The sequence below is a fragment of the Prenolepis imparis genome, unplaced genomic scaffold (assembly GCF_030444845.1).
Source record: "Prenolepis imparis isolate NDT839.2.m4 unplaced genomic scaffold, iyPreImpa1.0 SCAF_2, whole genome shotgun sequence".
Lineage (NCBI taxonomy): Eukaryota > Metazoa > Arthropoda > Insecta > Hymenoptera > Formicidae > Prenolepis > Prenolepis imparis.
The window spans coordinates 14,452,670-14,696,462 of record NW_028141160.1 but is presented as its reverse complement, the minus strand read 5'-3'; the positions used below and the strand labels follow the sequence as shown (position 1 = coordinate 14,696,462).

General features: G+C 37.7%; 3 protein-coding genes across 9 annotated transcripts; 1 reads left to right on the top strand and 2 right to left on the bottom strand.

Annotated features, from left to right (window-relative positions):
* Positions 1-772: 772 nt before the first annotated feature.
* Positions 773-233,172, top strand: LOC145948582 (uncharacterized). 7 transcript variants are annotated; one of them, XM_083058264.1, is made up of 11 exons: positions 773-1,860; positions 1,940-1,975; positions 26,792-26,988; positions 27,131-27,166; positions 45,014-45,144; positions 109,379-109,432; positions 184,736-184,974; positions 187,599-187,849; positions 188,836-189,137; positions 189,467-189,744; positions 213,973-231,235. In XM_083058264.1, the coding sequence occupies exons 4-11, from the start codon at positions 27,135-27,137 to the stop codon at positions 214,027-214,029; spliced, it is 1,344 nt and encodes a 447-aa protein (XP_082914390.1). In that variant the 5' UTR covers positions 773-1,860; positions 1,940-1,975; positions 26,792-26,988; positions 27,131-27,134; the 3' UTR covers positions 214,030-231,235. The 7 variants fall into 7 exon arrangements, with proteins under 7 accessions (XP_082914390.1, XP_082914368.1, XP_082914372.1 ...); XM_083058242.1 differs by lacking the exon at positions 213,973-231,235 and adding an exon at positions 231,246-233,172 and having other exon boundaries at positions 912-1,860; XM_083058246.1 differs by lacking the exon at positions 213,973-231,235 and adding an exon at positions 231,246-233,172 and having other exon boundaries at positions 1,019-1,860; positions 187,623-187,849.
* On the bottom strand, positions 111,171-125,041 carry LOC145948635 (uncharacterized). The gene is made up of 2 exons (XM_083058267.1): positions 124,156-125,041; positions 111,171-111,786 (listed from the first exon to the last, which is right to left on the bottom strand). The coding sequence occupies exon 1, from the start codon at positions 125,039-125,041 to the stop codon at positions 124,724-124,726; it is 318 nt and encodes a 105-aa protein (XP_082914393.1). The 3' UTR covers positions 111,171-111,786; positions 124,156-124,723.
* A 2,712-nt stretch (positions 233,173-235,884) lies between the features above and the next one.
* LOC145948181 (alpha-amylase 4N) lies at positions 235,885-239,136 on the bottom strand. The gene is made up of 5 exons (XM_083057920.1): positions 238,940-239,136; positions 238,194-238,624; positions 237,595-237,958; positions 236,984-237,472; positions 235,885-236,620 (listed from the first exon to the last, which is right to left on the bottom strand). The coding sequence occupies exons 1-5, from the start codon at positions 239,108-239,110 to the stop codon at positions 236,609-236,611; spliced, it is 1,467 nt and encodes a 488-aa protein (XP_082914046.1). The 5' UTR covers positions 239,111-239,136; the 3' UTR covers positions 235,885-236,608.
* Between the last annotated feature and the right edge of the window lie 4,657 nt (positions 239,137-243,793).

Sequence of the window (243,793 nt, the reverse complement as noted above, 5' to 3'; positions counted from 1 at the left end):
GGAATGGCATAACGCGCGCTTGTGTTATTCTAGTCTTTTTCTAAAAAAGATATATTAAGTCGATTCTTGCAAGTATTGTTGCCTCTTTACCGCAAAAATATTAATCAAAACTTAAAGTATTATAACATATTATTTAAAACATGTCATTATTTTATTTAATTTTATTTTGGACTAACTGTCGAACTGCTAACTGCTAACCCTCACGATGACAGTCTCTTCATGCTACAAATATAACACATAAGGCGAATGTCAAAAATATTAATCAAGTTTAAAGTATTATAACATATTATTTAAAACATATTATTATTTTATTTTATTTTATTTTGGACTAACTGTCAAATTGCTAACTGCTAACCCTCGTGATGACAGCCTTTCGATGCTACGAATATAACACAAGGCGAATCGACAGAGAGCCTATCAGCATCGCGGAAAAGCGACAACAATGTCAATAACATGCCTTTTTTAGAAAGGGGATTTAATATACCGTTACTTCGTAATAATACGAGAAATCTTGAATGTTCTTCAAAATAAAGTAAACGAAAAAATCCATGTTTAAACAACTAAGATTCAAGATAATGAGTAAGATAAATTATTTTAGATAAAAAATGCATTTAAAAAACACCCGAAAACATATATTGGAAAAAGCAGTTACTCTCATAATTTGAATTGCCGCGCTTGATTACGCAACTATTAGCAATCGCGCCGAAACGAGATTGCGACAAAATGGCGTGTCGTGTACTGGGGGACGGTCGCGTCGCGGTGTCGAGTCGATCGAAAGTGGCGGATAAAGGTAATCGGAGTGAAAGCTCGTTAGTCAGGGCGATAGCGTAAGGTACAAGTAAATCGAGGCGATATGCGGGTAACGATGAACCGATGCGGGAAGATCGCGACGGACGTATATTCGTAAACCGCGACTCTATAACCTTCGCGAAGCTATGTTCAAACGAGTGCCGAGTCGCGTGCGATCGAATCTTATGACGCGACGTCTCGATGATTATCATCGATTCGATATTTCGAGTTCGAGACTTGAGTGGTCAGCCATCTTGATAAAAAAATCCACCGGCTGATCTGTGTACACGCGGCGGTGCGCGAGATATTTTCGGCTCGTTCTCGGGTGCACAAGTGGACAAAATATGTCGGACAAAAGTGCGGGACTCGGAGTGTTTGGTCGCGATAATCGTGCCGAAATAGCGCCGGCCGCCCGAGCGAGAGACGCCCGTGTTTACCGGCGCATCCGTTTTCGGTCTCGCGATCATGTATGAAGTTCGGTCGGGCTCGGATAACGAGGACGGGGAGACGAGAGGAGCACGCCAAATTCCGAGGCGAAGAGGGGCTACGTACTATCGCTTACGTAGCGCGCCTTTGTTTACGTTGCGCGACCGGGTCGCGCGCGTCGCGTCGTGTCGCGTCGTGTCACCGCGAGAACGGGCCCCGTTAATCGGTCGCGGCGCATAGTCACGCACGTACGTCGTCGTCGTCGTCTAAGCTCCTCGCCGCGTACCTTCGAAATCGCGAATTCGCCGCCGCCAGTGCGATCTCGCGCCTGCAACCGGGACAATCGTGCGCTCGTGCCGTCTCTCTCCGTCGACGACGTCGACGATGACGACGACGACGACGACGACAGCAGCGAGCGATCTCGCTTTGCGTCCGAACGTGTTGGTATAATCACGTGCGCGAATGTATCTCGTGCGGTAGATCGGCACCAGGATCACGTGATCCTCGTGGTGACTGTACGCACGTGTGTTGTGTGTTTATGTGCGAACGGATCGGAGGGTGGCGAAATGGCACGCAGCGACACGTCCTTGGGCGAGATCTGACGCTAATCAGCTGTTGCGGTACATCTACATCGACGCCGAATCGGTGAGTGAGAAAGAGAATTATATTGCTGTTATAATTTGTAGATACGCAAAACTGGATCTTAATGTTGTCATGGTTTTAGTTTCAGCTGCGATACATCTACATTGACGCCGAATCGGTGAGTGAGAAAGAAGATTTGCTATTATAATTTATAGATACGCAGAACTGAATCTTGATGTTATTATGGTTATTGTTTCGCTGCTTTTTCCGTACACGAGATTTACATTATTTACATATTTACCAAAGATTTTATATTCGTTGTACATTTGATGCTTTATTTATTCTATTTATATGCGAGCATACGAAGAATTTTAATTAACTATATCCAGTACTATGCAAAATACGAGCGAAATATATGAATACACAAATCAAGATATGTATACAATACTATACATAAAAATATCGTGTGTAATATAACCATAGTAACATGTAGAGCTCTCCTTAAACTGGCTATTTATAGACTTTGAAATTCCGTAAAGGTCGCGTCGAGGTGTTGTTTCGATTTTACTACTTGATAGAAATTGTTATTTATTTACGTTGTCTGAAGAATGCTCATATTTTCTCGCGGAACATAATCGTTTTTCTTTTCGCGGACTGTAATACGGTCTTCTGGTTATCTAGTTCTGTAGTCTCGAGTTTCAAGATTAGTCGAGCATTGACTTTTCTGTGGAAACCACGTGTTAAATTCACATTTATCGTGTCACATTTCTTTCGCGTTCTGCTTCAGCAAGTTTCCGAAATATCGCGATACGTGTAGATACTATTTTTAGCAATTTCATCGTGCATACTCGTAGATCGTGCATTATAATGCGAAATAGGAGGCATCTCGATTGTGACATAAAGATCGCCAGAAAGGAGATGCATGCTAAATATTTCAGTATTACGTATCTCGTAGATTCTCCTTGAGTTTCTATGTAGAAATGTGGAGACGCGGCCACACCGGAAGTACAGTCTCTTGATAGCGGAACTTGCGTTGAAATAGAGCCTACGAGCTCAGAGTACACTCTTGCAAACAAGTTTTTTCTTTCGTAAATAAAATAAACTTTCTACAAATATAATATTAAAATTATATTATTATTTGTAATTACATAATTTTGGTCATTTTTTATGAAATATCTAATAAATATTTATTATACATAAAAATATTTATAAGAGAAAAATAGATTTCGCGTGCTATTTATAATTTTATTTATTTCGAGTAATTAAAGTATTTCGAACACGCGAGATATGGTGATAAATCATTATACAAACAATTTCCGCTTAAAAATGTTGATTTTATTAACACACATAACTGCATATGTGTGCTGCAGTAAAATTATTATATATTCGCAGCTAACATCTCGTTAGACGAGAGATATTATAATTATACGTTATGCGTTCAAGACGTGAAAATAAATTTTTTGTGTTTCGCCCTACATCAAACGAGTTTATACTATAGCCGAGATAGGAACACTTGCGCGATGTAACTCGAACGTCAAACGTAACCGCAAATGACGGAAATCTCGTAGAGTCTGTCTTCCTCTTCCTCGCCCCCTTCTCTCTCCATTAGAAATATCACAGTATGATTATGCGTATGTATACGTGCGTGTGTGTTGCGTACGCAAATGAAAAGAAAACGTAGTCAGCGCGGATGCAACCTTATCCCGCGGGTTTGAGGTAACTATTGCGTCTGACAGAGACGAATCGCGCCATTAGGCTTTAGCAAAATGACAATTTATATTGTGGTGCTCCGCGAAATTGTCCCTCCGTCAAAACGAACATGCGGGATCAATCAAAATTCTCCATTAGCTCGAAACAATTTAATGAATATCGCATTAGCCGACCTTGTGCTTCGTGATCATTAATATTTAGAAATGAAAATATATGAAATATTAGATTTATGCATTTTTTAACTATATTTTCTACCAAGTCAACTATATATATTTTAGAACTGAACATACTATTTATATGCTATGTTTAACATTAAAAAAGAAAAAAGTAATTTATATAAGGTAGGACTTTTTTATACTTATACACAGAGAGAATTTTCTCTTAGAATTTACCCTGAGAATGATGGTAATCGTGGAACAATATGGTATGGAGAGAATTTTATGAGAATTTCTTTGATTAATATTTATCATAATAAAAATAATATCTACACGGAGAGAATTTTCTCTTAGAATTTACCCTGAAAATCATGGTAATCATGGGACAATATGGTATGGAAAAAATTTTATGAGAATTTTTCTGCTTAATATTTATCACAATAAAAATGATAATATCTATCACAATAAAATATAAAACATGTTTGATTAATTTTACTAAACTGCATGGTAAAATTACTCAAACATGTTTTATATTTTAATGTGTAGATATTATTATGTTTATTGTGATAAATATTAATCAGAAAAATTTTCATAAAATTCTTTCCATATATTGTCCCACGATTACCATGCTTTTCAGGGTAAATTCTAAGAGAAAATTCTCTCTGTGTATTACAATAAAATAAAAAATATGTTTGATTAATTTTACTATGCAGTTTAGTAAAATTAATCAAACATGTTTTATATTTTATTGTGGTAGATATTATTATTTTTATTGTGATAAATATTAATCAGAGAAATTCTCATAAAATTCTTTTCATATTGTCCCACGATTACCATGATTTTCAGGGTATAAATTCTAAGAGAAAATTCTTTCATAAATTACCAGAAAAATATAGCTTCTCGAATAATTACTTGCAAATGTATGAATGCTCGTGAAAACGCTCGTGTCGTATCTGATTTCCAAACAGTTGTACAAAGTATCTCGTCGATCTGTAACGTCTGCTTCCGATCGGGCGAAAACAATCGTCGCAAACAAAAGCCTGCCGATCGCTCGGCATTATATCGATCGTTATGAGATCGCGACTCAACGTGCACATTCATAATCGTCCATCGATTGGAGAATCGAACGCCTCCCGGGGGCGTCTCTATAGCTTAACGAGATGCCGCGATGCATCGTGTCGTTGCATCGTTCTCCTCGTCTCCTCGCGTCTCCTTACCCCTTTACCTCGTCGCGAAACAATACGACGATCGTTAGCTTTTCTACGACCGGCTTTACGGGCGCGCACACCCAGAGACGTAGAAATCCAGACTTGATTCACAGAGTCTATCGCGGCCCCGCCTGGTATCGAGGCGAAGCGAGCAGATAAGATAGCAGTCGGTTATCGACTCGCTTACACTTGGTTCACCTGCGCGTCCGAGAGGTATACTCTTATCTCGGCCTTTTATCTTTGACCTCTGCTCCGCGAGCCGCCGTTGATATCGCGCCACGTTACGAGGCGGCCACGAATAACGTTCATATGCACGACGACGGTATCTATATAATGTCTACATCGCGATGTGGCGTATCTCCACCACATATGCGTTCCCTCGGGTGCCTTCCTCCTCTTCTTCTCGTCTCTCTTAACATTATTTTTCCTCTCGGATTTCTCGATCGTCTTTCGCCTCGTCGTCCTCTCGCGAGCGCACTTTCTGACAAAAGGTTAATGGACTAATGTGACTAAGGTTAATGTGACTTTTGATGTCGAATATATGGCGTTGATAAGATTATATATGAAATCGTGAACTCTTTTATTTAGAATGCGTGCCCGGCTCTATATTTTTATACGTCGCTCGGAATATATCACACGAAATAGCTAGGCGAGTCGCGAAATGTTCAGCTATTTTTATTTCTTCTCTTTCCTCGCGAAAGAACACGCACATACAATTATATCATATGCATATCTTATTACATCATAATAAATATATATATTTATTTTATTTTATTTTGAGTATATATATTTTGAATTCACTTATAAAAAATATAAATGAATTTGCAAGATGAAAAGGGTTATTCTGTATATATTCTGCATACATTCTATATACATATATATTGAGAGAGAATTTTCTCTTAGAATTTACCCCGAAAAGCATGGTAATCGTGGGACAATATGGTATGGAAAAAATTTTATGAGAATTTCTCTGCTTAATATTTATCACAGTAAAAATAATAATATCTATCACAATAAAATATAAAATATGTTTGATTAATTTTACTATGCAGTTTACTAAAATTAATCAAACATGTTTTATATTTTATTGTGATAGATATTATTATTTTTATTGTGATAAATATTAACCAGAGAAATTCTCATAAAATTTTTTCCATACCATATTGTTCCACGATTTCCATGATTTTCAAAATAAATTCTAAGAGAAAATTCTCTCCGTGTATCTAACAAGGGACATGTCACAACTATCCGGAACCGATTTGATTCTTCTTCAAATATGTTGTTAAATACACAAATCTAAAAGACACGTATTTTTTTATATGTGCGGATATTGAGTTTTAAGGGGTGAAACACCCCTTTAAAGAAAAACGGTATTTTTCTTTAGGATCGAATATCTGGTAAACTATAAGAGGTAGAAAAAAAAGACGTACAACAAATTTTAATGGTTTAATACAACAAAATTTTTTTATTTTGAAAAAAAATTAAGTGGTGGGGTATTTAAAAAAAAATAAAAATAAAAAAATTTTGTTCATATAACTTTAAAGTACTCTTCAAGCCATTAAAATTTGTTGTACGTCTTTTTTTTCTACCTCTTATAGTTTACCAGATATTCGATCCTAAAGAAAAATACCGTTTTTCTTTAAAGGGGTGTTTCACCCCTTAAAACTCAATATCCGCACATAAAAAAAATACGTGTCTTTTAGATTTGTGTATTTAACAACATATTTGAAGAAGAATCAAATCGGTTTCGGACAGTTGTGACATGTCCCTTGTAAGTCAAGAAGCCTAGGATAGGACTATAATTTAAGGAAGAACAGTGTCCATCTGATCATGACGCGATGCGTTAATTTGGCTTACATTAGTGTAATCAAGATTGATAATCTAAGTCTAAATAAAATCTATAATCTCTCAATAAAATTTTTAATTTTTAAAAGAAATATATAGAAAAATATATATAAAATAGTATTTATAACATTTTAATAAGAGTGTGCACGGAGAGAATTTTCTCTTAGAATTTATTTTGAAAATCATGGTAATCATAGGACAATATGGTATGAAAAGAATTTTATGAAAATTTCTCTGATTAATATTTATCACAATAAAAATTAATAATATCTATCACAATAAAATATAAAATATGTTTGATTAATTTTTTTGTTAAACATAGTAAAATTAATCAAACATATTTTATATTTTATTGTGATAGATATTATTTTTTATTGTAATAAATATTAATCAGAAAAATTCTCATAAAATTTTTTTATACATATTGTCCCACGATTACCATGCTTTTCGGGGTAAATTCTAAGAGAAAATTCTCTCTGCATATATATATATATGTAGCTTCAAAACAGAATAAGCCCTTGCAAATTCGTCTGCATTTTATAAGTGAATTCGAAATATATCCTCAAAAAAAGATCTGCACCTGCATATAGGAACTATATAATCCTTAACACGCAATGTTACACTTCTCTTGACAAGTCAGCGTGACTTTTGATACTTTTTTAGAACTTCTGATCACACCAAGCCTATCAGGTAGCATACCTTTCGCCCCAATTTTCAGAATCGCTTTCGTGCCATCATCCTCCCCTGGACCCGTCTTTCGCACCCGATGTTTCGATCTTTTCTCGTCTTCCTCTTTCATCCTACTTCTCTCTATGTCTCCTTCTCTCTTTCCATCTCTTTTTTAGCCTGTCTTCGTTCCACGAAGATGCGATCTTGTCCACCGACCACGCCTTCGCGGCGTACAGCGTGCGTCGATCTTGTTGCGAGTCCCCTTCGTCTGCCACTTCTTCTCTCTTTCTTTCTCTCTCCCCCTTTCTCTCTCTTCCTGCCGTAGGTGAGAAAGAAAGGAAAAACGAAGGTCGAGATGCAAGGTTCCATGGCCTCCCCGGGGAGGTTGCACTCCTGACGCTCGGTGGCGGCTGCGAGTTCTTAGCTGGCTTCTTGATCGTTTACTCTTGTAAAATAAATCTCGTTTCGTCGCCGATGATCGTCTATCCTCCCCTCGCTTTTCTCTCCCTGTTATCCTCCTCTCGGACTCGACACTTCCGTCACCATCTCGGGCGTTCTTCGTCGTGCATCGGTGCCTTGCAAAAAATCGACCGCGCTCAGCCGGAACGTCATATCCGCGTGTTATTCCGCGTGCTTTTCTCAGCAGTTATGATGATTTCTCGCTGAGTCCTCTACTTCGCGCGACACGTCGCGTATTACATCGCACGCACGTTCGTTTCTTCGATCTTAAGTGCATTTTCTTCCAACTGGCTATATATCTCGTATTTTCCGTTCGAATATTATTAGCTGTCTGTAAATGTTGCCTGTCGATTTTAAATGTCTCTCTCTGCGGCTTTGCGAATTTTATCGATAAGCCGATAATGACACACGATCGCGTTTGAAAGATCGCGAAAGCGCAACGCGTTTCTGCTACCACAAGTCGACGAAATTTTATCGCGAGATTGCTTATTCCTGTGTGTCATTACCGCGATAGCCGAGTATTGTAGTATAGCGTATAGCTTATCAAGGTTCCAGGAAATGCAACCGACGAACACGCTACGAACAATTATTTCTCGTGATTATAAGTCGTTTTAAAAATAATTTGTTCTTATAAAAAGGAAAATTAAGTCTAAAGTTCAATTTTGATTTATATCATATATATAGTGTAGCAAATTATATACGTCACGAAAGAAAATTGAAATCTTTGATATCTAATATTATTTACGCATATAAGAGAGAAACATAGTATTAAAATTTTATCAAAATTTTATATACATACATGAAGAGAATTTTCTCTTAGAATTTACCCTGAAATAATGGTGATCGTGGGACAATATGGTATGGAAAGAATTTTATAAGAATTTCTCTGATTAATATTTATCACAATAAAAATATAATATCTGTCACAATAAAATATAAAACGTTTGATTAATATATTTTACTAAACTGCATAGTAAAATTAATCAAACTTATTTTATATTTTATTGTAATAGATATCATTATTTTTATTGTGATAAATATTAATCAAAGAAATTCTCATAAAATTCTTTCCATACCATATTGTCCCACGATTACCATGATTTTCAGGGTAAATTCTAAAAGAAAATTCTCTCTGTGTATATATAGATAAATTCAGGGGTAACACTTTGCAAATTCATCATTATCTTGAAGACTTTAGGGAGATATATATAAAATAAAGTATATAAAAATATGTACAATATATAAAATACTTTAGAAAACTACGCGATTCCTAAAAGATTTCGCGCGCTATCCGTTTCTAAGAGAATATCGACAGTTCTTTCTTAAATCGTATTAGCAAATCATGCGGCTCCTTTCTTCTCTCGTGGTTCTTGTCGAACACTTTTCGTACACCGTGCTACTCATGTGGTTAGGTTCACTTTCTCTTTCTCCCTTTCTCTCCCTTTCTCTCTTTTTTCTTTCTATTTTTTTCTTTCTATTTTTTTCTCTTTCTTTTTAGGCATATGTACAGAGAGTATAGGGTGTGTGCGGCGTATGTATGCGTGTATTATATATATATATATATATATATATATTATATATATGGCGGGCGGCAAACAAGAAGGCAGGTGGAAGGTTGTGCAACCTGTTGCTCCGTTGCTGGAGAGCGAACAGTAGGATGAGTCTGTTGCGGGTTTGGTTGCGGGTCGGCATGAGACGGCACACCGAAGGAACATTCCGCCCGTGGGTATAGCAATCACAATGGGGCGAGTCTCTCCCTCTGCACATACATACATACGCATACTACACGCGCTCTCTTTCTTTCTTCGTCGTATATATAGGCATACAGTCTCATCGTTTTCCGTCTCCCTTCCTCTCTTCCCTTTCCCTTTTTCAACTTCTTCTTTTCCTCTCGCTATTTCATCTTGTCTTCTTCATCTTCTTCTATACTACTCCACTCGATGTTGTACTCTCCTCCCGAGCCATCTTCTCCACCCTTCTTCTTGAACGTCGCGCCCTCGGGACACGATCCCGATCTCTGACGTGATTTGCATAATTCCAGTATCCCCGCCCAGGCGTTCAGCTGCTCAATTATTAGCTGGAATTTAAGACGTGTTTAAGAAAATAGCTCGACCCGGCTTTTTGCTTCTGCCGATTTGCGAAGTGCCTCGCATCGTCTCGCCTTGTCTTACCTTCTCTTGTTTTGTCTCTCGCGCGATGTCGTGTTGCGCGTGGTGGACCAAAGTTTATCGACGCCGAAAAGTGAATCTTTTTTCATACCTGCGCCGTGCATCTTTATTCGGCTGCTGCAGGGGGCGTTTATCAAGGGAGACCTATCTAGCGGGCCGAGGAATTCGTTTCTCTCGAACCTTATGGGGAATTAGATCAGTCTCATTAACGCACTATAAAATTTTTCCTTCATCGAAATGCAAAAAAAAGACTAATGATTTTGAAATAACTCGTAATAACGAGCTTATAAGAATCTTAATCTTCCCAGAGATTGCTGATAAAATATATTTAACATTTATATAGATATCAGAGATAATGTTTTAATTCTAAACGACAAATTTATTCTAAGTTACATATATATGTAAAAACAAGCATGAAAAATAACTTAAACAAAATTTTTAAACAACAATAAAAGAGTGAATGATTAATTGGCAAAGGTAGAGTAAATCGTTGATTGATCTAATTGTCATTTATTGTCAACGGGCAAAGTTGCTAGTCACAGTGTTATCAGAGAACATGTTTTTATCGGCTAGGCGATATGGTAACGAAGCTTTGCTGCACCTACAGATCTGCTTCGCGTTCTTCGCTTCGTGTTCACGGTTTATTTTTGCACGAATAACAATCTCTCTAATAGATTGTTCTTGATTTTAATTGCTTTACACGGTTCATTGCTCTCGGACAACTGTATCTATCACTAGGGAAAAAATCGCGAATAATTGGAAATTGCATAGCCGCGACGTTCCGCGATCTGAAAGAGAGAGAAAGAGAGATTCAATTTGAAATCGGAGTTTTATTAAAGGGAACGTAGCTTCCGCTTAGCCAGCTTAACTGTTTCATATGTGCCTCGCGCTATCACCTCTTATTATCTTTCTTGCCGCATCTGAATCTAACTATCGTCATTTCATCTCTTTTCCTTCTTCCGTCCGCGGTATCTATGTGGTTACCGATATCATCAATGTCTTATGCTATATTCTGTTATATTGCGTCGGTTTCTCCGCGTTCTCTTATCTGCCTCTGCGATCGTGCTTTCCACGTTCCTTCCTTACTTTGTAAAATACACATTCGCATAAAAACATTACGGTGGCGCAATATCTTTCGACCGATATGGGGACTATATATCGGCGTCGTGTTTTCGTAACTTCTCTCGCCTCTCTGTTCATACTACTCCTTTTTACGTACCACCCTTCGCTATCGTTTCTCTCACACGAATGTGCTACATCGCGAGAGAGAGAGTCTTATGTACTCACCAATTTCGTTGATTAAAGTACGCACTCATCGTTGATACCTTTCATTAATTTTGCCATCGCATCGATTCGGACGCACCACGAATCGTGTGTGTATGTGTGTGTATCGCATGCCCTCGATGTGTGCCTCTGACCGGAGATGAATCGGATGCAACGCGTTAGGGCGCATTCCCACTGATTGGCCAACCGTGAAGTGTGATCACATGTAATATCCCGATCTATCGACATGTCCTTATAATCCGCTTTATCGTTATCTACTTGACAGTTCATTTATCCCTCGTATGAACGAGTAAAAATAACGATTCCATGTTAGTGAACGGATGTAATATTATATGTGTTATATGATTACCGTTGAAAAAAAAATTTTAATCCTATATATAATAAATAAAAAATTGTACATGCCACAGTTTATATAGGTCTACTAGTAAATTAATGAGATTTTCATTAAAAAATGCGATATTCATATTAACGTCACATTACTTACAGAATGATCAATGCATACACATACATTCTTCTATGAGGAATATGTTTGTGAGTGCAATAACTCGTAATAAAGTTAAACTCTATTGGAATTTTGTTTATGTTTTCAACTTGTTACTGAGTCTGTACATGAAGAGAGAAAGAGAGAACTGTCCCTTATATATATTTATTTTCAAAGGCAGAGATAACTTCTGTTATCATAACAGTTATAAATACTATACTATATACTATATCGATATTGATTGCCCTCGTTTTTAAACGATACAGCGTTGACTTAGCAAGGTTATTTATTCGTGAAACTCTACTTTATAAATTAGAACAGTAAATCTTGTTTGATAGATTAGGTGATATAAAAAATTTTGACTTATACATTTATATAAATTAATCTAATATTTTTTCCATATACGATATATCTCTAAATTCCAAAGTTGAATCTCCTACAAGCCCTTTCTCTTTTTTGGGCATGATATAATTTCAATGCAAATTCAACTGCAGTCAATCGAACTTGTGCACTCACAAAGTCGGTGGAAATGCGCCCTTACGCCGAAGGCGTACAAGAAGCAGGGCCGACAGGGCGAGGCGCATCGGTGTGCTCTCTTTAAAGGCGTTGGACGTTCACCCCGACCTCGGCCAGCTCGGTGCAACTGGTTCCAATGCATATTGCCTAGTGCAGAGGTGCACTACTGGTAGCGTGCCCTTCGTTTCGCCCCCCTTCGAGCTTCCTCACTTTCTCGCGCGCGCTTATCTAATGGAGCTCATAGCGACATGTACAGCGTTTAGATCTCTCAAGCTGTTCGAACATTTTGACATTTACTACTCGGCTATCGCGGCATTTTCGTAGAAACGATAGAATACCGGTGAATAAAATATTGCAGACAGCCAGCAGCGAGAATAATGTCGAATTATTGGAAACCGGAAGTTTATAAGATTTCTGCGGAATTTACGGCTTACAAAATGGAGAGAAATGAATGATGAATACATCTTTTCGAGGCACTTGATATCCTGGCTATAATCGAATGAAATATACAAGTTTTTTATAGACGGTCAAATCATGAAAAGGTTTTTTTTTTTAATACGTGAATCGCTGTACTTTCTTCGTACGCGAAATCGTTGACGCGCGAATTATCAAACGGATAATTTATTTATGCAGATTTATGAACACGCGTGTTCTCAATTTCTTTTCTCTCTCGAGTATTGTGATGCGGATTAGTTTGCGAGCTCTCCGCGATATTCATAAATGTATGTACTTGTTATTTATGCCAGCTGCTTCATGCAAACGTAATTATGTTATCCACATTCGATGAGTAACGGCTCTTACTTTACCTCACTTTTATGTTATACGTCGTGTATAAAGTGTACGAAAATATACTAACAAAGGGGTGAATTCTATGATTCGTAGACGTGCGGCAGACGTCTCGATACTCGTTTTTGAACAAAAATGATAAGAGATGTACCAGTTTCACTGTAAATAAGCTATTATTATCTCGCCATTTTATCTTATCGAATACATTATCATTACTATGATAAGTCGAAAATGTTTTATTATAGGATAATATTTTTTAAAATTTCTTTTTGTTTTTTTATTTTCTCAACTTGATCTTATTCAGAATTGTATACGAAGGTATTTATTTATTTATCTGTAGTTAATCAGATTCTCGTCAAATTTTTAAAAATTTTCGTGATTTTTGAGACATTTACAATTTTTCTTATAACAAGAAAATTTTCGTTGATGAATCGAATATCGAATATCGCGAATCGATCAAACTTGAAGACCTTACGAGACCTTTCTGAACAAGTAGCTTTGTCTTCGCTTAGCATAAATTTTCTTCTTACCGATGTACACCGCAGGGCGCCTCGTGCAGAGAACATATGGTACTTTTTTGATTACACAATCGCTACAATTTCTTAGTTTGCCTTCTCCCGCTAATGGATACAAAAGGATAATAGCGAGCTAGCGCCGCCACTGTGGATTATCGCATAACAGAAGCAAGAAAGAGAGATGGGCGACCATTAATGGCATAGTACTACTGATAGGGCTGCTTTTGTTTTATCGGTACAATTGCATACCTGGCAAAACAACCGCGTAATGGATGCTCTCGAACATACGCGGTGGCCATTGATGTGGGTGATAAAACCGGTATTGATTTTCCAACTACGGCTAACATTCCGATTCGACGTAGAATCAATGAAACGGTCTATTTAATGACTCCGATTGCGCGATTATAGGGCCGAAAGCGAAAGTAAATTGTGATAATTTTGTCTGCAATAAAATAGGCAAGGTTTTTTTTTAATACTATGTCGTTACCCGTTATTTTTATCCTAGCTTAATATAACATATAGAGCTTGTGGATCGTCTGATTGTTGCGTTTATCATTATAATATTTCATAAATTGCCAATTGCAATTTTTCGAATCACTAATCGTGAAGATCACGAGCTCTGAAATTCGAGTTCTGTAAAAGATAAATGAAAAATCAGCTGTTATGCTGGTACCGCGAGTCACTCTTTCACCGCACGCTCACAGCTGATTGTCATTAATGTGACCGTTCGAACGTACACGTACGCGCTACTCGTGCGCACGATCGGTACACGGGGGCATAAATGGCTGGCTGTGCATGCCTCGAGCGATGGCGATGGTTTTTCTGGCCGGGAAGGTCCAAAAGAAGTTCGCCGCAATTAACGACTCCGTAAATTTACATACGTCGGCGATCGGCGGGGATAAATGGCCAGAAGTCGCGCTGCACGGTGAACGGGCAGTAAGAACGCGGATAAATAATCGCGTGTATTCTCGTCGCTGGTAAAAAGGAAGAGTAGACGTTCATTTATCGTATCGATTTTCGTGTCTTCATTCAGAAATTGGCTGTGGCCTCTCTCGCGTGTAAAGTTGTACAGCGTCACGATGATTAACAGTTTCGATATTAATTCGATAAAAATAATATTTATTTTCAAAGAGAAACGCAAGAATTAAAAGCTACTTTTACGATCGATAATAGTCGAATAGTTGCTCAATTATCGTAAAAAGAAAATCTGGGGAATACACGATTGTCGTACGAAAACAGCATTTTACGATTTCGACAGACGATTTCTTCGCCACCGTCCGGTTTCGTTCGTCAACGTCGATCAATACGAGTAAAACGAAATCGACAATGAGAAGAGAATCCGTGTAACCGATCGGTGAGGCATGCCGATGCCTCTGACCAAAGGACCACCTTGCCGCAGGGGTAGAGAAAGAGACTCGAGAAGTTACCTTACGGAATGGTGTACGTCTACCTACCGCGCTCGAGCTGATTGCGAAAATAAACATTCATTATTGTAATTACTTTCTGCGACGTGGCCGAGAGAGCCACCACGATCACGGAGTCTGCGAGGAAGATAGAAAGAGAGGCGGTAGATAATGAGAAAGAGAGAAAGATAGCGAGAAAGGAGAGGAGAACGCGCGTGTGCGAGACGAAGACGGAAGTCGGCGTGTATATCTGTAACGAGAGTTTCATTGACGTCGTCGCCGTGGCGGGTTAATTACAAAGTCGAACCGACGATTCCTTCATTAGCGAAAAGGAATCGCTCGAATCCGTTCCCGCGACCGGGCGAGACGAATCCTTCTCGTTTGCATCCGCGTTTGCTGTCGCTCACGGGGCCGCCCGGAACGTGTATCTTTCTCGTGAGGGGAAAGAATAAATGAAGAAAAGCAAAAAAAAAGAAGATACCGAAAAAAAAACCGAACGTCGAGAGCGGAGCCGAGTCCCGTGTGATCGATCTGCGAGTTCTTCGGTTGTCCTCGCACGGAAAGAAAGTCCATAATTTAGTCGACGCGCGCATCCATATGAATATGCGTGTGCGTATGATGCGCGATAAAAGTGCCTCTCACGAAAGATAAGTGTAGGGACGAGGTGAGTGCGTCGACCTTCGGGCGACATTCTTTTCGCCGGCTATAATCAAGATCGAAGTTCCGCGCAATTAAAAAGGACCATCGAACATCACGCGTGTTTTTTAAAATTTTGTCTGGTACTCGTGTTTTTAATAGAGATTGATTCTTTTACATGAAATATACTTCAAAAATTGAAATAAATGAATACCTCGTTAGAATGTGAATATAAATATAGCATGCGGTCTCTGGAAGAGGGAAGAAGTTCGAACTATAAAAAAAATTGCGTTTAAATCAAGAATTCATATTGCGGGTAATGTTAACCGGGAGAAGATATAAAAAAAATTGCCAGAAAATTATATATATATTTTTTTTTATTAACGTTATTCGCTGCGAGGCGTAATTTACTACCGTTTTTCGGTTCGAGAGGAAACCGTATGGTATTTGAAAAGAAAGATACGGAGCGAAAAGAAGCTAATGTTGCGCAAATCGCACGGATAAAGCGTCCTGCCGTGCGCACTGCCGTGAATTAATTATCACTCGTGGGTCCCATGTTCGTACTTTTAATCGGTTTACCAAGGGCTCGGGCCTCGCACCATCATGCTCCCGCACGCGCGCGCGTCGCTTCCATCCATAAAATTTTAGTCGTGCGGCAGTATTTCACGCCTACCTACGCGCGTGCCCTTACGTCGAAGGGAACGGGGTAGGGCGAGGGGACGAAGGTGGCCGTAAGGTCGACAGAGAGAGTCCGGGGTCTCGTTCTGCTTACCGCAGGTGTATATTCGAGCAGAGCTGCAGTTCCCGTTTCGCGCTCGCGGAATGTTCGTAATATCGTACGGTTATGCTTGCATTTAATGCACCGGCGGACAGGCTACATAGAGTATGTTTGTGGCTGGTGTCGTATGTACATCCGGCTGTTAGGGCCATTGCTGTCCGTGTAAACGGCGTATCCTCGAGATCGCGCGAGAACGTGCGCTACGAATTTTCGCGATAAAGAATGTACACTGTCGTTATAAAATATTTCCGTATAAAAATGTATTTTGAATTTTTCTCTCTTTGCTACAATATTATAACAACTCATAATATTCGTAAGTCATAATATAATTTGTGACGAAGTATTTTAATATATAATATACAGAGCAAATAAAAATTTTTTTTTTATTTGCGGCAATTTAACTTTTGAGGACAGAATTAATGATGCAAGTTAATTCCTATTTAAAAAAAATGCATTATATTTATTTCAATATTCTTTCATTGTAGCGAAGATAGCTAGTGCGGGTTGCAAGAGTATTGCTAATAAACGTCGATGACTATTATCTAAGGAATTATATATAAATATTACGTTACTGAAAGAGATAAATGTGGCGGAAGTGATTTCAGTTTCAACGCAGTTTTACTCTTAATGGAATCCGACGATCACGTCCTTTACAGTGTTTGATGTGGCAATTACTCACAAGTATTCCCGTAACTAATCGTATTGGCACGCATATATCATGAATTTAGACACAGCGGATTGCCGGTAGCGGCAGACCGGTGCAACTGCATTCTCCGGAGACTGCAAGGAAAGAATGTATTCGTACCAGACGAGAACCTCGCGGATCGATTTTTCTTGCGCGGTACTGTTGCGGTGGCACTTTCGGTTTTGTGCACTTTCGATTGGATATCATATTCGCGAGCAGAATAATGCAGAATAATTCTTGTGGATGGCGATAGGTCCATACGCGATACGCGCTCGCGATAGTGTCTGTTAAAAGGAAATTTATATCAGTTCGATTTTAAAGTGCGTCGATACAAACAACCAAGTAATCGATTGTGTTGCAACAATTCTATATTCTTATTATATAATCTATTATTGAACTTGCATTCTGCAATTGTTGTTGCAGTAAAATGTTACTTATTTTTATTTCGCTTGTTAGATCAGCAGCTCGTACTGATTACAACAGAGAAAGAATCATATTTTTTATCAATTATATTTTTTATACATAAAAATCACAAATATTTGACAAAATTTTTTGGTAAATTATTTTTTTTACGTGATTTAACGGATTAAGATCGCATGTAGGGAGAAATATCTAATTATCCGAACATACTGCGTCCGGGACTTTGTTGTCGATTATGCAACATGCTACTGGCTGTTCCCGATCCATCGAGATTGCGCGCTGCGCCAGACGCAAAATAACGTCGAGCGCATTATATGGAGTGGTGATTTATCGCGTGCCCGATAAATCAACGCGTGTCGAAGATAAACGAATGTCTGCATTGTCTTCCCGCGTGCACGTAAATGTTTCTCGCACCGCAGTAGGAACACGAGTTAAACTCGCGTGCACACCCACGCACACGCAGTCGCCGCGAGCGCGCCAATATATATACATAGAGAAAAAAATACATGCATACACAGTGAAAAAGAGAGAGAGAGAGAAGGAATCTGCGGGATTCACACGATACCGATTTCATGTACGTCGGCAATCGTATAGATTGCGGCAATTAATCTCACTGTGAACGGTTCGCGCTCGAGTTTCACGAGAAGAAATTTACATGGGCGCTCGCATTAAATCGTCCCTATATGCTCGCGATTTGTACGCGACTTGTGCGCGCTCGTCGCGATCGCTTGCGGAGATCGTAAAAAAAAAATCGATAAGGAAATTGCTATTGTAATTATTGTTGTCAACAGTATACACGTATTCCGGCAATCTATACGTGTTTTCGGATGTACAGCAATTATTTGTGCAATTGCGCAATTACAGAACAATTGATGCAGCGAAACAAAGCGAAATTGTATCATATGCGAATCTCCTCGGCTACGATTTGCAATGTTAATCTGAGGAACGTAAACTCGTATTTCGATCACGTGTCATCTCGTTTAGTTTACAAGACACCGATAACATTTAGTTTCTGATAGTCGCGTCTAATTAACTGGAGTGGAGTAAATAGCGGCACGGTGATATGAACGATATTAGCGTGAGCTTTCCGACGAATTCTAGCGTATTAATAATAGATGCAGTACATAAATCAATTTGTCTCACACCGAGTTTGTCAAACGTTTTTAATTATCTCGTTTTCACTACCACTATAACTCTTCTCCTATCTGCTCATTAATCATTATGCGCAAGTCGGTTCGCGAAACTTTGAACGTGTACCTTGTCGTGCTTTATGAACTAATGAGATTAATTAGCACATATAGGTATATATACGAACTGTCTATAATACAACACAGATGTGTGAAGTTGGCACCCCTATGTTATGCTATCATAGTTCTGTTAAGAGTTCTGAGTTATTTAGAACCATAGGAAGAGTTCTTGATAATTTTTAGAAATAGTTCCGGTCATTACGATAACAAAAATCAGTTTCAAAAAATAGGGGTGCCAACACATTTTTTTACACATCGAGTTCCAATAGTTCTGAGCAGAGTTTTAAGGTTCTTTTAAATAGTTATATAGTTCCTAATTATTTTTTGAAAGAGTTCTGCAATTTTTAGATAAAAAAAACGTACCTTTAATATCGAAGATATTTCTAAAATATCTTCGATATTGAAAGTATGTTTTTTTATCTCTATAAAATTGCAAAACTCTTTCAAAAAATAATCAGGAACTATGTAACTATTAAACAATTCAAATTTATTCACCTCACGGTTGCTCCTTTGTTGCCCGATGCCTTATATATATATATATATATATATATATATATATATATAAATTATTAATTAAATACATAGAACACATAAATTTATGTTTTGTTGTATATATTTAATTAAAGATTTTGATTTATTGGAGTAATGATGGCATTAATTCTTTAACAACGTATACATTTGATTATAAAACATTCTAGCCAGTTAATTAAATAACTTATCGTACAGTGCGATAGCAGATAAATCAAACAACTAATAAAACCTCGCGTCGATGATATGAAGCAGTAATTTTTAATGTTGATTTTTTGGTACTTGTGATTTGATAATTAATTACAAGACTTGCTAAGAGACTATCTGTGAGAAATAATAGTCTATATATTTTATAAGCAACTTCTCGTAGTTTACATTAATATATTTATATTTTTTATACATTTAAAATATTGTATAAGTAAAATAAGTACAGTAAAATCTTATCTATAATTAAAATAAAAATTTTTATATTTTTCTCATGAAATAATACTATGTATATAATAATTTAAAATAATATTCGCATAAAATTATACATATATCTATTATTTCACACAGATATTAATAAGTAACTCAATAAAATATTTAGAAAAGTAATATATATTGAACAATATTTATGCACATATAACTAACAGTAAAACATACGTAATTAATACTCAGAAACATATCTGATTATTTATTAGACGTATATTATCATTTCACAGATAATCTCTTTGCATATCTTGTAATTAATTACCAAATGACATTTTTAATCTAAATAGTAAATTTGTGTACTCATTCTGTTTCTCAGATATCAAACTACTAACTGTAAAAGATACGTTACGCGGTAATGAAGGCACAACGTTGTACTTTGCTAACTACCTCCGTTAATTAACCGTTTGAAAGTTTAGCGACGTGAGAGCAATTATTTATCAGTTCATTCGAACGGAACCTTTGTCTTATGTTGTCACTATGTATCGTTGATACATATATGTAGTGAAAAAATTTCTTCTACGCTCGAGCTCCCTTTTACTATTCGCGGATTATGCGTTGTTATCATCTCAGATCTCTCTGCTTTAGGGCGTATGTATACATAGTACTCTCTCTCTATGTCTCCATCGGTTGAATGGCTTCGCTTTTTGCGAGCTGCGTCAGTAACGAGCGCTATTTATTTCTCTCGAGCCATTAGCGCCCGGCAAGCTACTTCTGCTCGGTCGAGCAACCGGTGAGCGATGCATCCGGTCTTGGCAGATCGGAAACGATCATCTGAGATTCGATCCTCGCACATTTTCGAGCCCCTCCTCTCATTCTTCATTAAGTCGGCTTTCTTCCTTCATCTCTCGTTCTCGCTCTTTCTCTCTTTTCGTTTCGCGCACGCCCGAGATCACAGTCACGTATCTCATGCCATCTTTCCTTCGGCAAATCACTATCGATCGCGATCGCGGTCGTGTAGGAACATTACGTTGAAATTGCGCTATCCATTTGACCCTGCTACGGGATCCCGCGTCTCGGATCTCGGTCCGTTCCTCTCTTGTTGGCGCGGAACGACTTCGTCCGGAGACCCAATCCATCCTCGTGGCCTGATTTTCATAGGAAAATTGCACTAACCTTTTGCGGAGGTTAAATTCAACGATCGCCTCGAGTCATTCGATCTTCCACTTTTCGCGCTCGTACCATCACCGCGGGCGCGAGCGTGCAATCTTTTCGCAACTTGTTACGACGACAACGCGAATGTACGCTTCCCGTTACTTCCACGGCTTACCGTGTATACTCTCGTGCTTGAATGATTACTTAACTCTGACTGAGTGTCTGCGGACAGTTTGTTAAATTTGCAAGCGGAGAGAGAGACATTTGCTAACATTGCACTATGCTTTCGCGTAAGTTGAAACAATATTATCCGCGCGCGCGTGAGACATTCAACATTTTACAACTATAAAATCTTTTTAAAAATTTGATGTTAGCGGACATATATATTTTCTTTCTCTCGCGTATGCTACACAAGAGCATTAAAAATATCAAAGAGCTTGATTTATTTATAAATTAATTTATGTTAGATCAGTATATATTTATAATATATTTTAAAATGTGCTTAACAAAATTGCGAGACGGCAAGAAGGAGGAAAAGGGGTGGTTGATTTGAATTGGTCGGTGACGTCAAACGAAGCAGCATAGCTATTTTCAGAGAAACCGGCGAGAGAAGAGAGGAGCGAGGTCGAGTCGCATGCGACGAGTTCGGGTCAGCTCGCTTTGCTCGCGCGACTCACCCACGCCATTCTCTTTTTCTTGGCCGCGACCCAACGAATGCGGCCGTTACTTCGAAACTTGGCGGAATTGCTCTCGATGAAGGTCCCTTGAGGAAACTTCACATTATTTCGATTAGCGCATCGAAAATATCTCTTAGGATACACTTTGTAGAAATCGTGGAAAGAAATTTTTTCCTAATTATAATTTCTTCATCTCGACGATTAATCTTCTTTCTTTTCTCGTAATATTAGAAACTTTACATAATAGAAGTTTTACAGATTATTATTTTAATTCGAGATTTTTCCTCATAATATATTCTTTCGTATAATATTAATGTGCAAAAATAATTTCCCAGTATTAAAATCACAAGATTCTCTTTCTTTAAGAAAATCTCTTAGAGCGCAAACGTCGACTTTTTTATCGATATCTCGAAAATGGCAATTCAATTTTGCAATGCAACTTGAATCATTCGACAATTTTCACCATTGACCGGTAATGTTTTCGAACGACTCGTACAAATTTCTACAGCTATTATTGTTGAATTATTTCGCCGTATCGAGCGTTTCGCGTTTCGTAACGGCAAAATATCGTCATTATTCACGTCTTGTTAAGGCGTCCCGGAGAAGGCGATTCCTATGCGCACACGAATGCGGTGGCGCAAGTGGTAATCGTTGCTAATATCTGCCATGTTACAGCTATTACCATGCTTCACCGCGACGTAGCCGTAAATTCCTTTAAGGGAGCATCTTAAATCCGTCTCGTTTTCGCCTTTCGTTGTCATCGTGAATCGACCTGCGATGTCTTTTCCGCTTTCTCTCGGACGAAGGCACGTGATTGCACTGACGGTTCGGATTCTCTGGCATCCGGTAGATCACGATCTGTCGAATGCTTCAGATTGATCTTATTTGTAAAATATATGATGAGACAAATGCGCTTAGAGATATGTTTCGACTATCGCTTATTTATATAAAAATAAATTTTATTAATTAAAGATTTTTTAATAGCGCTTATGCATTATTTATAATAAAATAATAACGAATATATTTTATTTTAGATGATAGAAACTTTTAAGATAATAGAAATTTTTAAAACTTTTAAAATTAAAAAATTTTGAAATATTTTTATTATTTTGTAGATATCATCGTGAAAAAAAACTAATTATTGCCTAAGATATATTCATAATTTGTATATTTATTTTTATCCAGTCAGTCTAAAATCTATGTGAGCAGATTCCGAATTTTTTTTAACGAGATGAAAAGAATGTATAGTTTTTAGTTATAAAAAAATTATTGCGAGAAGCAAATACATATTGTCTCCCTGATGATAATTTGCTCATATAACTTTGACATTTATTAGCAGATAAATAACAGGATATTACTCAAGAATTTTATTAATGCACATTGACAAATTACGTGTGCAGGCATGTTCTCCAAGATGATTTCTCTCGGTATCGTGTATCTCATAGATTACGATCCATACGGCGTACCGTTGCTCGAGTTCCTGCAGGTTTCTGTTCGGTTCGTTGCGTAGGCGTCGGGCTTGGCAGAGTTCCAGGACTCGTGGGAGGCTGACCAGGCCTCGTGGACTGACCTCAGCCTCTGACCTCACCCGAAATAGTCTCCCGTTGCCTGGCTCTTGCATTTCTATTTCAGAATTTTCCTCTCTCACGTCGCGACAGACGATGCTGGAATGAGTTTCTCTATATTGTGTGCGTCTTCATTTTAGTAATTCTTGCAAGTGATAGTATTTCGATATATCGAATACTTTGAATATAAAAATTTATATTTATAAATGTTTCTTTTAAAGTTTTATTGTTCTGTATAAATATCAGTATTTTTAATTTAATCAGTATCTCTTGGCGTATTACATTACCTACATTTTATATTAGTGAAAACTTATATGCGGATTTTTATAAATATATAAAGTTTATTCAATTTATACATAAAAATAATTTATATCAGAGAGAAAGGGGAGAGAGATAAATATTACTTTGATACGTAGACATTTGCGAAACGCAACATTGCTCTCTTTCCCGAAATTCACAACTTGTTATTTTCGCTTTTTATGAGACATTTCATAAAATCTTTGTAATAAATAGGGATATGGGATACAATTATCCGGCACATCGTTTTTTTTCTCTCTTTCTTACGAAACTTTCGATTTCATGTAAAGTGGCGTGATACGGACGCATCACGCATTCTGCCACGACGCTATTTTCAACGGTATCATTTTTCTTTTTGCTATCGATGGTAGCGAATAGCGCGAGAAATTATGGCTGCAGATCCTCTCTTTCTCTCTGTCTCTCTCGTGGCTGAGATAGGTAGTTCCATTAAGATGCAAATTCGCCAATAATTCCGTGCGGCATGGCCGCTTGTCGCCCTGGTCGTGTACTCGCTTGTAATCATTCATATCACAAAGAGAGCTCGTTTTCCAATTCCCTGTGCGACATCGATCGCCTTACGTTGCTTGTAAAGTTAATTATTATCTCAGGGATTTAATTGCTCCGAATATCGCGATATCCTTTTTCTCGCGAGGAGACGGTACGCGGGAAGGAAGCGAGATCATAAACACCAGCTGTGTGTGGCGTTGAAAGTTAGATCGGATAGACGCGGTATTCTTCGTGTTTATAGTATTAGTACCAGTTACCAGGCCGATGTAGTGGATGCTTATTTATTTAGTTAATACTTTGATCTGCATACGTGTCCGTTGAATACACTTGCTTTCTTCGTGTTAGACTTTATAACGAATATCAACGAATCTGAAAGTTTAAAAGAGGAAGAACTTAAATATTTTAAATATTTTAACTCATAATTCAGAGCGCAGTTATATGAGATACTACCCAAAGTTCCTGAAAAATATGTTAATAAAATAAATTATATTTATTCTAGATCTTATTCACCATCATCTTCAAAGTAATTCTTGAGAGCGTTATACATTGATCCCAATGTTTCTGCCATGATTTGAATGCGTTCTGAAAATCCTTTGTCGTTAAAGTGTTCATCATCGTCTGTGATTTGGTTTGGATATTCTCTATACGCTGTCAAATCTTTGACTCTTTATTTTGATTTTCATTATTTGGAAAGAGAAATATGGCAGTCATAATCCCTTTCTAAAAAAGGCATGTTAATTGTAAGTCGATTCTCGCAAGTATTGTTGCATTTTTTCCGCGATGCTGATTGACTGTTTCGATTCGCGTTGTGCGTTATATTCATATCATCGAGAGGCTGTCATTGCAAGGGTTAGTAGTTTAACAGTTTGTTCAAAATAAAATTGAATAAAATAATATGTTTTAAATAATATGTTATAATACTAAACTCGATTAATATTTTTGATAATTATCAGCTGATTTCTGTCAAAAAATATTAATCGCGGATAAGGTGTATTATAACATTTTACATTAAACGAGCTTATGTTATTATTGTTTATTCCAACAATTTTATCTTATTATAACATATTATTTAGAACATATTGCAATTTTAATATTTTTAACATATTATTTTAAAATTTAATTAACAAATTAACGCTTTAATCAGCTGATTTCTGTCAAGAAATATTAATAAAGCGTTACTTTGCTAATTAAATTTTAAAATAATAATATGTTAAAAATATTAAAATAATAATATATTGTAAATAATATGTTATAATACTTTATCCGCGATTAATATTTTTTGACAGAAATCAGCTGATAACTGTCAAAAATATTAATCGAGTTTAAAGTATTACAACATATTATTTAAAACTAATATTATTATTTTATTTAATTTTATTTTGAACAAACTGTCAAACTGCTAATCCTCGCGATGACAGCCTCTCGATGCTACGATATAACACACAACGCGAATTGACAGCCAATGAGCATCGCGGAAAAGCGACAACAATAAACTTTGATATTTGCGAGTATCGATTTTACATATTTTTTTTAGAAAAGGAAAGGATTCAGCCCTTTTGTCGCGCAATTACTCTGCCACGAGCATAAAATAATAAATACGAGTCAAAAATAATAAAAAAATAACACGCACTTTATATATCGTAATTTTATTATGCGCAAAGTAAGAAAATGTAGATAGATTAAGTAGTACGAGTCAACAATTTCTCACTACGGTTAACCTTTTCGTCGCGCAATTACTTAATTAATAACATAAAATCATTAATGCCAATCAAAAACAATAAAAAATTATACGCACTTTATATATCATAAATTTATTATGCGCAAAGTAAGAATTTAGATAGATTAAGTAGTACGAGTCAACCATTTCTCACTACGTTTAGCCTTTTCGTCGCGCAATTATTTAATCATTAACATAAAATCATAAATGCGAGTTAAAAACAATAAAAAATAACACGCACTTTATACAATCGTAATTTTATTATGCGCAAAGTAAGAATTTAGATAGATTAAGTAGTACGAGTCAACAATTTGTCACTACGTTTAGCTTTTTCGTCGCGCAATCACTCAGCTATTAATATAAAATAATTAATACGAATCAAAAACAATAAAAAATTATATGCATTTTATATATCAATTTTATTATGCGCAAAGTAAGAATATAGATAGATTAAGTAGTACGAGTCAACAATTTCGCACTACATTTAGCCTTTTCGTCGGGCAATAATTTAATCATTAACATAAAATCATAAATGCGAGTCAAAAACAATTTGCTAATTAAATTTTAAAATAATAATATGGTAAAAGTTATAAAATAGTAATATGTTGTAAATAATATGTTATAATATACCTTATTCTTTTAGATTAATATACCTATTTCTTATTAGATTAATATTTTTTCTTTCTATATCTTTTAAAGCTATATCTTTTCGAACGAATCTCCTTCGAGTTTTAATTAATTATTAATATTAAGTCATGTATATAGTATCGCGCGCGCGTTACTAGAGTGAAGTTGCCGATGTTTGTAGCCTCGGCCATTACCGAAACGCCGCGAGTATCAGGCAGTTGGAGCTGCGTCCCGCTGTGATTAATTAGTAAGCATAATCGTTAGAAACGATTTCTAACCTTTGTATTGTAATATTTATCAATCGCATATCATAATTTCAACGTTAATGTGTATAGTCGTAATTGTTCGAGACGCATATTTTACGAAAAATTGGATGCAAAATCTCTTGCCAACATAACCCAACTTAATCTGTTTTTGCGCGCGCGAATGTGTTACGATCCGTGGATATATCTATCGTTAATTCTAGCTTACATATTTATATTGTGTATGTTGTAATGCGAAAAATAATAAGATTATTCTAATATATGTATGTATTTTATTTGTTACAGGTAGCATTGCGATACACAGTGCGATTCACGCGTCGTGTCGGGAGTGCCGTGTAAAGTTTCGCGTGTCGGGAGTGCCGTGTATAGTATCGGGCGATCGTAATTATTCGTGTTTTCGCGAGTGTCGTGAGTGCTACCATGAACTAAGAGAGGAGGAGGAGGCCCAGGGAGGCATCGGGCGACAACGGGGCAACTGTGAGGTAAAACCTAAAAACATTTTTTTTTAAACTACATTGGATGGAAATATTTGACCGTTTCTATTTCGAAACACCTGTACACACACATACACGCTCTCCCTCCCCACACACATGTATATACATAATTTGAATGTTTTGTTTTCAGATCAATGTGTGCTGTGTACTACAATTGCACGGACCGGTGAGTGAGAAATTGTTTATTTCGATTGAGTTTAAAAAATATTATAACATTCCTTTCTTAAAAATGCATGTTAAATCCATTCTCGCAATATTGTTGCATCTTTTCCACGATGCTGATTGACTGTTTCAATTCGCATTGTGCGTTATATTCGTAGCATCGAGAGGCTGTCGCGAAAGTTAGTAGTTTGACAGTTTGTTCAAAATAAAATTAAATAAAATAATATGTTTTAAATAATATGTTATTATAATACTTTAAACTCTCTCGATTAATATTTTTGATAGTTCTCAGCTGATTTCTGTCAAAAAATATTAATCGCGGATAAGGTATTACAATATATTATTTACAACATATGACTATTTTAATATTTTTTTACATATTATTATTTTAAAATTTAATTAGCAAATTAACGGTTTAATCAGCTGATGTCTGTAAAAAATATTAATAAAGCGTTAATTTATGTTAAAAATATTAAATAGTAATAAGTTGTAAATAATATGTTATAATACTTTAAATTCGATTAATATTTTTTGACAGAAATCAGCTGATAACTGTCAAAAATATTAATCGGGTTTAAAGTATTATAACATATTATTTAAAACATATTATTATTTTATTTAATTTTATTTTGAACAAACTGTCAAACTGGTAACCCTCGCGATGACAGCCTCTTGATACTTGATACTTGAATATAACGCGAATCGAGACAGTCAAATCAGCATCGCAGAAGAAAGGCAACATTACTTGTGAGAATCGACTTAACATGCCTTTTTTTAGAAAGGAATATGTAATCTATTTTTTATATAAAAAATTTATTGTCTATATTAGAATTAATTAGTATACATTAATAAATAAATAAATAAATTAATTAATTAGTATACAAATATTCTGCACAAGTGCAAATGAGTTTATGACAAACGATGCTGTTATAAAAGCATATATCAATTCAGAACTCTAATATCTCTATCTTTTTTTCAATTCGATGGACAACGTAACGTTATTTTCTCTTTACCGTTTTTCTTCTTTTTGCTCTTTTGTATCCTCCTTTACTTACAATTAGAATAAGAAACGCGAATATTCTCTCGCGCAATAAAATAAATATTTGGAAATTTCTTATAAAGAATATTATTTTTCTCTGATTTTATTTTCGCTAATAGTGTCGCTAACACACTCAATTTATCAAAATACAGATTTCTTTCTTTATTATTAAATATCGTAAAGTTTTATAATTATTATCCTAAAGTTTTATAATTTGATATTTCACAAAATATCAAAAATCATGGAATTAATAAATTTTCTCTCTCTTTCTATAGACATAATTACATATATTTTTGCTTTGACTTTAATAGATTTTGTACATTAAAAATAAAAGGACTTTATAAATTCAGCGTTACTCTTGGGTGTTAATCATTCGAGCACGTTACGATAATATTAATTTGTGATTAGGTCCTGTATCAATATGCAGAAATTAATTAAAATATGCGATATATATGCTTGCAAGAATCAGCATTAATGTTATTTCGTTTGCAATCGGGATTGTATCAGATTTCGCTAAGAACTCTCGGCGATGAAAATTATGGGTACAAACTTGCGAACCTATAAAATTGAAGAAAGATGCGATTCTTATTGCGGACGTACTTTACATGTAAGTACAAAGAAAGAAAAGTATTACGTAGCGAGAACAAGGCTATCACTTTCCTAATCCGGTAAGCCAATCGCTTATTCTCTAGGAGTGCGAAACCGCTCTTGTATGAACTCACGCAGCGATTGGGCGAACCAGTTAGCATCTGACGTATTTCCAGGGGTATCTAATTACTGGCACAATCTAAGAACTGAAACGCGTTTGCAATCACGATAATTTTCTCACAAGTAAACGCGAAAATATTAAAATATCTCGTGGAAATATACCTGTTTTTTAAAACAAATTAATATTTGTAATTACTTTATATAAAAATTATTATTATTTTTATGGCTATTTTAGATGTGTTAACAGTAATTAACATAATTTAAATAGCTTTTGTGATTTTTTTCTTTAAATAAATTTTAATGATGTAAACGATGAAATTGTTAAATGAGTATATTTTAATTATTAATTTGACTTGAAATGTCGCTGAGAAACTGGCTGTCTCACGGGCGAAGGTGTTGTTGATTGCTAAAGAGGGCACGTAGCCCGTGGTATGAAAACTCGGCAGACATTCCGTGGAACGAATGTTAAGTCGCAGATGTTATCGTTCCAGATATTTACTGGCCTGCGAGCCATCAGCCCGCTTCGAATTAATGGCGCGATCGGTAATGAACGTGGCAGCGCGAGAGCCGCGCAATCACGGCTTCTTGGTATCACAAATCCCAACTTCCTCCTGTCCCGCGGCCATACACGCGCGTTATCTTACGCAGACCCACCATACGCACATGTGCGTGCGTTATTATCAATGCAATGATGCGGGCTGCGCGCGACGTCGTAGGGCGTCGCCGCTCGCGAAGATTACTGGTTTGCCAAGAATAAAACCGCAGAAATATTTTACCGCGACTTTAAAGCTGCTGGAGTCTCGCGCGTTTTTAGCAAAATTTTTAATAATGTACTGACGTACTTGCTTATATGTATGTATAAATTGTTATTACATAATGTGAATAAAATAAAGATTATGTCGCGAGTATAAGACTGTTGTGAAATTAAATTATTTTAATTTTTTCATTAATTTAGATTATATGATACATATACATACAACCGTATACAACATATATACAAACATATATACATACATATATGCGTGTGCTAGTGAAACTGCTAACAAAGGCAAAATTTTGTTGATAATTAATTAATATAATATTAATTATTATAATTAATTATTATTAAATGTAGGAAATTATTTTTCGCGTCGCAGAAAGAGTAATCTATTGCGAGGCCTGTGTCGCTGGCAATTCGAAAGACGAGCTGCGCAAAATAGAAGCACATTAAGCCGTTACAATGTTATTTGGCGTCTCTTCTGTAATATGGTGTCCCCGTACAGTCTTGAGGAAGCGGGTCGGGTTCAGATAAGAATAAGCACTTGGCGCCTTGTCGTAAACGTCGTCTGTATTGCATACGTTCACAAGAACACTTGCCCGGCATCCGCATCTTGACGTTGTCGAGAGGCCTATACTTCACCCGTTAAATGAGAATAAAAAGGTAACATTAACACGTCTAGCATGACAAAGATGTCTGCATCAAGTCTTTAACTTAAGGGCACATTAAAACCTCATATGTAAAATGCTGTTCAAAGTTTGTACATTAATTTCGTAATAGTCTAATACTCGCGTTAGGAATATAATAATTTCCAATAGTAATATAATATAGAATGACAATAATATATTATTAAAAATATAGTAACATTTTTTCGTGTAGATTTTTTAAAATAACTTGGTTTTAAAAAATTGAGGGTTTAAAGAAAATAGAGAAAAATTATTGACAAATAATTTAATGAACAATACTTACATACTTGCTTAAAAGTATGTTAATAATATGGACTATTAGTATGCTGACTAAATAATATTTTATACTGAAATAATATCTACCGATTTCTATTTAATAATATAATAATCTCTTTAACTTTGTATAATAATTTATCAGAGTCATAAATATTGAAAGTTCAACGATCTACTTATTCGCGATATCGGCACGAACGATTTCGTCGACACCGGAAAACGATTTCGCGTCGTGAATCGTAATAATGCACTTTCGGTCGCATGTGTGGACGGTAGGGCAGTTCCGTGCAGTATTTGTTCCAATCTGGACGGTCCGAGGTAATAAATATGCCCCTGACCGCACGGCGTGCGGCTGATATAATGCGAGCGTGGGCTGCTATACCACTGGAATCGGTCCTCCGCGCGTCCGGTTGCTTGATTTACGCCGTATGCCGCGATGCATCGCGGGTCTATCGTTCTGCTTGCATTTTGCCGATCCGAAAATAGGTTCGGTACTCGTAATTCGATGCTCTGTTTCCCTCCCTCCGTTTCTCCCTCTCGTTCTTTCCATTTCCTTTTCTCTTTATTTCACGTATTCTGGCGGTAACAAACGCCTCGGAGAGTGATCCGTTCGACCCCAAATCCACCTCCGCTTTCTTATCCCTCCTACCTTTTACGAGAGCGGTCTGTCAATGATCGTTTGTTTTCAGACACAGTCCGCTGCACCTTCGATTCGCTCTATTTCTGAAAGATCGTTACTCTCAGCGATTTCCCCCGCGCAGCCGATGACGACTTGTGCTCCAAATTGACGCGGCACGAAACGTACGAGAATTCTCGATAACACACTCGACTTGATCGTAACTCGTATAGCGAATTATATTATCGATGAGGCAATAAAGTATAAATACATCGCTATTCTCTGAAATGCTTTTCAGATCGCGAAATAATCTATCCGTCTGTCCGTTCGAGGACGCTGATTTTCGCGAACCAGTTTCTCTTCGTCGTGTAACTAATCGCGCGAATTATGCGACGACCTTATACGAGCAGGGCTTATCAGCGATGCTGCAGTAATTTTGATTCGTCGAATTAATTATATTAAAATGATTTCTTAGTCTTTCTCCTGTTTGGCTAACATTTTTACTACGTTGTTTTTTTTATATTTAATCTTATATTCTCAACTCGCAGTTGCTGTGTCGAATCGTGTAAGATACGCCTTGTATCGATAAATTTTATGAAAAATTTGCAAAATACCTTGCTATTAGAAATCATTCTAATATCTACATAAAATATTCGATGCATATCGTGAAAGTATAAAACTTGCAACGATGCAAAACATACATGAGGCTGGTCATTAATTTTATCATACCATTTATAAGGAATCATCGGTAAGAACCAAATGAAATCGGGTACTCGTCGTTTTACCGACTTTCTCGCGCTTACAACTAGGCAGTTTGCAGGTGTAATTACCGCAACACTGATACGATAACATTAATATTCTACGCGATTTAATACGATCGATATCGACCGTATCGATGGAGTGCGAGAGGGGCTAATGTGTTTCCCGCGCGATGCTGACGGCAGCTTTATCTGAATCCTCGGGGAAAAAAAATGACGCTCTTCCGTTTATGCGGGACGTGATCATCAATTTTATCTCGCTACGGGGCTACGACCTTACCTTTACCGCCTGCGATTGGACGCCGTACTTTCTGCAGTCCGTGACTGTTCGTGGGTCGATCTGGACCGGTTTCGACTCCGGGGCTACTGTGGTCAATGAAAAACTCGACTTATGATAATGTCGCGCGGAACCCATGAGGGGGGCCCGAACAGGGCCACCACTCATTGGCCTCGCTCGCCGGCGTTGATCGAGGCTACCGTAATTACTAATTGCCGCCCTTGGCTTAATTAGCGATTCACATCGCCGTTTCATCATACCCCACGGCTGGATTTCGTTCGTCACTTTTTTCTCGTGCTCCGAAAAGATGTTTTTCGGATGCCAAGTGAGAAACGCTTCCCGCTAAGCGAGCGTTTTTATTCTTCGAATGAGTTGCGCCTCGAAATTGTATGAAAAGGGAGGACGAGGAGAAGGAGAGGAAGAAGTGGATTCTTTCTAAGCGGTTCTTCCTGCTCTTCAGGATTGCTTCATTAGACGGCTACACTTGCCCAAGCGAGGCCGCATCTCTGGCGGCCTTGCTCCTTTCACGATACGTCACCGTTGAGAATCCGGTCTACGCGTACTATCAGAGTATCTAATCGATGTAACGAGACGATGGTTGTAACTTATGTTAATTATGTATATTTTTTCTGTATCGCGTAAATTGACGCGGCATTCTCAATGCGCGTTTGCGAGAAATTTGTTGATGTGTCTTAGGCATTGACATGTAAACGACAATATTCTATATACTGTCATTTATTTTCAAATAATCTAATTATTTTATAGAGACTTTCTCTGTCTTTCTCTTCGTTCTATATTAATTTAAAATAAAATATCACTGCATTTGTCATTTGCATGTAATTTGAAGAAGCGCGCGTATGTCATTTTAAATTGAACTCAAAGCGATCATGAGGTCTCGGTTAATAAATATTCCTCGTTTAGAGGGCCCGACGGGATTAGAGTCGTATCCGGTCTATATGTAGATTGCGAGAAAGACCCTTCGGAATCGATATACATACATATGTATATTGGCGCGCGGGTAGAAGAGCAACGCAACGCAGCCCGAGATCGGATAATAGCCCTACGCGGTGCGGGAGCCCGCGCAAGGCAGTCATCGACAAATGGCCGTGGCCATGCAATAAACAAGCCGCGCAATTAAGAGAGCAGGTTAATTAATGTGGACCAACTAGGTAGGAGGAAGGCTCCTTCCCTTCCTTTCATTCTCGATCCTTCTCTTTCCCTTTCTCTCTCTCTCTCTTTCTCTTTTTTTTGTCTCGATGTTTCCGTCTATTTCCTGCTGTCTCTTTTTTCTCTCTTTCCGTCTCCCCTTTCGTCGATCCCCTTCTCCCTTCGCAACTCGATGCAACCACCGTGCACGGTAGTTATCAAGGACCGAACCGCCCTTTTTTGCGGTGCACGCGAAGGGCAGTGCGGGATTTCCTTCTGTCTCGTCTCGACGCGCGTCCGACAGGAGGTAGAGAAGGGGAGGATGTGGGGGAGAAGAAAAAGGAAGAAAGGGACGAAGGGAACGGTCGGTCGGTTACTGGGCGCGCTCGTGAAATCTGGTGAAATCAATTCGCTGCGCGAGCGGCGACAGTCGTAAATCGTCGTCTTTGTATTCCTTCTCTCTGCTTCTCTCCGATGTGCGTGCAGCCGGAAAGAAGCTGCGGCGAACGGCGGCTGAACGGGTTGCGAAACCCGAGACCGATGATGAATTCAATGTTTGCGCCGATGAATTATCGTTTCCGCGCTCTAATAAGTGGAGAATCCGCACTTTCGCACTTACTCGATCGATTTCTCGAATACACAATCAAATCTATATACTTGTATACAATGGAAAAATTAATATTCGATATTAATATTATTATTTTACTTTATTATTATTTTTAGATTATTTTTTATTTATCACTTTTCACAAGTAATTTAAATAAATTACTTGTGAAAAGTAATCTGAAAACATCACGAAGAAGAATAAATGAAACTGAAAATAGAATTATACATATGCTGTATCGTATATTTTTGCACAATTATATTTTGACAGATACAAAGTTTGAGATTTTTTTTTGGATGGAGTCGTAAAAATGCTGCAGTAAAACAAATGGATTTTTAAATTACTATCTTTTTACAAGCTTTTTCTTTTTTAAAATGAGGGGAGGAAATATGTATTATATCTGCATATTAAATGTTAAAGCGCAAATGGAGAAATCCAAGTCAATATTTTTTGTCGGCAGAATTTATTATCTCGGGCACAATTCGCGATTGCACATGCATGCTGTAGCCTGGCGATGCAATTCGGAAGTGTTCGAAAATTACATTTAGCTCCGACACTTAGCGCGGCGTATTTTGCAATGGACGCATTTGCAAACGTAAGGCGGGAAATTACGCGTGAAGCTCGCCGACCGTACCACCTGCGCGTTAGGCATCATTTGCGCGAGAATGCCACGTACGCACGTACGCACACCGTGTCGATCGTGGTAATTATTAGATATTTTCTACGAGCAGTCAGCCGTGCGCTCTGACATTTTGACATTAGCAACGGGAGTCGTTGGAAAACTGGGGATTAACTTGTTTTATGCCTCGATGGTGCAGTTACACCTGCTGGACCAGTTCGGATGATGATGAAAGTTGAGATATATTTGCTGGCGTTTGAACCGTCAAAGTCCATGAAACGATTAAATTTTTTTATCAAATACCTTGTCCGGATAAGATATTAGAAGTTTTATGCATGGAATATGTTCATGATGATCTATAATTACTATAATTATTTTTACAATGTTAATGCTAAACGTGCTATCATAATTACAGTCTGTACGCGGTATTGAGCGCAAAAAGTAGTGGCAATGAGCTAAAATTACGTAAGTTTCAGGGAATTAAAATCGGGTTGGCTAGATCAGACACATTCGCGCGATGCACTTTTGCATTCGAGATTGCATTCAAGTATCTTTTTGTCGCTAGTAAAACCAAGTTCGCGTTTACGGTTGCGCTTCGGCGTGCAAGCCGATTTGGTGTTCGCGGAAGAAGTCACGAGATCCAATGAGGAAATAGCGACGAGCGTGTTGCGGAACGTACGATGCTCCTCAAGGCCGTGTTAGACCTTCACCTCTTGACACGTCGGCGTGTCCGAAGGCACGATGCCGCAGAATACCGCGTAGCTTATGGTCCATACATACACTATCTTTTCTACGTTTTTTGCATGCGCAAGAGAAGCGAGCTGATCACGAACAATTTACCATTAATCTTGTCACAACATTAATTTACTATTATATATATTAGTATTGTTGTATATAGTACGAAATATATTTGATATCTTATAAATATTTTTATAATATTATATAATATTATCATATATATTATATAATATTATTTTTATGCTTATATATATATGTATGTGTGCGTAAAGATACATATATATATGTTGAGAAAAGTATGAAAAAATCACGTAAAAGATTGAGAGGATGGAACTAGGGGATGGAGAGCTCGTAATTAAGTTGCAGAACCAAAGTGACGCCCGAGCCGGCAACAGGCATTAATTAAGACATTAAAAAATTAGCTTCGCAATTAATTATACCGGCCGCAAAAATTCTTAGTGCGTTGCGATGCGAGCCTGTCTCTCGCACGACTACAAAGCAGCCACGGGTTGGCTTTTGAAACGACTAATTACCGTAATTAGTAGCACAGTAGTCGGCGGCTACGAGAGGCCCAGTCTATGAAGAATTATTGTAATTTGCGTCCTTGATCCGCGTCAAGACGCGATCATCGTGCTAATCAATCTGCTGAAAATTTCGGATCCGTTCTCTTGCTGTATAAAACGTGCTTAAACAAATTTAAACAATATTATGTTTCACACGTATAACGAAAGAAAGTCGCGCGTTTAATCGAGAGCTTCAAAATTCTCGTCGAGTACACGTGGCGCTTAAATATATCGATTTCTCCAAGCAATCAGACTCAAATACAGACGTGCTTGGATAACAGAGCGGGAAAGTCGATGCATGCATACACGTTGCCAAGAGCACTAATCGGGACCACCTACCACTTCGTGATTTCATAATCAACGCCCGTGGCACGAGAACTGTCGGCGCACGGTGTGTACGTGCCATTATCCCCGACGTTCGAGTTTCAATTAACGTAAAAGTGCCTTCGAGCGGATCTGGCGACTCGGAGAATCTACGGCGAATTACTGATTAACGTTCGGACGGGGAAAAAGCTTAAATGTTCGTTCGCCTCGTGGAAAAATACGCCCGCTATTGAAACTTTTTAAATAATTTTTTGCCATTGCAAAATTATATTTTGGCTTATTATTATGTCTTTTGTCGAGGAAACAAATCAAGTTACTAAGAAATTACCAATTTCTTCTTTCTTTTTAAATTTTTTTAGTTTTACATTGCAATATTACTCTCAATGAAAGTACTTCACACTTTCTATTCTTGTACAATATAAAAGCAAATCGTGCGAATCAGACATTTTCATCGTGACACGGAGATGATTCCTTTGATGTATTGCGCGACATTCCTGACAAGTGAATCATTGATGTGCGACGCGATTGTGCTATTATCATTGTCAGCATTTCTTTCTTCTTATTATCGGTTCTTGTCGACAGGAGAGTCGCGCGGTTTTACGGTTCGTCAATCTCGCGATGTTGAATGCAAAAAGCTACGCCGTTACGCAAATAACCGAGCGAAGATTTATGGTGTCCCGAAAAAGAGCTTTTTTCTCGCTGCAAGATAATGCATTAGGTGTCGTTAACTATAAAGGCTCGGCTTTTTCACGCTCGTTTTTAGAATAAACATTGTTTCGAATTTTAGGTTCTCTAAATTCAACATAAATAAAGAATTATACCATGCAAAGCCATGATGCACGAATTATACCATGCATCTTAAATTAATAGAAAACAATAGGAAAGAATACAAGAAAATATTTAGGCATTTAATAATAATAATTTAACAATTAGAAAAAAATTATATTTTTAATACGATTAAATATTTGTTGTACAATTATAACACATGATAAAATAAATGAGTTTAATAAAAATTATGTTATTATAATATATAAAAAAATACAACATACAAAAAATTTATAATCAATTTTAATTTAAGCTTGTTACAGAGTGAAAATTTTATAGAATCAGAGCATAATAAATAACGCAAAAACAATTTTAATATTAATTGAAATTTAATTAAATTTTAATTTTTTATTATAATAATGCACATTTGCATTATATTTAATTTGTCGCGTTGCAAGAAATAGATTCAGTGATAATATACTGAGAGGCGATTATGATTAATCGATTTTCTCGAATCGTCTTCGCGTTAAAAATGCACACGCGTGACTAAACTAGAATCTGAAGAATCGGTTCTTGACATTCACGAGTGACGCATTGCGCTTCTCGCAATACCAATTGATTATGTGACAAAGCAATTGAATTGAACAAAGCAAAGCGATTGAAGGCATCAGTTCTATAAGAAAACTTTTATTAATGAAATATATCTTTATTTTATTTTCACATAATTTGGCGTTCTATTTTTTCGTTTTCAATATTGTCATATTTAATAATCGTTTGATCATGCAACTTGTTACTTTAAAGAAATAATAAGAATAATCTGTTTTTTAATGCATACATGCACAAGATAATGCGCATTAAGTATTTACGCTTCGCCAGCTTCGCAAAACACGCGGTTATTAGAAACTATCCTGGAAATTGGAGAAACTCGCGTTAATTGCTCAAATGTCAATGAGTAGAAATCACGGCGTATGAAAGACTTTGATGTTCGTTCGTGTCTAATATAAACTGAGCTTGAGTAAAGAGAGTAAAGAGAGGCGAGAGCCTCTCGGCGGGCTGCATCTTTCTCTCGCGAGGAGAAAGGGGCGGCATTCAATTCGCGCAAACCTCGCGATGTGCGGCCATGACCCCGATTCGGCAGGTGCACTTCCTTCTGAGATCGTTCCGACGATAACTGTCAATCGTCGATCATTTTGCGGTCGTCTCGGCCGTTACGTGCGCCACGTTATCCGCGTCAAGATATTGTAGAAAGTTGCCGCGGAAGCGATACGGCAAAAATTTGATACGGCAATCGCAGCTTTGGAGCGTGTACTTTTTCGCCGCGGATGAATTCCGCGGACGTGACCAATCGCGAAAGAGATGCGTACATCACGTCGGTTTTCGTGCTGCGGCAGCAGCAGCAGCAGCAGCAGCAATTTCGAGCTCGCGTTTAAGATCAGTTTTCGAAGCAGCGAACCCGAAACGTTCGGTTATATCTCGCATTGCGCTTGGATTTCTTGCCGACCTCCCCGAGACCTCGGAGCGCGCTGCTCTTAAATCAAAGAATTCATCACAGTCCGCCAATTAAACGGTCTTTCCCGTGGAATTTCTGCGAGCGCTTCCGAGCCGCGTACGCGCATCAGTCACCGCTGCCTGAAAGTTTCTCGAGGTTAGCTCTCAAACGATCCGAAGACGATTTGATCGATGTTGTCCTTCCTCCTTGGTAGCCGCGCGTTCTCACCCCTTCCCTACGGGACGTCCGGCCAGTCCTTCCTTAATGCGTCCTTGATGAGAGGCAACCTCGTGAGAGCCTGCCAGGCCACCCTTGCCTCGATTACCTGGCTTATCGATGCCAGCGATTATTTCGCTCGTCACGTTCGTCATCGTCTCTGCGGGTCACCCGGCTGGAAGCTTTTTACCTTCCAGCATCGCAAAGGCGTGCACTCCGATTCGACGATCATTTTTCGGAGAAGAGCGTGCACTACCGTCTTCGGACATTACTGTTTCTTTTAAATATTGCTTATTCTGATTTTTTCTGATGAAAGACGATATTTCGTAAAAAAACACTATTACTATTTGTTATTATAAAGCTGTAATAAATAAATAAAAAAGAAATATATATATATAATAAATATATATTATTATTATTTATTATAATATATTTTTTATTTATTTCGGCCTTATATATAAATAAAGAAAGAGGGGGGCAACATAATTAAATTTTTCCAAATAATTATATATTCCTACTTTAAAGAATATTCAGGAAAGGAAAGACAGACTATTTTTCGTGTATGTGCATCCACATTTTGCACATCATAAATAATCTTATAAATCTACAGTCTTCTGCAAATACCATTGACATAAACTAATGCAAAACATAAAATTATTTTTAAAAATATGGCACTTTAGCCTCTTTTATGTCGACTCTTCCATGTAGCGTTCAAGTGAGCTGGCCAGTTCAGCATGACGGTCCGCAAAAATTGCAAAATAACCGGCTCGTAATTCTGTACTCGCGGTCGACGCGTCCGTATACTAACGGATGCTGAACGAGAGAACGTGCAAAGCGAGTAGCGAAGTGCGCGGTACGATGGAAGGAGAGCATAGATCGTATGCACGTCGAAAAGGCTCATGTGCTGCTGCTGCTGTTCTAAAAGGCTAGTGCCGACAAGGCAGTACGCGAAGGGGGCCCCACGACATTAGAGCCACATTAACGCGCGCACTCGTCGACCAGCTGGTACCCTATCGGGTCAGCTAATTACATGCCGATTCTGAGATCACTCGTACAATGCCGTGTCGACATACCGTTCTCCAGCCCATCGGTAGTAGTCGTAGCTCCGACAATTGATACTTGAGATCGTTGACTAGCGAAAATGAATTCTCCTTGACAGAATATTATCTTATCTTTTTTTCACATGTTTGTGATTTATTATAGTATCATTTAATTGAAATTTATTTTATTTAATATTTTATTTTATTCTAATTCATAATTTGAACGTGATAAGGTTTTGTGTGATGTCTTTAAATTTAATTGTTACTGTAAAACTTATTATATTTCAATAATATTAATTCAGATTCCTTTATTCATCGCATAATTTACAGACATTTAACTATCATGTTGATATTATGTATTACTTGAACATATATACCAGAAAGTATATATTTCGACACTTGGGAATTTACTTCCTTAGAGTAAATAATGATAGATTGAATCTAAGTCATTGAATCACATCATGAAACCGGATTCGCACGATTGAATGCATAAAAGTCAATGAAATATGTATATTGAATTAATTCTAGTATCTCTTCGGTTTCGCGAGAAGATTTCATCAGTTGCACGCTGCCAATAATCGCGCGAGCCGCTAATCGTTGCTCGCTAGTCGCGAACAGCGCTCGACTATTCGATTTACGATTCGAGGCCGGTTCGCTCTCGCGATCGGTCGGCAGATTCGAAACGAGCGTTTTTGTCTTCGCGATGCGATCGATCGAGATTACGGGGGAACGCGGGTGGTACAGTTTATGCGACGGCGGAGGCAGTTCGTTGCATCCGCGCGCACTTGGCCGATGCGTGTAGGATTAATTAGACGTTACGAAATTGCAGTGTGTAGCCTCGGGTAATCGTGATGGATACAATCCACCGGCTCGTATTTATTTCTCACGTGCAGTCGTCGTGAAGTATCTTATTGCACGGCCTGTGATCTCGATCGTCTCGATGCGGTTTGCTGTAAGAAGCTGATCTTCGAAATTATCTTTGATCTGAAGTTTTTCTGACGACCTCGCTCGCCTTGTCCGGCTTTTCCCACAATTCTTGCGACACATTTTATTCAAAGTTATCGGAAATATTTCGTGGGAAAATGTACATAATTAATTTGGATTCGACGAAATATTTTGCAAGGAAATTTTAGAAAGTTATAGAGTTTAATATATAGAATAATTTTTTACGATATTTATTTTTAATATACACGATGCTATAAATTAATTCAGAGAAAATTAGCCACGACAGTTTTACGACGAAAAGCATATGATCATACGTAACTAATTGTAGGTGCGCGATTGTGATTCTGTATCTCATATAAGGGAATCTATTCTGAGATTTGTTTATGCCGTTGAAACACGGTGATCTCCGCGTAGCTCGTAGTTGTTACCAGCGAAAGCTCTGTCGGGTATCTATTTGAAGTTCGACTTTCACTGTGTTCGAGGAATCTGAATGTTGAGGTACAATTATATCCGGACCAAAGAACTCTCGCTTGTTACAGCGAATTTGATGAATAAAAATCTGATGAATAAAAAACTTTTCTAAATATTACTCATCGTTCGCCAGACTATCTTAAGTGGCTATTAAACGTCAGTGAAAATAACTCTTTTAGCAGCTACTGAAATATAATATCGAACTCAGTGTTTTTCTAGGCGCATATATTTTTTTTTCAATTAGGTAATAGTTGTAGTTAATTAAAAAACAATTAAATAATTAAATTATTGTAGTGAGAGCGTTATTGTTTAAATTATTTCTTGTTTCTTTCGATTTTGAGACAGAGAAGCAGGCATTTTCTATTTAACTAATATTTCTAACAATAAGAGAGAAGCAGAGGAACTTTCTACTTTACTGTTTACTCTATAATGTCTTTAGGAAATACTTCTAAAATTTACGTCACAACAGATATATATTTTTATATATATTTATAAAATATATTGTATACATTCTATTCTGAGATTTTTGAGTGATTTGTATTTTGCGAGGTCGTTTAAACGTCATGGTGCCTTTGCGTTATTATCGAGCGATGTCACCGGAGGACGAGTGGCAACCTCGACAAATCTTTTCTGTCCGTCGAGTGCGGCAGTTCATAATGGCAAACACGCTGCAGGCCTGCCTTCGGCTTCTCGCGAAAACTGTCGGTCGTTGTCGTCGGCGACGTTGCAAGCCGCTGATGACACTCTGCGGCACTTGAGAGCGGACCGCTGTGTTGCGGTGCTTAGTTTTCTCGAAGAGGGTCGACCCTTGTCGCGGTCGCCGCCGATCGTCGGTGCCGTCGTCGACGACAACGACGATGATTACGACGTTCTCTCTTCGGCAATTACAGCTCAAGTGGCACTGTAAGAGACAGGTGGTAAGCTGCATCGCGTCCGCGCCATCTTTAACTTCCTCCTCTTCCACATCTTCTCTTTTCTTTTCTTTTTCTTTTTCTTTCCTTGTATCTCCCGTAAATTTATGACAGGATATATATTTCAGTATTTATCCCCTTCGAGAGATAACCACTCAGCTCTTGATGGCCCGTTTTAAGTCATCTTTCTTCTTAATTAATTATTTTTTAGCTACCAGTATTATATCGGGAAAATTTACCGCTCCGTGATCAATCCGGCATCTGTTCGATCATTCAAATATATTAAATAGTATTGTATATATTGCTTTCTAATTTTAAAAATTTTAAAAGGTATAACATATAAATACAAAAGATTGCTAATGATATTATTTGAGAGCAGCTTTTTGATCGCGAATTTTAACTTTAAATAATTTTTATTGTCATTTATTATTGCCTTATTATTATCGAATATGATGAGAATTTTATTAACACAAGTACATCTCTAAATTTCAACTATATATCTATAATACTTCCTCTGATCGTATGTTGAGTAACAGTCAACAAACGTACGATCTACAAGTTTTATATATAACAGAGAGATTAGTATTGTATTAAATCGTAATAATGTTGGTACGGTCGGTCTTTGCAATATGATCAGTAAAACGAAATCTACATGGAATCTCAGCGTTTGTTGAGAGACATTTTCGCGACGACACTTTATCGAACGATAAACGTACATGATTTGACTGGATCCAGGTGAATCGTGGACGGTAAGGAAACTCGATGCGAGATCTTCGGCGTCAAGGGTTGTGGATAATCGACTTAACGATGAGGCTTAACGACTTCGCGGTAACGGTTTCGCCGGATCTCCTCTCGTCGTCGTCGGGCATTACGATCCGCGAGAATTCTAAACTTGAGCCCGTCCACGCTGAGCGATCGCGAGACTCGGGCTCTATAATGCACGGTACGACACCACCATACGTGTCATGGGGGAATCGATCCGATCCGGTTGTAAGCCGACCTAACCATAAGTTCGCCGCGAATCGAGCGTCATGCTCGTCGAACAAGGGTACCTCGGCTCTCTGCATGCAGGAAACCTAAATAAAATGCCGGGGTCTTGATCCGTGATGTTTAAAGGCTCGGTTCTATTGGCACCTCGCTCCGCAAAGACATCTTCTCGCAGAGGCATCTCGATTCCTCGAAGTTTGAGGTCGTCGGTCTCGTTATTGAGGATAGCGACAATGTAATTGCTTATTTGAAAATTCACTAAAAGACTGACAAATTAGTCTTTTATTGAATTTGTTTTTTTTTTTATTGAATCTTTTATTCCATGTGTGCTCGGAATTAATTATTATTATTTTATAAGATGAGCAATTTAACATTTTATTTCTTGAGATATTTCTCATGAAATACTTTTATAAAATTTACTATAAAAGATATAAAATGTCTTCGCTCTCGTTCTCTTCTTTCTATCTCTTCTCTATTCATCGCTTGCGTTTTAGAAGACGCGCAGGTGCGTTGCCCGCTCGTTTAACGTCTTCGATACGGCGCTTACTAGACCGGCTGGCATGATATGCGAGAATTCTTCAGGAAGCGAGAAAAGATGGCGATCGGTGCTCTGACAGAGCTGCTGACTCGTCCTGACTGAAATAGGACTCGCCGCATCCTTAAATGTTCGCGTGCGCATCGAATCGCCGCGGAAACGGCCGTGATTTGCGGATTCTCTTGTTTCGTTGCTTTTACGAAATCGGTCCATTTAATTACAACGCTTATCAGGTTGTTCGGCTTGTCCGACGCGCGATTTTAATAGGCACTTGCAAGATATCCGGGTTCAACGCCGCGGTGAAGGATACTTTTTCCCTCTATTATACGCGCGGTGCAAATAATTAAGGTTTTGCCACTCGTGATTATCGGCTGTCGCGCAAAACGCCAAAAAGAATCGCGCGCGGAATTCTCAGGAAGAAAGCGGTCGTTGCACCTCGCGGTTATATCCCGGTGTCATTATGTCGATCTTTAGTCGTCCAATTTATCGCGACACTTCACTTGCGGACGGGCTATATTGTAACGTGTATCATCATCGTCGTGTTTCGTGTTATCTAATTATATGTATCCCGTTGATAAGCTGTCCGCTGATTTTCTTGTACACACGCCAGGCATTTCTCAAGCGACGGGACATTAGTTCGATGTACGTGTCGTCATTGGTGAATACTGTCTTCAAACGGGATCGAACCGGTTCGTAACGGTTTGCTTAATTTCGCGTGGCACGTCTATGTGACAATGAACTCTATGTTCAATTCTCGGTTGCCATCGGATATCTCGAACTATACGATAATCGAATTTGTTGCCGATATTGTCATATTGTTGCATATAGAGTTATAGACGAAATAGATAATTTCATTACTTAATACTTTTTTAAAATATATGTAGGTATAATTAGATAAATGAGTGTTGTAATTAGATTATAATAGAATCACATATGATTCATTTTTATTATATAATAATAATAATTTTTTTTACTCTTAATTGTTCTAATTATGGGAAGGAGGATCACGCACGCTGTAATTAGTGATTCATGTAACTATATGTAGCTCCATAATAATATAATTAAATAATTATATATAATTTTATATGATTGCGCGTACATTATCGTTGTCATACATTTATTAATACATATTTGTTTAATACTTCATTTATTCGTCAAGTTTTAATATTTAATATTTAATCAGTTATCGATATATTACGATAATCTATGGTTCTATATCAGAATAAAGTTATTTATCATGCTGTTTTTGCTATTTGTACCATTATGTTTTCGATGTACATATTTTATTTTCAATTTCTGAAATGCATTTTTTATTTGTTCTTGTTTTAATGCAACGTTTGAAAACTCCAGTTCTCTAATAACATTCATTTTCTTTTATTTTTAGGGATCGTGACAACCTGGCGGACTCGGAAGGAGACTCCCTCTGGAGTTGTGGAGGTGGCAGCGGTGCTGGCCGCAGACCCCTCACCTCCATTATCGAGCATCTACGCACCTCCAAAAGAAGACTTCACAATGGTAAGTCGCATGCATATTCAGTATGTGTATCATCGCCTCCCATATCATTTCTTTCTTGCGTGTCGCATTAAGCAAGAATTTAATGAAAAGTTTTTTTCGTCTCTCTCATGCCCTCTCGTATTTGTGCCGGAGAAGTGTGCGTAAAAGCGTTTCATCGCACTGCGAAATGCGACAAAACTGGTTTCATTTATTGAAAGCACGAAATTATTTTCTCGAGAGAATGCTGCAATCGCGTGTCGACGCGCGGTCACGCGCACATACGGACGTGCGCGAGTTGACTAATTGATCAGTAGCTTTTATACCGACCGAAAACACCATAAAGTTAATTATTTCACATTATTGCTCTGAGTTTCGATATTTTATACCCTCTATAACGAGCTTAACCGAGCGGAGAAATTTATCGACGCGTCCGTCCGTTATTCCCGACGATGACTTTATATATATCATGCTGTCTATAAAATATCTCCCTAAGTTGTATTAAAAAAAAATACAACTAATTTATACAATTAAAAATTGATCGATATTAATGGAATGTATGTTTGCTATACTTTTACAATATCTGATATAAAACTGATAGCTTATTGGAGATATGAGATTTTATATAAAAATAGAAATATAAAAAGCAAAAGCCGCGCGATATTTAAATGTATCTCAAATTTATACACACATTTATACGACGTGTAAAAATGTTGAAAAACAAATTTGCAACGCAAGTTGCATGCGTAATCATCGTGATATTCGCTAACGATAGCGCTAAAGAATCTAGATATATATTTAATCCGCGCACTAACAGAACGAACGACGGCGCACAGATACAAGGGTTATTAGTATGTTTATGCTATAAACTATAAACATGACGATAATGATAGGGAGGGGGGGGGGGGAGAGGAAGTCGCTCTCGTAACCACATAAATAATAAAGAATCAGTTGACCAACACACATATGTGTATATTAGCCAACAAAACGCACACGACTCGTTTCTTTGATGACAGCGCGTCGCTTGAGAGTAAGCAGACGAGCGGACTTGGAGAGAACCGACTCTGGCAACTCTCCGTGATGTCTTCATCCCGGGTAATTAGAGGCACGGATGTGCATAAGCGGGACGTATACCGGCCGCTTGTGTGTGCGCGCCGATTCTCTCGAGTGAAACGAGTGTCTCCTCCGTGGCGGCGGTGGCCTTTTTCACATCGCAACACTCGTCGGTATCTTGGGTAGAAACATACGATGGGACAGACAGGGAAAGGGTTCGGTCAAAGACGATCAAAGATGGGGAAGAAGAGACTAGGTTTTTTTAGAACGTTATTTAAAAAAATATACTTTTAAACAGATCTTTTTTTATCATGTCAGGGATATAGCTACATTCTATGGTCAGACATACAGGAATCGGGCATCGCGAACGGTAGCGAATCGAGAGTTTATTATGATGGAAGGAGGAGATTTTAAGCACAGGGGAGATAACATACAATTATAAACGAACGTTTTAATGCATCGGTATCATTGGCGATAATAAAAATAATATCATCGCTACTAATAATTGAGGTAGAACAGCGCTCGCGAAATGTCATTAGGAATGAGACGGACAAGTATCTTTATTTTTAGCAACATTATCTAATTATATTGTCTTTTATTCACTATTAAACATAATTTTTTTTTCTTGATTTAAACATTCATGAGGTAACATAACGAAGAGATAAACCGTAATGAAGGAAATGAAACAGGTATTAAAAGTATTAAAAGAGCCTTGACGCGGCGGATGGTAAAATCTCGGCGTCAATCGCGATTACCGGATGAATTTTCAGCGCGCGCCTCATTAGCCCATGCCCTCATTATTACGTTATCAACGTCCCCAGGTTCGCATAATGGATCTTGAATATATTTATGAGGGTAATCCCCGCGTGGCGAAGCCGTGTATACGTACGAAAGCCGCGATCGAGTGGCTCTCTCTCCGGCCTCTGTAACAATAATCCCTGCATCCTCTATATAATTGTGCCCGCGGAGGATTTATAGGGCCGGTCCGGGGCTCCGATTCTATCTAACGATCTGCCCATTGAGTAAGCAGCCTAGAACCGCGCGGAGATACGCCACGCCGCCTTGGCAATAGGATTCATTCAAGAGTACCGAGACCTGTTTTCTCTCTCTCTCTCTCTCTCTCTCGATGCTGCGCGATAATTTTAGCTTTTCGAATCTTACGCGGTGCAAAGAGCAAAGATATCACAATTTGAGATCACGATTTCTGCGAGGAGAAAATATTAGATTTATTAAAATCCGCGCTAAAATCGAAATGAGAGTACCTGATATAAATAATTAAAAGATTAAGTATTGTATAATTAGTATTCTAACTACTTTTTTTTAGTCTTTAATATTTTTAATATCAATATATGTCATACCACAATTTGATATGACGAGCAAGAAGAAAATATTAAACTTATTAAAATCCACACAAATCGAAAGAGTTCTCTTTTGTAAAAATAAAAAAAATTGATTAAAATACATACAATATACAAAATCACGAGCAAACGCGCCTCTGTACCAGTATCATGATAAGATTGACTTTACTGATTGATTTTCAAAAAAATCCTTTTTATTTTAAAACAGTTTTTGTTTAGTTATTGTCTTATATAATATAATATTGATAAACATTTTATTGTTAAAATCTTTTATTTGCTTGTCGAGCTATCTCAGCACAGTAGTGCGCGTGTTGTCTTCTGAGCGACGGTAAATCATTCGTCTCCAGTCGGTCTACTAATTTACATATTAATCTTTATGCCGGTGAAATTAATATGTAAATGACTACAGTCGCTACCGTCTCAATGAATCGCCAGTCAGTGTGCGTGGGCGAAAATGAGCCGGTCTATTATATCTAAGCAGTGTCATAAATTATCTTTATCGTATTGTGCTTGTCTATGATACTATCCTGCAATACATTTCCTTGTAATCTTGATAAATTCACGCATATTTGTCGATTTTTTGACAACAACTCTTTTTCGCTGATACCACTGCCTTGTAACTGTCAGTCGCAATAGAAGCGTAGAAGAAAACGTCATGTGGAAATCTGCGTGCAAAGCGCACTCGAGAACAGTGACTATCTGAAATTGTAGTTTATAATGGAGGTGTTAAGACTTTCGTTTGAAATCGATATATTTTTCGATCGAAAAACTCTCCCGCGAAATTTCCGCATTTTGTTGATTTCCAATAGATGTGTTCTGCATCTTGGAAGCACTTCGATTTGACATGAAGCGGTTGCAGCGCGCTGCGCTATGCGGTCTACAGGATGTGCAGGGGCATACACAATTTATAATGCAATTAGAGCCTCGGATGGTAGCGTTCGGATTTATGGCAGGTAGAGAATCCGTCGTGAAGAGGCGGAGGGCCAAAGGAAGAGGCAGAGGCAGAGGCGGAGGCGGAGGTGAAAGAGAAGGTAAAAGAAAGACGGCGCGGTGAACTGTCGGACCTCGATACGGGGGCTATATTCCCGTGGAATGAGTTATATGCCTCCCGCGGTAGCCAATGCATTATTTATCGCTCGGCTTTTCATTATTGCTTCGTCGTATACTTATATAGCGGATCCAGACTCGAAACACGCTTTCCGGCGCGGCACTGGCGTCCGCTCGTTTGCGCTCATTTATCCTCGCAGTGGCGAGTCTCTCTTTTAATTTCTCTATTCCTTATATACGTCGTTTTCCAAAATATAAGAGAAGTCTAGAAGATGTTTGAAAAGTATCTAAAATTATCGAGTACATTTTGGATCTTTACATGGATTTACGTGGATTTTGAATCTTTACATTTTTTCTTTTAGTTTAAATTTTCATGAAAAAATTTCGATCTATTGACAACTGTTTTAAATACACAAAACTTTGACAATTTAAAAAAATTATTATAGAATAAATTTATAAATTTTAATAGAATGTGTTTGCAAATTTTGCATTGTCAGATGTGTGCGTTTCTCTTCTTTTCAAAGTTTCTACGAGCCTTCTTCCGCCTCTGCTCATACGGAACGTGCGATTTTTTTTTCTATTTCTCGCTATGGTATAGGGATGCCTCTATTATTAAGCGCTATAACTTATGTCAGCATTATATGATGCTAATGAGAATTCTTCGCGCGACTAGCCGCAGTTATTTACAACCGCGTATTTTTCTTATTACCGTTGAACGCGGTAGCACTTAATGTGCGAAGTTACGTGCTTTTTAGACGGTTCCTCTTTCCACCTGTCGTTGCTTTTATCCGTGTTCGTCTTCATTGATTTCTTGCTGTGAGCACATTTCGATAAATGTCTCGTAAATTTTGTATACGCGATCATTTTCCGGCGGATGTGTCTTTATATATCGATATATTAAATAGACGCATATATATGTGTTCTCTTGGCTCTCTCTTCATGCGTTTATATAGGGTAGCATAAGTCAATTTACGAGTTATCAAGATTTACTAGACAATTAAACTTGAAATTAAAATTTAGTTAGAATTTATTTCACATTATAATTATCTAAAATATTTTTTTACATATATTTACAATATATTTTTGAGAGAAAGTGCTTTATAATCTTTGGGCACTTGTCAAGAACGACAATATCTGATCATTGAAGTTAGATAATGGATATCTGTGTGTACGACATTCATCTTTTCAGGCACGACACATGTTTACGGCATTGTTAATCGACATATATCCTAATCGTTACTAACTACGTAGGCGTGAAAAAATAACGGCGGTGCGGTTGTTCGAGCAGAAACAAACACGCGAAATCGTCGACGGAGCGTAACCTGGCGAGCATTATCGTGATATTAAAATCAATCGTGGAACGGAGATTAATCGCAAAGCGTGCAAGTATAAATCACTTTCGATGAGGCTCACCTTCCGTGTTCGAGGAGAGGCAGGGAATTTCAATATTCCTCTGGCGTGCGCGAAGGGAAAAGGGGAAGGAGGGGTTCTTGCAAGGGTGCAGCTTGCTGGTTCACGAAATTGAGTGCGCGGCTCATTTAACGGCTGCTTTTACGCGCGATCGAAAAATTGATAGCTCCTTTCCGATAGTGAAGGTACACTGTGATGTGCTCTAGATAGACGAGCGCGTTAGAAAAAGAAACGAAGATGGAGATAAGTAGCTCTGACCTCGCCTGTGCGTTACTAGGATATCCATAGAAAGTTTGCGATGAAGATAATTATTTCTCGGAAGAAAGCTGCTCCATTCTTTGATGAGTATCGAATATATATATATAATTAGATGGAAAGATGATTAATTTTATTCTTTTTGGAGATTATTTACGATGTGAAAAAATAAATGTAATTCGTATAAGGAATTGCAGTGCATGCTTTCCTTTGACTATACGAAGATTTTTTTTTTAGATATTTATTTTGGTATAACAAATTCTTTTCAAGTTTTACGCGAATTATAGTTATACATATCACTTCGTAAAGATGTGAATAATACGATACTTTATCATATATTTTTTTAAATACCTCCCAAATATTTTCGTGTGTATGAATAACCTGCGGATTAACGTTCGAAACACTCGTTCGGTGAATCAACGTCGACAAGATATTAGAAAGTTCCCTTTCCGCAACGTTATGAGGCAGACGAGCGCGTTTGCGGGCGTCAAGGAGGCGAAGCCGAGCACGAACCGTTAATCGCCAGCGTAATTACGATAATCGCTCATTGATTGCCCCGAGAACGTGCCTTCTGCACTTTCCTACCGCGTGTAGTAGTAGCGCGATGCATCTGTTGCATCATGATCAACTTCTGCTGCTTCTGCGCACAATGAAATCAGACAGATCCGGGACGACACGATGAGAATTATTACACGCTACGTTGAATAAATAACAAATCATGCCTCTTCCGCTTTCTACAAGTTGTTTGTAGAAAGTGTTAACACATTTCTGATCTGATTTTATATCGTATCTATTTTTATTTATTAACTGTCTCTTAAAAATTTCTATTTCTTTAATCTCTCTTTTAAGTCTCTTTTGTAAAAGATTGCATTTTTTCTCTTTTTTTTCCTTCTGATAATGAGCTTCACAAGTAGTAGAGCGAAATTCCACCAGTGTTATTTCTATTTTTATGATTGTGACATACCGTTCATAATCGCGTTGTTTTTAAACGGCAATACTTATCGAACTGACAAATCTATGACAAATTACTCGCGAAATATTTCTGCGCAATGCATTTATATGCTAATTGCGATAGCCGCGATATTTGCAATGAATAATCCACTCTAGACGGATCATCCGTACACACCTTCGACTGCATTTTAAGTTATTCAATTCGCGCTTTCGTAATACATGCAGCATACAGACCGATAAATACAATTAATGGGGCGAAAGTTGGAGCGCACGCGCGCGACTGTATGATTGACGCGCGATTTAACGGCGCCGTGTTTGAGAAAAGAGATGCGGATTCTCGATGACCCGACGACGAATAATCCGCGCGTGGACGTCGCGAATAAAGACATTAATAAAGCGCTGTTCTCGCAAAGAAACGTAGAAGAAAGCGCGGTCGCGAGATCTCCCGGTGCAATACAATACGCGGCCAGGTCTCGGATAAAGGATGCTGCCCGGTCGCAGGATGATGTTACGGACTATGGTGGTCCCCGTTGGATGGTGCCCCAGATGGTGGTGCTATCTTGGGACTCTGATACTCACTCGGATATACGCGTTATCGGTCAGGCAATCGTGAGCATCGAATAAAAACGACCAGCCGGTTGTCCGGCATTGATACGGATGCTGCGGGTGAGATCAGGCGGATGATGCGGTCTTAATGTAAAATGGAGCAGAAGAATCTTCTTTCGCCGCTTAAGATTAGCCTTCTCGAGAGAGAACCATATGAATCTCGATAATATTTTCATTATTTATCGGAGCAGATTTAGATTATTGTCGCGAGAAAAGTTTTAAACAGAAGAGAAGCGAATATATATTTTGGCGGACTTATCTTCTCTCTTATTCTCTCTTATATTATTATATTTAATGCTATCTAAACGTTATCTCATTTTTCTTAATTTTAGCGAGTTATTTTAAACAGACTGCTTTATTAGTTTTATTAATCAATTGAAGCTAAAAGATAAGCTTTCATAAACTTGATTATCAGGATATCCGTTGCGCAGGTCGTCTCTCGTGTACAAAAAGGTCAATCTCCGGCCGATGTGCTCGAATCGCCGTGGTTCATTGAAGCCATCGGCCAGAGTCCGGTTTCTCTTAACGACTGACCCGACGTCTTGCCTCGCCCCCGCATCGTTCCGGATTTGTGTACCGATCAATTCGCGGGACAAAACGCCCTGCCAGCCACGTGTAAACGAGAAAACGGAACGAGCCAGTTTACTCGTGTCCGGTCAAGTTTATCGCGTACCCTTCGCGAAGTCTCGGTCTACCATTAGTCGGTGTCAGCTACGCGCAGCCTCCTCCTCTCCTTCTGGAGCAAGAAACCATGACGGCATGCAAGCCGGACCTGTAACATGACCTCTTCAACACTTTCGAAGAATTAAGATATCGAGATGAGGAAGAATGAGTTTATCGTTCTTTCTTTTTCAGTTATATCTTCTTAATTTCTTTCTCTTCATTACAAAGGAGCAAAAATTAAATATTAAAATTTTAATTTTACATGTTACATATAGGTACAGAAAAATATATTTTAAGCCTGATGTTGCATTTGCATCATCGCGCGATTAAGCAAAAAGATCAATTTTATGATTAAATTTTTATTTATACAATCTGACTAAAATAATAACTCCTATTAAAAATATTTTCGTGCGATGTATTCTGCAAGGTGCAATAGATATGCATATGTCGCGGTGATATTCTATGAGGGCGGTCAACTATAAGAAACACGCTCACGAAAGCGCGAAAGAGTTCGTACAGGCAGACTATCGACAAGAGTGCAATTTGCGCATTGTTCCAGCAATGTGCCGATATGCAAATCGCGCCGTTAGAACGACATCATTGTATTTCACTCGTATCACCGGCTTATTAACTTTGGCGTTTATGACTCCGCGAACCGCGTCGATCCGAGGCCGAGAGCGCGCTTTATCGTCTGTTTTATAGCGGCGCGCGCTACCAAGAGCGGAATTAAGACGGCGCAAATAGTGTCGTTCGCGGAAAAACATCCGTTATATTTGTATCCGCCGTCGGCCAATGTTGCTCCACGGATGCCCGATCTCGGTAATTTATTCGAAATCGTGAAAATTTTATTACTCCATCGTATCCGATCGCGCGCTCGCGCGAGTTGTTAGTCGGCACTACGCGCGAGCGAACGGGGCTGTATAAATGATCGCGGATATCAGGTGAATGGAATGATTAATATTCCGCATCCTGTTATCCGCTTTAAGAGTCCCGCTTCGTACCCGAGAAAATTGCGACGCACAAAGGCGCGCCCGCAACGAACTGTTCGCGGATAACAATCGCGCGCGCGGCCTCCGCGTCGTATACACGAGGACACTCTGGAAAATGTAAGCATAATATGTAAATGAGAGAGTCGTATCGCTCGAGGTGGTAGTCAATGTCAGTCGTGCCTCTGTGCAGCGTCGTTTCTTTGAACGCGTATACATACATATATCGGATAGCATCGACATCAGTCGCGATCAAACGACACGATCGATATTTTCGTACGTGGTATACAGAGATTATACGACGTGTCACATTTTTGACAATTAGAATACGCACTTATAATCCAATTAAATTTTTCTGTTTTAATTTGTGCTTTGTCGAAGGTATTGGTGGCTATAAAAGATGAGAGTTAATAATATTAAATTTTGTTTATAACGTTATCGCAAAATTATGGTCAGGGTGGACTCCGGAAACCCGGTACCAATCTATATAGTCTTCCCTCGCGCTATTAAATTTCGCGAGAATAAAGATGTGGGATACATCGGACGTCTCGTGAATGGAATTATTAATATTTCCCGTCCTGCGTTTCTCTCTCTTTCTCCTGTGGCCTTTCTTCATACCGTCCGCGAGCTCACGCGAGATACCCTTACCGATAATTTATGCGAAATCATGAAATCAAGTTTTACTACTTCCTGCCCTTTAGCTATCTTTGAACTTTCCAGCGGAGAGAGATTTTTCTATAAATAAAAATTTTTGTCTTGACAATTAATTCTTTTCAAAGATAATATTTTATTAATTAAATCATGAATGAAAAGATAATTTGTTTAGATATATACTGGATCTATAATATATTAGTTTTAACATGTAATTATTTTATTGAAATATACAGGATGAGTTTTTTAACTTGAGACTGCAAAATATCTGGAAAACTAGCATTGTACGAAAAAATGTTCCAAATAAACTTTCAATAGTTTCGAGGGTGCAATTCTATTCCGCAGAAATTAGCCCCCTTCCGCCCCCCTCTAGGGGGTGGGACTGGGGGTAACTTTGAAATCTTAAATGGGAACCCCTACTTTTTATTGCAGATTCGAATTCTACGTCCAAAAATACGTAAATTTTGTCTAAACCATTTTTTTCGATTCTTGATGGATTCGAATCTGCAATAAAAAATAGGGGTTCCCATTTAAGATTTCAAAGTTACTCCCAGTCCCACCCCCTAGGGGGGGGGGGGCGGAAGGGGGCTAATTTCTGCGGAATAGAATTGCACCCTCGAAACTATTGAAAGTTTATATGGAACATTTTTTCGTACAATGCTTAGTTTTTCAGATATTTTGCAGTCTCAAGTTAAAAAACTCACCCTGTATAGACAGTTGCAAGAAATTTTAATCTGTTTGTTATATTTGAGAAATGCATAAATTCAAATCTTTTTTTAGAAATAATAATAATGTTTTTTATTCTTATTTATGATGCAATATTTCGTATCGCGGTTGATGAAATATTTATTCTCCATAGTAGAAATCTGCGACAATTTAAATTTTGTTGCAATCTTATGTGTGAAAAGTAGAAAGTGCTGTGTATATAGAAAAATAAATTTATCTCTTCTAGCTATTTCATTTTACAGTAGCGCTTCTTTCAGATAATGTTTATATGATAAACATATTAATTGATCGCTAATAGTTATCTTCAAGGGTTCGCGATGCGGAGTAAGCTTACGTAAATATAAAATTATAGAGAAAAGCGGTAGCGTTATCACAGTAAATCGTGTCGAAATCGACCGGCTGGATGCTGCTTCTCTAGTATATAGCTACTTTATACGCAGATAATTAAGATATTCCACATGTCGGATAGATTTATGAATATTTTGCGTGCTCGTTTCACCTTCATCTTCGAATCACGATGTTACGACGAACGGCGATTGCGCTTGAAGGTAATGTCGTATATTAATATTCTGCAATTAATTCTGATTGGCTTAAAAAAATATAAAAATGCGAATTTCAGCGTCATATCGACTTGCGCGTTGATCGTAAACTCTAATAACGCGAACCAAATGTTTTACGAAATTATGGCATTGGCCATAACATTCTTGAGCGCTAATCTAAATTTACATAAATGATAGATTATGCTGAAGATTACATCAAGACGGAGACATGGGTAAATAGATTCTCCAAATTAGTGAATTTTAATAAGATCTATTTTAAAATTTGTCGAGAAAATGAGAAGGCGATTGATCGAGTTAATATATGATCATATTATGAATGATCGTCTCATATAAAATTTATTATTAATGATCGATTTCGATGTGCTAAAAATTTTGGAACGTCGTATGCACTATGTCACGTGCAAATTGATAAGATACTCGACGCTGTGCGTTTTAAAAAAAACAGGTAGTCACGACGCCCGGTGTTTCGTACGCGGGAATAACGTGAAATAAGTATTTTTACGTGGTCTTCTTTTACGACGCGACGTATTATTACTTTAATGCATCGTTGCCGCTCGCGAGGAAGGACGGACGAGCGGCGAATCGAAATCGTCTTGATCGTCGGCGGTAACGGAGTAGGTTACTAATGGTGGGCTTGGTGGGTCGGTGGGTTGGTAGACTGGGTTGGGCTTCTTAGAGGTCCACCGAGGTCAGCTGTGTGCGCGAAGGATATGGTTGCCCAAGGCACCGATGACATCGAGGAACGAATAACCGGGTTCGAGAGTCGGGAAGAACGAGCACGTCGGCCTGACAGAGACCTGCCTCTCAATGAAACTTTTTCGAATAATGATGCCAGCCCTTCTTGATTACGAGGTCACTCGCGTTTAGTGGCGTATTCTTCTCGCAATTTTTTATATATCCACACAACATAGTTGAAGCACCTTTTTATTTGTTGGAAAAAAAATTGAATTCTTCTTATGTGTGATTTAAAGTTTTCATTAATTTTAAATTTTAATTTGAAAAAAATTAATTTTTATTTTTAATCGTTTATATGGCTGAATCTATTGACATCATCTTTTTAATAAAGAAAAATTGAAAAAAAAAATTCATCAGTAAAGAAAAAACGTCATTGTTATGTGTAGGAATAATTAAAATAATTGGTTATTAAAATAATTCAACATTATTCGGGAATATAAAGTTAATAAATAGGACGAAACATGAATTGAGACTTGTTCTGAAATAATTATTTCGTGTATCGTTTTCTAAAGAAATCTACTTGCAATGCTGTATATGTACGCGAATAATGTCGGTATTTCGTGCACAAGTGTGGTCGGACTCGACATGTGTCTTCGGCAAGTAAGAAAGAGAGAAAGAAAGAGAACAAAGAGATAGTATAAAAAGAGACGGCCGAGACGAGGCGAACGGAGATGCTGAAGAAGGCACGCGCGGGTCATGCAACAACAGGAAGGTTAGTTGCTCGGGGCGGCGACAAGCGAGCGAACACCATCTCGCCACGGCTCTTACATACGTAACCGGCTCTCATAACAATTTTACTCGGCCACGAGGGACCACGACGTGCAAGGCGTGTTTCCTGGAAGTTCGTCCTTTCCGTTCGCGAGAGGAAAATAAAATATTATATGCCGGTCATTATATGTTAGTCGGGAAAGAAAGGGGTAAAAAAGGAGAGCAGGTTGATTACTACGATAAAATTGATTGTTTTTACAATCTTTTATCGCTGTATACATATAAGCACCAATAGGATGCATATTTCGAAGGATTATCATCTGCCTAATGATAATTTTCAAACTACTTTGTGCAAAAAAAATTATGATAATAATTTTGATATTTGACTTTAAGTTTTGTATGAATTGAATTTCTCAAAATTATTTTTTTTTCTATTTATCTACACATATTTATTACGCGATTGTGTATCTTAAAGTCTAATTAAGCAGATGTTTTCATCAAATGTGCACCAAATTTATTCAAGTTACAATTTGCAAAATAATCTCTCTCAGTTGTACTTTATCGATATTAGAATAGCAAGATGAGATTTCTTGCTACTACTGCGCGTGGATCGTTTACACAATAGTGCATAATCATGAGCGCGATGACTGTCATCAACCGCTTGTTGTTGGTTCCGGCGCGTTATTTCAGGGTGGTCTTCAATTGCCATGGCACGAAGATGAAATTCGCTCTTTATCGCTCGCACCTGTCTAACGTCGGCATAGATGTTACGAGACTACTCGTTACATAGCGAAATATCACATTAAACAATATGAAATATAGTAATTTATCGCGGCATTTTCGCGACTTTCTCTTTTACAAGTTAAAGTTTCTGCATTATTTCTATGAGATTAGTTGCAATGTATAAGTTAATCTGAAAAATAGGATCAATCAAAATATAATCGTGTATAAGTTAATCTGAAAAATAGGATCAATCAAAATATAATCGTGATACTGTAATAATTTTCAATTTGTGAATTCTCAATAATAGCTGTAAAATTCTCTTTTTCAAAGATATAATAGCTATCTATTCCATAGATATAACATATTATTACCTAATAAATATTATAATGTAAGGTTTAGTTAACTATCAATCATACTCTTGAAAATAATCATATTTTCTCGAATATCACAATTATCTTGATTGATTCTACGTCATTCGTGGAAATACCGTTTTCTGGAACTAATCAAATTGCTTCAAAAATTAAATTTCAATATATATAAATATAATCTTATCGCGTATGCTATATTTTTTTTTTATATAGGCACGCAATAATTTTGCAAAATTGCGGTTTCCCTCGATCGACGTCAAAGTTCCTCTTCTCGACGGCTTTCGAAAATTCAATCGCGATGATCGTAATCGGTTGGAGAGAGTGCTAATGTAGGCATCGTCGTCGTTAAACCTTTAATTAGGTGCTCTCGAGTGTATACACCTGCGCGACTTCACGCGGCGTTCTTCGAGCGTAATTGTGCCTCGCTCGGTTAACCCCTTATCCGGGGTCTCGAATTGCCGTGTCGACCATCGGACGATCTTTCGACTAATTTTTTGCCGCTCCTTTTTTCCACTTCGACAGACTCATGTGATCCTATCGAACCTGGATATTTTACGTAATATTGAGCAATTAACTTTAATACGATTTTTATTCAGATATTTATTTGTATCAAATTAAAAAAAAAACGAGAAAAAAGTTGCGTACACTAGAATCTATTATTCTAAACTATCCAACATTCCGGATATGTTAGCGTCGTTCGAAAATTCGCCACTCGTCAATAATGAAGATATCGCTTAGATTTATGTTAACCGTAAATAGTCTGCTTGATGGACTTTACGGAAACTTCGATTATAATTATATTATCGCGCCTTGGCGGTTTATTTCCTTCGAACGTGACGACTGCCGGCGCTCACCGCCGATCTCTCCTAGTCAATCTTGTCGATCTTCTGTTTTATGATGATTGGTGATTATATATCGTCGGCAGCGATCGCAATCATCGGGATCTCTTTCCTTTATAGGTTCTAGAGGTTCTCGCTGATGCGGCGCGTGTTTTAGGATTGATGGACAGCGCGCGGATCGTTTGTTCGCCTTCTTGCCTCTATTACGGGAATCGCCGCAAAATCATTGACCGTGACAGACGGTATTCAGGGCGATCCTGTTTCTCACCGGGCTCGTTTAAATCAGCCGCAAGTAGCTGCATGCTTCGCGACGAAAATCGATTGACTCTCGATGTCCGGTTTGACGAACATTCATCGATTTATTGAAAACGCTCAGCACCTCGTTCTCGTGGCAAAAGAGAGAACGGATGTGCGAGAATTATTCCGCAATCTTAATCCTTCATTATCTAAACATTTACTTTGGTTTAAAAATATAAGTCATTGATATACTCTTTAAATTAAAAAATACACTTCTTGACGTCCAAATGTTAACACTGTTGTATTAGAAATTAGCTACAATATTCAGTTGAATATGTAACTGTATATAGAGTACATAATTATATGATTATTAAATTTTTTAAAATTTCTTTTATTCCAATTTTATAAAAAATTAAGTTAGCGCGAAATATAGAACGTTTATTTTATTCTTCACTATTATAGCTCGATGCTTCTATATAAATTACGATGTGATAATCTCTTTTTATATGTAACGATGGGAACATAGTTACTTCATTTGGAGCAAAAACTAAATTTATGTTGTGAAATTACCGAAGGTAATCTTGCCGATTATCCGGATCCCGTGAAAACATTGGCGGCTTTAACTGGTTTGTTTTATTTTTCGTTGAAACGTAAATTCCACGCGAGACAATGATATCTTAACTGGGATCTCAATAGAGTTAATTAATACGAGAGAGAACCGACAATTGCTGAGGCTCGAACTATGGGTTACAGAGCGCTGTAACTTAATGCTCGGACAGGCCGCGCGTTTGCCACGTATTAACCAAATTGATTAATCTCCGCCTTGGCAACGATTAATTATTGACACGCTTTTGTTATTCTTGCCTTATCGACAATTACATTATTAAGTAATAGTGCAATAATGACGTACCTGCAATACGCGTATCCCGATATGAAATGGCAAAGAAATAAATCCCTTATAAAAAATTTATTTTATAAAATTGTAAAAATTAATTTAACTTGTGTATATAATAGAAGTTGTTGATTAAAAAATTAGCAAGGAGATATGATTTAAATAAAAGATATTAATTAAAGAGAATATTATATTTGAAATAATACTCGTTAATTTTTACTCGCTCTTTTATAAATATTAAAAGACATAAAACATCGATTTGACGCAATTATTTTAACGTAATTTAGAAAAGTATTATGACAAATGCAATGTCAGCGAACTCGATTAATTTGCAATATCGCGCGATTTGTCGTTTCGTGCGTGAAACTGTCGCGGAGTTATTCAGCCGGAGCAATGTAAAGCGCGCGAGTCGTGTAGGAGCGCACGTATCGAAGGGTCAGACCGAGGCATTGGCAGCCAATAAGACAGCAGCGATTTCCTTGTTTGGCAACGACAGCGATCGAGAGATCGCAATTAGGCGAGCCGCGTCAAACGCTCTAGCCGGTGAGCTCTTATCTTTCCCGTGTGGCCGTTCCGTTCGCTTTCTCTTTTCGATCGAGCTATCGATTTCAGAGGAAGTCGAGAGACACCTTCCTACGAGAACACAATGTCCTTTTCAAAGAATATGTTTTTGTTTTCTCCCTTCCCCCCTCTCTTTTTTTATATTTCACGTACAAGATATGAATGCATTTTTTGTCTAAAAATTTTCCTTCCGTTGTCTTTCTTGTGTAACTGCAACAACAGATGTAAACTGGACATCTGGTCACGAGATTTTCGTAAAATGTTGGATTCTCAGCAATTTCTTCTTGTGTGAAGTATAAGGAAGAGTTCTTGTTCTGTCTTCAAATAAGTTAGGATTTCTTGAAATGTCATCGCTGCGTTAACGCGTCTCTTGTGTTTTTCTCTCTATTACGTGTGAATTTCCAGTAAGAAATTGGTTACACTTTAATGATTCGCTTTGAGCAAAAACTTGGTACGAGAGAGATCTGTATGTACATATTTTTTATATAATATTATAAGAAGATATACAATATATCATACAGAAATATATTATTTTAATCGAAATTGTTTTTATTATTTATATAAAAAGTTAAAGAAGATTACGTATGACATATATAAAACGCACATTATATAAAATCTATATGCTTTTAAGATAAGATGAATTAAATATATTTTATTTATTTTTATTTTTTATTTTATTTCGCGATACGTTAGATAATTAAATAAAACATGACGCTTCGATGAAAAAATAGAAAATTTTGTAGAAATATATATTTATTTTACCATTTTTATAAACTTCTAGCATATTTGAGTGTATATTTAATATGTAAACATATTAAAATTTAAAATAGAACTTTATCTTTATGGTTTTCGCTAATTATAACATTTCTTGAATCCAGTGGAGTATGATATCATTATCGCGAACTTTTTGCGAAATCAAGCACTTCACAAATGATCTACGGATGACTTATTTCCGGAAAGTCGTAACTGGAGCTAGTATTTGCAGTACTTTGCTGAATGTCAGACATCCTGTGCCTGGATATCTTAATACCTGTTATTAAAATTCCAGAAGTAATCAAAATATATACGCAATAAAAGATGATAAAATACGATTATCGAAGCTTTGAATAAATCGTACCGCTAAAAGGAAAAATTCCACGTTAAAATGTCATACGTAATCTTGAACCTGAAAATTATCTTGATATAGGATATCAGAATGAGTAAATGCAATGCTCGGATAAGTTTTCATAAATTATACATACGTATTTAGAAATAAGCGGTTCTTAGGCTACGAGCAAGTGAAAATTAAGCGTCTTTAATAAAAATCTCAGTTTTCATTTAACTTTGAGAGTATAAGCTACATTTCATTATTTCTCAACAATTACCCAGCAAGAGCCGCTCGTGTATCTCTCTCCGTTGTAATAAAATTTCTCGAGAGACAGCTCGCCGTGACATCGCATCTACGCGTTACATTGTCACTCGCCATGTCGGTCGTTAAATACCTGCGGTGCGTGCGACGCACCTTTGCATTACGGTACCACTCACGCCGAATACGCATATTCATTTTGGTTCTTGTCACTACGCGCGTGTCGCGAGCTCTCCTTCATGGTCGAACCCGGTGGCATGTCCGTCATTATGGCCACCATTGCTGAGGAAGCCTGGTACAAGCAGGTGACATCGAAAAAGATCCACTCGTCTTCGGGACATTACCGGCGACGCTTTAGTAGAGATCCTTACGATGTTCCTGGTACAAGCGTGAGCGCGCATACACGTCGAAACGGTACACAAGCGCCTTCCCGTCGTAACTCCTGTCTAACTTCCGGTATAATAATTTCTAGGGAAGTCGTGTTAGTTAAAGAGAAAGAATAATCGGTCAAAAAAACTATCGACAACGTGTATATTTTTATGTTTATGCCCTGTGCGTCCGCCAATGGGAGCAAATGCGGTTTCGTGTTTATGATTTTATTTAAGCGTCGTCGAGGCACCGTTGAAACGAGTTTCAGGAGAACGTGATTTTATCCAGATGATCGCGTCAACAGAGCTTAACCATAAGGAGCACAAGTTAACGAAAAAAATTTTCAATTATTTCGAAAGAAAGAATATTTGCAAAAACGAATGTGTTTTCTCTTAAATAGATTTACTTAAAAACTAGAATAATTAAAAAATAATTAAGAATTTTCAAAAATTTAAGAACGAAAAAGAGAAATTTATAAGACTTTATAAATTTGACTTAATATTTTTTTAACATTAAAAAGAAGTAAAAGTTAAATTTGACGAAAGTAGAAACGGAAATGCAATCCTTGATTAATACCTCAACAGAATTTAAAATTTGATCCATCTGCTTTCTTTTTACAATCGTAATGCTCACCAGAAACAGATAAAATATAGTTTATCGTAATCTCTCGTACATCGATCGGCAAAAGATAATTGCGATCTTGCCCATTGAACGTATTTTCATTCGATTCCTTCGATTACTCGAACGGATGCTAAAACTCACTGATTATAGGTCAGTACTTGTATCATGTTCGTCGCTACCTACTGCACGTGCTTATGCACTTAACTTTTTGTTTCGGGCCGATTGAACGACACGCTCCACGTGGCGCGTGTTCAGGATAATGCTTGGAATGCTTTTCACCGATTTCGAGTCTCGCTCGCTCGCGTAGTGCAAGAAAACGGTATTACTGAAATTCAACCTGCTATGTAATGTCCGCCGTGATGTGCCAGAAGGCGCCGGTTAAATTGCGACGATGTTTTGTCTTATAAAATAACATGTAAGAGCGATTGATTCAATATATGAACCCGACCGTATTGTTCGATTCTTGTCGAAAAGTTATGATAATAAATTATACCTCGCATAAAATATTTTTTTAATAGCTATATTTCTAATATACAGAGAAATGTATATCTACACTGGATATACATTTAAGTAGAATTGATGATAATAAATACTTCTATCATTTAAAAATGTTTAATCAACTTGGGTCGAAAATAATATTCGTAAATGATAAGGAGCAAGTAATTATATCGAATAAACTAGACAGATGAGATTAATTAATTACGTATGCTTAGATATTACGAAAAACTCATTACAACTTCGAATCGAGGAGACGTACGCGCGCGAAAAATCCTGCTGCCTCTCACTTGATCTGTCAGGTTGCAGCATCCATATACTTTCTATGTGTGCAACTTTATCGAGTGCATGACTCCATGCGCACTTGAAATCTCTTATAAAAAAATATATCCGATTGCTATTCCCGGTATTATTAATAAATACACGAGGACCAGAACGCCCGCGGGCTCGACTTTTATTCCTAACAAGAAGATCGAGGAATAATTACAGTGAGCACGTATCGCGACTAAATCACCGGTTGACAGTAATCCCCCGTTGTAAATGCGAAGAACTCGAAGAGCGAGATCAGCTCGTCTTCGTCGTCGTCGTCGACGACCTCGACTGATGATCGATCGGCCTCGACAAACTTGTGCCCGCTTTATAACGGCGCTAATCTCTTTCTATCGGAGGGGGAGCAGGACCGCGAGGGCACCTGGAGGGAAAGGTTATATTCCCTTGCTTTCCCCCTTTACCCCCTCTGCCCTCGGAGTTGCCATAAGTAATCACGTCGATCCGTGATAGTCGTTGGTCTCTCTCAACGATGAAGAAGAGAGTGACGAAGCGAGAGGAGGACCGACCGAGCGAAGCAAAAAGAGGAAGCCACCAAGAAATGCGGTCGTGAGAAGGAGGGAGGGAGAGGAAAGCAGGGAGAAGAAGAGGGACAAGAAGATGGAGGGAAAAAAAAAGAAGCGAACTGAAAGAGTGACCGCAGTAGAACTCCGGGCGGGGCCCTTCACCGCGAGGATGAAGAAGACAAATAGAAGAGACGAGAGGAGTCGGGCAAGGTGCTTCGAGAACGGTCACTGCGTCGCGGTAAAATTTCGTTGATCGAGCAGACTTTTTATGATTATTATATAGCTGGTGTATATTTTCGCAGATCGCACTTTTTTCTCGTTTTTTTTTATTCTTTATATACATTTGACTTTTATTGCGTAACGCGCAAAACAAGCAGATATACATATAAAAATAAATTCGACCATCATTATTCATTAGACAGCAGCTCGTAAAGTGATTTCTTTTTTTCCGAAACGAATGAATAACACGTTCACAACGCGGAGCAAAATAAACACACGAAGATGAATTTAAAAAGCTTCACTTTGTAGTGACGTGCCACGTCTTTTGGGGCTCGTTAAGATACGTCGAGTCAGATCGACGAGCTCGACAGACCGAAATCGAATTGCGAGGAATATCGGGTCCCCGCCGGACAGTGGAGAGCCGAGAGATAACAGGCTCAGCAAGTCGTTAATCAGCAATAATTACCGATTGGAGATACGTCATAACGCAGCCTCGCCTTCAGTGGTATCTCACCGCGAGAAAGAAAAATCGAACGACGCCCACTTCAAGGTCTCGCTGCGAGTCGATCGGAAACGAAAGGGATATTCTGTCCCGACTCTCATCTATCTTTCTGCTCGAAATAATTGAGATTGCTTCCGCGTCGGGCTTGTGTTTTCTAATTTACCGAGTCTTATGAAATATAAATCACACGTCGCGTATCTCTTCACCATTCACATTCATTCGCTATCTCTGGATTTACCTTCATGCCAATTTTATCTCCATCACGGGCGATGTTAACCGACACTTTCACACGATTAGGAAATTGAAATAATTTGTCATATAAGATGTAAATTTTCCATTATGGTATTCATCGTCATTTTCCTCTGAAAATCGTTTAGTATTACCTAATATCTCGATATAGTCACGAAACAAATAGAAGTAGCAGTACTAGGCGCGATCGTAAGATATGCAAAGGTATGCTTGTGTCTTGAACCCGCGCGGTCCTTCGCGACCCTTGACTCCTCGAGGGAATATTATTTTAAAAAGTCGTGCAGCGACCGTCGGCGATTATTTTGACCACTCTCACACTACTAGTAATTAGACAAAATTTATGTGCGAGACATCGCGCTTTCGATAATTCCGCAGCTACTTTTGAAACATAAAACCGCATATTATTCCGCACAAATATTTCGCGATGTTGTTTAACGGCAGCGTTTGCCGTGTACGACGATCTCGATTCGATTTGTGAATACTTTCTCTCATTTTTTATTCAGAGAAATTGACGAACATAGTAACAAGAACGTATAACAATGCAGTCGCATTAAAAAGGAATCACGCGAAAAAGAATAACTATTTCCAGACTTCTTTTTTTCCTCGGTTCTCTGGGAATCTTATTAAGTGAAACCTCATAGTTGATTTTTGTCCACATTGCAGCCAATTTCTTAAACTTCACCCTAATTAGGTTTCCAATAAGCGCTTCCAGAAATATATGTCGTGCCATTGTGCATCGGTCATTCTTCGAAGTCTCTCGAAGATTGGCTGTCTAACCATTGACAAAGTTCGCGTGTCAACCATTAAAACAAATATAATGTTGCCAATTTTGCATCATCAACTGTAAGTATAGATGTCGGATGGGTTTGAAAATTGCAACCGGTCGTCGCCATGGCCTCCTCATTTTCCGTGCAAGATAATGGCACTGAGTTTCGCATGTGAACGTCGCGCCCACGCTCGAAATTCACAAATGACGTTCGTTTTTTCTATTTTTCTCAGTATTTTTTGAGTAATGCATATCGTTTTTTCTATTTTTCTCAGTATTTTTTGAGTAATGCATATATATATATATATTGTAAAGTAAATGAAAAGTAATTATAAATTTTATTTAATCATTATAAAGCCGCTCGTGAAGTCGTGCGGACCAAAATTAAAAAATTTTTTTTTAAACGAATAAAACAGAAATCAACTGATTTAATAAATCAAAGAAGAGCAGGACGAAATTGTTGAAGGACCAACGGAGAAATGGCGAGAGCAATATATAAAGTTGCTTTCTTTTTCTTCGGCAAATTTTTTATAGACTTTTTTTTATTTGATGTTTTTAAAGTGACGTTTGGACAGCAAGATTGAGTGCATCAGAATGCATTAATTTAACTCTCGTTGACAGAGAAAAAAAATCGCTTGGTGAAATTTGAATTAAATCGATAAAATGAAGAATTCTTTTTGCTTTAATTTTTCATCTTTTCTCTCTGATTCTTCTTTATGTTTTTTTGATTATTCGAATCTTTACAGATATTTTTTTAGTTACAATTTTTATAGATTTATTAAAGGAAATTTATATGTTGCTGAGAGTTAATATGCGAACATGTAACTGCCGATAATCATCTTTATATTTCAATGCGCACATGCCGCGCATTCCGTTTTCTTTCAACTTCTTCATTGTATTTGCTCTTCTTTGTATTTTAAATTACGTTTCGTTATTCACTCTTAGAATCAAAAACACGACTGCGCGACCTAATGTGATAAAGGGTCAGCAAACATGCAGCGGTAACTCGAGAACGAGCCTCGACAAGTACGCGGCTACCTTTCAGCTTCCTGAAGTAGCTACGAGCAACACGCGAAGTTGCCGTTCTCTATCTTCGTCTCTCGAAACCTCCGTTTGTGCTTCTTACTTAAATGTGTTTGACTTTCCTCGCTATTCAATTATGGTTGCAAAAGAGAGAGTGTGTGTGGTATGTGTAGAGAATCCTGTTTAATAACAAATTTTATTGACCCCAATTTCCTTAATATTTGTTACAAATTTATAAAAATAAATGTGTAGAAAATTTCATGTTATATATAATAATAATAATATTTGAATTTATCTCGATTGTGTTTTAACAGACTTCAAAATTTCAATAAGAATTATATCTAAACGATTTTGTGTGTTGAATAATTTTAAAATCTATTTTATAAAATATAAATTTCATAAAATATTTATTGTGCTTTATAAACTTTTTGATTTTTTTTGTTTTTATTCATCATTATATTGTGTCAACAAATTTTAATTTTAAATCATAGTATATTCGATTAAAAAACTTTATAGTTGTGAATTTTTGAAATTGTTGGAGCAGAACTAAGTTGAAGTATTCTTGCAATCCAGCGAGATACGATGGTCAGTAGTTTCCAGTGGTTAGATAGGACTCTGACAGATAGGTAGGCTTGCCCTAAGGGCAACTCTGGTAGCTGCTAGCAACACGCTATGTCGAGTGGATGTCTTCGTCCGTGGCTTCCTCTTTGTTCTCTACGACTCTCCGTGACGTTCGCTTTTCGACGGATTGCTGGATTGACATTTCGCTGCGAGTCCATCGCTGCAAATATCATTAGGCGACGATTATCGTTCCGGAGCACGCGATGGCCGTGGATTCGCATTGTATAGCGCCTTTATTATGTGTCCGGGACGCGAAAGAGAATTGTGTGGCAAAGACGGATTACTTGTGCCGTGCACGAAAAATTTCTTCCAAAAAGCAATCAACACTCTTCAAATGATGTGATTTATTTCGCTGAATGTTCTCTGTCTCTCGCGAGAACTCTACGCTTCTGCTCATTCGCATTAACGATCGGCAGGTAATAATGCGGTCTCGCGTCGTCAGGGTCCTCGAAACGCGCGTAGAAACTTCGCAAAAAGCTGATTGTGAGAGTTGCTCTTGTTACGGCTGGTGAAAACGAGCTTCTGGGAAGCTTCGTGTCTGAATAAGTTTTCGTCAACCGCAGACAGGATGCGTGTAAGAATTCCTCGCCGATGGACCGACTCTCGCCCTCCCTTTTCCCTCTTTCTTCATCTTTTTTTTTCTTTTTATCTCTTCGCATGCTGCATCCCCTTCCTCCCCCTTTCCTCGACTTTCGCGGTCGTGCTTCGGTCAAGTTACCGGTGTGCCGGCAGCTATCCTCTCTTCGGATTAATTCGAGATCAGAGCTGCGAGTGTGTGCAACCGTTGGTCGGTCGGTTGCAGTTGCAATTGCACGCGTGAGTGAGCGAGCAAGCGTGCTCGCAAACGTGCATCACGCAACCTCGAGGTCGCGCTATCAGGCCTCTATCGTCCAAATATTTATGAGTCCCGCTCGGCTAGCCAGCCGGCTTTATGACGCTGAATTTTATTCGTGTCACGCTGTAAAGAAGCATGCATCTCTCGCTCGCGAAGAACCGAATGCCCGGTGCATTTCGCGCGATTTAAAAGAAGATCGCTATTATAGACGATCATCCAGTGGTTTCATGACTCTCTTACGATGCCTCGATAATGATAATTGTATAAAAAAAGGACTACGAGTTGTTAACGATTCAACGAATTTTTCGGAGATGGTCCGCCTTCAACTCAAAGGATTTCTTTTTCGGTTTCTTCACGAATTTGGTGAAATAAAATTTGGGAAAAAGGTTCTATGTTAAGAAACGCTAATAATATCTTACTGTCTTATAACTGCATATGCTTTTTTGCGATTATCGTGGTTCTCTCAACAAACTGTAAATCGCGATTTAATCTGATGGGACGAAAAATCTCGCTATCAACAGAGCAGTCGGCTTTCGTTGAAATGCTGATCTGCCACGCGCGATGTATTCCAGATAAGCGTATCCGCTTTTCTACGTATCTCATGCAATTGACTCGTATGTGCGAGTGCGCTCAACGTGGGCCAGCAAAGCGTGTAAAGCGGTCGAATCGACCGCTTTTATTCAAGGTCGGGTCTCTGGAAAGTCGGCTGGAGCCGCGCGCGAGTCAGCTGGTCTATGCTCTGAAAATGACACCGTATATATATATATATACAGTCTCTTTTCTCGTTCTCCTGTCTGTTCCGTGTCAAAGAGCACGCGTCGGCTTACTTCGATTATAAAGTGTCTTCCCCCGCCTCCGCCGTTGTTGCCGCCGCCGCCGCAACTCTTCGAGATACAAGTCAAGAATTTGACCCTCTTAAGGCGGGAGTGGCACGTCTCTCGTTAGAAATGATACGAGTGGTTTTCTGTCCCACATCGGATCGAGATTGACTCTCTCGATACCGTCGAGGATTATAGCGCCACATCGAAACATACATATACGAGCGCTTTTAGAAGTTGTAGGAAATACTTCGTATGGTGCTAAACAAAAATTGTTAAATTTATTTACACATTGAAATAAATAAAGATAAATAAAATTTTAATTAGAATAATTATAGAATATTTCATTGAAATTAATTTTATTCTTAATACTCTATAAAATTTTTTCTATAGACATATTTTAATAAGAAGTATGATTATTTTTTTCATATTATTTTGAACATGATATGTAAATATACGTATTCGCGAGGACAATTGACTCAATTCTTTAAACGGTACAACAATTGTTCGCGCAAGTGAATAACTGTAACTCGGCGAACCGTGTCTTTAAATAGTAACTATCGAAGAATTATGTTCCTTTCAATGCATATATTTCCGCAGGACAGGGAGAGAGAAAGAGAGACAGGGAAAGTGCCGTGTTGTCGCGGATAATTGCGATATATCGCAGGTAGTTATACATAAAGGAGCGCGCGTGATCGCGAACAATTCAAATCTCTATCTTTCGTGTAAGAGCACGCGGAACTATGTATCGTGCTTATTGCTACACGGCTTTAATTAATTCGTGATCGGTAGTCTGTACCACTGTGCGGAGTCTTTTCTTCTATACTCGCCTCTCCTTCTAGTCACGCTTCTAATATCGGTTTTTTGTTTTTTTTTGAAGATTCCTCAGCAAGTGTTGATCGTTTGGTTCTTAAATGCGCTCTTCGTGATAATTTATTATTTCTCTCATCGCCATTCTGCATTTTTTATAATAATTATAATACAACTTGAACGATTTGTGAATGTGTTACAGTCATATATCTAAACATACTTAAACTGTCACATATTTGATATATTTATCAAATTGTCATCATAGACATCGATTTTTAATAATTGTATATCTTTAGATAATATACTTGAGAAATTAATTAATTTATCGACTTTCCTCCTGATATACTATAGAATACAGGTTCTTGAAATATGAAGTAGATATCACGTGTATTAATGCTATCAGATATAGGAAGATAAGATGGATATACACAGAAAATAAATAACGCGAGTCTGTGCAGTTATCATCAAGTGATTTTAATCGAAATTAATTTCAAATTTCAAATCATCTGTATTCAAATCATCATTAAATGAATACGAAACACGCGCGATGTTCACCAAATTACTTTGTACTATCGTGTACAATCGAGCCTTGTAACGATAGACAGTAATAGATAGCAAATGCGTTTCAAAAGAAATACTGCATATCAGAAGATAATACTTTATCATTTTTCTTTCATCCTACTATATTCTATTTTATCGTTACTTGTCTGTAAGATTTATTTTTCTCAGATATAAACAATTATCAACTTATATATATAAGTGCACTCTTCAACGTAACTTAAAAATTCTGTTTAAATTGAGAATTTGAACTGAAGTGTTACGTACTAAGATATTTAATGTTGATAAAAAAATATCGTAGAGTATTATCCTTATACGTACAGAGTCACATATATTTATACACAATAGAAATTTTACTTTATTAATTTTATTTGCATTGGCATCCATTTTAATTGATTTCTGCGGTAGTTATAATACTCGTGAAAATAATGCAAAATTACAATAAACAGCGTTCCTACACTTCTTCCGACTTTGAAAGGGCTAGATTCTAGCGACAAATGCTCGTCGCATTCGCTCTCTCAGCCGTTTTATGATTTCCCGAGTCACGGATTGCGCCGTCTGGCCGGTAAATCGCACCCGGGTATACTCTCTGGGATAGAGAGCCCCGCAATCCTGGCCGGTAATAAGTGATAACGATACAGTGCATTAGCGGCCGCGTGAATTTCTCATTAGTCATCGACGGTGGAGTGGCCACCGTGGTAATTTCCAGCACGCGCGCTATGCCGAACTTTTTTTTCTTCTTTCTCTTTTTTCCTTTCCCCTTCCCTCTTCTTCTTTTTGCATTTACCCACGGATTTATCTAGCATGTTGATAGTTACGGCGGAATGTTTAAATCGCTTCTCCTTCGACGTCGCGACTACCTATATGCCGAACGCGCCCTATTAATATCGCATTGCACCCACACGGCGCGCCTATATAATGCACGCGTTTTTAATGCGCGCGAATCGCTGAAATATGAGGACAGCGACCTGATACATGCGTGCGTATACAATGCCGCTCATTAATGGCTTCTGACGCCGGTGCGTCGTTGGTTGCTAAGAAGCCGCATCTTGTACATCACCGATTCGCGTTCGCGCACCGCCAAAGCGCGGAATAGGAGCGATTTGCCTCTTTGCATTAATGACCCGCTAGTTACGGACGATACTTAATCCCATCTGTCAATGTCAGAGCGAAAGTTGGTCGACAGGTTGCACGAAAGTGGTGAGCGTGAAAACACGGTAAAGCGCAGAGAGCACCGACCGGATTATATCATAGAACGTGTGGGGAAAGTTTGCGTTAAACGGGGATATCTGTGCTGTGTGTATGTGCGCTATAAAGTAAATGCAAATTCTTAAAAAGTAGCCGGAACGTTTATCACGCTCCAATTAATCCTTTTTCGAGCGACGCGTTAATCGAGCAGCGATGGTAGCTTGGTATTTTTTTATGGCATCAGTCCGCGGAATGATTCGACAACTGTCGGATAAAATTATAGTGGAGTTTCCTGAATAATTTATGGTGATCTTATAAAACATGTCGCGTTGTGTCATTATAAACGGGTAATTTATAATAATTTATGATATAGTAGTATTTTTACGTCATTGGGAACGTTCGGTTCGAAGAGATGTAACGAGGAGAAGAAAGAATGCAGATTATAAAAGAAATTGGCATTAATGATAGGCACTGTACTCTTCGTGGGTGCTCGTACATGTATATAAATACGAGTATCTGGCAGTTATATGGCCTGTATATAAGAAATAATAAATTAGTCGGGCCTCCGACGCTCTCAACAACCATACAGACAATCGGTCTCGTGCTCAGTGTTATTAATGCTGCCGCCCGATTCGACGGCGATTATGTTATACAGAGGAGGATATGACGTATGATGCGACGTGGGCTCTGACGCGATTCATTACGGAAACAATGATTTCTCGCGGGCGCCTTCGTTAGATCGATGAGCTTAGCAGAATATTCCGGCTCGCGCGTCTGTATAATCGTGAGTAATGACGCCGGCGCATCGCGTTGTGTTTTATGCAAGTCCGAGCACTCGTATCGGCTCGTGTGATCGCGTTATTGGCAACGAGACGACCGAAAGAGCGATAGAAGTAATTACGCTTTAGAAAATTGAATAACCAAATCACGTTGGAGAAAAATAAACGAGCGCCTCGAGCACTACAATAGTTATAATTGTTTTCGCGTATACATGAATGAAAAGTTAAATTTAATATTAATATATTGTATCCGTGATATAGTTACATGAATGCTTTTGATAGTCACATAATTCCTAGTTTGTATGTAAAAATTTTATTTTTGTGGACCGTTATTATCATCACATTATTTATCATCTTATTATAAGTTATAAGGAGTAGGAATGTCACTGTCTATAAACAATAAATATTGGAAATAAAAAAATATTGCTGTTAGTGAGTTGATACATAACTGTTAAATATTGTTTTGTTCCACGGTCGTTTGCAAAGTTCTTTTCCAGAGCAATTAATCGTAACATTTTTTTAGTTGTTATTATTATTGTTAGTGCTTCGATAATTTTATATCGCGTGGCAAAAGTTTTCGGAATCTCTCCAAAGTCAGTAATAGTGAAGCAAAGTTTTGTGTGAAAATTTTAAATACATTTTATAATGTCGCCCAAGTGCGTAAGGCGTAAGAATATAAATAATATAATCTCGAATGAACAACGCATTCAAGTTTTACAAAAATTAATGGAAGATATTTCAGTGAAAAAAATTGCGACTGATTGTGATATTAGTATGCAAGCTGTGGTAGGAGTTAAACGTACAGTTGATAAAATAAATTTACTGAAAAAGACATATAGTACATATAGTAATAGACCTAAGTATACAAATTTGAGTGAACACCTGCATAATTGGTTACTAGAACGAAAAGTATTACGAGACACAATTTCTGACGCGTTATTTAGAGATAAAGTATATGAGTTTGCATTAAAGTTCGCTGGACCATTAACAAATCGTGAAAGAGAAAACATGTTGCATGAATTTAAGGAACGTTATAAGATTCTGCTACAGTCAGACAGTCGAAACGTGCCTGAGAGTTGGCAAAATTTGGCAGGAAGGAATGAGAAGAATGCTGAAAAATTTATTCAAGAATTCACTCAGCGATTGAAACAGGAAAATATTAGTAAAGATAATATTTATACTATGATCAAAATGGACTTATTATTGAAATATCTTTTTCATGGAAGACTTTTAGATAAAGACGAGGAAAAAGCTGATATAATAGAAAAATTGGAAAATGATAGTCTAACTTTTATGTTTTGTACAAATGCTACAGGTAGTCACAAATTATCACCTTTTTATATTTATAATTATAAACACGAAGAAGCTGTAAAATATTTGAAAAACACGTCATCTCTCTTTATGTCACAAAGAAATACGTTAAATGAAATTTTCGCAAATTGGTACAATAATCACTTTATAAAATCTGTGAGAGAATATCAACAGAAAACAAATGTAAGTGACAAGACACTTTTACTTATTAAACATTGCAAGTTTTCCTCAGAAGAAAACATGGAAGATGACAGTTTCGAGATTCTGTTTTTTCCAAAACACACATCCCGAATTCTTCAACCACTGGATCAGAGCTTTACTAACCAAATCAAGACTAGTTCTCGACGCGCATTTCCAGATTTTTACAAATCTTATAACATAGAAAATTATATTAAAGCAGCTTGCGAACCGTGGACCAATATCACGTCTGCAGATATAGAAGATTTATGGAGAAAATTTTTCAAATCAGATTTTCAAACAAAAGAAGATAATGTAACAGAGGAAGATACTGCTGATACAGCGGACATATCAGAAACACTCAGTTTTGCAGAAAAAACCGATATAGAAAAATGTCAACAGCAACAGGAAAATATTGTAAATGCTGAAAATATTGAACACATAGAAAATATTGAAAGCATTGAAGAAAACATAAAAAAAGAAGAAGATAATTCAATAGCGGATTTGCATAAAAATAAGTCAATTGTAAAAAATGTATTGCAAGGCGATCCAGACGAAAAATCAGAAGCTTCTACCTCTTATGCAAAAACTGAAGTAGAGAAACGTCAACAAGAAGACATTAAAAGTATTGCAGAAAATACACAAAGGGAAAATACTCCGTTGGAAATTTTAAAGATGTACGATATAATAAAGCAATGAGTTTTTCCAGATAATCTAACAGAATATCTGAATTTTTTTACAGAAAAGCCGAAGGAGAAGAGCATCAAGAACAATTGGAAAATACTAAAAGCATTGAAAATAATACGCAAAACAGAAATACTCCGGATATTTTAAGAATGATGCACGATATAGAGGAAAAAAACATCTCTCCACAAGATTTGACAGAATATTTCAATTCTTACCGAAAAATCGAAGAAGGATCTTTAGAATAATTGGAAAATATTGGCTATACAGGGAACAAAGACTGAAAGCGTTGAAAAAATATAGATTCGAATTTATCAGATGTAGAGGATAAAGAGATTAAAAACTTTGAGAATTATAATATGCAAATATTATATTATAATATGTATTATAACTTATATTTTATAATATATATTATATTATATATATTATATTATTTGAATATATATATATATAATATATATTATATTTTTGAAAAAGAAAAGGTTTAAGGTAAATTTTTTCTAAAAAAAATTTTTATTGGATTATTTTATATTAGATTATTAAAGTATTATAGAAATTATAGAAACTGATATTTTTATGGATGTTTAGGATAATGTATGCAAGATAAAAAATGAACACTTTTATACATTGTATGAAATAACTTTTATGTTGTTTTTTCCCATTATTTCTTAGCTATCAAATAAACTGATTGATATAAATTTCTTTTGGAAAAAAAATTTTAATTTCAAGAGTTTATTTTATAAATAATAACATACAATGAATTTATAATTAAAAAGTTGAAAGTCATAAGAGTGTGTGTGAATTTAGAAATTAAAAAATTAAAATTTACTAAGTCGGAGAAAACTTTGAAAACACACTAATTCATTAGCCAGGGATCAAATTATATGCAGAAGAACATATAATTTGCTGCATTATGTAAAATATAATATATAATATTTTTTTCTATGCTATATTTTTTTAGAATCAGCTTTGTTATCGTAACAAGTTCTTGAAAATTATTACTATTTTATTACAATTTGTCAATATCGAAAAATTTGTCAGCAAAAACATCGATATAAACAATGTTAATGATGATATATGATATATCTAATTTAAATATAGTTTTTATAAACATTATATAAAAAAATCTGTTAATCTGATGACATACAAATTAAATTAACAATAATTTTGAATTGTAACAATTATAATTTTTTATTGTTTGCTTCTCGTAATAAATTGCTATTTTTGTCAATAAATTAAAAACAACTGGTTCTAAAACAACTTTTTGTTTATATTGTTTCATCGTTATTAGTATTTAATGTATCTTTAAAAAGACATTCAACAGGATCTTTACGGTTTAGTAAAACGACCGATGATTTTAGGTGAGCAATGAAATCTCGCATCTCTCGCGTGCTTCTTTTTTATGCGTTTATAACTCTGTGTTGTAAAGATATACGGCACAGTACAGCGCACGAGATGCGTTTATTAGCCTCTTGTGCAATTCGGCCCATGGATTATAAAAACCCGCTGAATTTTTACGAATACGTTGGTGGCGTGGAATGTTGATCTGTTTTATGAGAGCAAAGACCTCGATCTTGCGGGTTGAGGAATTGCTTCGGTAAATTATCAACTTGTGCATGCGCGTGTATGCATTATCTGTGAAAAAGATGAATATTGTACAAAATATTTATATACATTGAATATAAATATTATTCAAGACTTAATTATATACAAGTTTCGCATTTTTCCTAAAATTTGGTTAATCGATTATTGTAATAATTAAACAATTTCATAAATTAAACAATTTTACAAATGGGAGAGATATATCGGAATCATACACATACACATACATACACAAAATAAATGAGTACGAGGACAGCGAAAAAGAGAGTACCGGGTTATTTTTCTCGAGGCGATTCAGAGGCTGATAACTGTCGTCGCTCGAAAAAGAGAGAGCTGGTAGGCGTTTCCGTTAGACCGTAACGATATCGTCAGGTTGCATAAGGGAGGCCCACGGTTATGACAGATTACGAGCGCATAAATAATGGTAGCATGAATTTCGACGTGTCCACTTTTTCGTTCGCGTCTACTTATCTGTACAAGAAATGTACAAAAATCTGTCTAGCCTTGATGTTTTTTTTTATTGGAGAAGAAATTAAAACGCAAAATATCTAAACAACATGAAGTAAAATAATTTACTTTGAAATAGAATTACATAAAATATGAATATTATCTTTCCAAACACAAGATGTTTAGACTTGTTTTTTTTTTATATTTGCGAAAATCCGATTTAATTATTTTTTATTGAGATAGCTCATATTTTGGGACTTTAACGTAATGAGCAAGAATAATAATAAGAACATACGTAGATTATGATGCCTTAATTCGCAGGCATCTTATATACATACGAGTACACATATTTGTACTCATGTGCGTATACATGCGCGTGGCTGTAGTAAGGTAAGGATAAGGTGGGGGTAGATATATCAAAGTGGTGATCTACGGCGGGATGCGTAGATCGATGACTGACTGCGCCGCCCGAACAGCTGCTGCCGGGTCGCGGGATGACCTCGGTCTGAGGTTGATCGATGACTTTGACGATGACCTCGCCAACGGATCGCTCGTTCCCCGGTCGGCATTCTTTTGCTGCGCTCCTCGTGCTGCTTGTATAAACGAAGCGGGAACTCTTCTTCGATGAGACACGACGAAGCTCGGTGACGTTTGATCATTGCGAAGTATGCAAACCGGTATAGCTCTGCTAACTACATTACCAATGTCAGTTTGAAAGAATAAAGCTTGATCTGCTGAAATATGTAACTTATATACGCGCTTATTCACTCGCTATTGCGGTTACGATCATGAATTTGAACATTTTTTGCGACATTTCATATCTGTCATATTTTGAATTTCAAGAACATGAAAAAATAAACAAGATGTTTAACTGATGTAATTAATAATTAATTAATCAATTGATTTTAATTCATTAGAGAAAGAGAGGGGGAGAGATAAAAAGATGCAAATATACAATTCAGAATTTTTAATATAGAGAAAGTAAAGAAGTTATAGAGATAAAAATATCATTTCACGCACGCGATGATTTTGATAAGATTTTTTTTTAAAATCAATTACAGACTTCAAAAAATTATGCCCCTAAATTTCTTTATAAAAAAAGTAAAAAGTAAACTAAAAATTAAATCAATCTCGTTTGATTTAGAAACTTGTTCTGAAAGACAGTATGATTTTATAATCGAGTAACTTATTTTCAACAAAGTCAAACAATTTTATTTTCGCTCCTCGTAACTTTTTACAGCCGAATTCGATCACGCGATACTTAGGCGCGTGGCATATTTGAGAAGAAAATCGTCCCGATATATCGGGTCCTGCCGGGTGTAACGCCGCCGACTCTAGCCGTTTATAACGAGTTCCCGCTCGATTGTATCGCAATTACTGGTAAACAAATTGCCCCGTCAATTTCGCAAATTGCAGGTTCAGAGAATGAAATCTCACAATCTGGACTCCTCGTGCGCGCTACCTTCGTTCCAATCGCGCACGCACACGACGCAACGCACGTGCGCGCGTTTCAGGTATATATATGCACACCCGTCGATGAATGCACGTCGAATGCTGTTGAATTAGCAGCACGCGGCTCATTCCGAATGAATCAACCGGGATGCGCTGGCGATTTTTACAATTGCGTAATAAAGCTTAATAATCGGTAAACATACACGGAACGACGAGACGTCGTCTCTCTCCGGGTATTATCTTCCCCATAATCGTTTTTAATAGTTTTTACTCTTTAATGACATCTTCTCTCGGAAACGTTTATTGAACATTATCTATCTCTTGCGTAAGCGTTTCTGATTCTCCAACGGGAATCTTCATTCATAGTCGCGATACTTTCGTATCTTGCCTGCATATATGCTACTTGGATACGCACGATCTCTCATTCATTCCTTCGCCCTTGAACGATCCTCGCAAAAGGGGATCCCGCGATAAACTGGTGGCTGATAGAGCCAACCCCTTACCTTCCTCGCGCGTTCTTCCTCTTAACTTCGCCACCGTTTACCCTTGAGCGTAGGAGTGGTGCGTTGCATCGGGGACAGGTAAGCGGCGCATAGGTGCATCCGTAGGATACTTACCTGTAAATGGCTGCTTTGCATACAGTAACAGAACGTTGGATGCGTTCGCAAGAAACGGAGCCGCCTCCTTTTGCCGTCGGCTTACTTTCGATTTTCTTTGCCCAGCTTGCGGAGCCGAGACTCTGTACACCGATGTGCATACCGATGCGCCTGCATCGTGTCGCGCGGCTACGTGTAGGCAATGCACGATGATGTCGGCTGAACGGCCGTGTAGGTGACGTTCAAAGCCGCAGTGGTTTACGAGATGCGCCGCACAATTCTCTCACGCGATATTATTATCTCTATACGTGATATTCGATATTCCAATATTCAATTGATCTATCAGTCGTATCGTTATAAATTTATAAATAGGAGCCGCAATAAAGTATATTATCTGAAGGAGGAATTTTTTAATAATCTCTTAATTAAAGTTGATAAGTCGAACCATATAAAAGTATAGGAAGATTAAATATCGAACAGAAGAATTTCTTATTATTTTAACAATCATCTTTTTTAATGTCTCTACAGGCATTTCTTCTATATTTATTATTTTGCTATAAAATTATGATATCATGAATGAGAAGATGAAACAGCAGTTCATTTGTTCTCACGATATATGTTATTTACGCGTTTCCGTTCGCAAATACATAAATTGCGAGTAAACAGAGATTTTATTTCCTGTTTTTTTTTTCTGTTTGCAACAAATTCGAAATTTATATTTATATGTGATCATATTAATTTCATACAAGTCGCAATTTATATGTGCGCGTTCGGCATAATCGGTGAATATCCGAGTTCGATGTTCGGCATTCATTGCAGCCGGCTATTGAACCGGCTAATTAATTACAAAGCTGCGGTCGAGCGTATCTTCCGACATTTCGACCCGTTTCACATTGTGACCGGCGGCGTGGGCGTATCGCCAGTGGCTTGTGCCTACAGGGTGGACCATTAATTCATCTTCTTGTGAATCTCGCGAGTGTTTTATTACCCGGGACCCGTTCCGCCGCGGGAGAGATACGGATTCGCTTCTATCTTTCTCTCTTTTTTTTTTTTTTTTTTTCTTTTCCTTTCCTCGCAAACCTTCCGTCAGAGGATTATCGTAATCACTCCCCCGCGAGACCGTTCGCTTTCTCAACGATAACGCCTCGATAGGATACTTTGCCTCCGGATGCGGAGTATATTGAAAGTATACGAGTGCACACGTGCGCGTAAGTGTAATTTATAGTTTGGCGAGTTACGTGTATATGTGTTTCCAGGTGTTCGGCAATAAATATCGCGCACGGTAACAAATGTTGTATACAAAAATGTGATTTCAATCGCGCACATATATTATTACATATCGGAATACAAAGTGCTAATGTGTAAAATTCTGAATTTATTATATTTGCCGAAAAATTAAATATATTTATCACACATTTGAATCAACTTTCTAAAATCCATCGTGATTGTAGCGCAAAATTTTTATCGTAAATAAAACCGGGAAGATTTCAGTAGTGAGAGTATCATTATAGTCGGACCTCTTCGGGTTCAAGGTCGATTCTACGTTCGATCTTTGATCTTCCGGGTGTCATCCTGACTCGGCTGAGGCATAGCTCTACCGTATAGCTTCCATATCGAAGTTGCGCGTAATTTTAGTCCGAGACAGATCAGGTGTTACGAGGGTCCGGGAGCGTATTAATCATTCTGAATGTACGTGCGCGAACGAGGAGAGGAAGGAACGAGACTAGCGCTTGGAGGCTGTACGCGAAACTGGTATCTATAATACGCCTATCTCGCTATCGCGATCAGCCGCGACTTTAAGCGGCGTGCATATTGCCGCCGATGCACCCAGACCCGGTTGCATATTGGGCCGTAATTACGGAGTCTCGCTCGCTCCCGGAGGGCCTTCCTCGCAGTTCCCCCTACCTTACATTCCGATGTTCTCCGCGCTTAGGTCTGGTTAGAACGTGCCACGCCGCCACCTGTATCCGCCAGACGCAACGGGGGTCTTATATGGCAAAGGCTCCTCTGATCTTCCATGCCACGCGAGGTCGTGCGGATGCATTTTACACGAGAGCCGCGCGAAAACGAGCAGCTATGTATGTATGCGAATGTGAGTTTCCTTTCCTTTTTTCCTTTGCATTATTGAGTCTCGCGACTAGCCATTCGCTCGCGCTCTCTCGCAGCTGTATGACGGGCGGTCACGAATGCGCCACTGAACCCGCGTTAATTCGTATCGTACATTTTATAGCATAGTTCTTGTAGAGAGTAACTGTGGATGTTATTAACTTCACTATAATCACGTAAGTTTCTTTCTCCTTATACAGAAACGCGCGAGAACTATATATGTCAGCCATCATTTCGTTAACTTTTCGCACATATGGAAATGAATCTTATCCTTCAGTTAATTCTCAATCTATATTTTATTTGATAATAGAATTTTAATTCAAAATGCTAGTCGGTATAATATTATATAAATAGTTTTTTGTTGTTTATTTGTTTTATTTTTTAATAAAATTTTACAAAAATTAGTCGCTATATTTAACTCTCGATGCTCGATATGAGACGGCAGAGTCAGACGGGTTCATCGTACCTGGTGCAACCCTGAACTTCACGGCAGTGCGTTAAAGTGATATAGGACTATGGCAGCGACTGTACAGACTGGTATTAAATTCGCTAACGAACGTTACGTGGTTTATAAACGTTTAACGGGTTGAACCATAACGATTACTCGAAGAATTATAGGCGTACATTGTCATTGATGACTTCAGGCGCGTCTCCGGCCGTCGCGGATCGCTTCTTCATGATCTCAGAAATCTTTTATCTAATGCCAATCAGAATCTCTGCAAATTTATATTTCCAAGGAATATATGAGTTAGAGTTATCGCAAATTATACAGTCAATTAAAATTTATATTAGAGTACAAGAAATTTTTTGATAAGCCAAATTTTAAACGCGCGATTAGTCAACTTTATCAATTAAAATCGACATAATGAACTGTATGTGCAAAAACTGTGATTATATAATTAATATACGAAATGGTAGAAGGACAAATATTCTTAATTTCGATACTCTTTCTTCAAGTTGAAAATATTTATAATTCTTTTCTTTGTCAAATTTCAATTTTTCAAATATTATTCTTTTTATTCATAAGAATCGTGCGATTTGAATTGTGAAATTCGCGATTTAGAAATTCGCATCCAAGCATGTAGTGTGATATAAAAAGTCCGAATGATGGCAGCGTTCAGTGGCCGGCATTAAATTAAAGAATTAGAGTCCAATGAGTATAGAGCTTAGTTTAATAAAAGAATATTCCGCCACGGCAAATCGCGCGCGCGTATCACCACTATAAGACGATGTTTAAGAGCGGGTCTCCGGGTCGGCGATGATGCCCTCTACGCCTCGGTCCCGTGGCGGTGCACAATCAGCGGAGCGTGCCCGTAATGACCATTACCTTCCGTACTAGCTACCTCGCTACCTTCGTCTACCATGGTAATGGCTCGTGTCTACTAACAATACGTTCTCTCACCCGTAAGTTGCTCGATACACCTATCTCAGGAACGAATAACCAGTATCGAGCACCCGCGCGTAATGTACTGCTCGCTTGCATTGTCAAAAAAGACAATTTCGAAACTTTTGTTGCTAAGGGGAGATAGAATAAGGACGCTAAATTTATCTTAGAATTTATAGATGCAAAGCAATATAATAGAAATATAGAAATATACAAGAATTTATATAAGAAACTAATTTTAAATAATTTCTGACATTAAAATAAAAATAAAAATACATATTAGCCAGATTAGTAAATCTAGATAAATGTTATTTTAAATAATTTAATAAATACTTTAATATAATACATTTAAAATAATACATTAATATATTAAAAATAAAGGACAAATCAGAAGCTTTGTGAAAATAAAAAAAAAATTATTTGGAACTAAATTTCTTATCTAAATATTTCTTATCTTAATAATCAATAAATTTTTATTTTTATGTCTATCAGAATTTATTTGACTAAATTAAAACTCCAATTTTTATTTTAATACAAATTTATTTAGTTTGTATATGCCTGTGCGCGCACGCGCACCAACTATGTTATATCGATAAGTTTATCATCTTGTGTGTATCACTTCATTGTAAATCGTAGGCAATAATGTTCTAGTAAATATTACTGTACATAAACAATAAACATCAGGAATTCGAAAATATTGCTATCTGTGAATTGATACATGACTTTGACTCAATGTTTTCATTTGTGTTTGTTCGGAAAGGTCTTCTCAAAAGCAACTAACCGTAACAACTTTTAGTTTCGAATACAATTTCAACGTTTCAAAATCTCGTATCGTGTAGCAAAAAGTTTTTCAGGATCTCTCTGAAGTCAGTAAATCAAAGTTTTGTATAAAAGTAATTTTATATAGTATAAAATAACTCGTCATGTCCGAGCGTTTAACTAACAATAAGACTAAACAGAAAAGAAGAATGCTCACGATTGAAAAGAAACTTGAAATTGTGGAAAAATTGAAAAAGGGTGTTTCGAAAGATTACATTTCCGCTTGTAATGGTATTTCAAAGACAGCTATTACCAAATTAAACAAACATAAAGATTGTCTATATAAAATAATGAATCAAGGAAGAAGTGTGAAAAGAAGGACAAACTATTATATTAAATATAAAAAATTGGACGAAAAATTATATAAATGGTATCAAAAAAATAAATCGAGGAAAACAATTGACAAGGCGCTACTTCGTCAGAAAGCACGCAGAATCGCAAATTTAATTCAGACACAAGTATTAGACATGTATGATTTTGTGAAGTACTTTATGAAACGTTACGAAATTCCAGAGTCTCGAAACACGAGTGAGATTTTGCAAAATTCTCTTCAAAAAGATGATGAGACCAATCAATCTGATGCTGAAAATTTTATTCAGGTAAAACGGCTTATTTCAGTACGCAACACGTTTAAAAGTTTGGACGAACAATTGTATGAATGGTATCAAAAGCGGAAAGCATCAAGAGACACAATTAATATGAAGCTACTTCGTAAGGCAGCATTTGACATCGCAGAAAAAGTTGGAAAACCGTCAAACATGGCTAGCTTTCTGTGGTACTTTGGGAAACGTCACGGAATTGTACTAGAGCCTAGAAACAAGAGTGAGATTTTGCAAAATCCTGTTCAGAAAGATGATAAGACCAATCAATCCGATGCTGAAAAATTTATTAGACAATTCAGACAGCGATTAGAGAAGGAAAATATTAGTAAAGATAACATTTATATTATGATCCAAGCAGACGTCATATGGAATACTCTTGTTTACACCTTGCTAGCACACGCAGACGAAAAAAATATCGCAATGCAACAAACTGATGTTAACGATTTGAATAAGAAAATTATAACTTTAACATTTTGTACAAATGTTACTAATAGTAACAAACTATTTCCTTTTCAGTCTGCCGATGAACATGAAATTAATGAATATGAAAATCAAAGTGTGCCAGAATATTGCGAGAGCAGATTGCTCGTCGCTCATAAATTACAAGAAAATGTTTCAACGAAAAAATCGAAAGATTTTGCATTTTGGTATAATAATATATTTAAGACATTTGTGAAACTAAATCAGGAAAAGATGAATATAGCTGGCAAAGTGCTTTTATTTGTTGTCGATTGCACACAACGCATCTTCTCGGAAGAGATTACTCACGGTTTCGAAGTGGTGTTCCTTCCGATAAACTCATTCTCAGAACTACTGTGTCCAGCAATTATTGAGAAGATGGACCAAATTTGTCGTAATTGCTTATTAAAACGTGTACAGAATTTCTCTTCTGAAACTAAATTCAACACAGAATTCAACAAACAATATAATATAAATTGGTGCATTAATATATTATGCAAGGCATGGATAAATATCGCGCCGGAGGAAATAGAAAAAATATGGAAAAGATTTTTAAGACAAGATTGTTAAACACGTAAAGATATTCTGACATTAACTTCTGTCACTTCACAAAAGTTAATTAAATCTACAGAAAAAGACATCGTTCCTGACGAAATACCGATAATGCATATTCTTTGCGCAGAAGGTGAAAAAGAAGAACATCGAGAACAAGGAGAAAATATTGAAGGCACTAAAAACACAAGTAAAAACAGAAATAGAAGACACTCAAAAATATTTCTTGGCAATTTAGAATAGATAATTAATAACTGAAGAAGATCTAGATATAAAAAATTTTAAATGAAATATTAAACAAAGTAAGCTTTGATGGAAAAATAAAAGAGAAGAACTTTAAGAATTGCAGAAACATTGTACTTTCGTAAAATTTATATTGCGTTATTCCGATGTTCACTTATTAAGGCGTGCATACAATTTCATTCGAGAAATGTTATAATCTTCGTAGTTTATGCATGATACATTGACAAACTTTTGTGTATCGAAGATTCAAAAAAGATCGTATTTTCTCGAGACATTTTAAATACGGTCGCGAATGGGCTGTATCTACTTGGATCAACAATTAGAAATCATTCTTATCGTTTCATTTTAAGTACAGCTTGAGTAGTTCCGGAATTTCTGTTAACTCAGAATCTCGAAATCGTTTTTGATGGAAAATGAATTCTCTTGGAGATGCAGCTGATCGAAATTGAGAGGATGGAATAGCATTACGGGAAAGATCAGATGTTTCTTTCTTTTTATTTTTACTAGATTTTCCTTCTTTATGAGATGACACAATTTATATATATTTTATGTGAGTATTTCCCCCTATGGACTTTTTTCTAATTATTATGTGTAATTATGTGTATTCGTGTATACTCTCGTATATTTAAAGTATCACAGGAATTTTTCTATATATGTATTTATAAATATATATTTATATTATAATATAATATGTATTTATAATATATGTATATATGTATGTACACGTGTGTGTGTGTGTATTTTATTTGAAATGCATTTTTATTTGAAATTAAATTTGTTAGTAAATTAATAAGGAATAAGTTTTTCCTTTGCTTATGTCAAAGTAAAACTTAAAAAAGTACATTTTATTGTAATAGAATTTTTAATTTTTAGTTATTACAATGAATTAGAAATATAACATCAATTGAACATAATATATAATATATTACATACTTTATTTTAAAAAGATGGAAAAATTGCCAAAAAGATTGATTTTTAGATTGTTGTGCTTAAAGCTTACTTATTAAAAAAAAATAATTTAATTAAAATTATACAATTTTATTAAATATTATTTCTCTATTCTTGCTATGCAATTGGAAATTATTTATTCTTATAATGAGGTGTATCTTCTTTTATTCTATAGTTTATATTATAAATTAAATTAAAGAAAATTTTTTATTTATATATGTATAAAAGATATTTATTTGAATTTATTTTTTATGTAAATTAAGATTTTATTTAAATTAATTGTTATTTATATTATGAAATTAATATTTATGTATAATTTATATTTATTTGATTTGTAAAGTATTTTTAAAAAACGCACACACACACACACACAAAATTGAATTTTTATATTAATATTATAGAAATATCCAACTTGATAGCCGTAATTAATTTCGTTTATTCTATATGGTTATCGAATTTTATAAAAAGCGAAAGAACAAAATTGTGAGCACAACTTATCTAGTAAATCTTTGCCGGAATCGAATGATTATGTGTTATGCTTATTGCGCGCTGTGATTACAATCTAAACCGCACATCCGCGCCCTTTTTTTCTCGTACTTCCTTTCGGAAGCACGTGCGATCTCCGCATCCTCGATGTCTCGCGGAATATTCGACTCGAGAAGATGTTTCTACTCTGGTGAGGTTTCGCAACGGTGGTCGCCGGTTACCCATTACGACGCACGCCGGTCGCGGCGCACGTATACCTACGTATAATGGCAATCATGTTAATTATCGTAAGTAGAGCCCCGCGCGCGCGCAAGTAGTGGTAACGGCGTGTGCCACTATTACGGGGATCGTCTTACCGTGAACGCACGCTATTCATTCCCTCCGTACGCGTGTGGGTGTCCCTTTTCCTCTCGTGAGAGAGGGAAAGAGAGAAAGAGACACCCGGTGGAGACAGGGGAAGAAGGCGGTCGTGCTCGAGAGAGGAAGGAAGGTCGAACGAACGAACCCAGAAATACACGTTCGGGTCTTACACAGCGTTCTACCCCTCCGCTTTTCTCTAGCGAGCTTCCGGCTCGCGGTAATTAGGGGCTCTGTGAAACGCATGCACCAAATCGGTCTTCCCGTTCTGCCGGTTTTCGCGAGACGTCACCGCCACGCCGGTCGCGAGATTTAATTAGAATCTAATCCGATTAGCATTTTCCAGGGAATACTGGTCTTGCCGATCTCTCCGCATGTACATGCATTCCTATTGTATACGATCATTTAGATACATTATCTGATGCGTAAACGTCTCAGGCATTTGTCATGCATCGAAAGAGTTAACACGCTTGTCATCTTTCCTCCGTACTCTTTCGTTTGTTTGGATTTTATATTTTATATTCACACATTTGGATATACTGACAATGAGATGAATGATATATTATTTAATAACTTTGAGTTGTCAATAAGTATTTTTTTGGGAGGGCACAATGTTTGATTTAATAGATAAATTCATTATGTTTACTCACTAGCGGATCCTGACGTCGATAATGGGGGGAGTTTTGCAAAATTATTTTATTTAATATTTTTAGTTTCATGATTAGCTTTTATTCCAGGATCAACGACGTCGATAGCTCTTTAATGTTTGTTTTTCTTTATTTATATTTTGTAAACAAATTCAGCAAAACTGTTTCTTTTAATTTGTAAGGGGAGGTTTTAACCCCAAAACCCCCTCCCAGGATCCGCCAGTGTGTTTACTAATAATTAAATAAAAACGAAAAAGAAATTCACATTAAAAAGTCATATTGCAATTTGAATTATTTTATTATTCCATATTTTATTATTCCTGCATCCATTAAACAGCGTAATGGTTTGCGCGCAATGCTATTAAATGTGAATTTTCGTCGATATCATCTCCGTTGTTGCCAACCGGAGATTAGATCCAATTTCATAGAAGCAGAGATCGGAACTCCCAGATGTGACGGTATCGCGTGAAAAATGTGTTCGTAGTAGTCGATGTATCTCGCGAAAGCGTGCATTAAGGTCGATCCTAATTGGCGCCGATTTAATTAGGATCGCCAGCGTGACGGTTAGCAATAGGCCAGGTCTAAGTCGGAGGTAAGAGAATGTCGGCGTGCGTTATTAAGACACGTAGCCTTCCTCGTCGTCACGGAAGCTGACCGCGCCGCATTCTCTTTCGACCCCTTGCAATTGCAGCTAGGGAAGTGCCGAAGTCACGAGCCGCGTTAAAATTGAAGCTAATTACACAGCAATGTGAAATGTACAAATACTGCTATAAATATTAAAGTATGAACAATTAGGATCCGTAAGTCTAATACTTGAAATGATATATTATCTGTACGTTTTTTTTGTGGAAATTTTTTTAAGAAAAATTATATAAAATATTAGAATATAAAATTATTTATCCAAAGGAAAGATTTATAAAATATAAAGAAAAATATTTATCAAAAAATATTTAAAAAATTAAATATATTTATAAGACAAAATACGGATTAATTAAAATTTTTACTCGGTAAAGAAATACTGCCTTAATAGGCTTTTACTAGAATACTAATAATGTTTTTGTATGTTTATTGATAAAAATATTCGTGCCTTTAATATTCAGTTAAAAATTTTTAATTAGAATCTTGAAATGAAATCTGATATGCTAGTTTGATGAGTATAATGAATTTTTCATTTGTACATTTAAAAAACACTTGTTAAATTAAAATTTTAATAAATTTAATAATCAACCGAAGAAAATATTGAACGGTCATAACGACGCCGTGAATTTAAGCGTTATTTTTTTTACGAATTATTCATGTTTCGAAGCGTGATAAATGTAGTATTAATTTTTACTAATGTAAGCTTTAGTAATTAGATTATTATATCGAACGGATCAAAGATTCCAGTCAGTAACTAGCACAAATTCTTGCGTCAATTGTCGCGTTTCTTTGTCAAATAGCATCAAATTGTGAAAAAATATAGTCGAAATTATACATCAGTACTTTTAGTCATCGGCACGAATACAGCTTCCTCTCTTGCGCGCGGGAAGTAGATGCGGTTGATATCTAGCCGGAGGTGGAACGGCTTATGATTGAGTTGAAATTCGGTTGAGTGCAACGGCATCAGAGAGACTAGAGAGGCTAGCCAATTAATTACCGCGAAAGGAAGGAAGGAGAGCCGAGATCACGGACGCGGGAGGTGCGCTTGAACTTCCATGCGAATCTCGCGATGTGCTTGAGCCGCCGAGCGTGGCGTTCGCATATAATTAGTAGTGGTCTAAGATTCGATTATGTCTCCCTCGTTTCTGATTTTCTCTCTTGCTTTATGTCTGGCAATTCTCTCTCTTCTTTTAATTCTTTTTCTCGTTCATTGCCAGGCAAGAAAGTTATGCCTGCTTACTTCTCGCGCACGTAACGCCTTCTTTTATTTATTTAGCAGGCCAGGAAGCCATTAATTCTGCCGGCAGTTTCGCGGTAACTAATTGAAGGTCAGGACGCAGCCGGTCTTATCCGGGGAACGCTGCGCTGTAAGCGCTCGTTTCCGGCTCCGCGAGTCGACTTTCGTAACTCCGCGATAAAGACGATATCTCCGATCGAAACCTGCTTAACGATTATCACGGCGTACTCCTGCGAATTTAGACCGAAAGAACGCAACGCGATCTCTTAGTCCACGTTAATTGATTCGTACATTTTCGCAGATAAGGAATGAAGGACGCGCAAGTACATAAGATTTTCTGCCTGGGATTCTAATTGGTTGTAATGAAAATCAAGATCTGTAGAATCAAGATCTAATATGATCTTTTTCTATATAGTAGGTTTATGAAGACAAATATTTTGTAATGTTCACGCATTAATAGATGTGTAACATCTATAGGTACTATCAAGTCATAGAATATTTAATCTTTTTATAGTTAGAATATATTCCAACTTATTTATCTCTTGTATATTTTATGTTTATCGATAAATCTTATGATTTATATACCATCGACATGACAAAAGAAAAGCTAATCACTAGCAATTGAATAACCTGTCACCAAGTATGGAACGAACGCTTTACAAGTAGCGATTTAATTTCGCGTTTTATAATTATGAATCAGAATGCAACTTATCCGGCAGGGATTTCATAACACACGGTGAACGCAAACTGCGTTTATGGTCTAATTAAACCTTTTTAAGAATTTCGATATTTATCGATGTCGCGCACGTAGAGAGTCGTGATCGCGCGCGATCGAAATGGATGAAATGTTTGATGGGATTGATTCTCAAGACCCGAGACGTCGAAATGAAATCATTAGCGAGGGAGTGAGGCGGACTTGCCACTAATAGCGCGGCATATATGGCAGCTAAATAATGGCATTGTGTCGATCTCTCGATTTCTATCGTTAACAAGCCGCGTAAAAAAAAAAGAATAGAGAGATATCGTTGTTAATCGTAGCTCAACCGTCGCCGCTCCTACAATAAACGACTTTCTCGCGGTATTAAATGCACTTCGTTACTCGACCATCGATAGGAACCGACCGCCTTCTACGGCGTGCCGAAGGCACGCATAACGCACCACCGCATGCGTGTCGCATACGAAAGCCGGAACACGTCAATTTTTCTTACCGCGTCTCGCTTCTGTGCTCCATATTTCACAAGTTCTATGAAATTCTTTTTACGGCGAAATTATTTGCATTTAATCAAGATAGAAACAGTATATACTGGTACAGAATGTGAATTAAAATATTACTCCCTACATGTTTATTTTCGCGACTCGAATTTAATTGAATTTCCATCACTTAGATTTGATGTGTGCAGTAAATTAAAAATATGAAAAAAATATAATCATCTTTTTATGAATTTAAAGTCATCTTCTTTTTCTTTGCTTTTGCATAAAATGACTTGTCATAAAATTAGAAAACGTTATTTCTTCACATTCTTCGCGATTTGCATTATTTTAATTAATCAACGCGCGAAAAAATATTATCGTAACTCGGTTGGTATGTGTTGTCCAATCATCCTATTGCTTCTTTCTTTATTTTTCATTAATTACATACTTTTATGGAACTCAATAGAAAAAATTTTTCATTAATTACATACTTTTATGGAACTCAATAGAAAAAATGAACATGAAATGCAAGAGATTATTAAGCATGTACTTATCCGTAGTGATTAACGGGATATCAGTTATGCGACTATCACTGCAATTAACAATGTAACGAGCTATGTGAATAAATGTCCAGTGATGATTCGACTATCACTGATCAAATCGGTAAGTAAACTGATATCAAACGTTTAAATTAAATTTACGTGACTGTTTGAAATCTCGGCGGAAATTGTTTTACGCGAAAACGAGAACACTTGATTGAAAATAACGACTGATTCCGTCGACATGTTATATGCATTTATCGATGCACTTTGTTCGTGTGAGTCTCCGTTTTGCATCTACCTGCAAAAAAAGATCTAGAGAGTCAACGGGTTGTATTGTCTTATTAATGATATTGCCGGTGACATAACGGAGCTACATTAGAAAGAGTCGGTGACTCTCCTTCGTGGCGGAAAGAGAAAGAAACTATATAATCTCGAAAGTTTATGTTCTTCGACTTTAATTAAAAGGAGGAAATATTTGAGAATGTGTATAAAGCATTTTTTTTTATTTTAAGTAGATTTTCACAAATATAGCTTTTACCATCTGTTCTGAAATGTCATACGTTATTCAGAATTTACTTTTCGTGAAGTCTTATTGCGTATCGTGAACATTAGTAAATTTAATGGCGATATTGCACTACGCATTACGATAGTAAAGTCATTTTCTTTATTTATCGCCCTCCAGACAAAAGAAAAGAATGCATTCTTGCGTTCTTATATTTATGTCCGTTTATATCAGCGCGATTTTATCGTTAAAAGCGCGTTTCACTTGGCTTGTATAGAGACGTACATGACGCTTAGAGCCGACATGGAAAAACGTTCGAGACGGAGAGAACGCATGGCGTAATAAATCTAACTCGAATCGCTCGTAAGCACGTAGGATACGCACCGGCATTGTGGTCGCTCTCGCGACGCAGTCAGCGTATCGTAAAATAAAATTTGTAGCGCCGCGTGTCACATCGACGTGGATGTAATTGTGACGAGTGTGTATCGTAAACGTTACACACGTGTAACTAACGCTCGTCAACCGCGACAAGAAATGAAATATGATTTAAGATCGAATTGTCCCCTCTCCATAACAAACCTCTCTGTCTTCCTCCCTCATTCTCTTGATATCTCTATTACTAGATTTTAGCTCGCAATGTAAGTTACGAGACTTAAGAGTGACCGTATTAAAGAGCGAAACCCGATTGAATGAAATAATAACCGAATAACTCACGAAATAAGTTAGGGGAAAAAAGGTCTGTCTCTGGGAACGTTGCAAATAATAATAGAACTCGAAATTCTCATTTAACGACGAATGATAGTTGCTTCGCTATTTGATACTTCCTACGCATCGTATACCTTATACTTTGCTCGTTACGGACACGACGTCGTGTCTTGATTCACACGAGTCTCTCGATGCATACGAAAGCCAGGGGGCGAAGGGGAGGAAGAACTGCGTGATGGCCAGCCAGCGATCGTTCCCGGACACAAATCTGCCTTTGCAATTTATTTCCCGCGCGCAATTCTCGAAAAGGATGAACGTCGTGTCTCGTCTCCGCGTCCGTCTGGCAAGAAAATCGCGGCCAACGTACACGAGAATTCCTCCTCGTCTCGTGAATGGCGGAACGTAAAGCTGAATGAAGGAGGTGAAGAAGGGAGGGCAGAGAGGAAGAAGAAGAGGAAGAAGAAGAAGAGAAAGAGAGGAGTCTCTCCACCTTCATTCGAGCGGTCACATAACGTGACGTGTGAGCGATGCTTACTCTCCCACAACGACGAGCGGTAGTAGATGATGCTATAATGGTTGGGAGTCGGACATGTGAGCGCGGCGGACAGGAAGTCCAGGTTCCCTGCGTACGAAGACGCGAGGAGTCACGCGGATCTTCGCATGGGGGATCCTTGCAAACCTCTCCTACGTGTCACGCAACTCATTCACGAGCTTTTCCACGTTGCATTAAGCCCCATTATCTAGCCGCGCGAGTAGCGACTGATCATACAGAGAGAGAGAGAGTGCGTGTATGTACATACGCTTTTCTGTTTTGAAAAATTAATCGCCCGCGAGATATTTGCGAGGAGAGCGTGAGGTGCACCTATTCGCGTTATTCCATTTTAAACGCGGGGTTGAGTTGATATTCGTAATTGTCGGTTCTCCAACGCACACTTGCACCCGTATCGCTGCGCGTATCTTTGCAAAAGTCATTAACGTAATGGCACTCCTGCTGCATTTAACAGGCACGCGCTATATCTGGAAATTCATTGCATTTATTGCGGATGTAAATTTAATCGAGAATAGGTATTGCACGACTGTTTAGCATAAATCGTTTTAACAAGAGATTCGACAAATGACACTTGTCGCAATAATAATTATAATTTATTGAGCAAGATGCTATGAAATGAGATGCTAATATTAATATTAATTTTTTTATTTTTCTATTTTTTTCCACAATGATTTTAAAACGAATCAAGGATTTAAGGAGAGTCACGTCTCTACCAGTGATTCATATGTTTTTTATGGAGCCACATCTAAATCCGAAAGGCGCGCCTCTGCGTTGAGTAATACCTTACGTCATTAGATCGCACAGGATATGAGGTTTATGAAATGGCAAATATTAGTTTCGCGAAACGCCGTGATCGATCACCCGCCGGTCCCGTCTTGTGTCGTTCACCCGCCGACAGGAAATCGCGACGCGTTGCGTAAGCGTGCGCATTATCGTAGTTACGCGGCGGGTTACAATTTCATTCACGAAGAGCGCTCCTTCTCGCTCGTTTGCGCGCGTTTACTTTCTCTCGACGGGTTCCATCAGGGAGAGCCCGGTCCGACCCTCTCGGCTTCCTTTATTTCTCCCTCTCCGCCTTCATTTTGGTCCCTGTCGCGCGAGGACGAGAGGACGACTCGGCGTCGCGCGGTGCCCTTGCCTTGGCGATTGTTACGTCAGAAAAAAGCCGTCGCGGGCAAAAAGCGTGGATAATTTAAATTACATTTCTCATCATAACCCGCGAGCCGGTTAAACCAACACCGGCTTTTTGCCCCGGTGCATCGCGAGTAGTCGGCTCGAGCGAATGGGCGCCCGCCTGCCACGCCGAGGTGATTCCGCCGATCTCTGTCCTTCTCTGATGTCTCTTTGTCCTTCGCTGCTCTCGCGTCTACGCCTCCTTTCTTCCTACCCCTGTCCTTCGGTACCATCTGTCCTCGCTCTCTTACTTGCATCTTGCACGCTAACCACGACCGACTAGGCGATTTACCATTGTTTGTGAAAATTGAAATTTTCCTTTGTTTCGATTGAGGAATATCCTAGAGGAATGACAGAAGGGATGAGAATGTCGCTCCAAATCTTTCTTGCCAAAAATCGTATATACGGCGCTCGAATATACTTGGAGAACACTTAGAGAACACTTGGAGAACACTTGGAGAACACTTGGATAAATTTCGTTCTCCAGAAGTCACGAGAAATGAAACTAGACTAGGGCTGAGAGATGACAGAAGCGTTTAATGAATCCCTTCGGTAAATCGTCGTAAATTATTGCGCGATATGTCTAGCATTTTGTGGGGACACGCATCCCGTAGCTTTTTCATCGCCGGAGTCCTCAGCGGGGGATCCCTGAAACCTGGTTCTTCGATAACTCGAAGAGTTCGTGCGGGGTGACTCAAGTTAGCGGCCCGGTCGTCGCCGCGTCGTCGTTCACCACGACCGGTAGCCTCCTGGGGACCTCGTTATCGGTACGATGTTGATATATGGCGTGCATTGCTCCTCCATCCGTGCTTTCCTTGCCGCGCGGTGAGAGAGAGAGAGCGGTTCTTGTTACACGTAACGCCGAGGCCTCTTCGGGATATTCAGGCCCCATTGTTCGGACCGCCCTCTGTGGTGGAGGCCGATGCCGCTCCTTCATGAGATACTGTCTTATTATAAGGCGGCAATATCAAGACTCCCTCATCTCACACTTGTAGACACGCCGCAATCTTTTTTTATTTTCTAACAATCGAAAAACAAAATTAGATTGCTCTATTGAAGTCTTTAATCTCAAATTTTTTTTCGAGAACTTCTGCTTTCCTTAGCGAACGAGGTCTTTTGTATTGCTGTAATAATTCGATAATTTTTTAAATAATGTGGCAATACAAGTGAGTTAATAATTGTTCCTTGCGCGTAGCAAGAATTTAAAAAAAGACGCTTGTACAAAGTATTCTTCTGACTATTTTTATTATTTATTATATTTATGTGAAATTATTTTTCTATATAATTGCTAATTCAAACAGGAATCAGAACTACTTATCTTCGTATCGTTAGTCTTAGATATTTATGTGCGATGAATTTTAAACCTGTTTTATACTGAATCGTCAATCATTATATAGATGTTCCGAGCATGAATGTTATAACATATAGAACGGGAGAAAAAAAGGCTATACTAAAGGTAATAATAGCAACGTGTGTGAATCACATCTTATGAATAATGCAGCAGCCGGACAGATTTATTAATTGCACGAGACGCTCTGATATTCCCGCGAACATGCAAATTTGCTCGCAAAAGCATTATGTCCGGCATTGTTCCCTATGCCATTCCTCGACTGTATAGAACGTTAAGTACAACGTATATTTGCCTTGAAAAGTAAAGAAAATCGTGTTTCTCAAGTCAGATAAGAGCTTTAGCGCCATTGTGCCGCATAATCGTAAAATGCCACACGATTTTTTTATTCCGGCCATGGTCTGTTTCTCTATTTTATATATGCAACTTTAGATAAAAACATTGTGTGCCTGGTGTCGGGATTACTCACTCGTGAAACTTATCAAGATCGCGATAATCGGTATTTCCATAAAGAGCTTGCTTATATAAGCTGAGCTCGTGTACAAAGCATAATAACGCTTCTGTTATCGTAAAACTAAAGAGAAAATGAATAATCGTATGTTTAACTATTAATACTAGCTTATTATATGACAAATATGAATATAAAAGAAACACAGCAAAGAGAGAGAGAGAGAGAGAGAGAGAGAGAGTTCTTTGCGCAATGTTCAGTATATAATATAAGAAATAATTTAAAGGGATCCGTAAGAAGCTTTTTCGCCTATTTTAAATAATTTAATGATCGAACACATTGCAAATATAAAAATAAATAAAAATATTAAAAAAAGAGATAGAGCAAATTAAATTATACACACACATCAATACATAAATATACAATTATATACAATTATACATGTCTGTGGGATTAAATAAATTTTTTTATTTAAAAAGATTTAATACCTGATTTAATATTTATGTGTCGAGAGAGAAAAAGAGGAATCTGTAGCACCAGAGATATTTTCCCGAATGCTGGAAAATGTCGACATTTTTGCGACTGTTTCTGGCAAAAGTCCTTCGAGATTCACATATGCCTTTGAGGGACAATTGTAGGGCTTATATGGCGATCCGACATAAATCAAAGAGCTAATATACTGCGGGGCCTCGATAATGTGTACCCGCAGCGGCGGAGGTCTTTTTATCGGCGTAAGACAATACGCATTTACATACGCGCGAGAGAAAAGGGCATTACATACGCTCGCGTTAGCGCGGCCTGTGTGTGAGAGAAGAGGGATCTCTCTCTCTTTCGGACTCGCTTCTTCCGTTCGCTGCACCGATCCTCTGAGTTGCATCGCGGCTCTCGAAATGGCATATGGTATAGCTTATTGGAGCGAAGGCCGCGCCAGCGCAGCAATTACCGTGCTTTTGCCCGCCGGCTTCTGCGGATGCAACTCTGTATAAGACTCGGCCTCGCGCGCGTCCCTTTTCTCTCTCCGGATGCGACTCCTCGCTCTTCTCCGATGTTGCGAAAGTACCGATCGGCGAAAGTGTGTCATAAACGCATTCTTTTTTCGCGGTTAACGATAATAAACAATGATTAAGCATAAACTCGTTGAATATTTTTAATATCTTTACGGATGCTGTAATCTCAGAACGAATAATAATATAGATTTTTTTTCTTCATATTTTTGAGATTATTCAATGTTTATAAAATTTTATTTTTAATAATATATACTATATATATTTGCTGGATGACGGTAGTACAAGCGAGGATCGCGTCGGCATTCTTCCTAGACGATTGATTAAATACGGTCCCGATTAACATCCCGCCGAGGGAATCGCGGAAAGGAAGAATTGTAAGAAGGTACGGACGGAACTCGTGTGTCTCAGAAGGGTTAACGAACGTCCCTTCGAATCGCGTTCGTACATAATGCAGAGAGAAAGAGAAAGCGTGTGGCGGGTCGGATCGAAAGTAAGAAGAGGAAGAGGGAGACTCGCGGTTTACGGGGACCGCGGGTTGACGTAGAAGAATTTAGGGGCGACGGCAAGAGCAAAGGCCCAGTTCGCGAGCGGCCAAGTCCCTTTGAAGTCTAAAAACAATGGCATTGTCTCTTCAGTCTAGCGAAAGGCCGCGTCTTCCTCTTTTTCTCATTCTTCCCGTCTTCTTTGCGGTCGGTCCTGCTTTTTAGATCTTTTCCCTCCGCTCTTGGTCCTCAGGGCCGAAAGGCCGTGATCGGTAAGGGGGTAATCGAATCAATTTATACTTTTCATTTACATCGTACACTCTGAATTATCAATATATTCGCGATTCCCACACACTTTTAATTTATACAAATCCCTGTATTATCTACTTTTGAAAACGTTTGTCGAAATATAATCGATAAAGTACGATCTCTTCGCCATTTAATTAATATCCTGACATATTCTTGCTAGTACAAAGTTGTATACAATTTGCGGAATAATATATTTTTCGTTTAAAATTAAAAAGCAATCATTATACCTATCGTATGTTTCAAATGTCATAATGTATGTCTTGATTTTGTAACAGCGACGAATATAAGTGTGCCATTAACTACCGAATTCCAGGGCGCATCTGCGCTACGCAGGTGCACGCGGAGTTGCGAATCTCTTTTTTTGCGTTCGGGGATGGAGAAGGGTACGGAGTTTTCGTAGCCAAAGGGCCACGCGATCCATAAGGGCAATTGGTGGCCAATTTACATTTTTTCATTTACATGGCCGGTACCGCGAACTGACTTTCGAGACAAGATCGTCCTGGTTTCTGCCTCTGGCGGGACGAGAGGCTGAACGAGCGTGGATGCTGACAAACGACGCGTCTTACCGATTGGCCGCGTCGGAGGCAGAGAAACTCGGACCCCCGGTCGTTATTTCGGCGCGGCTTCCAGGAGCAGGGAATATGTGGATTCGTCGTGTCCGTCCTGGTAGCCAGACCGAGGCTATTAGGCTCGCATAAGAGCGTTCTCCTTTTGTCACGGTCGGAATTTATTCGTCTCGATTCGGCGGAATCTTCCTCTCCTCGTCAAAAAAGAAGCCGACCTGTCACGGAGTCACAGACGATATACTTCCTCCCTCTCTTCCCTTTCGCTACCTTTCTGATTTGCCCGAGAATTTCGAATTCCCAATACGCTCGCCTCGTGAATTGGCCTCTGCACACTCAATGTCACTTGTCGAAAGATGTCCCGAAGATGTATACTGTCGATATTTTGGACATAAATAGAATCGGAGTCGATTCGGTGTAATCATGAAGTGCGATCCTATATAGATAAAAAATTTCATCTCAAACAGATAATTCTTATCCTGTCATCTTGAGGAATAATTTTGCCGGCATTAATAAAAAAAATATGATACAGAAATTATTTGTAAAATTGTTTTAAATCACAAAAAAAATATTATAATTGCAAAAGTTTAATTTTTTAAGACGTTTATTTGTACGGTATTTTTTTTCCTTCGAAAAAGAATTAAATTGAACAGTACAAAAATTAATTTTTTTGAAACAATACAATCTTTATATGTATATTTGGTTTCGAGAAATTTTTACAAAACACTTGCTCACTAGTTCACAATTACAATACTTTTCATTGTCGTCGCAGATATGTAAATTCAATTTTTGCAGATACAATTCTCATATATGTATTTGAAGTAGTTGATAGTAGTGCAAATTATAACACGAGTCCATAATTCGCTGTGAGATCATCACGTTCCACGAGAGAAACAGAGAGGGAAAAAAGAGAATATTTGCACAAAACATGCCGAGCATAAAAAAACAAAAAACCATACATCTCTCCGTCGTCAGTGCACGAATATGCGCCCCGCTCGCGATCCAATTAAGAAAGCGCGATTCGAGTGTATCGCGGCGGTACCTTCGTTTCGCCTCTTAAGGAACTGGCCGCAATTAATGAGCGCTCCGGATGGAAATCGAATTGAGAAATTCCGGCGGCGCGCACCTTAGGCCTTTTTGGAGCAGGAGGGAGGCCTGAGGGCACCTGGCCTCGGATTGGACCTACGGAGAGTATACGTACATACGTACGTACGGTAGCACGAAAACATTTATCGAACGACACCGCTCCCTCTCTCTTCACTCCCGCTCCCTCTTTATTGATCATCGCAATTAATGGAGTGCGTCTCATTAATTGCGCCACCGTACCTTAATTAGGAATCATCAATTTGCAAAGTCTGGTGCTTTTACGTAGTAACTCGCCGTATATGATTAATACTGGATGACGGATGAAGAAACTTGAAACTGTGAGTGTTTGCGCGTTGTAAATATACATAAGATTCTAAGAGCAGTTGCATTTGCGCGATAATTGTATTTATAAATACTGTACGAATATCTAAATGGCTAAATCCAACAATCATTTAAAAGATTATTTTTCTGCTTTTAATAAAACGCTACTTTATAAGTCTGAATTAAAAGTAAAATTGTAAGCTTGCATATAGAGTACTTATGATAATATATACTAGATTGATAATATATAATGGCTAGAAATTTTAGAGGAAAATATTTTGAGATAAAGTATGAGACACTTGTGTCAGAAAAAAAATCTTATTAACTTATGCATTTAAATAATTTATTTCACACATATGGGAAAAGGAGAAAGAAGGGAGAGAGAAAGAGAAAGAAATTTTGCGTTATGATAGTAATATATTAAATGATTTGCAACTCTCGAAGGCTTTTTCTTTTCATCTCTGGCGGATTTACATCTTCTGGCTTTCGTGACTCGAGAATCAGCAAGACTGTCGAGCACACGCGTGTACGGTCAGAGCTCGCCGCGTGAGTCCGCGTGCGTGTGATTTCTCCAGAATATATCCCTCTCTCTGCATGTCTGCGCTTTTTCCTGTTCTTTACGATTTATATTAACCGGGAGTATTTATAGGGACGTATTAATCGCTATCGCCTGTTTAATAAAGTTACGGCATATTCACTCGCGAGCCCGATTCGTTTCGTTCTCGAAATTAACACCGCCGGCAGACACGATGCAAAGCACCGTGCGGATATTGGAAACGGTAGAAGATAAAATAATATTAATAAATAGCACATATCAAGTACATAGTTCGCAGGAGAAACTGAGGAAGTTAAGAACAGAGAATTTCATGGGGGAAAGATGAGAAATATATTTTTCTGTAATCGCGTCTGGCTACATATTGACTCGCACTACTTTCTCATTTACGTTTATTCAAGAACTTATAATTAGCTTGGGTTTTTTCCTACTTTCTTTCTCTTTCGACAATAAAAAACGAAAAAATTGCTTATTATAGCAAACTATAGCAAGTCTTTCTCATTTAATATAATAATTTGCAACAAACATTACATATATGTGCACAGAGAGAATTTTCTCTTAGAATTTATCCTAAAAATCATGGTAATCGTGAGACAATATGGTATGGAAAGAATTTTATGAGAATTTCTCTGATTAATATTTATCACAATAAAAAATTATAATATCTATTACAATAAAATATAAAATATGTTTGATTAATTTTATTAAAAGTATAGTAAAATTTACTCTGTGTGTATATAAAATATGCATTTTTTATTTATATGTATATAGAATATGTTTTATTCGTTAAAACTGAGCACAGAATATGAAAGTAATAATACACATTTACTTGCATAAAAATGTTCAGCCCACTCTCGCGTTTGAACGCGGCTGAAAGGCAACCGAGAAAAATCACGATGATGTAATGGGCAGTTTCCATAGTAATTGGCTACAATTACGCACGTAAAGCGCGAAAGTTTCCTTCCGATCAAAGTAGCCGGTCGGCTCGCGGGTTATTGCTTTGGATGCGGGGTCGCGGGTCAACGGCCAAGGCGAGTGATTCGACTTTTTTATTAATTATTTCAGGCCATTAGAAAAATGCTAACGTGCGCCAACGTATCGCTCCCGCGCCGAGTCAATTCCGAGTTAATTCAGCAATGTGTACGCTCAATTTTCCATTTCTCATTTTCTTTTCTTTCCTTTTCTTTTTTTTTTATGCGGGCGTCACAACTTCCCCTAAGCCTAAGCGGCAGCGCACCTTAATTACGATCGACGCCGCATTCCGTCGCGAACGGCCAAGACAGGAAAAGCAGCGCCCAAGAAGTGTCTTAACGAGTGTATCTTTCTCCGCGTAGCAGGCCGGAACGGAGAGCATAATGAATCAATCTTAACGCTTGTAACGGCGCGCACATCGCACGCCGACGAAGCCGAAACAGTCTTGATGAGATAATGGGCACTTCGATTGTAATTGGCCACATTCACGCGCGTAGCATGAAATTTTTCAGCCTGCGCGAGCCAGTCGGCCCTGGCTTCGCTACTGCTGATGGTTTCGATGCGGGAGGGTCATAGTTCAGAGGTTTAAAGCGGAGGTCTTCTCGCACACATTCGTATTAAGCGGCTCACTTTCACGCACTTGGATGCTCGAGTAAGCAAGTGCAATTATCTTCGTAAAAACACCGCTTTTAGCGAAACAGATGCGAAGATCGCGTTTTCACAAAGATTGCTCTCGGTTGTTACTCTCGTTAGAAATTATATATGTAGAACTCACAAATAGTTTTAAGCTGGTAAAATTTATTAATAATTTTGAATTCAAATATTTTTGGGTATTATTTATATGGATAAATATGTTGGATTATATGTTTCTTCATTCGTTATTTTTGATACAATACTTAACGTGTTTGAAGAAATCCATAAATTAACATTCTCTGTATTAGTAATTTTCTTTTGTATCTATATCGGAATGAATATGTTAAATCTGAATTACAACGCGCATACGCACACATACATATTACAAAGATATTGAAAAATATGTGAATAAGTTATTTTTTTTTAACTACGCACAAAGCATAAAAAAAATTAAGGAATTTTCAACTATTTTTTTTTCCTCAATGCTAAACAATCATAATTTGCCATTTCTCCAAAACCTGAGATTATTACAATATAATCACCTCATGGTAACGAAACGTATTTATTTATTCGTTAAAACTGAGCACAGAATGTAAGAGTAATAATAATACATATACGCATTTATTTGCATAAAACGATAAAAATATCCAGTTTATTCTCGCGATTGAACGTGGCTAAAAGATAACCGAGAAAAATCACGATGTTAAATACAGCAAAGAAAGAAATTGAAGATATATATATATATGTATATATATTTCTGTCTAATTTTTCTTTACGTATGGGTCGATTTTTACACGTCTCCTACATATGCCCTGCACACATGTATAACTCGCATTGTGCGGCTGTCGCGTTGGCTGACATTTGAGAGAGGAAAAAGAAGGCGAAAGAGAGAAAGAGGGAAGCGGAATAGAGAAAAAGAGAAAAAGAGAAACACGGATCTATATGGATACGAAGAGAGAAGGAAGCGGCTTGTGTGGTAGTAGGAGGTGAACGTAGAAGAGACAGAGGGGTGAGAGCGGATCAGCCGGGTCGAGAGGGTCAGAGGTCACGGGTCATACGGCATAGCCCTGACCTTCGACCTTATCCTCCTTCCAGTTTCTCTCGAGATCCCGTGCAGACCCCTACCAAGCGTACCTAGTGCTCCGACTCTACTTCGTAACCGACTTGAGTGCGAGGCTCTCGCGACGGATCGAGAGTCGTCGGCCCGGAAAAATAATACGAGAAAAGGGGAAAAAGATTATATTACAAGCTATTACATAGCTTTTCGCAAATTTTCGATGTGCTTTGTTGGAGTACTTCTGTCGCCTGTACCTGTGTGTCTGTTACTTGTGCATCGGTGTTGGAATGTCCTTAGTGTGTATGCGCAGACGTGCGTTGCATCATGAATGTGATATTGAATAATGACGCGACGAACTGAGTCGGCTTTCTAGCGGTATAATCAATGCGCTGGGAAAAAACACTAGGTAAATGCATGATGATTTTGTGTTCTTTGAATTGTTCGTGCAATTATTTTGCAAACAATGCAGATTCGACATGAATTTTACTATGTAGAATTCAGTTAGAACGACAGATAAAAAATAATAATAATTTTCGGACAATTAAATTAATGAAGTCTTTTAACAGCGATGGTACACACTCTCTTTAAGCAGCATAAGTTCGAACAATAGGCTTGTTCCCTGAAACAATTTCCTGCGTCAACGTCGACGGTACCGTAAATTCTCTAAATTGTCTATATATAATTAATGTCACGGGTCGCCCCCTTGCCCCCAACGATGACGCGCATTGTCGCTTAAGTGCGCTTTATCCGCGTATTGTCGACCAAGTTGTCCTATTCACTATTAACAAGAATACACTCCTTTTGACGCCATGGCAGTCGCTCGTAAATCGCCATTACTACACAATAACGGCGCGGCGCGACGTAATGTCTCTCCTTTTCCTCCCCCTCCCTTTGAAAATCATTATTGCAACACATTACGGTCGTAGCCCGACGAGGACAATGACGATAAATTATTCGGAGTACTAGCAATAAAGCCATTTTATCGCGTGCATGTAACCAAGTTGGGAATTAAATCAACGCGCGGAATGCGAAGACGAAGACGAAGACGTTCTCGATCGATTCGCCGAACCCGTTCTTTTATTCTATGCAAAACGCGCGACTTGAACGCTTCGATTGATTCCGTCGTCAACCTTTTCTACACAATTCAAGACGCGCATTAAAGGCCAGGTCAAAGCTTTCACTCGACCTCACGGAACTTGCGGCGTTCATATAATCGGCCGCCGCCGATTATAAATGACAGCCGCGCTCGTTATCGTTCCTTGGCTCACAAGGTCAGTGTCACGCATACGTAGTATCGATTCGCGTGATCGCATGATTAGTTTATTCCTTTAATGTGTGTACGATCCCGTTTGACGGTTACAAACGCGACATTCCTTCTTATGAAAGTTGCATTTATGAGTTTAATTACTATACCGGGCGGACATTTCCGAGTAATCGTAAATAAATCGCTTAATGATCCGTAAACAAATCTTAAGCGCAACCGGTAAAAATTAATTTATAATAATATAATTCCGCGCATACATTTGCGCACTGTAAATATTTCACAGAAACGCGCGATTGACCTCGAGAGTTAATAATCAATTATTTGTGCATTGTGCATTGTGTATCGAAAGATGTAATTTTTTAACCGGTGTTTTGATGAATAATTTCTTTAAAGTCATTAATTAAAGAAACGCGCGTTATTTCTTTTTTCCCGCGTAATTCTGACTCTGAGCCGATAAACTCAGTTAACGCGAACAATGGTATTTAGCTATGGGTGTTGTACTCTTCTCTACCGGATTTGTAAATGCCGTTGTTAATGAAGAGGATCGCTATCGTGTGCCGGTAGCCACGGTTTGCATTACAATTACGGAGTGAATCGTTCCCTTGATTACACAGTGAGGAAGGTTGCGTATACATCTCATTCGCGCGTGGGTGCACATACGTGCGTAGGTATCGTGGGTCACGCGCCGGCTCGCGTATGACCTTACACCACCTTCGTTAACGGGGATCGTCCTGTTCATCTTGTACGCCGGTGACCCGACGTGGGCGCAGGCTACGCGTCGCTAATTACGAGCAATCAGACGCAATAGGTGTCAATGTAAATCTGGTTTCGAAAAAGCAGTCGGGAAGCGATTAATGGATCGAGCTCTGATTGTGAGATATGCCGATCCCGTTTTACTTTTATTCTTCTTTGTATACTGTAAAGCTTAATTTAAAATAACTAGAAACGTTAAAATTCTACGCAGCTCGTGTAATGTTTCATAAAGTTGTTGATATAAAATTGCTTCTAAATTGCAAGAAACTATTGTGTAAAACGCGATAGAACGGCTACATTATTTCATCATCGCGTTATAAAGAGTTAACTTAATAAAACCCGACTATTTGATTCCGCCAGATACGACGCGACGCGGAATGATTTATGGTTTGCCTCGTTAGTTTTTATCGTTGATTTCGCCGGAAACATCGTAGCAGACATAATAACTGGAAAATTGTCGCGACACGTCATTATCCGCAGGTGCACCAGAGGTGCATCTATCCAAGCACTTCATTTCCTGCATCGCGGAACGTTTCTTAACCCTGTGTTTATCCACAGAGCCCGAAAGGTCTCGTTAGGTGAAACTCGCATAGAAATTACATGTTACTCCGCGAACCAATTACAGACCTCTTCAATCTCTTAATACGATGGAAGATGTAAATTAGGTTTCAATGTGCAATTCCATCATCTCCTAAATCATCACACACATGCAGAACGTAATTTTATTAATTCTAAGATGTACTTTCGTAGATTATCGGGATTTTGTTTGATAACCCGTAATTTCTCACACCGCGCCAGATTGACTTTTCGAGAGATACGTAAAGCTGATAATTTCTGAGGATCTCACACACAGATCGAGGTATTAAAGAGAAAGTATTATCACCTATTTTACCGTAATATATTCAGGTTAAAGAAAATTAACAGATATTTAAAAAAAAATATTCCGGGACTTCTTGACGAGGAGCTCTGATGAAGTTTATCAATTTAATTTGTTTATTTGTCATATCATATATATAGATTTGTCTCGATAATTTTGATTTTATTGATTTGAAAATAATACTAATGTTACAGGCAAAATTTGCATATGCAAAAGAAGAGATTGTGAATCGGTATGCCTTCGTAGTTCTGGTTTTATCAAGGTAGCTTCTACCAACACCGCCTCTTTAACCTCCACCATCTCCTCGAGATCCGCCCACAACGCGTGCTCATTCATTCCCTTCGCTCCATCCCTGTGAACTCCCACGCCACGTGCTTGTTTCTCTCTCTTTGCTCTTTTATTTGTTACGATACGTTTCTTTCACAATGATTTCAGACCTCGACTTGATCCTTTCCGTCAATCGCGTTTAATACTGAGAATTGGTTTTGATGGAAATAAATCGATGGGTATAAATCTTAATTATCCGAGCATTTTTTGAGGCTTTAAATTGGTAAAAAAATAGTATACGATTTCTAAAACAATCATGCTAAAATGTATTATCAAAAAGTTAGCGTGTCAATTAACTTGTACACGAATTAAGTTCGCGCGTGTAAAAATTGTTGCAAAACTCGTGAGATTCGTATGAAATTGCGGGATGTAAACGTGCGAGGGTTAACGCGCGGAAAATTACCGGGTTATTTTGCGCGAGTCACGAAAATCTTAGGCTTTACGATCAGCTTCATGTACAAATTACGGCGTGGGCGCCGCTCTCCTTTCGGGCTTTTTGCCCGAAGTTAATGAACCGCCGGGATCCTCCGGGTGGGTGTACCGTTCGCGTGCGTGAGACACGCGCGAGCAGGTTCGAAAAAATCCTTATTAACGAGAACATGCGAGCTGGGAACGGCGAATGAGGGCGAATGGCGCGAAGGGCGAACTTCACGGGAATGTCGATCGCTCTATAATTCCTTTCATTCTCTTTGCTAAACTAACGCGCGAAGTTGTATGAGTCATAATGAAAATTAATAAAAGAAAATTTATTATATTGCGAGTGATCGTTCCCGCGATTGTTTCACGGTCGTACGAAACTATGCAGGAGAGATTGACGTGTTTCGTTCTCTCGACATGTTTTTCCATCGCGCAGGAATTTACTGATCGATTGGGTTTAAACGTACTTCTTTTGCAAAATAAATCTGTCACTTGAAGAACGCACGGCATTGCGCATCAGTATTTCGTCATGACTAACAATAAACGATGAGCTGTCGATGAAAGTTTAAGCGCTGAGGTCGATCTTAAACGTTAGATCGAATCTCCTGACGGACTTGTGCAAAATTGAATTATCTGGATAAAATCAATTATGCTATTATTAAAATATCAAATCATAAATTTCTAATACACGAATAAAATATTTTAATTATTGTCAATTATTCAACAATTTATTTTATCGAGACTGTAATCTAAAAATTTGATTTAATATGAGCAATCAATTATATATATATACAATCAATTATATATATATATAATTGATTGCTCATATTAAATCAAATTTTTAGATTACAGTCTCGATAAAATAATAATTTTTTTAATCAGACATTTTTACTGAATTTAACATTTGTCACATGATTGATATACACGATCTTCAATGGTTTCGCACATGGATTGATTTGATCATATCTGAAATATCATATGTTCTTTCGGTCCTTCTAATCTCTTTTCCGATCTTCTACCACGAATGTCGGCAAGACCTATGGCATGAATAGTACGGATATACGTGTTTTATGATCCGCGAGTAAATGCACGAGGCCGCGTTCCTTTCTAGCGGCGAAGTGGCAAAACCATCGTGATAAAGAAACGCAACCACGGCCTTAAGGCTCGAAACCGCCGCGCCGTCAATGGAACCTGCGGAGCGTAGCTCACCGCCGCGGCTGAACGGTTCCGCTAAGAGGCGCGAGGGAAATCTTGCGGTGACTTTTTCCTTTTCGTCGGCTTAGGCAGGCGAATGAACGTGCCAGGCCGCACCTAGCCTAGAGATAGTTTCATCGCGGCATAAAACAGTAATCTATAGCCTCTCTAAGAACGAGCGGAATCTCGCCCGCTGACGCTCGCTCGTCGACGGCCTTTCCAGGCCGCGCAGATGATTATGCGCACCGCGACCAAGTATAACGGTGGAAAAAAGCGAGAAAATGACCTACGTCAGTAACGATCGCGGTGAAATCGTTGTTGCCGTTATTGCTAAATAAATCTAATTTTTTTCGATTACAAGTAAGACACATATGCAAATTATGTAGATAATTTTATTTTATTTTTTATATAATTATTCCAATACAATAAATACAATTTTTAAGCTAAAGTATCAAAGTTGTTTTGTAAAAGTTTTTATATAAATCTTGCAGATTTTTATTGAGGTCTTAATTACACTTATTCGTCTATAGAAAAGTCTTGTGTATTAACTTTTGTGATCAATTTTATTTTGATTAAAAGTGAAGACTAGTGTAGAATGACAAGATATTTTTAATAAAGATGTTTGGCCTTGATTTTCGTCTAGACTGATACAGAGATAAGGAAACTCTACTAATGCAATTTCAATTTTTCGATGTTTTTCTCTTTCCTTGTATGGCAGATTAGATTAGAAGTTTTTAAAAATCTTTTTCTTCCTGCAAACCTCGACGTAGCGGCGCGCAGCATCCGCGCTGCAGCGGAAGCAACATGCTTTGATAGGCGTAACGTCCAATTAAACGACGACTCGCAGGTGCAGTGCGCATTTATCGCTGATTATATTCATTTAATTATCTCGTTACAGCCGCGCGAAACTGCGCTTGCATGAAGCGCGGGTGCATATAACAGAACCAGCAGCATATATCTGTCGTGACCGCTAGGAGAAATATCATGTAGTAAGATAGTCTGAAGGAACGCTTAAGTGTTTATTTCATAATGAAGGCTCATACAATAAATTATCTCTTATGTCGCTATAATAATATACTTGAAAACGCACAGAATTATTATTGATATTGAACTATGCGAAATTATGAAAATGTAGATTTCAATATCGAGAGAAAATAAGTTTACTTTAGGTATCGATAAAAGTTAACGACTAATTAATTAGCGAATTAATTTAAGTAACTTAAATTCATACGAATCAATGTGATTTATCCGCTAAATTTTGCAATCTCTCAAGTTTAACAATCACTCAATCATCATTGTCGTACGTTTATGGTCGGTTTACCTCGTAAGCATATAAGCGGGACAATTACATGGAATGCTGTGTTCCGCATCTTCATCCTTTTTGCTTTTCCTTTTCCTCTCTTCGTCTTCCTTCTCCACGGGGCTATCCCTGGCGCGCGCATCGCTCCTTTCTCTGATTTATCGATGTATTTCTAATCAAGAGACCGCGCGCGATCGGTGGAAGCTGTATTAGTTAACCCTGTCAGATAAGTAGGTACGTACCTCCTGGCTGGTCGTGCATGCTAAGTAGCCGCTTCGTGGGTGGTGCTCTGGACTACCATCTAGTACTCGCAGTGCACGTGGTACTCGTCGATCGATCGATCGATCGATCGATGCGCGTTTCATCCCCTTTAAAGGGAACTCTTGATTAGTTATCGTATACAGGAGATGAGAAAATTTAGATTAATGAGAGAAATCGAAAAAAGAAATAGAAAATATTCTTATTCTAAAAAGATTACAGAATTGGAGAGATAAAATTAAAGATTGCTCAAGTTAAAGAACCTGCAATATACAATTTATTATATTTTCTAATTTAATGTTCTCTGTGTGTTTTCAGGATCCGAGAAGAACGGCTACTCTGACGGCGGAGGCTCGTTCTTGCATCATTTCGGTGAGTACAACTACTTATCTCTGTGTAGTCTTACCTGCTGTGCAGTTTCCTGTACGCAGTATTAAATATCGTTATGCAATCTGCATAATTCTCAACCTATTTGTCGACGACGTTGTGCCATTTTCTCTGCCGTGATAATCCGTTGCGATAACTATAGCCGTGGATTCTAACGCAAGCAAAGTAACGTGATAACCGTCGTTTCTCTAATGTCGGAAGTGAAAAGGCATCAGTCCACTGACTTCGTGCGATTACGCGGGGGCCGACGAAGTCTAACTTTACGCACCGAGCGTATCTATCGGGCGAGGTCGGTGCTAGCGAGTGTGTAGTGAAGCTATTAGGTCTTAACGATTATTCGCGATCCTGCGGTGAAGTTAACCGGTCGTGGAAGTAATAACGCCGGACAATCTGGTCCGGCAATCAATGAGTACGTGTTTATGTAAATTGAACCAGTCGAGACACGAACTACGCGAGCCACTTTTTCTAGACGCTTGCACCCTGGGCGTCGCATAGGATTAGACAAGTTTTATTAGCTCATGCGAAAGAAAAAGACAGAGGGAGAGATACAGAGAAAGAGAGAGAAAGAGTATATCAGAGTCACACGCAATCATCTTCAGTCACGAGAAGATACGACGGATCTTCTGGTTCGTGTTACTTTAAATAAATCTATGTATTTTCTAGTTGCATCAGCGCGTCAATTATATTTTAGCGAGGCATCATATAAATGCCTATTAATTTTCTTTTCATAACTCCATAACCATAATTATATGATAGTGCTTTTTAGTCTCTCCGTAAAATATTTTGAATTTGAAGTATTTGAGAAATTCAACATTTACAATACGGGCTATGATAGATGGGCGATTAGGTCCCGTAAATGTTGACTATTTGTAACGTGCTGGCCACCGCCAGTCGCGACTGAAAAACACTCTTTTAATGCCAGCGAGTAGCTGACAATCCGGTAGTTATAACTCTTCTTGATCGACGATTACTTCTGGTAAATTGCCGCGGGACAAAACGGCTCCCACTTGCAAGGAGGGAGTATCATGTGTGTTACTAACAACAACGGGCGAATGTAAAGTAGAATAATCATAGTCATTATTTTGTTAAACAAGATTTCGCCGACGCTATATCCTCGTGCCGATAAACGTAACGCTATAAAATTTTTAGTACTCACGAGCAATCGTTATTGGAACATTTGCACACGTGGGTTTAAGACACCGGCAGTAGTTAACGATAGAAAATTGCAGCACTCCGTGGCATTTGTTTGTCGTGTTTGCTGCCGAGCTTATATATTCGTCGTGCTGCACGTTCGTTTAGAACGCATTGTGTAGGTGTACTTGCAGTAATAATAGGTATATCGCTAGTTTTACATGAAAATTGTAGGTATTTCTCTCGTTACCTTTCAAATTCACGACGATGCTTGGTGAAAAACAACAAAATAAAAATAATATTACAGCTGTATTGTATATAAAGAAATATTGCATCTAATATTTTTAAATAATCCACATGGATTTTGCATTTTAAATGATATTTTTTGTCACTTGACATAATTTTATTATATATTTAATTGACGAAATTATATATATATTTTAATTAATGAAAAGTATATCCACACATACACACACAAGATATTTGTCAATATTATGTTTATTTTTATTTCTCATAAAAGCTGTTTATACATATATATATATATATATATATCTTAAATTTATATATTAAAATGTTATTTAACATTGAGTAAAGAAGAGTATCGTATAATGGAGCATTGAGTTAAGATGTCATTGATTACTTCCCGCGTTACTTCTACGATTTTACTTCTACGCTCTAATTTGTGCATTCTGCTGTCTCAACACTGTCGTCGGCGTCGCGTAATTTGAAGTCTCCTAAAGGTCCAATTTAATCGGGCCCTACTTCTTTCTCGTTCTTAGAAAGAAGTCAGAAAGAATCCAGTTGAACGCGGCCGCGTTCCGTCGCGAGGTCGAACGGCGCGATTGATCGTTGTAAACCGTACCGAACGGAATGGATAGCACCATCGTTTGTCGAATGCGAGCCGCGGAGGCCGATCAATTATGTCGATCGATTCCAGGCCACGAAATGTCAAGGCTCCACCTCGATGGAATTCTAACGCGGCCTCATCTTCGACGACGGCGCGTCATTGCCGATGACGGGAGTCGAGATCGTTTTGCACCGTCTTGCATCGTCCGCGATGATTGATTTATCCTCTCGAAACTACGGGGGGATGTGCCGGATGATTAGCGAGTCGCTTCGAGTATATTTCCGGTGTTACTTCTGGTAACATTCACTGATACGTTCTTATTATCATTGATCTGCAAGTTCTCTGCTCTCGCTTCCGGTTCCTGAAAAAATCAAAAGTACTTGAGGTATATTAGAATTTTTCTATAATGCAAGAGATATTCGCATAACCCATTGTTCTTTATAAAATCACATTGAAATGCGAATCATATCGTAGTTAATTAGTTTACTAGCCCTTCTCTTCCTCCGCATGCGATCGTTAGCCGAGTTCGAAGAGTCAATCCTACGCGATCGCGACCGATCCTCTGAAATACCGCGTGCAATCAGGCGTGATCTCTGTCGACGATCAGGCGAGACCATCGCCTCCGCGGAGCTCTAAACAAAGTCGCGTCGGAAAACAGTCGTTCTCGCGGTAGCCATCGTCATTCACTCTCTTAGCACGGATTGGAGCAGCGCGGCACGCTATGTATTCTCTCTGGTTCGCGACGAGCGGATGCTGGACCGCGCGTGAACAGCGGGAGACGCGTGTAAGTACGCGCACGTACGCGCGCGTACACGCGTGTGCCCAAGTATAATAAACATAATCGCGGTAGCGCGCGATGAGGAGGCCTTGGCCGTCTCCCTTCGGTCGTGCCCGGCACGCCCACCGCTACCATCGCCGTACAAAGAGAAAATACCGCGCCGTGGCAATCAACGGTTTTACACCTGAGCATCTTCACGTAGGTCGGCCGGTCGGCCGCGAGACGAAGGCGATGATGTTGAGAGAAAGAGAGACGGAGGTGTGTGAACGAGGAGGAGGGAAAAAGATATGCTGCCCCTTTCCTTCCTCCGTCGAGCGCCTCACCGCGATAGGCAAGACTCGGCAAGCCACGATGTACCGACCTACCTACCTACCCTCAAGGATTATCGAAGCCCGCATCTTTCGATACGCTCCCGTTCCTTCCTCCGCGCGGGCTCCCGTTGCGCGTCCCGGATCGATCCCGACCCCTTCTGCAGGATCTTCAGATCCTCGATTCGGATTCCGGTCTAACGGTCGTGGCCAGGTCGCGCGAGGTTGGCAAATCCCACGGAATGCAGGAATGCTTGCTATGTGCTTGTTGTTTTTCGAGATGCCGAATGAACGAACGAGACTGTCGACAATTTTTCTACATGCATTCAACTTGAAGCGATTAATCAGTATTGTTGATCGGAGAAAAAATACACGAATCCGGTTAGCCTTATTTTCTGCGGTTAGCAATTTCACCCTTATTTAGAATTTATTTATATTTAACAAATCATGTACAATGAGCTTTGATTTAATAGAAATTATATCTGGATGTAGATTCTTAAATTACACGCTTTGTTAGACTTGTCAACGTTATTTTTTACGAAGCTTTAGCTTGATTGCAAATTCGGTGTTAATTTCAACTTGGTTTCAAGACATATCTTTTCTGATGCTGTGATTTTCTCACCTATGCACGTTTGCTGAGATTTTTGTTTCTATCTGAGAAGCAAAGATCCGTCTAATATAAAGAAGTCAAGCAAATTATACAGAGTCGTTAGAAAGAAGACACCGAAGCTTTCTCTTCGGAATACACTGACTATGTATCAGCGATTATCGCTCGAGTGGAAGACTACTCTTCTTTTCGTGATTGCTTCACATGGCTTGAGAAGCGATTAAATTTCAAGGGCTATTTCAAAGGGCCAAAGGCGTTCTATGACGTGGAATGATTTTTGAGCAAGTATGTGAACCATTTATCTTTCAGGTTGTTTAGCTTTAAATTCTTGTATAAAAATAAATTAATAGAGCTACCTGCAATTAAATTGCATTTGCGTATGAAATAATTTTTTCGGTTTTTTTTTTTTTTTTTTAAGTTAAATGTTTAATTAAATATTATATTCACGTACACAGTTTGTAGTTGATAAATTATCGCGCAATAATTGTGCCGTAATATTTATTAATAAATCAAATGCTCGTGTATAATCGAGCATTTCCGATACTTAATACACACCTTATTCTGCAATTATATTTCTCACGATTAATATTTCCTTCTATGCTATAAGCAAACTTGCGAAAACGGATTTCCTCTTACAAGTGTATAAACGATCAATGCACATATATATCATCTACTCTATATAAATTCATTGAGAATGATTCATTTCCTAAAGTCATTTTTTTTATTGAAAATCTCAATAAAATTCAAAGATAAATTAATTCTTGATATTTCAAGCATCGATAATTATAATACGATTAAATACAAAATTTTAATAAAAACAACTCTATTTATTAAAATTAGAATCTTGAGCTGTGTAGATCCTAGCAGGATATTAAAGACCTAGAAGAGTTTCTTTTTTTTCAATAAAAGTATGCAATTATAATCCTATTTTATAGCTCATAGATCACCGCGTAATGATAATTACTGCACTATATCCTTTAATCGATCAGCTACGGTACAGCTAGTCGCTTCCGGTGGCGGCATGTACTTATTGCATATATTTATTGCAATATACTTGCGTATACTTGATTACGATGCGCACTTTTTCTGTTACAATCAACAATTTTATTCTTATTATAATTTTCTTTTAATATACAACTTATATATTATCGTATAAAAAAATAATCCGAATTATAGAGATATCGACTTTATATAGGTATAGGTATTTAAAATTAAATATGCGAGGCATATGTTTTAAAAATGCACAATATATAGAATATTATATACGAATAGAAAAAAATCTACAAATATATAAGACTATTATACATACTTTTACATACGAATTTTTTAAAATTCTGGTTTTGCATATTTTTATCATCATAGTTTTTGTAATCTTTCTCTTGTTCGATATAATCGGGGAACGCAGAAATGTGTACGAGGCTTAGGTAGGTAAAAACGCGCGGTGGGTAAAATATTACCAAATTTATCAACATCATTCATCCGCTTACGCCACTGTCATCGCCCACCGCGAAAACGAATGCTCGCGAGAAGCCAGAAGAAGAACCCCCCTCCGACACTCGCGAGGATCCTTTAGAAAGTTGCCCCGGTTGCCGCGATTGTTTGATCAGAGAGCCGTACGAACGAGTCGTTAGCTGGTACGTGCCCCGATCGCGTTTCCTGCCCTTCTCTCGTTCGCTTCCCTTTCGATGCGTGTCGTCGCACACGCACTTACGCATATGTGCAACGTGCTCGTGCGTATGATCGAGATAGAGAGAGAGTAAGAAAGAAAGAAAGAGAAAAAGAGAGCGGGAGAAAGGAGATTACCGTTCGGACACACCGGGAGCATAAGTCTATACTTATGGGCTAGGTGGTAGATATGGAGCGCTCGATAATGATCCAATATACTGGTACATCCTCGCGAAGTAATTACAATGATGAGCGAGCCGCTACCATCGGGCGCCGAGCGAGCTCCTTCGGAGGCTAGGCGTTGGATCAAGACCCGTCTTCCACCTTCTCTCCTCCCTCTACCCCTTGCTTCACCTCATCACCGCGTCGACTTCTTGCTCCTTTCGCTGCTCTTCCTTGATCCTCTTTCGCCTTGCTCTTCTCTTCCCCCCGTCTTGCTCTTTTCCTTCCTCTCTTCTTCATCATCTTCTTCTTCTTCTTGTACTTTCATACAGCCGCCGGTCGCTACGGCGCATAGCACCGCAACAAGAGCAAACATCTCTTCGGGGTCGTCACGGGGCCACGGAGTCACGGTGGATGAATCTTTCTCTCTCGCTCCTCTCTCGATCCTCCGGAATTATCACAGGGGCCACCGCGAGGGTTCACTTGGCCGGAAGTGCGTCATCAGCGGAATACGTGCTCGATGAAACCATCGTACAGACGAATCTCTAGGAGAGAGTATATAGTCGGCCGAGAGTAAACGTAGCTCGCTTCGAATTTGCCGGGATGTATCCTTATCTCGATGCGGTCGTCGCGCACACGGTTGGTGAATGATTAGCTTCGATTCGTTTGCGTTTGTATGCGACGGTGTTGTCATTGATCGATAGATCGTTCGATCGCTGCGTCGGTCCGCGCGGATTCGAATCGCCAACGATGATGAATAATTGTATTATTGTATTAGTATCGAGGAGTCGCAACGAGAAAGACAAAAATAGCAGATGATCGGGTAGGAGAGATTAACTCGTGATAGTTGAAGTTAATTGCAAAGCGATATTTGCGGACCGTCTGTATGCATAGGGAATCAGGGAACTACTGTTCTCGAAGGAATATAATTTAATAGAGTTTAATTTCGACGGGAAAAGAGAAAATAAAGCTATTACATGGTGATAAGTAATAATTAACGATAATATTTGAAGTATCTATCGATTATTAAAGAGTACGTACACTATATAATTAAATTTTTGTCTATACGGATATAAAATACACACAATAATGTGTGTTAATGATTTAATTATTCTTTCGTAAATTATATTACGCTTTATATAAAGCGTTTTAATTTAGAAGCACGGGGGGTACAAAAAAGACCGCGCGAATTTTAACAAATAATGATGAAGATATGCGTGATGGACACTCGTAAAACCGCCGTCGTCGGTCAACTCGAGCGCGAAGCATCCGCTCTGGCGTAAGTTCATTCATCGATTTTTTGCCACGAAGAACCTGCTGTGAGCTAGATCGCGCTCGGCTCACCGGGAGCTGAGTATGAGGCGATACGAAGTGTCTGATTAACGTTGATTTTTTGCAAGCGCCGACTGTCCGACGCCTCGTCACAAGCCGAAGACCTCAGCCTCCTCCTCGATCTTCTTCCCGGTCGTTTCGATTACGATCGATACGGTTGTCGAACCGAACCATTCTACCTCATTCACCGCGACATCACGCCCAAGTTTTTCGAACTGACCTTCTTCTCTGAGAATTTTTAAGATTCCAAAAATCATCCTGAAAACACGTTCGTTATTATCTCGATTCTTATTTTGTATTAATTAGTGCCCGTTTTATAGCGACGACAAAAATGTTGCGCCAATTTTGGCCTTTACGTCTCCCTTTACGCAAAATACTGCATCGGTATATGTCTGCGTTTTAATGAAAATATATGTGGGTGCGTTAATAAAAAATATATTATTTAAGTATATATAGAAGAATTTAATATATGGTATAGGGTATATAATACGCTAATACACATGCAAATAATGTAAAGCTAATACATTAAATTTTAATCTTCTGCGTCAACGTTTTCTAGTTTATTATTCTCTCGATTTTAAAATGTATAACGCGTTGCGGAATATTAAGGGCCTTTGTTTGTGCGATCGTGCCTGTCATATTTCCGTCTGTCGAGAGAGAAACGGGGACGATTGCGACGCCACTGTAAGTGCATCCGAGCAACAAGAGCACGCATAACGTAGATGCAACGCTCCGCAACACTGGATTGCCGAGGGCGCGCTCCTTCTCCGCAAGAACCGGAGGTGAAGGGGGCATATCGGGAAACACGAAGAGAGGCATTGGGGGGCCAAGGGGGAAGAGAGGTCGACCGGGATAAACATCTGAGCCCCGCCCGGCACCCGAGGCTGTACCGCTTGTTGCTCTTCTGTACCTTTTACCTCTCCTTTCCCGCTTCTTCTTCTCCTTCATCGTCTTCTGCAGCTTCTTCTTCTTCATCTTTCTCTCTTCTTTCATTTCTCCGTCTTTCCTTTACTCTCGACAACCGGCACGTCGACATTATTAATCCTGGGTGCAGTTCGCGAGTGTCGATATGTAGCATTTCGCGCGTCTCGCATTTTACGGCGTTACGCCTCTTTCTGATTTCCTTAATTGTATTTGACTATTAAAATTTACTTGGCACGAATTGAACTTCTGTCCTGCTTCTCCTGACGATAGTTTGACTTTTGATACATGATCAATCAATTGATAAAAATTCATTTATCGATTAATCTAAAACTGTAGAATTATCAAATGACATCTGCAATAGAAATTTTTTTTAACATCGTCCTTGCAGCGTTCAGCTCAAGATATGCTTGTTCGGCTCGAACATGACTCGATTATCTTACTTAACTTTAATTAAGATTTAAGAAAAATGAATGCTACTGTGGTGGCCAAAAGCGTATAATAGTATCTTTATCTAAAATGTGAATCATTGTTCGCGAGAGGCAATATTTAATGTATAGATATATTTTTTAAACAAGAGTTCGCCGAGAGTCAAATTTATCACAGAAATTTTTCTACCGCAAGATATTCTCACACTTTTGCTCTCGGACGATTTAAGTTCGTCCACATACTGAATAGTTTACGGCTTTTAAATAACCTTCACTCGTTCCCAAACAATTTGCCCATACCGCAGATTGCTCGTAAATAAAGATAATCTATTCCATTCGGAAGATAAAAATCGGTCCGACTTTGCTAACGGGGGCCACGGAACGGAGCAACTACCACCGATGGCTTCGACCGCCTCCCGGTGCGAACGAGAAGAACGTGGCGATCGAAGGAAGAGAATGGGGGTCCATTCCGTGGGTGAACGCTCCTCCAGTTATTCATTTTTACGTCGCTCATTGCTCGGATTTTACGAGGCAAAAATTATGAAATTGCACTTTGTGCACTGCGTGCGTACCCTCTTGCCCTCTTACGCGCTCACTACCTTCCGCGTGCTTTCTGTCGCTTTTTTTCTTCTCGGCGATTATACGTACCATATGGTTCTGTCATGATAAGCATCATCGATTTTTTCAAGGATTCACGCTCAAAAGTTTGATATTTGGCTTTTGATTAGAAGAATCTCGGAGTATAATTTTTTTTTCATCTCCTATCTTCTGTGCTATCGTTTCCTATTTTTGTTATTGTAAAATGTAGAGATCAATTCCACAATTTTAATTATTACGAATAGGTGCCGTATTATGTCTTTTCCTGAATTCCTTGGAATAAACTTGCTCGTTAGGTTTGGTTTTAAATTTCCGTCGTTTCTCGTCAAACGCATATAAATTATCGATCTAAACATGATGCGAGGAAAGAGAATTTGACATTTCTATCGGACACGGCGCGACTCTCGGCATCACCATATAAATTACCGGCCTAAATTGGAGGATTTTACATTTCTACCCACGCTCTCTCCGTGCGTTCTCTGTGTTTGTGTGTCGCTTCGCTGCCGAATAAATTATTGGATTACATTAGGTCCTAAATTTCCGTGCATCAACGCGCGCGAACGATAAACGAAAATGAAGAGTGTGCTATGTCATGCGAATCCGCGGAACGCCCGGTGGAATATTAATGCAAAATCGCATCATAAACTGTGGATTTCAAGCGCCGAAAGGACAAAAGAGCTGCCGATATTTGTATTTCATTATATAACTCGTCTCGCCGTGACAGCCGTTTCGATGGAAAGGCATGGAAAGGCATATCGCACAATATATTTCGTGTAAAATAACGCGATAATGTTTTTTAGCGTTTAATTAAGCAATATGCTTATATGTACTTTGCTTGAATCTATAAATTATCTCTCTCATAAAAATATTAAATCACTATATTTCTTCGAATTTAGGAGAATTTTTCACGTGTAAAAATTGTCTAAATTATCTGTGATAATATTGATTTGTGTGCATAGCTAATTATAAATAGCAAAACATTTAAGAGGCAAAAATATTTAGCATGATATAATTATCCGAGGCTGATACGATAAAAATTTAACGTGTATCGATTGTTGAAATTATCGCTACGTGATGTCATCTCAAGTTGGTTTTACTATGTATAGTTAGATATTTGCGCGAACTTGTCAGAGAGAGCGTTCTTATGCATGATTATTAAAGCGACCGGATTGCAGTTGGCATGATTGACCGTTCTGCTTATATAAATTTCTTTTTGCCGATGCGGCCATTCGACACCTGTATCTTTCCTTGACCTTTCAAGTGCACGTTCACGTTCCGTCTGACCTTTACATCGCTGATTCATCGGTATCTCGCACGTATAATCGTGCGTGTTCGTATTTATCATCTCGTTTATCGTTTCGCAGCGTGCAGCGATATTAATCGGCGCGAACACGATTTTGCGCCGAAAATTTTGAATACTTTTTAATTTATCGATCGTAATTGGGAATCATTACTGCGTATTTTATGATTTCAATGTGCGATACTATGCGTTCACTATACGTTTGATAATGTGTTAATGCGTTATATTTTATACTATAATAATTATATATTGAATTTTATTACAATTTGTTGTGTTTTAAAACTTAGCTCGTATACAGGATGCAGGATGATAGAAAGTAATATTCATTTCTTATTTAATATACACAATGAAATTAGGATTGCTCTAGTGCTATCTTTGCGACAAAATAAAAGAATATAAGATCGTTTATTTATATTTAATATTTTAAAATATATTTTATTCATTAACACATTATTGAAGAAGAATATTAATCATTTCTAGAAATTTTTTCACTATTTTAATCATAATTCTTTACACAAAAAATCTTGAATTAGAAATCTTAAACATTCTAAAAACCAATGTCAACTCTACTGCTAGCTCGATGTTGACAATTATATACTATACGCTATATAGTTGCACTATAATAACGCGAAATGAGTTAGAATTATCGATAATTATACGGACGATAGACATATCGCGGACGATGAGTCGTTGAAAATAGCAAAATCCATGCCATTCCTTTCAATTAACGATCGATAAAAAAAATAAAATAAAAAACGGAACGAGTAAGAGAGAAGGATAAAAAGAAGAACACGTAGCTCAAGGAGATATCGATCGATTCTCTCCGACAGTTCGTTGGCTCCAAGATTTCCTGCGCCGGGAGAAGACGATTCGCGGACAGCCGTTTGACGAGTAAATCGGCCGCGGCAGTAAATGAATTCTGGAGGCAATTCTCGATATACAATTCGCACGGCTCATTAAGGAACGTCCATCTGCATGAGTGTTTGTGTGTTTGCTGGCATACATCATAATAAAAATTTCGTAAAGCAGTCGTCCGTTATCATTTTTACGCCTCTCTTTTTTCGAATCTGTCAATACTGGGGATCCAAAGGCGACGAATCCGCTTCTTTTTATTATAGTTTATCAAAATAAATTTTATAGTAGAATATCGAGCCGATTGATTGCGACATATATTTCCCATAAGCCAATCCCTTTGAAATATTTACGAGTAATTTCGCAGAATTTAAAAGAACATGCTTCTTAATTTACATATTTTGCATATTCTAAAAATATTATGAGTAATTTCGATTTTTTATGGTTTTTCGGAAATATCTTTTCTAAGATAACGCGCATGTCTAAAATCTCGTCTGATTTCACCAATATCTGATGATTCGTCAACGTCGCCAGCCGATGCCAGCTTCGTTTAAAAAATATTAAGATGTTTCTGGGGGGGTGAAAGGGGGGTTCGCAGGGATAATCGTTGAGAGAGTGCAGAAAGTAGCGACACGAAGGAGAAAAAGAGACACACAGCTCGCGAGAGAGAGTCGAGGGGGAGATTTTAGTGCCGGCCGGACATTTCAATTAAATCGTCGAAATCATCATCGAGCACCGGTGCCGCATCGTCCACCTCGTTCGCCATCGTCATCGTTCCCCCCTTCGGTCCTCGTTTTGCTGACGAACGTAAATTTCTCCATTCAACGGGACCGTAACTTCTCCGTGCACGCGCGCGAGCGGAGGCCATCGGAGAGGTTCTCGTGCGGCACGCCAGAACAAGTCTATGAAATATGAGCACTTTTGATCCAGCATACCGTAATGAGAAAGGGGAATGCCGCGAGTTGCTTTTTTTTCCGCCTCGTCAAGATCCCTCGGTGCTGCTGAGAGGTATGCCCGATGATGCCGCGGATGTTTGGCTCGGCATCACGACGCTTTTCGATCGAATAGGCATAACTGTTCCGTCAACAGATGTTAAGAACCATCTCGAATTGTACGTAAAAATAACGTTTATCTAGCGTGATAAAATATAATGCTGCCGAGTGCATATTTGCGTACACAACACCATTTATTTCTGATATATTATATCCATTTTCACGTAATATTTTTCTAACATAACAGCAGACTTCTCGATGATAAATTATATATATAAGATGCTATATTTTTTATTCATTTTCGCGCATATGTCATTTAATCTGATACATGCAATCCGTTGCATCGTTGATATAAAATTCTTCTGTGACACGCACAGCACGCGAGACGAGTATGATAAACTTGATCGAGCAGTAGCCAGAAGATATAGGAATATTATAAGAGGGAGATATAGTCTACTAGAACTCGATCCGGCTCACGATATACCGAAAGGAGCCTCATTATCAATCTGTCCCATCTTATCAGGTCGACGCAGCATCGCCGCTAAATCATCGGGGCAAATCCTTGCCGGGGCACCTTTAATTAGCGGGCGTGCACGAGGGGAAAAAAATATGAAGATGTAATACGTTATCCGGTTACCTTCTTCTCCCGGGTGCCTACCGGTAGATAGAGAGGCCGGTCCAGTTGATGCCGAGAGGCGTTGCTCATAAATAATGAACACGTATTCATGAACGCCACCGATTACTTCGTCTCTAAAGATGAACCACGGTTAGATGGAACTCTGCATTTAGCTAGTGTGTCGCGATTGAGAAAACTGGTGTTTCAAAAACGCGAGATGCCGTCGTGAATATAATATTTCAGGATTTACATGACGGTGGAACGAGGCGCGTTTTTTAAAGTCACATTTCCTATCATTTATCGAGAAAGTAGATTTGTATAACAGATGTGGTTCGTCTCCTCACTTTTCCTGTGGTATTACATTATTCGAACGAGTTGTGAGAATGAAACATATAGCGATCAATTATTCATAATTAATTTTAATATGCGATATTATTTTTTATTCTAAAGATAAAAGACTTTATTGCATTTTTAATATACAAATTATGAAAAGACCATACATACAAATTTAATAATTTTTACATCAATTCCTGAAAAAATCAAACCGATAGTTTGTGAAAAATCACGTCTACTTAACTCTATGTTTATATTGATTACAAGTTTTGTGTTACTTGTTCCATATCGTTACGATCGGCCGGTCGCGAAATTTTTAATCGGCCGAACGGCATCGCGTACTAATTAATTCTCGCGAGTGGGCTGATAGACGTCGCGCAAGGACGGGTCGTATCGATCCGGCTGAACGATTAATACATCCCGTTGCGCATGGCGCGATGCGGAGGAGGTCGACGGACCGTTTAATCGCCGATAGTTCTCCGGGAAAGAAAATGACCGAGGTGGTAATCGCTACCTACGGAAGCTCGGCGATCGACGCCAGATAGGAGATACCAATATAATGCGCGCCGTCCGTCGGAACTGTTTCGACCGAGCGTAAAAGCTACGCGTTCGTTCGCTCGAATAATCTCTCGCGGAGCGGATACCTAAACGAGGAGCCCGGAGCGCAGCCTCCGGGTGACGCGCATGTACGGAGATATATACATATACGTACGTATAATAAGCCGACGTGCAGAGAGAAGCGGAGTGCTCTCTCTCGAATGATATATATCGAGCGCGATATATCGTCCTTGATGATACATCTCGAAGCCGGGTTAATACTGACTACTACTACTTCGTCGTTTAAAACTAGCGCCTCACCCTTACGAAACAATATGATAGTTAAACCTAACAAGCTCTCATCTCGGCGCGTTGTTCATTCTACTTCATGTAATACATTAGACACCTTGCTCCAGCACAAGAACATATTCGGACATCTAAAACGATGTTTTTCGGAAATAATATGCTCTGCGTTTCGATGGTGTTGTAGAATTATCACGAGGGATGCTGTATAATTAGTGTTAATTTAGGTGGATAGATAAGATTTTATTTCCGTTTAATACGAGTCAGAATAGCAAGATTTTCATTAAAACAATTTAGAGATTATTAATATCGCAAAAAATTTAAGAACAAGTTATTATATCAATTGCTATATAAAATAAAACGAGCGTAGACGATATATTGATATCTCACGCACTTAAAAGAATATAAAATAAAATATAATTAAAGTTATCACCGTTAACCCAGACGACAAGCTCTGATAAGATTACTTATGACGCAAGCTCAAGGAATTAACCGAGAGAACACACATACGCGCATTTATATACTATTTGTTTTAACATAAAGTTATTTAAAGAATTAGATATATGAATTTTATTTTTATAAAATAATACGACAAACATTATTACCGTCATTTACAAATCAATAACGAGTTATTTCTTTCCTTTCTTTTGAAATTTATATTTAAAATCGCGAAAATATATAACAAAGTAAAATCGAACGATGTGGAAAACGATCGCGCTATCCAGGAGCCGACGCAGACCGATGATGTTGTTTTACGAGCGATCCTTGAAGAACTATGGCATACAAGCAAACAAAGTGTTCGCGTCTCGTTCTACCTTGACATAGTGTCCACCTAGACTACTATACGAGCCAATCGCAGAAGTAAAGGAAGACGTAGCATTGATAGCTAGATATTGAGCGACGTGCTTGGAAGAGACGCTTCGCGATGCAATCTACTGTCAAGTACTACCGACGATCTCGGGAAACGCCTGGAATTCAACGGGTTCTCTTCCGTTCTACCTCGTAAAAGGATCCAAATATGGCATTCGTGCACGGAATATCCCGATGAACCATAATCGGTAGTCGAGGCACGCAAGGAAGATGGTGTGGCTTTACGTTGTTCCGATAATGTTTGCTAAATGTTTCCTCGTTGTAAATAATAGAAAGCAATAGTCCGCTTCATTTCTTCATCTTGTCTTTAATTGCTATTACGGCATTTTATAGGATCGTTTGTCACTTAATTCAAGTCATGATATCTTCCTTCGCAAATTTCCATTTATAATCTCTTTTGCATTTTTAATTTTGTTTTGAGAACACATAATATATCATGTTCTTTAGCTTATTTATTTATTACTATTTATTTAAATATTTCATATCTGATGCTCTCTCGAATATGCAAAGTTTATTTATCGCGTACATACATTTTTATTTCTCTGCATCTGACAGTTGTCGTACGGGCTGTGTATCTCGAATAAGAATCGCTGAAGCTTATTCAGCTTCTCTCCCTCATACTCAACTTGTCGCCAGCGTTCTGCGACCCGAGAAAATCATCTCGAATTTTTCTTGAACGGAATTATCATGCTGATCATCACACTGATCCTCGCGACAGGTTACACCGTCGGTCGGCTCTCTCCTCTCTCGAGGATTTCGGTGACTCTTGTGTTCTTTCGCGACCCATACTACCGTCACCACCACCACGACTATCACCACCGATACCACCACCATCAGCACCACCACCGGCGCCGTCGTCGCCAGCATCACCACCTTCGTTCATCCACCACCATCTACTCGGACTACCACCTCTTTCGCAGGCAGCGCAGAGCACTCGCCATGTGACTGATTCCCCTTCTTCGCAGGTTGACGAGCTGTGGGCCTGCCTACCTGCCGCCCGTTGCCCCGCTCCCATTACGGCGCGGACTCTCGCGGCAGGTGCACCAACCTAAGTGCCACTCCGCTTACCTGTGTGTCGTGCCTACTAAGGCAGAGCAGTGTGGTCAGGTGGTCAGATTCTTCCCTCTCTCTTTCCCTCTTTCTCCTTTTCTCTCTCCCTCTTTTTCTCTTCTTTCTCTCTTCCTTTCCCCGCAGACTATCTCTTCCAACATCTTTTTTCCCTTTATCCATCCCCCTACCTGTTTCCATCTCTCTCCATTTCTCTCTCTCTCTCTCTCCCTCTACTGTTTCTCTTTTTCTTTCTCTCTTTCTCTTTCTATCCGTCTATCCTCTTCGACATCACCTCACGCAGCAGTGCTGTGTAGTGTCGTGTCATCCCGCGGTACGTCAACGATCCTCTCGGACCGAAGGCAAGGATCGACCGGGTCGAGGTACACTCTGCGATTACCGGGGCCGATCGGCGGTGTACTGTAGAGTGAAGAAAGTGATCTCGCGGTGACCGCAAAGGTGAAGGAAGTGATAGCTCGATGGAACGCGCGATCTCTTGACACGAGTAGATGAAAGTGATCTATTGAAATAGTCAGATTCGAGAGAGAATTTCTAAAATCTCATTTTAGAAAAGTGAATTTATTTTACACGTGCGAACAAGATCTTACATTGGTAAAACTTATCGTGGTAATGAAAGACAAGCGCGTTTGTTAAGAATTAATTAGTAGATTGAAGATCTAGTGTAAACGTATCAGCAGAATTTCCAGCATCTGCTAAATAAATAGCCTGATAACCCTGTTCTCAGTGAAAAGAAAGAGATAATCTGGTGATATAATTCGAGATTCGATTGCGATCAGAGCGATCCCGAAAATAGCTATTATTCGACAAGCAGTAAAGCGCTGAAGACGCTGAGGAAGGGGACATTCAGTGAAGGTGTCAAACGTCGACGGCACCTTATTGACATTTCCGTGACATTTAATGCGCAATTCGAGTCGAGTGCCAGACACCTTTTCGTGTAACACGCGTGTCCCTCGCTGTTACGGCGAAGTAGTTCGCGGGAAGAAGTGTGTTATCGTCGTACGACGACGTGACGAGCAAGAAGGCGATAGAGAAGTGAGACGAGGGCGAAACGAGTCGATGACGCGTCTTCCGTGCCTTATCAGTGGCGCAACCGGAGCGTGGTGACGGCGAAAAGTCATCTAAAGACTTATCTGTCTCTCGGAATCCTTCACTTGCATGTGCACATTTTCGATAATAGGAATCCGATGACCTGCGTTTTTGAATAGACAACGACCTGTTGCGAATCGAGCGAGATCAAAACAAGATCAACGACGAATTCATCTAAAAAATAGAGAAAGAGAGAACTCTTTACAACAGCTGATTTCTCCTGTAAATCGTCAAACGCGGTTCTCCTGCGATTCACGACAGGCGGAACCGAAGATTCTTCGCTCGGTTGGAGGTTGACACTGATAGCCAAACTGGACATTCTTACCGCCACGTCGGGAAGAACGGAGTGGAGATGTCCGAGGGTTGCTGAGAGAATGAGGGAGTTGGACACCGAGAGCCCTGTCGTCTGGCCGGCCTGGTGTTACACTGGTGAGTCGAACGCTCAATGTGCGAAGAAGATAATTAAGTAAACTGCCGCATTGTGTGATAATTTTATAAGGAGAAGAGATACGACATATTTAGAAATATTTGTGTAACTTATTACACATCTGATTTACTCACTACACTATGCTGATTAAGGCTTTTTAAATTCGTTATTTGACATTTATCGTGCAGTTGATCCCATTGATCTTCCATTGTGGTTGTTCCATCTTGCATTTATTATCAAAATAATTTTTTAAAGTTTTTTACATATTCGTGGAAACTGTGATAACATAATTACAATTTCGGTAAAATTATTTTTATAATACTCCATCGGCAATATTATGTCAACATATTGATTTGATTATTGTTGAAGATTTTTAAAACATTTTAAATAGAGAGAACTCACAAAACGCGTTCTGACGTGATGCAATCGAGATTGATTCGCGAGCGCGATGTTTTATACAAACATATCCGTCATTGATCAGTCTATCAATTGCGCGGATAGGTAGTCGGCGAAATCATAACGAGTCATATAATGTAACAGGACGCAAATCGCCGTTGTGGCGTGCGGAAAGTTATGAAACACGCGGCCGAGGTAGGCGTCATGCTGCGACTTTGGAATTCGTACTCTATTACTCTATCGACAGGTCGAATGACGAACGAAAAGCAAACATGAGCCTAGATAAGAAAGCGCAAATATCGCGAGAGTGAATTATATAATACGAAGACAATTATTGTTCTTCGTAATCTAATCATGAATTTATACTGGTGGAACATTTAGTTTAATCCCCGCAGCAATAAATAAATTTTTAACTCCCGCCTTCTATATACATTTATATTTGCTGAGATAATAAGTGCATTTATCTTTTATCGTCTTATTATATTTTTGACTTATTATATTTTTCTTTTATCGTCTTAATTATATTCTTGCAATCAAAATTACATCTTCAATCTTAAAAAAAAAAAGTAATAAAAGTAAAATATAAATGTATTATCAAAGCGATGAATGTGTGAATTCCTGGAACTTGATTAAAAATGGGGCAATAAAAAATTCCGTAAGGTGTTCGAGTGCGTTGTTTTATCGTAGCGAGCTTTTAATTTCTCGGAAATCGCTTACCGTATGATATCTGTCTAATGTGTCAATAAACTCGCGCTGCGTAATATGGCTCTGCTACCTTCGAGCTGCGTGAAATTGCAATGCTATATGAAATGAGTACTTTAGTTTTAAGCATTAATAGAATTTCAAAAACTATCGGTTTCATATAAAAATAAAATCGCGTATTGGTCTTTTTTATTGGCGTATTTATCGTTGATTCTTTTCGAGAATTAAAAACGCGCTATTCTTCGTACTTTATTTTTAATTAGCAGATATTATTTTTAATTTACACTTACATTATTAGATTTAACTTTAGCTGTCCTCTCTGTATAAATTTCGGAATTTTATCTTAGATCGTAAATAATCTATTTTATTAGTTTGATTCTTAATAGATTCCTCGGGGATTATAATATAACGAAAAAAAAGAACATGCGAGAAGGGTCATAGGTTCCCTATGAAATAGTCTTTTATCTCTTCTTATCAGACCCGACTTCTTAATTTCCAAGCCACGGTTACCTGCCTGCCGAATCGCACTATATTTTTCGATGTTGTTTTGCCACGTGGAGAATTCGTCCGGTTCCGTTAACAGGGAGACGAGAGACGAGAACGAATCGCGGAGGGTGTAATTATGGTGCTCGATCTTGACAATTAGGAACCCTTAGGAGTCGTCGGTAGCGGAATAGGGGTCCACTTAGCTCTCGCAACTTCCAGCAGCTTTATCTCGTCCAATCACCTCGCGTTATACGTCGGCGTCTTCTAATTAAGAGGGGACTGGCGGAATTTTTTTCCTAGTCGGATTGAAAATGTCGCTGCTAATTGTTAAGCGATGGATTTTCCTACTGCAGTCCGCATGTATCGATATCGGCACACACTTAATATCTTAATTCACTACTTAATAATACGACTAATAATGTTGAGAAATCGATACACGAGAATTCGATATATACTTACCACTCTGAAAGTCTAACAAAAAATATGGAGCGTAATTAACTTCCGTAGTGTTGACTCCGTTCTTGAAAAAGCCCGCGGATCCGTCTCGAATCGTTCGGTTAAAACGCTATTTTGCCAGTCAGGATATTAATAAACTTTTTTTGCGCGCTTTGCGCATTATATCGCGGCGCGATTGCACGCGGCTGTGTGCGTTCGTTAGCCGGTTGTTCGGCTTTCTTCGGTTCGGAGTAGCGTAGCAAAACCGCCGTGATTTGGTGACAGAACCGATCCCGCGGAACGGATTCGTTACGGTATAAGTCGAGGTAATGGCGAAAGACGTTCCGCGGACGCGCAACGAACGCGCCGCGACCGCTAATGCGATTACCAGCTCTTTCCTAGTCACCAGGAAACAGACATTGTTTCGCGTCGCCGAAACGAATCATCTAGGGTCGCCGCAGGAATCCATTTTCGGAATCTACGGTTAGCGCGACCCGTAATTATTCTTCCGGAAAAATCTTCTTTATCGTCTCACAATTGTCCTTTTCCTTATTTGGTTAAATTAACATCTCCACGAGAAATGGAATAATTTTTAATACTTTTTCTTGAAACTTGTTAAGATAATAATCGACAATCTATTTATTCGATCTATCTGAATAAATTATTTATTTTTCATAATTTATTATAATTCCACGAGCTTTTAATTCATTTGATCGATTTTTTACATGACTCGCTATATTAAATTTTTCTTTGTTTTCGCGTTTTTATTTTTAAAAAGAAATAATATGTGCCACGTAATTTATGTGGCACGTCTATATTTACGTGTCTTATCTGGAATGAAAGAAATCAGTTATCAATAATCTGACTGATAAGACAATAATCGAGCGGATGAACGACGAAGTTGCGAACAATTGCATAAATATTCTCTTTCTCGGTTTCTTAACTCATTACATTTGAATTTTCTCAGCGGCTGTCTCAGACTTGCGGAGCTCGCGCGGAAACATTCGCTTAGCTTGTCGAAACCGCGACGTATAGAAGCCGCAAGGGGAAAGTTATAAATTATGACAATTATTGATGCCAACCGCTCTTGCGCGACTATCCAGTTATAACGATATTATCATCATTAAGTTAAGTAATTGCAGTCTTGTTATCGCCGCTTATATTTCGATTAACTTAAACTAACAATCGCCATCACATTATCTTCTCTAACCAGTATAATTATAACATTTCCTGGACGCGATATATATCTTTCGCCCGACGATTTCGCGAGATAAACTTTTTTTATTACCCGGAAAAAATAACTTCTTGATAAGCGTGATCGACCGGATGAAGCGTAATGTTTCTGGAATCTGGAACGTTCGGTAATGCCACGCTGTCGCGGTGGCCTTGTCACTTTCGTGACTTATCGTCGGCCAGGTCTTCCTGGCCAGGTTTCCAGGAATCACGGCTCTCCGGTTACCTTGTCGAAAGTGCCATGTAGGGTCTCCCTGTCGAACGGTCGAAGAGGGATCACGCGCTCGCACGGCTTTAGCCTCGACCTTCGCCTTCCGTCGCGGAACACGACTTACCGCTCCTCTCCGGTAGTCCCTTCGGCACGTCGTAGTCGTACGGATTGCCATTGCCGGAGTTAAATATTGGCTATCGCTCAAAATACAAACACCGATTACACTGCGTGCCGCTGCCATGCTGGTTGGCTGACTTATTTATGGACCACAAAGCATCGGCTTCTGCCTCCGACTGTCGTTTCTCTTACCCTTTGCTGACTCGCCGTCGAAAGACACGCTCCTGCTAGTCTGGTCTTACGCGTAGTCATCGGCTCGTTTCGTTTTCATTGTTTCCGACAGTTAATAAAACCTGCCATTTTAATGGAAATAAACAGCTCTGTCCTCGGTTATTTAATTTCAATGTCATGTAATAAAAACGTTAGCGTAAATGCGATACAATTATACAGATTACGAGTGTGCTATACTAGTCGAAAAAGATACAATTATCTTTTAATTTTGCCACGTGATTTTCTATTACATTATATTTTTTTGAAATTCATAAATTGAAAGAACTGGGTATACTTTCTCCGACATTATTGAAAGAACCGTCTGTCAATAGCGCTATGCCACGGCACCGAAACGAGATCAAATAACAGATGTTTTCCACCTCCGTTAAAATCAAGCGAGTCTCCAAGATTGTGACGAGAAAGCCGGCCGGAGAGCCAAGTTCGTCCCCTGCTGTTCGAGAGACTAATAGACGCGCCATTATGACGGAAGCGTCTTAAAATTGCACCACCAGGGTTTCTAATCGCGTTTCCTCGAGACAAAGGGCATCAGTCGTGGAAGAGGATATCTCAGGGTGAGACGAGGAAGTGGCAAAAGGGAGAGATAGGGAAGGAAGGAAGGTGAAACAAAGAGAAAGGTAGAGAAAGGGCGCGACAAAGAGAGAGAGAGAGAGAGAGAGAGAGAGAGAGGGGTCAGGAGAAACGTGAAAAAGTGGCAGGTCGCGTCGAGGCTCGCTCAAGGTGGGAACAAAAGCCACCTTTTCTTCTTGCTCGTCTTCTTCTTGCTTTTCTTCCATCGTCTCGTCCGTGAAGAGAGAAGCGTTCGGTCCCGCGCTACGTAGAAGGATCGTTCTGGGATCCACCATTGTGACTTCTTGCACGTATGAAAAACCACAAACCACTGACGTTATTTCGCGGCCGCGAACACGAAGGGCCTTTCTCCCTTTTCCCCTCTCAGCCATGAAGCCCAAGCCGCGTAGGTAATACGCGGGAACCCCCTGCCCCCTTGTTACCCTCGTTTCCCCCTGGACCTGCTCTGTGCTTTGATTCGATTTCTTTTTTTTCGACGGCACCGCAGAATCGCGCCTCAGAATGATGCTCTCGTTTGATCGACCATCTCGATCTGTGAAATTATTATGGCGTCGTTTATCGACGAATGCGGTATCGATTATATGAGGTATCGATTTGATAAATAGCAAATCGTCGCGTTCAAAGTTGAAAAGATGGAATGACATTTAAAGTTGGACGCGCAGCTATCAGTAATTATACGCTTGCATATCTTAATCTTCTCGACATGGTATTGAGATAATCAATCATCTATTAGATCAGGGCTTTATCGATTCAAACTTATGATAATTATATTGATTTTTAAAAATATTGACTCTTAATAGTCACTTCTATTGGAAATTGATTAAAGAAGACCGAGCTATATTGATAAAATAAATTTCAGCCAACATTATATTTGTACATAATCGGTAAATAAATATTTTAAAGACGGAATTTAGATCCACATCTGTTGCGATCCACTTCATCTCGATCGATTGATTCCCGAATCACGCTCTCGAAAGTAAATGGATGTGCTCCTTTTTTCCTCTTCCGTAGTGACACGCGCGCGCCGACGAGTCCCCTGTCGTTCCAACAGGTGACTGGGGAAGTCCTTAATCGCGTCATGACGTTTTCATATCGGGAATCGCGCGAGTCACGTCGCTTAATTGCCCGTGCGAATTATTGAATGCCGGAGCGCCGGCCGATTGCGCGCATGGCACGCGTTTATCTTTCGGGAAACACTTCGGTGTACTCGTGAATCGGAGAAGAATGAGAGAGAAAGAGAGAGCAGAGTCTATCTGACATTATTATTAACGCGCCGGAGGACGAGTGACGACGAGTGGCGGGTTTACTGTCGATAACGAGCCATCGAGGAGAAGACGAGTTCTTCCATTCAAAACGGCTGGACGCCTCGAAAAATCTCAACCGACAAATGACAGATGGTCACGACTCTCCACGATGGAGAGAGGATAGGAATCTATCGCGGGGAAAGGGAGCCACAAGATGTGAGAGGTGCCTGGAGCACAATAAACAATCCGCGAGCATTATTCGTCGGGCTGTAAAAATATATGTAGGTCGATACTACCTACATATGTGTATAACGTCAGGACGATGACGATTCAGGAAGTCTAACCCTTTTTATATTAAATGTAACGTTTATTTATTTTATCAACACGTTATTTATTTGCGTACGCTTTCATAATGCTCGTTTATGCCAGTTATAATAATGCTGCATTAGATGTGAAAATAGCATTTTCATTTTACAGTGTATTTATTTTATTATGTTTTTTGACAGCAGCTTTTAGCATTCGCTTGATAGATGTTTACACTATATAACATACGAACGAAAAATTTACAAGCCATTTCTTTCTTATTATTTGCGTAAGAAATTTTGCGATAAGTGAGTTCGAAATAAAGCAAACATTGTTTTTGACAAGATTCGCGAGATCAGTAATGCAGAATAATTATCGAAATAACGGTGATTAACAACAAGAATGCGCGCTCGAAAGTCAAGATTAAATATAACGTTGCTCCAAGCAATTCAGAAATATCAGTTCCGATAATTCTAGCAAAGATAGCTTCGTTAATTCTACCTTCTGTCTGTCTGGTATCATTTGCTCAAGTGATCTGTGAAAACACTTTACAGGTGCCGCTAGAACGGTGTTTGAAAAGGAGATATGTGCAAAGTAATAGTCTGATCGCCTTGATTGCCCTTGTAAGAATCCGATTATTATTAATATAGAGAGTTATCTCGTGACCTTCTATCTGTACCGATAAAACATTTGTGCGAGAATTTCTTTAAATTCTATAATATCTAATTTAATGAAAACGAATCTATTTTTTATCGAATGGTGACATCGAATGCTATTGTTAAATAATAATCATCAGACGATTCAAACGTATCGATTAGTTTGACTAAAGAAGATTTTAAAACAATAAGTTGTTTATAGTTGTTTATTCAACCAAATACAAATAATTTTTGCACTTATTAATACGTTTTAATTTACCATGTTTCAACAAAATGTATGGTATACGAAAAGTTGTCTATCATTTAAATGATTCTTTCTTTGTCAAAATAATTAATTGTTGACGAAAATTCGCGGTAATGAGAGCAGTGGAGTATACAATTTTAAGAAAAATAATATGATTAGCTTCTGTTGTACGATATATCAAATCATGAATTTCATATATCTATGAAAATGCAAATGAGATGAGGAGGAGGGATCTATCGCGCGAATAACATTTTTTTTTTACGACGACACTCATCGTTGATCTCGACAGGCGTGAATAACGTCATTCCAATCGCGGCAGCAAATCTCGTTCGTGCGAAGTAGTCCGACCAGATCATTCTAAACTTCGTAAAGCTCCATTCTCACAGCGATATCGATTGTGGATTTTTGTTTCGATTTATTATATATCTCTTTATTTAGGTAAACGCAATGTGACATTGATCGCATTAGTAGTACGGCAATTACAATTTGGATTTTTAGGAATTTAACAAAAAAAAATTGAATAAAATAATATTAATTCTTAATATTAACCATGATTTTTATGACATAATTTATTTGGCATCGAACTTAAAATTTGATAATATTATTTTCTTAGGGACGAAAAAAGAAAGAGAAAACATTTTTAATTTTACTGTAAAATTAACTCCGATCTCCCCCCCCCCCCCCCCTCCCCCATTAGATTCTATTATTATTTTATGCTAACTTTTTATGGATATTTTTTGATAAATACATGGATGATACATTTTCATATAATGACGATGAATTCGGTCTGCTTACGACGAATTATGTGGGAAATACGGTTTAAAGGTCTTGTTCGTGTATATGTTGTCTCGAATTGTGCGATCGATGGCTCTCGTGGTTTTGAGCATATTTGTTAGACGGTGCGTTAGCACGTCTGCCTACCAACTACGAAAACCTCTGACATGGTATCGTTGGCAGCGTGTCGGTATGACGACCCAGACGAGACGTCGATGGAATATAAAGTGTCGTCCTTCTTTGCGAGTGTAGCCAGATAATTTACCGCAGATTATAATTCGCTACACGTCGAGCGCGTTTTCAAGTTCATTCACGTCAAGTTTAATCAGAATGTGTGTATGAGTGTGTATCTGTTCGACATAGGCTTCAATTTCGCGAATTAATAATTTTGGATTTTGTTATTTATATTTTTATTTTGATACTTTTGATTATTATTATTTTTTCCAACATTAATTCTGTGAGTTATGGAGAGAACAGGACTATGTTTTGAAAGTAGTTTTAAAATATAACAATTACAGAAACACATGTGTGTGTGTATATATTATATATATATAATTTATATGCTTATTTCGCGGCTTTTAATTCTTTAATCTGAAAATTTTTTTACCTGATATCTAGTAGCTAGAAAATTAGCTGTGAAATCGAAAAAACTTAACCGATCGCTAACACGTGAATTATTTTTCTCTTATCATTATCTCGTCGCAACGAAATAACCCGCATAATTAGCTATATACTGTTAACTTATATCTGATTGAAAACCATGTTGGATCGAAGAAGTCGTTCAGCCGGCCGACTTGGCCGAGATGCGATCGGACGAATGCAGAAGAGCCATAAGCGGCGAATGCAATGCGAGAAGCGGAGAGAAAGAGAGAAGCAAACAGAAATATCAGGCGAAGTGGGAGCGGGCAACTGCATAAAAAAAAAAAAAAGAGAAAAAGGATATGAGGGCACTTAAGACTCGTTACATCTTGAAGACATCGCAGAGGAATCGTATCGGTGCCTCCGTGCGATCTCCAATGAGAAACCGGAAAATGGTAGAAAAAGCCTGCGCTCTCTCGTCGGCGCCACCTTACGCTCGGCTGCTTCTTAATTTAGAGATGCCGCTTCGTGAAAATATTCTATCCTACACCCGTGGAACATTCCCCACTTCCCTTTTGCCGCTCTGTTCTCCTTATACCCCCCTCGTTATTGCGCTGTCGACTATAGAAACGCCGTAAACACGTCGCGGCCGCCGGAGACGGGATAAAACGTCGGTTTTATGCGAAGGCGTTACCGGACGAGGTAGATTCTCCTCCGTGATAGAGACATGTTTTCAGGTATTACCTGGCCGTGGACAGGTACGGGTTCTTAGAGCGACGTTACGAGCACCATGGAACGCAAGCTCGCTCTTAATCGGGCCCTCCGAGCCACCCAAAACTTCTTTCCGGAGGACGGCGTGTCCCTCACTTCGACGAACTATTTTTGTATTTGCATGATAAAAGTTGTCCCCGCACGCTAATATAAGGAAAATGAAGTCGCCAGTCTTAATGACAACTGCACTGATGGCTAATAATATGTGGCTGCACATAGATACGTGTAATTACATGGCAAAAGTTAAAATTAGATAGAAAGATCTTAAAAAGATAGATCTTGCAGAGCATATTTATGTACATATGTGTGTAACATTTTTGGGAAACCGCGAGGAGAAGAAAAGAAAAGAAAATATTGTTTAAAACTTCAAAAAATTTATAAATTTTTATATCAATATATTTAAAGAAAAAAGAAGGGGTTAATATATATTGTCACGTATTTTTTATATCTTTTATATTAAAATTGCATATAAAAATGTTTGTTATAATTAATACAGATGAGAGGCCAAAGAAATAAACAATATATTTATAATTTATATTAGCAAAATATCACCCAATAGATTATGTTATAATTAAATAACGTGACAAAATTAACGAGGCTCATTGTCAGCTGCAATGTAAACTTATAGCAATATATATATGTCGCTTTTTTCGATTTTTTTACTTACATATCTACACCACCTTTCTGTTCTTCCATTGCGATAAAACGTCACTTAATTTTTCATCCACTTTCGATAAATAAATTAAATCCAAGGACGATTCATTTTTAAAAGTTATTCTGAAATTGTTCTTGAACAAATTTTCCGCCTCTTCTGAGGTTTAACAGTTTCTTTTAATGACGTAATTATTTTCGAAAGGAATAAACGTCCACCGGTTTTTTTATAGCACCGAAACGATAACTTTTGTTTCCAAGCATTTGAAGTGTCGAGTTCTTTCGATACAGGACTCTGGAAGTCGACGAAAGCGTGTCGTTAATAAATAAAACGTGATGAGTGTATGTACAAGGACTCCTGCTACTGCGGTTTCTTTTTAACTAAAAATATATGATACGAATGAAAAATATATGATCTTTATGGCAAAGAAAACTATCATAAAGGCATATGCCCGTTTAGGATTCTAATATCTTTCTTTATTTTCTTCTTAGCTCGGTACAATTCAGTGAGCGTTAATGTAACGCTTTCCAATTTCTCTTGTTTATCGCTTCTTCTCTTTTTGGCTCTTCTTATTTACTTAGGACAGGAGACAACAAGACTCTAATTTAATAAATATTTATAAAATATATGAAATTTTGTAAAGTATATGAAATTATTTTCCCGAGGTTTTATATTTTCGTTAATAACGTTAGTAACATATTCAATTTATTGAAATACCGATTTCGCATTAATGTTAAATTTAATGAAATTTTATAATAATTTTATATAATAAAGTAATAGAATTTTTATAAATTTTCGATGAACATAACTATATTTTATTTAAATTGATTTTAATAGACTTACTTTTTCAGAAATGAAATGACTATGAATTCTGCGTTACTCTCGAATGGCAACAATATATATATTTTTAAGCTACGATAGCTTCAGTATTAATTTGTGATCAGATTCTGTATCAATTTGCTAATTTTTGTTTTTTTCTGTTCGTATCATAATAATGCTTATCTAAGTACATGTATATGTGTATGTCCGATTGTAATGTAGTAAAAATTTTTTTTGTTTTATTGCGATAGGTCATAATGATTTATTTGATTTTATGCAATTGATTGATGCGATTTTCGTTGGTGTGAAATACGCTTTCCACGTTTGTTTCCGTCTTTTCGCAAGCAGAGTTGGACTAATTTTAATACACGTAATAAATTAAGAAAAAAGGATAAAACTAGAAGATTTATATATAAACAAGAAAAAATTTAATTTGAAATTAGATTTATCTCAATTAGTAATCAATAAATTTTTATTTTTTTTGTATAATAAAATTTATAAATTAACTCCAATTTTAATTTTTATAAAAATTTATTCAGTGTGTGTATGTGTGTGTGTATGCGCCCAATTGTGTTCGCTAATATTATTTATCACCATATGTATTATGTTATTGTAAATCGTAAACAATAATGTTCTAATAGATATTACTTTACGCGTAAACAATAAACATCGGGAATATAAAAATATTACTGTTGGTGAGTTGAATGACTTTGAATCAATGTTTTCATTTGTGTTCGTTCGGAAAGTTCTTTTCAATAGCAACTATCCGCACCAACTTTTAGTTTTGAATATTATTTCAGCGTTTCAATATCTTGTATCGTATAGCATAAAGTTTTTCGGGATCTCTCTGAGAATCAGTAACAGTAAAACAAAGTTTTGTATAAAAGTAATTTTATATATAAAACAACTCATCATGTCTACCGAGCGCGTATCGAACAAAATCACGCTTGAAAAGAAACTTGCAATTTTGGAGAGTCTGGCTCAAGGGGAATCGCGAGCCAACGTTGTCACTTGTTTTAATGTTTCTGAGAAAACTGTTCGTCGTATAATTAAACGCGAAGATGAAATACGTGAATCAGAGAAAGAAGGAAGAGACTTGAAACGAATGACTTTAAAACTTAAAGTTAAACATTTTGAATTGAACAAACAATTACATGAATGGTGTCAAGAGCAGAAAGCATCGGGAAACATAATTGACGATAAGAAATTATGTCAGAAAGCACATGATATCGCAGAAAAGGTTGGGAAACCATTATGCATGTATTCTTTTCTGCGAGGTTTTAAAAGACGTTATAATATTCAACTAAAGTCTCGAAATACGAGTGAGATTTTGCAAAATCCTATTCAGAGAGATGATGAGGAAAAATGTATTCAAGAATTCAATCAACTATTAAAAGAGAGGGAAAATATTAATGCAAGTAATATTTATATTAGATTCAAAGTAGACATCATATGGAAAACTTTGATTCAAATCTTGCTAAAACACGCACCCGAAAAAGAAATCGCGATGCAAATTGATGTTAATAATTTGAAAGAGAAAATTAAATCTGTTGTATTTTGCATTAATTTTAGTGGTGATCACAAACTATCACCTATTATTTATGAAAATAAATATGAAAATGAAAGAATGTCAGAAGATTGCGGAAGCAGATTGTTCGTCGCTCCTAAATTACAAGAAAATAACCGAACGAAAGAATCGGAAAATTTCGCATTTTGGTACAATTTTATGTTTAAAAGTTTAGTAGATGAATATCGAGAAAAGAAAAATTTAACCGGCAAAGTGTTATTAGTTGTTGAGAATTGTATTCTTCCGGAATGGATTAAGCAAGATGACTGTATCGAAGTGTTGTTTTTTCCTGATTCATTGTATTCAGAAATTATTACGTACATTGACGAAACTTTTATTATCATGTTAGAATATTTACAGAATTCCTCTTCTGTAACTAAAAAGTTCAATGGAGATTATACTGAATATTATAAAACTACGATCTGCAAGTTATGGGAAGTCGCCTCTGAAGAAATTTTAGATTTCTGGAAAGAATTTTGGTGACAAGATCGTCAAACACATGAAGATACTAAGGTATTAACTTCTGTCAGTTCACAGGAGTTAATCAACAGGAAAAGATCTGTCATCGTTCCGTACACGAAATATCGATACAACCCTATTACGCAGAAAGTAAAGAACTTTAAGAAAAAGAAGAAGAAGAAAATACTGAAAGCATTGAAAACACAAAAGAAAACAGGAGAAAAAGACACTAAAAAATATATCTTAGCAATTTAGAAAAGATAATTAATGATATAATTGTGGAAGACTTGAAGCAAAAGGTTTCGAACAAAACATCATCTTCATACGAAGACCTTAAACAAAAGGCTTCGAATGAAATATTACATGAAGATCTCAAGCAAAAGGCTTCGAACGAATAATCACTCAGCTTTGACGAACAAATTGAAGAAGAACTTTAAAAATTGTAGAAACATTGCACTTTCGTAAGATTCGTAATGAATTATTTCGACGTTTACTTATTAAGGTATGAACACAATTTTATGCAGTCAGGAGAAAATAGTACATTTCTCATAATTTATATATTCGTTGAAAAACTGTTCGGTATAGAATGTTCAAAAAAAGATTATAGTTTCTAAAAAATTCAAAACATAATTTCTCCAAATTTAAATCATAATCGCGACTGAGCTGTATTTATTCGATGATATTTTTCAGCATAGTTTTGCGCGTTATGAGGAACGCGACGTACCTGGGAGTTTCAGAATTTCCCGAAATATATTTAGATATCTTGAAAAAAAAACGAACTTTTCTACTGAGAGATGCAACTAATGAAGTCAAGGTTCAGAGTATGGCACAGGATTACGGAAATTCGAGGTGTTTTCTTCTTTTTTATTCTGTAGATTTTTATTCTTTGTACTATAGTTTATTTATTTATTTAAAAATATTTATTTATATTTTATGAGTATTTGTTATTAGAATTTTTCTATCATTATTATGTGTATCTGTGTACGTACACATATATATCTATACGCGCAAATATATATGTTGACTTATATTTATAAATACGAATAGTAAATTGTGTATAACAAGATCTGACTCTTATTAATTAAATGCACACTTAATTCACGGATCTTAAACATGATTTTTTCGAAGATAAAGTCTTGTATGAACAAATTTTATTCTATATTTTATTTTACATTTTTGACATGCATTTGTATGAGGAATCGCATTTATATTACTTGTACTATAATTTTTTTCAATTCACTTTGTTTATATATATACTGAAAATTAATACTGAAAATTAAAGAACTCTTTGTTAAAAATTATTTTTAAAATTTTAGATATAATTAGATATTTATTGTTTATGAAGGAAGTTATATTTTTTCTTTTCATTTATAAATTTAAATAATTTTTTATTTGGTTATAAAAATGTATTGGAAATAATTTTTATTTATTTAAATTAAGAGTTATTAATAAGTTATGAGTAAAACATTTATTTTATTCATGAATTTAAAAAATAATTTATTTGAATTTGTATTAATAGAAATTTATATTTAAATAATATAGATAAATTCTGCTCATAGAATACATTATGATTCGGAACAGTTCGCTGAAATAAAACGATTTAGAAAACGTTAAAATTTGCTTGATATTATGTGAAACTTAGGTTCTTATAATTGCCACATCGAATTATTCTATTTCAAAGATTCACATTTATAATTATTACAGGATATAACTATTACAGAATATAAATTATGTTATTATATTATTATATTATACATATTTATATATGTTTTTAATGTTTTAATGTAAAAACCGAAAAAAATATATATATGATTAAATAAAAAATTTTAAATAATTATAAATATAGCCCAGTCTCTCTCTTATATGTGACATGTTTCTCGATTTTATTTTTACAGTTCAAGATTAGGTCTCAAAATCTCAAAGAAATTTTGGTTGTTTTGTTTATAGCATCTCATGATTCAAACCTTTAATTTTCCTTAGCTTTTAGCGTTATTCTTTTTTTATTATTCAAGTGGGTACGGGCTGGAGATCAGTTGTTTATAAAGTCGATGCATAACCCGACTTGACTACAGGCACCCGCAGGTCGTAGCCTGCTGTTTTTATTTGGCCATATTTTAGAATGATTCCACGCTTAATGTTTCCGCGCCAACTCTTCTCGCATCTACGAGACGATACCGCGGCCACGGTGACAACTTAACCCGGAGGTTATCCATGTATAGTGCCATGGCTGTAGTTTTACGATCGTGTCGAACCGTCAACCTCTCGGGGATGCCTCTTCGTGGCATATCACGTGCATGTAACCCCAGAAAATTATTTCAACAATGTGATAACAACTCACCATTATAGTAAAATAATTGATATAAAAATTAATTATTTCAGAAATAAAAAGTTAATGAATGGGATATATATCGACACAGTCGTTACAAATAATAAATTCAATTGCAATACGTAAAATTAAATCTAACGTATATTTCGATATTTAAACGCTACTATATTTTTAAACCTATTAAAACATAAATTAAAGCAAGCAGTTTATAGAATATAAAAATTTCTTTGTCTTATTTAGTCTGTACAATGACTACGTAGAAAATTCCGCATCTCTTAAATCATAATTTAGCGTTGAAGCAATAGTTTTATGCAAGAACGTTCGTGAACCGTGAAGGACAGATTCTTTGGACATATACAGAGATCCTAAACTCACGATCGTGTTTATCGCCCGCGTTTATGATTCTGAAATATTGTTAAATGCGTATACTACGATCATCTGTACCGGTTAATTTGCGGGAATTAGCAGACCATATCTGCACATGAGGCCAGAATATTTCTCTACAAAGAATTTTTAGTTATGCAATAGTCGAATGTGTATATTTAACGAATGTTCCGACAACTTAAGAACACGGATATCTAATCGTTTTATTAGTAAAGTTATAAAATGCAAATTTTCCTAAATAATATTTTATATTTTAATATTTAAAGCATATGTGTGTATGTGTTTTATTTGTTTCAAGTACATTTAATAAAAAGAGGTCGATGTAAAATAATATTTATCGTTGTCGAAATAGTATCTACATACTCGAATAATTTAATTTTATATAATCAGTTTTGAGACAGTGGTAAATATTTTGAATCTTTCGCTTCTGTTTTTATGATATCAATCTATTTCTCTTATATCAAAAGGACAATCCGTGAGAAATAACTTATGCTATAATCTGCTGAATTTATATGCACGATGGATTCTTCTCTTTCTCATTGTCAGTCAAACTGCGAAATTTTATTCGAGACAAATCATTGTGCAACGATTAGATTTAATAATGATCCGTAATGTAATACCGGCTTTTGTAATGATCCGAACTAAATCATTGGCTGGGCGGTAATGGATTTCCGAGGAAGTGGCAGCCGATTATTACCGATTAGATTGATGTGCCACGGGTGTATCACGTCATTATCTAAATTATATTACATCGCGCTCGGTTGATATTTCATCGATCTGGCCATGAGTTATGAGGCGAATCGGTTGATCTCGCGGTAAGATATCGCGTTTTTGCTGCTTGTCGCAAATATCGTCGGAGTACATATCACATAAATCTGTTGCCCTTTTCCGCAGCGATTCACACAGTCGGTTGAGAACGAGACTTTATTACGTACGCGGGTATATTGAGAATAATTTTCTTCCAGAACACGGCGTGGCGCGAGTACACGTCAATGCATTTTCCGACGATAAGTGGATTCCTCGATCTGTCCACTGACCTTTTTGATCTCATGCTCGGCGACGCGTGAACGAAAAAAGACCGTACACGGTGTTACTTTAGCGGGCAACCTCTGGCACCTTGCCATCTCGTCCATACCGGTCTCGCGATAAAAACTATTTACTATTTCGACGAGTAGATTAATACGAGCTGTCGAACGAACCGATCTCTTAAGAGAGTATCGGAAACACAACGGTTGGATCAACTAATTAAATGGAACCGCGTAAAGCAAAAGAAATCTTTCTCGCGTATAATATACATCATCGATCGATTTAATGCTGCGGTATCTCAGCGAACGCTAAAATTGAGGGCGCGAGAAAGATAGATTAATTGCCATCATAGCGCAGAATTAATATCGACGTGGTTATATGTTAATAGGTCACGATATCACGACATTTTATTGTTAACGTTTAATGAGATCACTGATATTGATCACAAAAGGTTACCGCGGCAGATAGCAAAGGCTAAAATAACGTGGTGACCTTTACGATCGCGTATACGATATCGACATAATGACCGACGTTATAGCACCACCACTGATTGCGTTATTTTTTTCACGATCTAAACCCGTTCCGTGTAAACTGAATTATCTATGCACCACGATCGGCATGCTCATCTTACGCAATGCCGTTCCACCATGTGGATTTTGTTGTTTCCTGAGTTTCCGAGCAAAAATTACTTCCATTACCTTGATGATTTTTTTCACAATCGTGTTGCCACGCATAAGCGGTGTTTTTTTTAAAATTAGCATACTCAGCATTATAAAAGATGCTTTAGAAATACAAAAATTTTTTCGTTTGTTTGCCTTTCACGAAATGTATTTAAAATATCTTTTATACATTTTTTTAGAATTTTAAATTTTAGCTGTCAATAATCTGCGTGCAATGTAGATTAAGCTTTTTACGAAATTGAGTTACAATTCAGATGACTATATCGCGAGCTTAAATCATACACTGGCGTATGCAGGTAGAACGTGCACTTCCATAAAAGTCTACGCAAATGGATTTGGTCTGAATTGTGCTTTAACGCGTTGTACATGTGTTCGCGAGTTCGCACGACTACATGGTTGTTAGATACAGGGCGTAGGTAGGTAAGATCTATTCTCTGACTGGCCGTCGAGCTGGTGAACCCGTGAGCTCCGAACGAAGCCTCGGAGGTTGAGGCAAGGTGGCGGCCCCAGGGCGTCGGGTCACCCAGATTTCAATCTAGATACAGCATTCCACGGTTAATTAGTACTGGCTGACTGGCCATGAGCTCCGTCATTGGGACGAACTCCTGCTACGCGCGTAGACTATCCGCTGCGCCCATCGTGAATCACATCGCGAGCATATGTGTACGTACACGTGGCGGGTAACGGCGAGGCGCATATGTGTTTGTATACACGTCTGTCTGGTCGCGTTATACGCGATGCTTCTCGTATCTGTATTTGCACGAGCTGGTAGCCGAGCACTGCTCGACTCGTTGTCGAGCATGCAAAATGGCCGATATATATCTGATCGATTGGCACATTCGCGGCATGTCGATAATTCGAGGGCAAATATAAATTGTCTTTATTCTGATCAATTTTTAGATGATTAGATGCGAATCGTAATCTGACATATTCGTACAGACATATTTTATCACGGATTCTGCGTTGTCTAGGTCCCAAAATTTGAGCTTAAATGTCTCGAGTATCTCGCAACCCGATCTATTAAAATTGTCATGTACTAGGAAACGTTTCCGAGAGGGGGGCGAGATCGAGAGACGTCGATCGATCGCACGACGACGTCTCGCGTAGGATGCAGAGTTTCTTGCCGTCGTGTTTCTTCTTGTTTCGCCCATCGACACGACGGAGAGTAAGCACGCGGGAATAAACGAAGATATACGTACGCGACACGCGAGCACTCTCACTCTTCCCCGGAAACAGAAAGTCGCGCGAATTGCAGGAACTGTGATATTTTAATTTTTCCCGCAATTTTTTCCTCAATAGAGAATTTTTTTTATCGCTTACATCATACATTTGATAAAACTTTCCAGCTTTAATTGATGCTAAAAAATTTTTGATTCTTGAGATTTAGTGCGATAAGTTTATTATAAAAATATATTTATCATAAACGGAGAGAGAGATCGTATCCCTCGAGATTGCGATTTGAATATTAAATACAGACGTACCGGCACTTATCAAACGCGCAAATTTTTCAGTTGCTCCTCTCATAGTCACGCGCGACCTTTTGCCTAATCAAAATCGCAAATCCGGACGAGAGTTAATTACGTTTCCACTATCATCAATTACAATTACGGACAGGTCAGAAATCGCCGACGTAAATCCATCCCTGCAAAACAATAATCCTATCCACGGAGCGATGTAGCCGGAGACTCGGTCGATCTTCAGCGGGATCAAGATCTTAAAGACGCCCGGAGGTTGCCTTAAGGTCGAGGAAACAACGTGCAGGACAGACGGCAGCAACAGCAGCGCACAGCAGGCTGCAGGAGCAATCTCCCGGACAATTAGCCCGCAGTTCGTGACGGGTACCTCCTCCTGGGTCCTCTCCCGATATGCCTTTCTGCTTCTTCTTCTCCTCTTCTTCGGCTCTCCCTTGTCCTCCTTCACAACTGACCAGGATTCCTCTTCTTTCCCGCTCGATTCTCCCTCTCCTCGTCGCAGCCTTGCCTTCTCTTCTCGCGGCCTCGCCCTATACCACCTTTTCTCTCATCCGAAGAGACCAAGATAGATGCGAGAGAGATAGAGAGGAAGCGAAAATAGGAATAAGAGGGAGACAAAGATCTCGTCTGTCTCTTCTTCCCAGAGAACCTCGGAGATCCTACACTCTATCTACCGTTTATACCCTAATGACCTGGCAGGTGCGGCGCCGGCGTGCCCTCTTCGTACGGGGCCACCCGGTACGTGATGCCTCCGAAAGGAGATCCGTGAGATCAACGCGCGTCTCGCATTAACACATTATTTTTAGGGAAGTTGATTTTGAGCGTCTGATAAGCGAAAATATCTTCCACGAAATAAGCAGAGAGATTTATGGTCGTTTTAAATTATTTTAAAAAAATCCGCAAACTTTTGAATAAATATTATAATCCACCGTGATTTGCATTTATAGAATTCATATCGCTCGTTGCTTGTAAGAGGATTTCAGAGAAATTAAATAGAGATATGACGAATGAGCGAGGAGTGAATAGCAAATCTGATTAAAGTGAGAAGCTTGAATCTCGAAGAATGTGAAATTATCCTCGTCACTGTACGTATATATAGGCACCGTGTCGTGGACATCTCTCAATCCGCGAGCTTCTCGCGGAATAATAAGGGAAGGACAGCCCTTTCACTCGTCGGTAGAGAGCACGAAGATGGCTTTGGAGAAAAGCGTGTGACTATACTCTGACAAATTGGCACGGTACTTGGAACGGAGACGCGGCTCGGTAGGTTCGACGGCCCTCGATCACTCAAGAGTAATTAATTATCGGTCGGCCACACACTATCTCCTAGGAGATCGTGTGTCGATCGTGGCGCGCTTGGCAAACGTCTGAAAGACAGACGCGTGGGCGAGGTGCGAACGATCCATTCATTATACGCCATCGGCGGTCTCTTGTCCACTTTGTCTCCCGCCTGTTGTCGTTGTGGTCTACGCCACTCTTTCCTTATTGTCGCACATGAATATGGGATACGGTCTTTTATTATCGCGCGCGTAACAAATCGTTTCTTCCCCGCGATTGACGTTGGCGAGATCTCGAAGTTGCTCCGACACGTCCACAGAAACAAGTACCAAATTAAATGAGTGTATGAAATTCAAACGAGTTTAGAAATAGAAGCAAATTGTGCTTTATTTTTCGAGTAATTGGATCGAAATGAGGTTTGCTGTGTATAGACGTGTGGAAGAAATCCGGAGACGATTGCTTCGTTAATATGGTCGGACAGTTAGTGATCGCCATGAAGTGATTAATTGCGAAAGGCTCGCGACGTGAAGGAGGATTATGCGAGATGAAAGAGATCTAAGCGAGATAGAAAAGGAGAGACGAATTAAGAAAACGTGGGAAGTGTGAACAATCCATTAATTATAATGTATATTGTTCGTGTTATGCTCTATACCGTTGTACTATGATATAATTACTCGTTATATCTGTTGTCTTTAAATTTTATCGTAATATTTTGAATAGTGTGTAATTAGTACAATGTCTAATTTTTAACAAATTTTTATTTCAAATTATTTCTATGTCAAATTTTGAATATTCAAAATAATTTTGACATTTAGGATATTTATAATTTATGATTTATTAATATTAATTAATGATATGACAAACTTGTAGATTTAGAAGAAATGTAGTCTCAGCAATATAAATTCGAATATTTGGAAATCATCTTATGAATATACTTAAAGATGACCATCGATCATTAAGACACAGCACGTCGAGCGGCAGTCGCTACTCATTTTTCATGGTGATCAAGTCGATACTCTTAATTGATTTCATAATTTAACTTCCATTGGTTACCTCATCAAATTGATGAGACAGAAGGATGCGACGCGAAGAAAGCGGGAACGACTCTGTCGCTTTACGTGATATTTCATGGTCGGTTGAAAATAGTTTATCGGTTTCGCGAATAGATCTATGTACGTGCTTTGCGAAAAGATATTCTATAGCTCATTTATGTCGATAGCGGAAGACAATGCGATAAAGGCGTATTCGTGACGATTAGCTCTGCATTTCTATTGTTCTGAACTTCGTTCTTTCATTAATCAGCAAAATTTTTCAAAAGCTTTGCACGAGAAATTTACATGCTTAAAGTTAAATAGTGATTAGTAAGAAGAATTGAAATGTAATTTTTTATAATTAAAAATTACATTATTTGCGTTAATTGTTTCAAAATTTTAATCGACAAAAAAATACAAAGTAAATTTAATTAATTATATGCTTTGATAAAATATCTTACACACACACACACACACACACAATGTATAATTATCCTTCTCCGAAGCAGCGCTAATGGCAGACGACACTCGTTTCCTTTATCTCAATCTCCCGAACAGTCACGGCCGAAGGAATTCGATTAGGGCAGATTAGTCCGGATACGGGATCGTCGTCCTGACGTCTCAGGATATAGAACCGATACTGTACCAACGCGGCCGTACGGCTCTCGGAACGAGACGTCAGATCGCGAAGACAAAGCCATCCATCCGAGTGGCCGAGTAGACGGGCGCATTCCATTGCCTTACGAGGCGTCGCACATCACATCGGGATCTTATATACACGTATACAAAACCCACACACCACACGACCGGATTTGAACTTGGAAGCCTGCGGTTGCATCTGTATTGTGGGGTCATGTGACCCTTCTCTCTCTCTCTTTCTTTCTCTAACTCTCTTTTTCTCAGGGAAAAAGAAACGTACGAGTCGGAATGTTCGAAAATTGTAGCTCGAACCTGTCCACCGGACTCAAACGATCAAAGATCCGAAAATGAAACTAACAATCGTCTCAAAATACCGGTAATGCTCCTCAAGGTACATCGATCGCGCGCGCGTGCGTGCGTGCGTGCACATCTCGGTTGGCCGAATTTCGAGCATCGGGACGTCCGGCTATAATTGGGCTGAGAAAGAGGCAGCTAATCTCGTAGAGCTCGCTGTAATTCGTACGTTGTCGAATATTTCGACAGTGTCTTGGAGCGATTCAATTATCTCTCGGAGCGTTTCAGCCGTTTCGTGTCGATGTCGTTGAATCTCGTCGTTGGCCTACGGCCCGGTTATCTCAAATTTCGAAAAATGGCTGGATAGATGTATTCGAGAAATCACGAAAAGATATGAAAAATCTGCAGGAAAAAGATAAAAATATTTTTTATTTTCTACTTTACATTGAAATAAAATTGCTGCAGTATTAATTCATATTTTTATATGTAATCTTTTATCTTTTATATATAAAAAGTTATATCTATTAGGATTAATTACCATATACAAATATATTCTGCACAAGTGCAAAAGAGTTTATGACGATACTGTTGTAAAAGTATATGCATCTCAATTCAGGACTCTGATATATATATGTATATATCTCTTTCTTTTTCTCGGTTCGATTCGATAGGCATTAACGCTTTCTTATTTTCTCTTGTGTACTGCTCCTTCTTCTTTTTACTCTTTTGTGTCGTTTACTTAGAATATAGGAGACGAATATTCTCGTGCAATAAATATTTGGAAATTTTTATAAAGAATATGAAATTATTTTTCCTTGATTTTATTTTCGCTAATATCATTCTTACACATTTAATTTCTCGAAATAGGGATTTCTCTTTATTATTAAATATCGTAAAGTTTTATAATTATTTTACAAAATATTAAAAATTATGGAATTCATAAATTTTATATAGACATAATTATATTTTAACTTTGACTTTAATAAATTTATTTGTACATTAGAAATGCTTAATAAACTTTATAAATTCTGCACTTTGAGCAAATCATTTAATCAGACTACGATAGTATTAATTTGCGATCAGGTTCTGCATCAATTTGCAAATTTTCATTTTCTTTTTGTTCGTATCATAATAAGGCTTATCATGTAGGTATATGTGATGTATGACTGTAATGAAGAATTTTTTTGTTTCACTGCAATTATGATTAGTGCGATTTTCATTGATGTAAAATACGCTATATTTCCACGTTTGTTTCCACGTCTCTTTGCAAGCAGAGTTGGATTACCCTAATTTAAATACAAGTAATAAATTAACAAAAGCAATAAAACTAGATTTATATATAAACATAAAAAAAAATTTTATTTGGAATTAAATTTATTTCAATAGAAATTATTTGACTAAATTAACTCCAATTTTTATTTTAATAAAAGTTTATTCAGTTTGTGTGTGTGTGTGTGTGTGCACGCCCAACTGTGATCGATAACTTTATTTATCACCTTATGTATTATGTTATTATAAATTGTAGACAATAACGTCCTCATAGATATCACTATACGTAAACATTGGGAATACGAAAATATTGCTGTTAGTGAGTCGAGCGACTTTGAACCTATATTGTCATTTGTGTTCCTTTGGAAAGTTTTTCTCAAAAGTAACTAAGCGCAATAATTTTTCATTTCGAATATAGTTTGTGTTTTAAAATTTCGTATCGTATAGCAAAAAGTTTTTCGGGATTTTTCTGAAGTTCTCAGTAACAGTAAAACAAAGTTTTGTATAAAAGTAATTTTTTATAAAAAACAACTCATTATGTCTACCGAGCGCGTATGTAAAGGGAACAACACACTCACGCTTGAAAAGAGACATGAAATTTTGGAGAGATTCGCTCAAGGGGATTCGACAACCAACATTGCCACTTGTTTTAATGTTTGTCAGCGAACTGTTCAAAATATAATTAAAAACGGTGATAAAATACGTAAATTAGTGAATAAAGGAATAAACTTGAAAGTAAAGATTGTAAACTATAATTTGAAATATATTGAATTGGACACACAATTATTTGAATGGTATCGAGAGCAGGAAGCATCGGGAAACATAATTGACAATATAGAACTTTGTCAGAAAGCATTTAAAATCGGAAACATTGTTGGGGGACCATTACACATAGATTCTTATGTGCAACATTTTAAAAACCGTTACAATATTCAACTAAAGTCTCGAAATACAAGTGAGATTTTGCAAAATCCTATACAGAGAGATGATGAGGAAAAAGACATTCAAGAATTCAATCAACTATTAAAAGAGAGGGAAAATATGAATGCACGTAATATTTATATTAGATTCAATGTAGACATCATATGGAAAACTTTTATTCAAATCTTGCTAAAACACGCACCCGAAAAAGAAATCGCGATGCAAATTGACGTTAATAATTTGAAAGAGAAAATTGGATCTGTTGTATTTTGCATTAATTTTAGTGGTGATCACAAACTATCACCTATTATTTATGAAAATAAATATAAAAATGAAAGAGTGTCAGAAGATTGCGGAAGCAGATTGTTCGTCGCTCCTAAATTACAAGAAAATAACCGAACGAAAGAATCGGAAGATTTCGCATTTTGGTACAATTTTATGTTTAAAAGTTTAGTAGATGAATATCGAGAAAAGAAAAATTTAACCGGTAAAGTATTATTAATTGTTGAGAATTGTATTCTTCCGGAATGGATTAAGCAAGATGACTGTATCGAAGTGTTGTTTTTTCCTGATTCATTATATTCAGAAATTATTACGTACATTGACGAAACTTTTATTATCATGTTAGAATATTTACAGAATTCCTCTTCTGTAACTAAAAAGTTCAATGGAGATTATAATACTGACTATTATAAAACTGCGATCTGCGAGTTATGGGAAGTCGCCTCTGAAGAAATTTTAGATTTCTGGAAAGAATTTTGGTGACAAGATCGTCAAACACATGAAGATACTAAGGTATTAACTTCTGTCAGTTCACAGGAGTTAATCAACAGGAAAAGATCTGTCATCGTTCCGTACACGAAATATCGATACAACCCTATTACGCAGAAAGTAAAGAACTTTAAGAAGAAGAAGAAGAAGAAAATACTGAAAGCATTGAAAACACAAAAGAAAACAGGAGAAAAAGACACTAAAAAATATAATATGTGGAAGACTTGAAACAAAACATCATCTTCATACGAAGACCTTAAACAAAAGGCTTCGAATGAAATATTACATGAAGATCTCAAACAAAAGGCTTCGAACGAATAATCACTCAGCTTTGACGAACAAATTGAAGAAGAACTTTAAAAATTGTAGAAACATTGCACTTTCGTAAGATTTGTAATGGATTATTTCGACGTTTACTTATTAAGGTATGAATACAATTTTATGCAGTCAGGAGAAAATAGTAAATTTCTTATAATTTATATATTTGTTGAAAAACTTCGGTATAGAATGTTCAAAAAAAGATTATAGTTTCTCAAAAACTCAAATCATAATGTCTCCCAAATTTAAATCATAATCGCGACTGAGCTGTATTTATTCGATGATATTTTTCAGCATAGTTTTGCGCGTTATGAGGAACGCGACGTACCTGAGAGTTTCAGAATTTCCCGAAATATATTTAGATATCTTGAAAAAAAAACGAATTTTTCTGCTGAGAGATGCAACTAATGAAGTCAAGGTTCAGAGAATGGCACAGAATTACGGAAATTCGAGGTGTTTTCTTCTTTTTTCTTCTGTATTAGATTTTTATTCTTTGTACTATAGTTTATTTATTTATTTAAAAATATTTAATTATATTTTATGAGTATTTGTTATTAGAATTTTTCTATCATTATTATGTGTATCTGTGTACGTACACATATATATCTATACACGAAAATATATATGTTGACTTATATTTATAAATACGAATAGTAAATTATGTATAACAAGATCTGACTCTTATTAATTAAATGCACACTTAATTCAAGGATCTTAAAACCTGATTTTTTCGAAGATAAAGCCTTGTATAAATAAATTTTATTTTATATTTTATTTTACATTTTTTACTTACATTTGTATGAGGAATCGCATTTATTTTACTTGTATTATAATTTTTTTCAATTCACTTTGTTTATATACATACTGAATATTAAAGAATTCTTTGTTAAAAATTATTTTTTAAATTTTAGATAAAATTAGATATTTATTGTTTATGAAAGTTATATTTTTTCTTTTCATTTATAAATTTAAATAATTTTTTGTTTGGTTTTAAAAATAATTTTTATGTATTTAAATTAAGAGTTATTAATAAGTTATGAGTAAAACATTTATTTTATTTGTGAAATTAAAAAATAATTTATTTGAATTTGTACTTTAATAGAAATTTATATTTAAAAAATATACATAAATTCTGCTCATATAATACACTATGATTCGGAACAGTTCGTTGAAATAAAATAAACGATTTAGAAAACGTTGAAATTTGTTTGATATTATGTGAAACTTAGGTTTTTATAATTGCCACATCGAATTATTCTATTTCAAAGATTTACATATATAATTATTACAGGATATAACTATTACAGAATATAAATTATGTTATTATATTATTATATTATACATATTTATATATGTTTTTTAATGTTTTAATGTAAAAACCGAAAAATATACATATGATTTAATAAAAAATTTTAAATAATAATTATAAATATAGCCCAGCCTCTCTCTTATATGTGACATGTTTCTCGATTTTATTTTTACAGTTCAAGATTAGGTCTCAAAATCTCAAAGAAATTTTGTTCATACCATGCGTGTGTTCAGCTATCTCATGATTCAAACCTTTAATTTTCCTTAGCTTTTAGCGTTATTCTTTTTTTATTATTCAAGTTGGTACGGGCCGGAGATCAGTTGTTTATAAAGTCGTTGCATAACCCGACTTGACTATAGGCACCCGCAGGTCGTAGCCTGCTGTTTTTATTTGGCTATATTTTAGAATGATTCCACGCTTAATGTTCCCGCGCCAATTCTTCTCGCATCTACGAGGCGATACCGCGGCCACGGTGACAACTTAACCCGGAGGTTATCCACGTATAGTGCCATGATTGTAGTTTTACGATCGTGTCGAACCGTCAACTTCGCGGGGATGCCTCTTCGTGGCATATCACGTGCGTGTAACCCCAGAAAATTATATCAACATTGTGATAAGAACTTACCATTATAGTAAAATAATTGATATAAAAATTAATTATTTCAGAAATAAAAAATTAAAGAACGGGATATATATTGACACAATCGTCACAAATAATAAATTCAATTGCAATACGTAAAATTAAATCTAACGTATATTTAAACGCTACTATATTTTTAAACTTATTTAGTGTGTACAATGACCGTAGAAAATTCCGCATCTCTCAAATCATAATTTAGCGTGAAGCAATAGCAATAGTTTTATGCAGGAATGCACGTGAACCGTGAAGGACAGATTCTTTGGACATACACAGAGATTCTAAACGCACGATCGTGTTTATCGTTCGCGTTTATGATTTTGAAATATTGTTAAATGCGTATACTACGATCATCTGTACCGGTTAATTTGCGGGAATTAGCAGACCATGTCTGCATACGTAGCCAGAATATTTCTTTATAAAGAATTATTAGTTATGCAACAGTCGAATGTGTATATTTAACGAATGTTTCGACAACTTAAGAACATACGGATATCCAATCGTTTTATTAGTAAAGTTATAAAATGCAAACTTTCTTAAATAATATATTAAACCATATATGTGTATGTGTATTATTAATTTATTTCAAGTACATTAAATTTAAAAACAGGTCGATGTAAAATAATATTTATTGTTGTCAAAATAGTATCTATATACTCGAATAATTTAATTTTATATAATCAGTTTTAAGACAGTGGTAAATATTTTAATGAATTGTTTTTATTATTTCAATTTATTGAAATACCGATTTCGCATTAATGTTACACTTAATAAAGTTTAATAATAATTTCATAAAATAAAAAATAATAGAATTTTTATAAATTTTCGATGAACATAACTATATTTTGTTTAAATTGACTTTAATAGACTTACTTTTTTAGAAATGAAATGGCTTTATGAATTCTGCGTTACTCTCGAATGGCAATAATATATATATTTTTCAGCTACGATAGCTTCAGTATTAATTTGTCATCAGATTCTATATCAATTTGTTAATTTTTGTTTTCTTCTGTTTGTATCATAATAATGCTTATCTAAGTACATGTATATGTGTATGTTCGACCGGAATTAAAAAATCTGTTGTTTTACTGTGCGATCGATCATAATGATTTATTTAATTTTATGCAATTGATTGATGCGATTTTCGTTGGTGTGAAATACGCTTTCTATGTTTGCTTTCGTTTTTTCCCAAGCTGAATTGGACTAATTTTAATACACCTAATAAATTTAAAAAAAGGAATAAAACTAGAAGATTTATATATAAACATAAAAAAATTATATTTGAAATTAAATTTATTTTTTAGTAATCTCTGCATAATAGAAATTATTTGACTAAATTAACTCCAATTTTTATTTTAATAAAAGTTTATTAAGTTTGTGTGTGTGTGTGCGCACGCCCAGCTATGCTCGATAATTTTATTTATCACCTTATGTATTATGTTATTATAAATTGTAAACAATAACGTCCTAATAGATATCACTATACGTAAACATCGGGAATACGAAAATATTACTGTTAGTGAGTCGAGCGACTTTGAACATATATTGTCACTTGTGTTGCTTCGGAAAGTTTTTCTCAAAAGTAACTAAGCGCAATAATTTTTCATTTCGAATATAATTTCAGTGTTTCAAAATTTCGTATCGTATAGCAAAAAGTTTTTCGGGATTTCTCTGAAGTTCTCAGTAACAGTAAAACAAAGTTTTGTATAAAAGTAATTTTATATATAAAACAACTCGTCATGTCTGCCGAACGCGTAACTTACAGTGAGAAACAGAACAAAAGAAAGACTAACCAATCTATTAAATATAATGAATTAGACGAACAATTATATAAATGGTGTCAAGAGCGGAAATCGTCGGGGAACACAATTACCTTGGAGCTACTTCGTCAAAAAGCAGTCGAAATTTCAGACATTGTTGGAGAACCATCAGACATGTCTCAGTTTCTGCAACAATTTCAAAAACGTCATGAAATTCTACTAGAATCTCGAAACACGAGTAAGATTTTGCAAAATCTTGTTCAGAAATATGATGAGGCCAATCAGTCTGATGCTGAAAAATTTTCTCGAGAGAAACGGCTTATTCAAGTACGCAAGTCTTATTACAAGTATCCAAATTTGGACGAATTATTTTATAAATGGTATCAAGAGCGGACAATATTAAGAGACACAATTACCTTGAAACCACTTCATCAAAAAACATTCAAAATCGTAAACATTGAGAAACCATCAAACGATTACTTTCCTATTACAAAGATAAAACATGAAACTTTACTAGAATCTAAAAAAAACACATGTAATTCCCCATTTCCCATTCTTGTTGCAAAAAAGGATAAAGCCAATCGGTATGGTGCTGAAAAAAAGCTTATTCAACACAAGCCTCAAACCTCAGGTCTCAAGTGTAAAATGCTGGACGTATTGAATGAAAAGTTTCAAGAACCGACAACATCGAGAAACACATTTATCCCGAAGCCACTTCGTCAGAAAGCGTTTAAAATCGGAAACATTGTTGGGGAACCATCAAACATGCCTTCTCTTCTGCAGCAATTTAAAAAACGTCACGAAATTCCTTTAAATTCTCGAAACACGAGTGAGATTTTGCAAAATCCTGTTCAAAGAGATGATGAGGCCAATCAATCCGAAGCTGAAATATTTATTCAAAAATTTAGACAGCGATTAGAGAAGGAAAATATTAGTAAAGATAACATTTATATTATGATCCAAGCAGACGTTATATGGAATACTCTTGTTCAAACCTTGCTAGCGCATGCAGACCAAAAAAAAATTACTGTGCAAAAAATTGTTGACGTTAACAATTTGAAAAAGAAAATTGTAACTTTTATATTTTGCACAAATGTTACTGATAGTCACAAACAATTCCCTTTTCATTCTGATGAATATGAAAACGAATATGAATATCAAAATGTGTCAGAAGAAGATTGCGAGAGCAGATTGCTCGTCGCTCATAAATTACAAGAAAATGTTTCAACGAAAAAATTGAAAAGTTTTGCATTTTGGTACAATAATATATTTAAGATATATGTGAAACAATATCAGAAAAATAACAATATGGCTGGTAAAGTACTTTTGCTTGTTGACGATGGCACACAATGCATCTTTTCGGAAAAGATCACTCAAGATGACGGTTTCGAAGTAGTCTTTCTTCCGATAAACTTATCACAACTGTGTTCTGAAGTTATTGAGAAAATGAACCAAATTTTTCGCAATTACTTGTTAGAACGTGTAAAGAATTTCTCTTCTGAAGCTGAAGATTTCAACACAGATTATAATATGCATTGGTGTATTAATATAATTTATAAAGCATGGGTAGACATCACGTCGGAGGAAATAGGAAAATTATGGAGGAGATTTTTAAGAGAAGATTGTTAAACACGAGAAGATATTTCGACATTAACTTCTGTCAGTTACAGGAGTTAATTAATTTTACAGCAAAAATATCGCCCCTTACGAAGTATCGATAATGCAAGTTTGTTACGCAAAAAAGAAAAAAACATTAAGAAGAAGAAGAAAAGGCACTGAAAACACGAGAAGAAAACAGAAAAAAGACATTGAAAAATATATCTTGGTAATTTAGAAAAGATAATTTATGATATTAATAAAGAAGACTTTAAACAAAAAGCTTCGAACGAAATATCACGAAGTACTTAGCTCTGATGAAAAAATCGAAGAAGAGGAACTTTGAGAATTGCAGAAACATTGTACTTTCGTTTGTAAATTCGTATTACATTATTCCGATGTTCACTTATTAAGACGTGCATACAATTTTATGTAGGAGAGAATGTTAAATTTCTCATAATTTACATATTCGTTGGTAAACTTTTCGGTGTATGGAATGTTTAAAAAAAAAATAGTTTCTCGAAAAACATTTAAATTATCATCTTGACTATATTTACGGAGAACAGCGATTGAAAATTATGTTTTCATCATAATTATACGTAATAAGGAATGCGGTGCCCGGGAGTTTCGGAATTTCTGGAATACTTAAAAATTATATTTGAAGAAAATTAAATTCTCTGCTCAGAGATGCAACTGATGAAATTAAACTTCAGAGGATGGCATACAAAAAAATTTTAGGTTTGTTTATTTCTTTTTCTTATTCGATATTATCTATGTGTTCTCTGTAGGATACCATGGTTTATATTTTAAGTGAATATTTGTTACTAAAATTTTTCTCTGGTTATGTGTATCTGTATGTACATATATATATTTGTGCATATAAATATATCGACACAGTTGTACTCGTTTTTTAATTGTCAGTAGATCTAAATGGTTACTCATTAATCTAACAATAAGTACTAATTGCGCTTGACGTTGCCTTACTTTTTTATCCTATGATTGAATTAGGTAATTTTTTTAAATACTGAAATAAAAATAACAAATTATATATTGCTTTATAAATAACACATAACTTTTGATTTAGAATTCAAATAAATAACGAGTAATATGATATATATTTATTGCTGTTAAAATATATTCGAACAAGGTAAAAAAGTAAATTTTAGCTTATTTTCTTACAAAAGTATAATAATAAGTAAAAATGTTTATAGGTTAATATTTAGATTGAATTATTCTCTCTCTCTCTCTTTTGATTTATTAGAATCAGTTTTATTCTTTAATAGTTAGAATGTAATGTTTAATAGTAATGTTTTTATACAGAGTGTATATCAGAAATCATAATACAAGTGAAATGGAGATAATGTTACAAATAACAAATATAGAATAAAATTACCAAATTATAACATTGTTTATAAATATTAACAGAAATTATTTATAGCAAAAAGAAAAAAGATCCGACGCACACACACACAACTATAAAAGAAAGTTTTATATATTTATTATATAATTATATTCTATTATTTTTTATAATATCGATACCTTGAAACATAGAAGACTTAAAAATTCGAACTTTTAGATTTCGTTAGTATCTGTCTTTTCATCCTCTTTTTAATCATCTATTGATGAAATATGTCACCAACCGGTTAAAGGTTTCCCCAAAAAACTATTATTATACATTAATCCTTTAATATCATTTTACAAGACAATCTACGTCCGTGTGAAGTTTTGAGAAAGGCGACACCAATCAATGTTCCTATCTTGATCTTTCGGCTTGACACCTAAGGCAATATCGATCGACATCATCTCGCTATGTATATCTTCTCTTTTAACTTGTCTCGTTAATCCACTTTTTCACTCGTTTCTGCGGTTGTTTTGTTTATTATCCTCCAAAGGAAACGTCGTCTTAAATCGCTCTACAGACGTATTTATATGTTAGATTTCGATAAATGCATTAATTTTTTAAGCCGATTTTTCAACGTCGATTATCTTTACTTAAATCTTTGTTTCTTTTGCAATCAGATTAATTAATGGGACGTGGTTTAACATCTTAAATAGATGTTACTAAAAGGCATTAAAATAATAGAAGAGCGATTATTTTTTATTATATATGAATTTTTTCGTACTATACAGCGCAAAAATTTTACATATTAATATATTTAATTTATTATAAAAATGTTCACCACTTTTACACAAGTCCGCAACTTGCGTAGGCGGATAGGCGGCGCGTTTCTCTCTTTTGAATGGCGCGGGATTGGTTACGGTAATATATATATCGCGCTGCGAGGTCAATAAAATTCATCCCGAATCCTGCCAATAAACCGTGATGCGCTTGAAAAGAAATCTCATATCGCGTAGACCGAAAGTCTATCGCGGATGAGCGCGATCGGCGGCAAATTGCAGCGATAAATTAAATTACGTGCCATCGAGAGATCGTTAACGTTCGATACATCGCGGCATCGAGAATCGATTGACAATGGCGAAAATAGTGCGGTACGAATATCATCGATCGTGGCGTTTGCTCTTGTTATACAGTTCATCGACACACTCGCAAACTATAATATTCTACACAATGTAGACTAGGTATGTCTAAAGACTTTTACATAATATACGTTACGCAATACGATTACTTATAGAACATAAGTTAGGTTAAAGAAGAGCGGTTGTGTGCTGGTGAGTGGCGCGGTTAGGTTAGGTGCTACTTTCGACAATATTGCTCTCATTCGCGAATAGCCCAGTAAAATTAGACTTGAAAAGGGCAAAACTATAAAAAAATTAGGAACAAGTTGAATTTTTGTGGAGACCTTTATTTCGATGTTCTGATGTAATTCTGAAAAGTACCCTTAATTTGATCCATGGGTTTTTTTTATAGGGGATAAAAAGGGATAAATTTTAGTTTTTTGCCATTATCTCGCAAACTGGCAATTTTTCGAGAAAAACAGTTATTATTAAAATTGTAGCTCATAAAATTCTCTACAAAAAAGGTCATTATATTTTTTTTCGTGGAATCAACCGTTTCGAAGATATAGAGTGAAAGACTGAAAGAGAAAATGTGCGCACCACTATAGTATTATATGTGACTATGAGGTGCAGAAAAGTTATATTAGAAATATTGCAACTTTACCGCACGTTTTACTCAAAAACGATTAGTTGTATGAAAAAAAGTATAATGACCTTTTTTGTAGAGAATTTTATTAGCTACAATTTTAATAATAACTGTTTTTCTCGAAAAATTGTCAGTTTTCGAGATAATGGCAAAAAACTAAAATTTACCCCTTTCATCCTCTATAAAAAAAACCCATGGATCAAATTAAGGGTACTTTTCAGGATTTCATTAGAACATCGAAATAAAGGTCTCCACAAAAATTCAGCTTGTTCCTAATTTTTATGAAGTCAAAGTCTAATTTTACTGGACTAGAAGGAAACATTGAAAAAAAATCAATAATAGAATTGTAGATATTATATTCATCATGTTCTTAAACTATTTCTTTACAGCGCGATGAATATATTAATAATTAAACGAGATATTTAATTAACAGTATGTGCATCAGTAAATTATTGAAAAGTATGGTTAACTGAGCGTTCACGTACGATAATGAAAATAATGAGCGTCATAAAAATAATGAATTTTATGTTCCGCTACAGGGTTAATGCGCTAAGAGTGCGAGGTCGTTCCGCAACAGTTGGTAATGTTTCGTACATTGGTTATCGGTTTTACGATCGTTTGGGAAGTACCGTGATCTCGTTTTTTTTTTGCTCCGGGGAAGAATTATTTGCCATTCCGGATGTTCCGCTTATCACTGGCAGAGATAAGAATTTCAACGTATATATAACCTCGGGTAATTCATAAAGATTACCACCAGCTCGGCCCTTATACGCGTAACGCATTCGAAAGCATTTTATGATTCCCGTGTCTTGAGATATATACATACGCAGGAAACATGGTTCTTTATAACAGGGATTACTGTAAGTCATTCTTCCTCGTGTCGACAAATAAACAAGCCGAGACAGTTGAGTGTTTACTTAAGGTGGTTTAAATATACTGTTCGACCTACTTCATGCCCATGCCAGATGTAACACTATACCTACAAAAACAGATAGATAATTTTAAAATAGTGGAATTTTTTTTATATAAATGGACAAATAATGTCAGATATCTATTTAACTTTAAATTATTTAATTTTTTAATACATTTTTTTATAAATTTGTGATTTTATATAAGAAAACAATTATGCGTGTGATTTTTCTTTTTTAATATTTTAAAATTATTCGCGAAAAAATGAAATTTAATGAAATTTAAGCGATGTTTACAATAGAGAAGTATTATAAAGTTTAAAAGAATATGACGTCTTGCGCTAAATATTTATTACGCATAATGCTGAATCGACGCATTAATTTCAATCGATTAAGCTTGGTAGTTCAAGGAGAAAAAAATGTATACCATAATAAATTGCAAATAAGTCTATCTCGCAAAAAACACGAGGCGTTCGTAGGCTTACGTAAGCTATTATATAATAGTGTATCATGGTAGATATAGTATATGTACATCGGTAACTGATCCCTGCGGGCTAAATAAAGCAAATGGACGGTCGCGAATAACAAGCGAAAAAAAGGGACACACTGACACGACCTGGTCATTTGACAGATCCCCTCGTCATACATACATGAGAATGTCGCAGCCGTTTTACCGCTTGGTTGTTAGATTACACAACGACTCCGGCCGTGGAGTCCGTCGTAACCTTTTTCTTCGGTGACACGTCACCTCTGACTTTTGCAGTTTTGCATCGCGACGTGCCTCCTCGAGCAAGGAGCACCGTATGTAGATACGTGCTCGCGCGTAATCGCGACGCGAAACGACCTAATCTGCACGCGGTTGCATATCTGCTAACGCGCTCGCATGCAGCGAGACACGTATCTCTTCCACTGGAAATTTTTTATCCGGCACCGAGACCCCGTTACGTTTCCTCTTTCGGCTCGTGGAAACGACGATCGAAAAAGGAAATATGAAGAATATATATGTACACACGATTACTTGTTTCTACAGATAACAGAAATGTCAGCGACTGTCAGAATGGTAACAGTAGCGATGGCAGCTGTCGCACTCTTTGCGAAATACTTCTATTTTATTATCAGTTATCGCTTCTCTTTGTACAAGTACGGTGTTGAAACTTTTCGTTTGGAAACTTTCTCGCGAATTCTCCTGTCAAGGCTGAGAGGTCTAAACATCAGACATCCGGTTAATCTTACGGTATTCACTTGAAAAACTCGACACGGATTGACGTATATAACTTTTTGTATCCGTTCGGCAGCGAGAAAAAAAGAAATCGATTTAATCTACGATATTAACTTTTAGCTCCTCTTTAGCCTGAAATATTAAACCTATTTCACTTGAAATGTAATCTTGTTTTTGAATAACATTAATTTTTATGCACGCGCGGACATATCTGATAACAGAGACAACGAATACATATGTACGCATTGTGATGTAAACTGACGAGTTCGCAAGCTTTCACGCGGAATTATTCTCCGCGCGATTTTTTTATAAACGGATCACGCTAGTTGACCTCTGGCCATAATTACGTGGAGGTCAAAGCTTTAATGGCTTGGCCTACGCAATTGTTCTCGAGGATGCAGCGTGCGTAAATAAGCAACGACTCGACCCTGACGCAGACAGCCTCTTGTTCGGTGACCATGCGGTTGGTCCAGCATGGTTCATAGACCAACGACCGTGACGCTCACTTAAAGCTTACCCGCACGTATCCCTCGATAGAATACCGTGTATGTTCTTTTTGTAAAATGCAAATCCCCTCACATACGAGGGAGAGACCGTGACGTGTGAACAGGATCGCGAAGAACTTTGCAGAGTACATTTTGGTGAGAATATGCTTACAGTCGATTCACTTAATATACAAAATTGTTTTTCTTTTAGACGGCTGTTGTGTGAAGGATAATAGATGATTTTTAATAATTTGATATTCGAAGTTTAAGGATATTTGAATTGTGAATATTTTATTAAAAATAAATATCAATATTTTTTTCTTTTATTCATGTAATTTTTATAAATGTAAATTACATAAAAACCTATATAAAGATTTACATTTTCTTAAATATTAAAAAAATTTTCATATAGTGATTTTTTAAATATTTTTCCTACATTATCATTTTTTATATTTATTACATAATATCTCTCGAAATATGACCTTATTATATCATACGTGCAGATCACCAACAATTATGTGTAAATGGCGCAATCATTACTTGTCGGGCGAATAATTTGTTGACTGTGTGATGATCTTTATCTCATTTATGAACACGCGTCAGAATTCAATTCTATTTTTCATTGCCTTAGGCACGGGCGTCTCCCGCGTTCCTTTTCGTTCCAATTCCCAGACTTTCATTTCAAAGAAAGTTCGATATCGACTTCTTAAAGAGAATGCAAAAACATAGCGAATTCGTTCATCTTCGTCAAAAGAAAATAGGACTGTTTAATTTTAGCTTCAGCTGCCTTTTAAATGTCATTCGGAAGCAGAGCAATAACATATTTTATATTTTAGAAATATAAATCTGAAAGTAACCTAAATCCCCACATAATATCTATGGTACTTTCTTTTTTTCTATTTAAGAACATCATCTAGATAGAAATATAAAGAAGTACAATTTTTATTTTTATTTTTTCGTGCAATTTATTTTTAAATCTTTATTGCTTTTTTACATAAAAATTTATTTGTATATAAATTTTAAATATATTTGATTTTTCTTTGATTAATCGATTTATTATTAGTTTATTATATTTTAGTTCTTTCGATTATTACATTAATCGCAAAATATTTTTAATGGTATCGATGCGCTTCAAGTTACTTTGAAAAGAATGCATTCTTATCGAATAAATATCAGAAAAATGCGAGACTGATATTGGACAAGTGCATTGTGCAAGACTTGGACGACAAGTATAGGTGTACATGTGTATGTATAAGATGTCTCGTGCGAGAATTGTCGTAAATGTCTTCATCCGTAAGATATGAGATGCTGTGGGCGTCCGCGAGCGCGCAGACCTTCGTGTGGACACTACTTTCCGATGTGTTAACTCTATAGAAAGAGTCCGTGGAGTGAGTAAAGGTGGGATAGAGGCGATATGCCGATTCCGTATCGAGATACTTGAAAGCGAAATTCGCGAAATGATAAAGTTTTCTTGCAGATTTTTTGGGATAAATATACACGAAACAAGCCACTCCTTTCTTTGAATATCGCATTTATGTGTGTTAATATCCATAAAAAGAGCAGAATGGAAGATGAAATATAAAGCGATTTCGACTTGTGATTCTCTTAAAATTGAATTGGCGGGTCGAATATTAAAAAATATATTTAAATGGCGCAATCTTGTTTTGTGGACGTACAAATCCTAAAATTTCAAATTTATAGTTTATTATCGCTAAAATATTTATGATTGATTTTTGGCTTTGTTTTATTTTTATTCGAGTTTTATTAACCGACATATTTTACATTGACAGCCTTGTAATATTATTGAAATTAATTCTTCTAAATATTTGACATTTTAGTGTATTATGTCATCCAATTTTATTTTGCAATGACTATCCATATAATTTGCGTAAATTTCACCGCGTCAGACACAATCGGCTTTTCTCGTATGAAATGTACGAGCACATACGCTGGTTAGCTATCTCGTCTCCTAGACATATTCCCGAAGCGGTGAAATTCCAACGAGACTCAGAGTTTAGAGTCCTCGTTGCGTGTTGGCGTTGCACGTGGGTTGGGCACCACGTTTAGCTCCCCAACACAATGATATATCCTGAGCCGCGTATACGAGAATAGGTCGAGACCCCGGTGTGTCAGAGGTGAAGCCGCACCCTGCATTGTGTCCTGCCCACGTGACCGTCATGCAAGTCGTCATTCGTGTCAGTGAATCTGCGACCGTAAAGATTTCGATGCCCAAACTTCGATATCGAAGCCGGAATAGAAAATGTATATATTTCGTTTTAATTAAGGTTTTAATTTAAGCAAGATCTATACGAATCGTCGCGAGAAAACTTTTTTATTTGTACTGCTTATATACTATTATACATTTAATACAACTTTAAGTTATGCTCTGTTATATATTGTTAGAAAGAAGAAGAGTTTTTGAAAGGTGACATATATCTATTAGTCAGTGTCAGTGATACGAGACAGATTATAGATAAATATATCATTCGATTTAATAGTTTTATTAACTTAATTATCTTGGTTATTGATTATAATTCGATCGCATCAGAAGCGAGCTACACCCTGCATTGTATCGCCTACGCAATTTCTCGTATCAGGCATGTCTGAATAGATATATTGTTTTAAGTATCGCCGCTCGCAAAGGTTGCGGCTTATGTTATATATTACTACTTTTCGTTCTATTTATTGGATTGCGCACCTATAAAGACTTATTACCAATCTATCGCTTTAGCTTTGTTTTTTTTTTATACGAAGAATCACCTTTGAAATTATGTAAAAGGCCAAGAACGTTTCTCTATTATAGTGTTGATCTTATTAAATAAGGAGACGATACATTATGCGCATGCAGTCATCGTCTTCATTAATTTCATAAGAAGCTGCTTAAAATTATTAACACGTCGTGGACGAGCTGCTTAAAATTATTAATGAGTCGTGGACAAGCATGTCTGTTACTTCCTCTTATTTGTTTCTTTTATTAACGTCAGATTCAATCTGCGTGCGACATTTATTAAATACATTGCTCCCCTTTTAAAATATTTTCTTTCAATACTTTTCTTTCACGCGCATCTTTTATGAGAATTTTATTTTCTTTACAAGTTTTATCGACAATTTGACTTGAAATAAAATAAAGGAATATATATGAGAATGATAAATTTTTTGTTTCGTAAAAGAATCACGAAATATACACTTTTAATATTTTGTGTGAGAAAACACGTACATTACATTAATCGACATATGTTTGTTTTTGTTTCAGGTAAGCAAAATGTTTTGTGTTTGCGAGACTTAAGAGACATGTCGAGGGCAGAGAGAATCGTTCGAGCGCTCGCTACTCTCGTGGAAATCGTGGCCAAAGTATGTATATATACACTCACTATGATCCGATCGTATCGACAAAGTTCGGTAATGTAAATCGATAGCCATATTTCTGTCTCTCGAATCATTACATTGTCGGCCGCGTACCCCGAGGAATTCTCACACTTTGGTATCGCCTCGCGAATGCAAAGAAATCTAAAATGAAACGCCATCCGCTGAAAGTGCAGCGCCTAAAGACACGTAGGTTGAAAGATTTACGAGAGCGTTGACCTTTTGCGTTTTAACACGACTGTTCCGCGGTTCGTTTTTTTTTTTTTTTTTTTTTAATGAAAACGCATTTTCACACATATTTGCGCATGAAACATGACGGTGAAAGATTGGAAATAATTAATTCAATGATCCATGTGGATATTAATATCGCAATGCTACCGCGACTTTCAAAAATATTACGCAGATTATATAGAAAGACGCAGAATATATAATTGCAGATACGTGCGATGAATTATATAAAAATGAAACGTAAAAAGAGAAGATGCGAAATAAATATATTCTCGAGACGCATTAAATGTTAGATCGGTAGCACACGATAATCACCTAATTAGGAAGGATTCATAGCTAAAGGGTCGAGATTAAATACGTGAGACGCTTTCAATCGCACCCCTATTATACAGTTGTTCCAAAACATTTGATATGTTCGGTCGCAACGCTAATTACCACATCGGCGATGTGAGGCAATTATCTGCGAAAGATATAAGCCACGACAACGTATCATTAATATGGCGTTTCAACGCATTCCATCGTTCACCGGACTCGTTACGAGCCGCGAATCGAGGGATCGACAACGAGATCGATCGGTGAGCCCCGGCACGTCTCGATCGTCTCGATCGTCAGAATTTATTGAAGCGCTAACCTTTCGTGTTTTCACTGAATGTGCTCTCTCTTTCTTTCTCTCTTACCGTCTCCTTCTCGACGAGTTTGATTCCCGTCACGAGGCACAACGCCTTTTTTTATTTATTTTTCTCTGTCGTCCATCTCCCTCGCGTATAGAGACTCTTTCAGAACGACAATTATATCCAATAATCCGCAGAGAATAGTGTCGTGCAGTTTATCGGCATTGGATTCGCGAGAAAGTTGCACAATAAGTCCTCGGAATACAGCGAAAGAAAGAGATATTTTATAAATGTTGCCAGTAGTAAAAAATTCATAGAAAAAACGGACTATTTAAAATATTTTCACTTTTATATTTATATAAGAGCGAAATATCCGACAAAATACTTAAAATTTTGCACACTTTCCAGTATTTTTGCTGCGTTTAAAGAAGAGCAACAGTCTAATTTCTGCTTCTCGATTTCCTTATTTTAATCACTTATGATAACAAAGTCGAGACACCAACGTCACCCTGTGCAAACGACACCTCTCAGGTCGCGATAAAGATGTAAATCTCTATGTAAGCGAGGAGAAGTACGAGCGTAGCAGCGGCCGCTATTAATTCATGCATGCATTGTTACGTGTCAAGGCGCGCGTTGTATCTGTCGGCAGATCATCGTGACGAGATAAGCGAGCGAAAACGTTTCTCCTCTCGATCGGTAGCCTCCGCTCGCAAAGTCGCAGAGGACGAAGGTGGTAGGAAACGCAAATAAGGTATATGATTGCGCAACGAAAAAGTCTTCTCACCGGAAAGATTAATCGCCCGCGTCAAAGAAACGCAATATAATAATAATTTCTTTAACATTTTTAGGAGAGACTTGGTAGAGATTAGCAAAAAAATTCACACAAATTTTTGTTTCTGAAAAAATTCTCTGATTTTTTTTTATAATCAACTATTAGAAAATAACTAAATAATTAAATATAATCAACTATTGAAAATAATTTAATACACTTTAGCTAGTTATTTTTGATGATTTAAAATAAATGTTGATCGATTCAACTCGATTTATCTGTTTAACAATCGGCTTCGGCATCAAACGCGTCTCTCTTCCTGCGCAGCCATCTCGCATCCGCGTTCTGGCAATAAATTCCGCGTTGTTGGGCCTTGGAACGCGGTTAATGCGGCCCGATGCACCGATACAATGGACGAATCGGCAAATCTCTCGTTACGGCGGAGAGCCGTGCATACGAAGGCCGGCGATTTGTCGCGTAATGCGCGATATCAACGATCTCGAGGTCGCGATCACCGTGACCGTCGCGTCAGACACGCGGTAACACGTGTTTGGCTTCTAGTTAGAATTTAATTGCTCAGTCTCTCATTTAAGACCGTCTGGAGAATCTCCACGATTTTTCTTGTTTCGCATCGAGAGAGAACGATCGCTAATTATCCTTCGTCTCTTTTGCATTGATTAGTACCAACAACTTTAATCTCATCGGAAACATGAATGACAGAACCATAAAGTAATTTACAGTCTATAAATAATAAAGCCTATAATTTAAAGTCTATAAATAATAATTGTAAAGTCTTTTTTATTAAATTTATATAGTTGATTTCATATCGATATTTTGTGAGATTATTTTATGTAAGTAATCGATGTATTCTCGTAGAGATATATCGATTCTTGATATCAGAACGTGACTATATACTTGTATCTGATAAAGCGTCTTTGCTATATCATCTATAATGAGACGACTTACGTCATCGCAGTAATTAAAAATAATATATTGGTGATTGTATCGCATCGAAATTGATCGGTTAACTGGTTTCTTATCATCCGGTTCATCATACTTTTGACCGTTAATTTCATTGGATAAGAAATTTCCAAGATGAAAGTTTACTTTGCTAGAATAAAATTCTCTTACTTAAAAAATATCTTATATCATAAGTCACGTTTTAATTTTTATAAAAATTTTTGTTACAAAGATAGAAAATATTTAAAAGGATAATTTTCTTTTATACAAATAAATTCAACGGAGGAGATTAATTTTACATCTCATCTTTAAATAACATATTATTAGGGTTGACATTTCTTTCGACTCATCTTATAATAATGACAAGTTTACCGAGGGACCTACTAATCCTTCTCTCATACTTTTATACTGTGAAAAAGATGGAGGGCTCTTCACGTGACGGACGAATAAAAGTCGCTGGAATTTTTCTAAAACTTATTGGCTTGTCTTTTCTACTTAAGTTTTTATTTGCCCGGCCCTTGTAATAGAAAATAAACGTCGAGATGATGGTTTTGATTTTCCTCGTCGTCGAGCGTTGTATAGCACAGCCGAAGGCATAGAAGTTCATTAGCGAAGTATAATCTGATCTCGGACATTCCTCGTCTGCCGACCTTTGGACCTCTTCTCGGGTCAGGGAGAGAATTTCGAGACCCGGTTCCAGGTAATTTTTGTACCGGGTGTATCCGAAATCTTGCGTAAAAGAAACCAGTCTTTCCACTTTACCACGCGTGATTTATTTTAACGGAACGGACACCCATGATTTCGACACAGTAAATCGATTTAGCGGCTTCTGCAGTTATCTACACACCCACATCTTACAGGAGCTTATACTCAGTTTGCGAACCTCTCTTCCACGCCATACTGATAGGCTTCGATTAATCAAAGATGATTCTTCGATATACGTAGACGAGAATATTGCGATAACAATCTTATGAAATAAAGTATTTTATCTCAACGAAAATTTCTATATTTCTTAAATCTAATTATGCAGAAATTAAAAAATATGGAATATTATCTTGTTATTTCAAAAAATTAGTTTCTTATTTTAAAGAATAGCAAAATATCGAAAAAGAATCCGTACTTCCCGGTTAGTTGAAGTTCGTAATGCAGATCTATTTTGTTGACAGTCAGCTTTTGGAACGTAGTCACGAGATCTTTGCGTTTAGCGCAGTTTCAACTAGCTATATATATATATATCGAAAGACGTAATGACCTCGGTGATACGATAAGTTGCTAATTTATGTTTGCCGACGATACCGCGGAGACTTGTCGTGTGGGTGGCCTGTCGTTTTACGCCGGGCGCCGCGCACGATATATCCTGTCTCCGCTCGAGACATGCTCGCGATTAATTAGCTAGGCTACGATATCTGTAATCGATGGGATCAGTCACGCTTTTCGGGATATGGCCACGACCCGCGAGATTCTCTCTCCGTCGAGAGCAAGTGACGTTTGGCGACACGGCGATTTGACTCTTGACTCTTCGTTTGCATTTAATACTCTCAGGCGCGGACATCTGCATAAGAGACTTGTACAGATTCTTTAGAAGTTATTACGGGATTACCATGATTTTTCCTTTTTAATTGAATTCATCATATAAGGTATTAACGATCATGGCGAATGAATGGCTAATTATTTGTTAAAAGCATATATCGCCTATTGTTCCAGCCCGATATAATCAATGAAACATTAATTACCGGCGAGTCTGTCTAAATGTCGCGAACGGGTATCATAAAATCACAAAGGGGAACCGGTATTCAACTGCCGTTACGTATTTTGTCTATGGCTACGACGTATTATATGGCTTCGTTAAGAGCTGCTTTAAGGCGACATCCCGACACTTTCATACCGCATAAAAATCGCGGGACGTGAACACACGCTGTACCGTTTGGCTTTATTTATTCTCGCGTACGAAGATAAAGCTCGCGTAGGGTTGGCTTGCAAAAGCCGTGTCAATTGTGATGATCGCGGGGCCCCGAGAACGCTGACGAAGCGAATTTGCTCGATAGCTCCAAGTGAAATATATCTGCGACCCGCGCGAATAAGTGACCGCGAGTGTATTCGCGAATCACATCCAGGGTCACATAACCGTTTTCTGATGACACTCGGTGAGTAATACATCACTCGAAATGATGCGTGCTGACGAGCACACGCGGACAGTTTTGCCGCTCTCTATATAAGGATCATCCACTCGTAACGTATCATTATCTTCGTCGAGGTCGCAGGTACTTCGGTGACATTTGACGGGGCGGTATCGACTAGAAATTTATATATCCAGCTTATAATTAGATCACGTAAACGCGAATTTATATGACAAGAATACGAAAAAATGTCGGAAAAAATAAATTTTTTTACTTATATATACACACACATGTAAAAAGCTTTATTAATAATAATTCGAAAAAAACGTTTTACGAGTAGGATTTTCTCGTATATGAATTAAAAATTTATACGCATGATGTAATATATATCTTGACTGAAATCAGCGATTGCAAAAATAATTTATCGGTTTTTCGCAACAAAGAGTCGCGGAGAACGAAGAGAAAATAAATTCTTATATCTCGCGAGAAGAATTCAAGTTTACACATTTATTTAGTGGAATTTGCATGGATACTCTCTTCTCTCTCTCCGCATCTTGCCCAAGGGAGAGAACAGGAGTTAGAGATGGCGAAGCAGGACATCGGATAGAATCAGGTACGTCAGGGTCGGGCAGAGGCCAGACTTAGACCGCGACGAGTCACCTGTGGTGTGACCGATGCTAGCCGTCAGCGAGCGCGCTCGCTATCATCTCACCGAGTCCCTGGCCTTCTTCGTCATCGTGCCTAATGCTAACTACTTGCCGAGACTCGGTAGCGTACAGTCCTCTGCAAAAGTCTCGAATTTTCCGTTTTATAAAATTATGTGAGTCCTATGATCGCATTAGAAGATGACGTATATGAATGAATGAAAAAATACGTGTTTAAAATTACACTAAAATTTATTCTCTAATAGTCATCTTGCTTGGTGAAATAATAGCGTCCCTTCTGCGCTTGTCTTCTTTTTGTAGAGTTTAGCTCATAAAGTGATTCAGTAGAATCTCGAGGCGGATGTGTTCGCGCGCGTTTCTTGAAGTTTTTGCTTCGTGATATTACGCGAAAGAATCGTTCGTACTAATTGCCGCCCGTACGGAAGAAGACCATCCGCCAGCAACCTGTTGAGCTTCATTGTTGAGATATTCCGTTCTTCGAGTCACCTGTGCCACGTGGCAATTAGCGGCACATATGTATGTACAGGTATGAAGAAAAATGAAGCTGATGATGGTGCGAGAGCGTGTTAATTAATGCTTATAATCGCTAGCGATAAGGAAGACAATTATTGTTAGATTTTGTGTTTTTAATCGTATAATTGAGTTTGATTTTATAGCCTCTCCAAACAGTTTAGTTTTACTCATTTATTTTTTTTTTTTGTCATAATTTTATTATTTATTTTATTTGTTAATTGTGAGAAGCTTTTGTTACTTATTATTCATCAATAATTCCTTAGGTTAATTCTTATTGTCGTATGTACTTGGTTATCCGCCATATGGCGAAATGCCATCTTCGCGAGCAAAAATGGAAAACGCGATAGGGAACTCGTTTATCGATGCCACGGCGAGTTATGCGCGCAGCTCGACCTTTGATCGAGTAAAGTACCCGCTTCCAGTCCGTCGCTTCTTTTCTCATTCTTCTATCGTCACGCTCTGACCTTCTCGGTAACTTTGCAGGTGAGATAATCTAACACTAATCGCTCATCGCTTATGTTGCATCCGTGCGCGCGACGTCGTGTTCCGTCTATCTTTCAAAAACATTCCATTGTTTACTCCTTCAGTATCTATATCTTCAATTCCATTCGTAGAAATAAATCTGCATAATTAATATTTTTTACATACAATATTAAAAATATTTTTATTTGCATTTTCTCGCATTTTGCAAATATTTCTATAATAAATTTCATCCTTAATAAATAATATACAAAATATATATAATTATTATGTGCACAAGTTATGCATAATAAAATTTATGATAATTTAATTTTTTAAACTTTAAAAAATTCTTTTTTGCGAGCTCGAAATTTTTATATAGAAAACATACTTTTATATATTATTTTATATAACGTGGCTCTATGCGCGAGATTGGAAGCGAGACACGCAAAAGTAAGCAGCAGCAGCGAGTTGTCGCAACCGAGATGACTCGCGGTCAGCATTCGACCTTTGGTCGGCTTACGTATCCGACTTCTTCCTTCCTTCTCCTTTGCCGTCCACCTACATCTTTCCGCGCGAGAGGGAATCGTTCGCACTAATCACACCTCGCGCACAAGGCGACGAGGTCACGGCGCTCTTTGTTTGTCATCCGCCCGCAACCTGCTTCGTTCTCTCGTTAAACGTACGTGTCCGGGAAGGAAAGAGACGGAGAACTGCGAAGAGAAACGGTGCCAAGACGTATACGATGCTGACAATTGCGTATGGAAGGTTTCCAGCGCACATTGGGCATATAGATTCGATCTATTGCATGAGTATATTATTCTCGGTTATTGTAATAGACAATAATGTTCTAGGAGATATATGACTATACGTATAAACAATAAACATGGAGAATGCGAAAGTATTGCTATTAGTAAGTCGACGCATGACTTTGAACCAATGTTTTTATTTGTGTTTGTTCTTTTTAAAAGCAACTAACGTAACAATTTTTAGTTGCGAATATAATTTCAAAGCGTTTGAAAATCTCGTATCGCGTAGCAAAAAATTTTCGAGATCTCTCTGAAGTCATTAACAATAAAACAAAGTAATTTTATACTCTTATAATTAATTTTACATATCTATATGTATAAAATAACTCGTCATGTCAGCCGAGCACTTAACTAAAAATGAGACTAAATGGAACGATCTCTCGATTGAAAAGAAACTTGAAATTGTGGAGAAATTGGAATGGCGTGTTCCGAAAAACGACATTTCTGTTTTTTATAATATTAGTATGTATACTATTAATAAAATATGGATAAACCGTGATCAAATACGTGAATCAGCGAATCAAGAAATAAGAAGTAGAAAGTCCAGGAGACCTTATACATTTGAACAATTGGACAGAATATTATATGAATGGTTTCGAGAGCAGAAAGCATCGGGAAATATAATTGACAAGCAGCTATTTCTTGAGGAAGCAGTCAAAACCGCAAGCCTAAATGAGATACAAATATCAAACATGTATCATTTTCTGAAGTATTTTGAAAATCGTTACGGAATTCTATTAGACCATCGATATACGAGTGAGATTTCGCAAAATCCTGTTCAAAAAGGTGATAAGGCTAATCAATCTGCTAAAAAATGTATTCAGAAAAAAAAGCCTATTTCTCGCAAGCGTCCTAAGCCTACAAATTTGGACGGACTATTGCATGAATGGTGTAAAAAGCAGAAAACAATTACTATAGATTTACTTAATCAGAAAGCATTTGAATTCGGAAGAGATGTTGGGGAACCATTAAACATGTCTCAGTATTTGCAGGAATTTATCAAACGTCACAATATTGTACTACTAGAGTCTAGAAACACGAGTGAGATTTTGCAAAATCCTGTTCAAAGAGATGATGAGACCAATCAATCCGACGCTGAAATATTTATTAAATTATTCAGACAGCGATTAGAGAAGGAAAATATTAGTAAAGATAACATTTATATTATGATTCAAGTAGACGTTATATGGAATACTCTTGTTCAAACCTTGCTAGCACACACTGGCAAAAAAAAAATTGCAATGCAACAAATTGACGTTAACGATTTGAAAAAGAAAATTGTAACTTATATATTTGGCACAAATGTTACTGATAGTAACAAATTATTGCCTTTTCATTCTGATGAAAATGAATATAAAAATCAAAGTGTGTCAGAATATTGCGAGAGCAAATTACTCGTCGCTCATAAATTACAAGAAAATGTTTCAATAAAAAAACCGAAAGATTTCGCATTTTGGTATAATAATATATTTAAGCCTTATGTGAAACAATATCAGAAAAATAAGAATATAGCTGGCAAAGTACTTTTACTTGTTGACGATTACATACAACGCATCTTCTCGGACAAGATTACTCAAGATGACGGTTTCGAAGTGGTGTTTCTCCCGATAAACTCATTACAACTGTGTTCAGAAGTTATTGAGAAAATGAACGAAATTTGTCATAATTACCTGTTAGAACGTGTAAAGAATTTCTCTTCTGAAGCTGAAGATTTCAACACAGATTATAATATGCATTGGTGTATTAACATAATCTGTAAAGCATGGGTAGACATTACATCGGAGGAAATAGGAAAGTTATGGAGAAGATTTTTATGAGAAGATTATCACGAAAAGATATTTCGACATTGACTTAAAAATATGAAGAACAAGGAGAAAATATTGAAAGCACTAAAAACATGAGTGAAAACAGAAAGAGAAGACACTCAAAAATATTTTGGTAATTTAGAATATATAGATAATTAATAATAACTGAAGAAAATCTCAAGACTTTAAATGAAATATCAAACGGAGTACTCAGCTTTGGCGGTAAAATTGCAAGAATTTTAAAAATTGCGAAAACATTGCATTTTTGTATGTAAAATTTCTATTCCTATTATTCTGATGTTTATTTATTAAAGCGTGCATATAATTTCATATTTTAGATGCGTTCCAATATTCATTGCTAGTACTGAAAATCTATAGTTTACCGTAAACTATAGATTTTCAGTACTAGCAGTGAAAAGATTACAGTCTTCGTAGTTCACAAATAGTGCTTCAAAATTTTCCATATTGAGGCAAAAAAATTCTTCATATTAAGGCTTAAAAAAAATTTTAGTTTCTCAAAACATTTAAATCATGCTCTCGACTGAACTGTATTTACTCGAAACAGCGAAATTATATTTTTCATAGTTTTGCGCGTATTGAGGAACGTTTTGTATCTGGGAGAATTTTGGAATTTGCGGAAATATACTTTGAAATCTTGAGGAAAACTTGAATTCCTCTCTTGTTCGGAGATGTAACTGATAAAATTGAGGTTCAGAGGATGGAACAAGATCAGGGAAATTTAAGGTGTTTACTTCTTATTCTGTATTAGATTTTTGTTCTCTTAGTGAGTACTATATTATATATATAGTACTATAATTTATATATAAATATATATATATATATATATATTTAAAATGAGTATTTCTTATTAGAGACTTTTTTTTATGATTATTATGTATCTGTATACCGGGTGTCCCATTTTAAAGGACCCAAATATCTCAGAAACACTGCGTTAAATCAAAAAATGTTTCCTACAAAAGTTGTAGGGTTTCGAGGGGGACATAACATAGTAATATTCATATGACCTTGGGCGGCGTCTCCAAGGTCAAGTGAAGGTGAGAATAAATTTTTTTAATGGAAACCCATATTTTTTATTATAACATCTTTTTCTACTAATTAATTTGAACAACTTTTATCAGAAGCATTTTTTTATTTTCTTCAAAATTCACCTTCTCACCTTCAAATTCTCACCTTCACTTGACCTTGGAGATGCCGCCCAAGATCAAATGAATATTACTATGTTATGTCCCCCTCGAAACCCTACAACTTTTGTAGGAAACATTTTTCGATTTAACGCAGTGTTTCTGACAATGAGATATTTGAGTGGGTCCTTTAAAATGGGACATCTGGTATATATGTGTGCATGAATATTTTTTCCGCCGTTTTTGCTCGTTTTTTAATTGTTAACAAATTTGAATGACCGTTTATAGTGAATTCGGTTGCACTAATGGTGCACATTAAAGGTTATTGTACACAAATTTACAATGGCAGTAAATAAAAAAGTAAAATAATTAATACTTAATACTAGAGCTAATATTATTAATTGTTCAATATGAATAATGATAATAATACTTGTACTATTATAATTATTTTTATGTTTTTATTATTTATCCTATTGTAAATTTGTGTATGATAACTTTTAATGTGTACCAGTGCGTACTACTGCATTCAACCGAATTTGCTATTATTGATTTACGTGCAAATTGTGCTTGACGTTGCCTTATTTCCCTGAATCCCCTTAAATCCCTGATCATATAATTGAACTGAGTTAATATAATTAAATAATGTAAAATAAGAAATAAAAGATTGGTTTATAAATAACATACATTTTCATCTAAAATTAAAATAAATAACGAATATTGTTTTTATTACTGTCAGAATATATTCGAGAACAAGATAAAAATGTAAATTTCAACTTATTATCTGAGAAAAGTTTAACAGTTAATAAAAGTTTATATAGATTAATTATTATCCTAATGAAATTATTATCTTGATTTATCAGAATTAGTTTTACTCTAATAATTAAAATGTATCGTAAATTTAAAATGTAACTTAATTTTTATTGTATTACATTTTCGATTTTAAGAAGTTTATTTTTTGCAAATATCTTAGAGTTAGGAAAAATGCATATAAATACAATGTGCTAATTAAAAATTTCCGAAATATATTATTGACATAAATTATATTTATTATAGATCTTATTTATCATCACCTTCACAGTTGTCCCCACATTAAGCCGTTACCAAGATTATTCTCTTCGTTACGAAGGGCAAAAAACTTTACAATTTTTTTCGCGAGAGACGCGCAACATAAGAATATTTTAACTGTTTGCATGAAATGCAATGAAAAGAATAGATTTACGAATTTTATTTGCATACAATTTCGTGAAAATTATTTTTATTGTTATGTATGTATGAAACTTGTATCTTACGGGTTACGTGTAACATCAATGTTCTTGCGTTACAACATTAGATTCCGAGAAAAATTAGCAGACTTTCTCATTAAAAATTATAGAAGAAAATTACAAAAAGAAGGAAAATATTTTTCAAGATTTTTAAATAGAAGAGCTTTGTATATTTCATAATAAATCGAACACGTGTATATATACATACATTTTAGGAAAAAATGTACGTAGAATGTAGGGATCGCTGATCGAAAGACAGCGGACGAAGAGGAACGAGGAACAAAGTTCACGACAACGGGGACGATGGCGACGGTGAAGTTGAAGTTGAAGAGGTGTCCGAGAGAGAGGACTCGGTGGAATGACCCCGCGGATCGTATTGTAAGCGCGTACGTGTCCCTCGCGGAGGGTAACATATGCGTGATGGCCTGCGAAAGCTACGTCACGCAGGAACGCACCTCGAACTCCCTCTCTTTCTCTTCTCTCTTCTTGTCCCTCATGCTCCTTTCTCGGCGTGTGCTCTCTTCTCGAGTTTCCTTGTCTTTCTTCCTCCCATAGGGTACGGAGGTCACCGCTCGCCCATTGCCACCGGCGGAACAAGCGGCGAACCGCAGGAAGAATATCTTCTTCTTAAACCCCCAGAGTCTCTGGACCCTCGTCCGGCCTCGAAGAGAACGCTAAAAAGAATAGATAGAAATTCAACGATTTTTTTCATTTATCCTGTATATTTTTAATGAATATAAAATTTAATGATACCGATACCCCCCTGAAGTAGAATGGAGTTATTATCATCTGGATAAATCGATATTGATTCTTTTTTAAACCATCGAATTATATGTATAAAATAATTTTTTTTTTTAATTATAGAATCCCTTATATATTTAGTTCCGTTACATAAAAAGTTTTAATTAAAGATTATCGAATATATATTTAAATGACAGTTACCAAGAAATATTACGCTACACATATGTTAATAGATGCTAAGCATACACTGACGTCTCTCCTTGATACTCTCCTTCGACATCGAGCGTAGCGCAACCTGACCTGCTTGCAGGTGCGTGACCCTGACGACCGTACAGTGTCACCATCGCCGCGGTGTCTTGGCGAGCGACCATAAAAGACCAGGTATCACGCGTCAAAGGAGGAGACAAAGGGGGGAGAAAGGGGAAAGGGGAAGGACGTACAGGCGAATCGTAAAAAGAAAAGACAAAAGGTGCAATATAAGACGTTTGAAACGTGTATGCGTCTCTACATGGAAATCGCGTTGAAAATTTTCCAGTTGTGAAACAAGCGTTTGCACGCGCCGGTAAATAGAAGTGTCATGCATATATAAATACGTCGATTTTCTTCAGGAGCTGTCTTAAAAGGAATACATGTCTCTTTTCCCATATTCCGTGTAAAATATAATTTAAACTACTTGCAAATCCGATATATATTTTTTCAACACAGAATTATATCTCGCGGAGTCTTTTTACAGAATCCAAGAATTCATCTTCTATGCAGGATTCATCTTTGGGCAGAATAAAAAAAATGCAGGGACTGAAACTGACAGATCTAAATTAAATTTAAAAAAAACACGCGAGGGCAGGGCACAGAGAAGCTGCAGCGTAGAGTCTGAAAAGCAATGTATGGACCACGCACCGGTCGTGCACGTTAGCGGACGGTCCGACAAATACAACGGGAGCTAATTAGTTGCAGGAATGCATCGGCACACAGGCATCGCGTTCCTACGTAAAGTCGAACACGCGGTGACTCCTAATAAGACGCAATCGTATCGACGTCACGCGACCTTCGGGCCGCACCATGGCGAGCTATTGCCGCCTTTCAGCCGTTGCTGGTGCCGCTGCTACTTACATTGCTAGCTATAAATCGCTATACGTATCCCCTCTTCCCCTCCGAGCCAGGTCGGCTAATAAACGCTTGCGTCTCACGTGAACACCATTGTGTGTCTCATGAGAGAGGCCTCCCACTTGAAACAGCTGTTTCGACCGTTCTCCACATGCGGGACCAAGGTTACGCGTTGAAGGGACAAAGACAAAGCGATCTTGCTGAGAACTGCGGTCGTCATCGATCGAAAGGATCGATGAACGAAAGGAACTCCGCACGCGATCTCAGAACTTCAAAGGATCGCTGGAAATGACGCTATTCTTTGCAACTGTTAATTCGCTTTTAAAAGAATTCATCTCTTTTAGAGTCCTTCCGTGCGTCCAACTTATATCCGCCGTTCTTAATTCTTCGCGTGCATAATATAGAAATGAAATTCGTCGGATGACGCGTCTGAAATTTCATAAACGTCACGTAGCGACTTATCCCCCTCGCTTATATATATGTTATATCCGTCTACCGCAAGATCCAATTCCGCGTGATAGCGTCGCGGCAACACACGCTTTTCCCATACGAACACCTTCCTCAAGGTTACTCCCTCGCTCACTCTTGGAGGCACCCTCGTAATCGCCAACGAGACTCGCGCCAAGCATGATGCGTAGGTGTTAGATGTATCCGTACGCATACATATACACGTATGTATATAGCTGCATAGATAGAGCGAGGAGCGTGTGCGGGCGCAGTCGCTACTGCATTATGCATTAGTCATGATTACAAAGTAAGTGGCGAGCTCGTAGCGCGTCTGTAGTAATGACGGCGTATTTGCGGTGCTTATGATTTTCCACTTGAAATGGGCATAACCCGCTTTAATGGCCAAGCGCGAGGCGGCCCTCCCGGTCGCGTATAACTCACGGCGGGTTTACAGCAGCCGGGAAGAGAGATCCGGCAACGGCCGCGTGGTTGCTGACGGCGTTGATCGTGTTAACGCCACGACAGTAATCTCTTCCTCCCTCTTCTCGGTTTCTACGCTCCCTCGTCCGGCCTTTAAAGGTCGTCATGGACGATAGGTATTATCCTTGCGAACGCTCGTTCATGTTGCCGGTGTACCTTACGTGATGATTAATTACTTTGACTCTAGGAAAATAGCGTCCATTTTATGTGGTGCTTTTTGACAAAAATTATATAAAGGCTTTATTTCAATTTTTCGATTAGATCAACGTAAAAATTTCATAATTAATTATTTTATTATTGGAAAATTATTTTTTTCGATTTTTTTTCGCTTTTTGAAGGTAATTTATTTATATTCACTTTTGAAGTGACAACAGTTTATATTATCTCGTACAACCGGTCCTATTAGTTACGTGCATAATTTTCAGAGGATTTAGAAAAGTTACGAGCAAGGACCGTAGAAGTAAGTGATCACATTAGCTTTGCATCGTGATGATAATTCTGATCTATCTTCGAGTCATTCGCGAGGTTTAAAGACCATTGAAGTCAATTACAATTATCTGCTATTAGACAGAGCAATAAAGTAGACGACAATAAATCGTTGCGGAAAACCAGTGATAATTAATGACAATGGTCTTCTGTATCGATAGTTAGTATAATTATTTTTTCTGACAATGAGGAATAATTTTACATATAATTTTGTGAAATTAAATAAATTATTGAATTATCTTAAAAAGATATTTACGGTGAAGATCAATCATTGAATACACTTGTGCCAAGTCTTATTTAAAAAACTGACAATTATTGAATGGGACATTTTTCTATTAAGAAAAGTGCACGCAATATACATCTCATCACGGTAGGAGCAAAAGAAAATCAAAATATTCTTGATTTCGCATGCAAGACGGAATAGCTCGCGATACTATTGAAATTGTTTGACTCAGCAAGATTAACCGATCTCTCGGAGATGATCCATGTGTAGAGAAAAAAATAGAATCCTCCATTCAGCATCCTGTCGGAGCGTCGCTAGAGAAAAGCCGAGTGTATGAAAAAGAGGAAGACAAAAAGAAATAATGAGACTTCTCGCTGCGGTAGCTCGTAATGACGGGCTGCGCGCCGCGTGATCCGGCTTGATCGTTCATTAAGCGTTGAGCCGACCCCGGATGCGGACGTACGCGACTGCAGATACACGCGCACCTTTGCTTATACGCACGCACATGGGCAACGCAAACGTGACCCGGCCAGGCCATCCTTGCCGTAGCCGAACGGAAGAAACGTCACGTATGCGCCCGCATCCGGTTTTCAGCGAGACTATCGAAAATCGCGAGATTCTATCGTTGTTATTATCTTTTATATTTGATTAATAATATATCCTTGCAAATTAATGTAGTCTATTAAATTTTGATCGCCGTTAACTAATGACAGATTATAATAAAATATATATATTATTGCAACAATGCATTCCGACTTTCTCGAAAGGGTTCACGCGCGTTTATATGTACGCGAATTCTCGTTGACATATCTTTTATCATCGAACAATGCATCTCGCGGAAGCGTCTGACGTCTCTATCTCTGCCGGATGCCGGATGCTGGATCGATGCCCAGATCTCGCGACGCGTTATTATGTGACTTTCTCGGTCCGTCTCTATCTCGGCCGCGGGATCGTGGAAAAATTCTCAGCTCGGTGAAATTTCTGAAACTTCTTAACGCCGGGAATAATTAACGCCGACCCCGGAGGGAAGAGAGGTCCACCGGCTCTATTTCCGTCGCGGCGGCACTCGACTACACCGCGACCTCGAAGGTCAATTCGTTTTAGCCGCGGTCGCGCCGGATAATTTATGACTACGGTGTGCGCTATTACTACGAGTTCCTGGTGTCCCATCTCGCTGTCTTCTCGGTGGCTTTCTTTCTCGCGGAAACCTGTCTCGCCCGGGAACGAAATTGTTAACTGACTTAGCCTCGCTAAAACCGGTAAATTACACGCGTGTCTTGATAAATGCGGTATATTAAGATAAAATCAGAAGCGCAAAACTACTGTTTGCGGTAAGATTATCGTTTCTTTCCCGCCTTGTTGTGTCCGCTTTGCACGTCGTACTTTCTACTTTCTATACTAATTGCAGGCGCGTTGGATTAGAGGTTCCGAACATAATTGGGGAACGTATTGTATTTTATTTCGCGTGAAACGACGTATTATCTCTCTTCGAGACGCCAAAGTGTCGCGGGGCAACCCTGACTCATGCTTTCGTCGACTGACTGACGAGCGCAATCTTGACGTACGGGCTTCATGGATTGGCGGACATTGTCGCGAGAGATACGTGCGTTGCATGTTAGTTCGTTTTAACACGTCGTTACGATATTTCACACTCAGACCTTGCGTGGTTCTCAGTATTATCGCCGTAGATATCCCGCTGCTGTAACCTCTTTCGTTTACGTGCAACGAAGTCCTCTGGCAAACTCTTCGGGGCGAATAGTATTTATTGAAAACTATTTGGCTGTGAAACTTTTAGAGACGGTGCAATATGTTGCTTTAGAAATATATTGATGCTTTTTTAAAAAAAAATATTTATTTAAGTTTTTTTTTCGAAATACATTTCTTTTTTAATCTTATCTGAGAATTGAAATTTAAATATCTCACGTTCATAAACTGTCGCTTTATATCGTATTGATAATTTTATTATATTTTATCTATGATATATTTATATCTCTTTTCCTGACAAAATAAGTCGTACGACAATGATAAGGTTCTTCTACGTATCTCTGTAAATTCGAACTTTAACTATTTTCGCGAGTGTAACTGCACAAATAATTTTTGTATAACTCTATGCAAATATCGTCAAACTCAACTTGGACGAAAAAACGCTCTCGAACGATCTTTAAACAATGGCTTCTACTCTTGGAAATTTCTAAAGTGTCGTTACGATATTTGTCATACGTGCCGTCAACGCGCTACCACCGACATAAAATTTATAAAGAAAAACGTGAGAAAATGTGAGAAAAAAAGTTTCTGCTGCGCAACACGACGTCTTCGAATGTGCGACTAAGAATCTTTTATCAAAAGATAAATCATTGTAACACTGTCAACACATACAACTTCTTACTCTTCATAATTAGAAATTTATATTCGAGGAATTTGAAATCCATGTTTCCCAACAAGTCACGATTTCAACAACCTCATTAAATGATATAACTGCGTTTTTCATCAATATACATTTTATATTTTCTGCTTTACTGCATATTTAATAGGGTACTATAAAATCTAGCAGTCCACAAATCATTGATTCGACGTGGCCTCACTCTGAAATTCATTAAAGCTAATTAAGTTACATTCTAAAACTCTCTTGTCGAACGCTTTTCATTTAACATGTCGTTCTATCTGTCGTTCTCGTTAGCAACCAATTCGTCGATCAAACGATGTGTGCAATGTTTGTTGTCCGCGTAGTCTCCGATTTTACAACTATTCTTTTATGGCGAGATGCGTAGAGAGAGAACGCGCCTTCGAACGTCTCGTCGAGAGACCGAGAACGGTTTACTCGCTAGCAAATAGTGCTTAATGGAATTTTTATGGGCAGTTATAAATATTTTAACTCGAAATAATGAAGACATTTGGTAGTATCATAGAAATGGGTTTTACGATCGCTACCCTTGCCTGTATTCCGCTACGAAGCCGCTTCCACAACCGGATTGGAGAATATAACGCGATAGCAGTTGAGCAGAGCCTGTCTGGAAGTGTTAACTCTAGGCATTATAAAAATAATCACAATGGGTCCGTTTCGATACCGCTTTACTGCGCGAGAAAATTTGTGCGGGGGAATTTTATTATGGGGACGTTTATTTTTTTTAAGCTATTGCCAGACACTTCAATTACAGTATCCGATAAAAAATTGGCGATTCAATTAATTTAAAATCAGTTATACTCTTTGATACAATTCGGTAGATAAATAAAAATGTCTTATTAGGCATTTAAAAAATATTGGTTACGGAATAATTATCTGACTGATGAAACACGTTTCATCGCGAAGAAGATGAGAAAAAAATAACGGTGCACACCGGGTGCGGAAAGAGCTACGAAATACGAAGCTCTCGTATCTCTCTCGCGTTGCTGCATTAAACCGCAGCCGATGGTATCGGCCGGCAAATTCGGCGACGCGAACGAGTTACTGCCGCCATAAAATTCCAGACGTTTAACGATGACAAAAATTTATCTGATATTTTAGGTAGTGGACAGTGACCCCCGCGATTCTTCCCGTTCCCCGCGCCTTTTCTTTCGATCGATCCTCGCCGGGTCTCTGATCAAGGTAGAAGATAATGGCGTCAGGACGGGATCATTTATTGGGCGTAAATCTCCCGTCCCGGTGGCTAGCGTCGTCACTGTGTGTAATCGCGTCCTACGGTTATCCCTTTTAACGTATTTCAACCGAATTCTCGGCGCCGAAAGATACCGTTTACACGGCGAGACATTCCGAGAGCTTTACGACGTAGCGTGAGGATTAAGTACCGCCTTGTTACGAAACTGAAGCCGTCCCGTGCGCGAATGAATTAATGCGGCGAATTATCTCTTCGTCAAAGATCCGAATTTGGAATTGACAGTATCTGACACTAAGATCGTTGCGCTTGATCGCTGAAATTTTTTAATTCTCCTTCAAAACCACCGTATGCATTATAGAGACACATATATCTTAATCTTTCATTATAAGTTGACAAAATAAAATAGAATTTTTTTTCGTACAATTTTAATATTTTCTGTAGATCGAAAGCTAATGTATATTCATCCGTTTGACTTTCAGGTGAGGTGTCGGGCGAAAACGTGTCCGCGGGCACGGGACCAGCACGTGGTGGCGACCGTGGAGAAGCGGCGGGTTTAGGTACACATACGGAAAACAACGACGGGGCCACCCTGGCAGCGAACACAGCGATCGACGCCAGGGGCGGAAGCCCTCAGGGCGCCCACCTGTCTGGTGCGGCGACCCCCAGACCTCCAAGGGGTAGAAGGCGGCAGAATCAGAATGGTCTCGACACTACTCAAGTAAGTGGAAGTTTTCTGTTTGCAAATCGTAATAGATGCTCTGTGCTTTTTATTATTAATCGTAATTATTAGTAATATATTTAACATTCTCATACTCGCGATATCTCGAATAATTTTTTGCTTTTTTTAAACTTCTGATTATTCGCTTCCGAAAAGATTCACGATGGATGTTTGGAGTTAAATTTTGACACGGTACACAAAACTTCTACGCACACATAGACAAACACAATCTTACTATATTGACGTAGAGTGACTGAAAGCGTCGTTCGGAATTTTTATTTATCTTTTTTTGTTCGTTCGTTGGGAGAAGGACGCGAGTTGTCGCGAGGACGCGAGATTTGTTGTACAAATTTTTCGAGAGACCCGCTGCTTCTTCCGTGAAGTGGAGTGTTTGAGCACTTCGGGACACGTGCGCTAGTCCGGGGAGATATCCTCGACGAGAGAGTCCATCGCTCCTGCTGCCCGAGCGGTAGCTCGTACACGTGTACACGAAGAGTCCCGTTCAAAACCAACCATGCAGCAACTATGTCAACTGCGTCGAAAGCCGCAGTGTCATTCCGCCGTTGACATCCGTCGACCCGTTCGACGCTTCTGTAAACGACTTGACCAAAAGGAAAGAAAAGAAAAAAAAATTAAAGAGGAGCCTTTGGTGGCTGTGCTTAGCAGTGCTTAGAGCCGCGATGGTAAAAAATTGATGATCATCGGTAGAAAGAATAGCCCGTTCGTGACACGCGAGAATTTCTCCTAGCTCAGATCCGTATGAATAGAAAGGTCTTCGAAGAATAGTAGCAACTCGAGATATTAATCCCCCGCGTGTGGCAAGCATCATCCTGACTTATTAACTTTTCGTATCGAAAATCCGTTCGAGTGAATGGAGCGAGTCAATAAATACGAGCGAAAGGATTAAACTCTTTTTCGCTTGGAATATATTATCTGAAAAAAATTACATATACTCGGAAGATATTATGTGTATAATATTTTAAACTCAATACTTTAATCCCGAGATAGAAAAAGACAAATTTTAAATGTATTTGACTATAAAATTATTCTGTTAAATTACTCAAAAATTATTATTTATCTCTTACACTCCAATCGAGTGAAAACTATTATTTTTAACTATTATTAAAAAAATAATAACTTTTGTTGTGTGTGTGCATCGAAATTCTCTCGCTACTTCGCGCCACCGATCGCTACTTCTCGCCTTGGCGTATTTTCTCTATCGAGACCCGAAGGTATCGCCGAGCAAACCTCTATTCGAAACGTAGGTATATACGAGATCGTGTCTGCGTCGTGAGCCTGAAGCGGTCCCTTGTCAGGAAGAGGTCTGGAGGCGAGAAAGAGATTTACCGTGGCCTCTCTATGCGAGAGCGGCTACGAAGCTCTCGGGGACCCTATTCTACGCCAATCGACTCTCGTTCTTCTTAGTGTCACGGCGCGCTCTCTCGCTCCGCGCCGCCGAAGAGGAGTCAACTCTTACGCCACGCGTTACCTTCATTACCATATCTCAGATGCAATCTGTTCCCGGGAATTAATGCACCCGAGATATTTCCTGCCGCCTCGGATCTCACCCGGAGCGAAACGTATCGTGCGCTGCAGCTGCCGACGAGTATCCCTCACGATCGAAGGCGTGGCCCGTTGTTGATCCGTCCCGAGAGAAACGGAACAATTTTTTTTTTATATACATGAATATAAAGCTCGTTTGTACATTAATGTTTAAGTATAGCCGCGCGTGCAAGATATTGGTTATCGATATGATAATTGGTGGCGCAATAGAGAAACAGATGTTTGCTTATCGCAAAAAAAAAAAAAATAGATTTACAAATTAATAATTATTATTAATAATTCTGTCTTATTATTTCATTATGGTTTCTAGCATTTTTTATTAGTTATAATTAACATTTGAAAACAGTCAATTATCTATTTTTCGATCATTTATTATATATTTTATATAAACGAATATTTTTAACATAATAAAGTAACTTTTCTAATTTCAAGCGAATATCGGTGCCGATGCGTAGCTAAAGTTGTTTTTCTTGTCAAAGTGTATTGTTGAAGGTTACGGCCTTCAACATTCAAACATGAAACACGACGGTAATAAAGATAGTAAGATTATTGTTACTGTAGATAAGATGAAATGAATAATTCGCAGACGTGCCGATGGCAGCTTTACGTGAGGACACACTTAAGAGTTCAAATTTTAATAATCGTACGTGTCATCGCGTGGCGAAATATGTATATACACGAATCAAGTTGAGAAATTTAAATTAAAAATTAATATAAATTAAAATAGCATATTTTTTATAATAAAAAAAATATAGAAAAAATTACACATAACTGTTTGTGTAAATATCTTAAAATTAAAATTGTAATAAAATATCGCTTATATATTAATTTCACTTTTCTCATTTAATAAAAAAAGTTCACACATAAAAACATGAAAATAATTCGTATATTATCCAGTTAAATCAAGTAATATTAAATGTTTACTTCCGTTACACACTTGTATCTTTCGTTTGCTAATTAGTACTCCTGTTTATACACATGTTCTTTTTACTGCCGGTTAATAGCTCCGTATTCTTCTCATTATCGCATCCGGTTGCGCACGGTGAGGTCTCCGTTTAAAGAAGGGCAATCATCTCGCGTTGCAGGTTAAAACGGAACGACTCACGCCTGACAATAACTCGACGTCGTCGAGAAGCGTGACGCCTTCTTCGTCGAGTCATCCGGGGACGCCGCCAAATGCTACGCCCTTGGGAGGACCTGAGGGTCCACCGCCACCCCATCATCTCAAGCACATGGAACAGATGATGGGGCGAAATTATAGCGATTTCATGAGAAGTCTCGCCGCCAAATACAACAATGCCAACCCCAACGAGTATGTATATCTCGCTTTATTGATTGCATTTGATTTTTTGCGATGAAATTATATTTCTCTCATATTGATCACACAGGATTATATAATATAATAATGATCAAAAAAATACATTGCAATATTAACGTTATCTCGAATTTTATTTTTAATTGAATCGTACAATTGAAGATCGATGTATGTATATATAGACATTACTTGTTCAATATCGTCTTATTGATTCTCTCATCAAATCTATCTTAATGTCCTATGTGATTAAAGAAAAATAATTTCACAAAAACGTTTTTAAATATTTTCGAAACGTGACATGCGAGTATGTTGACTTTTGTTCGCGAGACGTTATCATAAAAAAATTAAAATTTGAAGGCTGCAAATAGATGATTCGAGTGATTAAGATTCGTAAGAAGTACTCGAGAGACCCGATGTACTCCAGCATAAAACCGGTTGTCCGTTCGCGTCCTACGTTGACTTTCAGCTTTGTATCTTCTAGCACTTGTTGGAAGCAGATCAGATGAATACTTAATTGATCAGTTAAACATCAAACAGATTCTAGCAGAACGATACTCACTCTCCTTGATATTTGAAGGAGAAAGTTTGATACTTTAATTCACTGCATGTCTGTTTGCACATCCGATCATATTTAATCGGTACGTTAATCTAATGAATTTTGGAAATTAGAAAGAAACGTATCTCGCATCTCTTCGTCTCGACATTAAGACATTTAAAAATATTAGAAATTATAATATATATTTTTTTAAATAATTTTTAATGATTTATTTGTCTTTATTAAGAGTAGTATTCTTTAAATCTTGATAAAAGAAAAAGTTAGAAAGTTTTAAAATGCTTGTAAAAGAATTAAAAATTTTTCTAAATCTAGAAAACTTTAAAATGTATAAAAGTTATAATAATATTGTGTGTAGGCATTTTTTTAATCCTTTCCTTTTTATGCGGGAAATAGAAAGTTGACAATCAAAGTCGACTGATTGTTTCAGTTACTTCAGCACGTCGAGGAACGGATATCCTCCGGGTTTAGATCCGAGGTTTCCGGCTTTCAAGACAGCGGCGACGCCGTTTGTTGGTCTGATGGCGCCTTTAGGGGCACCGCAACCACCGACTGTCCCGACAACCTCGCCTCTTTCCAATAAAGATCCGAAAGAGCAGAAACAGGATAGTCTCTTCAGTAATCCTGTGTTCCCGCCTATGATCGATATGTCTTCTACTCAGGCCCTTCTTCACATGGTGCGCACTGCCAATGCAGCTCAAAACGCTGCTGAATTGGAGACATATCTCAAAGGTAAGTAAATAAGATTTTATTTTCAGATAAAAAAAATTCTATTTATGTCATTCGCAAATAAAATTATTCTCCATTTTTTTTAACTACTTGCAATATATTTTTTTCCTATACGTACTTAATATTTAAAAACAGATTGATATGTCAACGTTCTTCTTTTGGAAATTAAGGAAAAATTTATGCTGAAATTGATCAAAGTTTTCAAAATAAAATATATTGCGATATAGAATTCAGCACATTTTGTGCATTTTTTATTATGTCTACATCTGACATGTCAATAACCAGCTAGAAGAAAGATTAGCTAACAGCGTTTCGTTTGGTTCGAAATGCAGGTGCGAACAAAAGAGACGCGGGAGTGACGAGTCCCTTGGACCTTTCGAGTCCCGGTGGTTTCGCACCTCGCAAGCGGCAAAGGCCGGAAACAAGGAGATCCGAAAGCGTATCTCCTAAGCCGAAACCTACCGCGAGACCAATCACACCTCCACCCGTCAGGTGTCCGACGCTCTATGCCCACATGCCCTGCGGCGACGGACAAGCCGTGAATCGCTGGACCATCGAGGACGTCGTCAATTACGTCTCGTCGATCGACATCTGCGCTGAATACGCACAGGTAAGTCGAGAAAAATTTTTCTTACCGCGACGCGATTTTTCTCAGAAAAATCGCAGGTGATGCATGTACGTCATTGTTCGTGTACGCAATCAAGCGTATCGAATAAATTTTAATGGCGCAACAGATTGTACAATTGATTCTCGATTATTGTTGGAAACTATTATTTCTCTACAGATTTTTTCGCGATATTTTTTCGCTTGACCAATATTTCCATAAATTTAAAAGAAGGAAGATATTTGAAAAAAAATATTAATACAACGATCAATCTTAATAATTTATAACAATTACACAATAATATTCGCTTACTCCATTAAAGTAAAAAAAAATTATATAAGATTTCAGTCACATGTAAAGTTGGGCATTGGATAAATATGTGCCTACTATTTTTAATTGCTTTTGAAAGTCAACCCCGTAATGACGCGCGCGTTGCGGTCCATCGCGCAATATCTTCTCGACTTTAGTGAGGCAGCAAAGCGATCTAGAAGGCTTTGAATGACCTGACATCAGTCAATCCAGACAGTCTGACATTAGCGAGTAGGGAGAAACGGCGCGCCAACTACGAGAGTTCTATAATGACCCCTCGAAGCTAACGTCGACCCTCCACCCCCTCTCTAGTTCATAGCATCTATACTTTCTCCTCTTGTTCTTTCTCTCTTTTTCTCTGTTTTTGTTTTTTTTCTCTTTTTATTTCTTCACCGTTTCAAGGCAAAATGCGCTCGCCGACACGATTTATCGTCACTTGAACTGCTCGCAATGATAGTTTTTATGAGCCATTTAACGTTCTCCATCTCCGTAAAAACCCGTAAACGTGACAGTTGATTTTCGGGTGTCCACTGAAATTATATTCGCGATCATATTCATATCCGTACCGTTCGATTTAAACGTTTCCGCTCGTTTTTCTCTATCTAGAAACGTGTAATTCCACTAGACAGTAACGACCTTTCGTCGTAAAACTGGGGCGCGGTCCACTTTCTCGGCCCCGTCCTTACTCGCGATCGTCGAAAACCGCACGATGAATGGTTTCATAATTCGCGATAAAACGGAAAGATGTAATTACCGAGCTGCTGCCTGGTAGACGCAAATTGATTAATTATAGATAACCCGACACGCTTATCTCGCACGTACACGATTACGATCTTCTACTTTGCGAATCGGCGGTGTAACGGAGCGGGGCACTCGAATCGCGCCACTCCTCGCCGACTTCGTGACAGAAGTTATTCCTCCGGCTGTCACATCGTTCACTCACACCTGACAGAGAGCAAGAACCATGACTTCACCGCGATAGAAAAATTCCTCATCCGTGTCACGAGAGTCGCAATTTCCTCTCACTTCACTTTAGGAAATTATTTCGCAATGAGAAATGGAAATTCGATACATATATATACATATAGCGGCTCCTTCATAAACCTAATAAATATTCCACGATAATTAAGGAGAATATAATAACATACCTTCGAACTTTCTATAAATTTTTGCATCGCTGATTGGATGATTGAACGTGTCCGATATATTATTATATTATAATAAACTTATTTTAACGAAAGAAACTCATCGGTCCGTATCGAAATTAAATTCGATCATGACGCAATACCGTCATTCCAGAGAGACCTCATCGTCGCGTTGCACTTTTTTGCAATCTCCTTCGCGAGATAAGAATCGGTGTCGTGCGTGTCGTCTCGGGGCTCGCATAAAGTGCACGGTCGTCTCGGCTATTCTGCGACGAGGTCCTTGAAGGTCTCTCTTATCTATATACGCTCTCACGGTTGGCCCTCGTCACTCTTGAATCGAGTCGACGGCTGATCGAAGCACTCGAGGACCCCGCTGTCTCCTTCCACCGTCGCTCCGGCGTTCGATTACATTCGAGTGTTCATGAATATGCATGACGAGAGGTGGGCGTCCGCGCAAAAATTTACGGCCCCGACAGTCTGACGTTTCGAGGACCGCGATTGCGTTCGCGCGCGCGAGCATCCGAACGGGGCCTAACGATAGCCGAGGATAATCGAAGCTGACGTGCCCCCGGGGACCTCGCTACACTTTTGAGAGAGTCAGCGTTCGAAAGGAATCCGGGATCCGTCATTCCTCGTTCGTTGTAACGAGCACGTAATGCGGAATGATCTCTGATAATGATTTTGCAAGTGAATTCGGGAATTTCTATATGATACAATGAGCTTTAGGATATATTAAAAATATTAAAAACATGTTTTATTGGAAACTCGATCATGTTATAATAATTAATCACGTCGCGAGATAATGTCATGAAAATGGCGATAATTAATGCGGCAATTTGTGTGTTTGTCTGTTATTAATGTCCGGTTTAATGCGAATGCAAGTATAACGATCACGCGAATACGCAATATTGGATCGTTAAAATACGTAAAAGTGAAATCTAAATAAATCGTTTAAGGTTCATAAAGTGGAGCTGTAATATTCTCTCTGCACATGGCGCGATCGTTAATTATATATGTATATGAACATCTTGTACATACAGTATTCGATTCACTGTCGAATTACGACCACTGATGAATTTCGAGTGTAAAGAGCACGATCTCGATACTCGAGCATTGCAATAGATCCTCTCGGAATTATGGCATCGATATACTAATCTTGCAAAGGATGCCGTCAATTGAATGGCAAGAGCGATCCTTCTGTAGATCAGCTCGAATTATAGCGGTGAACTTTATGCCTGCAATATTATTGCGAATTGTGTGCTTGCTTTAGTTCGAGATCAACGATGCAAGACTATTTCGGATAAATGCGAAAAATTATTGTTGCAAAATTTTATATGAACTTGCTTAATTAATACTTTGTACGTGGAGCACTTATTTTTGACGAAGAAAATTCAGCGATTAATTTTATTTTGATATATTAATAATTATAATGAGTATATTATTAGGACAAAATTACTGGCATAGCTATAATTTCTTTTGTATATTTGATTTAATAAATATTGAATTATATTTAAATCAGTTAAATTCAAAACACATTAGTCTTTGCAAATTTATTTTTCAAAATTTCGACGAAGCTTTCCGTGAAAAATGAAATCCGTGAACTATCATGCATCATGCAAACGCGAAGAGTAAAAGTAATTGTAATATATTCGTTTAACGATATACGTCGTTGATTGTTAGGGAATGATGGGTACGTAGGTGTAACTTATCACAACGGGGAGAACGTCGAGTGGTGTAAGAGATATTCCGTGGGCTCGAAAGACTCGAACTCGAGGGGGTTAAGGCAACCGCTGCATACATAAGCGCGACCGCGCGTCCAGGCTGACATAAGATCGTTCCGTCCCGGATCGTTAGAAAGTCATGAATGTGGATCGACCCGGTCCATATGTCTTCCATGATGCGGCGCACGCGAAGGATACAGTGTCCTCACGTCCCACGCACGCTTCTCCGTCGTATTCGTTTGTCGCTAGCATTTTATTGCTCCGGTACTTGCCGACTATCCCTTTAATCAAGCGTTCCTCGATTTAGGATTCCGATTAATCGAACGATGGAAATTGATCGAGAACACTTTTATTTTATTTCTCTTATTTATCTTCTTCAGTCGAGAGCTCGCTTCGATCTAATCGTGAAAGGTTCATTAATCGTCCGGCTGTCGTCGTCTGTCTTTTTTCACTTTGCGGCTATTTAAAAATTATCGTGTTTCCAAGAGATGATAAGTCGCCAACTATCATTTATTATTACACGCTACTTATATATATATATATATATATATATATATATATATATATATATATTATTGATAAGAGGGAAATCTGATAATGATTTTCGCGCGTATTTAAACAACGTCGGTCCTTCTGTGTAAGATTCTTCAATTGCGCAAGGATTTTTCCTTACTCCTAGGACCCTAACTCCGCGCAAATCCTATTTATCTCATTAACAACGCGCTAAGAACGCTGACGAAGCGTGTGCCGCGGCTTCGCAATCGGGACGAGCCATCGTAAGGCGATGGATGGATCTCTTTTTCCCAACTCGGAACGTACTACGCAGCGTGTGCGGCACACAGGCAAGTGAGACCACGAAGAGCGCGTACTTTCTAACGATTCGGCGCGAGGCATGATCTGACCCGGGTCGACCTCTCGTTCTCGCTCTCCGGCTGGAACTTAACGTGTAGCACCTTCACACACGTAAGCGCCTCCTGGCACCGGTCAATTAATCATTAATAGGCGCTAATACCCGCCGCGTATCGCGTCGATTACGAACGTGCGCGCGTCGAATGATGCAGGACGTTCTCGTTCCAGATTCCTGCGGCTTCAAGTCGAAACGCTTCCTTCTATGTCGATCAATCTATAATTCCGCGCGTCGGCCACGCTCGATTCGCGCCGAGGGTTGCCCCGACATGGAACGTCGGATATGTTTGGGAAAGGATTGTATGATGTTTCTATGATGGATGATCGATGAAGTTAGAGATCATTAAAAATGACTGTATTGTTGTGCGGATCGATTGGATGCTTCCCGTACGATGTATAGATTGCTCCAAGCTTATTACATTATCTCGTCGGCTACACATTTCTTTTCGAATCGCTCGTCTATCGCAATCTCTCAATTTTGATATTAAAAATTTGCACAACTAGATTATGAAAAAATAAAAAAAAATTATGTCAAGTTAATTGAGTTAAATGAAGAGATGTATGATTCTATAATTTTCAATTAATATAATCGCGATCTTTTCTCTCGCGATATATAATTATATTAATATTTTTATACAAAGAACAATATTATTATTATATTATTTAACGATAAAGTTTAATGAATTCATTAAAGTTATAACTACATTTTCACCAAGCGCGGGGCAACTATCGATTTTAAACAATGATATCGCGGCAGCAAAGTGCCTTTACGCGCTGATTGTACGATATACTTGTATCTAAGTATCTATAATGATAGCTCCGCGCGCAGTCGTACACGGGCATTTACAGGTATTTACGAAATTAATGATGAAAAGCGTGTCGACTGACGCTAATGCGGCCCATTTACTCACGTATAGTTCGTTCCAGATTCTTTCATGTGATTGTAGTTATTTCGTCATGTGATATCGATGAATCGCGTCCATAATGGCCCGCATTCGACTTATAGACTTATGCGAGCTGTGTCGGCATGAATATTAGAAGGTAATACGTCGTAGAAAAAGCCAACCAATTTATGGTTTCCGATGCCTCTAAATCGATACGATTCGCATATCTTTTAGTTATCATTATATGCGTGCTTTCTCTCTGTAAGTGAAATATGTTTCTATATATTGACGATAAATATAATTATATGATATACATATACATATAATTATGTGATGAATTATTTCAATACAGATTTTTGTTTTATATATGTACTGAAATAATTTATCACATAATTAATAATGAATAATTATTATATATAATATTATTTTTTGTCTCATAAATACTGAAATCAAGGTAATATCGCATTCTGTTCGGAACGAAGTAGCGTTTCACAGATTACCCGTACGTCGTCCGGGACAATTAATAATCGCAATTATTCGGCAATTAACGACATGCGTTTCCATTCCGGCGAATAAATCCAAATTTGCTACGGCAAACGCAAATCATACTTAGAAAGTAACCTTTTATCGCGGGCAATAGTAGACAAAAGCGCCCGAGGGTTTTCACGGAATCATTGCGATTCGTCGATCGATTTAATGATCGGCCACGTGGTCAGCGCCTACTAATCGCCAGAACGTTAATTAACCTGGAGGCCACGTGCGCACTTTCTCCTGCATCCTATATACAGGCGTGCAGGAGCGCGCAGACATGTCCACGTGAACGTGAACTCGGAGAGACACGTACGTTCTTACTTAGGCTTAATACCGTTTTTCTTCGCCTGACAGATCGCTACTGTACGTTTAGAAGCGTATATGTATATACGGACTCGATAATCGCGAACTCAGCTTCTATCTTGTCACTTACGGATAGAAATGTTCCGAGGTGTGTTCATCAAATGCATTTAATTAGAAACGACTGAAAGTGGGACGCTTTCAGTCATATTTCTATTTTTCTCCAGTCGGTTCGATCGATTTGAGAGAAATATAAAAATCGTAATCGTACGACAAGCATCTGTCAAACTGTCAATTTATTAAGAAAATGCATGGAAAGCCATTCTATTCGTAAGAAACGAAACGGTATTAAGGTAATATATGTTACATTCCCTTAATCGTCTAATCTACGCACGATTTAGTAACAATCCGACTTTTTCCGATTTTTTTTCCGCACCTCTCTTTTGTTTTTCGTCCAGTTATGTACGCGATCGCAAATTACCAATCTGAGTTTGCGAGCTATCGCTCACGTTTTCCACGTTGCGGTCGTCAAACCCCTCCGGCTTCGACATCACGTTACCACATATTCCCGACTAGTTAAGGCTGCCCGCATCCTACACGCCGTTACGGTATTTACGGACATTGTAATCGCCAGGCGGTCGCTAACAACGAGGAAAAGAGACGGCGATGTGCACGCAGAAGTGCATCGACAGCCGGTCGCTCGCCGAAGTCGAGCTGCAATCAATGTCTTATTGGGCTCTCGCGGTGTGTCTTAGCCGTGGCTATGTTAGTCTCGTTGCCCTTCTTCGGCGATCGTCCCGGTATATCTCTCTCGGCTACCGTTCTCGTTAGCGCACGCTCGCATGAACAATGTCGAGAGCGATTGAATTAAGGATAATGTATGTCAGCGGTTAAGTCGTTCTCCAGGAAAGTGCTCGTCGATGATAATGTTAGAGCTTGGATATATTGATGATAATTCTATAGTGGACTTATATAATCGTATCGAACTTTGTTACTCAGTGCTCTATGAAGCAAACACAATCGTTGTGGATTAATTATTTGATAGTATGTGTAATCAATTAATATATATATATAATAGAATTAATTGAACATCGAGAATATAAATGTTTATTGTTCTTCTGTCTTTGTGACATGTAGAGAGATCTTAGTCAAGCAATAACATCAATATTTATTCAAGTCTCGGGTTGTCATAATATTGCTTTAGATTTACGGAGCGCGTTACAGATCCTACGATAACGTCCGCGATTATATCTTTATGTGCCGGTTTCTCCTCTCAAGATCAAAGATCGGCAACGCCGGATGTCTCGGCGTGATATCGCCGGCTCTATCGATTGATTCCCGCGCAGCTCGTTAGGGCTATGACTAATTATACCTCGTTATAGGTCAATGCTTAATTACACCGCGGGCGAGATTCCACCTCCGCTTTCGGTCTTATCGCCTTCGTGATCTTAGAAGCGGCAACAGGTTCTCCCGGAGCCGCTGCCTCGATTTTATGCACGAACACCATAATTCTTGCTCCGAATATCGTTGAACTCCCGCGACCCCCCGCATTCGTGTGCCACGAGCGATGTAACGAGAATTACCAATTTATATTTATACATGCATGCGCCGGCGTATGAGCATAATTAATCGAGCGGTAAACGAAATTAATGCTCCGGCTAAATTTCAAGCTGTACGAGCCTGTCTTTTACGTTGACATTACGACCGACGAAAGGGAAAAAGGCAGGCAAAAGTGAAATACTGCTTGAAGAATATTAATGAGTGAAAAGAGAAATAATAGTTCTTGAGCTTTAAATGTGAAAAGAAAACTAATGGCGGGTTATTCTTCTTTAATTTACAAAAGGATAGCCTCGAGCAAACACACAAGTTCTGTTTGATCAGGAAATAAGTTGCGCAAATTTTTTTTTCCCGTGTCGTATTGCACTGATACGCGCATATAACACGCCGATCTTTAAATGCCACGTCCTTGCATAGACGGACGCGCGCTCTCAGTTTCATTAAATTCCTATTCGCCATTCTTTATCTCAGACATTTTCAATCGTTTGCACGTACGCATACACTCATCCGTATTTTTACAAATCGGAGATCCGTTTCGCGAATCTCTGCCATTGTTTCTATCCAGAGAGTATTTTAAAATATAATTGATTTTCTCCTAAATTATGTTATATACTTATAGAGAGTATCTCTATCAATAAATTCTTTAAATATCGCTAGTAAATTAATCAAAGGATCAATATTGAAATAATCGACCAAACTAGCACAAACTCTTCACCCCATTAAAAGTTACGACGTTTCGACTGAAAATAATACAATTGAAAATAAGTTTAATTTTCAATTATATTATTTTAGTGTACTTGAAAAGGACCACAACCATATGGTCGAAACGTCGTAACTTTTAATGGGGTGAAGAGTTTGTGCTAGTTTGGTCGATTATTTCAATATTGATCCTTTGAGTATCTCTATGTTATTAGCAAATAAATTTTCTTCGAAAATAAAAATAATTTCAAGAAATATCAGCTCTATTCATATATCAGATTTTTTCAATTTATATTCTTTTTTTATAAATATATTTTTAACATCCTCTCTTATGCGCCTGCATCGAAATACCGTTAGAGATATATTCATGCGTATTTTTAGATCGCAGCGCAGATGGAGAACCCATGCGATGAACGCGTTCGCGCGTTATACGGTAGCGCGATTTCTCGACTTTATTCAATTCCACCCTGCCTGTCTACCTAAGCGGACGAAGCGTGTGCGGTGAGCACGTGTTACGTGCGTACCGCATTTCCCCGAAGCGGATTCGCTTCGCTTCGTTCGCCACGTATCTTGTTATCGTTTAAGGCTGATTACGAAACGTGGTAGATGCGCGGACTGCTTTGAGGAGATGATTGCGCGATGATGAGGTCTGGAATCGTGAAACATCGGCGACATGGTCGTCACGGCCGACTCTATAATATTTCCCTTTTCCCTCTCCTCTTTCTCTCTTTCTCCTTGTTTTAACCATCGTCGGCGAACGAACCATTTCTACGATCGACACGTCTGTTTCCTTCTCCCTCGAGTTACAACTTGATGAATGAGCGGTCCTCTATTCTCTTCCTCCCGCTTTCTCCCTCGTAATCGCTCGGGTGACAGATCTAGGTTGCTAGCACTTACGTCATTCAGCCGCGCAATCCTCCTTCAAGAGAGGTCGTAAGGTTCCTCTTTCTTCTGCAGGAACACGAGACTCTCGGGTCGCTCGCGGGACTTTTCATCTCGCTCGATTCACGTCGATCATCGTCAAGAAAGTGCCACGCGAGCGAAACCTCGCGGACCGCTCTCACCTTTTCCCCGTAAGCATGCACTTACGACATACTCATTATGATATCGAATCGGAGATCTCGCTCTTAAGGTATCAGATAATTCGGAGCGATGTATGTCGATCCCGCGTGTAATTATTTAATTGATCTATATTTTAATCTCATAAAGAGATCTCTTTTTATTCATCGCGTGAGATGTAATGAATATCGTATCGGCGAACAAAAAAGAGACCGTAAATTTTCTCGCTCACATCTCTCCAGCGTTTCGCTAAAGCTCGTCGATCTCAGCCAGCTGATTTGCTTTAACGCATTGAAAATGCGGCAAACGAACAGGTGCTTCTCCTTTAAAGGCTCCGCGTGCTTCTCGTCTTGCTCCGCCTCTTGTAAGCATCAACATTCATTTTATCTGTCAAAACGTATCTCGTGGTGCATTCACGTCTTGGACATTATTGACGGTTGGTATTTTTATCGTATTCTCGATTCGGCTGACAAACTGGAGGAGAGACCGCAAAACGAATAGTCGATTTGCATGAGACACAGAGATGCGATTAGTCGGGAAGACTCGGTGGTCCCGCGCTGTAATGGGCATCGTTAACCGTTCAGGATAAAAAAGAGGATAGAGAGACGCCCTTAGTCTAACTTGGATTGATGTCTAACGCGAGTCCGATGAGCGAGAGACTGACGAGGAAACGTCACGTATGTGAATCGCCCACATCTCTCCCGGCAAACATCCAGCACGCGGATAAAGAGTGTCCTACGGAGTAATCGTCCTACGATCGTCATTCGCTTTTACCCCCTTTACGGCGCAGAATATATGGCGAACAAGGAAGCCGTCAATAGGTTTAGATGAGAACGATACAACATAAGACGTCTAATGAGTGCCGCTTAGCTACCGTTTCTTGTTCTCCGGAATCCACGCTATTCCCAATACTTTTTCTTTACTTCATTAGTTTGACGATTGATTTCTCCGACTCTTACTAACAAAAAATTTTGTTTACATAACATTTTATTCTTACAGAAAATTTCGAAGAAATTAATTAATTAAAAAAGAGTATATATAGTCGCGAAAATATTAGTATTTTAATTCTATAGAGTCAATCAATGTTGCATAAATTTCACGCGTGCACGGATGATACTCGTTAAATTTTCAATAATAATAACGGATAAGGAGGCGTAAAAGGTTTTTCTTGCGATTTTTCAAAGTTGACAGCATATTGATATAAATTGGATGTCGTTAAGATACTTCGAGGAAATTGCCGCCGCCGAAAATATTATACCGTTTATCGTGTGCTCGACGTTCTCCTTCTCTTAATCGACCCGACCTGTCGTTATATCCAAGAGATCAAAAGTGGGTCGTGATACGGGCGCGGTAGCCAGTCACGGCGAAGGTAAGGTAGGTGGGGTACGCACGATCTCATTCCCTGCATGAGGGTAATGATAATTAATCCACCAGGGACCGCTCCTTTCAGCTCTCGACCACGCCAACGGTCAACGTCGGGCAACACGCCGTGTTGTTCCTTCATCTCGTTCAACCGCGTACCGATCTCCTTCCTCCTCCTTCACTTTGCCGACCCAGCTGCTCGTTTCTTCCCATTAACCAATTAATAACGTCACCTAGTCCGGCGTTACCGTTCCGGTTCTCCTCGCCGCATTGACCCTGACGAACGGTACCTGCGAGCTAGGCCGGGTTCGAAGAACCCTCGGGTTAGGCGATTATAACCCTCGAGGACGCAATCGTTGGGAAATCGTTAGATCGTATTAGAGATTAACAGGCAGACCTTATCGATGCATTGCGTTATGATTACGCAAGAAATTACGCGAAATCCAATAATAACTACATACATATATAAAAATATCTCCTACTATATTCCCATTTATTATTTATTTATTATGTTTTCTATAGTTATGAATAGATTTTTAATAGTCGGAAACCTTCACCCCGATTGTGATTCTACGAAAAGAAAATTATATTATTAGATTTATATATTATATTAATTTTTATTATAAAAGATCATTCTTATTAAAATAATCGAAATGAAAACCATAGGATCTTCTTGAGATGTAGACTTCTTTTCTCTGATCTTGAAAAGGCTTATCATTATTACATGCAAGAATTATTGATCGTCTATACCGGTTCCTAATCACTTGCAGTTCTCCACAACACGAGTATATACATAATTAAATTTCTTCGTCGTGTATGGAAATCACCTCGAAGGCAGGCGCCTATAGAAACAATTTCTTCGCCATAGCCTCGAGCAATTATCGCGAGCGTGTTGCGAGATAGTGAATAATTATTTGTAGATTACAACTGTATCTTTCTAACCGCAGATCGAAGGTGATAGATACTTCGATGAAGCAGAAAGAGAGAGAGCGCGCTTTATCTCACCTCTCGTAACACGCCTCGTGGGAGATCGCGAACGTAATGTCACGCCTGGCAATGACTGCACAATTAACTTTGTGTTACTCGCGATCCAATGCCTTTTTTCCATATGCAATTTTCTTCCGAGAATTTTCCCAAGATCGTGGGACGAGTGTATTATATATTTCTAAGGCGCGCGGTGTGTTAACATATAATTGCATTACGTTCTCTTTATTGTCTCTCGCCTTTGTCTTTCGTCGCCTGACGTATCGCGACATTGCATTAACATAAATGAGTGTCCTTTTGATTTCTCGATTTAAGTAATTGTTTGATTTGTATTTATTCTCCTCAGTTGTAAATATTTATATATCCGCAATCTATGCGATTGTTTCGTAAAGCGTGTTTTTAATAGAACGCGTCATCTCGTGTTTAAGTATTCCTCTATCGCAATCTTAACCGGATTATTAATCTCCGTCCGACGTGTACAGTCTCGAATCTCACGATTGTACCAGATTGAAGTAGATGCGGTTGTTCGAGACTGCGTTGCTTCACGACGAGAATCAATCATATCGTTTGTATATAGGATTTTACTAATTACATAACCGTTAAATAACGAAGTTAATATTGCTCGACAACAAGGAAGAAGATTGACATGAAGGGAAACCTAAGTATATATATTTTTTTTTTAACGAATAGGTCCCATTTATTCATCTTTATTGCACTGTGTGCAATAATCGCATATAACACGTCCGAAGACGAAATGTCTGGTTTCATTCCTCTGTGCAAGATCACTCTTTTGCACCGCGTACGATCGGTACTCGCCGCTGGTACACATTGTCATAAGCGGTTGAGACGAGTCGAGCCGAGCCGAGCTGAGGCTTGGACCGAATGGATGGTCTCTCCGCCTTCGAGTGTGCCGAAGATTTATTGCTCGCGCGAGATATGTCGGGGCCTCGCGCGCGAGTGGTTACAGACTTTCCCAGAAAGACGTAACCAGACCGACGCGACGGTGGAACCGCAAACCATAGTCGATAGCAGCAGCTCTCTCGCTTTGTTTCTCCCACATCTATAAAAGATCCTCATCTCGTCCCGACGTGCCTCATCTCATTGCATCGCGGATTCTGTGTTGTACGAGTTCTCGCTTACGGCGAGATTTATTGTCAGCCGAAAACGTGAACGCGAGAGATATATACATGTGTATATGTCGGCGTACTGCATATACGATAATGATAAACAACATCATGAATATTCGAATCTGAAAAGGTGTCGACTATTCTCGAGTCACGCTTTAGATCACTCGTGTCATTTTTCACGGCTCGAACAAAGTGATACCATTTCACGCCCGTTTTGTTACGAAAACAATCAGATAATCACGACGGCAGCTCGAGTGAATTTACGCGAGTGTTTGAATCGACAATTGCATGATTTAGAAACGCGCAGGAATCGCAGCATCCTCGTTATGTTGAAATCATCAGATGTATTGACGATGAGAAGAATATTCGCGAGTTTCTCCAGCCAAGATTGCAGTTTATCTCCCCATATGTGCTTACGAGATTTTATACATTATGTATTCGCTGACAAAAAATTGCGAAATTATGCTTCGGGGGGGGGGGGGGGATGCTAAAATAATTTTGCATTAAAAAATTAAGATTTGATCAATTTTACAATGCGACAATTATGACAGAGAATGCAATTTTTTCTATCTATTTATTATTGATGAGTTTAGTTGTAAATAAACGAAGAGACTTGATGAAACTTTTAATATATTTGTTAAACGAAACAATTAATATATTTAAAAAAATGATAAACTATGAGTTATATACATCATTAAAAAAGTATACTAATCTCATACTTATCTCATCTTCTCAATTATTTCGACTTGAGAATTGTTGAGATTTTTTTTTATCGATTTTTAATCTTTGGTTGGCGAAACAAAATTTGAATAATCCCTCGAAGGGTTTTGTGTCAGGATTGCTCGGGAGGCAGATTAGCGATCGGTTGTGTGATTTACTTTTGGAAATAGCTACTTTCGCGTAGATAAGAGTGGCGAGAGCGAAGGAAATCCGACACGAATTCTGGTCAAGTTTTGTGCCCGGAAGGAACGTCTACGATGGTTGCACGTATTTTAGGAAGACCTGAGAACCGGTCGCCCCCTTGTCTCGCTCTTTCCTTAGCAGGAAGGAGCCTAGCATCATCTTTCGCGAAGATAATGAAATGATTTAGCAGGGGAGAGATACGCGCGTGGCCAAGGGCAATCTTCGGGCAGGAGATTTACCGTTCGTTTAAACCCTTTCGCATTCAAGTTATCTCGCTGGTCAAAACTTCATTTATCACGAGATTTTGGACGATACATCACGTGTTTGTATGTGTCTTTAGAATAAAAATATTTCTGTCAGAAACTGACGTTTAGTATGTCAAACGTGAAACGTACCGAGTCTTGGGGCTTTCGTGTTAAGTATCGTGAAAGTATCGGTCCGGGACTTTTGAGCCGCACTGTAGAATAAGAACGCGTCCGTCGGTCCAGCATCGGTCGGATGCTGCCGGCGGGGACAATTACGCAGATGTGTGCCTTGTGTGGAGCAGAAGAGGAGGACGCGCAAAAGCGTGTGGCGTGCAAGGGTCGATTCCCTCTCTTCGGCTCACTCTTCAGCGCCTCAGCTCTCGCGCTCAGTCGCGCGTGCGTGTTCGTAGACACACCTACATAATGTTATCCCATCCCCTGCATCCGGAATTAGTATGCACTTCGAGGAGCGATCATGTGCGTGCACAGGCATCATCCCTCTTCGCCCTTCCTTCCCGCGCGCGAGCGCACACGTGTGCGTCTCGTATGGACGTGAAGAGGATCCAGGGGGTGGTAAGCGCGGCCGTAGTGATAGAAGGAGAGAGAGAGGAGAGAAGAGACAGGACGAGAGAGGCAGAAGTGATTACAGAGCGCGAGCCTCTGGTTGCCCCCGGCGCGTGCGTCCAGATCCGACCAGATCCTCTCCCTCATTCTCTCGTACAATCCACCCGATTTCACCTTTCCTGGAACACGGCCCCCGGGGGATACCGTTGGATTTCAGCGCGCCGGTATATACTCCGGTATCTCCAGGAACGTTAAGGCCAAGCCGTCGCGTCGACATGCTGAAAGTAGGATGCTGGGCTCCTCTCTGCTTCGGCCGCGTCAGATGGCTTCAAGGACTTTTGCAATTTTCACGCGCCTGAGTCTTACGATAATTTCGAACAATGCGAAACATTCGTGGAATGTTCAATTGAAATAATAATTTTGTGTTTTTTTTTTGTATGGGAAATTTAATCCGCGTAAACGAAAGCATAAAGAAGTTTGATATTCTGAAGAAATTTCACGTGGCGCCACGAAGAGTTAAGTTAGTTGTACACCGACGAAGCGAACAGTAGTCATAAAAACAATGATTGATCTTAATGGGCAATAAGAAACGCGGTGCCGCATGAGATAAGAGAAAATGAGTAGCGATTAACGTCGGGATCGGTTACGCAGTACGAACACGCGACAACCGCTCGTTTGTGGTTTGCGTTATTCCCGATGTGACGGACGAGCACGTTAAAGACGAAATTATAATGCAAGGTCCAATTAAAGACGAAGTGCGGGAAAATCGTGAGCGCTTTATTATACGATTTCCCTCGGTAGATCGTTCGGTAGACTCTCTGTGTTTACGAGCGAGAATAAAAAGCGAATTTACTAGTCTATGAAATTTAGATATCGCCGGGAACGTGAGAAAAATAATTACGCGTGGATAAAGTTAAAGTAATGGAGAATGTGTCACGCGCGTAAATCTTAAACGTGAAGTTTATTTCTCTTGCTTAGCGCGATATCTTTAATTTAATTTTTCTGTTGATGAAATTTTTAACATTTTTTCATCTTTCTATATAATAATTTTTTCAACAGTATCGTCAGTATTATTGTGATGCGATTCTACGAGAATATGTGATTTTCGTTCGCGAATTGCGGACCGACCGTGCCAGCTTTGCTCCGCGCAATTGTCCATAGTCAGAGTGAAAACGCGAAATCATAGCGATAGCAATTAAGCAGCCGACGAGTCGCGAACTCGCGTCTCCTCGCTCAGGAAATAGACACATGGATCTCGCTCTGGCTTCATCTCGAAGACGCTAAGGCTAGTATTCACGTCTGAACTTTCACCGCAATTAAACTAAAAGCGCAATTTCTGCCACGACTGCGTTCACTCCTACTAGGGTTAATAGTCGCGATATCGCGCGCGAATGTAATGCGGAATTCCGCGTCTACGAAATCGGAACGAAACCTGTAATATTGCTGAAGAACGTAAAATATAGGTATGTCTGTATATTCTGCGAGAAATTCAAGAATTCTTTACAACAATATTTAGCTAGCAATGAACCGCGAGAAATTATTGCACGAGATATTTTAAAATTATTTTAAAGAAAAAGGATCATATATCATAGAGGTATATATCATCTCTATATGTATATTATTAATATTTCCTAAATTGAAAAATTGAAAAATATGTAACTTTTTTTAACATAATAGATATATGACATAGGTATCTCTATATATAATCTTTCCTTTTTAATATATTAGAAAAATTCTTTTCGCTTTTTTCGGAGAATTCTTTCTTCTAGAAGTGAGAGAGAGAATTTCGCGACGCGAGTCTAAAACAGGCGAATCGTAGCCGAAGAGTCGTGGCGTGACGGAGGAAGGGTTTTGTCGTCGAGATTTACGCACGGATGCACTCACAACCGTGAATTGCGCACCGCGGCCGACAGGCCGGCCATTATCATTACCCTGATCCACATCTACATTGTCATTAGGTAGACCGGCGACGGCTACAGCTCTTCGAACCTGGTCGATACCGCCCTCTCGGACGAGAAGACGGTGGTTCGTGCGTTCACCATTTGCCGCTTCGTAGTCGGAGGAAGCGAAGAAAACATTGTTGTTAGCTTCGAAAAAAAAAAAAAAAAACGCGGAACAAATAGATGTTAAATTCTATCAATCGCAAGTCAGAAAATATATCTATAAAATCGGAACTACGATTTGATCGAGTGATTTTACGACAGTTTTGATAATATAAATATTGAAAAAATATTTCAAAGGATTAAAATTCGCAGAATAAAATTTCGTGACTTTCTAGAGCCGCAAATTCGCGAAACAGGCAGAAGAGTGAGCGCGTTTATCCCTCGTTCTGGAGCTCATTATCTGATGGATACGTGCAATTTATCCAATGTATCTTAATTTTTAACAACGATTTATTTCTCTTCAATTATTGCGTCGGGCGAAATTAAAACGCAAAAATAAGACTCGAGAGCGGAATTTTTCTGCCGACGACCTCCGCGAGGTTCCAATTCGCGTGTGTATGCGTCTTCTCGCCTCTTTTTCACCTTCCCCTCGCAACCCGACGGATTTCTCCTCGCAGGTGCCTTCTTCTTATTGACGCCGCGTCTGATCCGAATTGAGCAATTACGCGGCGATAATTAGGCCCCGGCTTTATATCTCTGTAAATTACGGCACGGCGGAGCGATCGCGAGGCGTAAGAGAGAGGTATAGGAGACAATGGGCTCCCTCGGCGGAACAATGGCGAGGCCTCGTACTGTTGGGGCACGGTTCAGCGCTATAAACAATACCGTGGAGGAGCCCGGCTGATAGGGTCGCGGGGGTCAGCCCCTGTGGGAGCTCATGACTCTCTTTACTCCTCTTCATCCGCCGTCCCGAACTCCGCTCCACCTCCGCAGCTTCCTCCTCCGAACGAGGTCACGAAATTAATTTTTCACCGTACACGAGCTCGTACGAGAGAGGTCCCGGCGTGGCCTCACGGATTCGATGGATGGTTTACCGGTGTTTGCTACTATACATTCTCGCGCACTTCTCTTTCGATATACTATACTGCCGATGAGTATTTTTGTTACAGGACACTCTCATTAAATTTCACAGGCTCGGATCTATATTCTATCTAGCGTTGACAAATTGAGATGAGAATCTCTCTGCGCATCTCTCTGAAAATTTTGATAATAGAAAAACACGAGTTGAGAGCAGATTTATATTTTTACTTTTCATCTTTATAAATATAAAGTGGGAAAAATTCTAAATAACTTTAAAAATCACTTGAAATGTCACTCCCTGAAAATTCGCAAATTATCAATTCTGATACAAACGTTCGAATGTATTATTTGACGGTCTAATCTTTCTTGCCGATCTGAACTTCTCGTAATCTAGAACGCGCGTTCCGGCATCTTCGCCGCGTTACACGGTCTCGCAGAATACGTGTGTACCTGGCGTGGACCCTGCAGGGCCCTCGCGAAAAGGTCACGGTAAGGTCAGATAATGACGGCCCGAACTCTGCAATCACAGAAGCGCGCACGCCACGTGGCTTTGGTATACGCCTTTAACCGACCTCTCCTCGTGTGCATGCCGGATCAAACGCCGAGACCAGGATCGATGAAAGCGCACAACGACGATCTTTCTGTTGTCTATTGCGCGATTGATATTTCTTTATCCGCGCAATGAAGCTAACAATTCACTTGGATATATAATAAAGAGTGATTGCGTTATTCAGACTCGAAAATTAAAATTTTTATTTTTTGTGAACAAGCTCATACTTTTGTAAAAGCGTCACACACTTAGATAAAAAATCATTGTTTTCTTAACGAGATTTTGTCTGCTGATAAACAAGTATCGATTTATTTTATATTTTTATAATCATGTTTTGAAGAAGAGTGAGAGAATGCAATATGTATCCTCTAAATGATTTGGATAACTTATCGAGATACAGGTCACGAAGCTTCTTCCATCGTCGTCACGAGATTAAATAACTCCGGCGGTCGAGCCAATTCGAGAACGATAAGAAACAGAAGAGTTCCTCGAAGTTGCGCCGAGTCATTCCCTTGTAATTATATGTACCGCATAGCCAATAGGGGGTCCCTGTATCGACAATTAGGGCATTTCGGCTTCCCATTTAACGGCCCCTCGATTAATTCGGATAAGCTCCTCAGCCTTCTCCTTCCTTCATTATCTTTTTTATGATTAGTCGCGTTGGATCTCCACGAGTCTGATTGAGAGTACGCATAATTACTTCGGAGAGAGTATCGTTTACGACATTGAAGGAAAAAATAATGACTCGCTTACATTTAGAAAACAAATACTGGCTCTCTCTCCCTCTTCCCTCCTTTAATTGGTTGTTAAATTCAGACTAATGAATCTGCACATATTTTCGATGGATTCTTGAAAGTAAGTTTTATTTTAAACATTGATTATTAATTATATCTCTAAGTATAGTTTATAGTTTGCAATGTATATTGCAATTAATTTTTTTTACTAAATCAATGTAATGTGTTTCTTTTCCATCAAATAGTAAAGTTAGATAAAAATTTTATTCAAGATTTAACATTGTTTATGACAAGATTGACATCATATGTTTCATGATGATTAGACTTTTTCCTCTCTTGATATCATCAAATTTTATATTTTCGTTTTCTTTTAAATCAACCGAGATCGGCTAAAAACGTCGGAGCGTTGCTCAACCCCGAATCGCAGAATCTCTCTCGGCGCGTTCCTCGCAATTATCGCTGCACTCGCACCGATTGTAATTATATACATGAGTTCGGTATCAGCGGTATCAATCGCGAATGCATTATTCATAAACAGAAACAACTCTCGTTGCTTGCCACTGGTTGCAAGTGCTGAGACCTGATGCGTTCTTTGCACAAATAATAATTGGATAACAATAACATGTTTCTATTCAATTCGAATCAAACGTAAAGTTATCTGGAAAAGAATAAGTTTATCGTTTTTACAATATTCCACAAAGAAAAGTGAAAGTTAAATTCCGTTTGTGATTTGTAATAAATTGCACTGCAGCAAAAGCAGATCTGAAAATAATGACAACATTTTAATTTTACTCTATAATATAGTATTCTGTTTTACAACAAGGATTTCTTTTATGGACATCCGGAATGTAAATAAGTAAGACGATCTCTCGACATTTAACGGAGGCTTTAAAGAAAGCGGATTAAGCTTCATAAATTGTGACAGTCGCGACAGTCGACGCGAACGTTGCAGGAAAAGCGTATTAATTAATTGCCAGATAAAGTTGCCGCCTGCGATATCATCTCACAATTCTCACTTCAACTGTGCATTCTATTGCGGCGTGTTATTAAATCACGAACCCCCATCTTGTGCTTGTCATCGTCGTCTTCTAACTCTTCTAATTGAGTGATTAACGAGTAGGTTCTTGCTTCTCGTGTTACAAAATCGCGTATAAAAGTCAAAATGTTGCGCGATATGATGATTTTTATGTCGCGAAGGCAGCAGAAATATATGTTTCGCTTCCTAAATTCGCTGTCATTATTGCGACAATGACGATGCTCGTACACTGAATTCGTATTCTCAGGGAAGCAATTATTAGATGGTATGCTCTGTTTAATCCTATGATATTTTACATACTGATAATATTATTTTGAATACATAAAAATATTTCTGAAAAAGCGCGATAAAAAAGATTCTATAGTACGTCGAACTTACTTCACTGGCTTAAACGTTAATTAACATTCCTTAATGATTAGACTTAGAACCTACGCTTTAAAGCATTCAGCAATTATCTCTAGACTAGTCTTTATCTATTTTTCTTCACAAACAAGATAACAATTAATTGCACTGTTACATACTACAATAATCATTTGGCGATATTGTGCTCGTCGTGTCATTCAATGAAACAATCTTCCGCGTGTTAGGAAGAAAGGGCAGACTATCTTAGAGAGGAACGAGAATATGTGTAGAACGGCCTTCGACGATAGGACGCGGATATCGGGAAAGAAATTCGCTTGACGATCATCGGTCGCTTCGGGCTACTGCGTGGACCGAGAGGAGAGAGAGACATACACACACCTGGTGTGCGAGGACGCGGAACGACTCACTCGGCTTCGTCCCGCACGTTATTGCACCGACTCGATTCTGTTGCGGGACACTTACGTTGGCATCACCCGCCGCGATCTTAATCCACGCAGATGCCCATTACGTAATTCCGCGCGGACGGCCAGGGTGATTTTTCCTCCGTTGATCGTGCCGCGCCTCTTCAGCATCGTCGTCGTCGTCGTCTGTTCTTAACTGCTGATACAGTTATTCCTCTCGGAACGGAGATAATCTATTCACCCGGACGCGATCCGCTTCCTGCACGGAGGACTGCATACGATCTAAATGGAATCCAGTTCCGATTGCTTAGACATTAGATTTATGAGAGATAAATCCTACATCTCTCTTGATAAACATTTATAAGAAAAACATTATATCGATTAGTATAAATGTGCACTATCATGTCTACATAGAGATATAAATAGAAAAAAAACAAGTCTTTTTTTTTCAAATATTTAATATCTTTATATTTTTATGCAAATTAATTTTTTATTGTTTTCAACTTTTTAGATGATAGATTTGAATAATAGATGAAAATTATCCGATCATGTCGAGTTTGATGTAATTTGCCACAAAAGTCTCATTAATCTATTAAAATTACTTTCGAAAAAATTAATTAAAAATATAAGAGTTTTTTTATTATGTTAATAAAAAAATATAAAGAACAATAATATTATATTTAAAAAAATAGTGAAGAAAGAAACAAAATTAATTTTTTTTCTACTAGAAAAAAACCGGTTTTTCACATCTCTATGTCTATGCATAATTCACATTTTGCAGAAATGTTTGCTAATGTCTACATAATCGATAAATGGAAACAGCATTTCAAAAACATTCGTTTGATCGTAGAACTTGATGCACATAATAATTAAAATTTTCGCAATTCTTTAATGCGTTTGTTCCCGGTTGCTCAATATGAATATTTTATTTTTTTTCCTTATAACAGCTGATTGGTAGATGTGAAAGACAGTTGCATAAGTACGTAGGGTAGTTATTAATCTTCTTGGTACAGCTGCATATGCGATCATGTGATGCGGAAATTACAAAAATCTTACGACATATTGGTCCGCACAGATACAGATACACGCGAGCACCTTTCGGGTTTATATGCGTGATAGATATTCAAAGCAACATCCACATGCTTATCAATATTTATAACGAACGAACGACCGCCGCTATACATACTAAGCAGCGATTTCTTAAAAATAAGGCTGCATCGATTATTGATCGTATATTTGCAGGTCGATGGCTAAAATATGCTCTGTAATCGCTCAGTAATCAATTTTAGAGCAGGCAAATGCAAATTTTAAAATATTCCATGCTTGCCAATAGAATTGCTAATGATATTATTTTCTTTCTAAGGCATAAATTTTTGTCTCTTTCTCTCTTTTATCCTGATGATACGTTAATCTCAATTAGAATGTAACACATAAGGTTTGATTAATCTCCAGTGGAAATGTTTTCATTTAACTAGAGTGCTTTCATAAGAGCGTATCTCGCGAATTCGTTTAAAATTCTTGATATAGATCAGAATAGCTGGATTAATCGAGGCCAGCAAAGCGAACAAGTCAGCCAAGACCAATCAAAGCGGAACTATTACATTTTTAAATCAAGTTTGAATTGGTCGAAGAGTGCCGACATAGCGATATTATAAGCCATGACCGACCGGCATTTCGTTATATCCTTAATTTAAGCTTTCGTTATTTAGCATTGTGATCTAGAATATTTTTTGTCCTTTTATATTATTAAAAGCGTACTTTTTAATAGCTTAAATCAAAAGTTTAAAACATATTGTTTTACTTGTATCTATGAGTTTGTCGCGCGTAATCGATACAGGCCCCTTTTAATTCGTAATATATATTCCATCGTGGACATATGAGTCTCTCTCGGGATCGCGCAGAATCGCGTCGTCCGTAGACGGAGGGAGGACGGGAAGCTCGGAAAACAAGTCCTATATACGATCGAAAAGAGGTAAGAGGCAGTAAGCATTCCTGCACGTCATCATGTCCGCCCAGTGGCTCCGCCGAATCGAGGGAGAGAGAGAGGACCCCTTATATAATTAACCATTAAATTATAAGTTTGGCTATCGAACCGCCGGCGAAGCTCAGCGCCGGACTAGAAGTAATTACTTGCCCCCGGAGGGCCCGTGCGACGGCAGCCCCCCGGGATATCGGGTTCACGGCGGGGGAAGCGAAAAGACTCTTGGCGTTGGTGAGGGAGGGTGTAAGCGGGACGAAAAGAGCCAGGCAGGCAGGAGAAATGAAAAGGGATGAGAGCGAGAGGTGGACGAGGAGGGGCCCGTTTCTCTCCGTCAGCTACCTTACTTCGGTACGCGCGGAATTACCAGCGCCGTCGGGCTCTTCGGCGGAGCGTAATGATCGGAGGCGGTGCATTTTGCCTTTTTAATCGGCATTAATCGCGCCGGGGGCTCTTTTTTTCTTTCTCTCTCTCTCCCTCTCTTTCTTTGCTCCCGGCGACACGCCATCGTTATTCGGTATCGCAACCTGCGGGTGATCTGCATGCAGAGTGCGTATGCATTTTTAATCGCCGCGCATATGAGCAACGTGACACCGGCTGGCGAACGTATCGGTATTTATGTTAAGCTGCGGACGGTTATTATTACATACGAACAGAGTACACACATACCACTCCACATTCGTCGGTTATGTATATCGCGATCTTATTTTGTGTTAATTATCTTCCGTAAACGCGCACGATAAAAACGAAGCAACATAATGATCATGAGACTTTATCCCCCCCTTTTTAAACTCTCTCAAATGTTTGAGTTTTGCATCAGTTGTACGCATTTTAATAATGTTTTGCATTACAATATATATGTGTATTTCTTAAGCAAGATCTACTTATGAATTAAGAAAAAAGGAAATAATGTCTGATTCGCAACCGGTTGCTTCTTATCAAAAAGATTTTAAGAGAATGTATCATCGGGCAATAATTTACTTGGCGTAATTAATGGGATAAAAATTAAATTGATTTGCCATGGAGAAAAAGGAATGTAATATAGGGAACGATAAAGCAGCAGCCGCAAGAGAACGTGGCTCCGAAACGTGGCATCGAATTAACGAGTATGTTAAATAATGCAATGATACAATCGTGACTCGTAAAACTGACTGACAAATTCGACGAAAAGGCTAAGAAGGAGCTGGACTGATTTTACTCACACACGACAGTCGGGTTAATTCCTGCTTTGATGGAGTCATTATTGTCTTTGATCAATCGATAAATTTGCACGATTTTAGCGGATGACTCTATATTGCGAATTAGATAAACGTCACGTCTTAAATGTCAGAAACGTGTTTATAGCATTATCGATGTCGACATGTTTTGACGTTAACGTTCCTTAAATATCCTTTATATAAGATATATAATTGAATAATAAAAGGAATGTATGAGAGGCACTACGTTGTTTAATCCAATAGCGCGAATGATGCATCGCGGAATTTTCTAACGTTCCGAGAGAAACATTCTTTCGTTGGAATTCTTTGTGCAACATTTCGATTCGAATTGTTACATGATCGACGAACATGATCGAGGATGCGATGCCGGAACATTCCTATTCTGACTGCAACGCATTACACGATTCGAGAGTTTAATCTTTTCTTTAATTATGTAAAAAAAGAACATTTGTCCTAGAATTTGCAATCGATTTACTTCTTCTGCAGTTCGATATAATTTGTTGCTTAGAATTATAGATATATCAATCGGAATTTTTTAACTCTGTGGTTCTTAATGATCGTTATAAAAAAATTGTACTTTACATTCTGAATTAGTTTCTTGTTGAATATATAAAGAAATGCCATTATACATGACGTACAAAGATATGCCAATTTTATGCTCTTTACCTAATGAATGTGTCTTTTTGTCTGTTCTAGGTAAGTGTTCTTTCCTGTTTGCCACTAGCAATATTGACTTTTAATTGGAAAACATGATATTTGTCTTCAAAAGGTAAGTGTTAGATTATCAGAAATAAATGCTCTGATGATGAAAGAAACATACGTAAGATTGAATAATTCGTTAAAGCAGATAGCTGCGGATAGGTTTTCTTTATCAGGAAAAGCATGGATCTATTATTATAATAATAAATTATTTATTATTATAAAGTATATGAAATCAAAACATGAAATGCACTTGCATTCATCAGAATGAGGATAAACGGCGTTTTAATTAAAAGCTTATAAAAGCTTAATTAACGCTGTTAATATTAAACAACAATTAAAATTATCCCGTTATCTTCTAATTGCAACAAATTCGATCTTCATAACTCTATTCAATCGCGTCTGATAGAGATCATTAGTGCTGCTATTGATATACTCAATTAACGCAAAGTGACGGCGAGCACATGGAGCGCATATAAGATAGAATCTTATATTAATCGTCAACAGATCACAAGAGAGTTTCTCCGCAATAAAACGCTTTTCAACTTCGCGATTTGATCAATAACGTTATAATTATCCATCCGCGCTCGAGGCTCCGATCTAATGAAAGTGCGATAGACTTCTTGTCCCTTTTTTCAACAGCGTCGTAAAACTAATAATCGGTGTCATTAGTTTTGAATAGCGCGAATGTTCCATCTCCCGTGTCTATGGCGAATGAGATTTATTGTCGCGATTACGCGGAATCCGTTCAACGGAAATTCAAAGGTGATGGAATTGATGAGGGATTAGCGACGGTTTCTGACGCGTCAAATCGCGCCAGCGAAAATTCTCAAAGAATGTCTTTAATCGAACGAAAGCAGAAATGTGAATCGTTTGTATATAAATAACGAAAAAAAAATTTCGCGCTTCTAACTAGTAGAATAACCTTTGGCATAGTCCGCTTTTTACCGCGAGCGTAAAAATTAACGATGAAAGGGGCATCTGAATACAGAGATATCGCGCCGCGGTAATGGAATGATTCCGTTCCGCAGGGACAGTTATAAAAATGCGTAATCGAAGAAGCGTTTCGCTCTTCGAGAGAATCAAGAGCCTCTCGCAGCGCGGGAGATAATCGAGGGAGATAAGAGAACGTCAGCATCCTACATCCGCTTGTGTTCTATAGAATTCACCTATCACCTACTTTCGGCTCGTGACGAAAAGAATTAATAATCATAGTAATTCCCGAGGCGGAGATGGAGGTCGGTAGAAAATGTGTGCTCGCCTCGAGGTGCCTCTACCGAGATAAGACGGGGCAGATGGGAAAAATCTGAATAGGGGATAAGAGAGGATAAACTGTGAGGTACATCGCCGTAAAAAAGAATGTCACATTGTCGAGTAAGTAACGGCACGCGTTTCGGTTATCGCGCGATGTTTATCGGTTCATTTATATCCACGAGAAGAGAAAATTTAAATGTTTTATCGCTAACAACGCGGCGTTTAATTATGCATTAGCGCGATCGTTAACTCTCTCGTCATTATAGCAAAGATTCGTACCTGTCAAATTCATACACATGGCATCAGCCATAGATTTGATCGGATCCTATAGTAGATGTATCGTTAACAAGATCGCGTAATCGCATTACATATGCCTGATTTGGTGGTTAAACGTGTGATGCAATAGAAAATCTTTAATACATCGTAACAATCAATGTTAATTCTTTGAAATAAAAAATGTCTGCTATGCACTGCTGTTAGAACGGCACGTTCAGCAATCTGCAACACACGAGTGTATGTTGCAAAATAATTTATATCAATTATAAATGTGTTATAATGATGTATACGGCATACAAATGGAATTATTCATGTAATAACCGAGAGATATCACATTATAATTCTGTCGAGATGCGTTTATGATATATTGCAATGTATACCGCGAGAATCTAAAGTGGGTTAGACGGCACTTTTCCGCGGGTTGACGTAAGATAAATGTCACGCCGCCGCCGCCGCCGTGCAGAGTTTACTTTCGTTGATTCTCACGCTGGATAGAGGCGAGCGAGCATCGTTGAAATGATTCGCGGGTCTCAACCTCAATCTCGAGTCATCGTTAAAATTGTACCATAAAAGCGAGAGACGCGAAGAGAGCCGGAGGGGTCCCGAGGAGGTCAGTAGAGGTTTATCGTGGATGTGCACCGTCCGAGAAATCTCGCGAAACCGTTCGCCACCGTGTGCGCGTTTGTGTCTATTACACAATACGGGTTTCTCGTTTAATCGCGTAATCGCAAGCGTTGCTACCCTCCCGCCACCACGATCGCGTTCGATCGCGACCGATAATTAACCATAAATCGTCCGGACCCAGGCTTGATCCGATCGGGAGCTATTTCTACCGGTCGACGTTTCGCTCTGATTTCCAGAGCAATAGCTCGATTCATTCCTACGTCAATTGTCACGCGAATATGTCATTAATTATTCGTTTAATTACATTGGTTAACTAGTGACTCATTATTATATTATTATTAGTCTTATCAATATGTTTCGTAATAGCGATATCTGTGTAATGTCAGATGATATAATAATGAATCATCGCGGATGAAATAACAATCTGAATAAAAAAATATATATATATCAGGCTTTTAAGCGTGATAATTCGATAAAAAATAATTATATATCTGTTATGTAAATAGTTTGTCGCCATGATTAAGAGTTTCATGTTGTCGAGAACGAAAATAGCATCTACGGAAAAACATACATACATACGATATCTTTAAATCGCTTCATTTGTTTGCCTTCGCGAAAAAGCTCGAGCCTTTAACTGTAAATTTCGAAAGGGTACTTACGGGCACACAGTACTCGAAATAATTACGGTCGACATATTTCACCGAGGCAAAGCCCTCTTATCTTAATTACCGTCGTGCCCCGTTCGTTGTAAACGGTCCCGCTAACCCTCGCCAAGGTTTAAGCCTGTTGTCGGTGGTTGTTGCGTTGTAAATTCGTGGGGGCTCGCCTGCGTGCCCTTTATGGGCGCGCGAGGCTCTTAGGGATCCGCGCGTCCGAGTTTTAAGGTTCGCGGCACCGCTGTAGTTCGCGGACATGATTGCATTTGCATTATACATGCCGCGGCTCGTACGCAGATTTATCTGACCCTCGGGTTTATTTATCTGGAGTTATGGCAAACACACCACAGCTGACCGGCCCGTAGCCCGTAGCCCGTAGCCAATAATGTATGGTAATGGACGGGACCACGATTGACTTTTTTCCTCTCCCTCGCTCTCTCCTTCCGCCCTTTCCTCGTCTCTCTTTCTCTATCTCTCGTCCCTTCTCGCGATCATCTAATGCTCTTATTGCAGCCGGGGATCGCGGCCTATCACAACACGAACGATCCATGAACCCTCGACCTCTTGTGTTCTCCACCTTCCATCTTCCTCTAATCCGTGGTCTCCTGTCTCCTTCCCTCGCCCGCTGTTTTCTTCGGTATTTCTGCGCGCACGTGTGTTTACTAGTACCCTCTTCTCCCCTCGATCTCTTTCGAAATTCCTCTCGATCAGAATCGATTTACAGCATCATCGATAACTCTCCGACTCGCGGATCCCAAGGCTCTGATGTTTGCATTTCTCTCGAGATAATAAATTGATATTATTTTCCTTTTAATCGAATCGTGTTAATTTTTTTATTATTTCGAATTTTTCTTCCGTTCGCTCGCATGCGAAAAGATCATTGACAAGGAGAGGTTACGGGAGGAGAGCAGAAAACACGACGCGAAACCGCGGACTCTCTTTCTGCATTCCGCGGTTTAGGAATGTACGGACGATCGCGCTGTAAACCGAGATAGCTCTGGAGAAGTGCCTGCTTGAGTTTAAACCGCCGTCGGTGTCGACTACTGGATGATTTATAAGATGATGTCTTGCAAAATATTGGACATACATAATAATGGACTCGTGCATATGCATTTATAGAGAGAATCAGTGAAACGATGAATCGAGGATATCGCTAAATAAAAAAATCAAAATTGCGAAAATCATATCTTTGTAACCCAAATACATCCGTGTAACTATTTTTTTGTCACCGTTTCTCGTTGACCATATAAGATTCGATCGAGCCGTTTATTCGCAAAAATTATTTAGACAATTACGAGACAGCTGAGCGATTTATCGCTTTATCATTTCTTCGCCTCTTTTTCTGTTCTATGCGGCGTCATCAAAGAGCGCTTTCCTACTTTTGACGTTGTCGTCATTTAACGGCGCGATGTTGCATAAACTTTATTATCTGCAAAATGATGATTCGCTTAGAAAACGGACAGTTGTCTCATCAATGTAATATTTGTCGCGCTTTGTAGAAAAATCGATATATTGATGAACAATACGTGGGTGCGTTATTGTTGCTTTATGATAATCTTCTGCATGAAATGATAATTTCCGCAGAAACAATAATGATTTTACAGAAATATGTTGCATATATAATTGCATTAATTATATTTTCATTATAATTTTGTACTCGAATAGAGATTAAATAGAGAGTAAACAGAATTTTCCGTGACTATATATAATGATTGATATCGACGCGAGAGATAAATCAGCACTATTTGAGTTTTCATTACCAAGCGCATTTGTTTCATTTCCATTTATGAAGCGAAGACACGAGTAAAAGCATAATACAATGCGCTATCACTTTCGAAACACGGTACAACATGGAATAATGGACTAAACGCTAACACATAACACGCTCCCCGATGACGGCGATGATGAATGCGCCGTGATTTCTCGTCGACGTGCATACGGTCCTTGAGAGAGTCCCCCGGTCGTTTACAAAAGAGGAGAAGATGCCCGTGGCGGTGTAACCGGCGTTACACGAATTCGCGTGTAAAACCGTTTCGCGGGATCAAGGAACGGGACAGCTGCACACCGAGCGAACTCTATAAGCTCTAAAGGCTGACGTAAGGATCTGCTCCCACATACGTTCATACATCACGCGCGGGACAGACTCGAAGAGAGAAATGAATACATAAACTTACCTTTCCAATCCCACTAGCGTGAACTGAAACATGTCCCACCGAAGTGAGATATTGTCTGTCCAATCGGTATCTAGCGCCTCACGTTAGATCGAACGAAGGGATATGCATCTTTGTGGAGAACGAAACTTGCTGCTCAGAGCCCAATTCAACGAATTAGATTTTTCCGATCTGTTGTCTGGATCGATCGAATTTCATGTATTTCTTGTCGAAAATCTCACCGCTATAATTCTACAAAAAAAGAAAATATTAATTACTATAGTTAAAATTTAGGCATGGAAATTAAATTTCAGATATAATATAAGGACACCTGAAATTTAGCTATGCTAGCGCTAATATTTTTTTTCCGTGTATGATAAAATATATCTTGTTCCATTACATCATTGAAGTTGACTTATTTCTATAAGCGATCAATATTTTCATCTAGATTTGTCCATGCGACTTGCGTCGGGTTTACGGCAGCCGACAATACTTGCTACATAGAGATGTACAGCGAATTTACATCGGTTTGTCTTTCCCACACGCGTGTGTCCACTGGCGATAACCATCGCGCCCCGTGACATTTCCCTCGTGCGTTCGCCATCACCCACGCCACTAAATATCACTCTCTAAAAAAGACGTGATCGATGCGGCACGTTCCTCTTTCAGTCCTTATAAAGTTCTTACGGCGACTACGAAAGCGCGTTTGACGTTGGTGAATGCCTGTCAAAGGATGAAAGGAGTACCGGTACACCTATGTTACCGCGTACACGCGACATTAATAAAAGAATGACATTTCTAGCCGCGGCCTGTCTTGTCTCTTGGTGAGGCAATTAGAAGCATTACGCACACTGCACGCTTTCACGATTTATTCACAGCGCAATTGGAATCGTTTCGAAGTTGTTGCGATAATACCTAAGCTTGTGCCTTCACGCATGCATAAATTTCAGGGAGAACAAAAAGAGTGCAAGAGCAGTTTATCTCTCGCGGAACAAAAATCATTTCTTTCACAAAGTTATTTTGGTGAATTTAATGTACGCAAATCGAACTAATCGCTTACGGCATCTATACCTATTATAATTCACAACGGGAGAGCCGCTCCCTGCAGGAAGTACACGCGCGACTCAAAGAAAGCGCGCGCCTAACATCAATGAATGCCTGTCACGGGATGAAAGGGATGAATACTGGTATCCCTATAAATTGCTATAGCCACAACAGGTTAAACGACAGAAAGGAATTTTACTTGGTAATTTCGTTATTCAGCAGAAATCGTATCAAAATATCTCGCCTTTCAATCGCGACGCGATAAAAACTGAAGTAACGAAGTAAGCACATACATGATAATCCACAGTTTTATTAAATATGTCATCTTTAATGAAATGCGTCTTTATATTTGAGAAGCTGACAAATAAATTTCATCCAATATGAGAACTCATCTCTCGAATAGATTTCATCTAAATTCGGACTTCATCATTTTAATTCTCGGAACGCAGTGCACGACAGTCGCACATCCAGAGCAATCAGAATTGGCATATCGATATCCCTCGATATCACGTCGGGCGTTGTAGCTCGAGGGAAGCTGCTCGAGCAATAATAAAAAAAAAAGACGAAAAACGACAGCCATCTCGCGCGACTCCTCCGCGACTCCTTCGACGAATATCTTAATTCCGGACGCGCGGCAGTTTCTTGAAAATGCTGCCGGTGCTCCGAGCTTCGAACATTTGCATAATCTTAACAGGCATTTGCGAGAGGTATGCGCCGGGCGTTTTATACACCGATGGCATCGCGATACCAACAGTCCGATCGAATATCGGGAGAGGGACCATTCACTTAGAAGCCGATCGCTCGGGAGAACTTCGAGAAATTTAATCGGGGCGACGAAATAATGACAACTCGCTGGCGCGTAAGAGGAGAAAGCCGTATTGCAACGGACGTGGCTCTTTTTTCCCTCCATCGAGAAAGAGAGAGACCCTTCGCGTGTCGCAGATTATTACATGCCATACGCGTTTTCACTTTTGATTTGGGATATCTTATTCGACGTTCATTATTTAATTAGTCGTACTTTATTTCTGTCAATTGGCGATATAAGCTATATATTTATATAATATATCTAACATAAGATGCTATAAAAATCTATTTATTCTGATTAGAAAAATCGAAGAGTAATTGACCAATTTTTTTTATATACATTTGCGACGCTGGTTACCGCAAAATTTCTTATCCTCGCCACAACATTTATACGTCCGTATTAGTGCGAAAAAATGCTAGACCACCGCGCATACCACTTGTTGGCTGAAGGGGAGGGTTCGCATGATGAAAGAGAGGTGATTTCTTTCGGTCGCGTTCCTCGAGGTTTCACGCACCCCTGCCTCCGCAAAAGTTGGCCATTATCTTCGCTATCGCTATCCCGCGGGCACGTCGAATGGAATACCGCGCTGCGGGGACGGGTTGAACGCGCGCGTTTCTTCTGGTGGCGAACAGCGTGTAACACGTGGCGGTATCTTGTATCGGGGCCGCGGTCCCCCGCTGGTAGCGCGGTGTTTTCCTCTATGCACGATCGCTGGCTATTCGCTGCGAATGCCGGGCCCCGAACCGAAGTCGAGCGGGGACACACCGAGGATATGTTGCGGGTTGCTTCACCCCGCATTCCCTCTTCGATCGCCTCGTGACCTCCCCTCCTTCTCTCCTCCCATAGCATACCTACAAGAGTAGATTTCCTACGGATAACCATGGGCCACCGTAGGCGCGCCCACCTTCGCGTGTGTAATAATGCGGAAAATGTTGCGATATTTTTAAGAATGCGTAATCGGTAAGTTTGCAAAAAGACGCTGTAAAAATTAACCACAGGTAATCTCTTTATAAATATTTATATTTCAGATTTTATTTATATATTTTCCGCAAATTATAAATAATTTCGAAAATTTAATGATATTGTTTTTATACTAATATGTAGGGATATTTGAAATGTCTCATCGCCATATATTGCATCCGCGGAGATAGTAATTGCACGTGCGAGCCTTATATCTTGCGCGTCTGATACTCGGGTTCACGCGAGGTCATTGCAAGGTTGCCTTGCGAGGATGTTTCTTCCCCACTTTCTTCATTTTGAACGCTCTGGTGCGCTCTTGAAACCGCTTACGCGATGCTGCAAGAACGCCAAGTTGAACGAGAGAGCTACGAGAACTTATATTATTAAAATTTTTATTATTTAATAAGAATTATTATTAAGGCTCTTCCGTATTAAAATACAAATATATAAGTGATAGGCCTTAAGAGCCGAACGCGGATGTTGATGCGTATTCCAACGAAATTTAATTTTTCGCTGGAATTAAATTAATTGTGCACAGGGCACGAATTATATTTTTCTCTCGCATCCAATTCTTTATGGGGGTTAGAGGGGATGTATGGAATAAAAATCTCAAGTATGAGATTATTCCATACAAGAAAAGACTTGGCAGTATACCAAGTAGTAAAAATTCGTGCCCTGTGCAATTAATTTAATTCCAGCGAAAAATTTAATTTCGTTGGAATACGCATCAACATCCGCGTTCGGCTCTTAAGGCCTATCACTTATATATTTGTATTTTATTATTTAACCCGTAACAGTTTTCATATAAACAGCTGATGTCTTAAGTGGTAACTATCTTTATGACGTAAATATATGATAAAGACGAGTGAGATAAATATAATTAATCGATTATACCGTTTTAACGGTGCGATATGTCCGAATTATCACTCATAATTCTCAAGACCGTGTTTTTCTTGAAATTAAAATGCTGATAAAAGCGAAAATACAAGGCAAATCTGTCGAGAAGAGAGATATGGCTAACAGATGCGAGATGCGGAATACGTAAGTAAGATATCAGGACGCTCATTTGTCTACCGCATAAATCTGAGTTTTTGTCCCATTCGAGTGTGAAAAATACGTATACGAAATTAAGAGATTCGGCTAACGGGTGGCATGTATTTATCATCTGCCGGCGAATTAATCGCTTTCAAAAGCGCGCATTTATCTTGTAACTCTGATAACATTTAATTTCAAATCAAATTTTGCAGCTACTTACATATGTTCCGCATTCACTGTGATTAATTTTGTTGTAATTTGTAAATTTTAGATAAAGTAGCAAATTAAATTTTTTTTTATTAAAATTTTTTGAATAATATGTTGCTACAAAAGAAGAGAAACATTAATATTATCTTTCTGATTGTTTATCTATTCTATATTCTTCACGTTCGTTTTGATTTTCTTACTTGGCAAATTAAAAGTTAATACATTCAGAGATTAAAGAGAGATTTCAAATAGATCTGTCAATTTGCTGACGGACCTAGCAACGTTAGATAACGTTTGACGCATTTCCTCGCAACAAAACCTACGTATATATCCTTCGTATATCTTTCATATTAATTGCAAGCGTGCCGAATCGGATGGATTTATCGGCGCCGCTTTATCGCGGGCGGTAACCACTAATAGCAAGTTTACTCGTGAAGGGACTAGTAAGCCGTGGACAAGAATTTATCAGAAGTATAGCCAATAACAGAAAGCGGTCGGTTGCGGGCAACGTACGGAGGCGGCAATTTGTATGCAGCCGATAATAATGTATAACCACCTACGCGATCCTTGCCTTGAATGCGATCCTGTAGCGATGAGATCAGCGCATCATAGTGCAAGGGAGAAACGGATAAAAAAATATATATTTACTCCGTTTTTTTTTTCCAACTCTCGCAGTATTCGCCTTTTCATTCAACTTTTGCGGGAAACGATAAACATTTAATTTCATTCATGCGTCTAGGTGGATTCCTTTACTTTTTAATGACGCTGCGTTATGGGCCTACTTGCATAATGAGCTCTGCAACTGTAATCCTCCTTGAAGCGAGCCGCAGATTTTCATTTCCATCCTCCTCGGTCTATGGATATGTATAATGGTTCGTTGAATAAAACGTAAAGGTTTTAACGAGCGGCATCGTAAAGCTAATTGAAGATGTTACGAATCGCGAGTGTCGTACGGCTAAATCGTTTCGCGGGAGATGAGCCAGAACTCGAACATTTTTCTAGCATATATTGCTTTTCCTTCCGTTTCTGTTCTGTTGAACATCTCGACAAACGCTGGCACATCACGATGATTTTACGTACAGAAATCCATTTCTATCATAATTTTGATAATAAACTACATTATATAGAATAAAATAAATTGCAAAGAGAGCAACAGTTTGAGAAATTGCAGTTCTCGTATTCCGAGAAAAACTGTTTTTCTCGTTGGCTAATCGGCCGTATGTGGCTTTTTATTATTGCGCTGCGTGAACGCACACGCACGCGCTCGTATCCGCTTGACCCTGAACTTTCTAAGCTAATTTGAATTCCCGGTTGATGTCTGTAGGCATGCCCGGATCTCTCGTAACGACCTCGCCTTGTTACTTCCGGTGAAAATTCGCTCTCGATTCATCTGCGAGTCGTGAAAGTTTAATCCATCCATTACGACATGAAAAAAAAAATCGCATAAGGAATTAAATATCTCTTTTTTTTTAATATGAGAGCCGTGAGATTTTTTCCTGCGAATTTTTCTATCTGTAATATTGAGTAGCATTATTCAGCTATGTTTGCAATATTACTCCGGGCACTCTCGGTGAAAATTTCGGAATAGCTCGAGGCTTCGCATGTTCCGAGAAATCTATAAAACGGCCAACACGAGCGGAATAAATTGTTGTCGAAGCTCGAGCGGAACAATCGGAGAAAGTATCGCGCACGGTTGCAAAAAGAAGAAAAAAAAAAGAACACGCGAAAGGTCGATTCGATAACGAGATCCCGATACCCTGCATTATGCAGTACGGTCGCGTGGAGCGTTGATACCGCTACTTTCTTTACGAATGATCATAGTGTTTAGGTCGCGTCTCGCTGTTAGCATATTTATGCAATGTCATAATTAACCAGTGCATGTAAAACTATTTTTCATATACTAATTTTTTTCTTTTAACTCCGAATGTTATTTACACTATATACTCAAAGAAAATTGTGGATTCTTTGATCTCCATCTCGAGACGTTAGATTATACGAAATTCAATTTGAATGAAAAATCAGGGGGAATTAATTTATCACAAGATCTTCGAGAGTCATACCGTTATCATGATGTGCTGCACTGGACAATGTCGCGTTCCAAGGGCAGTGCCAAGCGCATTGCTTATGCTCGCATCGACTTTCCTTAATCGCCTTTTCCGCGCGCCAAGTAGGATGGCGCCGCTCCGCATCGTCCTCGTTATCCCTCCCTCTTCGATTTTCATCGCGGAAACATCGACGCTCGTATCGGGCCGAGCTGGCTCCAGGTCGTTTTCTGTTCCAGCTCGTTCCAGCTCGCTCGTTCCGTGGGATTTGCGGGCGAGACCGAGAGAAGAGACGGTCCCCGGGGGACATAAAGACCAGCACCGTGGCCGAGTAATGTGGCTTCATTACCGGGAAACCTGTTAGTTATGCTAATCTCGACTTACAAACCCTTCATTATCGCTGATGAGCAATTAATACGCCTGCCTGCCCCCTGCCCGGCAATGCTAATGCACTCTTGAATGTCTCTCAATTACACGGCGACGTTGTTTCACGTAGTTGTCGATCGAGATTGATCGAAGATCAATTTTCTCTTTCTTCCTTTTTCTGATATATATATATATATATATATATATATATATATATATGCGCGACCTAGAGCAAAATAATATATTCCGAGAGATAAGCACGGCCTTGCGGGTTTCCGAACATCGCGCGTTAGAACCCTGACGACAGTAACGAGGAGAAAATTCACGCAGAGGAAACACGAGGCATCTATATGTATACGAGGTCGTGCAATAAAGTGGGTGCGGTCGATGTTATTGCGCGAGTTCCTCGATACAGTAAAACGAAGAAAAGGCACGAACTTTGATAACGAACTCGAGAGAGCAATAATAATCAATCGTCATACTTTTCAACGGTTTGACTAGATAATGGACCATTGAAACGTTAATGCAGAATTTTATAATGCACGTTTATCTATAATTCACGCTCGACTCATCAGAGAGAGACGATGCGCGTATTAAGATGCGAAACGAAAATAAAAAAAGAGCCGCGATCAATGGAATCGGAGCAAATGGAAGACGCGATAGGTAGATAGATACGTCCGCGAAGACGAAGGGGGAACGGAGAAAATTCCGCCGCAGGAGGAACGAGGACGCGTTGCTCGGAGAAGGGAATCGCTCGCAACGGGGGGATGTTGATCTGGTTAAGCCGGTGCCAGCGAACGCGCCGGTTAGGTTGACCGGTCGCCGTGCCGGCGAGAGAGGCGCGCGACGACCTCGACAAGGCGTGGCGGGTCACCGGTCCTCGTTCGCTCTCGCACAGTGGCGCAGTGTCTGATGGATTTCCCTTGGCTCTCTCTCGAAGCCTTTATCATCGCACGCGCGCAATTAATAATGTAATTGTGCGGCTCGACACGCGAAAATTGTCTGTGTATACTCTAAATTATTAATTCGGAGAAAAACTGGAGATAATATGGTTTATTTTAGAAGTAATCTTGTTCATTTCTATGGCACTTCATTATCGAATAATCAGCAATGTATGCGTGAACTTTTTTAATTAAATATTAAATTTGACAGGAACAGTCACAAAAAAGTGTCATAAAATTTTTAATATAATCTTTTGGCGCATTTAAATATTATTTATTTACATATTTAAAATTCACAATTTATATATGGAATCACATCCAATACATTATTATATAATTAACATCATATCATATATCTTTATATATAATTGTATATAAAAAAATATTTCTATTTTTTATATTATCATAGTTTCGTAATTTATGATTATAATAGCCACTCTATACTGCGATCGTGTAATTTTCAAGTACGGGCGTAAACAAATTACACAATTTAGCATCGACCGATCTACGAGTGTACTCATAGCGGGAGATAATATTCACTCTTGTTGATCGATTACAGCATGTCGGTGTAATGCGTATCGGCCCCCGTATCCTTACCGTAAGATCGACCCGGGCACTTTGTTGGCACCGGCGGCATCGCCCTTTCTCACGGAACAATTCCGCGCGAGGTCGCACGATGGAACGAAAACACGCGCGTGGAATTTCTAGCCTGAGTTCTCAACGCCAACGCAAATTCTCAACTTCAGGTTCGTCCCCGTGTAGAATTCTGCTCGCTCGCGCGAGCACGCTGTGTCCTTCGCGCGCGAACGTTGTTTTCCCATATAAGGGGTACCTCACGCGAAAGCAGCAGGAGCCGGGGGGTCTCGACCGGGTAGCTTGAAGCCGACAAAAGTTACACAGCAGCCAGCGCTCTCGCTCTTACTGATTAAATGCTTCATTCCTGGTGTCGAACGAGTTTCGTAATGTTGCGCCGACGATGCGTAGGTGAGATATACGTGTAACGTGTAATTCAACGTTAAAAGAATAGCGGGTTAGAGTTGAAACACAATACGGCAGGGTATTATAATTTCCAGATTGTACACACAACGGAGGCGATGAATAGGTCGGAACAATAGCAAGTATTACTACTTATCCGGCCCTAATTGGTAACTGGACTCTTCTACTCATATAGAGAATGAGCAATATCTTCTGATAAGATCCTAGCTTTACAGTAAACAATAATTAGATTAACATTTGAATACTAAGTAGCTTTTGCTGCATTAAGACGATCATAATATTCTTATGGTGAAGTAATTTTAATATTCTTGAAAAAATGCACTTTTATTAGAGGTACGGTTACATTAATTAGGATAGACATGACGTAAAAGTCATCCGCGGATGCTAGTTGTCTCTGACAGGACAAACTATTCTGAAACATCGCGAATATTTATCCTATTATTTTATAGCATGACAGATGCAATAACGATCGAAGGAGTTAGAAGCAACAATGAAATAGCCGCGACTTTTATGGCAAACCTATTACAATTTTTAGTATGGAATAATAAAATATTATTCGATACTTCCATTATATATTAATCATTATTTTATTACTTGATTTTTCGAATAATATATAAGCGATCTGTATTTTAACATTTAATTGAAAAATAATTATAGATATAATATAAGAACTCTCTCTCTATTATAATCATTGCAACTTACTATAATTACTGATTGTGAGACTAGATATCTCTCTCTAATTATAGAGGCTTGATATCAGAGCATTAATTTTTGTATCGACTTGCGCACCTGTGCTTCAAAAGTCCGTCTACCATGTCATCGACCAGAACCAACAAATTTTCCAGGCTCGCGCTGCGTGTAGTTTAACGTGACATGGTTCCGACTGAATGATCGTCTAAAGTTGTAACCGCGGCACCGAGATTCCTCGAGTCGGACAAGAAAGGAGAGCCGTTATTTTTCGAGGATTCTTTTCCCAGGTCACAGTCGAATGCAATCTCGCAAACACTCTCGACGAATTTTTTTTATTTTTAGACTAACATTTGTTTACGACAAATTTATATTATTTCATCGATGACACAACTTTCTCTGTAGCGCATTCCACTAATATAAGCATAGAAAATTAAAGCTCGAAATTATGAAGAATATATATTATATTCAAAATTGTAATGAACTTAAATAATTCAATATATATTTTTAAAAATAAATCGATTTTATTATATTTTAACAAAAAGGCCGCGAATATGGACACGAGAAGATGCACAATAAATATATCACAAGTGCATTTATACACGAACATTTCTATGTTCACCAATTTAAATTCCGCTTAACGCCTCTTTTGGCCCGGAGGGAGTACATCTGATAAGCTTACGCGCATAATTTTCAGAGGCTGAGGTACCTCTCACACCCCCTTCACCTCTCTCTCCCCGTTCGCAGTGACGCGCGAATAATTTAATAACACATGCTTCCGAGCCGACATATCTTCGCGAGCCTTCTCGTACTTGCAGTACACGAGGGGGGGCCCCCCTAACATCGTGTTTGTGGAAGGTATAATTGATGCAGGACCCAGCCGGAGATCGCGTTTGCCCTTAAGAGTTTGGAACTGGGTGGAGAAAATATAGGTTGTCTTCGTTATACCCGGCCTTTTGGTGCGCGCTCGGTCGCCCGCGGTGCAACACGAGGATGATATATTCGCTGCAACTGCAGCTGCGCCGCGCGGGTCGAACGACGCGATGGCCGTTTCGTGAGATTTCGAAATTGCTTGCCTCATGCCTTTTTCGCCTCGCGAAAACAATGAGGCGTGCTCCTCGTCAAGCAAAGTTTTTTTTTTTTTATTAATGTATATGCAATGGACGCGCGTCGAGTTTATAAGTCATCTTACTTACTCGCGCTTTATCTCCGTTCCTTTTAAGATATATAAAGTTAACGATGTGTTAAATATAGGATAAAAACAATAGAGATCTTCAACAGTAATGCGAATACTCGATCATGAACGGACTCCATTCTCCGCGTAATTTTATAATAATTTACATCGCGATTAATATTATGTACTGATTGGAAAATTGAACGCTGGAAGAAAGAAGTGAAATTACTTTTCTCGAATAAGGCGTTTATATAGTTCTGAGATTTTTCTGCATTCTCTGGACGAAGCGGTCATACGAAGCTCGGCGGGAACCGGAGTTTCCTGCGTGTTGTGCGAACGACTTAACTAATTAACGTTTTATGCGAGGCGACCATGAAGAGGCGGCTTTTCTCGCGCGTGGCTGACTGGTACCGTTAGAACCGCGAACGCATCGGGAATCCAAAACGGGTATATGGAGCCTATTTACCATAATCAATGACTATAACGTTTTAGCATCGGCGATTATACGAATCTCATTGTTATCGCGAGATTCTTGAACTTGCTTAACAATATAGATTCCTGTTACGCGATAAACTCTCTCTTGATACTTCTTTACGAGATGCGTACGCAGATAAATAGAAGATTAGAAGCTACTCGGCGAAACGGTCAGTAAGCGCGCCCGTTAGATTCCAAGTGTTCATAACGCGTATCATTGCCAATTAAATGGGATGTTGAGCGAAAATAAATTCAACGAAATTAAAGGATATGAATTATTCATATTGTTAGCGCAATTACACATGTATAAAAAGCTCTCTGCTTACTGCAAACTTGTATAAAGACTACTACTACATACGTGGTGGAATTAATTAATTTTTGTATCACTTGTGCATTCAGCTGCTTAAGATATAATTAAGAAATAAATCCCCCTCATTTATAAGACACTTAATATTGTCGGAATCGATCGTCGAAGCGCTCGAATGTGCAGCAGGAGATCGAACAAACGCTCCATTCAATGACAAATAACCCTTGCACTTACCCTCGGCGAGCCGGCCAATTGAACGCTATCTTGGCGAGAGAAGGGTGAGGAGAAAGGGGAAAGAGGGAGACCTGAATGCCCAGCGGCATGAATGCACGGCCTCGATCCTCCACGTCGATCCTGGTCCCCACCTTCGGCGATGAGCCGGCATGCGCGAGGAAGGAGACCGGTCTGCCGTTGCGTGCGCGATTCGCATTACGGCGCTGAATATTTCATTCATAAGCGGGCCGGAGCAATTACCGTATTCCACGAACGTGCGGAGCGTGCAGGGACGTTCGCGATCGCGCTTACGTATGTACACGCGTTGCACCCCGCGGTCGTTGCAACCGCTATTACGAGAGTGAGAGAGATGCAGGGCAATCCGATGTGGTGAATGAAACACGTCCGCACTCTCCTCTTTCCTTCCTCTTCTCTTTGTTTTCTTTACCTCCTTCCGTTTTGCCTTCCCCTTCGCTTTCTTTTTCCTCCTCTTCTTCCGTTCTTATTCTAGCTCCTTCGCTTCATCTCGGATCTCAGATCGATTGACTTTTTGCATGCCGACAGAAATGACGGACTTGTGTCCTCTTGCCGATCTCGCGCGAGACGAATTTGCAAGATTTTGCAGCTGCCGCTAGAGAAGCTATTTCTCATCTCTTGTCTCAGTCGATGCATGTATATATACGCGTCACATGGTGAACCGAGGAATACAGTAGTAACGTCAACGAACAAGCGATCCGCAATCGGAATTTAGATGCCGCGAATTCTATTAATAATCCTACATTAATTTATTCCTCACAAATTAATGACCGTGACGGAGACGCGAGTATGTACATTATTGATGGAAAAAAATTAAAATGTTAATTTTTAATATATTCTTAGGATAGAATCGAGGGGTCTAGTTCTATCGGAGAACAAATGTATAGTCTCTCGTCCGACTCACATAATTTTCTGGCCCACGCTATTAGAATAATTTGGTTGGAAATTTTTCGACCAAAAATTCATTTCACACATCTCCAAGTATACAGCTGCATAACACGCTCCCGCAATCTTTGATTGCAGAATTTTCGAGAGCATCGTATAGACGGCGCCGCGCTGCCGCTTCTCTCGGAAAATCACCTGACGGGCACGATGGGCATGAAGCTCGGTCCAGCTTTGAAGCTGCGCATAATGCTGGCTCGGAAGATCGGTGCCTGCACGGTCTGCTTGCACTGTGCCCACTGCCATCAGACACCGCTACCGGCGCTCAGCGCGGCGGGCACGGCTGCTGCGGTAACGCAACAGCAACAGCAACCGCAGCAACAGCAGCAGCAGCAGACACCGGGCCGGCGACCTAGCAGCACCGGAAACTGACAAACAATGGCGGAGACTCCCCCACTGGGGTCCGAGACGGTGGCGATCGTCGTGACACCATCGTCACCGTCTCCGGACTTGAACCGGGCCCTCAGGATAGAACGGCGCGTACCCCGTCCGGTACGCAAGCCGGAAGTCGTCTTCAAAAAGCCTATCAAACAGTGACGATTTTATATACCAGGGAGAGTGGAGACTCCGCCTGTTGTCAGTGTAATCAAGAACTGGGAAGGACTTTCTTATAGGTAGGAGAATTCAGACTGTGGAGTATGTAGCCGAGACTAGACCGTAGGAAATGAGAAAGAGAGACTTTAATTCACATTCACGCATAAAGCGCGCATGAAGTTAAGTACTCAAGAATAGAGATTTTTGAAACGTTTTGTCGCCGGAGAACGTCGGAATAATGTAAAACCTAAACTATAGAGACCTGAAGGACTGTAGACTAGTAAAAAAGACTACGACTGCGACGACAGATTATGTAGGATTTGAATGACACAGAACGACGGAGGCATGTTATTTAATTGCGTGCACTAAAATTGAACCCGCGCGATAAAAGAGTGAGACGAATTCAACTCTTATCATTTTTTTAAAAATATTTTAATGAATGACATTTAGATAGCTCTAAACAGAAAGATATTTTTTAAAACTGTATAAATGTGACATGAAAAGCGAAACTATTGAATAATTATAATTAATTATAATTATAAGCGAAAAGAGAAGTTTAACTGAATCACACGATCGTATACATATCGTTACGAGAATAAATTTATGTATGAGAACATTAACGAAATGACAACGATTTCTAGAATTGAACGTATTTATTAATAAAAGTAAAATATATTTTGGGGGATCTACGCGGAATAATTCGGAATTGAGCATTTAATTTTTATTTGCCTTGGAACGAAATTATAAAAGTAAATTTCACGAATAAAATTACAAGAGCACAAGTCTTTGGTAGAACGATATGTGTTGTGTGTGGGGAAATTGATAAAAAAACAATTATAAATCTTATGAAACTTGTGATTTGTGTCACGGATTCAGTACTTAAATAGTACATTTCGTAATGTAAAAACTAGAGAATTAGAATCATATATCGAACAAGTAATTCATTTTTTATTAACTTTGCTAATAGATTGTCTTCCACTGTGACATTCATTGCAAAAATATATTGGAAGTATATTTATTTAAAATGTTTATTTAAATTTTTATATATTTTTTCTATGAAATCAAATTTTTTTCTATCTTAAGAAGGAAAGAGTGCAGTTATTAAATCATATGACAAAACTACTTATCTTATTTCTTTTTATCCACACTGACAATTCTTAACATATCGAACAATTAAAAAAAAATTTCTTTTACTATATGTTTGACTACATTTTGATCGACACTTGTTGCTAGGTACTTTTTTCAAATTTTTATTATAATTTAAATAAAGTTTTTAAAATTAAATAAACTTTTTGGCTACTATATTCTTTTAATATATAAAATTCAATTTTTAAAAAGAAATAGAACATAGTTTATTTTTTTCTGGACAGAATAAAAAGATGATTACAATTGAACTAGTAGTTTTCGAGAAAAAGATACAAAAAACTAAAAACTAAAAAATTTAGATTTTACAGAGAAGCAATAAGATTAAAGATATGCTGTTTTTATGTATTCAAAATTTTTTAAAAATTTCTATATATAAAATAATAGTTCTATATATAATTTATATATATTTTTATATATAATTTATATATATTTTTATATATTTTTTATATATCATTTATATATGTATATATAATATTTAATTATAAAATTATATTAAATATACATATATTAAAAATATATATAATATATATTTTTAATATTTAATATTTTTTAATATATTTAATATTTTATAAAAATATAAATTTGTGTTTCATTTTATGTAGCTTAAAATAATTGAGAAAATTTTTTTTTCAATACAACAAATTTTAATTTTTTAATTTTTTTAAAGTGCATTCTTTTCTCTCCTTAAGTTCTTTTTGAATATAATATAATGATTTTGAATAGAATGAATTTGAATAGAATATAAATAAATACATAACATAAATGAATACATCACACAAATAAATTTTTTAAACTTTATTTGGAACATTTGAAACCGAATACGAAAAAGCCGAAAATTGTATTATCGTTTACGATAAATGCATTAAGATTGGCTTATGTTCATTGAATTATAATTGATAAGTTTGTTTTCTTTCGAACTATCGGAAGACAAATAAGATAATCGAAAATCAAGCAAACGAGTGCCTATCTTTGTAAAGTCTTCCAAGATGACGTCGTTGAGTGATTATGGCGTTCGGATTAATCTTCGATTCGCATTGTATACCCATTGACCCATATAATATTACTCTCGATTACCTGAAATCATATTTTTCGATCGATAATTTTCTCGATCGTAATGGCCGAAATCGTGTCTCCGAACGGCAAACGAAAAGTCGACGAAACGACAAATGACTTGATTTCGAAAAGAGAACGAAGAGATGAAGAGAAGAAGAATGCGTGAGATAGAGAGATACGCATATATGCGTACAATATATCGGAACGAATGCGATTACGTGCAAGTGCGAAACCGATGTAAGTATAGATTTATATATATATAAAAAAGAAGGCGATATATAAAATTATAGGGAGAATTACGTGCAATAACAATAAATATGTTTGGATGCGATAACTTTTTAATTACCGTAGGAGATACGTGTTTGCTCAAATCGTTATTTCTTTTATATATTTTAACGAAGTTTTTTTATATATATATGGATGTATTATGATAAATATACTAAATTATATATTTTTGCTAACGCTCTACGTGCAAAAACAAAATCCACGTGCGAACATATATATATTCATACACACACGAAAACACACATATTAACACGTATGAACAAACAAGGATAGTTTCACGTGCGATGGACTTGTATAGCTCTTAGAGAATTGTACATTAGCTCCCCTTTAATCTTCAAGATTTACAACGTAAACGTTTATTTATTTAGTTGTGTAGTACTCGTTGCCTTATTGTATTCACATAACGATTAAGAAATAAATGATGTTTGAGAGCGACGTCAAATTTTGCGCTTACACACGTACCATTCGTGAGAGAAAGCGAGTGTGAATGATGAATCAGTTCGTATAAGACGAGCAGTATTTTTTAGATTTATCCACACATTTATTGCAGACTATATAAACATATGTATACACACACACACACACATACACACATGTGTACACTTCTAAAACAGCGTTCATATACATACGTCCGCGCTCCCGAGTTTGCGTTTAGCCTAAGAGAAAAATGTAAAAAAAAAAACACAGCATTTTAAAAAATTCGATCAATCTACGTTTTATTTAGGCAGCGGAAACGATCAGAAATGACACTAGCAGTGAAAGAAGGAAATGTCATCGTATTTCCTGCGGCCGATTACATAAGTCTGTTACTACTCGTAGTACAAAATTACCAATGGTAATTAGACGTTGTAATCGCATACAACATTACACTTGCTCCTGTCGTATGTAAAAAGATAATTGTAGGTTGAAGTATGTTTACGTGCCTATTATTTATAATTAGTACGATATCTTTCAGCATACATATGTACATATGATAATGTGATTAAGAAAACTTTTCTTTGTTTGTGTCGTGTTTAACGAATGCAGTATTCATTGATTGACGATAATATCCGGTGTCGGATAAGCGAAATATTTCTTTTTGTCACTTATTATGACGAACTCGGGTGCGCTAATCGAGTTTAGCGGCTTTTACTTAAAACAAAGGATCACTGTACATAACGCTTAAGCATTTATTTATGTCGTGCTTTTACAAATGCCCCGTAGTATTTTATTTAGTGTATTAGTCGCGAGGTTCACACGCTATTAATGCGTATTACGAGCGTTACGCATTAATTATTTCGTACAGTATACTTGTCCGTCGAGAGGAAAGATATAAACGGACGAGCAGAAAGAATTATTAGGCGGTAAAAGATGACAGATTCTTTCTCAGCGAAGGATAATTTAATCGCGTACGGATTAAAAGCTAGAGTGAGATGGTAAAAACCGGGCAAAAATAAGGCAATTTTTTTGTGATATTTCAAGATTTTTTTATCCATCCTTCGGCGTACTTCCTTATTAAATTCGATCGATTTTTACGTTATGTATCCAGTCCATCTCACCTGATCTCCCCTTCGACTCTTTTTATTTTTCCATCGCGAGTCTGTCGTGTATTATCTTATGATTAACTGTCATATCATGTATAGTAGAAATTAATGGTGAAAAGAGGAAAAACACACAGTACATTGTTTCTGTTAAAATAAACTTTGTTGAAAAATAGCACATGTGTATTTTACTGTTTTATTTTTTACCACAACCATTTTATATTTTTATGTATAATATATGTAAGAAATATGAATAATTATATACAACTTTCATTTTGAATAGCAAGTGAGTTTGCTGTCGCGATGCATACATAGATATAGTACTGGATTTGATAAAATGGTAAACATAAAATTTTTTATTCTGTACAGTTAAGCGATATATAAAGTGGGGTAAGTAAAACTTTTTTATTCTGTACAGTTAAGCGATATATAAAGTGGGTAAGTAAAAATTTAAGCAATCGGAGGATTAATCATATTCCACTGATATGTCACACTATATATATTTTACTATACATATATATATAATAACAAATATATAATCTTTCCATTTTTACATAGTTGCCACGATAATTAAGATTATTAATTTATTTTATTAAAATATTTTAACTTACTGCAATATTTTTTTATATATCTTATATTATTTATTATGTTATATATCTATTATATATTATATATAATTTTACATAATTTTGTTTTATATAAATTACTGTATCACATATACACACACATAATAAGTCGTTATTATATAAATATATTAATATACATATGTATAGTTTTAATTCCATATTTATATAATACATATACTATAGTATTTTTCCAGTAGTAGATTTTATTTTATATGCAGCAGATAGTATTTTATATATATATTTTGATTTTTGTCTTCCTCGTGTAATCAGATCTTCATTATTATAACTTGGACTGCAAAGAGAAATTTATTTAAAACTTTGTTATTGATTATTATGAAAAATCATAAAATTGGTCATTAAAAGCAAGTAATTAAAAAATACATGATCAAGCTCTATTTCCTATAAATATCATATTATAATAACTGTAATTTTGCAAGAAGTCTTATTGCAGATATTATTAGTATCGAGAATATATTATTCAGAATAAATTCTAAAATTAAATTAGTGCGATAAGATGGATATAAGCAATGTTTCGATAAAAATGCATACTGTAAATATATGAAGTTATTATACTCACGTGAACATATAAGTACTCGCAAGTGCACGTGAAATATCGTGTTTAAAAGAATTAAATGACATAAAAAGACATATTTACCCATTTATGAATGGCGAGTACACCGTCTTCTTCCCATGTCAAAATTTGTATGTAAGCCCTGCTATCTTCATCCACCGTCACAACTTTACCGGTACACTTGTTCTCCACCAAATCTCCAGAAATGACGTCGCAGTAAATACCGGGTTCCAGACAAGTAAAGAGAGTCTGCTTCAAGTCAAAGTGGTCACCATTGATTGCGATAAATCCGTTATTTCCGCGACAGAAGGCAATTTGGTTCTGGCCATTGTCCCACCAATTCTTGATGCCGGTTTTATTCGCGACATTTCGGAAACGCACCATATTGTAAATCTGACGCCACCGATGCTCGCAGATCCAGCCGTTGCCGCAGGTATTATCAGAATTGATGATCGGAGACAGGATGTTTCCGACGGAATCGTGGGGCGGACCGCTGTCGAAATCGTGGAAGTCGAAGGAGCTCATAACACGCGGATTCCCATAAGGATGCGCCAGCATGAAAGCGACAGCCATCTATAATTATGCTTAATATTATATCTGCATAATAATAACATAGTTGAGCTTTCTTATTTTATTTTAATTTTTTTAATTTTTAATTTATAATTTTATTTCAATTTTTTTCGTAAATTACTTACCTTGTACAACCTCGATGACTTGTAGGTGAGTATGTTGGAATTGCTTCGTTGAGTGTCATGGTTGTCAATAAATACCAGGGCATCCTGAGATGGTAAGAGATTCCAAGCTTCTCCCCAGTTCATGAACCATTTCAATTGATTGTTTCCTCTCAAGGCGTTGCTGATTTCCATGCCATTCCGAAATTCCGTCACCGCGCCAAAACTGTTGTATTCATATTTGCTGATTGCTTCACCGCCGTAATCGATCACCTCTTGAAATATGTAGGGTCGTGCATTCGCGTCAAAATATTTGGAATTGAGATTCTTCAGCCGAGAGTAAATCTCTTTTAGATCATTCGGCCACATGTGTTTAGCTGCGTCTACTCTGAAATCCAAAAATTAATGGGACTTTTTTATATTCGGCAGATTCGTACATCTCGTTTCGCTAATATATTTTTTTAACTTAAAAGAATATTAATATATCTTTCTTGTTTGCATTGAAATAATAGTAAAATTATTTTAAAAATCTAATTTTTAATGAAGATTTCGCAGAATATCGTGAAGAATATTTGAAAAATATTGCAATAGGATAAGATAAATCGCAAAAAGGTTCTGCATACCGAAAACCGGCCACTCCAGCGTCGACGGCCTCGTTCAAGAAGTTGACGATCTTCTCCCTGACAAACTCTTTCGACTGATCTAGATCGTGCAGACCAGACAATTCGCAGTTCCGCACGTTCGTCGCATTCTGGTAATTGTTAACAGTACAGGGTGCGTGAAAATCATATTGAGTGTACGGTACTGCCAGATAGCTGAAATTGTATGTATTCGCTGTCGAACCGCCGGTACCCACTGCGACTTTGTGATTGCCGGTCATGTGGTTGAACACCACGTCGACGTAAATTCTTACACCGGCATTATTACATCTGCGAACCATATTTTTGAATTGCTCCGCTGTACCCGATCTCGTATGCCAGATGTAGGATATAGGCTGATAGCGCTCCCACCATGGTCTGTTGTCTACAATCACGTTTTCTTGTACCGGAGAAACCTGCAGCAATTGACAAGAATTTTAATCGTTCGATTGTATTGTGAGGATCGATGTGTTGCTTGCTTCTTTCTCTGCTGATGCAAAAAAATTGTGATTTCCTAAAATAATACATTTTAGAAGAATACATTTATAAAAATAAAATAAATTATAATAATTTCTTCGTAAGTTTAATACAAAATATTTTTTTTAATTTCCAAGATTTTACAAAAAAAAAGTAAAACTTTTTTCAGACATCCTGTATCATTATCTCTTTAGAATTTTCTTGTGATCACTGTCTATTTTTAATCTGATTCTCCTTCTTTTAATATCACTTACTTGCACACCACCAAATCCCAAAGGACCCAGAAAATTTTCGCATTCCGCCGCAATATCTGGCCATTTCCATTCGAAGAGATGCACTATTCCATCGTGGTCGCGCACATAATGCGGTTCTTTCTGAGCGACCACCGCTGATAGTATTGTTAAGACGCACACCAGCACACGCATTATGCACAATGATGTCGCGAACTATCAGTCACCGAGATATATAACCAGCTTGTCCGAAGGTTAATATTGATTTATTATGCGTTCACACGTGACGTTTTCACCGGGAACTCTTGTGACATACATTATATTGCGCCTTTGGCCGCTCCGATAAAACATGTTTACATATGTCACGAATCGATAAATGTCACTTAAGGCCAGTTGACTAATTAATTCCAATTGTCTAATCAAAAATATTGTGATCGATAAAGTGTCAAAGTTACAGCTGTTATAATATATGCGTAAAACGTTTGTTATCTAACTGTTGCTATCTCGAGAAAATTTGACAGAAAAAATTGAACTTAAATTAAAGGAATTTTATCGAAAACTTCACAAGAAAACGGTGTTTTCTAAACAAACATGCTAACACAATTAAGATTATATAAAACTCGATTCATTATGCAAATTACTAAATTTCTTATTAAATTAATAATAATTAATAAATTAGAATATAATCACACATAAAACATCATTTACTGAAAAAGTAATAAGCCGCACTGCTATAGCATATAAATGCGGTTTCTATATTATTTTTTTCCATTGAAATGAGTGATTTCTCTAAATTCATTGGAGTGAATAAGAGGTTTCCTTAGTTTTCCCATAGTTTTTCTATAGATTCATAGGAGGAGAATGTCAGTGGACGAAGAGAAAGTAGGAGAAGAGGACTCTATAGTTTAAAGAGATGAACGAGGGGGTGGTGGGTAAGAGAGAGCATCCAATTACTTATATAAATAATTAGTCACATTTTCTTGTCGTCCGCATTATTGACCTCTGTGATTCGATAACGATGAGAGTCGATACATACGTTTAATTCTACTTTAACGCTGTTGTGCCCGCGAGCGGCACGAGTTTCTTGAAGGGATCGTAACCACTCATAAGAACTGAGGAGTTCGGGATTCGTCAATGAATTAACACTCGTTTTTATTGTGTAACGTTTTAATATAAACATCCAAAATTATACATTTGTTTATATCTGTCTCTTTTTACAAATATACTCGCGTATTATATTATTGGCGTACACTCGTAATTACTTAAACACTTACTTTTGTCGCCTGTTCATGCCGACGCGGTTTGCACGTACACGATTGTTATTCCAAATTGATTCCCGAGTTTAGCGATGGGTTCTTTTTATATTTAAATGCGGTCAATACGCGCAGTTAAAAGATCTAGATGCAAGTGATGGAGGTTAACGGGACGCTTTGGCAATTTGGCAATTTGGCAATTTCTTAACGCAATGCTTAGTCGGTGTTAGCCTCGTCTTTCATATTTCGTATTTTATTATTGCGTGTGACCCGCTGTGTCGGCATTTCGTGTGGATATGTGCTCTATTTTTAATTGCGTAATTTTAATATAATTGTGTATAACCTTTAAGGCTATAACAACGCGTTTAAGAACGCTGACAATACTCCATTTTCTTCCTAATTTTAGAAAATAATATCCAAATGTGTGTATGATGTCGCATTATATGTGCAATGTGTAGATCATTATCTACTAAATAATAATTGCAATTTTGTTGTAAAATACTATATTTGTTCCTTGGAATTTCACAGATCGCTTTAATTGGTATGATACACTTTGACCCGATAGTATGACAAATATCATCGTAAATTTTTCTCGCTTCTGATAAATTTATATTTGCGTTATCTTTAATGTATAACTATAGTATTATATGATTGGTAAACATTATTTGAAATAAAAATAGCGGCTGTATTGCAATTCTGAAAGCTGCACGATGATTCAGAGCTATTTTATCTTTACAAAATATGTCTACTGTGCATCTTTTCTTAAAACTGCTTTCTATTAAATATTGCACTTACAATTAGTTGAGCATTTATCATTGACAAAACAAGTTAATCACGTACTAAATTAAAAAGTGCTATGTCGCCCGATTGTATTAGGTATTGAGATAAATATGGAGAAATGTGAAGCACTTAAAATTATTTCGAATAATTTTGAAATATTATTAATATAATATTATATAAATTATTTTGAGTAATTTGCATATATTTGAAAATACGATTCCAAAGTGTTTTTCACAGACGTGATAAAATCATCATAATTTGAAAAATAACAAGTTTTACCTTAATTAGCTTGTAATTTTGCTATACTGAAACAATAACGTTGTCAGAACAGAAAACATGTCCTTCAAAAAAGCTCTCAGAAAGAATGCTATCTCATATTAAATTATTCACAATAGTAGAGTAAAAGTCCGCTTAAAATCGTAATTAGTTCGTCCAGGTTTTTTAGAAAAACTAGAACAACACAATCGCGCGCTACGCGCGCGCCATTCTTCGATTTTATATTAAAAAGAATGATATTATAAAAATAATATTTTTATATAAAGTTTGTTTAAATTTGATGAACATTTTTTTACAGAAATCAGATAATTAAAGCGTTAATTTGCTAATTAAATTTTAAAATAAAAATATGTTATAAAAATTAAAAATGTTATAAATAATATTACAAATAATATGTTTACTACTTAAAACTCGAATAATATATATCATTGTTTGCAGAAAACTTTTATATATATAATACAATGTACTATCGAAATATACAAGAAATAAATTTTTGGCTATTCTTCGAATATCAAAAATCGATACTTTGTAGCAGCGAATCCTATATGGCGCAAACTTTTATTATGTATATCAAATAAAAGAATTTGCACGCTCGTATCTATTAGGTATAATCATAATCTGCAAACAACGTACTATTGAAAAAAACAAGCGATAAATTATATTGGCTCTTTATATTAAATAAATACGAGCATGCAAATTATTTTATATTATACATAATATTATAATATACATAATATAAGTCTGCGCAAGTGTAGGGTTCGCGGCTACAAAGTTTCATTTTTAAATATACTAAAAAAAGAAAAAAATTTATCGCTTGTTTTTTGTTAATAGTACATTGTATGCAGATTACTTTTATACCAAACAGATTCGAGCGTACAAGTTTTTTTATATAATACACATAACATAAGTCTGAGTTTTATATAGGTCCGCGGCAATAAAGTATAGATATTTAATATTTTAATAAGAGACAAAAATTCATCGCTTGTTCTTTTTAATAGTACATTTTATGCAGATTATTTTTATACCAAATATATTCGAGCTTATAAATTTTTTCGTTTAATACACATAATATAATTCTGCTTTATATAAGGTCCGCGGTTATAAAGTATCGATTTTGAATATTCTAAAAAAAGCCAAAAATTAATCGAATGTTTTTTTAATAATATATTTTATGCAGATTTCTCTTATACCAAACAGATTTGAGCGTACAAATTTTTTCGTTTAATACACATAATATAATTCTGCTTTATATAAGATCCGCGGTTATAAAGAATTGATTTTGAATATTTTTAAAAAAGCCAAAAATAAATCGATTGTCTTTTTTAGTAGTATATTTATACAGATTACTATTATACACCAAACAGATTCGAGCGTACAAAATTTTTGGTTTAATACACAAGGTCTAACTCTTTGTTATATAGGGTTCGCGTTAATAAAGTATCGATTTTTAATATTTTAAAAAGAGCCAAAAATTAATTGATTGTTTTTTTTAATAGTACATTATATGCAGACTATATACAGAATTATTTCTGTACCAAATAGATTCGAGCCTCCACATTTTTTCATTTAATACATATAATATGAATCTGAGTTTTAATAGGTTGGCGGCTATAAAGTATCAATTTTTAATATTTTAAAAAGAGCCAAAAATTAATATTTCATATATTTTAACAGTACATTGTCTACATATAATGATGGTACCATCAGCATACCAGCCTAAAAACTTTTTGATATAATATACGTAAAATGAATCCGCGGAGTATAAGGTCAGCGGCTTAAAAGTTTTAATTTTCAATATTTTAAAACGCGCCAAAAATTATTCTTTCATATATTTGAACAGTACATCGTCTACACATTATGAAGGTACAATCAGAATACCAGCCTACAAACTTTTTGATATAATATACGTAATATATTTGTGCGCAGTATGGGAATCGCGGCTTAAAAGTTTTAATTTTCAATATATTAAAACGAGTCAAAAATTAATCTATTTTATATTTTAACAGTACATTGACTACACACAATGATGGTACCATCATCTTACCAGCCTAAAAACTTTTTTATCTAATATACGTAAAATGAATCCTCGCCGTATGAGGTTTGCGGTTTAAAAGTTTTAATTTTCAATATTTTAAAACGCGCCAAAAATTATTCTTTCAGATATTTTAACAGTACATAGTCTACACATTATGAAGGTACCATCAGAATACCAGCCTACAAACCTTTTGGTATAATACACGTAATTTAATTGTGCGCAAATTTTTTAATTTGATAAACATAAAATAAGGATGCGTCGCACAGGATACCAACCAGACAACAGCGTATAAACTTTTTCATTTGCTATACATAAATTAAGGATGCGTCGCATAGGGTCAGCGGCATAAATGTATCAATTTCTAATATTTTAAGACGAGCCAAAAATTCATCGATTATACATTTTAATAGTACATATATTACAAAATCATTTGGTACCAAACAGACACCAGCGTACAAATTTTTTAACTTGATATACATAAAATAAGGTTGCGTCGCATAGGGTCAGCGGTAAAAAGTGTCGATTTCCAATATT

Excerpts from the sequence above, each read along its gene's own strand:
- LOC145948582 (XM_083058242.1), top strand. The coding sequence starts at position 27,135 with ATGTGTGCTGTGTACTACAATTGCACGGACCG. Across the intron at positions 27,167-45,013 it reads TACTACAATTGCACGGACCG|GGATCGTGACAACCTGGCGG; the intron begins GTGAGTGAGAAA and ends TTTTATTTTTAG. Across the intron at positions 189,745-231,245 it reads TCTGCGCTGAATACGCACAG|AATTTTCGAGAGCATCGTAT; the intron begins GTAAGTCGAGAA and ends CTTTGATTGCAG.
- LOC145948635 (XM_083058267.1), bottom strand. The coding sequence starts at position 125,041 with ATGGGAGCGGGGCAACGGGCGGCAGGTAGGCAGGCCCACAGCTCGTCA.
- LOC145948181 (XM_083057920.1), bottom strand. The coding sequence starts at position 239,110 with ATGCGTGTGCTGGTGTGCGTCTTAACAATACTATCAGCGGTGGTCGCT. Across the intron at positions 238,625-238,939 it reads TGGGATTTGGTGGTGTGCAA|GTTTCTCCGGTACAAGAAAA; the intron begins GTAAGTGATATT and ends CAATTGCTGCAG. Across the intron at positions 237,473-237,594 it reads AGTCATCGAGGTTGTACAAG|ATGGCTGTCGCTTTCATGCT; the intron begins GTAAGTAATTTA and ends GCATAATTATAG.